This window comes from Falco cherrug, chromosome 5, assembly GCF_023634085.1.
Source record: "Falco cherrug isolate bFalChe1 chromosome 5, bFalChe1.pri, whole genome shotgun sequence".
Taxonomy (NCBI): Eukaryota; Metazoa; Chordata; class Aves; order Falconiformes; family Falconidae; genus Falco; species Falco cherrug.
In genome coordinates this window covers 68,538,990-68,788,990 of record NC_073701.1, presented here as the reverse complement: position 1 = coordinate 68,788,990, position 250,001 = coordinate 68,538,990, and the positions used below count along the sequence as shown (strand labels likewise).

General features: G+C 44.5%; 1 protein-coding gene across 3 annotated transcripts; it reads right to left on the bottom strand.

Annotated features, from left to right (window-relative positions):
- Positions 1 to 6,993: 6,993 nt before the first annotated feature.
- Positions 6,994 to 237,311, bottom strand: CAMK1D (calcium/calmodulin dependent protein kinase ID). 3 transcript variants are annotated; one of them, XM_055710898.1, is made up of 11 exons: positions 236,943 to 237,311; positions 138,056 to 138,187; positions 99,337 to 99,411; positions 54,910 to 55,048; positions 50,493 to 50,619; positions 41,875 to 41,950; positions 31,878 to 31,990; positions 30,032 to 30,110; positions 19,477 to 19,564; positions 18,748 to 18,886; positions 6,994 to 11,062 (listed from the first exon to the last, which is right to left on the bottom strand). In XM_055710898.1, exons 1-11 carry the CDS (start codon positions 237,032 to 237,034, stop codon positions 11,016 to 11,018), a joined length of 1,107 nt encoding a protein of 368 aa, XP_055566873.1. In that variant the 5' UTR covers positions 237,035 to 237,311; the 3' UTR covers positions 6,994 to 11,015. The 3 variants fall into 3 exon arrangements, with proteins under 3 accessions (XP_055566873.1, XP_055566874.1, XP_055566872.1); XM_055710899.1 differs by having other exon boundaries at positions 6,994 to 11,036; XM_055710897.1 differs by having other exon boundaries at positions 6,994 to 14,881; positions 236,943 to 237,310.
- Between the last annotated feature and the right edge of the window lie 12,690 nt (positions 237,312 to 250,001).

Genomic DNA, 250,001 nt, shown 5'->3' with positions numbered 1-250,001 from the left:
ATGGGCTGCAGAAAGGAGCATGGGATCACACCAGTTTAATTAAAGACAATGGAAGGTTTCCAGCCACATTGTTACAGCCCACATGGAGACAAAAATCCCTGTTCTGCTAAACGATAAATTAAAATGAATTGTCATGCTGGGGATCAAGCTGATCTGAACTTTGTATTCCTCATCTGCTGTATGCTTAATTTTTGTCGTTTTTAATTGACTGCAGATTTTCTTTGGTTTTGCAACTTTATCTTCGAAGCAGGTTCTCTGTATTCTTTATAGAAATAGGCTTCAGGGTGTATGAGCAGGGCTGGTGAGGGGCTTTATGCTGCTGATAAGTATTTTCTCTACAGCAAGAGCCAGGGTCAAGTGAGATGTGATGTATGGTCTTCACTGATGAGCAAAGAGTGGGAGGAAGCAGCATATTTCCAGCCATAAAACAGGGGGACATTAAGAGGTTACAGGCAGCTTTGGAGACACAGAGCTTATTAGCCCAGTGGGTAGAAAATGCATTGCAGATGCAGCAGCCTTGCTGGAAAACCAGCAGGGAAGAGATGGTGAGGACCCGTGTAGGCAACAGACGGTACCCAGTGGTGACAGAGGGCAGCTGTGACAGCCAAGGCTGCTTCTCATGGATGTCACAACAGACAGCAGGGAGAAAATGGTCCTACTGCTGAGTCCTCTGCCTGAAATGTTCACCTGAGCGGCAAGCTGCCAGGAAAGAGAAGGGGGACAAACTTCTCTGGCATGATAAAAGACCTCAGAAAGCACAGAGATCTGGGTGCCAGAACAGGAGGGGGTTCTCAAGCTGTGCTCTGGCCACTGGGCTGAAGGTCACTTTTGGGATCCAAGTAGGTTTTTAGGTCTTCTCCTAACTGGCTTGCACACAAAGTCAAAGGAAGCCTGAGAAGTGGGAACTGGAACCCAGGTTCTAGTATCACATTTTACGGTTTTCTTCCATCCATTCCTCTTCTGTGTGGATGCTTCCTGATGCCCTAAGTTTCCTCTTTCTGAGGACATATATTTGGAGGAAGGGCCAAGGGCATTGCAGATTGATTTTCTGTTTCACTCAGGCTCCGTGATACAAGTGGCAATTTAGTAGGATAAGCCCATTCCTTTTTTCACTTTTTATGTATTTTGTTAAGAAGCATGAACAGGCAAAATTCCCTCTAAGCAATCATATTACCAGCCTAATTTGCTAGACTTTCATTAAAGCAATTAAAGATAGAATGATGCAATGACCCAATTCAGGACCCAATTAAGACTGAAGCAATAAATCAGTAGGTTTAAATCACCATAAGGCCATAGATAATCAAAACAAGTTATGAGGCTGATGCTAAACAGAATTACTGTATCAACATTGCCACAGGATGATTTGATGATTTAAAGAATGAAATATTTTCCAGTTGAAATTCCCAGCTCATCTTAGTACAACCAACTTAACGGTGATGGTCACAGCCTGGTACAGGTCTGTCAGCCTGCTGGGGAGCATTGCCTCGGTGCGCAGCAAACCAACCCTCCCGGGCCATGCAGTAGCCATATGTAGCCCTGGAAATGGTGGCTTCCAGAAACAGGTGCAGGACTCTGTCCATCTGTTCAGACATGTTTGGAGCTAAATCATCTCCTAAGTCTGTCACTACCTCCTTTGCCCCCAGGTCTCCTGCTAAAAAATTTTTCTTAACCACAGCTGTGGGCTTTTTCTTGAAGGTCTTTGTCTTTCTGCCAGTGGAATTGCCGAATAGTTGGTTCTGTCGGTAGATTTAATGTGAACCATTGGTAAACTCAAGCACATGGCACTTGCTGCGTAATGTGGCTTTTCTACCCCAAATGATTCCCTAGCCAGCATTGTGGCAAGGTATCCTTCAAGCAAGTATTTAGACTACCAACACATATTTGCATATATGCTCATCTTCTACATGGGAAAAAAGCAGCAAAATAGAGGGTGAAGGTTGAAAGCAAAACCTGAATTTGTATTTTGCTCCTTGGGATGTTTAACTAACTTGTACATTATCTGGACTTGTTTGCGAAGGTCAGTCAATGCTGCAGTCTGTTGCCCTGGACTGGTGAAGCCCATGACTAGAGAGGTTGTAGCATCTCCATCCTTGGAAATATTCAAAAGCTGTCTGGACATGGTCCTGGGAGACCTGGTGATCCTGCTTGTTGATCAGGGGAGTTGGACCAGATGACCTCCAGCAGGTCCCTACCATCCTCAGCTACTCTGTGGTTCTGTCTTCAAATTCCTGCAAAGCACATCTGAGACGAGCATATAAATACTACAAGTACTTAGGGAGGGAAGAGGAGCTGGACATCCCTCAACACAAGCCTTCAAGGCAATTGTCAGTTGACTCAGCAGTGGCCTCTGATGCTGACATGTTTGGTGGCAGTGAAGTTAAACATTGTCTTAAGAATTCAGCCCTAGCCTCATCAAAGCTGAATTCCCTCTCTAGATGTTGTGACCAAAAAGTACCCGAAAGCTTGCCCTTTCTTCTTCCTGCACAAGGAGTGTATGATAAAATGCTATCATTTCAATACTGAAAAGGCATTGTAGCCAAGTCCCAAGCCTTCAGTTTACGCCATTTTGTCCCTCTGCTTTGGTCTGACAGAGACATAATAATACAATATAGTATAGTAAACTATAATATACTATACTAAAATGTAATATAAAAATAAATTGTATTGTATGTAATAGAACTCCAATGTGTGTCGATCATGTACCCGTGTTCTGTTTGTTGAGAACAGGAGTTTATCCATTGGCTCCCATTGAAGGTCAGTGTGGGTTCACCGTGATTAAAACTTTGGTGGCACAGTTTTTCCCCCGCAGTAGATCAGGGATCCAATCCACTTGGGTGCTAAACTGAGCTGCCATGGATCAGAGACCGGGATGGAAAGTTACCTTTCAGATGCTACTTTAAGCAAATGCAAACTTAAAGTAGCTCTGCTATAAAGGTGATAGGTGACTCCAGCATGGATGGTGCCTGCCCAGCTGGCCTCAAACAAAAAGAAGTATTCGTTTGAGACTTACGCATTTCTGGTCACTACTGGGCTGCAAGCTGAGGCACTGCTCTTTCTTCTGCCCTGAAGAAAGAAAATGAAAAGCATACAAGTGCCTGTATGGCACCAAAGAAAGCACAAAGCTCACTAGTTCAATGGGAGCAACAAATTGCCTCTCAGCTCTATTATTATTATTATTCATGTCCCTAAACAAAACACTTTTATGAAGAAGGTAAACAAATCATTAATAGACCATAACTTTATCAGAATATTGCAATTATAAAAAGAACCCAAAATGAAAAAAGGAAACTTTTGAGTTCAGGATAAGTAAACTGTCTGGATGTCAGGAATTTATCCCAGAGTAATCCAGAAATCCCAAATTCCAAACAATCTGGAAATACTCAACTGAATACTTGCAGTACTGATCCAGATGGTCCTTCTTCCCCACCTCCACATCTATAAAAATGGTTATTACAGTAATCCAGCATCATCAAGAGGCCCCACAAAAATAGGGGCTCAGATGTGCTGGGCAGGGCACATACCCACCGCGATGAAGGTGGACCTTCTCCCTGAGGGATGTTCAGAGCTGGGAGGAGGTGTAATGTGATGGGAACAGCATGTGCCCTTCTCCCTGTGGCAGCTTATGGCATCCTGGGATTGCTCTGGGGCAGTGGCAAGCCCATATTCTCTCCTCATGGAGTCCCCAAAGGGATCCTTACAAGCCCATACATGAAAATATGTTTTTGTGGATGTATGGACAAGATGGGAGGTAGGCTTGGCCTCAAGGACAAAATTCAGTGAAGGCATAACCAGAGGAAGGGTAGGACTGTTTACTTTGCAAGGAAAATAGCGCTGTGCCTGATAGCCCTGTGCAGAATGTGTCCTCTTCAGCATCACCTGGCCATGGGGCCCTGAACCACAGGGGGTCTATCCCTGCTCAGACTGGAAGGTCTTTGAAGTTGGCACCTGCACATGCCCTGCTTCAACAGGTACCACTCATGCAAAACTCCTCTTGACTGCATAAAAAGAGCTGCCCATAGCCTAGTGATGCCCGCTGGAGCCCTGGTTCTGCTAAGGGGCAGTGCTGAGGAGCAAAGGAGCTGGGAAATTGGCTCGGTATAGCATGAAGAAAGGCTGATGCATGGCATAAACCAGACTCTCAGTGCATATTAACACTCAGAAAGCCTTCAAAATAAGGATGGTCCCCTTGCCTCCAGTGCAAACATGGCTGTGGATCTTGGCGAGGTTGCAAGCATAATATTTTCTATAGCTGCATCTTGGTCTTGTCCCCTTGGCTTCTCTGTACTGACATTTTATCTTATTTGTTTCAAACAGCCAAGAATTTGTTGTTGAACCAGTAACAGTGAAGAGAACCAAAAAAAAAATATCAAGTAAATACTGACATGACATCAAGAGCCCATCTCATAGTATCAGGATTTCAATGGTCCTTTGCTGTTCTGTAGGTCAAAGCAGTAAGTCAGTGGGTTGATGGACACTGATAATAGGCAGCTGTGGCCTTGCCTCAAAAAGTAACATTCCAGCATTTTGCCATGTTTGAACACTGGAGACATTCTTTGGTGTAACTAACAAATCATTCTTTTTACATCACATCAACAGAATTCTCATTGTCATCTTATCATACTTCACACCTCTTTTCAAATATATCCATAAGAATTAATAGAGAGAGGCAACTTCTATACTTTTGTTCTAGCAAATCTAAGACTAATCTCCATGTTGTTAGCAATGCTGTTGCAATTTTATCCTCCCTCAAGGCAGCCTCAAAAAGTAACTCTCCAGCATCTTGCCATGTCTGAATGCTAGAGATATTTTTCAGCCAACTGGCCCATCATTTATTTTACACCACACCAGCAAAGTTCTTATTGCCATCTTGTCATACTTTATGCCTCTTATCAAATATGCCCATAAGTATTGTTAATACAGAGTTTTCTTCTGCTGAAGTTTACACACTCCTATCAATTAGCCCCCAGCTACGCTGGGCACAAATAGTTGCCATTTCAGTTATGGTGGACAGCAAATACTGCAACACGCCCATATTGATTACTCATCAACAGCTCACCTCTATGTGATCCAGATCACAGGCTCTCCCTGCTCAGCTACACCAGGCACCGCTGTTACAGTCTTTTTTACCCATGATATCACATAGGGTTCAAATGTCCAAATCAGTTTGCCTCACATGGGGCACCAGTTGTCACAGCACAAGCAAGCTACAACAAGGCTTTTACCATGCTACTGTCCATGCTGTTTCTCCTTCCTCCAGAGACCAGACCAGACCAGACCAGACCAGACCAGACCAGACCAGACCAGACCAGACCAGACCAGACCAGACCAGACCAGACCAGACCAGACCAGACCAGACCAGACCAGACCAGACCAGACCAGACCAGACTCTTCTCTCTACTACATCTAAGTTCTCCCCTCTGCAAGCTTCTCCTCCATCCACCTCCCCTCCTACATGCCTCAGGGCTATTTAACCACTTAGTAGGAACAATCTACAGCTGCACATCATCCATGTCAATCAACCCACTGCCAAAATGTGTCTATGAGCCCACTGCTGACTGCAAAGGGACTAGTGAAAAATCACATCTCCTACCATAGAAGAGGCAAGGCCACCGCTGCATATTATCAATGCTAATCAACCCACTGCCTTCGTTCACATACAGTGATCTTCTACCCTGTCTCACTGGGAGCTAGGAGAAGCTTAGTGCACACTGGGTGACCACTGAGCCTACAGAGGAACCTGTGATTTTAAAACCAAACCATGAGAAGGTTTTCCTCATTGAGATCTTCATTTCATGATGAAATAAGGCATAGACCTTCAGCTACTCTAAGTCTACAGAATTTGAGCCAAACCAGGACAGCTAACTTACACAGTTGGGAGTGTGGCCCTGAATATGAAGGGATGGTCAGAGTTCAGGCTTGTGTCACATGGGAAGACTGCAGGGTCTTTCTACAGGATCTCCTGCTCCTCTTGGAACTGCAAATCATGCACTTGTGCCCCACTGTCACACTCTGCCTCCAACACCTCCTGCCAGCATTTTTGTACATGGTTGTACTTTTCCAAAGATGTACCTTCCCATGGATGCGCTTTTCCAGAGCACAAATAGGAGGTTGTCACATCTCTCCTGGTAGACCCCAGCATCTAATACTAGTTCTGTTGCCACAGCTGCATACCACAGCTTTGAAAGAGCAACTGGATTGGTTCTGGTCACTGTTTCTTCATTCACAATATAAAAGCTATTTCAGTAATTTGCCTTTGTTTTTATGTTGCTATGGGTTGGCCAGCTGATACTCAACCGGATGTCTAAAACAGTTTTGACCTCAAGTGTGGGCCCGCCTCCCGGCTGGGTGCCCAACAATGCTTGCCTGGGCATAGTGATTTTGCCAGCTGTTTTAAAAAGGAAAGGAATTCTTGTGTGCCAGTGAGTGGAAAGCCAGAAAAGCAGAAATAAAAGTGGGGAAATTGAGAATAAGAGGGGGAAAATAAAAAAAAACCACCCAAGTCATAACACACACCAGGAAACATGGTCTGAAGGAAAAGGAAACCAGCAATGGAGCTCACACACCAGTCTTTGGAGCCCACTGCTGACTGCAAAGGGACTAGTGAAAATCACATCTCCTTTCACAATTCCTACCATAGGCTGTGTAAGTCAGCAGGACCAGCTCAAAGGCTCTCCAACAACTACATACCCTTTCCTCAGCTCTGCAGAGATATTAGTGCCCAGGAGACAGCCATGTCTCTGTACGTTGACACTCAGCATCATTTCCAATGGCAGCTTTAGGAAGCACCTGAAGGACAAATCATGTTTTTATCCATTTCCCTGTGGAGTGAAATGGGGGAAAAAAATACAATCTCACTAGCCTCCTTTAGGACATAAAGTGACATCATTGTTCAAAATGTAACAGAGCAGTGGAGTAGCCATAAAAATTATTCACTCGCTTTCTTGCATGTGGGTGGAGACTCATGCATTCAAAAACATCAGACTTCACATCAGGGTGATTTAATTGGTTTTATTGGAGGAAAACAATTAGTCATCCCTTTAAATTGTCATTATGATAGAAATCTTGATATGTATACATGATTGTCAAGGCAGAGAACCACTTGCGACGTAGCCCCATTAACAATTTGCAGTATTGCAAACTCATTATGCAGATAAAACTTTTGCAATGCCTTAATACATGCATGGAGTAAATACACATTCTCTCTTCTTTTTGGACATGGATGCTGTTATGAACTGGTATCAATCACAAGACCTGCAATATTAGGCACACTGACATTCCTTGATTAAGATTTAAGCCTTTGTAGAAAACATGCTTGCATTTTCATTAAAAGTCAGCTGAGAGATGTTTTACAGTCAGGGATATTTGGGGAGTCACTGCTTTGGGCAGGCTAGGCTTTTTTCTCATTGTTTGCTGACCCAAATCAAGTATCTATCTAAAAAAAGGCCCAAACCGACCAAAATGCTGTTTCTCAGCTAGAGGCCCATGTGCAACAGGACGCCTATGTTGTGTTGACGTGAGTCACACTGTATCTGCCACCGAGCTACAAACTTTCACGCTTTTTATTCTGGGGCCATGCTACAGCTTGATCTAGTAAGATGGCTCATGTGATGCCATGCTGGGCTCAGGGGATGCAGATGAGAGATGGAAAAAGCTCAGAGTTGCTCTGAGCACCCCCGAAGAAGCTCCCACCCACCAGGAACCACAGCGCATGTCCACCTCCTCATGGAGCATTGCACCACACGCTGCCTCAGCAATCTGAACTCGCACTGATTCACAACCATTATAAATGATGATTTTTATGCTGCCTTGTAGTGCTTCAGCAATGGCACAGCATCCTGGCTGAGCACCAGCCTTGAAGGCAGGCTCAAGACTGCTTGGTGCTTTCAGCCACCATGGAGCAGTCACTTGCATACCTTCCAAGGACTGATACTTGCTCCCTATGCCACTGGCGTGGTACCTTCTCTCCAACCCCACTGCTTGGCATGCCATTGCCAGGAACCCAGAGCAATTTCCCAGCCCTTTCAGATGGCTCTGCTTTGAGTATTAGGAACTCAAGCATCTTCCACGCTAACACAGTAACCACCCAGGAGCTGGGACCAGTGCCCTGCTGAGGCCTGCAAGAGGATTGGGCCAGAGCTACTACAAGTCCCATGTGGCCTTAGAAAGACCTGCACAAATGAAAAAGGGCCAATGATTAAGAGAAGCGAAGGCAAGGGCATGATTTCCATGTAGAAGAAGGAAAAGTGCCACACCAAACTCTTCCATGGATGAATGGTGGTACTATGTGGGGGTTCAAGGATTAAATGCTAATATGTAGGTGGTAATGCTTTGGAAGGGATGGGATAATCAGCTCAGCTCTCTGCCCTATTTTGTGCAGGCAAAAAGAATCACAGCATCTTGGTCCCCAAAATGCAGTTCAATCTGCAACAGGTGAGAAAGAAATACCTTGTAGGAAGAGAAAAATACTAAGAACTGAGTGAACCAGTCTAAATTTTGACTAAAACAAACCAAAAGAAAAAAGAAAAAACAAAGAGACACACTGACATGCTTCTTGGCAGTCCTGAGCTTTAACAACCCAGCGAAGGAATTTTTGTTGCAGATCAAATTTTTAAGCATTGCATTCAAAAAGGGATACTCCCCTCCCCAAGTCCCTGTTTCTAGCTGTGTGTACGTGACTGCTGCATAGTTTTAAGCTGCTCTGGATGGTGACTCTTCCTGTACATGCTGCAGAGCACTCAACAGAAAGACAAAATACATTACCAGGCTTTGCAGTATCTTGTTTACAAAACATCAGCTTTTGCATTTACTTAAACTTAACAATGGATTTTGAGTTACAGATACGCTGAGTCATTTAAAAGCAAAACATAGAAGTAAATCCAACAAGGTCGGGTTGAATGTGCATAAAGAAAAGGCTTGGGAAATACAGAAACAGTGAACAGCAGTTTAATACATGCAGTGCAGTATCATGCATTTATTGGACATTTGATGTCATCATTAGTTCAGCAGTGGGGTTTTTTTGTGGGTTTTTGTTTTTTTCACAACGCTTGTGAGCGTACATGCCCTGATTCCACTCTGGAGTATGGAAAAAATGTAAGAGGTGCTTTTCTGACCTTATCGTTTATGAAGAGGTGGAAAAAAATAGCTACCTGGACAGAGCAGTGGCACGGTTCATGGTGAGGAAGGAGTCTTGAACACCAGAGTCTGGGCTAAAGAGCCTTTATCCCCCATTACAGACACTATTTACAGAGCTTTGACCCAACCATGCAAAGCTGGGCCAAAAAACCTGAACCAACGTCTGATCTCCCCCCTGTGGGATCTGTGATCCCTGGGGCCACAACACGCACACACACGCGCCAGCACACACGCGCACACAGGTGTGTCATGGGGATCAGACCACCCCAGCAGACAGGATGGAAGGCAGGACCCAGCTGCAAGGAGGCAGGAAAAAATGAAAGGGATTGTGTAAAACCTGCTGCTGGGCAAGAAATACGGAATGACAGATTTACCAGGGGAATCTCTGTTGGTGCAATGTTTGTGAGCAGGTTGCCGTTTCCTCACCCAGCCATTGCTGACATGATTTGCCAGATAATCCTCCGTGCTTGGTTTTGATGCTGTTTTCCTTGGATGCCAGAGTCTCCGTGTTTCCGCTTTTTGCTTGAATGAGCATAACTTTTAGCATCAAGTTTCTGGTGCAAACAAGCATGCTAATGAAGGCAAAACTCCCCTCCCATGAATAATTTCTGGGATGCGTTCAGGTCCCAATTCAGACAGATAAATACACATGGCAGCAAGAACACAAGCGATCCCATTAAATGAAAATTTCCATACGCTGAAAGAAAGATACTTCTGTACCTCGGGGCTCAGTCTAGAAGCTGTTATTTTGCCAGTAGATGAATCCCCTGACTATTTGGAAAGACCAAAAGCAACAGGCCACAGTCTGCGTGATCTTGCTGGCAAAGTCGGTCTGGTGTTTTTATGCAGTGTTCACCCAGCGTGGCTCAGGGCTCGAGCTGCTATCACAGGGGGCTATAACAGCACGGGTTCCCCTATACCTGATGTAGTTAACACCAAGTTCACATCAAAGGACAATATTCTCCCTGCTCGCCAAAGCTGTCTGGCTTTTCATGGGGTTTTATTTTCCTAAAAATAAGGTGACCCTTGAGGAAGAGGCAGCATTGGAGCCAGCTGCCACTGCATTTCAAGGGCACCCTTGAGGTTCGTGTTTTGGTTTGCAGAGGGTTTGGGGAGAAAAGCTAGAGATCAGGGGCTGTTTTGGCTCCCAGGGCTGGGAAATGTTTTGGACAAGCCCCAGAGTCCCTCAGGGCTATGTAGAGGCCCAAAAGGAGAACTGCTTATAGAAAAAATACTGTCAATAGCCATGGAGGTATGCAGGACACATGCACAGCAGAAACCTCTGTCTAATGCCTCCTGCAGAATTACATGCAGTTGTCTACCAGCGGGCTGACACCCCTTTTTGTGGTTTGATTCGTATCAGGAACGAACCTCTGCCATTGTTCGGTTTTATTTCATCACCACAACCATAACAGACACACAAGGCATAGGTAAAGTCCTACTTTTTTTTTACCTTTTTTTCTTTCTTTTTTTTTTTTCTTCTTTTTTTTTTTTTTTTTCTGTACCCACTACTCTAATGGCATCTGTACAATAGCAACCAGGACAGGAGAGACATCACCAGCAGAGTAACACAGTCTCAGGAAAGCATCACTGCCAGGTTTCCCCCATACTCCCACTTCCCCAATAGCCGTGCCGCAGGGCTGATATCCATCTCGTGCTGCAGAGGGGTGATCCAGCAGAAAGTTAAGATGCACTGGGAATGAAGTCACATGCAAAACCAGCAGCGGAAGCCCCTGCCACGGCAATACTGACTTTCAGCTCGCAGAGTTCACGGGCAGCCTGTCCTCACCACTTCTTCTGCAGGCTAAGGGGCCAGCTGGAGGTTTTCTGGATTTTATTGTTTTTGTTTGTTTGTTTTCCCAGCAAGAGTACTGGTGTTGGCATCAGAGATGGCCTCTGTGACTCTGGAGGTAAAAATCAACAATCAAAGCTGCAAGCAAAGAAAAAGAAGGGGAAGGAGCTGAGGAAAATGAGTTACAAAGGAAAAACACATCGGTACCAGTAAAGTAAAGCAGAAAAGGGTAACAGACACGTGAGTCCAGGCTGAAGTCCTCATGTGAGGAGCAAATCACACATTGTTTGATAGGACAGTCAATTGGGAAAGAGCCCAGAGGGATTTTTCTACCTACTCCTTCATGGCAAGGCCAGCTGGGGTTGTTTGGAATCTGCTACTTTGGGACTATTAGCCCTTTCCCCACACGCACACATTATTTACTCCTGGCTTTTTGCGTTCACATGTGAGAGTGGCTGGGCAGAAGTGGACTGGGGCAGGGGAAGGACACACAACGGCACTGGAGCGTCCCCAGCAAGCGATGCCAGAGGGTTTGTGATACCGAGCTGTGCTGTCGAGGGGCAAACGGCTCCAGCCTCCTCCATAAATCTGGTCTGGGTGCTGCTAAGTCGTCCTAGTTAACAGATTTATCCAGATTTAAACTGAGAAATTTTAACCAAGAGATACTTCAGGACTCAATCATAGGACAGATCTCTAAGTATTTGGTGAACCCCAGTCAGGTCTTCAGCTGTGTTTCACTGATACAAAAGAAGAGCTTCCCACCACCCAAAACTGTAGCAGAAAGAAGCTATTTTGCTCTTAAGTGCTCCTGTTTCTTGTCTTAAGATCCCAGCAGTTGATATCAAGCCAAAGAGAATGATAATAAATTACACATCACTTGCAGGAAGATAAAAAAAAAATCACCCTAATTCCAAGCGTGGAAGGAAAGAATACCCTCCCAACAAAAAACACAGAAAATATCCAGCAAGGAGAGGCAGGCAGTGTATTCGTCCCCCCACCCCTGTCCCAGCTGCAGGACAGCATGTCTGCCTTTGCTCCCATCACTGCTCTTTGTTCTGCAGATGGAAATCCATTTGCTTTTCTTTTTTTCTGCAAGACACATTTGGATGCTGTGTTTTGATTAGCAGCCTCAGCACCTACATCAGGTTCAAACCAGACCTCAGGTTTCAGGAGAGTATGCAGAGGTGAACGTTTGCACCCTAACCTTTGAAACCACTCTACAAAGACAAAAATATTCCCTAATCAAATCCTGCTTTTGGTTGCACATGTGTAAATGTGGGGAACTCCACTCCACTGGTGCCAAACTGGGAGACTGCCTGTTTACATCCCTGCAACTGGAGCAGAATAGGGCCAGCTGGGCTTATGAAATCATAGGGGTTCAAAATAACCCAAATTTCTTGGTATAGGAGTCTCTCCTAAACAAAAGTTTCCTTACTCAGGCTGGCAAAATAAAGTATCCTTAGAATGAGTTTGAGCTGTATGAATGACACTCATTTTCAGATACCTTTGCAGCAAGACATAAAAAGCTTTGAGACTACATGCCGATAAAGTTCTTCTGACTCTTTGTCAACGGGGCAGGAGTATATGGTGGCAATGGCCAGGGGATGGGGACAGGAGTGTGAGTGGCAGCAAGGAAATCCCCTGCCCTTTGGTCTGCCCAAATCCTGGTCAGAAGTCCTCACTAGGGAAATTATATGGAGTTCTGCTACCAACCCCCAAAAGACCTGTATCTGCCATCTTTTCTAAAATGAGGAGCTGAAGCTGAAGCCTCTCTGCATGAGCATCCCTGCCAGCTGCAACATGGTGGGGGGCACCAGGGGCTCCCAGGGGCTCACTCAGATGTGCCACATCCCTCCAAAAATGGGTAGCAGCTTAATACCAAGGAAAGTAGAGTTCTATCTGGTGTGACGGCTTTAAGTGCCACCAACAGAGCGGCTATTTCAAACAAAGTCAGCGCTCACTGTCACCTGCTTTTCCAGCTCTTAGCACTGCAAGTACAACGGATGAAATCCCGGCTCTGCTGGTTGAAGCCAACTGACTGCACATGAAGCAGGATTTTGAAGTCTCAATGAAAAATATCTATCTTGTGGCTTTTCCCAGCATAGTCACTATTGCCTGATACATTCAGCTGTGCCTGTGACTGGCTTTCACAATTTCTTGTGCAGGATAAATGAGGCAAGCATAGCAATAGAGCATGGTGCAGGGAATGGCTTGTGCCTCTGGTGGGGCATGGACCTGTCTGGGTTGTGAGAGTCTGGCAGCAGCTGGGGAAGGGTGCCTGCCTCTGCCGCCTGCCTCCCTTCTCTCCTTCTCAAAGGAAAATCACAGCTGGGAGTGGCACAGCAGTAACCTGGAGCCCTTCAGCAAATCCGGGCAGATTTGATCTCCTCTCTGTTTCAATGCGCAGCTGCACAACAGTCATGGTGGCTGTTCCTACACGATGCACCAGCACATGGAGCCTGGGAAGTGTATGTAATTAAAAAAATGGGGAAATTAAGCCTGCTTTTCTAGATGAGCTTCTGGGGGGGGAGGAGGGGAAGGCAGTGCCACCACTGCCCTTGTATATGCCTGTGCCTCCAGGCAAGGTCCTGCTTTCCCACCTCAGTGCTCCTTGCCATCCCTCAGCCAGAGCTAAGTGTGGTGGAGCAAAGCTACCTTAGGTCCTGCACTTCGCACCCATGAACCTGCGAGTTCTCCACCGAGGGGCTCAAGCATCACCCCTCTCCCTGGGGGTCAAACCGAGGCACGCAGAGGTTAAGGTTCAAAGTTTTCTATTTGGTTTTGGATACTCAGTTTTGTCTGCTCTGGGAGGTGCTGAGCATCAGCAACACCAGGCAAAGCCCCGAGGAGCTGCAGGTGCTCAGCATCTCTGGCACAAAGCCTTCAGGCTGTATGCGCCCCATGCCAGAGACCAGGCTGGGAGGTGGCCGGTGAGTTAAATGTCTTGCTCAAGGGCAGCACAGCAAGTCAGTGGCACAGGATCACTACGACTCCTGGCCCCACGTCTTCCTTTTCTTTCACTCTACTTACAACACACAGTGAGACAGGAGCTGCCGGATGGGGCCGTGCTCTGTCATTCCACTTGCTCAGCTCTGGCAAGCTCCTGACTGGCACCATGTACCTGCCTCTCCTCTGAAACAAGGGTGCTGCGGATCCCCAGCCAAGGGGAGCTGACTCCCAAGCTGGTGGCAATTTGACTCTCACCATGGCTTTCAAGGAGGAGGAGGGCAGGCAAAGCAGCGGTTTCTTAATCTGAGCTGAAACAGCTCTACTAAAGCCAGACAGACTTGCAGTCCAACTAGAGGAGTGAGAAATGGCATGCCATTGGAATCCTCCCATGTTGCAAAGTTAACATCAAATCCTACCTACAGAAATAGCCTATCCTCCAGGAAACTGGAAAGAGGGACATTACTGGAAGTACTTTTTAAATGGAAAAAAAAATGCTCAGAAAAGTATCTCTATTTAAATAATCCAGTTGAGATAGTCATAGTTAATGGAAAAAAAAATAGAACATATACTGCTACCTACACTGAGAAAAGAGTAAATCACTGGGGAAAAGAATGAGTGTTCATTAGTTAGAACATTGCTAGACTCACATATATATATATATTTATATATATGTATATATATGTACAGCACCAGAGACTGTTAGATCCGTTCCCCTTGGAGTCATTGCAGTTTGTGATAAATGAAACATTTCAGAATTGCAGTATAAAATATGGCCATAAAAAATCTTCTTTCTTCTAGTCCTTCGCTGAGCGTGCACCGCAGGGTGGGATCGTGCAGAGGCAACCTGCCAGCCCAGCCGCCTGCCCGCTCCGTGCCGCCCCGGCTCTCACTTGCTCCCTGTATGCACTGTGGTCACTGTGGTGGGTCTGGGTCTCCGGTCCCCTCCTACCGCAGAAACGCCTGAAGAAGCAGATGAAACAAAACTACAGAGAGTGGATGGAGACATACCTAAAAGGAAAGCCAGAAACACAGTTAGAAATGTTATTTTTGGAGGCAGGAACATGGGCAAAGATGAGTTTCTTTCGTAGCATGCTACAGAATGGAGGGGACCACAGCTGGAGACGGCGCTCCTGCTCTTCCCACAGCGGCGAGGTGGCTGGGTACCTCCATGGGGCATCTTCTGCCCTCCTGGCCCATGGCTGTTTGCCTACTGCCACCACCAGCAGTTGCATTGCATGTCGCAATGAATAAATGTCCAGCTTTGGTATGCGTTCAGCCAGACCGATTCCACATTTCTGAGGCTGAAGACAAAGAGTTGTGGGATTCAAAAATCCCTCCAGCATTGTACTTGCTCAGAATAATTTTCCTTGTAGGCATGTTAAAGATGATTAAACTTCTCATCATGGCCATCTAGCTAAACGAACAGACTGTGCACCTGGACTAAAAAAATTTCCTCAGGCATCCTGCAAAGCTGCTGATAAAAAAGTACAGTGGGTCAAATTCGCTGCTGAGTTCCAGTAAACCTAGAGGGAATGTAAATTTGTGTAACTTGGACAACATTCTAGTGGCAGCTTATGTTGCTCCAGGTTTTGCTGGTGTGTCTCCAGGACTTCCAGCTAAGAGATGTACGTTGATGTACGCTGAACATCTGCGAGTATCTGCACTCAAGGTTTACCCAGGCTGTTCCTTTTGAATTAATCAAGGACTTCTGACAGATACTTTTTATGAGGGAAAAAGGGGGGGGGGGGGGGTAGCTAAATTAAAATGTTTATAGAAAGTGTCCACTTCCAGTGAATCCTCCACCAGAGCTTTGAAAAACAAAACCCTCCAAAGCATAACCCCTGAAAACCCAAAGTAGTCTGGGTTTTGAATGACAGATACAGGATTTTGCTATTCCAGCACAATATCAGCAGTTTCTATGGAAAGCATAAATGAAGAGAAATAAAATAAATCCTTGCCAGAACTTTATACGGATGAACTACCCCTCTCCCAGCAACTGTTGAGACCCCACAGGGGAGATCTTTAGGCTCTGCTGGCACATGAAGCTCTCCATGCAGTGTGGCAGCCTTGTAGGCACTGGTGTGCAAAGGTGGCTCCGGTGCAAGAAAAGCTGCTGAACAGGGACCCTGCATGGTCACCTTGCTCTGACCAGATGTGATCTCAGACGATTCGAAATACAGTTCATTTTTCTAGCCTGGTGAATACAGGGTGGACAAAACCTTTATTAGTATGTTCTCTTACTGGAGTTTGACATGGCTCCTTGACTACTCAGGATTTTTTTGATGCTTGTTATGACTTTCAACTACTTTTCTGTGCTTTAGGGTGGCATTTCAACCTCAGGGATGACTGTGCTGTACCTACACTTGGCCACCTCAAGTTTCCCAGCAGTATTGACATTTGACACCTTGGCTTCATGCTGCCATTTATCAATTACCTTAAAAATACAGAGATCTAGGTCCTGTAATTAATCTAGGCAGTCCAACCATATCTAAACAGAATAAACCAGGCACAGACTGAGAATCAGGCCAACACACTTGAGAAATCCCAACTGATTCACTTCGGCTTCCCTGACAGGTTCCGTAATCCCGCCTGATGCATCACCTCTGCTCTGCCCTAATGCAGACAGCGGCATTTGGATGCGGCCTGACAACCTACTCTCAGGCAAAGGCTGTTTTTAATTGTCTTCAATGATGTGAACTTGCCACATCTGAAACTATTTGGAGAGTTCATTAAGTGCTTATTAATAGCATTAGGCAGTATTGTATTTTGTAATGGTGGCACAGCTGTTTCATGTAACTTGCTGCATGGGATCTTTCTCGTCCAAGAGATCTGTCCCCAGAGAAAACCGCGGGGAAAGAAAGAGGCAGGACAGAGACCTCAGAGGCTTCCTTTTCCCAGCAGGAGGTATTTGGTGGAGTGCATTCGATGTGTCAGCTCCCTCTTTATGGTCACTCCTTGTATTTGCTGCTGGGTCTCCTCACTGGTTCTCTGGGCTCCAGCATTGCCTAACTCCTTATTTAATTTCTTTGAGTTCTTCTGTATTGTCTGCTGAGCTGGAATTAACCTGGGATGCTTGGAAACCTTTTGATACTTTTCTGTCTCATATTTCTGATATGAAAAAACTTGACCTATCTTAATACATCTGGTTTTATCCTTTGTGTCCTGGCTGACTTCTCCACCACTGCAAAATATGGTCAGATTCTGTCCAGGGACCTGCTGGATTCTGTAGCAGTTAAACAGACTTTGTTCTCTTCCCACCATTCTTGTTCGCAGGTGTTTTTCTTTTACTATTCAGACTACTCAATCCTATTAATTAACACCATTTCATCAAACGGATGAATGGAGATTAATCACCCACCAGTTTAAACGCAAAGCATGCCATCAGATGCTCTAGACCTGACTAGGGTCCAGCTTATCCATACCACAGCGGGAGCCAAAATAAAAGCACGTTTCTCCCCTGTAAGGGGCCCTCTACATTGCTGCATTGCCAGTGCATGGTTGGAAGCCCTGTGCAGCCGCTCAGCACTGCATCGCTCCTTTGCAGTCGCCAGATGTGTGCCAGGAGCACAGTGATGCTTTTTCAGCAGCAGCTGTAGGATTTGGCGCTGGGCTTTGCAAACTGGGCACTGGGCATGGGTCCCCATCAGGCTTGGGATGCAGAGGCAAGGGGGTCTCCTCTAGCTCAGTCACAGCACAATCTGGGACAAGCATCTCACACAGTGCCCAGGAGGCAGATCCCACCCCAGCCATGGGGGAAAGCGTGGCCCTGACAGCAAGAGAAACCACAGCTTCCATAGAGAGTCGTGGAGACCGTGGCTGGTGGTGTGTCCTTGTCAAGGAGCAGAGGGTGGCAGGCAGAGGCAGCAGAGGCATATAGCAGTGACATCCAAAATCCATCCTGAATAGTAGGTGCTTCCAGTTCCAGAATAGTGTGGGGTGCAGTCTAGAAATGACCACTTTGGTCCCCAGTGAGGTAAGCATTGACTTGCAATACCATAAGCTACTAGCGCTCCTTTTTGGTGCCCCACCTTAAGATAATCTCTAATTGTAAACTCCACATCCCTCCATTTCAGGATACAAAGATCTCTGCAGATGGACAGAAGGGAACAAAAGAAATTCTCAGAAGCCAAAGACTAAATAGGCTTCATTGCAAAGGACACACTTCTGCCTTCCAAATGATCCCTTTGCTGCATGTCACCTTCCCTGGCATTCAGAAAAAATATATATCCCAAGCATCTGACTGCCTTGGGCAGCTTGCAAATCTTAATTATAGCATATAACAAACAAGGCAGGAGGCCAAGTCCCGTTGTGGTGTACAGAGTCTGAGTCCTGCTCAGACAAATAAGCCTGTTCGTACAAGGCCCAGGAATTTGGCCCGGGAAGAGGGAAGCTGGGTCAGACTGGCAGGATCAGTCTCCTCCATGGAAAATGGAAATGAAAAGTAAGCCAATTTTTACAGAGAAATGTCTTATCATAATACTGGAAGCTCAAACATAAACAGTTTGAGTAAACTTTTTTAGTTTTCAACCAAATACAAAACTTGCTTGCTGTGGGGTTCTGGGTCTTTTTCCCAAGCGAAAGCCCTTCTTCTTCACAAGAAACAGTGTTTTTCTCTTAGAAATGCACCCAGCTAAAAACTCCTTTTTTTTTTTTTTTTTAAGTGCATAAACTTTTCCAACTGATTTGTTGGGTTTTTTGCCAGCTAAAAATGAAGGCCTCGGTCCCTTTTCAGTCTTTATTTTAAACATCTGCTTGCACAAAGCCAAACCTACTGGCAGAGAGGACTGCAGCCTGGGGGTCAGGAAGAAAATGGGGATCCTGGGAATTTGCTCGGCTGCCACTGCAGGAGCATTCCCCGGATATCGGCTACTCACAATCTTTCCGTGTGGCTGCATCAGGAAGCGGCGTGGCAAGGCTGAGGGTGCTGGATACGCTGGCACTTGCACTGTCCAGGCTGCTGCCGAGGTGTAACCGTCTCATGTGCCGCACCACCGCCGTGGCATTAAATGCTTGCTGAAGCAAAAAAAAAACCAAGAAAGAAAGAATTAAAAAATGTGAGGTGGAAGGGTTACTGCCGTTCCTCTCCTGGCTGCTCGGAGTTGTCAGAAGTGAATGAGCTCATCATCATTCAAAATTTTCCCGAATTCTAGCTTCTAAGCTAGAAATGGCAATGTTCTAACTACAACAAATTCTAAAACAAATCACATGCATTACTGCCCGGGTCCTGCTCCCCATCATTCCTTCTAGCGCTCAGCTGGGATGCAGCAGCTTACAAGGAAAGTCATGTTTGACACGTCCTTCCCTGCACCAACACACAGGGTGTCTGCACTGTTTCACACCCCCCCCGCGATGCTGACCCCAACTCCATGTACAACCATGGCTGCTTTAGCTATGAGGAGCCTCAGCCCCATCTCTCGCACTTATTTATATACTTGGTTAGCAGCATCCTCTATCAAAGGCCCTGCAGGGCCATGCAACCTAAGTCTGGACAAACTATTTTGACCAAAATTTTGGGCCACAAAAGCACTTGAAAAGGTGTCCGTATGGCCACCACGTTAGCAGAGTTACGTCTTAGGTATCATCCCTGAGGACAGGTCACTTACTCTCCATTTGCTCTTTGCAAAGTTCTTCCGGATCTGAGCACTGACCGACTCGTGGATGTTTTTGTTGAGCGCTGTATCACCAGCGATCCTGAAATGGACAGACAAGACATACTTTAAGAGATCTTTTGCTCTCCTTGAATATCTTTCTTCTTCCCCTCAACAGAGAAGGCTGGTCCAAGGTGTGATTGCTCCTGCAGTGATGATTATTTCATTCACACAAGGGCTCAAACTTCCCACCGCTGTCTCTGCTGGCAGCAGTGGTGGAAAATCTGGGGCAATGAAAGCAAGCATAGATAAGGCTTGTAGGTCTGGCAGCTACAAAGAGGTACAACCTTATTTTGTTGGTGCGCTGCTGCTTTCTATCACCATTACAGTCCTAGATGAAAACATTCTACCTTTTTTTCCTTTACATCTAGAGATTTAACATCAACAGGCTGGGACTACTTTTAGCCTCAGCCATGCAGCAGCTTCCAGAGCCACTCCAACCTGTCTGCTTTCTGTTTGCACTGGAGATTTTCCTGCCACCCTGCAAAGTACATAGCCATTCATCACGATTAATGTACATTTACAGTAAAGCAGATACATGGACGGTCCCTAAAGCAGCACAAGCTGCACAAATAGCTTAAGCTGAACAACACTCAGCCTAAAAACTTGACCAACTTTGTGCAGCTTCTTTAACAGATAAAGATACATTAAAATCTCCACTAAACACAATTATTTCAAGGGAATTTTATTGATTCATTTAACTCCTCAAGGCATGAGATCTGTTGGAAGAGCAGGCACCACAGTGAACTATTGTTGGGCCATATGATGGGGTAATAAGTGCTATCTAACGTAGGCTATGCCAGGAAGCAAAGATTGCCTCCTATGCTGTATGTGATATTTTCAGAAATCAATTCTTTGGACACAGTGTAGAAAACCAATGTCCATTAGCAATAAAAAATTGTAAGAAACTGGATAATCCATCAGGCCCAGAGCCTCCCAGTCTGGGCACCTCCAATAAAATAATGAGAGGGTTTGGGGGACTCAGCAGTCATCTAGTCCTGTCCCCTACCCCAGCTCTGTCAAAATAATTTTGACATGCGTTTGGCTAACCAGTACTTAGAGATCTCCAAAAGATGGAGACTCCTCAGGCAACCTATTCCAGTGCCCCACTGTACCCCAGAAGACATGGAAAATAGTTTATTCCCTTTGTCTTTGAAGCATCCTTTCACATATTTGAAGACTGTTATCAGGTCTTCTCTCCATCTTCTCTTCTCTAGACTAAACAAACTGATTCTTTCACTGTTTCTTCATAACTCATATTTTCTAATCCTCTGATTTAGTGAGCTTCTCTGGACTTTCTCCAACCAGTCCACATCTTCCATAGACGGCGGTACCCGATGTGTTCACCCTTTTCCAACTAAAGCAGCAGAATGGCAGCATTGCTTTGTGTTTCTTAAAAGATGAAACTCTGCTTACGTATCCCAGACTGCTGTTTCCATTTATGTGTCTCATTAACTGGACACATTCCTTTCATTTTGCCCAGATCGTTCCAAACTCCAACCCTGTTCTTCAAGGACAGGCAGCTTATTCTACCTTCCATCAATGGCACATCTAAGAAGTGCTCTCTGGGACTAGTCTTCTGCAAATTCTTTCCTTCCTTCCTTCTGGCAACACTTACCCAGGATGTCAGAGAGATGAGAGGAACTGCTCACTCTTGGCAGGAAGGAGAGGGACTAAACCCCTATTTCCCAAGAGTGGAGAGCCACCAATCCCATCCTGTTGCAACTGAGCTAATCTATATTGAGTTATTCAAGAGCACAGGAGCCAGCAGGAATGTCAGCAGGAAGGAGCAGGCATCCCATTCAGGGCAGCCCACCTCCAGCTGGGAAGGACACTTGCCTGACCGCCACCGCCACATAACCTCTGTCTCAAGCAGACAGAAGAACTGGTGCCACAGGTAAAGCATGACTCCCAAATGGCACCTGACAGCCTGTCCATATGCTGTTGCTGGAGAAGGGGAGGTGTTTGAGAACTGGATGAGCTTCAGATTTCCCTCTGAAGAGGATTCCTGCTGATCACCTCTCCCACTGACAGGGAGGCATGTTGGTCTGGATTTCCCACTGGGGCCAGGCAGCTAAAAGCTCGGTGAGGCAGCACGTAGGCTAATCATCATGTTCATTGTCCCATCCCCTCTCCCTCACAGGGAATATTGCCAGGCCTAGCACTGGCCCCGATGGATCTCATGCAGTGTATACTCCCAGATGGACACGAAGCCCAGCTGGCCTTGCACCCACTGTAACAGTGCATTTCCTTTGCTTCTCTAGCACGAAATCACCACGTGAAGGAGCTCCTACAGCTTTACCACAGTCACGCCCACATGACACAGAGTGTCCCTGGCTGCCTCCAGGTCCCATCTATGAAGAGCTGACCAGAAGCCTGAAAAAGCTCCAGCTGTATTGCCTGTCCTGCTCACTAGTTTAAGCCCAAAAGCGTGCAGGTCTGCACCCACCCTCCTTGCACACCACTCAGCCTCTGGGTGCAGATGGGCCCTAGCAGAATTTCCCAGTGGGAATGCAGATTGCTAGTCAGAGTCACTCCAAAATGTCATGAGCGTTCTGCCCTGTCCAAGACTACCTCTTCTGTGAAGGCAGGTGCCCTCAACGCGTACCAGCTGGGAGCACTGACCGTCATACTACAGAACCACAAAATATGTGGACAGCTACATGCCAAAGTATCCGTTCAATAACTAATCAAAATGACCAAGCTGCAAACAGAAAATTTACTAACATTTGCGAAGAACATTTTCCCTTCAAAGCTAATGAAACATCTTACTTTATGAACAAGTTTGCTAACAAGCTGTATAAACACAGATCATGTTTCCCACTTGTCAGATTTTGTTTTGGAAACACGGACAGGACAGGTCCTTGGGGTGTGATACCCTTGCCAGCTCTTCCAGAAGATCTTTCCTGCCTGTCTCCACAAAGACTGGCAAATGCAGTTTGGCTATATGAAACTTTTCATTGGGCACGTAGCTCAAATACAGGCTGTACGGTTTTTTGAGTTTAGGAATCATTTTCTGAAATGCTGGTGGTTTCAATAAGAAGCTGCTGGTTCCAATAGTTCACAAACTGCCTCCTACCACCACTAACTCTATGTTCACTACACAATTATCGTAATTCCAGGAAAAAAGTCTTGGTATTTGGCTGTTTCCCAAATATGCAGAATAGTACTTGTTTACTTCACAAAGGGATGGACAGACACCCTGTGAAGCCCTTCAGATGCTACAGTGGTGGGGACCATCCTACATCTAGGGTCTCTTCATCAACATTAGCACCCTGCAGATGCTGGTTTTTAATCAGAGCAAAGTAACAGCAGTACTGGGCCTAATTTAGTGCAGCAGGGTCCGTTCAAACATGTGTTGGTATGCCCAACAGTGCAGCTCAAAACGCAGCCCCAGTTGCCAAAGCCAGTTGTGGGATCATTCTCTAAGCCACCTCTGAAGAACGACTGTGTTAATGTTGCAATGCTGTGACATTAGGACTGTGCTTTTATACTGCATTTTGCACTTGGAGGATCTTGAAACTTTTAGAAAATATTCACAGTGTTATAGCGTTTACAGTATAGTTTTACTTCTAGGAAAATGAGATGTTAATGTCCTTTTGCTGTTGGTGTTTGGCTGGAGATGTGGTGGTTTAAAGACACAGGCAAAAGAGGTTGGAGATGAGCAGATAAAAGTCAAATCTTTTATATGATTAGCTGTTAGAGTTTGAAAAATGAGATAAGCTTTTGGGCACACAAACCTACCCTGAGGCTGGTATCATGAGCATCATCACATTTATACTGAATGTATTTAATCACGAACTTTAGTTCCTATGCCGAGAAGATAATGCATGACATTTAATAGAGATACTGGTTTTAGAGCATGTTATAATTGCCCTTCCACCTTTCCCTAACTCTCCAAGTCCACAGGCTATAAACCACCTTTGGGACAAAAAATACCTTCACATCTTTCTTTCTTCCTCCCTCCTCTGTACAACATACCCTTCTACAGGAATTGGCTCCATTTTCCCTGAGAAACAGCCATCTTCTGTTTCAGAGATGATCAAACTGATGCATATCTAGTCAAACCCTGAGCAATAATTCTTGGCTTTGCCGTTAACTTTGAAGTTAACTGTGTCAGCACTGAAGCTTGTTTTCACCAACTACACCAGCTGGTCCAGTAAAAGATACTACTTGTACCTACCACATATGTATACAAAAATGAAATGAAACAAATCAGAACAATGCATGATCTGTAATCGTGCTAAGCATCACCCAGAACTGAGCAAGGACTGATTAGCCTAACTGGATCCTGCCTTTTCTCCTGGGGTCCCTGTTTTGCAGCACCTGAAGGCAGCTTCATCCTAACAACGGTTTGGGGAACTTTGTGTTGAGGCTGGTTTTGTGTCCAGTTGTAAATATGTAAGTGTCTCAACACACAGAATTGGACACCAAGGGCCACAGTCTAGTGACTCTCCATCACAAATGCTTCCACTGGCGCTAAGAAGGGTATTTCTCATGAATAACCATAACAAACCTAGCCCTGCACACAAGAGGGATCTAATCTAATGATCAAATATTATGTCATAGTATCTAATTTATTTTAGATTTCTGTCTGGGTTCAAAGATATCACAGCAATTTATCTGGCCATACTACTAAGTTTTGAGAAGAACCTCCAGCAAAGACAAACTCAGTAACTTTTCTTTTGTACCGTTTTTTGTCAGAATACTGCAAGCATATGTCTCTTGCATCCTCCCTGCCCACGACGGCAGGCAGAGCCTTTCATCTACCGTCATTTTCTGAACCTTCAGACTGAAGGCAGCCAACTCACATGCTGTGCTGGCCAAACAGTGCTTGGAAATACTCTTGAGTATGATGATAGGAAATATGGAGTTAGCTGTAATGGATAATGCTGAAGGATCATAACTCTTCTCTACATACACACACACACGCATACATATGCTCACACATACAGACATGCATGCGTATAAATATACACACATACATACTTTATCAGTGATGCTCCAAAATAAATAGAGTGCAGGGAAGAACTCGATAAGAGTTTGATTTAATGTTGTAAACATCAGCAGTTCCCTTCAGGAAGCCCTTTTCACACTTCAAACAACATTGTCTGAGAACCGAGCTCTTTGTAAACCATGTCCTTTCACTGGGTGGAAATTATTATCTGGCTCGTGCTCTCTGGCACATAATAGACACGCAGGGTCATGGTCACAATTTGCAGAGGCTCAAACCTTGCCAAAGCTTTGCAATTCTTCAGCGTAGGCGGGGATGGATGTCGGCATGTCCCAAGTGTCTGCTTTCCCTCTGCACAAGCAGTGGGGAAAGGCAAGGGCCATGCTCGTACCTGCCGACACAGGTGCCTAATTTAGGTGCCAAAACCTCCTTCTCCCCTATACAGTCTATACAGGTAGGTGACACATCACAATTTAGATGTCCCAAGTTGCCTTTGATGCCATAACCAGCTTCAGCACACAGCTCTAAATCCCATTTCAGATCACTTGGGTAATGCATGACAGAGCAAATAAATTCATGGCACACCTTCCAACTCCTATACTAGTTTCTGAACTGCTGGACCTTCTCCTCACCCTCTGAGGACTATTTTCTCTTCCTCTGACCCGAGCCTGCAGGCTGATTTTGGGGCTGCAGGGCCCAGCTTTACTTGACGCGGAGCGCAGTCTGGTCCCAATAGCTGGAAAAAACAGGTCCTCGGGTTTCTGCTGCTCGCCTTTAATCGCTCAGCTTGAGAGACTGCCCTAAACAGGATGTGGGTTCTGACATGGCGATATATTCAATAAACTAATTGCTGTCATTAATACGAGCTAGGGAAACATTAAAATGTATCAAGCTGCAGCAAAATTACCTCGCTCTTTTTTTACTTTCATTTTCCACATCCTTTTCGAAAAGTCACAGTGGATCAACTAAGCAGAACATTGTGCCTCTGCAACACACTGTAAACAGTGCAAACCTCAGTGAAAGGTATGCTGTAAAATAAATAATTTTTCCAATGGAAAGCATAAGTCACCTGTGTATTAAACTGGAGAAATCTGTATAAACGCACAGATTGTACAGGCTGCGATGTAATCATTATACCAACAAGTCTTACATATTGTACTGTTTCAGCTACCATACTTCACTGCAATTATTGGCCTCCTTTTCTGCCAACTCTGAGTTTAACATACCGTCCCCCTGCCAAGGCCATTTGATTATAAATAGCAAAACATCACGTAAACGCAGGCATGTGGGGAGCAGATACAGCACAGAAAAGTGGGCCATTGGGAAGAAGTATTTACTTTTTTTAGGGTCTGATCCTGTACAAACATTAGTCATGTGAACAGCTGGCTATTCTAGAGCAGTTTCCCGAAATTCAAAGAGATTATAAACCTTAAAGGCACAAATGTAATATCATGCAAGATCCAGTTCTTGCAAGCTTTGCTGGGAAGTTTTTAATAAAAACATGATAATTAAAATAAGAGGTATATTTTGGAATCAGTTTGTTCTTCACAGATGTTATATATTGAAACAACAAAATCTCATAGCCAGGTAGCCATCTCAAGCTATTTTTACCACTATCAGATTATATTGTATGTGTTAAGTACTCATGACTTGATAGATTTCTTCCTAGTCTGAGGTCAATCCAAATGATCGGCAGGGGCAGATTTCACAGGAGAAAGAAAAAAAGAAAGCTGGAAAATGTCGCTATGTGCAGCCACTGCATTGTATGTATTAATTATCTACCATTTACACAGCACCAGTCATTTGGGTAGTTGTCCCGCATTCTGCTGGTGAGACAAGGAGACAAACCCCAATTATCACTAAGGTCAGTGGCAAAACTCCCATTAGCCTCAGTGGAATCAGGATTTCACTTCATGCCAACCCTGGGGTTCACAGATGTTTCTCCAGTTACGTTGCTCTACAGAACCAGTTGTGCAGACAATAAAATACCTTTTTAGGGGATATGATTAAGGGCTGCTCGAAGTGTCAGCACTCTGCAAGAGCATATCATTTATGGGTCCGCTTGAAGTCTGCTCTGAGCATCTCCTCCCACTAAGCTTACACACCTCATTACTTTTGATCAGCCAGAGAGAAGGCAACACTACATAGGCACTGTGGAAGGAGATGTTGCTAATGGGGATGTACACTGAAAAACACACGCTCATGTGAAAAGGTGGGGTGGGATGGCCCCATTATAAAAGGTGTGGCACCCTCTCTCTGTTGGCTGAACACGTGCACCCTTATCTCCCACTGCTGAATGCAATCACGAGAAAGAGGATCTCAAGCCTGGACTTGTTGGAAACTTAACTATGCCCAGGCTGAGAGAAGGACACAGCCGACCATTGAGAGGAAGCACAGCACTCTCCACCTCCTCCGCCAAAAAGGCCTTCCCCTCCTTCAAAGGGGAGGATGCCATTGTAACAGATATAATGGCCAGAAGGAGAAAAGAAGCAGTAAAAACCTCATTATTTCCTGGCGTAAGCAATCTGGGTGGAAAATGCTTCTTGAGCAATGGCTTGGCAAAATGAGATCCTATCAGTAACTCTGAAATAACAGATAATATGCAAGTAAGTAGCCTTGATTATCCAAACAGGCATTTATCACTACAAGTGATTCAACCCCTCAAAAACCTAATCACTGTATCACTCTCTGGAAAGGGCTATAACTGCAGCATTTATGTTACAGGAAGCTTTTCAGAGCAAGAGGGAATAAGACATAGAACATTGCTCAAGAGCACGCTGGGTGGGACAGAGGCAGACCTGAAGCCTTTGGAAATCTCCATGCCTTGCTTCCACTGTACAACTGTCCCGTAATTGAGTGGCACATACTGTCCCTGTGTCAAAGGGAGGTGGGTTTGGGATGTTGGGTGGAAACTGTGAATATTTTAAGCCTCCCTACTTCAGTGCCATTTGCATGTCTGACATTTCAGATGTTGACCCTGAGCCATGCTTTCCACGGCTGGGAGTTTAACCTGCAAATGAACCACTGCCTTGCAAAGTCAGCCTGGCAGAAGAAGACTCCCTACCACAGAAATAGGGGAAAACCTTTTTCTGGGGGGGTTGCTTTTAAATGGAAGATTGGATTCTGTAGAAAATAGCAAAAATTATGGAGCAGTCTGTGAGTTTCCATTGGCCCCAGGCCATGACGTGCAAGAGAAAAAAAAAAAGGGGAAAAAAAAAAAGAGAATGAAAACACTTGATTATCATTTTGTTCCTTTTAGAGGGCCCAGAAGTTGTGTGTGTTACAAGTGCCACGTTTCTTTGTTGCACTCCAGCAACCAACACAGATGTAGTGGGGCCAAGAGCTGGATGCTTACGTATTGTGTATCTTGGATGTAAGGCTTTGGAAAATCTGCCTCTGAGTTATACAAATGGTCACCTCATTCTCTGCTGGGAGTAGCATTCCCATTGTTTATTCTATATTTCTAGTATTGACTTCTGTAACTTGTTTAATTTCCTGAGGCTCAGGTCAGTAGCATTTAGATTTTTTTTCTTTTCCATCTGACGAAAGCTGGATTTTGTTTCCCGAATATCCTTTTTGTCACACAGACAACACAGTTATTGATGGGGCATTGGAAGAAGGTCAGGCCCAGGTCCTACCTTCTCCTCGCCTATCATTTGTATTGATGCCAGCCACTGATGCAGCTAAAAACCATCTGTAAAATTCTTCTTGTTGTTGGCATGGGCGATGAAAAACAAGAATCTTGCTTTCCTCAGTGATTTACACTGTCTTCCGCATCCCAAGTGTTTACTAATTTTTTTTAATTGTAAACGCTGAGCCTCAATCTTCTCTACAGCCTGATTTGTGATCACAGTGACAACCTACAGCCAGACATTGGTACATCATACCCACTATGAAGAAATCAGTGCCATTTCAGTCTCTTTCTACCACTTGTGCAGTCATAACTTACTGAACGCCTTCATGAGTGCCAAATCATTAATTGATGATGAGGGTAATTTATTAGCAAGCCAGAATGGTAAAAACCTTTGAAAGTATTTACTTTCCATCTAGTCCCAGGACAGAACGCAGCAATGAGATGAGACAAACCAGTGAGGGTCTGAGAAAGAAATGTAAAGCCCTTGAAGCCCGACTTAAGTATTTGTTCTACAGCTGCAGCCATTAAGTTTTACTCTACTTTGAAATTTAATATGATTTTAAGCTGGGTACCAAGTTCTGTCCCCTCACGTCTGGAAAGGTTAAAGAGTGTGTCCAAAACCCACGTCTGCTGAGGAAGCAGAGATGACCAGCGCCCTACTGATAAAGCTCCCTAGCCTCAGAGGGATACAGACTCCATCCTCCAGACAAATGTCTCCAGATCCCAGCTGGAAGCAGTGCTACCTTAAAACTCACCGACAACTTCTACGCCCGTGCTTTTCTCACCATGTGTCTTGTAACTCAGCTATGCAACTCAACACTGATCCCTGGGCTCAAATGGCATCACCAGGATGGTTTTGTGGTCCATCAAGCTGTTGAACTAGTTATGACACTGGACCAGTTGCTTTTCTGAGGTGCTATGGACACGGGGAAACCTTCTGCTCCCCTGCATGTACACAGCCTAATGCTCGTATCCAGCCAGTGCTCCAGAAACTGCAAAAGGAAACAGTATTTGCAGCAACTGTGATAGCAATGCACACTTGGGGTGAAAATGTCATGCCATTGACTCCTTTCTGTTGCAGCTATTATAACTATGAAAATAATATCTCGCGTCATATGGAATGATCCCTGCCCTAAAAGCCTTACATCCAGAGCCCATTTGTGGGTGCATCTGGCAGTGTGGGGTGATGCTCAGTCATGCAGAGTTGGTCAAAAGTACGTGAGCCACTCTTGTTTCAGCTACATAAACCTTGGGTAACATTGGTGAGGTCATCCATGTGCAAAGGCATCATCTAAGTTGAAGCACTTGAGGCCTACATTACAAATACAGTCTGACCAGGGACTTTTCTGTAGTCGCTGCAGGGAGATAGCATTGCTGTAACCCATTCAGACTGTCCCTCTCTAGGGTTTTCTATCTCTTCCGTTCAACAAGGGAGGATAAACAGCACGTGAAACCAGCTCCTTACTGCAAGCAGGAGGTGAACTGTCATCTGTGAAGCACAGGTGAGAACTTCCTACTTCATGGGATGCTCTTAAGTGCTCTGATATTGCTTTGGCAAGGACCTCATGAGCAGGTTGATACCCAGCTTTTTGTACACCTGCAGAATTTGACCTTTGCCCCAAAATATGATTTCTGGGTTCAATCATTTTGGCATATCCCACTGCTACACTACAGTCAACATATATAATTCAGCATTTCACTGAATCTTTACACAGATACTCAATAGGTTGGTGCAGGAGATGAAAGACCCTCATGGTTTTCCAGGAAAATATGGAGGACAAAGGCGGGAGTTGTAAGAATAAAAGCATGGACTTATTTAGTAGAGGTTAGTACACAATGTGACTGAAAAAACACTTCCACCCATGAATGTAAAACGATGCTCTCTGTCCTGAGGGTTTCACACAGCAGTGACTGTTGCTTACCAAGGGTGTCGCGCTGCTTGCTCACAGGTGTATCTTTTATTAGGGTCCTTCTCCATCAAATTCCGAATGAAGTCTTTAGCTGTAAAAAAAGAGAGAATAATTTACAGCAATAGAGTTGATGCCCAGTTCTGTCGCCAGATGATCAGTCAACAGCACTGATCAGGCTACCAAGTGCCATCTGGCCACAGCACCAGAAAATGGCCCTGGGTCATTTCTCATTTATTGGTATAGATATAACCAAAGTGACTTAGGACCAAATCCAAGCTGTTCAGTATGGCAGATAAAAGCTGAAGGCGTCTACTCCTGAAGGTATATTTAGGAGTGGGATGGAAAAATCAGAGTCAGCAGAGTACAGTCCTGCTGGCTTCAGGCTCCCCTGGCCAGCCAAGTGCCTCTGACCATCCCAGTTGCTCGAATATGGCCACATCTGTCAGAGATGCTGGTAAACTGAGTGGGAAAGGCAAGGAGGAGGTCAGATGCCACAGTAAGAGGAGCTTCTCATTGCTTACTCCAAGCAATTACACACATGGGCAGCTGTGAGGACGTAATGCATATTTAAAAAACAAGTTACCAAGGAAAATGGACTCCCTTGAGCACGAGGTAGTGTGTTTTTAATCAAAATTATAATGGAAGGAAGGGAGATCAGAGCATGGCATGCATCCAGTAGTTTCAGGACAGAGTGGCTGAAGGAGCCACAGCAAAGCCAAATATGGCAGGAAAATCTTTGTGCTGATTTAGGTGATGGACTTTCCCCCAAAATTCAAAGGGCTCTGCCAGCAGACCTTCATATTTTCTCTGAAAACCCCTATGGACTTAAAAAACCTTCTCATCACATATATTTTTAAGCAATCCATCACAATGGTATCTGGATCGCAGATGTAAACAGCATGAAATGTTTTTCTTTGTGGAGATAGCAGGATATAAATTCATCTTTAAAATAAACCACTTATTTTTATATCTTCCCTGCCTTAATCAGTAGTACTAACGAACCAGGAAACCACATTTCTCGGGATATTTTTGTATGACAAAATATTCCTAGAATTCTTTTCTTCTCCTACATGAAATGGCAGATGTTCCCCTGGCTTGGACAGAGCAAGGACACTGAGCTTGCGTGACCTCTTGGAGACCACCCAGCATGCCAGTGACACATGCAGGGTGCAATGCTGAACATGCCCCTGCTGTCACCCACAGACACTGATGCTGGCAGACCACGAGCCGTGCTGCAGCCAGAAGCCTTTAGGTGTATTTGCCTGTAACAGGTGGTATATCTGCCTCTACCAGGCCAACTAGAGCAGGGGCAGGCAGGCACCACAGGTTAAATGCCTTCTGGACTGGGTGGGGAACTGGATGAGCATATGGGCAGCTAGCTGGATCCAACCATGCAGACAGTAGTCCCAGTTTCTGAATTTGCTCACCCACCTCATCTGGAAGCCACTAATTTCTCGGGTCCTTTGCTGTATACACTGCAGGGCAGTGTCGGTAACAGAGCCAAACTAGCTTGCCACCTTATTATTAATGACACACAAACCATCTGCTTTTTATTTGGATATGATGGAGAAATTAAACTGCTTTGTCTTCTTGGGAAAGTATTCTGCTCTCTTCTTGTGTTCCAGCTACAATTTAGTCCTTTGTGTGTGGCCGGACAAAAAGGTACTTAATTTACTCCCCTGCAGAAATAAACTCCCGTAACTATTTGAGCTGAAAGAAATGCATGTTCCCAATGGCTTTCAGTTAAAAGGAGCTTCGCACATGACGAAGGGTGCATTCTCACACACAGAGGAGGAGATCTGCAACAGGCATACATGCATGCATGGTTGTGGCAATTAAATGAGCAGTAGCTTCTTACCGGACTCAGAGATGTCGTCCCAATACGGAGAGTCAAACTCATACTCCGCCTTAAGGATCTGCTCAAAGAGTTTGGAGTCATTTTCATCATAGAAAGGGGGATACCCACAGAGCCTAATGGAGAATGAGAAAAGAGAGAGTGACCCTTGGACCCATCTCTGCCAGGAAGGTAAGAAAGAGGGAGGGGGAAGGAGAAACTTTTGCTTAAGACTTGCCTCAATAACTTTTCAAGCAGGCAAACCCTACCGTGACGGGAGTTTGTTCAGGGACATGTAAACACACTTCTGAAGATTGGCACCATCCTGGACAAAGAGGAATTCTGTGTGGAAATCTGGTGCTGTTGATCCTACACTGACTCATGTAGATAGCCTGGCCTCCCTCTGCATGGTTTTGGGTGTTTAGCCAGAGGAATAGTTTTATTACACAGCCATGAGCCCTTCCATCTTCTCCTATACATGTGGTATATTTCATGAGCCACACCCTACATCCACAGAGCACCAGACCCTCTCATCCCTCAACACAACCATTCCCCACCCAGGAGTCTTGTCCATACTGGCTTCATCGCTCTCGTCGTCCTTCTGGACTGTTCTCACCCAATGCCTTACATTAAATTACATTACAAGCCACTTACACCAGCTTTATTGTCTCCCAGATGGCAGAGAGGCAGTGCGGTGGCTGTGCAGACCATAGAGACCATATCTCTATGAGAAGGTTTGCTGTACAACTGGGGAGCCATCGGCCATCTGCAGGGACTTCTTCTCCAGCACCACAGGGCGGAAGAGCTGGTGCAAAGCAGGACAAGGAGCCTCACAGAGCTATCAGGCAGCGGGCAGCATGCATCTGCAGGTTGTGCTGGACTCTGCATCCCCCAGGCACAATGGGGAGGGTGTCTGGGAGTCACTCCACCTCTGTAGCAGAGCCTGCCCGGGCTGCACGTGGACATGCCACAGTTGCAGAGACACACGGAGAGCCTCTCTCCCTTTCTCACTTCCACAAGTGATTTTGCTGCCCACATCAAACTGCCTACCTTGCCTAAGGCTAACAACAGTCCTGCCCTGGTTTTCAGTATTTATAATCAGACTTCTCAGAAAACCTGGCCCCGGGACAGGCAGGACATTGGACGTTATTTGCCTAGTTTGAGCTAAGGCACTCAGGGTGCACCCTCCCAGTGCTGCAGACAGAAGGATGGCTACTCCGCTGAGGCAGGGCTCTTCCAGCCCTGCTGACATGGGAAAACCACATCCAGCGCTGCGTTAAGCAAATGCAGGGATAAAAACGTGTGTGTCAGAGATCCCTCGTGCCCAGCTGATGCTACACGCAGTAGTCTGTCCCTCCCTGTACAGACATGCCAGCAAAGACAGCCCTTCGTCAAGGTTTAATACCAATGTTGTAAAGTGTCAGATTTACCTCTGAGGCTGGTCCAAGATTCTTGCAAACCCATCCTGCTCACAGTGACACAGGCCTTTCTGCATCTGTTGTCTCGTGTAGAGATGACGCATTTTTTTCTCTTATCTCTAGTCTACGATGTAAATTATTCCTTCCTATACTTCGCCAATTTTGAAATGATCTTTTCCCTACAGTTTTCTTAAACCCAGAGTCAATCAGCTTCGATAAAGCATTTAATGGGAGAGGCCCAGCCATTATAAACAGACTGAAGACCTAACTGAAAAACGACACTGTACCAACAACAAAGCAAGGGCAGGAGGGAAGGACTGTAAGAAATGAAATACTCCAGTTATTTATAACCCAAAGTCAGCCAGCCGCCCTGGAGGTTATTTGAACCAACTCAACACTTGAGGGTGAATGGAGCAATGTTTTATTAGCTCTGAAGAGCCAGTGTGCTTGACAAACAATTCAAAATACTGAGTGAGATCTTGATCTGCATCAGTTCCATATTGACCTGGAAAAATTCCACTGAAATTTGCAGCATTATAATGAATCCACTATGGTTCAACTGAATCAGAAATTTCTCTTTATCTTGCAAAGCAGATGAGCCAGTCCTCATTTGTGTCTCACTGGATGACTGTCATTATCAAAAGCAAGTAAGATAACCTCATGCCAGCCCAGCATTTACGTTCAGAGCAGGACCACATACCTACTTCATGGGCATGCACCTGTGCATGGGGCTTGATGCAGCAACCTCCATGTGAAACCCAGTGGTGGAAGTGGCATGTGAAAGGGCCATTAAAAATGGTGCATTTAAACAAATGCCAAAAAGCCACTATGCACCTGGATAATGGAGGAAAAACATCTGATAACCTAATGCAGAAACTGGGTCCACAACCAGGATCCAGCTCTACAGGTATCTGTAAAGAAATTTTATATAACTTGCTTTAATACAACAAATATCAGTGCTTACTCCCCACAGTCTTGTGGGGGGGATGCACACAAACTGATTTTCACTCTCATCCTCTTTTGTCATAACCCTCAAGATTCTGGGTGCTTTACGGAGGGGTTTGGGAATGCTGGGGTTACCAGCACCAGCTCTGCAACTGTTAGGATGGCCACAGAGGTAGAGATGCCCAGACTGGAGGAAAACAGCTCCTCCAAAGGCACTCGGAGCCATCGCTCTGTCCCTTTTCCCTGGGGGACTCAGAGGCTCCATATAAGAAGCCTGACAGCCCTTCATTAATTTCTTGCCTTCCTCAGCACTTTCCTTACACAAAACCAAACTGCTCCGATAAAGCATTTTAAGGTGAGCAGAGAGCTCTGTGCATGTTGAGGCGCTGGCAGGCTGCTCCAGAGAGAGAAATAACTCCTTCAAAATGTGCACTGTACTAATTACCTTGGCAAAGGTACAAGAGCACAAGTTAGGGCTGCTGTGATTTATACACACTCGTGGCAGCAAAAACGTAGGAGCAAACCACTGAGCAGCGCAGAGCTGGAGGGCTACAACCCCACAATAGGGGGGAGAAGAGAGACGAATGCCAGCAGGAGCCCCAGCCTCTCCAGAGCCTTCCAGTCCCTTTCCTACACACATCCAGCTCTTCCCCTGCTCCTCTGCATGGCTTGAGTACCTACACGTCTGGAGTGTCTACCTTTGTGCCTGGGAGGTCATCACAGCCCATCGCAGCGGCGGCTGCCAGGAGGGCTGATGTTTGAGGACAGCTGATGTCATGCACGACGATACCAGGACTGTTGATGGCTGGGCACAGGGCAGAAAACAGCTTCTTTTGGCACAGCTTTTCCCTTGCTAGTGAGAGCTTGAGAAGCGTTAGTCACTGTTATAGGTCATGGTCAGGGATATCCCTCTAAACCAGCCCCCTGCCTGAGACCCGGGTGACTGCAGGGCAAGGGCTGGTCCTGGCTCAGCCAGGGATGGGGATGAACCTCCTGCACAGGGGGACCTAAGGATGTTCCTGCAGGAGGCAAATCATTGAGGACCTACACCAGCAAGCATGTGAGAAGGGAGCAAGCTCCTTAGTACAGAGGAGGTGGCATGTGGGAGGTGAACACCAAGGCATCTTGGCACAGGGAGGGGTTGGGAGCCAAAATGTAGGCCGTCTTGCTGTCTTTTCCCTTAAAATCAGAGTTTAGGAAGACATAAAAGTTTTAACATTACTGGCTTTGCAGTAAGGGATGGGAAAGCCCCAGTAAATTAGCCTATCATGCAATTTATGGCTGGAGGGAATTTTGCTGGACTTCAGCAACTGGGCCATCTTCCAAAGTCCATAATAAGCTTTTGTTTAATTCAGAATCAAAATCCCACCAACTTCACTCCCATCTGCTGGGACATTTCTGTGTGAAAAAAATGACCTCACTATCAGAGGTTCTGCTGCTTTTCTTTAGATATGCAGAAATACGAAAATAACCCTTCTGTCTTCAATGTGAAAAAATCCTGCATTGTCCTGGGGGAGCTTCAGGCAGCTATTATTGTCATCATTTTCTTGCAGTTTCACCAAATAACGGCTTTCCAGAATTATTTAGCAACCTTATCACATTAACAACAGATTTTCCCTTCATCTCCTGTTCCCAGTCTTGCCGTAAAAAGAATGGGATGCGGTAAGAAAAACACAGGTGGATGTACAAAAGAAAGGTGTTGCCAGAGGTCACTCCTAGAAGCCATCAGGAGAGCACAAGAGGACTGCCAGGAACATCTCCTCACCAGGCAGAGAAAGCAAACCCCTGCAAGCTCTTGTTACATATTGGGGGTGATACTGAGGGCTAAATAACCCCTTCACATGCTCAGCATATAGCCTGTAACACAAGTGGCACCGGGGTTAGTGTTACAAACAATTTTATAGTGAGATGAGAGCAAAAAATTCAGTAAGCGCTCAAAGACCTGAGATGTATGGTGTGGGAAGTCATCCAAGTGCTATTTATAGGGATAAACACGTCTGTCTTCTTGTTTTGGGAATGGACCCTCATACTGGTTGACATTGGTGCCCTCACAAAACTGTGGACAAGGACGTATTAGCATGGGGAATTAAAAATAAACTAAGAAGCAAGCAATGAGGAACAATCATTTGGGGTTGTCTTCCCAGTGTTTAACTGAGTTATCCTGATCAATCCAACCTACCCACATACATTTTGCCACCACTAATTCTTCTTCCAGTACCGAACAAGCTATTCCTCACTTTCTTGCTTCGGCTCGTGTGTGATGCTGAGCCTACGAGGTGACTGCCCAGCTTTTCCCAGCATATGACTCCAGGATAATGGTGGAAACTTCTTCTAGCATAACATACTTTGTTCTGTCCCTGGTTAATCCTTCCATACAAACATCGTTGATGATTCATGCACATCTACTTGAAAATCAAAAGCAACTCAGCAGCAAAGTGTGAAAGCATTAGACAAGATTTGTTTCCAGATACTTGTTTATAAATAATGATGACAAACCAGTAATTCTCCTGTCCTACCAGTGAACAGAATCAGAAGGAAATTCAGGGCAAAATCCGCTCAGCCTAGCGTGGAGACACAGGAGGTGTTGTATACCAATAACCAGGGGCTGAGGCATTCTGTGGCCCCAGGTTCTTTTCCAGCTTTGGAAATGGTTTTCTATTTTTTCATAAATTAACTGCATCTTCTTTTTATCAGGTATGCATGTGACCAGTAAATTAGCTCCCCAAGATTTTGTAACCCCTTATGTGACCCAGACAAGTCCAAAATCCAGCTGTGGGCAATCCAGTCAAGTCTCTTGCTCTTCTTATGCTTTATATTTTTAAGATGAATACATTATCAAAACTGCCTTGTGATAAGTAGAAAGCCGAGCTCAACAGTAAGGCTGTTTCAAACTGAGAAATATTGCAACTGGAATAACAGGAAATTTCAGGTTGCTAAAATTAGTTTGTGTGAATAATGACTTCTCATGCAAAACAGGTTTTGATAAAAACTCCGCTGGTGCAGCCTCTGCAATCTGCTTGTCATTAACGAGAAACATTAGAGACTGGCACTGAAACAAAGGTACTCTTTCCTAAGACATCCTTCACCTTGCATTATCAGAGAAACAAATATTTGTCTAGAGTGTAGGTGCCACAGAAACAGTTTGTTCTTCCACTGTCATAAACTGAAGGCTCTCATGTGAGGCTGAGCTTGTGTCTGGAGGCACTCAAACCACTTGTAGTAATAATAGCTCAAAGCATCTTTAATTTATGCCTGGCTTCTGTGTTGGATTCCCCTGAGTTTCCATCTTCTTAAATGACAACAGTCTGTTCCGAGTGGCTGCGAGGATTCGTGGGAGAGGTGGGGAGGTGATGCAGAACAATGTGCTTGGATTGCCCTGCACATAAATACGTCTCCAACTGGTTTGGACATGTGCAAGTAGCTCCAGCTATTCTGACTGTGGAGCTGGAAATAGCATATCCGGGTGGGTGTGGTGATATCTTGGAATTAATAACTCCTGCTAAGGGCCAGGGCAGGATTAACCACCAGCACTGCACCAGGGTGGCTATGTGGCTGGTGTTTGTGGCATCTCAGCACCACGCTGCACTGTGAGCATGCTGGCTCTGCTCTCTCCAGTGGTGTGGCACTGCTGAGGCAGCAAACCTAGATGTTAACCTGTGCCCATCACTGGTGGTATCAGATGTCCCAGCGAGGCTACCTCCTTCCATCTTAGGGAAGGACCCCTCTTCGTCTCTGTCCTTACTGTACCCCTGACATCCACTTTTCTTACGAGGCCACGTCTGCATTTTCTGGCTGTTCCTGTAAGCAAGGATGAGATCCCATTGAAGATTAGGACACATGAGATGTGGGCTGGGTTTCTAAGCTCCCATTGCAGTCAACAGTGATGGAGTCAAAGGATACTGGAGGGTGATGCAAAAGTACCATAAAGTGGATGAAACTGTACTGTGACAACAAGGGTCTGAGTACGGAGCAGGGTGTGATCCTGCAGCCTCAGCACGGGCACCTGGCGCTATTTGACATGATCCATGGTCTCCCGCTTGGCCTCCATCTGCCACTCCAGAAGGAAGGTCTCTGCAGTGCCTTACACTTGCCAAACCCACGTGGCTGTCACAAACACCCAGCATGGCACTAAACATGTAAGTTTAGGCAATGGAATGGTACATCCCAGTGCAACGCCTGCTTCCATCGACCCAGGCTGGGTTGAGGTGCCTGCATGTAGAACCCAGTGCCACTGGAGAAGCGGTTGAGTGCACATGACCCCTGTCCCCAGCTGGCAGGTACGCCATGGGGCTACGGGGGGCTGCACAGTCCGGCAGCCACAGCCTGAGACCAAGCGGGACACTGTACATGACTGAAAGCGCACCTCTGTTAGGGTAACTCGGGTAAGCCCTGGGGTGCCGCTGGCTGTTACGGGAGCTGAAGGGCATAGCTCACATGCAGAAATATTCAAGGAGGTGGTTTGATCTCAGACCCAATCCCACCCAAGCGGTGACCGTCTGGCAAACATATTACCACGCTCCTTTTACGGCAACGCGTTGTTGCCATTCATTTTGACTGTACCTAATACAAATCAAGTCCTTATTACATGAAGCACAGAAACCCTGAAAAGGTTTCCTTGTTCTGCAAACAGGAATTCACAGGGACTTGTTCCTATTAAACTGATTTAAGCCTTCAGGGCTGGGAATTCCCCATAGAGCAAATGGGGAATTTAGATCTGAGGAGCGTGTACGCTTTGTTTGACAAGCCCAGCACATGCCGATTTGGAAAACAGAGCAGGAAACGACTGAGCTGAGCCTTGCAGAGACAGCAGCCTTGCTTAGGAAGGGGGAAGGATTGTGGATGAGACCGAAAGTTCACCCCTATTGGAGATGTGCTCATAAATTGGGTGAGGAGGACACATTACTGAGCATCGTCTCAAGACACGTAAAAGCAACAGGTGAAATAACAGCAGGTCTGCCAGCAAAGAAGACCTTTGGTGCATGAGCCATGGTTGAATAGGACTGAAAACTTGGAGAAAAGAAGAGCCAAGATTATTGCCAGGCGATCAGGGTGCAACAGTTCACAGCCCTCCTGTGGGCTGCCAAATGGACACATATTTTCATGGTGGATATTGACAATAAACTGAACCTAGGCAGCGGTTGAGCCTGGAAGGGAGGAAGTGTACTGCTGTCTTCCGCCTGCATCCTCCTTCTTCTCACTCCCTGAAGCTGGCACTCAGCAAAGTACTACAAAAGCAACTCTGCCTGATTGTTCTGCCATGGCTGGCAGGGACTGAAAATGTCAAAAAACCCAACCCCTAGGCCTTCCATGCTCAGGTTTGCTTGTGGAAAATGGTAAGTTTGGGTCAGCACACACCATCCTCATCTAAAAGGTGTGAAGCAGCCTCCGAGGTATTTTGGCATGTCTGCTGTCTCCCTCACGGCTGCAGCGTGTCCCTCTGGGCTTTGCCACAAGGTCAGAATCAGCACTGTCGATTTTTGTTTTGCTTAGCACAACCTTTTTGCTTTCTGCTATTGATGGTTGCTCCAAGATAAATCCATCCTTCTGCAAAGTTTTGTACTCTGAAAGTTTGCAAATATTCATGTAGATTGGAAAGCTAGTCATGTTTTTTAGGCAGGATTTTGTTTTAAATACTTAAACATATATGTAAATGAATTAAGCCTTCCTATCCTATCTTAAGATAAAAAAGCTATTTTGGGTAGTATATAACTTCTGCTCAAGACTATATGAAAATGTAAAAAATGAACATTGAACAGAGTAGATAATACAGCAATGAGGTTTGTCCTGGCAAAAATCGTTCTACTACACTATCAAAACGTTATTCATGTTGACAAGCCATGAAATGTTTGTGCAAGGAGAAAAGGAACAAAGTCAGAATGCTTCTTTAATGCTGTGCCTCAGCAGAGCTGCTTTTTTCTTCAAGTCTTGTGTAACTGTGACAGTTGTGTAAAAGGGAAAAACAAAAAAAAACCCAAGAAAAAAAAAAAAACCAACAAAAGAAGGGAAAGCACTGGTAATGCTGGCATGAAAAGACATTTGTTTCTGCAGCAGTCAACAGCTACACAGCAGCTCTGTGCTCTCTTGCACAAAAGGAACAGGCTTGTTGTGCTCTGCATGACCACTCTGAGTCAGCCCATGGCAAAAGCCTGACCTCCTCTTGGAGACCCGCATGAATAGCTCCTGCTTCAAAGTCTGCTGGGCTGTGCAGGTGCAACCTACGCAAATGTTATTTGAATGACACGCATGGATGCACAGACCTGAGCCCTGAGCACAGGCCACCCCACCAAGACAGGCCCCTAAGCTAGAGAGTCTTCCTACAGGTTCACAGGCAGCAAGTTCTGCATTTCCTTCTCAATCCAAATATTAACAGTGATTTCACATACTCATGCACGCAGAGCTGAATTCAGCTGATGGTGCCCAGAAATGTTATGGATGCCCTTCTCTAGACAGCACTGATAACCCGTAACAGTACCTGGGTATCCCTGTGACCACAGTGCCCAGGACACTTCTTCAGTTCTTCCAAGTTTTGTTGCTGGTCCAGGAGGAGGCTTACCTATTTCTGTGCTCAAGCACTGAAGGTGCACCCACATCTAAAGTACCGGCTGCCCCGTTCATGGAGACAAGTCTGGGTATAAGAAAAAACTTTTCCCCCATGAGGACAATCAAGCAGTGGAACAGGTTGCCCACAGACTTTGTGCAGTCTCCGCCTTTGGAGGATTTCAAGACTCAACTGGATAAAGCCCTCTGCAACCTAGTCTGACCTCAAGGGAGGACTTCCTGAGGTTCCTGCCAATCTAAATTATCCTACTAAGCCTTTGTGAAGAAGGGTGGCAGGTACTGAATGAGGACAGGAACAAAATCTCCATAAACTTAGGAGTTCTGAGATCTATCCACCACTTTGGAGAACGCACAGAAATCTTGGTTCTGTAGCTTTCTCAAGCAACCAATCCCCACTAATTTGAGCAGCCATTAGCCTCATTAGAGAAGCAAATCTCAGCCAAGAATGTAGAAGCTTAATGGCTCGATAGAAGAGTGACAGAACTGACAGAGCACAAATCAGCTCACCCTTTCCTATGGCACCTGAGGGTTGGATGTGTTGAGGAAAAAGATACCTCATTTTCAGTAAAAATCTCAATACTTTGTATTATGTTTTCATGAGAATAATTCACTGCAGTAATTCACTGCCCTTCTCCCCCATCTCCCTCTGTGCCCTCTCCAGGGAACAAAAAGTGACACCTCGAGAGAGGTGGCCCTTCAGGATATACCTGTGGGCACAATGCTGTGCTCTGTGGACACGGTCAAATTTGTTTCATGTCAAAGCTAATCTGAGCAGGGGATGCAGTAACTTCACTAATTTCACAACCTGGACAAGTCCATACTATTGCACATGGTGTAGTTCAGGTGGGAGCAAGGATTTTGATTTCTAGTTCAGGTGGGAGCAGGGATTTTGGCTTTTGAAGGCTCCTGGTTCATTTCCTACCACTGCTGCCCGAATTTCAGTCTTTATGTAACTGGGGAGGTGTCCAGGGGTTCATGTTATCCTGGGTCACAAGTGTCACAGTTAACTTTTTTGACCCAGATGAAGTGGGTAACTGTGGTGGGAGAGAATGTTGCAGGTCCCAAAGGCGCCTGTGATTGAAAACCCGACAGATACTCACAGGATGTATGCGATGACTCCGATGGACCAGCAGTCCACGGCTTTGCTGTAGGGTTTCTGAGCCAGCACTTCAGGAGCTGCAAATAAAAAGCCAAACAAGCACAAGTTACAGGACCAAACATTTGAATGTGGTCGAGAGGTAGGACCCTGAAACCTGAAGCTGCCTGAGACCTTGTTGCTGCCCTCCACATATAGCCCTTGCATCTGCAAATATCCTGAGCTTTTGGAAGCTCATATTCTCACAAAGAGGGATGGCCCCTAAAGTGGAGCAAATTCTCCATTTTCTGACTGCAAGGACAGGAAAAGAAACCAAACAGAGAAAAATGCATGAGAGGCAGAGGGCCATCAAATCCCTGTCAGAGGAACTTTAGGAGACTTGGAGGAAAACGAGGTCGAGCTCTGCACCAGGGCTGAGATGCACGTTTGCCCCAGTAGCCCCACAGCTCCACCATGTCACACTCCCAAACCAGGGGTTTCAAGAGGCAACTCAGAAAGTGTAGCGCGTCAGGGAGGCGATATGCTGCACCTGCAGGAGGGGAAGAAGATCTGTCACCATAGCTCCCAAGAGCTGCCTTACAAAGCCTTCTGCCTCTGGGAACACAGACACCTCAGAGGGAGAAACGAGAAGTAGCAGAAACTAGACATACACACAAAGGAACTGAGCTTTCTGCCTCCATAGCCTTCTGCCACCATAGCCTGAATTTTGCTAAAAGTGAGAGCCCAGGCATTTACTGAAGCTTTGTGGGTCTGCTTTCCTACCTTACACCAGTGGGAGTGAAAAAAGTGCAGGTGATTTTTGGCAGCCTAAAGTATGTTTTATCTGTTGGGACCTTTCATTGCAAATGCCCAAACCTAAATTTTAAAACGCTGTGACTTTAATCTTTTCATGTAAAGAAGCTTTTGATTTTTTGCAAAGCAAAATGTCCACAAAAATCCAAGAAATCACTGATCGTGGCATTCCTAAAGCAGACTTGCCATGCTGGATTTTAAAAAGCACAGTATTTCCTCTGAGTACTTTGGATTTCAAATGCTGCAAAAAAAATCATGAAGAGGCAAGTCCCAGCAAAAATATTTCTTTGGAGTTACACCTTCCTCTGCTAGGAATCTTACCAACGTCAAAGCAGTTAGTTACTTGAAGAACAGTTTAAAAAAATAGTGAAGTGCATAAATGTATTAAAACTTGAGTCTCACATTTATTTGCTACATATGCTTTGGTGTACTGGTAAGCACCCTTCAAAGAGTTATCTTCTTAAGCTAGACGAGTCAACAAAACTAAGGTCAAAACTGCCAACTAGGAAGGGAACAGGAAGCAATAATGAGAAACAGAAAAGACTTGCTGGTGCTTGGGAATGAGAGTTTATAGAAGGGATTGAAGGGAAGACAGTGCACGAGGCAGGTGAGGGCATCCAGGTTGCATTTCTGCAAGCAGCAGAATGATGGAAGGGGTCAAGTCACACTGGGGACACATTGTAAAAAGGAAAAAAATCCAGGGGAGTGTGTGTAAAAATGTAGCTGGCAGCCAGATTATGAAGACTTCTGAGGACTGGGATATGTCCCAATCTGCAGCACAGGATAAATATTACCCCAATCTTCAAGACATCCAGCAAACTGGGACCACTGCATGTATAAGAAATTCAAATGATGGTTCTGTTCATATATTGTTAATCCTAACGCACTATTGCAATGTGTGAATACACCAACACCTATCTGCTACATGCCAAAGGAGGTTTCTTTCCACTGTACCTAGCATGAAGGGCTCCTAACCTGCTTGCAGGTGCTTGGCAGAACTCCTTCCAGGGTATGGGCATACTGTTGTAGTCTATTAAGATAATGGTTAAAATGTTCTTACTACAACAGGGGACAGAGCTGTGGAAATATAAAAGGCATCTACAGCTGGTGCCCAAAATGTAACTCCTTTCCCAATGGCTGAGCCAGGGTCTGTGCGCCAGCTTTGGCGCTAGTCAGTCTGGCAGGGGTGAATTTGAAGGCAAATTTGTGATAAGAGAAAAAAGCACTGGAGAGCCATCCTATTTGGCCTGCCACTGCCTCCCAGATAACCTGGCAAGCTGGGACAGTCTGGCAAATTTTCATTTCTCTTGTATAAACCAGCTGTTCTTCAAAGTTGCTCAAGACAACCTTCCCAGGCAACTCTTCTGTCCCTTAATTTGACTTTCCTTCCTGATTCATTAAAACTTGCCTCAAAGTTCTCCTGTAATAAGAGTTCTTTTTCAAGATGTGCATCAAATAGGGTTTATGAGGCTCAGTTTCCTTCTTTGTTCCATCTCTTGTAACTGAATTTTGAGGCAAAATATACGGAAGAAGGGAATTAATTTTCCCCTGTCCTGAAGTGATTAGATGTCTTCCAGATCTCCAGTCCTTCCAAATTCCCAATATTTTATTTGCATATCTCTTCTACCTTTGACTGTCTGCTCCTGTTTGCATAATTTTCAAGACTGGTAAATATTATACATCTTATATCCCCCAAAGAAAATATTATGCAAATGGCTGCTGAGCACCACGGATCCTAGTGAGCTCCTGACATTACACAGATAGGCCACATTAACATAACAGAAAACCAATCTGAGATGAGGGGACGTGAACTATTTAATGATTCTCCCTCTTAAAACATCAAACCTGAGCTGAGGCATTTCTCTCTGTTCTAGAGAAGTGAAGAACACTGATAACAGGCAGTTACTGCTGTGGATGGTGGCTGTGAAGCAGGATCAAGCCCAAAGCAAACATGAGGCTATTGCCTTCCCTTTGGTAAACTTTAATGAAGAAAGGCAGGAGGTTTAAATAACTACTTTAAGGCCAAATGGCTGCTTTTGATTTTTGTTCCAAAGAGCAGACATGCAACAGGAAGAGGAGAACATAGCTAGAGCATCATCTGTCTCTGATATATGGAAAAGATGGAAATATTCAACGAGCTGAAAAACAGGTCAGAGGAGGTCTCAGAAATGATGGTAGATCAGTGCCAAGAGGCAAAAGCAGGTGATGCGATGAAAAAATCCAAGACCTGATGGCATTAAAGGATCAACACAGACGGCTGAGGAGACAAAACAGCAGTAAGGCGAAGGGGAAAGTCAAAGTTCCCATTCCTGGCCCTGGGGTACTAGCTGATACCATCTGAGCAAAGGCTGCCAGTATAATACCTCCCACTGTGGGCTCAAATGCTACGCAATGGTCATCCAGCAACAGCGAAGTCAATGAAGCAAACCAGGACCCTTCCTCCGCATTCAGGAACTGCGTTTCAGGCCAAATCAGCATCACTACCAGCAACATGTGGCAGGTAAAATGCTGGGTAATGGTCCCAGGGCCTCATCCCACCTGCAGGTACATGAGGATGTGCTTCCCAGGCCAGATGATCTGCTGTTTTACAGCTAGGGATTTTTTTTCTCTGTTTAGTTATGTTTTGCTTTTAGAAAGAGAAAAAAATTAAAAGGCTCATTTCAAATGGAGGTTTTAAGAGAAGGTACAGAACAGGAACATTTGGAAACCTTCCAGAGCGCTATGCCATTACCCTTGGTGAGCACAGCTATGCTAATAAGCTCCCTAAAGATGCAGTTTCTGGATGCCAAAAACAGCAATCCATGTTCTTGCAAAGAGCTCAAGTGATGGGGATTGCTCTGATACTTAAAGCCTTTAAACAAACTGTACAAGTCATGAGGGTGCCTGTTCTTCATATCAGCCTCGTACTTAAAAGCGATTCTCCTTCACTCCCATGATGGTGCTATTCCCTGCAGATTTTGCTGTCTCTCAAGAACTCGGTCTAATGCTGTTTTCTGTGGTTTACATGGCTTCCCACAAGCTGCACACCAGAAGGAATGAGGCAAATGAACAAAGGGTGATGGCTTTGAAGATCCCCATAGGAGTGACAAAACAGCAGGCTGCCATAAATGTGGGAAGAATAGAAAGATTAAACAGGGTTAAAATACCCAGGGACCTGCTTTTACATTGGGCAGGAACATAGATCAGCTGGCCAAGCAAACTGGCCTGGTGCAAGCCAGCCAGCTGGTAATTACTTCAGTGCCAGTTTCCATCACGCAAGCAAAGGAGGGAAATGTGCATGGGCTGCACAGGTACAAGATAGCCACGAAATCCAAGAGGGAAGGTGGGAAACAGGCAGAGTTTGTAAGGGACACCAAAGGGAGATGGTGTTGCTTAGGGCTCTTGAAGGTACCACCTCAGGAAGATGGACAGAGAGGAATAACCCTGTCCCACTGAGAAGATGGCTGGATGCACAAAGGGCCAGCCCAAGCCCTCTCCTGAAGCCAAGATGGTGTGAGAGCAGTGTGAGCTCCTCTGCCACCATACGAAGTGTCTTCCTCACAGTGAAAGCAGGCTAAGAGGCATATGAAGCAGCTTCAACACAAGACTAGAGTCCCTCTTCTGCTGACACCTGGGATGAAAACAGTTTCTTTTCCCTCTTTCACACAGTCCTCCAGCATTCATCTTGTTCTGGTTGGCCAAGACTTTGAAGTTTGGGGCTGCTTCTGAAGGACCGTAGGGTTTCAGTGCAACATTGCTGGGTTCTTGTGCTCCTGTTGTCCCTGTTTCAGGTCGCTGAGTCAGATTTAGATAGCTAGCATGGACCAGAACACAGCTACAACCACGTGCAAGCAGACCCCATTTCAGGATACAGCAATGGAGCTCAGCAATCGCACTGTCGCAAGCTTGTGCCCGAGCAAGCCCTGGTGTGAACAGTTCCCACGCTTTATTTTTACTTTATTACTCATGTTACTGCCTAATCAACTCTTGGGGTTGCTTTTTGCTAATAAGCGTATTCCAGAGGCTTATTGAATATTTTCAAACCTTTGACTCAAAGGTTACTGAGTAAGACACAACTCAAGATAGAAATCTATTGCTTACTTAAATGCTTTGGTCTTGCACAGAGCTAAGAGAAATGCACGGCTTGGGTATGGTCTGAAATTGCTACTGGATTTCTGGCAGAGCTGGAAGTTGTGAAATGACCTTTCATAAAAGTGCCACAGAAAATAAAAATAGTGAGTGAGGTGGGGTATACAGGGACCAATGGCACAGCCAGGGTCCAGCCCAGTCCCTAGGACAGGGAAATACAAGAAAGTTTTACTTGAAGTTGGGTTGGGACTCAGAGCAAGAATTTGAAACCTCAGTAGGATTAAGATATTAGTCAGCCACAAACACAGTTCATAATTCAGCATTTCTGCAAAAGGAGATCAGATTGCCCAAGATAGGCTTTCTAACATTTTTTTCCAAACTTTTCAATGCTGCTAAGTGTCTTGCAAGTCTTAATTCCCCATCTGCAGAAGTAACCAAAGCTTTTGAGAGAGCAGCTCTCACAGAAAGCCAGTCAGTGAGACCTAATTACCTAACAGCCAAAAATCTCTGTAGAGGAATTTGCTGAGTGACTGGAGTCACCTCCTGGTGAGTGCCCAGATTGACATACCTCAAGGATGACTCATTTTTGGGCAATTTTGAACACCTCCTTCATCAAAATCAAGTTCTTATAAATGCTCTCAAGCTAAGAAGCCCAAATCTATGATGTTTAAAACAATAAACCACTAATGACTTATACAGATCTCACCCATAATCACATAAGATCTCTCAGGGTTTTGAAAACACCACTTCTCCAGTTTAGATGATGGGGTGGGATCAGTGCAAGCCAGTCCACACACCTAATTTGCAATGAAATGAGCCACACAAACAGCCTCACCTTACCCAGTTTAGATGGTATCTAAAAGTTGGACATTTAGTCCCAGCTCATCACCTAGAATCCTTCCATAAGAAATTAAGAGAGAGATAAGAATGGTAAGCAGATAAGAAAATGGAGGACTGTTTCCTTAGATGAGGTTGTATTATCATACCCCCTCTTCAGTAAGTAAACATTTAGACTGGCATCTTCACAAAAGTAGCTCAACTAACTGGGTTAAGTTGTCCTGTCATCTTGTCACCATAGGACCAACATCTCTGACAAAACTCCTGAAGGAATAAGATCTCTGAACTGTTGACAGAACTTCCAGAAAGAAATCTGATATTTATTAAGAAATTTAATTATAATTACACCCTCCCTTATTCAATGAATTTTTGAACCATGTAAACAGAAATTTAGGGTCTTGGGTACCACTGTTCTTTGCAGATGAAACTACGAAAAGTTGAGTTAAAAACTGAAACACAAAGACTTGAAAGTATATCCTAATCAGGGAAATGACAGGGGGCTTGCATTATTTGCAAATACTTGGCAGCAGCCACGAGTTAAGACCAGGTCTGCTACCAAGGCAGAAGCTTGTCCTGCACTTTGCATAGTGGGATCCGACTGGATCCATTTCTGGAGATAAAGTAGAAACAGTAGCAGATGCTAATGACTTCTTAACGAGCTCTGGGTGTCTTTGACACATGGTATGTGCCTATTTTTTTTCCAGTAATTTAGAAGCAAAGTGGTTTAACTGACAAAAATAATTAATTCCTCACAAAATCTTAGCAAATGCAGTGTTCTACATATCTTTAAAGAAAAGTAAGTGGATAAAGAAAACACATTTTAAGTGATGGATCCCTGAGCGTTACTTCAACCCTAGATAAAATGGCTGGTGAAAAAGTCCACAGAAAGAGGTGACAGACAGGACACTTCATGGGCCAGCCCTGTGGTATGTGTATGCCCCAATCCAGACGAGGACATGCATTCAATTTGTGAGTGCAGGAAGGATTCTTACATTTATTTGAGGGCATTAGGCAGGTGCTTCAGTGACGCTGGAAGGCGTGAAAGCTTTTGGATGTGGACAAATTGCAGACCACGTATGCAGAAGCCGTATCATCAGGTATAACACTGATTTGTGGGCATCACCACGGTGACTGACCACAAAAATTTTCTGTTGTCTGGGCAACCAATTATATTTTTTTAAAAAAAGCAGCGCTAAAGAGGAGCTGTCTCCTGTGCAAAAAAAGAAACAGAACAAATATTTAAAGAGGGTTTTTTTTGTGAGAGAGGGGAAAAACTCCTGTCAGCACTTCAGAAATAAGCGGCTGTGACCTCTTGAACCATGATGAGTAAATCCTGCATTCAGTAAGGTAACAATAGGCCTGGAGGTGCTTGTGTAGCTATCAGCGCCCAGACCATGAGTAATGAGAGCTCTCAAACGCCTCTCCAAGCACTACAATTCCCGTCACATGCTCTGAGAGCTTCCTCTCCAAAATAGCAAGTTTTCTTATGTAAATGGCTATGCTGAGAGGTCATGTGAGATCATTCAGTGCCCAAGCAGACTCCAAGTCCCTCATTTTCATCAGTGCTTCAGAAAAAGTCATCTGATCTTCCCCGTGTCCTGCAGAATTATCCTAGTCAGTGCCCATTTCAGAACAACCCCCCCACGTTAATTAAGGACAGGAGGGCTGACAGCAAAAATTATGGAAATTGCTGTCTCAGCTCAATTCCTGCTAGTGCTTTGGAAGAAGATTTCCCGTCTGGTGTGATTACACAAGATGGCTATTCTGCCTATATAGAGTGCATCCTGACTCATATGTCTTAAAATAAAAAATGATGGGCTGATGGCTTCACGATGGGAAACCAGAGAAATTTGTTCCTTTTCTTGATGTTATCAGGATAAAGTGTGCCTGTGCAGCATGAAGAAAATGCCTGGAAAAAAAGGTATTCCTGGGACAAATCTGGATCACCGTGTCATAACCGTGTAATCTGTTCGAGTTGTCGTACCACGGTATCATCAGAGCTATGAAAACAGGTGAGGTGGCAGCTGCAAAGCAAAAGGAGCTTCTCACTGCTGGAAAACATCACGACTTTCCTGCTGGAAAGACCCAAGACAAATCTACCCCTGGGGAAGCCACTGTCATTTTAGTTTCATGGATTTCATGGATACCCTGGAGATCTGTTTGACCATCTCAGCTGACTAGCTTGGTATTGTAGGAGGCACAGGCTTGCTGGATGTCTTGTGCATGAAGTGAGCCTTTTAAATAGTGTTTGCTCAAACAGACCCTGTCATCACCCACCATACAATTCTCACATGCAGTTACTTTTTTAAAAGCATGATGATAAACACACTGCTAATCAGTAGCCTGGCACAATCACTACCAAATGGACAGAAGAGCAAAGAATAAATTATAGGAAACAATTTGGTACCATCTACGAAGGCCCAAGCATCTAAAGAGCTTTTGCATCCTGAAATCTGGGAGTCAGTAACTTTAACATCGTTCTAACAGAGGATTACTGAATACATCCGAATAAAAGTAGCTCTTTCATGCTACTCTCAGGGGAACCCGGGAAATCCTCTTGTGATTAAAATAATAGATTACATTAGGTAGAACTTTTTGTTTTTATAGGTGTGTGCAGAATCAAGACATTCGAAGCTATTCTTCACATGCTCTTGGTTTAGCTACAGGCAGCATCTTTCAGAAGAGTCACTCTACAAAGGATTAAAGTCATGCAAGTGAATCCACAACCCCAGAGCTGGATTGCAGGATCAGGACTCAAAGGAGGAGACACAAGACAGAGGACCAGCAACTTCTGAATTCTAATGAACATCTGTAACTCTCACGTGCACTATGTAGCGCACTAGAAAACAAGTGTTATTCCCTTTGCTCTATGTGTCTGTACGGCAGCTGGGAAGAGCGGACAGAGAGCATAACCAAACCTCTTACCGACATAGCCAGGAGTCCCACAGGCTGTGGACATCACATCTCCTTTACCCTCCATCTTTGACAATCCAAAGTCACTGATCATGATTTTTGACTCTTCATCCTGGCTGTAGTAAAGCAGATTCTCGGGCTACAAAGGAGAACAAGAAAAGTGGGTTTTGAATGTGTAAGTCCAGTAAAAACATCTGTTAGCCGATGTGTTGCATTTAATGCAATCCTTAGTTATATCATGCACTAATATAATTTGGTTCTCCTAAACCATGAAGAGTTGCTCTTACAACCTGTATGGAGATCCTCACCAGACTCCTGTATGACAACTCGTGGAAGAAGCTGACTTTCCTGGGATAGCAAACTTCTCCTTTGGCACCTCAAATCAGAACTAAGGCTCATCCCTTACTTGCGAGATGTATCTGACAACCTATCACTTCATAGTGAAAAACCGAAAGGATTCATTTGAAGGCAGATAAATATGGTAAATCTGGGTAGTGGAATGAAACATTTTTATACAGCATTTAAAAAAAGATAAAGGAAGGTATAAGGGTAGGTACTAGAGAAGTATCTGCTCCACTGGAAATAAACTGTTACGAGAGAGGAAATGCCTTTATAGTTAACAGACTTGCAGCAAGGATGTTTTAGCTAGAGCCAATTAGGAAAAAATGCTACAGCACTAAGCACAGCAACTTGTTTATGCTGAGAGAAAACAAGAATCACTCCACAAGGCCCTGTGACCTTATACCAGCATCAGGCGGGTTGGAGAGCCCAATCAACCTCCATTTGCTACAGCATGGTCCTCCATCCATGTGTTTTGAATGTGCTACTGCTACACAGCAAAGCTCTTGCTAGGTGCCCTGAGAGCACACTTCTTCCCCTGCTTAATATCTGGGCTAGCAAAAAGGTCCAGCATCTGCTGGCGCTAGTGGTAACAGGGTGCCATTGTGCTACCCAGGCCTTGGGATCTTCATCTACAACAGTGAAGGATATCAAATGTTTCAGCCCACCCCGGTGTATGCTTTTGCCCAGAAGCTGGTACAAACGCCCACGCGTGTGTAATGCACTTTGTCTATCAGCCCACTGTGTGCACCAGGAAACGGCGAGAAGCATCTGTGGCCACACAGTGTCAGCAGACTCCTCAGGACATACCCAGGCTTGAGTTTGTAAGGAGGAGCAACTGCAGTGCTGGCAGCACCAGCATTTGTCTTCCCTCCTCCATCGCCTGAACCTCCTGCAGTGGGGGAAGAGGGGGACGAAGAAGTGCTGGGGGGTAACGTCACATTCCCCTACTTTGGAGATTCCTGTTCAGCTTCAAGTGCAGCTTAAAGCACTTTATGTCCCCTCAGCCCCAGCATGAAGCCACGTAGTGATGGCTTTATCCATGGGACACAACAGCCATGAGAGGATCTACAAGCTGCATTTGCTACTGTGAGCCAGCTGGGACTGAGGCAAAAAGGGAAAATGATTCTGTTCATTAAAATAATCATGAAATTGTACCATTATGTTTCTTTCTTGTGATACCCCATAAGTTCAGTCCTTTAACTGGCCATTACAACACTGATGCTGTTTCCAGGCACTGTGTGATGCATCAGTTTTATGCCATGGCCTGCGCTGGGTTGGAGTTACTCCTGGTTTTTACTCGTGCATTTCTGATCTGCTGAGGCATTAGTAGAGCTGGTATTAAGGGAAAGACAATGATTCCCTAACGATTTCTGCTAACTCACCTCAGGCTCCCACTAATATTTAGTAAAGGCCAAGAAACCCACCCGTTTAAAACTTAAACTTGCTTAAAACCCATTTGAAAGAGCTCTGGTTCTTCAAGCTGGTTAATTCAAAAAGTGTTAACGAGGTGGCTCTGTACCAAGCAGAGCTGTTTGAGCCTTTCAGTCCTTTTGTACCTCCTGGACTTCCCTGGACTTTGTCTGCTGCCATCTTTTGTTATTTGCTGCTGCATTACTTAGATTAGAGACTTGGAGCACAGATCTGCTTTTCCCAAGTACAGCAAGTACTATTTTGGTATCTGAGTAACACATAATCACCATAAATAATTGTTATAGATGTTTTATGTGCTGCATTTTTACAGAGTGGATTCTTTCCCAGAGTTTAATTTTGGGGACCACAATCTGAAACTCACACTTATCTTGATATTTTGAGATCATAAAGAGCCTTATTATATCCCTATTTTTGCCACCATGGTATGTTTGCGCTAACAAAAATTCAGAGCAGGTGTTCCTCATATACCATATTTTATGAGTCATTTTAACAACTGATATGGTACTGGCAAAGACTTGCAAACAAAAGAAAGAAAAAGAGCTAGTTTTTGCCCCAAAAATACCAGTGGGAAGGTTGGTTTGATCTAAGTTCAGCACGTCCTTACATAAACTCTGGAAGTGATCTGTAGATGAATCCACTTCCCAATAGCCATATCTTGTATTTTAATATAGGAACTTTTGCATAAGATTAATCTGCTTCAAAGTGAGAGATACAGCCTTCCTCTAAATTATAAAGGAATATTAACAGCTTGTACAGTGGAGTATCTGAATTAAGAGGACTCGGACCTCCCTCCAAAATCGCTGGTGACAGAACGAAGCCTGAAGTTATTTCCTACAAACTTATGTTTGTATGTTAGTCATGTTAAAATACTAAACAATGCTTTCATACTGAAATGCGGTGGAACTTTAGATTGGGAAATTAATGGGAACTGAGGGCAACACATGAAGACTGTAGGGGATGGAAGGCTGTGCCTCCTCCCAGAAAACCCATTGTTTGGGAGTGTTAGGACTAAACTGCATGACACTGAGGAGGAAATGTTTGCAGACATCAGTATATATTTTCCTTCAGTGGATTAAAGGTTTTGCCTTAAAAATGTATCAAACCAATACTTTGAAAAATATATTTATACTTTCTATTACTCTACTCTGTTGAAGCAAAGGTCATAGGACACTCACTTCTGGCAGAGGTGAATGGGACTGAGGTAAGTCCCTTGCAGCAGTAAAGTGTGGAAAAGCTTGCAATCCCATGGGAAGGGCCCACACATAGCTAAAAGATTCACATCTGGAGCCAAAGAGCAGCAGAAGGAAATGGCTGTGTTGAGGTTGTCATGAAATAAGGTTGTATCCGCCTGTCTTGGGCACTGCTCCACCTTGGAGAACTCTGGTGCTGGTGGTTACACCAGCTCTATTTGGCCCCGCTGCATCACACTTTGGGAACAAGCCTGTCATTTACTATTTTACACCACACAGCATTTCATACCAGCGCTAATTTTGGAGGAGATTAAAAGCAAATAATTAGTATCTTTCATAACCACAATTTTTCACCCATCTTAAGGCATAGCAGCAAGGTCACTACAACCTTCACTAAGGGGAGTTGCCAAAAATTGCAAACATGCAGTTTAATATCAGATTGTATTAAAAGTACAATTAATTTAATAATACATTTAATTAAAAATGTATTTAAGAATAAAAAAAAAAGAAAAAACCCTCTTCTTTTTGCATCTTGGCTACATTAATGTTCATTATGCCTTTACATAATATGGCCCATTTAGCCAAATTCTGGTCTCTTTATATAGGGACAATGCAAGGCCACGGCATCAACATCCAGGGAAACTCCTGTCTGGAACATCTCTCCAAAACACAACCACAGGTTTTACTTCTTTTACTTTCTTCATTTCTGGCAGTAAACTTTGGTAGAATTAACTAGCTCAGGAACTGAACCCACTGCTTTCTTTTGACATTTGTGTCTTTTTCTAATGTCTTCTGATAATTTATCATTTAAGATACTAAAGATGTGCAGGTTTAGCTGTGTGTTATGAAATCCAAGCCTTTCTACTTATCTTAATGACAGTTTATCATGGATATTGGAAGGAAACAATACAGAAATAATGTTTTGGGGTGGTTTTTTTTTTAGCAGAAAAGCTGAGGTTTGGATGTGATAACACGGTACAGCTGCAAGGAAAATTATCTAAAAATCACATTGGCACACAACGTTCCTTAAAAGAATCCTTAGTGCTAAGTGTCTCCAAAAACACTGGTCCAAATACTAGGATAGGAAATCATTCAACTTTCCCCCACCATTTACTGTTACTAATTATTATTAAGTAAAAGTAAATATAGCACAGCAAATCTTTGAGATACTTTACAGCAGTAGACACTGACATTCCAGCTGAGATGAGTTTCCTGCCTTAATGTAACATTCCAGGTCTTAATGAATGACTTTTTCCCCACATCGTAAGTGTGAAACTCCCATTGTAACAGCACGGATGCAAAGTCCTCATTAAAGCCAATTATATGGGAAGACTTCAGAGCATCCCTCTTATGGTAAAACCTTACTGAAACTGTAAGAGGGCTGGCTCCCAGGGGAGGCTGGACTCACGTAATTATGCAGCCTTCATTAACACTGCCCAGAGGACTGAGTTGGGCTGCGGTTGTACCTTGAGGTCCCTGTGTACGATGCCCATTCGGTGCAGGTAGTAGACAGCATCCAAGACCTGCCGGATCAGGGTGCTGGCATCTTTCTCAGTGTAGAACCCTTTCTCGACGATGCGATCAAAAAGCTCTCCCCCAGACACCCTGGAAAACATGACGGGATGCAGAAGTGTGAGGATATGCTTTGTAATGGGCTTTCTACCTTGCTAATGGACGGTCAAGACCATTGCATTAGCCACAGGTAGTCTGAGCACACATCTGTCTGGAGCTCTGAGGGGGTCCTCCACTGTCCTAGGAAGCATTTGGGTTTGGTTTTCTCATAGTCCAAGGACTGGTAATGATATAATGGAAAATAAAATCCATTGCGCATCAGTGTGTGGTCAAAGACTCGCTAGCACTTGCAGAGGGTAATAACAGCTCTAGCCCAGCAAGAGCCAGGGGAGCAGCTGCTGGTTTCCACCCCAGTGAACTTCATATAGGCGGATATGGTCTGCCCTTCCCGCTGGTGCTGGCCCACTGAGGCTGTAAGGACCCTACTAGTATGACCCTTTGGGGTTCCCTCTTCACTCCACTGACCAAGGCTTGGGTTTTGCCCTGGAGGAATGATCCCGTTCTATGCTAGTTGCTGCCAGTACCTATAGAGTGTTAATTTATTAAAGGACTCCGTGTCTCTGGCAAGTTTAAATGCTCTCAGAGCCCCTCCACGCCCCACCCCGCTTTATTTGTATAAGTATATTCATTTATCAGCAGCCACAAACTCTTCAGGCAGAGCACGGCCTCTGCCTGGCATTGGTACCAGACAGTTATTGATGAGGGAGTGCAGATTATCAGTGCAATTAATCACCAGATGACACAGATGGGGAAAGGATTCCACAACTCAAAGAGGAAAGATAATAAAATCTTGATATCCCACTATTTAATGTCTGTGATATTGCACTTTCATCTGCCCTGCTAGAAATAACACGTTCTGAACCCTATCTTACATAAAGAATGGACACATTAAAACTCCCTGGAGGAGTATCTGAGGAAACAAAAGAGGAATGAAATATCTGAGTAATTGAAATAATAAAACTGTCAGCAAAAAACTGCTCTACTAGGGTAAATAAAAGATTTCCATTTTAACAAGGTAAACCTATTAAAAAACAAAATGTATGTGATATGTTTTTTCAGCAAGTTGCACCACTTAGCATATCATAAATAGCACAATAAACTTTCTTTAAAAACAAACCTAATAAAGGGAAAATAATAAATTATTACAGTCATTAACTACATATGGACTGGGAGCTTGCCATTATATGAACATTAGGTAATTCAGCCACTCCAAGCAATAATCAGCTTGAATAATGCCATGAAGTCACTTCCCAGGGAAGTTCGGAGCCTGAACGGGAGAGAAGGCTATTGCTGAAAATGAACACATTCAACTTCAAAAATGAGAAGCAACCCTGGCAGAAAAAAGTACCAACCAGATAATACTCCTATCAAGTGCTAGGCAAACAAACCAAATCGCTTGCTAAAATACTGGCATTAAACTGAAACTCTGCAGTAAAGGTGAAGTTCACCCAGGGTCTGAGGTCCACCCAGGAGAGCCCTGGCCATACCAGCAGCTCCGAGGCTTGCTGCTGGCAGAGAGAGACTGGAGCAGCAGTGTTGGGCTGACAGTGGGGCAAGGGAAAGCCCCTGGTACTGTACTGAACTGGAGAGCCTGTGACTCATGGCACAGCGGAGAAGGAGGCAAGCCAGGTAGCGGGTGCACCGGCAGAACTGCCATCACACAACAACCTGTGCCGAGGTGACACCCTGAACATTGCACAGAAAAACTTGAATTAAAACCCGCTTGCAATAGGAGTTGTATTTCTCATTTACATATATATATCTATGTATATAGACACATGTATATATACACAGGGTGCTGCTCCAAGACCCTCTCGGCCCTAGACCTTGTGCCCGACCCACAGCATGCCTTGCCAAGGGACAACGGGCACATGTCTGCCTCACCATTCATTGAAGGCAGATACAGTTTTATTGAATCTGGCTCTATTAGCTGACTGTCTTTTTATATTTCCCCTGCAGGCTTTTTTTTTTTTTTTCCCCTGTGGATTGATTGCATTGAAAATTGAGCCCACGCACTAATTAATATGACTGAATACAGCACACTTCTCCATGAAAATGCAGTGTGTGCTGTTCTGCAGTTTCATACAGTTACTTTTGTTACATTCAAGAGATAGACTGCTTTAGTAGATACTGATTTACATCACATGCTTTCCTGCACAAAGACTCTCTCCTTCGATGTTTGCAGAGTATACTTCCACAAAAACATTTCATTAAAATGACAAAATTTCTCTCCATGTCAGTTCACTCCCCATCCCCTTTAAGCCTCATTCTTTAATCAAAAGCTTTTTTTAGTAAAATTTAGTCCAGTGGATCTACTGTACCCAGGCTCAATCTGTTTATAATTTTATTTCAACACACGGAAAATATTTGCAACCTCTTAAACGATGCATTGCAAACCAGAGCTTAATCCAAGGACTCGGGAGGAACAGCCGGTAAGTTTGCAGCCACTTGCTTATTCAGTGTCAACAGCAACCCAGGTATGCGTAGAGAACCGAGGGACCCGTGCTCCTATTTATTTGTGTGGTGACTCTGTGTTACGGTACATGGGATTTGCATCACATGTTTGCACGCACCTATAGAGTCTCTCTGCTGTGGGCAAGAGTCATGGCTGGGGTTCACCCCCCATGGATGCTCTGCAACTCAGCACCCAAGGCCATGGCTACTTTCCATATGGAGCTTATGTCCATATGGCTTTTATCCTCCAAAATAGGGTTAACTCAAGCGTAATGTCATTGGGAATGCTGCTCCCTGTATGGTGCCCAAGGACTGCATAAGTCAATGCTGTTCAGCAGCAAACCAGCAAACCAGCTGTGGGAGAACATTTGAGCTCAAAACCCATGGTGGAGATGTGGCCTGTTGTCTAAGGCCAGTCTGGACCCAACCCCCTCCACCCTGCTGAGACAGGGCTTGGCATCCTGCTTTGAACAGACCTGGGCACTCACACAGCGCTACTGCAATTTGTTTGTTCCAGTCTTTATTATTCTGGGATTTATTTATTTATTTATTTATTTTAATGGCAGCTTTGCACTCCCTATGGCAATTCTGAGCTGTGCACAGGAGGCAGGGTTGAAACTGCAGGCAGTAAGAACAGAATTACATCTTTGTCTTCAAGAAATTTAAGACAAAATTCTCTGAGCAGAAGGAGAGAGTAGGAGGGATTGAGGGATTTCTCATTAGTGGAAGAGGACTGCTCCTGTCTTGCAGCTGGCACTGGCTCATGGAGCTGGACACACTGTCCCAAACAACATCACAAGGAACCTTTTTTCCCCCTGCTGATTTCAATCTCAGTTCTCAGCAACAAAAAAGTCAAAAGGAGTAGCCAAGTGCAGTTACTTGGAAAGTGTTTAACCCTGGGAACAGCTCAAGTGTCATGCTGCGATCCAGAGTAGCATTAGCCCTTCCCTGGGGACTCAGAGCTGGGCAAAAACCAGCAAAACAGCTGCAGCTGCATCTTCTCCACGGATGCCTGCTGGGACCACCTGCAAGGCATGTGTGGCTCCATCCCTTGGTCCTTGCTTGGCCACTGAATAGTGGCTCTCCCCTCGTTCCCTGAGCAGCATGGGGAAAGCCCAGCACCTGGAGAAGGAGCTGAGCTGGGTGCTCACATCACACACGGACACCCCAGCACACGCCTTACCTGGCTCCAGGAATACAGGAAACAATTTCAAAACAATGTCCAGAAGATTCATTTAATTTAGAATGACAAAAACCCCAAAATCAGTCATAAATACAAATACTTTTCTACATCTTTTATCTGAGGCTATGTGCCTTTAGTACATATCACTGACTATCAACATAAGGAAGGCCAGAATAAACATTGTTTTCATTTTCTTATTGATGGAAACAGAGAAAGACAGAAACTCTGTCTTCACCAAACGAAACAGCCAGGATATGTAGCAATGTCCTCTTCCACAAGCCCTACCCTGCTAAGAATCACAGAAGCATTCAGGTTGGAAAACAACAAGACCAACCACTACCCCAGCACTAAACCATGTCCCCAAGTGCCACATCTACATGTTATTTAAACACCCCCAGGGTTGGTGATGCCACCCCCTCCCCGGGCAGCCTGTGCCAGGGCTCGGCCACCCTTTCCATGAAGGAATTTCCCCTCACACCCACCTAAACCTCCCCCGGCACAAGGTGAGGCCGGTTCCCCGTGCCCTGGCGCTTGTTCCCTGGGAGCAGAGACCGACCCCCCCTGCCTACAGCCCCTGCCAGGCAGCTGTAGGGAGCCACCAGGTGCCCCTGAGCCCCCCCTCTGCAGGCTGACCGCCCCAGCTCCCCCCGCCGCCCCCCCCCAGCCCCTGCCCCAGCCCCTGCCCCAGCCCCTGCCCGGCTCTGGACACGCTCCAGCCCCTCTGCGTCCCCCCTGCCCTGAGGGGCCCGACCCTGAGCCCAGGCCCCGAGGGGCGGCCGCACCGGTGCCCAGCACAGGGGGACGGGCACTGCCCCGGCCCTGCCGGCCACACCATTGTTGATGCAAGAAAGACGCATCGGCATCAAACCCTGGTTTGAAGAGGGGCAGTTGGACACAACTTGACCACATCAAAAAAGAGACATCATCAGCAGTTCCGATGGGGAAACACAGACTGCATTCTGGTTCCAGGGTTTCTTGACAGAAAAGCTTCTGGATCTAGTGTTTCATGAAGGAGTCTTCGGATATTGATGCAAAACTTTCAGAGGATGTAGCCTGGTGCTGGAGTTTGCAACATACCTCTACGGTTCTCTGGTCTGGGGTCAGCTATAGAAAGTTTTCCCAGCTCTACTGAAGATGAACAAGGAAACAGAGACAGATGATAAAACTAGAACTGGTGTCCTTTGTTACATTGTTAATAATTTATTTTCCTGATGGATCTAGGGATTTTGCCTCTTGCTTTTTCCCAATTCGGTGTTTAAATGTAGAGCCAAACTTCCAGCACAGGCTGCCACATGGAGTGTCTCAGTTTAGGACAGGTTTTGAAAAACTGTGAAAATGCCAGTGGTTTTGTGTACATGGATGAACCACCTTGTCATCTGGGCTCTGTGTGTGCACACTGTTGGCTGAACACCCTGCAGAGATGGTAAAAAAGGACCCTGAAAGGCCTCGCAACCCTCATTATAGACAAAGGAGAGGTCACACTAACTGTTCTAATAATTATGAAGGCTCTGTTCAAGGGTTGATGTCAGTCCTTGTCGCTACACAGTTTCTATATTTTTTCAGCATCTAATACAGACGAAACTTGGGGAAAAAATTTCAGTATTAGTATTACACCTTTACTTTGTATTAACCCATTTCACCATCAAGTTCACCAGGCAAGAACCAAACTGACAGACAAAAAGAAAACAGCCCATGCTGCAGGTAAGGAGAAATGACATGATCAACCTTTTCCTGACGCAACCAATTCCTTTGCAGTGCCATCAGGAAAGGAGAACGTACAAAGTTTCAAAGAAACACTTCAATTAAAAATGAGTACCAAACAAAAACCCCCTCATAATTTAAGGCCCCTAAACTCATAAACAAAAACCAAGAGCCAAACTCTCTCTATTTCAGGTGTTTTTGCCAGCGGTGTGAAACCTACACCCACGTGTTGCAGGTCTCTCTGCCAGGTACCTGCCAGACCACCACTGCAGCGGGGCTGCATGGTGGGGGACATCCCTACATATGTCAGCCTTCAGGTAAATAAATACATGAATAAAATAATAAATAAATGCTGGAATTTAAAAAAATGGTAGTCATATATTGATATTAATGTGTTCATGTTACCCTTTCTTTCTCTTGCTGGTACCATCTGTGTGTACAGATACATCCTCTCATTTATTCACCCTGCATCCCCCACTATTATCAAGTGTAGGAACCTTTCTGTTTGTTTTAGGAGCTTGAAAAATAACACTTTGATTTTATGATCATAATTAAAAATAACATTGCTTTGACTTTTGCTATTTGGTACAACATTGATCTTTTCCTTTTCTGTCTCTTTTGGAATACAGGCTGGAATCGCTCTGGATTGTTTACTGTTTGACGGTTTAATTGCTTTTTATCAAAAGTCTTACGATAAACTCAGCAGTGGTGGAATTACACAAAGAATCTCATCAAAGCTGTTCAGAGTTTGTAGGCTTTTCCCTCCAGAAGCCTGTGAAGTTCACCTGATGCTTCACTGCAGTTCAAGTCATGAACTGACCTCCATCGGACAAGTCATCAAAGCACCACCATGTTGGGTTAGAAGAACCAGCATGGAAAGGCAGAGATGTCCCTAGGGACTCGCTAATACTGTTTAAACCTGCAGATTAGGGATGCCTGATGAAAACGTGGCTGATTTCAGAAATTTGGAGCAGGAGGCATCCCAGGACAGTATGAAAAATAAGTTAAATGTGCACATTACCCTACAGCTGTGAATGGCGTACTGATCAGAAGTTACACACTAGCGGTTTCCTACAATATAAATCAGAAAAAGCACATCACTCAGGGCTGGAGCATGAAGCTGGAAGTGTGAGGTGAGATAAGAAAGACTGAAGGGACCATGCCCGGGAAGTTCTGGCTTTGACTATTACTTTTCTCTAACGAAAGAATTCTTATTAATACAAATATTTCCATTTTTTAAATTTATTTTGTTTTTAATGGAGGCCTTTTCTGTTTGGTTTAAAACTTCCTCTGCATTGTGAAAATGCATGAGAACCAGAAAGCAAACCTGGCCAGCCCACTGCTCAAAAGGAAAGAGAAACTGGCTGCCCTTGTCTCATTGTTCAAACAATGTAACACATAAAATAAAAAAGAACATACAGATTAATAGATTTTAGACCCAGAAAGGATCAGTATGATTATTCAGTCTAACTTATTGCAAATATAAATATGTGAATAAAATTCTTTTGTGCTAATAATCTAAGGTGTTAATCAGACAGGGACAGATACTGCTATAGATATTCTGTACGTCCTACAGAGACTTGCCTTATTCAGTATACATCTCAGAAAACTGGACCTGCTTCTCATTTGCAGCATATCATAAAATATATATCTTGCACAGGGCAAGGACTTCTGTTGTTATCGTAGCTTTAAATCACCCAGCTTAAAATCTGATGGTAGCATAAACATATGCTCCAAGGTCACCAAAGAAAGGACGTGGGATTAGTTTTGGCTTATTTTTCTAGAATACAAGTGTTGTGGACAGGGTAGAGAGGGAAGGCTGGGTGGTAGCACTCTCTCCTTTGATAGTGCTGTTCAATGCAACGTTGCTGTGGGATTTATTCTGGGGAGGTGTGATGGTTCCTCAGCCCTTCATCACCACCGTGATGGTTGTTGCACCAGAGGGCTGCCTCCCATCTTGAGGGGTTGTTTTCAAAAGGTTTGGGCAAAAATGATGTGGTCATCTCTCAGAACCAAAAGAGGCAAACTAAAACTGTTTTTCTCCCTGTAGTTAAGAGTTTCATATGACATTTGCTGAGCAGCTGCAGTGAGGTTGTGCTTTGGAGAACAGACTTCTGTTTCCATTGGGACAAGACTATTAAGTCTCTGGATAGCTCAGCTCAGGGATGTAATGTAGTTTGGCAGTTAAAATCTTTGGAGACAATACTTTTCCTTCACAGATTCCTTACCACAGAGGTCTTTTGAGGTCCATGATTTTTTGAGGTTGTTGCTGTCTTGTTTTATTCAAAATTTTATTGCATATTCAAATATCCAACATTGTATTAAAAATTTCCCCTGGTTCCATCAGCTGTAAAAAGTGTGACAGCCCTAATAGCAACGAAATGACAAAGGACATCAGGTTTTTAAGTCTCTTGTAGCTAAACCTTAGTGACTGACAGTTTATGACAGCCCTTCAAATGCCAGCAGCCCACTTGCCTCCGTCTGTGCTTGTCCCCCCAGGCAGTGGTGTGCAGAGTAGACCTAGGACCTGCCAGCTACAGCAACACTCCCCCAGTGCTGCCATCACTATTTATAAGGTGCATACCTGCAGTAAAGCAACCTGCACTAATAACCCCACCACATAAACAAATCCTAAGGAATTCTGTAGAAAAGTTTCACATCTCTAGTGCTCTGCTGAGGCCTAGAAACACCATGATGGGCAGAAGACGGGCACATCTTTTTTCTACTCGTCTGAGAATTTATAGTTTGATTGGCACCTCCACAGGAGCCAAGGAATCATCTAGTATTAGCAGCTTGATCACAGTCAAGTGTGCTCCTTGCCATTTAAAAAAGTCCTAAGGAGAGTGGTGAGGCACCAGCAGAGGTTGCCCAGAGAGGTGGTAGATGCCCCATCCCTGGAAACATTCAAGGCCAGGTTGGACGGGGCTCTGAGCAACCTGGTCTAGTTGAAGATGTCCCTGCTCAATGCAGGGGGCTTGGGCTAGATAAGCTTTAAAGGTCCCTTCCAACCCTAAGTATTCTATGGTTCTATGATTCTATGATATATACGTTGGCTATTCAGCTTGTTTTTCTTCACGGCTTTGCATTAAATGAAAAGGGAAAGCTGAAGCTCAGCAATGGTGACTTTCACCTGTGCCCGTGTCAGCCAATGGTTTGATGTCACCGTGTGTGAGTCCACAAATACAATGGATTCACCACATGTTTCACTCTGAAAAAACACCAGCATTCAAAAAAAGTCATTAAAATTAGGCACTAAATAACTTGAAAGTTTAATTCTAAAGAAGCAATTACTCCCTGATTTATTCATTTCCTCATGTGAGATGTCTGTAAATCAGCCCAATCACTCTTGCTTATTGTGTATGTGTGTGTGTATATTTATATATGTGATTTTGTTGCCTCAACCTTTCTCACTTTGCTTCTAGAAAACAGAAGAGTAGAGCTCTGTAGGAAAACCAACACACAAAACACATTTTCCAGTATCTGAGGGCTGGAACAATGTATTTCCTAACTGCTGTCTTATTCCTCCAGCTCTCCATAAAATGAGTGGATGGTTAAAATCTGGAGGAGATTCCTCACCTGACAGCAATTTAAAAGCAGATCATGTTTCAGCACTAACAGGTTGGGTTTGTTTTCCTTTTGACTTGTTTTCCAATGGAAACCAACCTCTATGTTCTGCCAGCATTAACTAGGAAGAACAGACCTAAAAATAATAAGAACCAAGGTAACTGAAAACAGATACAATAAATTATGCAATGTATAGTAAACAATTATGAAATATAAGATTAATTCAGCACTAAGAATTGTCCTAAATATCAAAAAGGACCACAGAAAAATAAAGTTATTCTCAGCTAGAGCTTAAACAGCTCAGCTTTTCTGTGAATAACACTTAATAGAAATATGCTTTTGTGTGTATATTTCTTTTCTGAGCCTGATTTCCATATGCTTTCTCACAAGTAAGTTTGAAGGCAGATGTCATCATGGAAATAGCCAATATTAAGATAATACTGAGTAATACTCACCCCAGTGAAAAAAAGAGCTCTGAAGCTCCTTGTATCACCTGTATCTCACATAAATTATATATATATTTTTTTAAAGCTTTTCTACAGAATGCACAGCTTTGAGTTATCCCTCTGCCCTGGACAAACAGAACCAAGGAAAATTTATTGTGAACCAAAAAAGAGAAATGCAGTCCACTGGTGAAGATATGCTGTTGCAAAAATCAACCTGACAAGCACTTGGTAGGAGCAACACATGGGGAACTAAATAGTGAAACGAAACAGACCAACTCAACTCTAAATTATATAGGTATCTTCTTTTATCAAACTGTTACAACAACTATATATACATTTAAGAAGACATTAATGTGCTCTTCAACTTTATAGAAAGGGAAAAAACTTGCAGAGAATTGATAAAGAAAACCACAAAATTCTTATGGCTTATAATGAAGTATTCCTTAAGAGATCTGCAAGAAACTAAAATACACACAAGTAAAGCCCCATTTTATGTGGCGTGCAGAATTTTAGGTTATACAATATCTATAAAAATCAGGAAATAAATGTTGGAGTTATCAAGGACAGTTCCCTGACATGCTCTGTGGCATAAAAAAACAAGCAGAAGGTTTAGGAGAAAACTGAGTGCAAAGGAGAAAATAATTTATCCCCCTAAACACCCATGGTACACACGCACCTTTTTGGCAAAGTTCATCTCACCCAGTCTTGCAAGTCTACAGAATAAGCACCCATATGAGAGCTGCCACCCTCACCTCCTTCAGCCAATGCAAGGAAGGAAGCAATTCTAGGGTGTGATGCTGCTAAGGGCACACTTCAGGATGTGAGGAACAGAAACGTCCATTCCTGTGTTCTTACGGACAAACCCCACCTTGACGACCTTTACAGAAAGGAGTCCTGAAGAAAGTCCTTTGGCCAAAAGTATAACCAAACTTGGGAAAGTGCAGAGAAGAAAAGCAAGCAGGACCAGAGAGCTTCTCCATGAAAAGAGAGATCACATTTACAAAGAAAAGAGATGACAGAGGAGATATGGTAGCGCTCTACAAAATCATGAGAAGGATGGAGTATGGGAATAGGAAATATGAAGAATTATTTCACAGCGCAGATGAGAAATGGGGCTCCTAATGGAATTAGCAGGTGCTGGATGTAAGACAAAAGCCTTTGTCATCGGAGGAGCAATCCTGGAACAGATGAATCTTTGGTATGTCCCAATAAAACAGTGCTCATGTTCTTATGTTTGTGCTCATCAAATAAATTATTGAATTATTCACTCAACTCTGGTCTGAATGTGCATACCTACATTAAGGGAGTCTTTTGATTCCTTCACTTAAAATCAAATATGACAGATTCATAGATTTTAAAGCCATTATGATAATCCAATCTGACTCCAGACAAAACAAAGACTGTACAATTTTTGCCTCAGATCCATAGCTCCTGGCTGGACAAAAGACTATCATTTAGCACTGTAGCCAGACTTGACTTAGAAGATACCACTAATCCCTTCTCTGCTTTGTCCAGTGGTTAATTACACACACATTACTAATTACGTTGAGTTTTTTTCCAATGATAATTTCTCATGTCCTGTCATTGGATCCCTTTCACACTGACTGCAGACTCTTTAGCTATATTTAAGCAACCTTACTATTTTTAGGTTTCAGTAACTTCATTTTTCCTGCTTCTATCTGATGTTTCTCCCCAAAACAAAAGCAACATTCAACAGCTACTTTCACAACCTCTGTGAAGAGCTAGCTAGAAGCTGAATGCATATACAGCGATGCTCATTTCCAGTTCTCCATTTCGAAACTTAAATTTGATGTTAAGCATATTCACTTATATCTGCATCCATAATGATCTGGCCATTCCTGTACAGGATATGGTCCAGTACTAAGTATCTGTATTTCAATATCAAATCAAATATAGTCTAAAGAAAATGTAGAGTCTCTAATTACTAGTCTCTTCTGAACATCATTCATTCACCCTACTACACCTCATGATGTTCTATCTCACTGCTGTTCGGTCAAGATATCCCCATTTTCCACAGCAGAGAGTGAATTTCTCCAATTCTGAGTGGTGTAGAGAGACATCAAATGGAATTCTTACAGCTCAGGTGCAGTCTCAGCTAAATAACAGTTATGTGACTGTTTGGAGCAATATTATATATTTAGCCAGTAAATTCAGTTTCAACTGGGGCTGCAAGGGCACTTAGAATGTCATCGCAAGAACCAGGAGGAACAGATATCGAATCTGGAAACCTCAGGATTGTACGCAAGTTGATTAATCTCTTGCCCAGTCACCTCTAAAGAGGGACAGGGGACACAGGCCGTGGTCAGTGAGGATGAGCAGCATGCGCAACCACATCAAAGCTGTTAAAAGTAGTTTATGGCAAACACACTGGTCTAAATCCTGCTGCTCCAATCCCACTGTAGTCCATGATACTGAGCACACCTTGCTGTGTGAAAATCCCACCTGAGATTTTCCTCTTGCCTACCCTATTAATTGCAATTTTTCACATTACCCATTCTTTTCCAGCTCTGTGCATAAAGCCTGTGAGTGGACGTGATTCATGATGCTGCTTGCACATCACTGACAGGCCAGGAACAGCACTTGCAACTACAGCTTTGTGTTTATTTGCAGATCGTCAGCTGCCTTCTCCCATTAGCAACAGCTAATTTCCAAGCTGGCCCTTTGCACAGATAAGGCACAGCAGGGACCAGGAGGACCGGCTGATTTATTGTGGCTTGGCTGGAGGATGGGCGCACGGATATTCTCTCACGGCCTCAAGGGAAGATTTATGATGTACAAAAGAGGCAGTTTCTGGAGGGAAAAAAAAAAAAAAAGAAAAGAAAGAAAGAAAAAAAAAAAGAAAAAAGCATCTGGTCCTAATTCTTGATATTCTCCAAAAAACCCAGAAGCTAGGCATGTGAAGCACCAAGGCTCACGTGATTTCTGCTCTTCAGCTACTGTGAGATGAGCTCCTCAAGGAGATGCTGTCCACAGCATCCCCATGAGAGACAGGAGGAATGAGGTGCCACCAGCAGCCAATGAAGCAACCAGGCAAAACTGGCCAACTGAAACGACAGCCTCCAAAAATGTTGGGAAACCATGAGTGAGTTGGAACTCGAGTGAGTCTCGAGCTGGGAATCGAGGGGGCAGAAAGGACGATCCTGCCAGCACCCTAGGCTTGCTCAGTCCATATTGGCTGCCTGGCACTAAACCCAGGTACCACAGCCACAGGTTTGTTGCTTTTATTCTGTGCATTAGCTGAATTTAATGTCTTTTGAAAGAAAAAAACACCCTTCCTGGAGGGAAAGTACTTGTTAAAAGATACAGTAGGAACACAGTACACAAAAGAGAAAGTTTCCAGAATGTCTTACATAAAACAAATGTGGCCTAGAGCATATTTTAATAATTCTTCAATTATTGCCTTACTGGTGGATGATTTAGTCCAGCCATTGAGATGTTTCTAATGGAAATCATCAATTCATCACAGAGACAACTTCCAAGAATCTAATCATGCAGATGAAAACAGACACGTGTTCATGCTAATAATGAGGACTCCAGCAAAAGAGGGAAGATTTTATGTATCTGTTATTTTTAAAGGCAGCCATTTGCTCCTGTGTCTTAACAAACCAGGCTGGCTGACTGCCAGGCATCCTGGTTTTTATGGGACCGTCCCATGGCCTTGGGAAAGATTTTATATATCCACTTATACAGTATTGCTCCAAGGCTGCCATCTATTCTAACACTTTAGACAGTTGCCTTGACACAGAAAATGAAAGTCTCCAGCTAATTCTTCATTAATCAACATAAGTAGCTCCATACTAATTTTATTTTCAAGACAGAGGAACAAATCCATGCCAACAAGCAAGCCCTTATAGTTCATGCTCAGTATATCAGGAGTTTATATTACCATTGCTGTGTCTATTTCCATAGTGTCTTTTAATAGGTAAATTAGTGACCAAGTGTAAAAGCTGATGTTTGAAAAAAGCAGAACCATGATTCATACAACAAATAATCAAAGTTAGCTGGAAAAATGAAGGAAATCTGAACCAGATTGTCTCAGATACAGCAATCTGTGGGAGCTACATCCAGCGCCAAAAGCCCAATACAGCATAGTTCAAAGGGTCTATCTCACAACAGACACCTGGATCATCTTCAGCTGAAAGAGGACAGATTTAGATTAGATTAGACATTAGGAAGAAATTCTTTCCTGTGAGGGTGGTGAGGTGCTGGCAGAGGCTGCCCAGAGCAGCTGTGGCTGCCCCATCCCTGGGGGTGCTCAAGGCCAGGCTGGACGGGGCTGGGAGCAAGCTGGGCTGGTGGGAGGTGTCCCTGCCCGTGGCAGGGGGATAGAACTAGGTGATCTTTAAGGTCCTTTCCAACCCAACCCATCCTATGATCCTGTGATTCTATGATCTTCTCAAAGTAAGACCATCAGTGGTGGGGGTGGCAGTGATGTTGGCGCAGGGCACAGTGTCCATCCTGCATGACAGCACCATAAAAATCCCTATTCCAGGAGTGGCACCCCAAAGGCAGCTCCTGGGAAGCACCACTCCAAATCAGAGTGGGAAGAGAGTGAGGACATGGTCCTCATTTCCCTCAAGCCCCCAGCCTCCAAAGCATCCAACAGGACTGTCCTGAAACCTCAAGTAAAACTTGCTGCCTCCTGCTATTTGCCACTCGCTGTGCACAGTTATCCCCTGAGCTCTCCACCCTGGGGACCATAAAAGCTGTAATTCCCCCATGTTTCACATTTTGTATTTAAACTGCCCTATAAAACCCCATTTGTGAGCAAGCCCCAAGCAACAGCAAAAACACAAGCTGTAAAACTGCACCCGCTTCAGATTACAGCCATCAGGCTGCTCCTCCCAGCTCAGCCTTGCTGCTCTCGGGGAGGCCCATGGCAGGAGATGAGCCCAAGAGCACAGTTTTTGCCAGGCATGCTGGCCATGGATGAGGTATAAGCCAGTACACATGGTTTGGGACCTTATCCACCGGTTTCAACTCATTGGTACATCCAACAGGGAACCCTTGGCATTACTGTTTCATTTGGTCAGTATAGGATCTGATATTCCTGATGTCAAAACAACATGACCTCATAATTTCATGGATTCAGCTGTGATTTTAAAAAATAAGTTTTTAACCTTCCTTTTATATTTTATAGGGATAGTCCTAAGAGCCAGCCCTGGCTCCTTAGCATCCGTTGCATGTGTTATAAGCACAGTTATGTGAAAATTAGAATCAAAATCTCCTCCTCCATCCCAAACAAAACCTAATGATTAGATCAAACCCAAACAATCATCTGGCAAATACAAACCTCACTGTGCTCCTGGCCTGTGTGATTTATACATGAAGAACGCTAGCGAGTTTAGAAAAGGGCTGGACATTTAGAGTTTTTAGCTAATATGGTAGTTACAGCACATTGCAAAAACTCATGGAAAAAAATGAAATACAGACTTTGGCTGCAGGTCTCACAAGCCCTGCACAGCGATCCCAAATGTCCTGCACTTGGCAATAACATCTGACAAGTGATGGGCAAATGCTGCATGGGACAGACCCAGACATGCCAGTGGTGCTGCACTAGTTATGGCAGTGGAGGATTTCACCCAAATGGGTTAATTTGGGGCTTGACAAGGAAGCAAGCCAGTGCAACCAGCAATCACCCTAAGATTATGAAGAAGTCTGTGGCAAGGTAATCATGCCATTTGTACAGCAGAGCAATTAGTTTGAAGTGACTTTTATTGTGGCACAGACCATATCTATAGGAAACTTATCTATAGCAGCTACTCCAGTCATCGTCCAGTACAGATGAGATCTGAGCCTGCCCAACGCACATAGCTGAAAAATGCCACTGTTTTAGCTTGTAAAGAGCCTATGCCTTGTATGTGTGAGTAACACAAGGGAGCTTTTGTAGGATCCCTGCTTTTGTCAGGTAGTTACCTCCCAGCACCTTGGAGCCTGCACACACATGCACAACTATTAGGGAAAAATTATCTGTGCAAATTGATTATCTGTGTGAGAGTGATTCTGAGATTGAAAATAGAAGAAATGGTATTAAAAGTCAGTGCCCTCAGTCCAGGCACTGAGACTCCCTAAGCCAATGCATTCCAGTCAGTAAACTGCTATTATGCTGGTCCAAAGGAAGACACCAGAAAAAAAGTTTTAAGAGGGTGAATATCCACAGCTAGGTGGTCTGACCTCTCTGCTGATTGGCAATCTTTGGTTGCCTCCATACTGAACAAGGTTTCAGTAAACACCAGACATGATAAAGAAATTAATATTACTGCAGTAATTACATCTGGTACAATATGAGTGCTACCACACAACCCCGTAATTCTCCCCAGGACCCTCATGCCAGCACGTGTGAGACATGCAGGATCACCACACTCCCCTGTGAAACATGAAAACATGGCCAAGGCAAGAGCTTCAACTCAGGGGAGCTGAGTTTAACCTTGGCCAACTCGCTATAAAGGGACTTAGGTTCCTCGGGGGGAATTTGGCATCTATGATGAAACACATGGTTCAGTTAACCTGGGTACTGCTGCTGCCAACAGGTCAAGACTCCTCGTGCAGCCAACTGTAAGCAGCGAAGATTCCAGGGCATGGGGCACAAACTCTGCTCCCTGCTCCAGCTGGAACAGAGGAGAAGGGGATTCAAGTCAATAGCTCCAGCTCTTGGAAAGTGCCTTAAACTACAAGGAGTCTTCCACGCTTCCTTCTGAAAATCTTCCACCTCTCAGAAAATAACTTAAGAGTCCCCCAGTGATGTAACACCTACTTAGCACTGTGACTGCCTTATGGATGCTAACGTCACGGAGCAGTGACGGGATCCATTAAAATGAATGTCAATTGTTCCCTTAACCTTTGTAGGGAGCCACATTCATCCCTTTAAGAAATACATTCATCCTGCCATGCTTTTAGTAGATGGTAATCTTAGCCCATGCCCTCCATAACTAATTGAAAAATCACCAATCCAAGTTTGGTCTTGCAGAGAGAATGTGTGTTCGCCTCTCCAGCAGGCAAACCAGGTGTATTTACACAGTGGAAGAAGCCATTCGCTTCAGCTCTTTGCTACAGACCAGTATGGAAAACAGATTTCATGCTGATGATTTATAAAGTGCTTTTAGACAGCCCTTAAATAACGAGTTATAACCAGGTACGAACATCCAAAGCCACTGCTGAAAACATTCTCCTGCTTTTGCTGTGTTATTTATGCTGCTCCGGTCGCAATAACTCAGCTCCCTGGTCCTGCTCCTCAGCCCAGCACCAGGATTGACCCGTCTCAGCAACACAGATGTCTGTTTTCTATTTGGCTGTGGTATTCCCTGCGCAATATTAAAATGTCATCAATTCAGTTTAACAGGCCAAGTAAAGGCCTTAGTCAACCATTTAACAGCTAAGTAAAACATATGGCAAATGCATATCAGTCCAGGGATTGCATTAAAAGTTTAAGGGTTCAATTAAGAGGAATCTTGGTGGTTTGTTCTCAGGAGGTTAGGAAAACAGAAATGCCAAATGTTTCCCCCGTCCCTTGTAGCTGTTAAGCACCAGGCTGGAACCCTCTTGTTAAAGTGCTTTTTGTTAAAGTGCTATTCCAGTATGTTAAGAGCACCTCTGTATAAACCTCAGGTAAAATAAACTATTTATTAGGAAAATGGAGCCAATATTTTTATGTTTTTTTTTTTTAATAATTGTTGTTGCTGTTGTGCTGCAGTGTCCTACCTTAAGTGCCTGTGTTCATTGTCACCACCTGAACGCTGAGGCTGGAAGTGCCCAAGCCTTCTGCAGGGCACTGCCTGACATCCCAGGCTGAAAGCTCAGACATAAACCAGCTGACTTGACTTTCAGAGCTTACCAAGGCTGTGTTTGAAGATACAAAACTAAACTGCATTATTACAATTTTCCCCATGGTTTAGCTTCTTTAAGGACATGGTCACCCAGCAGAAAGAACATGTTAAGTAAGTAATACATCCCACAGACAGCAGTGTCTCTAGATTCAAGCAGGTATTGACAATATAATGGACTGACAATATTGTTGTAGACTAATAAAAATATCCCAAAACACCTCAGCTTGCAAGAACAGATGTCCCAGCTTCCTAGGGACTAGTACAAGAGACTCCAGGTGTTGGGTCTCAGACAATATGATGTGTCCATTGCACAACCATGGTGTGCATGTCCCATATGGACGATGCAGACGCCACCACAAACTCAGTCCAGCAACGTGCAAGGGGCAACAACATCGCAGCTGCGACTGGGTTGTCCCTGCAGTGTAGGAGCCCCCTGGGACCCACAGCTTTCTGCAGTGTCCCTGTTGGTCACCCTGACACCAGAACGCCCCAGCAGCCCAGGCAGGATATCTGGCTGAAATGCAATATATGGAGAGCACGCAAAAAAGCTGCACTTCCTTGGTGGATCAGTTAGATCACAAGACTGAGCTTGCTCCAGAGACAGACGGCACAACAATAGTCACAATTTTTGCTGCTGTTGTTATTTATAGGCACAAAAATGTAGATGATTTAGAAACTCAGAGTGAGCTGCCAAACTAGATACGGCAGCTGAACCCACTGCCTAAGAGTCAGCTGTGGTTTTGGATATTCCCTCGTACAGCAGCAGATGCAAACCCTGCAGGGCAGCAGCTCTGGGGCAGGAGGATGCAGCTCTGCTGGCACCTGGTCCACACCGGCACACAAGCCACCAACCACGCACACAAGCCACCAACCACGGCAAGATGGCAAATTTCAATATTCACACTGAAGACAGCAGTGAGATGCTGAGATCTGAATCACTGCAGCCAGCAGGCATTTTCTCCCCTGAGTACAAACGAGCTTTGAATTTGGCCCTAAGGTCCTCAAGCAACAGATGGAACACAGGATAAAGATGTGATTCCACAGATACTCTGCAAAGGACCCCAGCTGCAGGGAAAGATGCGACCACCTAGAAAAAATACACACGACTGATTTCAGCAGGTCCCTATACAGTGAGTCAGGTGTTACAGACTTCCCTGGTCTCCTCTCTGCCATGCTGCTCTCTGCTTTCACGCTGATAAAGGTTTCCTCCTGGTCTCTCCAGGTTTAGGGTACTGATGATGCTCAGGGTTTATCTCACAACGCTGCTTCTGTACCATGCTCCACCTCTGCTTGTAGCTCACTGATTTTGGGACATCACCCTGTCACCCTGCCCTCATCACCCAACCTGGGAAATACCCATGCCACCTCCACCAGCGCTGGGGGGGTTCGGACCACAAACTGCTGCTGCTCTCATAAGGGGATACGATAGCAAAATTGAGACTAGGGCAGAATTAATTTATTTTTTGTTTATTTTCTGTAATTTGGTACAACTAAACCCAAACATTAAAAATATTTTTAAACAAAAGCCATACTGAGAACAGATCATGGGGCACAGTGCAAAAGCAACCAGTGATTCAGACATTAATGCTTTTTATTAACCAAATAAAACACGGCAATGAATGCCTCAGAGTCTACAAATTATTCTCACAACTATGCAAAACTACTTTATGCTTCAGCTTTGGGGCATTGTTTAAAATTTACTTTAGCACTGTTTTCAGGAAAAATCAATTTATTTCACCCAAGTGGAGATTTAAGACATCAGAGAGCCATCTGGTGGTTTGATTGCCTTGTGATTAAAATTTGTCTCTTGGGCTCTTGACTTCCTCCAATGCTGAGCTAAATTGGCTGGCCCAGAGCATAAGTTTGGTAAGCATTACCATAAACATGGTTAAGATGTGTGAAAGTAAAATTTCAGTATACGGAATTTCAGACAAAATTTTGCCATTGCTTTATAAATGTGAGCTGTTCACAGAGCACAAATGATGCATGTGCTCTCTGATTTCTTATATCTTGTTTACAAGTTTATAAGTGGAATAAAGTTTCAGAAAAATACCCCCGATGGAAAAAGAAAAGCAAAGTATTAACTACATTTATGTTTCATTTCTATGGAAAAGGTATTTAGTTTCTTTAAAAACTTCAGCATTTCCCCCCATGACTTCACACATTTTGAAAGAGAAATATATCTCTGGCTTTGGAAATAGAAAAAACAACAAAAGAAAAAAGTAAGAGAAAAAGCAGATACTGAAGCTAAGCAGTACTGCTGGTTCAGGCATTCCCACAGCATTTTTTCCAGGAGGGAATCAAAGCCCCATCACCAGTTTCTGGAAGGGTACCCACCCTTGAGGCCACTATGGAAAGGATTGTGGTCGCAGCCTGCCACCACCTCCTGGGGCAGAGGTCTGAAACGAGCAGAAGCTGCAGCTCCATTTGCTGTTATACCTAACCACGCTGGTGTGTGGTGTGTGCCTGAGTCTGGCTGCCAAATCAAGCTCCTCCAGGGCTCAGCAGAGGAAGGACTTGATAATTTGGCTAATTAGGTTAGTGCCGAGTTGCTCATTACTGTTCAGAGACTAGAGCAAATAACAACAGGCAACTTAGGAAGCTCTTCGCACCCTCAGGGATGGCAGCAGCTGAGTGAAAGTCTTCATTAGGACGACTTCGGATGTCAACATTTATATTCCAGCTAAGTGTAATTTTGGATGTCCACGTCCCTCTTGGTGTTTGGCCCTTATGTGTCTATTCTTGCATAGATGTGCCCTTATCTCTCCATCCCTGCATAGACGTGCAAGTCTTACTCCCCAATCTGAACCTCCTAAACAGAAGTTCAGGATGTGTAGTTCTGCTCTCATGATAAATCCCAATCTGGAACAGGGTCACCACCATCATTATTTGGTTTACCTGACAAGCAAATCCATGTGCTTGGATTTTTTGACCATACCAACAAAAGTCAATTTTGCAGAGCTTCATTGCATAGGTCTCATCGGTACCTGTGCAAACCTCCCCTTGGACTGTGGATAAGTATTAATTAAGAGCAAGGAAAGATGGTGACAAGGCAGTTGTCCTCTCCTGGAGGATGGAGTAGGAGTCATTCCCGGAAAAGGTGACAGGAGTTACACCTGAACCTCAGCAAAGCGATGCTGTGCTGCTCTCTGGAAGGCAGCGAAGCCTGAACCCTGGGATATCAGGGCTTTCCTGGAACTCAAATACCATCGTGAACTTGTCTGTGTTTCCCTGAAAAAAAAACCAAACCCGTAGGACCCTGATTTCAGCCTGAATTGGTGCCACAGCAGCCAACAGAAAGTGCAGAGGAGAAAAGTTACTCTGAAACAAACCAGCAATTGCTGAAGCTTTGTAGCAAGGGGAGGACAGATACTGTTTTTGTTTTACATCTTCGGCAGGGACTTTGCGTGATTCATTGCCAATATTTTCATCCTTCACTGGTCAGTTGGTGTTCCTCCTCCCCTCCTCAGCCACTTTTTCTACTTGCTTCCAGTATTTTCATCATTTGTATTTCCCTGTGATCCCCACAGGAGGAGCCTCAGTACCACTCTAGCAGGCAGAATTGGAGATCACCAAAGAGCTTTTGCAGTTTCAAGCTATATAGGCAGCTGTCCTTTCAGCTATTAGCCAGGAAATATTTTTTTTAAATGACTCTGAAAGAGCATATTGATCAATCTGGAAAGAGTTTCTAGGGATATTTTCCATGGACTGAAATCTCTTTAGTCAGAGGCACTTGGTGCATCGGGAGCTATAATTTAAGAATGTGATTCTCAGTTCCCTGTGTAGGGGATTATTTATGGGGGCAAAGTTACATTAGAAATCGTTTGCAGGACCGTGAGATTAAATATACCTTTAATGACAACTCTGCCAGCAAACCACGGGAGATTTCTGAAGTGCTGGAGAATAGCTGGTAAGACAGCTTCATCCCGGAATCGGGCAAAATTAGGTTTGGAAAATTGTGCACTTCTCTTTTGACACCACCACAGGGTCCTTCTTGTGCCCTAAAGCACATTTTTCCCCTCCAAATGCTTTCATGTTGCCTTCTGCTGGTTGTCTTATCTATGAGCTCTAGGGCTTGTGAGATCTCCAAGGCTAGAGCAACATAACTGTGCCATTGCTAACCTCCCAGGTCAGAACATCACAGCATCCACCACAGACAGGCTGGGAGCACAGACGGATCCTTACCCGTACCTGCTCTCAGATTTTCCAACCAGGAGAGGACAGACGCATTGCTCCACAAACCATGATCCACCTAGAGCACTTCTGTGGGCCCAGGATGCCTGGAGATGCTCCCAGGGTTCTACCTTAGAGGTGGCCCTTGTGCTATGAAAAATCTCGGTTGGCCTCTGGTCCCTGTCCTGGCACAAAAAAACCAGTTAAACTCTAATTCTGCCACTAAAATGTGCTGGTAGTAGCAACAGTTGCTGGAAGAACTGCTTCTCAGTGCTCTAAGGCTGGTTAATTTAATAATAAATCTATAGATTGACGTTACATGAGAAATAACAGATCTTTTATTTTGCAGGTGTTTAATTATTAATAAATTAATGAGATGGAAACTGAAGTGCAAGGAAAAATGGTTCTCAGTCTGAAGGAAGTTAATATAAAATCTAAAGTGCATTCTCTTCCAGCTTATTAATTTTGAGGTTGATGTAATAACCTCAAGAGGACTTTTTTTTTTAGTTTGTCTCTTCTCTTAAGTTTATATTCAGATCTGCACAAAAGTAGTTCTTATATTCAGACTAGATCTTGAAAGAATTTTCTTTTAGAGTGAATTTTCCTATTTGGAAAAAGAAAACAGAACAAAGCCATTTATAAAATGTGGTAAAACCTGAAGATAAATGTTACTCAGAAAATTCTTACTCTTCAGAGAAGAACCAACCTGAACTCAGTTTTCCATTGCTAAAATACAAAATGTACTCTGCAAAATTTTAGGAGGAAATTCGTTGTATGACTTATTACTGATCACACACGACCATACCCAATGCACCTGCAATACAGGCCACTTTCTGTTCTAATTTTCTTGGTGTTAGAGACAATTTCAAACTGCAGAATCCAGAAGTGGGGAGAAAAATTCTTGCATCATTTTGTCCATCAACCCCTCGATTGTTTCCTCTGAAGCTGCAGGACTGCTCCCCACTTCTCTGTCCCGTTCAGCTTTGAGTGACAGATCTGTTCACTCTTCATTCAGAGGGTAACTTCAATTGTTACGAAAGTGTGTCCACATACTCATCATAAAAATTTCCTTTTCTTTCATTCTTTTCTTTCCTTTCACACCATTTCTAGCCTCTCTGAGGTAGATGTCTCAAAACCAGTACCACCATGGAAACTTCAGCCTTGACATCCTTTAGGCAGGTTGGCTGTTTCCTAAGGTCTTGCACCCAGTGGGACCCTCCCCAAATTTTCCTGCTTATCCTCTGTGAGCTACGTTGGAATCACCACTGCTGCTATAACAAATCCCATTGGTATCTCCTTCTCCTCTTTCTGAGGGTGTATGAAAACACCATCACTAGCACCAAAATCCCAAACACCGCTCTTCTCCACCACTGGGAAACACTGAGCTGCTTGCGGAGCAACTTATTCTCTTTTAAAATTCAAAAGAATATGTTAAAAATACCATAACTTAATGTCACAGGGGAAACGAGCTCCAAAGTTTTCTTTGGAATTTCTTGCTGAACAGAAGTTTCTGCAGACGGTGTTTGCTTTTCCCTAAAAAAATGGATACATCCTTCTCCCCACCCTGGCAAGAGCTTGAATCACAGTTCACCGAGCATATGGAAAAACTCACGGTGACTTCAATGGTTTTGAGCAACATCCCACATGCACACATAAGCTTTTAACCTAAACGTCCTTCCAAAGCATAGTTTATCCTAGACGGCACGCTTGCTGATGTTTCTTCTCCAGAGAGAGGTTTACAGAGCTGTACTTGCTTTTGCAGGTTAACAGAGCTGCAGAAACTGATGTCCTGGCTTTTTTAACACCTGCAGTCAGAGTGAGTAATCAGAAAATGTCTGTCATAGTTTTCCAACAGCAGCCAGTTTCTCTCCCCTAGCAGTCTGCATCCACCAGATACTGTGCATAACGTATCTCATATTAATCATCACTTGGTCAAACTAACCTCTTCAGCTCTTTTAAACTCTTCCCAGGCATTTCTGCCAGACTCTTAAATCATTTCTGTACTTCTTGTCACAGATAGTCTCAATATCCTAATGCTTTTTCAAACATCATGGGTGACGCATGAAACTCTACATTCCCCTGTCAAGCCCTCAAAATAACCACTCTATACTTAGAAAAGGAAACACCTCTCTGTTTCAGCCACCGTGAAACACTGAGCTGTTTATGGCACACATGCTACCACTTTCAAAACTCAGAGGAATATGTATTTCCCTCTGTTGAAGGCACTTGTAGGCTCACTCTTTGTCAGGGAGATATCCATCAGAAAATGCACAGGGATCCACTTACAGGCAAGAACTCTACCCCTCCATCTCAAATTAACCAGTGTTTCAAAAATCATGAGGAAAGATGTGGAGAAGGAACAGAATGACCCATGTTTCTCTCTGGGAAATCAGCTTGAACGGGATGCTGTAAGTAACACATGCAAATATACTTTTGTGTGTGTGGCAATTTAGTTTAGACCTTAATGGCTTAACTGAATCCCTTTCAAACTGCATAGTAAAATAAACGGGTGCAGCAGCCCAAATGTATAAATACCTTTTGAAACATCTTGAATTTTTAGACAGTGAATCAAAGTGAAACAGAAGGATGCAGGCTTATTTTTAAACCACTTTCCTACTACTCAAATTGTAAGAAACAATAAAATACATCATAAGAGACATCTTGAGATATTTTGGCATGCCTCTAAACTGAAATTCAATGGCTCAACATGCTATCTTGGATAATTTAACTTTGAAATCTTTCCTAATTCTTCTCTGGATTATTGCCAAACATAAGCTTGATTTCAAACCTCGCCCTGTTTGGTTTTGCACATCTGAACTGAGAATGACATAAAACATTTTAAGTGGCTCTTGGAGAACTTTTAAAAAGGGTTATTGATGAGAACAGCATTTACATGTGCTGGGATGGCCATGTGAATGCTGGTGAGACCACGAAGCAAGGGCTGAAGGGCAGCAAAGAAGGGAAACTCATTGGATGCTGTGGTGGAGATTGGACCATCTTGCTCATTTGCTCTCATCAGCTTGAAGGCGGTGGCTTGGTCCATGCTGAAGGCTGAGCCTCCCAATGGCTGATGATGCTGACAAATTCATGGTTCCCAGAGGTGTGAGACAGCACACCAACACCTGCCCACCACAGCCTTCTAACATAGTCTTCCTTACCCTTGTTCACTCTGGAACACCAGGCACATCCCTTCAGGTTTTCAGCCCTTAGACAGGGGGTCCGGTTGGTTCTCTCCTCCTCATAAACCTGTTTTTGAGTGTGGACCTTTCCCAGACATTGTCTGCATGTCTCGCCTTTCCCGCCAGCTCTGACTCAGCCAGCGTAGGACTGTGAGCAGCAATGAGAGGCACATCCATGACAGCTTCCTCCCAACATACTCCCTCCTCCCCTCCCTCACCACCAAGCAGCTCTTCACACTGCCAGGGAAGCACAGGATGCTGCCTTAGCACTGACTCCTACCCACCAGCTGCTACACTTAACTTGGGATCAGCTGCGGCCTCTCCGCCTCGGTAGGGTAGCAACCAGCTCAGCCACCAGGACCAGAGATACCAAGACCGGACTTAAGACCCTCCTTCCCGATCCTGAAATTGGCTGGGAGGGGAGACATGTTGGTCATCTCAAAGAAGTGGTGACTTTGGTTGAGGATCTGACCGTGCAGATCCAATTTCAGGATTCGAAGGTTGTCTTGTCTTCTGCCAGGAGGGAGACATAGGACGCACCTACAAATGCCAACTAAATGAGGGTCAGGAAATGAGCTTAAGCACACACTTAAGCACCAAATAGCTGAGGTCCATGGATCGCCTCCTAGCTCACACCGTGGCTCTGTTTTGGATCACTACAATGAGATCTCTCTCTTAACACCTCCTAGCTTCCCACACCGGTCACTAGGTCATGCAATTCACACCCTCAGTGTCACACTGTAAAAGTGTTGTTGTGGTGGACTGCAACATGGTCCTTCACACCCTATGAGACACTCTGAACTGAAAAAAGCATGTAGCATATTGATCATATGTGAGGGCCATCATGGCACCATCTGCAGCCTCGAGGAGACCAAGGGCCAAATGCTCTGTGGCATGGATGTTCCTGAGAAGCAGAGCAGACTGGTCATAAGCAGGGTAGAAGTAACTCCTATCCTAATTAGATATTGGGAAGAAATTCCTTACCGTGAGGGTGGCGAGGCGCTGGCAGAGGCTGCCCAGAGCAGCTGTGGGTGCCCCATCCCTGGGGGTGCTCAAGGCCAGGCTGGACGGGGCTGGGAGCAGCCTGGGCTGGTGGGAGGTGTCCCTGCCCGTGGCACAGGGGTGGAACTAGGTGATCTTTAAGGTCCCTTCCAACCCAAATGACTGATTTACAATTCTATGAAGCCTGTCCTAGACACGTGGCCCAGAGGTCAAGGAAAAGCCCCTTACTCTCTTTATCTAGCAAACCAGATCTAGCCAGCACCAGGGGTTTTGCACATTCTTTGCTGCAAATATCAGGTTTGGTTCTTTCCCACCTTTTACCTGGGAATTTTGTTTGCCAAAGTATTTTTTACTTCCCTAGCTTATCACAAGCACTTTACCATCCCATGCAATGCTGATTTTTTTTCAGTTATTATTACAGCCCTATCCAGAAGCAAAAAATATTTCACCTATGGGACTGATCCTATCAAAGTTAGCAGAATAATTCTAGCTGAATTCAGCAACAGCATGTTGTGCCCCTAGATGTGAGCATGGACACATGGTCTCTGCACTCCACAGGGTTGAGAAAGCCCCAGGGAGTGTCACAGCTGATAATCACTTGGCTGGGCATGGAAAGCAGATCAGTGCTGCTCACCCCCATCCTCAGGCCACTAGTCCTGTTTGTTCTCTGTCTTGCTTCTAGTCCCTCCACACAGTCCTTGAAGATCCCTTTGAGGCATTTGGTTTATACAGTAAAAGGAGCAGGGCATTCCTTACTGAATATGGAATGAGATTATCTGCTGGTCCCAGGTGGCTTGATGGTTGTTAATTTTCATCAGTCCATTGCTTAATGCAGTTTTGACAGGAGAGGCAAGCCTTTGCTCAGCACGATTGAGCTCAGGAATCAGGGCAGAAATCTCTGGGTCAATAGGGTTTCAAGATATAACTGTAACCCCTCCTCAAAGTGGTGGTAAGCACGGGATCATCATAGCCACAGAACAGCCATGCAGAACAACCGTTCTCTAGTTTTTGAGGGCAAAATCTGCCATTTTGCAGACAGACACATGGTGCTTCCTCTGCACTGCACAATGTGTGTGGTCGCTTGTGCTGGTCATTTGAGAGGTGATCTTCCTAGATGTACTACAGCCTTTAAACCTTTAAGAGATTGGTATCAAACTAAAGTTATCTACCTAGAGCTTTCAACCAATCTATCCAACCACATATAAGTCATTCACCAACTTGGTTGTAACCCAACTGAGAAGGAGGAGATTTCAGTGGAAATAAAGCTCAAAATAGTACTCAAAATAGCCAAAGCTGGAATTCACAGTCCCCCAGATCAGTTTTGGGCGTAACTTAGGTCTGATGGGTCTGTAGTCTCTGTCCTGTATGTACCCTACGACTCCACCAATGCGCAATACCACTTCTCAATATCACCTTAGTTTATTTTTGTCCTATGAAATGACTATAAAGAACTTTCCTGCAAACAACATACCCAGGGTATTATGAAACTTGATAATCTATGATTTATGAGATTGTAGGAGTGGGTCTTTTTTTCCTGAGCAGTTATATTTTTACATGTTGCTTTGACTTAATAATGCACATAGCAGAAACCTGTCTGTTCACTGTGCCTTAGATTTGTAAAGGACTCATTGAAAAAAGTGAAATTTTTAGAAAACTGATGAAAAAAACAAAGCCATCAAGTTCTTCATTAATTAGCATTAGCTAAGTAACTGCAGGAATAACTGAACTACCCTACTTTCTTGCTGTAGGTAAAGATTAAAAATCATTCAGTTTATGGCAGCTTTCAAGTTGCTAAGGATTATGAGAACAATGCACGCTATTTTCAGCACATTAAGGAGAGTGAATCAAATGCAAGAGCCTAATCTTTCAAAAACAGTCCTTCAGATGATTCATCTGCAGAAGCCTGACTGGAACACCCTGCGTGGCCTGACACCATCACATTGCCTCTCTGTGGGAGCCAAGGCAAAGTCCCTACTATACACCCAGACAAGTAATTAAGACATTGGGCTTAGAAGGGAAATCTTGTATATGTCAAGTATACCAGAGGAACTCTAAGAACAGGTAGATCCTGTGGCCCAGCCAGGGTGCAAAGGCTTCACTCCAGTAAAGGAAATAAGTGGTGAAGAAAGCTTGGACAAGTCTTATGCTATCAAGTTTAGCTGCTGGTGCTGGTTAAACTTCGGTTCTTTGTGTCTTAAATAGTACATTTCTATCATAAATTTTATTATCCATTATTTAGATATATAGACAGGCAAGGAAGGAGAGGCAGTGGAGTTGCCCTCTATGTAAAAAAAAAGGAGTGATTGCACAGAGCTGTCTGAAAATATAATGAACAGGTCAAGCCAACAAAGGAAACCACATGGTAGGTGTTTACTACAGACTGCCTGATCACAAGGAAGATGTTGATGAGGTGTCCTTACTTCAACTACAGGATGCACCATGGTCACAGGCTCTGATTCCACTGAGGGACTTCAACCACCCTGACATCTGCTGCAAAAGCAGTCAGAAAACTGTTAGCATTCCAGAAGACATTCAGAGCAGGTTGAGGATAGGTTTTTTAATCCAGGTGATAGACAGTCCAACCAGAGGAGAAGTGTTACTGGACCTGCTGCTCACCAAACCAACACAGATGGACTTATTGGATGGGATACTGGTGGATGAAAAGCTGGGCATGAGCCAGCAGTGTGCACTTACGGCCCAGAAAACCAAACGTACCCTGGGCTGCATCACCAGCAGTGTGGGCAGCAGGGCGAGGGGGGTGATTCTCTCTCTCTGCTCCACTGTCCTGAGACCCCCCTGAAGTGCTGCGACCAGCTCTGGAGTCCCCAGTGCAAGACAGACGCGAACCTGTTGGAGTGGGTCCAGAGGAGGCCACAAAAACGGTCAGAGGGCTGGAGCCTCTTTCCTGTGAGGCCAGGCTGGGAGAGCTGGGGTGGTTCAGCCTGGAGAAGAGCCGGCTCCGGGGAGACCTTTCTGCAGCCTTTCAACATATAAAGGGGGCTTATGAAAGAAAGATGGGGACAGAGTTTTTACCTGGACCCACAGTGATAGGACAAGGGGCAACAGTTTTAAACTGAAAGATGGTTTAGACTGGACATGAGACAAAAAGATTCTTTATGATGAGGGTGGTGAGGCACTGGAACAGGTTGCCCAGAGAAGTCATGGATGCCCCACCATTGGAACTGTTCAAGGCCAGGCTGGGCTGGATGGGGGCCTTGAGCAACCTGATCTAGTGAAAATGTACCTACCCATGGCATGGGGGTGTTGGACCAGATGATCTTTAAAAGGTCCTTTCTGACCCAAACCCTTCCATGATTCTATCATTTGTCAGAAGATAAAGCTTTAGAACTTTCAAAAAAATTCTGAACATATCACCAGAAGTAAAAGCTTACAAGCAATTGTATTTACTTTCCATCTCTCTGTACCAAGGAGTTTCACAAGGCAAAGGCTTCACAGGTTAATTGTACAAGACGGAGCTGCACTAGAATCTGATGCTATCTGCTGAGTGAGAATTCAATATGAGGGAAAGTAGGATACCTTTTGGCTTAGGAATTTCTCTGAAAAACATAAATAATGCTGAATTCTCTAAAATGGGTCATTACATGAGAAGTAATGCATGGGAAAGGAAACATGTTTTCTGAAAGCAATGTTAATATTCACATTCTAAAGGGCACTTGCGTGTTCAGACTGAAAAAAAAAAGATGAATATTTATGCATTCAGAGTCCAAATAGAGTAAAAACAGTACGTATTTCTTCTGCCTTGCAAATAATTATTCAACAGGATCATGACCTGGAGGCCATGAATATAATTTACTACCAAGAGGCTACAGAATAAGTAAACAGCAAGAAAGTAAATTTCACATTAACAGCCACACCGGCATGGTGTATGCATGGCTGAAGGTACACAAGAAAGTGTCTTGAAGACCGGGTCAGTGCTCCTTCTGCTAGCTCAGGTTCCCTCTTCCATTTGTTCTTCTCCTTGTCCTGCATTTGGGAGAGACCTAATCACCGTGCAGAGCTACCTGTGGCTAAATAAGGGCTGGTATCTCCAGGTGGGAATTAGGTTGGCAGAATATAATTCTGCAAAGTACTTCTAAAACTTTTGTGTTCGTGCCAGTGGTGAGACTGTGGACAGGCTGAAGTTTGAATTGTGTCAGAAAGCTCTGAAAAATGCATGCCAGGGAGAAACTCTTGCTGCAGTGATTCATGCCACAGAGTGACGGACAACAGTACCAGTGCCAGACCAGCAATGCTTGACGGATGAACTGATATGTCTCGCTCTGAAATCTAAAAAGAAAATAAAACCAGGAGAAATCTTTTAGCTGCTTTGCTTTTCTTTTTTAACAGCTTTTTGGTGACAGTGTCCATATTCTTGCAGAGAGGGAGTAGGATTCAGATGACATGTTTTGAGAAACCCTTTGAAACTGAACTAAACCAGCCTTTAAGCAATATCACTGTGCCAGAACTTGTACTTTAAACCACTTGGTGTTTGCATAATGCATTTGTTTGACACACTTACATGCCTAAACTGATATTACCTCAAAACTCCATAGAGTTTAACATGTTTATCCTCACAGCATTCACATGTGGCAGTAAGAGCTGTTATTTCCACTTCCTGAAAGAGGGCCAGAGGCACGGAGGCTGTGCCTAGTCTGTCCCTGAATGGGAACAGGGCATGTCCCGCAACTGCCCAAGCTGTCAGGGCTGCTGGCACGCTCCCCTGGGCCAGTTCACCCTGAGGCAGCCATCCTTCTGGCCAGTGCCTGGACACAGGATAGCATTGATACAGACCTTTTTTATTTAGTGGTGTAGATGTAGTAAAAAATGTCATTCGTATCTACGCCCCAGAGTGGGAATAAGATGCCCAAGCACCCAGACAACTTTCCCAGCAGAGTCAGTGGGTTTGAAGGCTTATATGTCAAGTCAAAGGCTCTCATGCCCCCAAGAATCCTGCTCCAAAGGCACTTTCTGGTGTTTATTATTGAGGACAATAAGTATTTCAAACATAGAGCTGATTATTAGTTATCTTACTCATTATTGCAATGCATCCCAGGGCATCCATTACTTGGAGCTCACTCTTTCGCATGTGAACAAGAGAGAGATGGGGAAGAGAGCCAGCTTGCCTTTCTTTCCAACCTGGAGGGCACCTGGGCACACTGGAGATTCCAAAATCACCCACCTCACCTTGCCCCTCCAGAGATCCAGGCACAGTTCACTCCCTCTGCACAGGGAGAGCACAAATCGCAGCCCCCAAAGTCGAGGGAAGCGATGGAGCGAGACTGCTGTACCATGTGCTTTGGCACATTGCTCCTTCATCCCCATATCTGCAATAAACATTTTCACCTGCCTGCAGCATAAAGAAATGGATATTAAAACTTGGGATACTGCTGTTCAGTTTCTCTCCAGCCTGGGTTTAGGCTGCTGTTTTATAGCTCTCCCTTACCAAGTTTTAACTGATGCCTCTTTTTGTTCCCCTCCATCGCTGGTATGATGCATTTGCCTGCATCCATATCTAGGCACAGTAGGTGAAATCCTGGCTTTATCTAAGTGGATTTTTAACTTTGGATGTCATGCCTCTACTCTTTTAGACTCCCACATATCTATGCCATAAGGATAAATAAATCTATGCAATGATGATGGCCATCACCAGTCATGCTGTTACACTGAGTCACCAGGCAGCCTGGGTTATATTCTCTATAGGTTTCTGCACAGCCCTGGATGGGATGGAGGGATAAAGACACTGCACAGCTACTGTACAACATAGGCTACCTAGGGAAACACCAGAGGGAATCAAAGCATACCTGAATACGTTTTTCCAAATAGTCAATAGATGCTAACAAACAAGTCCACTCACTTTGGCTCATTCCCAGATGGACCACAGTATTCCTCAGTGGACAGTGCCAGAGGTCAGATTCCAGTACTCTTATTTCTTTTAACAACTTACTGCTTGAAGAGTAGCACTGACTTAAGAAAAAAACCACCACAAAACCAATTAATCTTACCCAGAATTAATTAGGAAAGTGTTCTTTTTCTGTGGGCAGGGAAATTACAAGACAAAATGATCTGAGACCACAATGTAAATCAATGATAGAGTAAGAAAAGATCTCAAGATTTTCAGAGTGTGCTCTAACCACAAAAAAATCCATGCAAGACTCTGGAGAGCAGCAGCCCCTTGTTCCTACTACACAGTGCTGGTAAACAGGCTAGAATATTTTTCCACAGATAAAGAGACTTGTCCCTTACCCATTCTGCTACATTTTTTAGCTTACAGAAGAACATTCCAATTCCTCTAGCAGAATGCACTCAGTCTTCCCCGCACATCAGAGACAGCCTAATGAGCACCGACCACTGAGATACTGTGTCTGCTTCTATTTTTTCTACCATATGGCTCAGCTTCTGCTTTTCCCTCCTCCACCTCCTCCTCCTCCTCCTCCTCCTCCTCCTCCTCCTTCTCCTTCAAGACATGAGCTGTCTCCTCTGCCACTGTCCCTTTGGTTGCAGCAGGAGCCCCTGCTCCAGGGGCTGCACCAGCAGCGCACACAGCAGCGTACCGAAATTTAGAGCCAACTAATCCTTCCTGACTCATTAACAGCTGATGGGTATTTGCAGTGGTCCTTCAAGACATTAGAGGCACACCATTATGTCATTCGCCTTGCCAGAGGCTGTGACACATCAGGAAAAGCAACCAAGCAATAAAAAATATACCTGTGCCTGCCTCCCACTGGAATCCAAGGGGCTATAACCTACAGACTGGCTTCAGGTGACCTACAGCACCTGAATATGCAGAATATGAGATGAGCATCAAGTGCAGTCCCCTTTGGGATGTCTCTGGCCCACTCTGCTGTTGCAGGTTTGGAGAGTGGTATGTTCACCTGTGTAACATGGGAAAATTGTAGCAAAACACCTTGTACAGAAAGAACACTTTGGATGAAGGTACATGCAAATGGAGTGGGCTGAGAGCAGGCACGTGGCCAGGAAAGCAGCTCAGCCACAGGTGATAACCTATTATATGACTATCAGCATGGTCACATTTAACAGCATGCTGCAAGGAAAAGGATACTTAGGCCAGAGAGCAGCTCTAGATCTTCAGTTAAGTGCACAAGCAGCAGCTACATCAGTTATTTTTCTTTTTTTCTTTCTTTTCCTCCCCCATTGCTGTTTGCCATTGCTGTTGTACAAACAGTTGCATTTTTGCACTACGCTATTGAACATACACAGCCATGAATGCACTGGCAAATTTCTTGAGTTAATTGAGCTCAGGTGGGGCCAGGATTAAAGGAGAGACTGACTGTTCAAAAGCACCTCTCTCCAGCTTGGTGGGAAGTGCTGTTGGCAGCAGCCCTGGCTCCTTCTGCCTGCAGGCAGCGCTCCTCACTACCACTCAATTATAAAGTAAATGTCCATACACAGCAGGAGAATGGTCTCTCCCCAAAATGTTCCTATAAGCTGTTTCCAGGAGCTTCTGTGGCTCTCCTGAGTGGCCACATCTCAATAGCAAGGAAAGGGAGTCCACCTACAGCCATGTGAAGCTCCTGGGGGAAGAAGGTGAAAGATAAAATGCTTTTCCCCAAGAAATTTGCTTTTTAAAATATATTTCATCTAAAGTATGACTGAATCTTTAGTGACAGAAGTCTAACCTACATTTCTCTCGCCACCCTTCAAACTAAGCAAGACAACAGCAACATGAAGCAAAACCTCTATAGAGCAAATCCAGCTGCAAAACTGTCTGAAAAGAGCAGATTTAAAAGCTTCTGGCAGAGAGTTTCCAGCACCAAGAAGCAAAATGTCAGAAACACTTTCTGCAGATGGTCCTGCCCCATGTTTACAGGGGCACAAGCGTTAAATGATGGAAAAGACCCTGGGGTGCAGTGACATAAATATTCCCACAGATAAAGTTGGTGAGCAATCAGAGCAAGGTAATTTCCCTCCCCTCTGCTCAATATTGCTTAATTATGTATTAATACACTTCTCCTGTCCAGTGGTACTGGGTAATGTTTTGCAACAGGGTGACCATGAAATTTAGGACTGAGTATATCTAATAACACTGTCACAACTTCATCACGATGGCAGGACGGATGCTTGGCTCTGTTTTTTCCTAAAGGAATAACCCCTTTTATGGAGCTGTAAGATGCTCATGGCAGAGTTTTAATGGCAAAAACTATTTGTTGCAATAGTTGCATGAATTTTATTTTGCTAACTGGCTTTTAATATTAAGAATGCCAACCCCAGTTTTTAGTAATGCTGCCTCCTTGTAGGCTTATAGGTCTTAAAATCTCAGCCCTCTTTCAGTGGATTTCAAATTATGTTTCTGACTTCTTTTTCATTACAGTGCATTTTGGAGAGGGCTATCGTCTTTCCGCAGGACATAGGGACATTTGAAACCTCCACTATGTCTCACCCAAGGATATCAGTGCTCCTTAGAGTATCATCAATTAGGGATGAAGAAAACAGAATTAAAAAGTGGTTAAATGCTACTAACCAACAGAATAATCAGACAGAATAAACACCAAACTCCTCCAAACCACCTTCAGTACTGAAGTAGAGAAACCCTTTTACAGCTAAGCCAGGATCCCACAGCCCCAAATTGTAATTTTGTCTTGGAGAAGAAGGGAGAAGAAGACATAAGTATTTGGATCTCTGAACACACTTTTCCTCCAACTTAGGGGAAAAAATGGCCTTTACAGGCTGAGATATAACCATGTGGCATGAATCAGAATAAAATGAGCACATGTTCTATAAACGCATCAAAGAACGGCTTCACCAGCAGCAGTATTTTCTTTTTCTATAAAATGCTTAAAAAAGTAAAAGTTTGGGTACAGCAGACCTAACCACTATTTCAGAAAACAGAAAAAAACAAAATCCTCCACATTTATTTTCCACTGAATGATTTTCCAGGGAGAAATTTAAAAGCAGAAAACTATGGCAAGAACTTCTGCAGTCCTGTGAAAATAGTTTCTGTAAGAAGAGGTAACCACAGAACTACGGAAAGAAGTCAAAACAGGATTTCAAACAGCAACCTCTATTTCCATTAAAAATTCTAGGTTTTGCACAATCTTGTTTAGGGCCCTCACCCCCAGCGCAGCCACAGAAAACTATGTGAATCTCCCTGGCTTTAAAAATATGCCCTTTGAAGAGTTCTGGGGGAAAGCACCAGACAAAATGTAAAGCAACAGATCTTTTCTTTCAGTGTGAATATGAAAGGGATGATAATGCTTCATCATCACCTTGCTTGATAGGTTCTTCTAGAAGCTGTACACAGGGCTTCTAGATAATAAAATACAAATATAACTACAAGTTATTGCAACACTGCTCTGGAAGTGCTTATAGACCCTTGACCAGAGTAACCTACCTAACTGTGCTACCTAGAGCAGAGGTTGGAGCTGAGATATGGACATGCTTGGGAAATTGAGCCTGGTTTTTTGCCAAAAAATCATTAAATGTCTTCTGGTACGCACTGATATGTAACACTCGTGAGCCTACGACTGTCCCCTTTACCACAGTCCTGTACAACTTTCCTCCAGAAGAAAACTCAGGAGGAAAACCCAACTTTTAATAATGATTTCACCATGTGAAAGAATGGACTTATGAATGCCGATGTTAATTTTGCATCTTGCTTCGATGCCGTGTTATTCCACTTCAAAGCTTTCCAGGTTGTTATGGAAGTCCTTTTTTGTTTAAGCGAGTGTAACCATTTAATCAGAATGCCTCCACGTCATGCCTGAGAAGGATCCTACCGTATCATAATGAATTCTCATACTGTGGCATAGATGGATTTAACATTTATTATCTGCCTTGCTGCAAAGCCCCTTCCTCCTGAATTAAATGCCAGCTATTTAATTGATTTCAGTGCAGCACAGTGTAAATTACCAGGTACTGAAAGATGCAGAACTAAATGTAAAAGACTCATTCAGTGACTATGTGAACATCAAGTAACCAGCAATGAAACTTCTGGGCAAAGCATGAAAGGAAGGAGATGGTTATTCAAAGCCAACTAAATGGAGAGAAAATTGCTAGGGCTCTAAATAGCCACCTGCCTGCTGTTTGGAGAGAAATGCCTCACTCCTGCTCTCAGGGAAGCACTGATACTATACAGGATTACTGACAGATATATGTATTGCTGCCCCATGAATTGCCTATACCAGACTAAGCTATACAATACAGGTACATACACACCCATGCCCAGCTGCAACAGGGAGCCCAAAGTGGGAGTTAGCAAGGGAACTGTTCGTGGGCTGAAGGAAGAAACTCACATTGATGCTGCCAAAATTCTTTGCTGTAAAAAAACTATCAAGGCACATACTCTTACCCTAAGGATTTGGTACTGGCCCTTGCTGGGGACCGGACATTACACCAAATAACTCTCAGAAAGTACTTGTTCACTGTACTCACCAGTATAGGAAAATAGTCAGATGTGCCTGTCTGATTTATGAGAACTTCAAATCTTTCTGTAACTTTATAAAGAATAATACATTAGAACAAAGTTTATTTGGAACTTTGGCCAAACTTCTTGTTTTCCATATTGACAACGGCATCTTCACAACAATAGATATATTAAAGAAAAAATCTATTTTTGTCTGAACTGTTCACATTTCTGTAAAAGCAAACAACTTTAAAATGTTGTCTATTCAATGAAAATGTGGAAACATTTCTCCATTACCTCTTTAGTCCCAAGGCTACAGGGAAAAAAATCACTCTCCATCAGATGTAGCATAATTCTTTGACTGAAAAAAACCCACCCTTGGTGTTGTGTCGCTAATGAGTCCATACTGAGACACTTCAGGCTAAGCTAACAATACTGAGTGCAAGCTTTGGAGCAGGGGTGTCGCCAGTCATCTACACTTGTTGAAGGTGACTAGCTCTAAGTGGTTTTGGAAATCATCATGAGAAAGTCTTTTATAGTCCCCAAGCTGAAGAAGATCCTCACTATTCCTGTGGTGCTGTAGGAAGGCTGGACTGATGCCCATGGACTCTAAAATGCCTGCTCCTAGCCACAGCTGAAGCCCTTGCACATCAAACAGCACAAGGAAGCAACATGGCTGCTGTTCAGCGCCATTCCCAGGAGAAGGTGCTGCGTTCAGAGGCAACACAGGGAGTAGGAGCTACCAAAACCCCTACCATAGCCAGAAAAAAAGAAGAACCAAAGTGCTAAGGGCAGCTAGGACCACCCAATGAACACATTCACACTTTCAGGATCATACAAGATCAACAAAATTACAGGTGTCTCAAAGTCATTTTGGTGATCACCCTGTAGTCTATTAATTTGTTACTGACAAATGTACGCATGCCCTGATCTCTACCCTGACATCAACCTTTCCTAGTCAGCTTACAAACTCAGCCACTGGAAAAGGTGAGATACTCCTTTGTATTGAACACTCACCAGTGTAACCCAGCTGATGTAATAATCTTTTTTCCTCAAAGAAAAAAATGTGAAATTGATGCTGGATTAATAGCTGCTACCGAGTTCCCAGGGGCACGATGCCAGGGGTCAGTTTATTATGTGGTCAGCAGCTTGCAAAGCTCCATGAGAAAGTACTGTGGTACAGTGAGATTAACTCCTTTACCCTTTTAGCAGGGTGGCCTGTGTTGTCCAGTCAATATGCCTTCGGAGATTTTGATAAGGCATGACTATTTTTTAGGATGTCTTTTTTTTTTGAGCTGTACTGATAGACCACCTCTGACTGCATTTAGCAGTAGAAACGGGTTGGAATCGAAACCTGTATTACACATGCCCAAATAATAAGGACAATTTCAAAATCTAACATCCCAGCTCTGCAGTCTGGGCCCACGTCTGCGGTATGTTCACATTGAAGGCTGTGATGGGCCCAGGATTCATTTTCCTGAGTGCTTCTCCCACAATTATGGTCTGATGCTCCCACTCGTGTCACACATGCTCAACCCTGTTGCTGCTGTCCCACTTTGCTTTCCACATTCACCAGCTGGATCCATCCCCTGGATAGCTGTGCCTTCTATAGCACCCTCCTCCCCAGTTCAAAACACTCTTACCCATAGAAGCAGCAGAAGACTTTTTTCAACGACAGGTTGTAGTTAGTGCCATTTCTTTTTCTACTGCAGACTCACAAAAGCTGTTTTGTCCAAATCACTGATGTTTCACTCCACAAGCTTGTGGGGAAGTGAAATCTTGCCTAACTAGAACCCCTAAGTCTCTGCTCAGCTGTGTCAAAGTCCAAGCAAAGCTCCCCTGGAACCTCTCAGGCTTCTTCCTGGCATGCCCAGATGTGCATCAGCCTTCCTGGTGCTGTAGTTCTGAAGTAGCATTTGCTCGAAAAATCCCCACAAGACCAAGTGAACAATTCATCCAACAACTGATAAAGAATTAATGTATATTTGCTTGAACAGGAATTGGGAAGATGTCTTTCCCTGGCCCATCCATTAAGTGTCCTAGCCAATAAACACTATGAGACCCATCTGCCGCATACATCTACCACACATCTTATCCCTGTGCAGCACAAGGAGGTGCAGGAAGCATGGGATCCAAAGCTTTTGACATAGACCCAGTGTATTTTCAGTGGGTGCCAGGCACTAGTTTCAGCTGGCTCTTTTGAGACAACTCATCCAAGACAAGAGTACTGGAAATAAAGAAGAGGAGAGTCTGTGTGTGTGCAACTGCCCATCCCGTACCATGAAACAAACTGAATCCCCTGCACTCATCAGCTCCAGTGTTCCGGTGGTTTACTGCTGATGTTGCTCCTGTTAGAATTGCTCTTATTGCTAATAATGGCAATAAGCACACCGTCTGCAGAAAAAGGTGATGCTGAGGGGCATCTCTCAGATGCTTGGACATAAATATTTTCTGCTGCTAAAGAACCCAGCTTGCTTTTATCATTTATGTAAATCCCATTGTGAATGCAGAGAGATTTCCTTCTGTCTTTTGCATAATGTTTTACAGGCACAATAAAAACCCAAGTACGAGAATAAATCTCACCTAAGGAGTGTGGTGCAGCAGATCTATGTTTTGCTTTAATTAGCATCCTGATGTGATAGTGGCTTGGCATGCATATCACTGTTTTGTAACACAGTGCGTCCTTGCTAGACTCCTTAAGGAACCTGGCAAACACGGCACTTCCCTCCATTGTCTGTTGTTTTCCTTGGAAGCTGAATATTTTCATTGAAATGTCACTTGCACACCCCCTGTCCATGCCTGGCTGCTCTCGTAGTGCACTCAGGCATTGGGCTTTCAAGAAACAAAAGGAATTCAGCACTTAAACGGCTTAGCGCTCTGCTTACTTCTTTGCAAAACATCAAGGCAAACCCACAAGCAGAGTAATTCCAGTAATAGTAAAAACTTCCGCAGATTTCACCAGAGGTAGGCACCTGCCTGTTTGAGCTGCCTCCCAGGCCGTCACAGGGTCATAAGTTGCTGGCATGTGGTGGGGGAGAGCTGATGCACAGCAGGAATGGGGGTGCTGGGACGCGGAGCCTGCAAACGCCTGGGCAGGGCTCTCCTCGGTGTGTAACTTGCACCAGGCAGGAAGGAGCCCCTGTCACCTTGGGTTTTCTCTGATGGAAATCTTCTGAATAATTCAGCAAAGTTAAGATGCCACACTGGAAAAAAACAGTTGGTTGGCTGAACTGGGCTGCTCACCCTAAAAGCTCGTTCTCAGCAGAGACGTCAAAAGACCTCATGCAGGAGGAATACCTCAGTTTCCTTGGAGAACCAGAAACACCAGCTGACAGCATCCGAGTAACCAGCCCTCCCACTGAGGGGATCAGACCTGCTCTGGGAGCACAAAGGTATACCAGACTGGCAGTAAGGGTTTCGATTTGTTTAACTAGATTCTGGTATTAATAGGAGTTCCTCTGGATTCGGTGCTATTCTTGACTGTGAAAAAAGAGTGCAGAGAAACTCAGAGGTGGGTGTTCAATCATCGCTTACCGAACTGCCTGCTTTCCAGGGCCTGCTCCTGGAACCTTTCCCCATTTGAACAGTCTTAATGTCAAAAGGAATTAGAGAAATTAAACTTCCAGCATAGCAGGTTAAAATTTCAGCCTGGAAGGCCTATTTATTGGGAAATGCTCCGGACCCGTACAGACATTACACAGCACCCAGCTGGGGGCAGCGCTGCCGTGCCGGGGGGCAGGGGGCTCTGCGGGGGCTCTGGGCAGGCGGGCCGAGGGGCCGAGGCCAGTGGTGTGAGGGGCAGCGGGGCTCAGTGCCGGGCCCTGCCCGTGGGGCACAGCAGCCCCCGGCAGCTGCGGGCTGGGGGCAGGGGGCTGGGAACTGCCCGGGGGAAAGGGCCGGGGGGGCTGGGCACAGCCGCTGGGCAGGAGCCCCCAGCGTGCCCAGGTGGCCAAGGGGGCCAGCAGCGCCCTGGCCGCTGTCAGAAGCGCTGTGGCCGGCAGGGCCGGGGCAGTGCCCGTCCCCCTGTGCTGGGCACCGGTGCGGCCGCCCCTCGGGGCCTGGGCTCAGGGTCGGGCCCCTCAGGGCAGGGGGGACGCAGAGGGGCTGGAGCGTGTCCAGAGCCGGGCAGGGGCTGGGGCAGGGGCTGGGGGGGGGGCGGCGGGGGGAGCTGGGGGGGTCAGCCTGCAGAGGGGGGGCTCAGGGGCACCTGGTGGCTCCCTACAGCTGCCTGGCAGGGGCTGTAGGCAGGGGGGGGTCGGTCTCTGCTCCCAGGGAACAAGCGCCAGGACACGGGGAACCGGCCTCACCTTGTGCCGGGGGAGGTTTAGGTGGGTGTGAGGGGAAATTCCTTCATGGAAAGGGTGGCCGAGCCCTGGCACAGGCTGCCCGGGGAGGGGGTGGCGTCACCAACCCTGGGGGTGTTTAAATAACATGTAGATGCTACACGCTGGGACGGGGTTTGACAGTGCTGGGGTAAAGGTTGGACTTGATGACCTAAAAGGTGTTTTACAACCTAAACAATTCTACAATTCTATGATTCGCTGTGTTTATGTAATCCCTTTTTATCCATGATTTTCCAGTGTGCAGAAAATTAATCATCAGTACCCAAAGAGGCTGATCATGCCAATGGAATACTAGTCTCTGACAACACTAACCACAACAGGTTATCAGGATATTTCCCTACACTGACAAGGTGAAGTGAGACAGCTTAGAAGATACTGAAGGGTAATTCTTATTAAGTGGCACCAATAGCAACCGTAAATCCGTAACTGCTCGTTAACAAAGCTTTACTATCATACCTTGGTTCTATTTCTGAAAGCACTTTATTTCCCCATCTTCTACAAAATCCTATGGGGAAATCTCACCCAGCATGCAGAAGGAATGAAACTTTCAGAGTATTTTGGTGTTTGTTTTTCTTGCCTGTGTAGGTACAGTACTATAGGAAATCCAAGCTTGGTAAGGAGCAGGTGTTTTCTTGGTTTGAAAGCACATCATCCTAATGGACATAAGACAAAATCTAAATGCTGTACAGTACTTTTCTATAGTGCCTGCAAAATTTTAGCAGAATCACCACAGGAGAGGCAGCAATTATCCTACATCTACATTCTGCTTTGCAGCTGCACTGGTAACTCCACCTCATACCAAAGCTGAGCAATACTGCTTGGCGCAAAAGATACCATGGAGTTGTCCACAACCTTGCTAAACTTAGAGCCACTAGGTGGGAATATGCTGTATTTTGGGAGAATAAATAAAGAAAAAAATGCCCCAGACATTTCTAAGGAACAGGTTAATGCTTCGAGAAAGCACATGAAATTCTGAGTTGTCAAATCTGGGGATCTCCAAGCTGGACTTCTGGCCTTGCACTAAGAGGATTGTGCGAGTTTGAACAGTTTTATCATGGTTTGTATATAACATATGTGAAAACAAGGTGATGCAACCAAACCTGTAGATCTGATTTCCCCATTAATGTGCCAGGAAACACGCAGGACAGATTCACCAACAGCTACATAACCCCGGGAAGAGCTCCCAGAGAGACTGGCAGGAATAAAGTAACTGTCAAGTAGGCATGGACAGCCTCCTCTTCACCTCCCTTCCTACCAGCTTCAGCACAGACACTGACACCTGTGCCTGCCCATATCTTTGACAGAATAAACGCGGTGTGATATTTATTCTTTAAGCTGGCCTGCTAACAAGCATGGTTTTCAAGTAAAAGTAGATGTACCAGAGGGCAAATATAAACAGGGAGACTTGGTCTACCTCCTTCTCCCACAGAGGTGCTGCGAGGTGCTCAGGGGCTGTAATGTGGATTTTTCACAACATTGCAAGGAGTGCTCTAAAGGCTGGTAATGAAAATGCCATCCAGGTAACAAAAACCCTCCCCTTGGAAACACTAGGTAGTGCCCCCTTAGCAAGCAATGAGCCAGGCAGAAGGGCATATGGATTGGAGATATGTTGTGCCCATGATACTGATCTCTGAGTGGCCCTAATTTTACTCCCCCCGCCCCCCGCCACTTTCTTTTTAATCTAAATGCTGCTTCCTGAAAACTGCTTAATCAGAACCCCTTCTACTTCATATCAAACCCCAGTTTTAAATGTAGGCAACTGATGTCTTGTTTAGGAGAAACACACACAAATGAAAAGATAATAAACCCACAAGTAATACAATAATAAATAGGACAGAGATGTAAGCAAATAGATACCTCATGCCATGCAATGGTTCACAATTGTTGTACCAACAAGTTGGTGTTACCTTGGAAACAAGAGGTTATCCGTACGTGCTTTCTCCTAGATGGAAACTGGGAAAGGAGGCATGCAGAACAGATTTTGAGTTTTCTGGATTTCGTGGAGTTGCCGCCCAACTGTTGATGCTAATCAGTCCCAATCCCAACTACTGATGAAAATTCACGGGCAGTGCAGAGGTTGCACCATCCCTAATGCAACGTCCACAGCAATGGTGGCGACTACCTGGCCATCTTGTCCTCTCCACCCAACCACTTCCCAAGAAAGTACAGAAAGGTTATTCCCTGGAAATACTCTGTGCAGAGCAGAGGACAACACAGCTTTGTCTGATTTGCAGCAGCACAGAGGGCTAACACCAACAGCTTGGCACAACATCAAATGACTTTAATAAAATAAGCTTCAGTTAACGTGTTGTAGCCCATAGCTGAGGCACATTAAGAGCAGGCGCACACACACACACAGGGTCAGGCTCTCTGTGTGAGCAGGAGTTTGTTACAATGCTGTTACTTGATTGCATTCAAGTGTGTGCCCATATTAAATAAAACGACCCTGTAGTTTTTGAAGATTTTTCCTGCTTTTTCTTAATAGGAATGATAAAATGCAATGATTCCTCTCCCTGGCAGATTCAGTTCAACGCATTTGTATGCAGGATATCTTGGTCTACCTTGCAACACAAGGGCTCATCGGGGCTGGGGAGGGCTCAAGGCTGGCACCCTGAATGCTGCAGGTGGGTTCCTGGCTGCTTACTTCAGCTGGGCATTTCAGCCCAGTGGGCATCAGTGAAGCTGTGTCCCTCTGGAATAGCTAAATGTTTGGCCCTTGAAAATTAGTTAGATGGGTTTACAAATGCAGCTGTAACAGAAAGGATAAGTCCCTAGGAAGTGTTGATTTGTGAGCAAGTAGAAGTGTATACTAACACGTATTCAGTGTCACCTACTATTACAGACCTACATTTCAGATAACCCAATGATCTGGATGTAAGAAATCTAGAAAAATGAGGGTTATACTACACTAAACGAGCTAATAATAAGTAGGAGTAAAATTGATTTCTTTTTTTATCTAAAGAAATTAAACAAAAATAAAGATTTGTAAATCAACTGATCATGAAATTGGTACTTCCCACAACCCAGCTGGTTTGTTGGAATTTGTACAGCACTGATGTTCCTGTGAAAGTCCTTTTGCAGCACTCTGGGCTGAAATGTAAGGCTACAAAAACAGATTAAAAATGTACAGGGCACTATTCTTCCCACACTGCCAGCAGAACAGCACCTAACAGCATCTCCATGCCTGGGCATTACCAACACACAAGGGACCACCATAGTCCCCAGGGACTTCCCATGGGGTATTTAAACCCAGAGCTGCCTCTAACAGATGCTCCAGGCTTCCCTATGGACATCTGGCTCTTCGCAATGGTGATTTATCCCTCTGCCCTATCTGTCTGCTTTGCTCTCATTTGAGGTGACCTCATAATGGAAAAGGAGAGAGACTAGAGCTGGCAAGAGGAAATTTCAACTTCAAATCATGTTTTTTAATTGATTTCAGAAGGGGGGGGACACGATACGATGACCAAAGCCGTATGAGCACCTGCCTGTCACTCCCCTCCTCCCTGCTGGATGGATGTGATGGAAGGACTAGGTCAGCCACAGTGTATCGTGTGCCTGATGGGATGCTAATCTTCTCAGGGAAAATGGGGAAGAAGAGAGGCTCTGGTGAGAAAGGCATGTGAAGGAACAATGGCATTAAGCGACCATTGCTGCTGAGACAATGATGACACTTTTCTTGCAACTCCAGCACCCATGTACCCATGCACATGGTAGCATGTCAGGTCACCTCTTGTTCAGTACAGAACAGGGAACAGGTATGCATTGCGTCACAGAAAACTAAATCATGGCCACTCCATACGTACGGAGCGAGTTCTGATCCCTTTAACATCCCCTCTTCACTCTGGTTTGATCTGGGTGAGACTATTCACAAAACACATCAATTCCCAATATCACAACAACCCAGCCCATCACACTTGGAGATTCATTTTTAAACACCTCCCAGGGATTCTGAAGACTGTAGCACACAAGACAAGTACCTCTCACATATCCCAGCTTCTGGGTTAAAGAACAAAACCAAAGCAAGATGAGTTGGCAGTTTTGGCACAAAAACTTCATTAGGTTCAGTACTTACAATTGCATGACCAGATATAAATGGTTTGGACTCTCATAGATGTCTTCCAGGGCAACTATATTTTCATGCTTGATCCTGAAAAACCATAAGATAAGATAAAATGAAATAGTGATTTTTAGTTTTTTAAGTAGCTGCAAAACATAAAGCTATTTTTAGTTAGACACTATACTTGTCAGCGCTTTATTCAACATCATAAAATATGATTTTGACCAAAGTAAACAGTCAGGTCTGCTTCACAGCCCAGAATACTGCCTGTTACTACTCACAGAAAATTCCTTCAATCCTCTGTGAAGCCAAAATGTTTAAGGGTTAAGTATCTGGGGCACAGAAGTTTACAGTTCCCGTGTCAGATGAATGAAGATGGTTGGCTGGAGGTTGAAGTCTCAGGACAGCAGCAAAGCAGGGTTCAAGGGAATGACAGAGGCAGGGTGCGGACTGGCAGGGAGAAGGCAGGGATTTGTCCCTGTGCAGAAGCTGGCATACGTAGGCAGCAGCTGTACAGCAGCTCCATGCTCCTTCCCACCAAATTCACCCTGCTCCTATGTCTCTCCTGGTCTGGATGTCTGAATTTCCCTCCAGCTTTATTAAGGACTGTACATTTTGTGTGCAATGGCTCCAACCATCTTCATGGGTTTTCTACACTCTCACCATTCCCACCAAGCCTCTTGTCAAAATGCTAGCTTTAAAGAGAAAAATTATCTCTACAAGTACATGTCTAATTAACTACTAGAGCAATGCCTCTCTGGGTTTGCTCCTTAAATGCTTACAAATAATTTCCGAGGGATACATTTAAGTTGTGCAAAGCCTAAAAAGAGCATCAGTACAACTCCAGGGACAGAATACTAATTACACCTATTGCAGACAATCATTTTAACAGCATGAGAAACCTGGGAAACCCTAAGCAGAGACCACTCATTAAACAACAGATGGACACATTCAGAAAGAAAGCAAAAGTGCATTGTCAGCAACTGCAAAACTCTACATGTTTCAGGGTTCAAGTAGCTTAATTAAGATGCTTAATCATGTGTCAGGACCTCATCCTCAATGGTCCCAAGTGCCCTAACATCTGCGTGGAGATGATGAGAGCAGAAGGTCCCCTGCACCCGGCAGGATCTTTCCCGTAAGAATGCAGACTAAACCCATTTCCTCTGAATTCACTGGAAAGCTCATGACTGACCTGAATTTATATTTATAATCAGTCATCAAAAGCTGCATTCACATAAGTACATTCACACACAGGAAATTTAACATCAACAATAAGTGAACTCAAACATAATGCATGACAGGATGTCAGAGCACCAAACACATGAGCAGGCTCCTCACTCTACAAAAATATCTGGAAAAAATCCCATGTTATTTTAGCAAAATTTCCAGGTAGACTGCATCACAAATTATGTTCTTAATATTGACAACAGGAAACTAATACACTGCCCACTTGGCTTTACACAGTGTGTTTGGAAACATTTATTTTGTTGTGCAGGTCTAGTGCCTGGTCCCTTAAGAGCTGCAGTTACGACAAAGGTGGGTTTGCCTTGTTTAAATTAGTTGAAGGTACGCTACAAATGGCATTTCAAGCAATTAGTCACTTTTAAAGAAAATTATATGTGTTTATCCATATTCCTTTCTGCACATGCACATTCATGTGATCACTTGTGTACCGCCTACCACCATGATCAAGGCAGTTTTAATACAAGTCATCTGGCATAGTGTTATCTGTTTAAAGCCTTCAGCTTAGTCGATGGTATGGTTTTTACCATGCACATATTAACGCTTTGCATTTCTATTTTTAAGAACCTCAGAGGTTCTCCAAACCAACCTAAACCCCTCTGAGACAGCTGCCAGCAACACCTAACCGTCACACACATGGCTAGCAGGTGGGTCACCCACCAAGACAAACAGCTGGGGAGGCAGAGGCTAGGAAAGAGCTCATCAGACACGCCAAGCTTCGTGCTGAGGGTGGCCACAAGACGCTCTCCCCTTTCTGATTTGCAAACCAAATGGGCACTGTGCTGCTGTGCTGTCTGAAGGCAGATCAACTTGCTCAGTTCTACAGTGAAGGAGGGAGAAAGGGTTTAGTCCTCCTACCACTGCGGGGGTCCTCTGTGATGAGCCAGTCTGCCCCTCTTTGAAATCAGATGCAGGGAGTGAGCGCGTGGGATTCAGGGAGACGGCAACTATAAAGTGTAGTCTGGAACAAGGCAGTAGAAGAAGCTGAATCACCCCCAAAGTACAAAGGGAGTAATCCCTCTTAGGTATGAGGGTATTTGGAAGATGTCCCTTTGGGAGGTGATGCCTATGCATGCCAGCCACTCCAGCCGCTGGTGGCTGCTGCACTCAAGGGCTCTGCTGAGATGGGAAGGATGCTTTTTTTCCCCATTTTCTCTCAGCTCCCCTAAGACCAACATGGCCTTAATCATGGAGTTACGCAGTGCTTAACACTCCTGGTAAAAGTGCTCATGGCACGCCTGCAAATGAAGCAGCTCGTCCCACACAGCATTTCTCTACTCGGATGGATTTTCAGATGACAAGATATTTAAAGGAAAATGGAACTCAACATTAAAAAAAAAAAAATTAAAAAAAATCAACGGAAATCACTTGGGGAGAAACCTACGGTTTAGATCAAGCTGTGGGTTGTGTTGCTGAAGCTGGACCCGAGCAGCCATGGGCTTCCCAGCAGAGGTCACTGCAGCCAGCAGCAGCGTCTGCTCCTCACCCTGCAGCCACCAGCAATCCCTCCCTTCTTCACTTTAAAGCAGGTGAGCCATGGCCTGTGGCCCTGATACACAGTCATTAACCCCTCAAGGCTGAATACTGTTCATCACAATAACACCCCAGGGTCTGGGAAATCGGGTGCGGTCTCGTCACAGGGTTTTATCAATACCGCAAAGGCCAGTGGGGGTGGGACAACTTTGTCCCACTCTTCTGTAAGCAGCCCGGCGGTGCCAGTAGGGTGATACCAGTCGGGGTAAGAGCCAAACAGACCTTTCTGACTTGCACGCACGGTGGGGTACATCGAAAGCCGAGGACAAGGAAAGCACTGTGCAGCGGCAGCTACTTGATGGCCACAGATCAGGAGGGATTTGGGAACGGCTTTAATTAACTCCACTTTTATCCCCCTCTAGAAGTGCTGAGTGAATCTCAAAGGTTCAGAGGATTCATTCTGTTAAGCCTCCAAATGCCTCCACGCAGCCACACTGGTGAACTCGCTTAGCAGAAATACTCAGCGGACTATCTGATCTCCTCAAGACCTGCCAGGGTTTATTTTTTTCAAAGGTGCTGTTCTCATTTTACAAAAGGGGAAGGGGCATGCAGAAAAGCTAGAAGTTTTTCTGTAATCACATGACAGGATGGAGCAGAGAGGGTCAAAAAAACAGATCCCCCAACCTCAAGAGTATAATCTTAACCAATAGGCCATATTATTCCAATCCCTTCTCCTTGCTATCTTGGTGAGAGGACCTTAACCTCACCTCTCTGCAGCTTTTTCTTTGCTCTGTCTTCCCTCCCTAGCATCCCCCCTTCCTGAGGTGTGGCTCCCACGCTGCAATAGATAAACATGCCCTGGATTAATTCTATGCAAAGCAACACATCAATGTTGTGGTACATGATGGTGCAACATTAGGGCTGTAGCAGAGGGGACATGGCCATGGACTGGGGTGACAGCAGTTCCCATTAATTGTCTCCAAAGAAAGAGAAAAGCCCCCCAAAAAAACCATCAAAACATGGGCTTGGTTAAAGCAAATTAGATTTGATTACGCAAATTGTTATGAACAAGGAAACATCCAGCTAAGGCAATCTCCCTTACCACCCTTTTAACCTCCCCTTCATCACACTTACTGTTTTCGCTGATGCTCTCCCTCCTTCCTGGCCACCCCAGGTGCTGCTCGCATCTCCCACACCCTGATAGTTTCCCCACGTATTCCCCCAGCTGTGACACGAAGGGCAGGCACCACCTCTGGCCACTGCTGTTCTTTTCATTATCAGGAATATTCTGAGGCTATTCAACAGAAAGAAGAGTCTCGAAATAAAAATACAAAAGGCTAATACTTCAGCCAAGTATTAGTATCAGCTAATACTTCACTCAGGACTCTTAACCCTGCAATGACTATGAGATATTGCAATCCAGGTGACAAAGCAGAGGAAAATAAATCTAGAAGTGAGAATCAGGGAAATTTAAGTATACAAAAACCCATGAAGAGTGATTAATCCTGGTAAGAAACTATGAAGAGGAAGGATGGATTCACCATTTTCAGAGCAACACTGGTTTGGATGCCATGCACAGGCAGACATGAGCCACAAGGCTTGATGCAGCTGTGCAAAATTATCAGGTTTTCCCCCCGGCCTTTTAGGTCTGTAATTCTGCCCATGTGCTGTTACAAAGGTGTGAACACCACATATGACTAGAGGCAGCGTTCCACCTGAGCAGTATTTTAACATATGAGCAAATTGCTAGCCAAGACTTTAAGTAGCAAACTGAACTGGGCACATAACAACTTTGGGTGACTTTTCCAAGCATGGCAGCTGTGCAAAAAAGGGCTGGTGGGAGAGGATTTGATCTGCTGCAGAGCCCCAAGCACAAACTGGTCCCTTTTGCTTGCTGTGGGGTTGTTGAAGAGCATTGCTATGGGAATTGTCATTTTTCCCTGACTGCTACAGCATTCAGTGCTGCTGAAACACAGAGAGGTCTGCCTCCGAAGGAGATGAAACCTGTCCCCAACACAAAACCCAACGTGACCAGAAGTGGCAGTTAGCCCTGCATGACAGTTTCCACCACACCAAAATGGGTGTGCTGCCAGATTTGAGTAGTGATGAGTATATGGCGTGGCACTCCAGTGATGCTGAAATCCACCCTCGCCACTGGCTGGCACAGACCCACCACATCCTACTCACTGCTCCCAGATGGGCACAAGCCCCCTAAACCCAGAACTAGCCCTAATGGGCAAAATTGACTTCAACATTCACCCCCACTCAAAAAAAAAAAAAATTCCACAGGCTTTGGCTGGGGATTGCTTTTAAGAAGCAAAGGATTAAAACATGGAAGTTGATGTACAATAAGGGAAACTAAATCCTTTAATGACTGAGCTTCCTGTACATCTCTGCTGGCTCCTGACCACCCCAGAGGCCAAAGAGCTGAAAGCAACTTTGTTGCTTGTTGCTGGGGTTCATTAATTAGAGGGGCAGCACTCTCACAGATAAAAGCACAGGACCCAGATTTTGCTGTTGCTTTGGCTCCCGAGCTGCAAAGGGAGCATGTTAAATACCCCAGCTGCAAAGGCATGCTATAAACTATGATTGAATCCCTTATATTAACATCTATAATTTTTAACACTGAAAATGAGGATCAGTTGGAAGAACACCATACAAAAACCCTGGGCAAACATGAGAGCCATTTAAGTAGGGCAAGTTCCCCCATAACAACTCTTTCCAAGTCAGAGTGTTACATTTGCAAGGCATGGCATTTAATGCTACACCTCCATGAGCAACACGTTTCATGGATAAAATGCCACAAGAAAGACAAATAATTTTGTGAAAGCAAGAACTAACAAAGCCTGAGTCTGTAAGGATTTGTGGCTTTGAGTAACCAAATGTCTTTGTGAATAAGTGTTCCATTATTTCTGCACATACCCTGCAGCGAGTTTTGCCAGCAGCACGAGGGTTACTGGGCTTGATGAATTCACCAGTACATCAAGGGAAGTACTGAAATCACAGTTCCTGCTCTGGAAGACACTAGACACCTCTGCTCAGCTGTCTCATTCAGCTGAAGTGAGTCAAAGATTTCAACAGATATTAAGATAGTCTCACACATATTCATGTGGAGTGACCATATCAGATTGCTTTCCATATGAAAGAAAACTACCAAAAAAATGCATGGCTTGTAAGGGTGTGAGAATGCATGGGAACAACACAGCCTGCTCCCAAGGGGAAAACATGACAAGTCTGCTAAGAGGGGAACAGAGTAATTGAGATGGCAAGGGTTGGTATAGGGAGTGAAACCTATGGCTGTCCTGGAGAAGGCTGGCTGACTGCAGCAGAGATCTGCCCACCACTCCTGGGCTGGAAAAACTTCAAATACCAATGCTTGTCCATGGGACTGGCAGTGCCTTACCTTAATGCAAGCCTCTTACGAGTTGGACATTTAAAAATCAACGGGGCACGTATGATGTGAGGTAACATATCTCTAACACTACTCTACACCCTCCCTTTCTTATCCTCCAGGCATCCTTCAGGACAGGTATTTTACAGATGGATATTCCCCATATAGCTTCACTGATATTTGCGCGAGCAGAGTTCAGCATGACACTTCTCCCATCGTCCAGGTTTTCCTCCCACGTGGACTTTCTGGTGTGAAAAGAAGAAATGTAAGCTCCAGTTCAAGTTTGCTGGGGTTTTTTGGTGGGGTTTTTTTGACCCAGTTGGTATATACCAGGTCTTTCTCATCCATTTGCTCTCTGCTCTCTTGTATCTGGTAAAAGGTGACTTTATAGTAGACCTTTCCCCCTCAAACAGGACACAAACTATCTTGCAGGGGTTCACATCTCAGATTGAAACCTTATGCCTCCTGAAGGGTTTCAGGCCCCTCGAGAAGAATGACTTTTATACCACCATCGCATAGCCAGCAAATAATCTACTGACAGCACTGTACGATGACTCCAAGCAGCCATAAGAAGAGGCCCCAGGCAGTTCAAGGCAAGCAAGCAGGAGCTGCATAGGTTGGGGCTGCTTGCAGTAAAGTCTGCAGAGGGGAAAAAAGGAAGTTGGTTGATTTTATTCTCTTTTGCACACAAAAGTGAAGTTCCAGGTTGGAAGATCATAAAGTTAAAAATGCTTATGACAACATGGGGACAGTATCCTTGCATTAGTATCACCTGAGGGTTCAGCAACCCATGGTAAATAAAAGGCTACCAGTTTCGTGTCGCTAAGTCAATCCCCCTCCCCTGAAATGGACCTCTTTGGAGACGGCTTTAGAAGAAAGGTGGAAGGTTTAATGGCACTGTGATTAATGTTCACTACTTCATAACCCATGCACTGTTCCTCCCCCTCGCAGCCATTAAGTACATGGTACTGCAGTGGAGACAGCTTGTGCGGCTACAGAAGGGGCTTTGGTTTCCACCATAGATCAGCCGTCTCCCTCCTCACTCTCACACACATGCAAATAATGCTAAAGTTAACTAGACATAGAGCAGAGATGTGAACAAAACCAGGCATATGTTAGTTGCTCTTAGCGAAGGTGGATCTACAGAGGTGGCAAAGCCAAAACATCTGCTTTTTCTCTCCTACTGCATTTAGATTGCTGTTTTTTTGAAGTTATATCCTTAATTTGCTTATTGCAAAGAGCTGGAGGAGATTTACTGGATTCAGTACTGAAAACTCCCTTGCATTAAAAATTAAGGAGAACTTGTATTTATGAGAAAAAAGAGGAATGGTGCTCTGTCTCCCAGCCAGATGGTGTTTTTGACCTCCTCTGATCTCCTACCACCACTATAAATTTTATTCCCACCCACATTGCCCATCTTGCCTTGCTTGGTCTAATGACTGGGGAATGGAGAGCTAATTCCAGCTCAAAGCCAGATGGTTCAGTGCCCGTGTCTTGATTGCCTGACCAGATTAGGTAAATCTTTGTGGCTGGAAGTCCAAGGAGTGATCTCTGGGGTCACGTGTGGTCTCCAAACCACAAACTACTCACAACACATAAAGGAAATTAGTGTCTTTACTAGTATCTTTGTGATCTCTACGCTTCTGTCAGGTTAATTGGAGCAGGTAGGAAACATCATCATACAGTACTGTCTGATTTGGAAAACCAGCTAGAAGGGAAAGACCCTGGATAGCCTAGAAGATGGGACACAAAGGCAAATGTGGAGGGATGAATCACTTCATACACCTTCCCTCAGCTGTGACTGAAGAGGAGAATGTGATAAAAAGCCCCAGGGCTGGCAGCAAGTGGCAAGGCGTTTGAAGGAAGCAGGGTCAGCCAAAATTCAGGACAGAGACAGATGCCCACCAAAAGACATGCTTCTATTAGCCTTAGAAGATGATGATGATTTTAAAAATAACATTTTTTTGCCAGTTTAGTTATTTCAGGATTTAACATTTCAATTTGGCATGTAACTTTCTATATGTAAAGAAATGAGCCAGGATGAGATTTGTCCTGAGCCAGTGTTCTACCAGGACGCTGAATAATTCTTCTATCAACACAGCTGCCTCCTCTGGGTCTTAATGGAGGTATGACCCAACATATGGAGAATAAAGGTTGGGAAGCTGTCAGGAGATCTTGTCTTATGGTTACACAGCGTGTCTTCCCTTCATTTAATCATTCGGATTCTACCCATCAGCTCTGTGATCTCCTGTTACTCAAGGGTGAAGACCCAGAAATTTTCCCAGCAATTTCAATGGCCTTTCTTCCCCAGCACTGCATGCTCTCTATCGCAAATGCCAGCATTACGTACCATGTTCATAAAATATTCTCATGAGATTTCACAGCGATAATGTCAAGTTGGAGGCATTTTGCAGCTGGAAACCTGAGCTGTGTAGTTAAGCAGCTGTAACACTTACTGGTTGTGACAAAACCTACTTACATATACCTTGCAGTTTCTGATCCATGCCCTACCTCATGTTATACTCCCTAGCAGTATAATCCTTCTCTTCATTTCTAATTGCTCCAGATCCTGTGAGCAGAGAATGGTCTGGCTCCTCCACTGCGAGGGGCATTTGCAGCCTGTGTGGTGGCATGCCTTCCTACACCACTCTGCACAGTAGTGCAGCTTGAAGAAGTAGGGGACTGTTTGCTCATCTTAAAAAATATCTTGGTTCCCTCCTGGGAGTTGTACGAACCTCCAGAGCATGTGTATTTTCCTCCTGGAGATACTTTCTAGCCATCAGGCACAGTGCAAAAGGGATGCTGGAGGCAGCATCCTGACTGTTTCTGAAACAACAGCTGTTGCCAGATGTTGTGCCGGGCATGCTGCTGGGTCTATTAAGCATGCAACAAGTGAGCCCATGGGCTCGTTGCTACCTTGGGACACAGGCTGAGATTATGCCCTGTTCTGTCTGGTATCCAGATCACAACAGAGCTCAGACAAAGCCTGAACATCTCCAGAACAGACGGATGGGGTTTTGCTGGGCACTTGTGGGACATTATAATCCCCCATAAACATAACAAACACATATAGGGACTTTAAGGATAAAAATAAGGAATTCCTAGACTGCACACCCGTAGTTAGGTGCTGACCTTGTGTTCACTTGTCCCAAGTGTTTTGATGTGAATGCTGCTCAGTAGCCTTTCAAGAAAAAGACATTCAAGTTCTGGGTCAGTAACTCGCAGCTGTAATGGGAAGACTAGGACCAAATAACCTTCTGAAATGCTTGGATTCCCACAGTAGGACCTGCAGCCCGTTTAAGGCAACACAAATACCCCCATGCCAGTGCCATCCCTGATTTCAGGAATCCCCAATTCCACAAGAAGCAGACCAAGCCATCAGAACAATCGTTTCCAAGCAGTGGATCCCAACTGGCAGCATTCAAAAAGCCTTGCAAAGCTTGAGCAAAAACCTCCAGACTGTTTAATTTGAAACAGGCCAAAACTAACATTAATGCTGAATTAATCATTACAGGTGAAAAAGATAAAAGTAGTGGCTGCAAGGATTTATCTCAGCCAAAACCAGTGAACCATCTTTTAGTTGTTGGCAGCAGCCCTGTTTTTCCAGTGTGGGGGAGTGTGGATTTACATGTGCAGCCAGTAATTATAGCTGATTCCCACTCCCTTGCCTGGGAAACTTGAGGAGCTACGTGCAGTTAAAGGTAGTGGACAGCTCCTGGGCTGAGGTGGGATGTTCTGAAGGGGTTTCATGCAAACACAGATGCACAGAAAAGGAGAATCTATTTGCAAAATAGACTGACACTCTTGCAAGGGTCATCTGGCTGCAGGCAGAGCAACTATCCCCATACCTGGCCTCAGAAAATCATCTGCTCTTCTTAGCTTACAGTGAATGAAGAGGTGAATAACTGGTATAATACTCTTGTTGTAGCCTCCTGGTTCTCAGATGAGTGCAGTATGTACACATACATTCAGTTATACCTGAAACCTGGCAGCAGATATTACACTTCTGAAAAGAAAGCTCTGCCATCTGTGACATACCCATTTGACACAGGCTCAGGGGTGTTGTTGTCTACTATTATCTCCTTCATTGGTTTGAATACACACTAATGAAGGGTGATTGATACAACGCCCACGCACCTGTACAGAGAAGTTACACAAAAACATGGATAACTGCCTGTTTGGATGAGCATGGGATTGGAAGATATAACAAAACTAGGTATTTCATTCCACCATGTGGGAAATAAATGTAGCTGTCACCCAGGAAATGTGACAGCGCTGGGACTCCCAGCTTGGCTTGTACAGGATCTTTAGCTATTGGGTTACCCTAGAAGCCAATGCGTACGGGTGAGGTGGGGCTATACAGCTGATGATAAGGACAAGTGAGAGTACAAAGGTTCTCTGATGTACTCAGAGAACAGTGATGGAACCAAAAGGACACTTCAGATCACAGCATGAAGCAGGACTATGCTCTACATTCATATCCAAAGATGTTTATGTCTCAAAACTGCATTTTTTTCCACAAGTGGGAAAGCAAATGGGCAACCAAGCACAGATGACATCCTGAGCCCAACTTTTTGCCCCCCCATGCTCAGCTCTGCAAATCGGGCTACCACATATTGTTGCTGGGCAACCTAGAAAATCACAAGCCTTGATGGAGTCCCATCAGCTTGAGTGTGTGTGTGATAATTAAAGCCTATTACAGTTCCTCAGTGCCATGCTAGAGGCCAAGTGTCACATTTGCCCAGTTGCAGTTGCTTCCTACAATAAGGAACAGCAAATGCTCTCCAAAAGTGGTGGGAGATCCTATGGGTGCAGAGGGTACCTCAATAATCACTTGCTTCTCCTAGCTCGTGTGGGTTTGAGTCTTAATCGATCAAGTCTCAATGTATTTGTGTTATTAGGGCCACAGTGCATCAGCTGTGCTTGCCTGCACCCTGCCTACCTGGCTGGCCCCAGGGCCATGTGCCCAGGGAACAGTGAAGCCCTGCAGACCAGGATGCTAGAGCACAGCTCTCTTAGGGCTCCTAAGCAGTCCTTAGCTGGCATCTTGGCAGCAGTCTGACTCAAACAGTCTGTAGGGATGAGCTGCATGACAAACTCATCAGCAGCAACCTGCCAGAAAACTCCCTCCTTCCCACCAAGCTACTGGGAAGCCAAGCCAATTTATTTTATTTCTTGAGAAAGACAGAAGGATAAGTAAAAGGCTAGGCAGGTTTCCACGTTTCATCATCAGTGTATTAGGACACTCCTACACAGAAGACTGCTCCCCCAGTTGCCTGTGGGAAGTGCCAATAGCCCTCATGTGAGTCATATACACCCTATACCATGAGAGAGTAAGTGGGAAAGCTCTGCACAGTGGGGGATTGATCTCGGGGGACGACCATACCGCTGTGTGTTCATTATGAGTTACTGTCCTAGTCACAGAGTGTAGAAAGCCAAACTCAAAGGCGGATTCACTTCTGACACCTGTGTGAAAGCAGTGGGACTACTTAATGTCCCAGAGCCACTTCTCTGCACAGCTGGTAATGACAGAGGAAAATGCAGCTTCACTCCTCCATAACTGAACCTGCCATTTTAAAGCTGAAGTGCAGGCTACTGACGTTCAAGCTTCTTCTATTTTCAATCGTCCCAGATACTGGAGGCAAAAATATGCCTTCTACTTCCACTGTTATTGGGCTTGCTTTGCACGTGGTCTTCAGGAAAGAAGCAGATGGATGGAAGAGAAAGAAAACTCCCAGCAATGGGCAGAATTAATCGTGGCGTATTTCAGCTGGGCCAGATCTTGAAATCTTTAAGCAGGCAAGACCATGGAGGTCTCCCTTGGCTGGATTCAAATCTTGGCAGAATTGCTATAGAGTCCAAAGTAGACCTGAACTTGACACATCAAGTGGCAGAAAAGTCACTTAACCAGGATAATATAATTAGCAGAAATTCTTGCTAATAAGGATGCATTTGACTTGTATATAAAAGCTAATTGGTTTTTAACCAGGTGAGAGTAAGTTTGAGACTCCTAATCTCCCCAGTTTTACAGAGCATATGATAAAGGCGGTCTCATTAAAAATTAAATAGTGTTGAAGTTCATTTATTCCTGCTATTTGTATTACTGTGGAGCACAGGGACCCTATGTATAGGTTTCTATTTTTAGGGAGAAACCTGGATTCACAAATGTCCCCAGTGTGCCTCTGGGGAGGTGACTGAGGAGTTTAAACGAAGCCACATCTACGTCTACACCTGTGGCCACTTGCCCAGTAAAGACTACTTTAAATTGCAGTTCCCTCTTTTCCTATGGCATGGAAGTATGATTTTTAAAAACACCCACTTAGTAATCAAGGACCAGACTTCTAAAGATTATTAGGTACCTTATAATGCAAGTAACTTCCTACAGTAGCTAAGCATCAAAGCACTTTCAAACATCCTCCCGGCTAGCTTCAACTAGCTAAATATCTTTAAAATATCTCTCTAAATGATTCCTAAAGGTGATGTAGGCACTAAAGGGCTGGAAGACTGGAATCTTGCTGTAGTTTTAAACCCCTAATAACCACTGCAGATTGAATTTATGTCTTTTAAATATGTCAGTGCGGCACTGTCCTGCTCCAGAGCATGGAGGTTAAAAATGCCAATACTTCAGACAGTAAAAAGCAGAATATTAATATCATAAGAAATAATGAATGTTGAAAGACAGAAAATCCTTCTTGTAAAATAAATGCATGTCTAACTATAAGAACAGTAGGGCTAAAGAGCAATATTGCAGTGACATGTGGGTTATTTTTCCATTATTGGAGGTTTTACCACTGCCCATTGACTTTTTGCGTGCCATGGTGAAGCAGAAACGAGAATGAAAATACTTTGAAAAAAAGAGTTTATAAATGTATTTCAGAGGACAATGATAGCAGATTTATCTTTGTCAATTCCTTGTAATTCACTCAACTAAGAAGTCAGTATGAAAAAGTGGGCTGTTTCATGGCGTTTAAGAGAACGTGTTCCAACCAACTGACTTAAAAACTGCAGTGCTATAGATTTCTAATATTTTATACAGCCAAGTCACACATACAAGTCACACACAGTGACTCATTTTTTTCCTAAGCAATACATCTAATTAATTCAAGGTATTTAGAATGAAAGGTAGCTATTAGACGAAGTCTAAAATAAATGGTACTAAATGCCGCTCGAGTGCTGATGGACACAGGGCATTCTGGTAACACCGCCCTCTCCTCTGCTGTGCTAAAAGCTGTGCTGCTCACCACAGATAGTACTGAATTAATACATTTAAACCATATCCTTTCTAAAGTGCATCTGCCAATAGTGCTTGTCAGGGTGATGCCAGAAAACCCCTAATACCACAAATCTTGCTTCACAAGGGGTGGGTCAATTTTGAGCTGGGTGGAGCATGTGTTTGGGAAGAAGGTGTTCTCCAGCTCAACCTTTGAGGCTACTCAATGCTTGGCTTCTCCCACAAGAAAAAAGGAGCTATAAAGCAAGGGGTGTGAATTTACAGCCTTCACTCCTGCCTATTGTCTGCTTAATTGGAACAATGCGTTCGTTTATGACACACCACAAAACAGTCATCAAACCTACCTCTTTTTTATCATTACCTCAGCTTTATGTGGTGTCAATAAATTCAATGTCTTGTCACAAATTCCAAGTATATTAGCACTTCATAGTTACTGAGCACAAGTAAAAACTGCTGGGAAAGCAATTGGTGGTGTGATTAGCATCACAAACTTAAGAGGTTAGAAGTTCATTTCCAGATGAATGTACACATTCCTATGGGTCTTATCATCTGCGACCTGGTGATCTCTCAAGAGCTGGATTTGGAATAAGACTTACAAAACATCTCAATTCCAAATGCAATACAAATACAGGCACAGATGTTCCTATACAATTCCTAATTTGCACCTAAGCTTAAAACCTAGAATTGCCCAGGTCCATAGCTATTATGTGTCTTCTCATGTTTCACACTCTCCTGCGTGATGCCCCTTGAAGTTTAACTCCAAACTGCATGGGAGTTGCATCCTGACAGACATCCTGTCCAAATCCTTTCCCTGTTCTATCGCTGCATCCATCAAGTTATACTTCAGCTTGTATGTTACTGCATTATCGTGTTACTCTGTGTTCTGGTGGGACTGTAAAATAACAACATATTTGATACAAATAATTATTTCCTCCAGTCAGAAGGACATTTGTGTGTTCTCAATAGGACCATAAGAGAGAGGAAGCTGCCTGCTGAGTTAATGCTTCAGCTCTGAATTTCCATTAACCTCCTAACTTCAACCATTTTTCATTATGAAATCCTGACCTTCAAACCAAGCATAGGGAAAAAAGTACATTTCTCCCCACTCACATAGCTCTGAAGTGTGACTGGAAACACTTTTCTCACACTTTTAAAAAATCCACCTTTGAGCTAGGACCAAAAATGAAAGCTTGAAAAGCCAATGGAACTTGTTTAAGAAGTTACGAGCATTTCGAAGGGAACCAGAGTTAGCAGGGAAACATGCTGAGGCTTCAGGCTGGCACAGGTTACCGGTAAATGTTATGAAAAATACTTTGGAAATATTTAGGGGGGAAAAAATCATGAATCCACATTTCCAAAATATATTTGGGCTTTGATGGGTGACTTTACGCCAACAGGCACATAGAGAGGCATGAACTTATGGTCAAGAAACCAGCCAGAAACCTCCAGAGAGCCCAGACACCGAGGAATGTATTTCTGTCACCTTCTAGATCTTTCTGAAGGATATAGCCAAGCCAGTCAGTTGGAACGGGCAGAAGAATGGCAGTTCTTACTCCAATGGTGTACACTTGTAGATATCGAAAGTTACATGATAGAATAACCAAATCTTGTGTCCTTATTCACACCTGAGCTGGTCCACACAGCGCTGGTGTGATACCTCTGAGCTGGTTCTGATGACACCACAATGCACATGGCAAGGGAGAAGCAGACTCCCCAAGGGGTAGGCAGGTTTCACCAACCTGAAACCAGGTCCATAATACTGGTGAAGTCACACAGTCATGTACGAAATCTGCTGAGCAATTAATATTGCATCAGTCATGCATGTGATTAATTCAGACACAATTCACTGTTATCATTTTGATTAATACAGACTTATTACAGAATTATGCTTTACAAACTCCGTACCAGATACAGGTGGGGAAGGTGAGGCTTTGTTTCTAACATGCCATTTTGCTTTTGACAGGCATAAATACACTTCTGAGTAGACAATCAGAGTTGTCAAATCTCACAGCACTTAATCACTCAGCATGAATGGTTAAAACACTTAAAATTAATCTGGCTTTAGCCTAATTGTTACTTAGTGCCTCCTGTTTCGTTTGTAGTTTTGGTTTTGGTTTTATGTCTTATTTTCTCCTCTGGTTTCAGCTGCCTCCTCCCCATCCTTTTACTTTTTGTCAGAAGTCCGCTCTTTTTTTTCTCCATGGCAGGCTGTCTTGCATATACCAGTAATCTCCATGGCTGCTATTTGAGCCAGCCATGCCATGTAATGACAGCAGTCACATACACTTCCCAAAGGCTTGTGCTTCCATTTGTGCTGTCTGTGAGACCCTGCTCAGGGGAGCAATCAGGAATAAGAGAAAGGGAAGAATCCCAAACACATGCATTTCAGTTATTGCAATCTCCTCCTCTCTGACATTTTTCACTCACTCGTATTGCCGCAAAGCACATTTCCTAGTTCATGTTTTCCGCTGTGCTCATCTATCCATTGGCTCTTCAGCTATCTATTCCCTGAAACATAACACCTCCATCTCCATCTTCAAGGACCTTCTAAGCCTATCGCTATTGCACTGAATACTCATTTCTCACCTCTAACAAGGTGGTGATGCTCATCAAGAAAGAAGCAGATTTTCAACCAAGTACCTTTATGCTGTCTGTTACACACACTGGATGCCCACACATTTTGGAGCTGCTCCTCATCTTCGGGGTGACCATCACTGAAGCCCTCCTCACAACTCTTCTAGGCTCCTAAAAACCTTTCCTAAAGGTGACAAGATGTATTGGCCAGTCTTGTGTGTGAGCTCCCATGGTAGGCAGGTTGGACTAGATGAACTTAAAGAGGTGCCTTCCAACCCAAACCATGCTGTGATTCTAATGAACTTCTCTTGATTCCTTGTGCTGTCTCATCTGCCCACATCTGTCTCTCATATCAGTTCCCCTGTGGCGTGAACTCTTTTTGTACTGCATTTGAACAGCTTTTAGCTATTAGGAATTTTTTTGCTGCTAATCCAATATCTGTAAGGCAGAGGACATAGCCATGGAGCAGAGCAGAAGAAAGATCTCCCTGCTCCAAGCCCCAGCTAGGTGGGACCACTTTGATGTGGTCTCCTTCTGACCCTCAAATCCTGCTCTCCTGGTGCCACTTTCATTAGGAAGGCGTGAGAACACGTAAACCCAGGAAGTTTGTTAGCCTGGTGGCAGGCAGCAAAGCCACCCAGGAGATGGGACTTGTGAGCTGTGAGGTGTCTCATCCTCTGGCCATACAACCCCACCAGCAAGGCAGCACACAACCACAAACAGTAAGCCCCTCTCAGTTGGATACCCAGCTCCAGAAAGGGCTGTAGGGTCTGGCTCCAGGATGAACAGAGGCAGCTGATGTACTGTCCAGAGGTAGGTCTCTGAGCTTCAGAGAGGGACAGCAGCCCAGGCACTGCCTTTGCCTACTTCTAGGCAAATACCCATCCAACATTTTGATTTTCAGGAGGGCTGCTCTCAGGCTCCCAGCTCTCTCTGCAGATCATTTCCGCAAGCTTGGACCACATTAGGACAATCTGCATCCTACCCTGGCTCTCAGGGTTTCCTTTTCCTTCCAAATAACAATACTACATTTTGAAGGTGGGACTTGGCCAAAGAGTTCTGCAGATAAACAGCCTCCAGCTCTTTTTTGCCAGAATAACAGTCCTCTTGAGAGGAAGAACACAGATGTCTAATGGCCCAAAGGAACTCAACTTTCAGTTGATTAAAGTAGAAATAGTCCTTGAAAGTGAAAAAATTCACCAAGGGAGGGTACTGCCGGCTTGGAAATGAACTGAGACCTCTCTCAGCACCCTTTGAATGGGATATGCCAGCTGGGAACAGGGCCTAAGCAGAGCAACCTAAGGATGTGCTGACTCAGCAGACTGTGAGCACAACTCCTTTTGAAAACTTCCTCTTCCTTGCAAGAAACCCCAAGGAAAGAGTTTGCCTTCTGAAAATAACTGTCAGCTGCCTCCCAGGATGAATCCACCCGCTGTGTAAGATTATTCCTGGTTCCAGAGTTCTCCCCTGCATGCGTCTACTGAAGACATTAGCTATGAAAAGCATGTCTAAAGTTGGTTATAAAAAGCTAGAACATGACTCTCTGGCACATGCTGCTAACCTCTTCCAAGACTAAAATGTCTCCTCGCTTTCTTGCTTACCCACATCACCCACAAAAAAAATACTAAAAAGAACTTTCAAACATAGAAATCTAAAATTAGTTACCAAACATCAAGCAGGTATGTGTATGAGCTGTATTTTATAACCTCAAAAGCAAGATGATAACACCTTCACTAAATTTGCCAGGGACCTGGCAATTCCTAATCTATCTGATGCATTAATCAGACAATGCGGTGATGGTTTTCAGCATAAAACAAGAGGACAGATGTGTGTACACCCTCTCTGCTCACTGCAGTCCCTTGACTACATTAATCCTCCATTTCAAACAGAATTTACTTTTCATAATTTTATAAACGGGCTGAGTGGTGCTGTGGATGAAGTGTCCATCCATAGCAGGGGGTGAGGCTGGCAGCTGAAATCAAGAGGCCATTTTCGTCACCGAGCTTCAAATCATTGTCCAGAACTGATGCAGGAGTGCCTACTTCCCTGTCCCTCAGCACGACCATCTGCTCCCCACTGTCTTGAGAAATCTCACTTACATCCTGATTTTTTACTCAAAGACTCATGGATTTCTACAGACACCCCCATGATTTCCAGGTGATTGCCTGTGAAATGGGGACTGTTACACATTTTACAACATCATTTTTTTAAGACTAAGACAATATTTTAAATTTAAATAACTTCTAAGGATTCGGTATGATTAAATGTGCTGTTTGATAAAGAGGATCCCTCCCATGCACAGTGCCAACAATACTGCCATCTTTTATCCAATGGAAAAACATGCAGTATTCATCTCTTCAGGGATCCATGGCTCACGTGAACCTGATAAGATGGCACATCGTCTACTTTCAGGAATTTGTAAAGAATATACGCCATTGCTTCTCACAGTTGTGAGTTTCCAGATACTCTGGCTGATCCACATAAAAAACCTTCAGCATCCCACTGGCACTGTTTGCAAGCTGCTTATGCTTATAGCTGATTACATCCAGTTAGATTTTAATTCAGAATGTTAAAGTAAAAAAAAATTAAACAAATGTAAACCAAATGTAACTAGGAAGAGATTTAAAGCCTGATTCTCCAAACAAGTTATGCTATTAGATAATCTAAAAGGAAGGTAATGCAGTATTTCTTTGTGGTAGCATTTATTATTTGTTTAACTAAAGGTCAGGCAAAATAATAAAAAATCTGTTGTCTCAGTCACTATAAAGGCAGACTTCAGGGCTGGGAATTTGCTCGGTTTTAGAAGAAATAAATTTCTGTCAACAGCAGTGCATTTCACCAAGCGCTTCTTTCACTTTTTCCACTTCTCTTTAGTTTGAAGGCTGTTGGCTAAACCCTCTTTGCCCTACGACTCTAACGTGCACCTTCACACAGGTGATCCCTCTACTACTGGCAGTAGAGAAAAGACCTCGCAGTCTTTTCTCTGTGGCCACTGATTGTAGGAAGCAAACCCAATTTCCCAAGAGGTCTGTAGCAAGCGAGAAAAGGCTGAAGTCTGTATCTAATCCACCGTGAAGCCCTTCCTCCCAGCATCTCCCTCTGAAGGAGATTCCTTGACAAGACCATTCTCCAATGAATCCGTCCCTTCTCTCCCCAAAGCCAGGGCTGTCAGATCTGTAGCAGCCCCTTTAGTTCTCATTTTAATTTTGAGAAGTCTTAGCTTTGCTAATCTGTTGTTTGCCAAGGAAACCTGTGTTTCTTCACTACGAGCTCCCTCCACTCCCTGTTTATTCAAGTGAATTTTCTCCCATAGCGCCTTATCTTTGCCATTGTTTCATGGCCTAATTACTTCCCTTCTGAAACTTAATTTCATTTATCTCCTTGGAGTCAGACAGGATCGTCTCAAGTATATAAACTCAGCTGTGCATGATATTCATACAAACAATGGCTACGTCCCTCAGCCTGCGTACAATGCTCGCCATATCACAAGCAATCCCGCTTCGAAAAGGGAATGTGCACTTGTTAAAGTCACCGTGTCTTGCCATCAAAGAGGCCACAGAGTCTCACTGTGCAAACTCAAGTTATTGCTAGCTGAAGCATGCTACGGTTCACTCTGATGAAACTAAATTATTTTTGGATGAAGAATAAATAACTATCTCGGAAGACTCTGAACAAAGAAACCTCTGACAGAATGCTAATGGAAGGAAATTGTTTAAACAGGTGTTTGTTTTCTGAAATTTAAACAGGTTTCTGGTGATGAACTGTACTGATCCACACAGTGCAGTACAGCTAAAAAAGTCTCTTTCCCCCTCTCTGTTTTTTGTATTCCTGTGGTTTTCACTGAGCATCTGTCTGGAACAGTATCTCAGGTGCTGGTATGTGTAGCCCATTCCTGGACACGTTGCCATGACATGTTGTGGCTGCAGTCAGTGGTAATATTTTACACATGTTTTGTTGAAATGTGGAACAACAATCAGATACGAGAACTATTAATGAAATCTTTATTCTCTCTCCGTTACTAATATGGACTGCAGAGATGTTGAATTTTGGGCTGTTTTCTAACAGGTTGCTTTTTCCATGTTGCTTTCCTCTTGGAGTGTGAGGAAGAGGGTTTTATAATACACAAAATGCATAACAGAAACAACAGAAAAGGTTCATACAAATAAGAGGGAAACAACCTCAACCTAGATAACTAGAAGGAAATATGATTTAAAGATATAACTGGGTTTTTTTATTAAATAATTTCAGATTTTTTTTCTAGAAGTGAAAGCATAAAGAATGTTTGGGGAGGTTTTACAGACATTTAATATGGAGTAATTATACAGCCATCACCTCCAACTTGCTGTATGGAACACATTTTAACTCTGCTAGCCAACACATGGAATAAAAGAGTAAGCTCAGACTGCAGCTGCTCATGGAGGAGAGCAGAGAATGACATCGCCCAGGGCCCGTGACTTGCCCAGCATTGCTGCCAGTGGCATGGTAAAAGTAGGGGATGGCAACTCCAGAACATATAGAAGTGTTCAATAAATGCTAACTTATCCAGTGGTCTGTGACTAAAACCAAATTGGATTGATCTCCTTTTCGCTCTGCAGAAATCAAAACAGCCTATTTGAAAACAAATGTCATCTTTGAGGCTAATTAAGTTTTGCAAGCCATGACCAGGGGGACAATAGAGGATCAAAAGTTGGGCTTCATAGTGAAAGCTGACTGCAATCTTCATTACTAAGAGATTTTGGCTTGTCTTGACTGCGCATTCCTCAAGATACAACTGTTTGATGACTGCATGTGCTGGAGCCCCCTCTGTACCCCACGTGTGGTTGCTAAGAGCCTATTGCACCCTGTCCTGCAGAGATGGGCTCTTCTAACTTAGTCTGTAGCATCTTCTGTCTATGCCACAGGAGAACCCTGTGCAGTTCCCAGCTGACATTACAAGTGCTGACCTGTTAAAATTCACACAGGAAAAAGCAAATAATAAAAGGAAAAAAACAAAACATAAAGCAGAGGCCAACTGATGAGAAAGAGGCCTTTTTGCAACTTGGACAGACACTGATCCCTATATAACAATCTTCCCTAGGAAATATGACACCCAAATTCTTACTAAGCATGGGGCAAGCGAAGCAGCATGCCAAGTAAAAGACAAGTCATTACAACTTCAAGACGATTTTTTCACTCCAGTGCCAGTTTGATGTGTGTCCCACCCTATACAATCATTTGCTATTGCTTCTTCCTATGTGATATCACCTTTAAAACAGTAATTAGAGGATGTGTTTGTTTAGAGGAATGCAAATTATTGCTTTGCTTCGGGGACTACTTAGCATGTCAAGTTAGCCTGGAACCACACCTGGCTACCAGAATAAAATCACCAGTGAAAAATAAATTGTCTGTGTGTCTGTGTACACTTTCATACAGAATGTAACACTTCCTTCCAACATCATTTAGTGCTTGACACATTCCCCAGAAGAAGGAAATACCTCGGATAAGCATCAGCGCTTAACTGTTTGAGGGCAGGTATCCTACTGTAATGATGTCTTGAGCAAGGTGGGACCGTTTCCAGTTCCCAGAACGGAAATATAAAGACTTGATCACCATCTTGACTCCTGATGAGCATATTTGCTTTGCCTGTCTCTGACCAATGAGTTCACAAAGAAACTGGGCTCGCTGCCTAGTTTCATTCTCACCATGGGTTGGTCAAACATCCATGTGCTGCATCACACCACAGTATTTCAGCCTGTGCTGGTCCCCTGCTCTGTAGGGCATACAAGAACAGGTTTGAGTACCAATCTGAAATACTCTTACACTAAGTTAAGCTTATGCTACCCCAGGGAGCATCCATCTTTCTGCCAGACTCAGTTATTTCAGCAGTGGCAGTCAGATGCAGTTGGGCTGACCCAGCACTCTGGAAGAGCTTCCTGAAGGAGAGAAGGAGGGGACACAGTACGTGCCTGGGCAAAGTAATGCTTTGTTTTTCTAAAGGAATTACTATTTGAGGCTTTTTGTCCAGGATGGGCCCTCAAGCACCACCACGATGCAAAGGATTTCTACTGATACCCATGCCACCATCAGATTGGCTGAAAAAAATGTTTCTTCACAAATGCTTTTCCCACAGACCTTAATAAAATGCTTCCACCACTTGACAGGTAGAGAAGGATATTTTTTGTTTGTACCTCATCATCTGCAGTGTTGCAAACACTGTGTCAAAATACCATGGTGAGAGTCAGCTGCTAACCATGATGGTTAAAATACTCCTTTGGGGCTAAGAGATGCACATACAGATGGGTTTATAATGTGGTCCATACCACAACACATTACATCAATGACAGCTTGCATGTGCCCTTTCTGCTCATAGCAGGCAAGTCAGTTGTGTGAGGGATCTCATTAACTCCAACCAAAGGAAACAGCAAAAATACTTAAGTTTTTTGTGGGACAATTATGCTCTACACATCATCCATCCCTACTGAAATAATTTGACTTAGAGCAGAATTACCAGCCAGAGCCTGGACAAGAGCGTGTTAAGGTATCTGGTGGGGAGTGACAGCACTGAAATGGCTTAGCCTTTCCTAAGTCAGAAATACCACACGCAAATTACAGAAATCACAGTGTTGTCTACTTGGTGGAGTATGTCTCCTCGGCGTTCTTTTCAAGCAGACTGCACCATGGTAAAGGTCAGCATTGTTTACAGACAAATCTATTTTGTAATACATGGTACACACCGTGCTCTCCATAAGTCGACTTACACACAAAACTAGCTTTCTCAGATCCACACAAGTCCTAGCGAGCATCTCGCTGGAGAACAAGGAGTAACAGGAAGCGTGGCTGCAGATTGCCATCCCCGCACCATGCACACTGAGCAAAATCGACCATGGTATGAGCACCTGAACCCCCAATTCCTCTGCAGCCCCGAGGGATTATTGATCCCCGTTCGATTTGGGTTTAACTCAGGGAATAAATACTGGGGAGGTTCGAGCCCTTGTCCACAAATTTTCAAATCTTTTCCCAGCCACAGCTGCGGCCAGCATCTGGCCTTGACTCTCAGCTGTGGGGATGCACCTCTGATGAGATTTGGAAACCACCTCCTTGAGTGCAAGAACGATCTGGCACATAATTTCACTTGGCTTTTCAAAGCTTTTAGAGCTTACCTGTAAAATTCCACTATCTATGAAATACCAAAGGTGAATTTGAACAAGTGCAAGTTCGCAAGAGGGTTCACAGCTCCCGTTCACGTTCCTAGCATTTGAGAACACTTTCAGGGTTTTTTTCTATTTTAAGTGAGGTGCATGAAAAATGCAGCAGGAATTAACTGTTTGGGAACCTCTTTCAGCATCCAAGTTGGTGAAACATTTTTCCTCAATCTTTTTGTCTTGCTCCCTTACCTCCTCCATTCCCCCTTTCTCCTGGATTACTCAATCATGAAAGCATCCATTTGGCCATGTGTCATGTTTAAATATATTTTCTATTTAGAGTAATGTGCGTGTGTTCTGTCTCCCAGGGAAGGGTGGATTACTACAAATGTAATGATCACAAGCGAGGAGCATTTTTGCTGTTACAGGACAGCTAAGTCCTAACTGGCAGAGCTATGGAAAAGCTTCTGGTCCCACCATAGCAGACTCCAGGCAGCTTCTTTGATCAGCAGTGTAATTCCTCAATGTTATCAAAAGTAAAGAAGAGAAAATGTGTGGAAAACTGTTTATGAAACAGCAAGACCAACTGCTCATGATGCTCTGCTTTATTTTTAATACAAGGAAAAACACAGCACTGCAAAGCAGTTTTTAATTAACTGCTTTCTCCCAGCAATACTTTTGGCTCTGTATAATAGTGCCAAGGACTGATATTTATATAACTCAGCAATGGCCACAATTTTGCTTCTAAAGTGTTATTTCAGTGGGACCCTGCCGCCACCCAGCAAACCCTGGGACACGTGTGGCTGTAGGAGGAGGTTTGGGGAAGAGATGTTCTTTTAGGACCCTCAAAATAAAAGTTTAGTCTGTAACAGGCTCAGAAAAATGCTATTTTCTGAGCTTGTTCCTCCGTGTTGGAGAAGGGAAACTGTGGCCGGGACCAAGAACAAAACCACAGACACCAACACTCTCAGTGACACCAACAGCCCTTAACACCTTCTCTCTTGCAGAGTGGTTACAGCACAGGATGGGCAAGGAGTGGCTGAGATTCCTGTGAGATCAATTAAAAATGCTGTGAGCTCAAGTACTTACTAGGGGAAAAAAAAGGTAATACACAGGGATTTCCTGAAAACCTTATCCAATACTAACTCCTTCTCAACTATACTGCTACTCGAGGCACCCAGCATGGCTCCTCTGTATTAATTTGAACCTGTCACAGTAAACTTCTGCTTTCTCCTGTGGGTTTTGCGGGGGGGTTTTTTTGGTGTTTTTTTTTTAAAGTTTCTTTTCATTCCTTTATGCTTCAGAGGGGTGGTTTCCACCTTGAGGAGTGCAGACCCTTGGGGATCTGTGGGCTTCACAGGGTTTGTAAAGGATAAATAAAAAAGTAAATCCATCATCTGTGAGTTTCAAAATAAATTGCTGTGCAGGAGCTGGCCCTACCACTGGAAAAAAAATTAAAAGTACCTGCCTATTCAAATGGCTGAAAACCATTATTATAAAGCCATTTACAGAATAAACTCTTGGGCTTATGCTCTTTCATTTTCCTAAAAACAAGAAACCAGTCGCACACAGCAGTCAGGGAACTGATTCCCCCACCAAACCCCCTCCTTTTGCTTGATTTCCAGATACTTCATGTCCTTGGCTATGGGTCCCTGACGTGTCTCGCCCCCACAGCATCGGTGTGCTCCTAAAATCAGCTCTTCCTACCTCTCAGTTAACCAAACCTCACAAGGGCATTTAATCAATAAATGAAGACAAAATCTGGATTATCACCAGGATTATTACAAAATCAAGCACTCTTTTCAGGATTACCCCAGTCTGAAAATGCACTTTTTTCTCCTGCCACGCTCTCCATAAATCCCTATATGCCATGGGGACATGTCTAGCTACAGAGTACATGTGAGGAATGACCAAAATATTCTCCCGGTGCCAAAGGGTGTCTATGAAGAAGAACTGTACTCAATTCTGCTTAGTAAAAACTTCATAAAAACTTATAAGATTACACAGAAGTACCTACATAGGCAGAAAATTAAACACCAGAGTTTGTAATACATCAAAAAGCACACCCACAAGTAGATAGAAGTTAAACCCAGACAAATCCCCAGACAAATGGGAATAATAGAGTATTTTGGGGGGAGGAGTATAGGGGATGTTTTCGCAGCTCCAGTGAATAAGCAGGAGACTCCCACGGAGCCTGGCTACCTTTCTAACCACTACACGTTAGTCAAATCCTGTTATCAAGATCTACATAGCATAAACAGATAAAATAGCACAGCCCATTTGATGCAGACGGTCGGACCAGGTGAGTGACATCCTCCTTCCAGAATGAAACTCAGAGTTTAGAGAGAGCTTGCATAAACCCAAAGTCTAGTTCAAAATGAGCCTGAACCTTTGGGCAGTCTGGGTCCTGCTTTTTTTTTCTTGAAAAAGGTGTTTGCTTTTTTACAAGGCAGTCTTAAAGAACGTTTCCAAAATGATGCAAGACCAGCAGCATGTTGAGTGCTCCCTCTCACACCAGGCATGTCTCTCTTGAAAGGACAGGAGAGGCATGATGGAGGGCAGGCTGGCCACCCTCACGCTGAAGATACTCTCTTCACCTTGCCCACTGGAGATAAACTGCTCCACCGGGTGAAGAAGACCCAACACGTGGAGGTTCCTGAGGTGCATATGGCCATGTGCTGACTAAAGCACCTGTGTGTGCTGTTAACTAAGCTGAACTTGCTGCCATTCTTTTTCAGTTTACACTGCCACTCTCCAAACCGTCCTGACACATAGATTGGATTAAAATGCAAGCTGTACTAAAAAGAGTGTAAATCCTGCATTTTGAAATGCCCCAGGGTATGCATTATTTCTAACCTGCTGCCTCCAGGCAAGCAGAAAACTGGGGCTGGTGCTGAGAGGGATTGGAGTGTTAACGAAGGCAGACCCAGCAAATGGGTCCCGGGAGGTAGGGCTGACATTTCTTGGTTTGTAGTCCAGGACAGTGAAGGACCGGCAGGACACTGAAGAACTGCATATGACCAACCCCAAGAGCAGAAATCAGTCATCTCCCACATGGATGCTTGTAGGAATAATCATGACATAGGAAATTATACAGCTGACTAACAAAACCCATGAGGTCTCCTAACATCCCCTAGATAGGGGACTTCAATGGGATTCAGATCATTCTGCTGTGCAGATGCTTTTAAAAACGCCACTCAAGTCTACCTAAGACATAGATACGGCAGAGCCCACACAGGATCAGGTCTCCAAAGCTTGTAAGATTTCCCTGTGTGTAAACTGATGCAAAGGCACAGCCCTCTATGCTCACTGACATACCCTTTCCATTATTTACTAAAACCTGCACAAATCATCTCGCCAGTATGTTTACCTATATCAGCTACTCTAGAAGCAAATACAGCACTGAAATAAAACAAATCAAATTATGTTAAAGTGGTGTAGGTGTTCCCAGCTTGAATAGTTATTTAATACTCGACTACAGGGAAAGAAAAATAGTGAAAAATTGCCAGAAATACTGACATCAATCTTCCATTTCAAGAGCAATTGAGAGTGATTCCAAATATAGTTTGCCCTATTAAGAAAACAGCTCTTGGGTAAGAGTGCAAACTATGTCACCATAAGAAGAAAATCAGAAACATATGCTTCTAATGAAAGAAAGAATTTTAAACAAAGTCAGCAATTCATGGCCCTAATAGTAAAGCAAAGCCAAGAGGGGAGAAAATCTCTACGTGCCAACCCCATGCTTTCGAGGTGAAGTTCGGTGGTGAGCTCTGTGCCTGATCTTTCAGTTTCTAGAATGAAAACCAGCCTCATGCCAGCAGAAAGACCCAGCAGGAGAACCCCCAGCTTTGTCAGTTGGAGATCACATTCCCCACTCTCTCACACAAGTGACTTTTTGGATTCCCTTGTTCAAGCTCATGGAGAGAGGAGAGGGGATGTGGCCAGTGCCTGGCAGATTCCCTCTCTTCAGGGTGAAGTCTGGCCTCAGCCACAGCAGCCTAAATCAGCAGTAACACCATAAACCAGCCACCACACCCTCCCACCCACCCCCAGAGGGAGACGGAACATCCAGTGGGCATCACCCAGAGGTGGCGGAGAGCTATCCCTACGGGAAAGCCAGGATCCTGTGCTGGCTTAGCTATGCCTGAGTTACGAGGGCATGAAGATGGGAGTAACTACCTCTGGAACAGTAAAGCCACACAGATGGGCTATGGCTCTTTTTTTTTTTAGAGATATTAATTCAGGGGGCACTGGAAACGAGGAAAGGAGGCTGTGCAGCGTGTCTGCTACGTACAAAGCCCTGAGTTCACACTGCATGACTGCATACAACCAAGGCCCGCCACCCTCACGGGTGAGCTCAGCTTAGGCTTTCTTTCCACTTTTGCTTTGGGTTGAGATTCTCAAGGGAGCCTCCAAGAGGCACGTAACCAAGTTCAACGACTCTGAATTTTCCTATTGACCAGAATAGCATTAGATCATATTACCCATGTCTATTTGTTAATGACGAGCGCTCGTTTACCCATGCTGAATGCCCCATGGCTTGGGCGCGTGTTTTGCACACCATAAATGGCCAGGATGATGCCTCCAAGACATAAACACTGCGGGACATCAGCAGCTACACTCAACAGCAATTTTCTCACGCACCCAAAAAACACAGAAGGAAAAGTTTCAAACTTCAAAGTTTCAACTTCCCTCCCAACAATCCACTTGTAGTAAATAAAAAAGCAGACAGCCGTCGCTGTTACAGTAACACAGAAGGGAAGGGCTGGTGTTTCTATATAAATGCCAATAAAAGCTGCATTTTTGTGTGTCGGGCCATGTCCACGCATTTGTTGTGATTCACATATGAGAGCATTTTAAAAATAACGAAAAAGCCCTTTCCTCTTTGTTTTCAGTTCAAAATCCCCTATCATCCCTTCCAAGAGAAAAGTTGTGAACAGCCACCGTTTTCTGTTCTATTTACCAGGTTTACAGCAGACATGGGAATGACCAGATTGCTTTGCTCCAGGGAGATGCTTCTTTACAAAGTGTGTTACGCCAAACACTGCTGCTGCATGTGGACTCTTCTGCTTTTGGTGGAGAGAAAAAAAAGTCTTAAAAAGTTGAAAAACAACTCCACGCTGATACGTATTTTTCAAACAAGTATTTTGGCATGAGTTAACTACTGCACTCAATGCCCGGTCTACCAAGATCTGAATCTGTTCCAGTTGCCTGCAGGGAACGGCTGCTTAGCTGAGACTGTAAAGATATATATGTGTAAGTCCAAAATGGTCCCAGTTTAATCCCTGGGGCGTCAGTCAAGACAGGAGATATCACAAAGGTATGAAGATATTTGAAGCAGCCTGTTATGCTATTTGGTGTGAACCAAACAGATTATATATAGAAATTTTGGACTAATCTCAGAAGGAGTCAGTGCTGGTGGGCAAAAACATATCTGGTACACTTCACTGCTGTGGACTTGTCAGTCTTTTTTGATTCAATATAGAGCTGTAATATATATTACATTATTTGTTAAAGCTTCCTACACATATATTTTCTTAAAGTTACTGAACAAACTTGCAAGAAAAAGAAATAAATTCTGCTATTTTTATTTTTAAATGCCTTCAAAAAAGGACCTGTTGTCTCTAAGAAAGCTTGAATTCACCTATGTCTACCCTCCTGGAAAAAAAAAAGAAGAAAAAAAAAAAAGAAGGGCAAGTAAAGGAGGTAATAGCATCCCTGTTTAATGTAATGCTCCATAATTTTAATTTGATAAAGTAGCTGGCAAAGTAAAAGCTAGCTGTCACATATCCTTTGGGAAATTATTTCATAGACCGCTTACTAATACAAATTGCTGATATTAAAACTAACTCACAGGCTTCTGCACTTACAGAGATTTAAGAACTGGGCAGTGTAGCTGGATGTCTCTGATAGCCAGAAACACAGAAACATGGATGCAGTCAAGGAAAACGTTAGGCTTTACTCTGAAAATTGATTTGATTAACAGGTTTAAAGTCCTATAGTTGCAGAAGCAAAACCCCCTAGTTTGGCCAATCTTAATTCAGAATAAAAATTATCTATTCTGATTAAGCCAATGCTTTATGAATATATGGCACAATTAAGAAAAATAGAATTTCTGATTTTTAAAAAAAATCTGTGTTTAATTTGGAAAAATATTGACATCACCATTTCCTTGGTCAAACTGAGCGCTCGGGCAGCCCACAGACTAAGTGAGTGCCTTGTGTGTCTGTCTTTGTCAAAAGACAAAGTCGGTATGTACAGAATTTTAATTTTTTTTAACACTGTTTTTCTTCACAACTCCTACTGAACACAAACAATGTATTGTATGAGTAAGCATTATAAGAGTGAATCAATATATATTACAGATGACAACTGCAGACTTAGTTGGCCAAATACCAGTTAATTTATGCAGCTGTCAGTTCAGGATATACTTTTATTAATATATATATATAAAAAGGATATATTTTTTATATATATATATATATATATAAACACAGAGGTTACTGGTAGGTTTAACCTGGTGAGTTGGAAGTGGGATAGAACGCAAAAATTTCCCCATTTTATTATGGTCAGAGCCAACCCCCCTCTGTGAAACTCTGGTTGAGGATACCTGGAATCACGACCTTAATGAGACACAAAATACAATTGTGATTCAGCTTCTATAAATGAAAACAGGAGGCAGAAGCTGCCAACAGAGTTGTTTTAAATTCACACATCACAAAAACTTGCCCACTGATAGCCTTACTCGTCTAATTTCACAAAATAGAGGCCAAAAATAAAGCAACTTGTATTCAGAAAGCATTTTAGCATGCAACTAAAAGCAAACAACTGGTTTGGACAAGGAGTGCTCACAAAAACTGTCATTTCTGATAAGATTTCTGTTTCTACTTTCTTGAACTGACATTTTTTGAATACTTGTTTTTCCTCCTTGTACATTCTGTTCCACTTAGAAATGCATATTTGATGATTTCCACAACAAGTGAGATTTGAGCTCAGATGCAGCTGCATACCTTGAGGATGCTCCCAGCTGGCCAGATGAATCCTACCTTGCATTTACTTCTTTCCTTCATGCAGTGCTTCACAAATTATAGTGCTAATTGACCACTCAGATACTCCAGTGCTTTATGAGTTAATGCCATGGTTTTTAATAGCATGAAGGTAAGATAAAGGAATACCCGCTGAGGTGCTTGGACTGCGCAGGTAAATAACTTAGCCATCATCATAATAGGGTCATTTTGTGGTTAGAAACTGTCTCCCAACATTACATCACAGCAGCTTAATACAAAACACTGAATTCCTCCAGTTAATATCTCAAGATTAAGTTAGAGAAGACAAGCAAAATGCAGTATGTCGATAATATTTTGACAAAGACATCTTCACTTGCTAATGCCATGAGACCTTTACACAGCCTTTTATACTTTTTTCCAAATTAAGAAATTACATTCATGGGAAAAAACCCTTAGTTTTAGACAAAATATTCCAGATTACCAATGAAGAATCTTGTGAGAAAAAATAGAAGAGGAAGTATTTTGCCTAACGAAGCCACCTAGGACGATGGATTCAGCAACTTTTGGGCACCAACACATCCTTGAAGATCTGGGCTGCGAGCACTTGTGAAAATGCTTTCCCAACTACCAAAGGCATGTGCTTGCAGATTAGGTAACTCTCAGCCTTAAACGTGTGGGTGTAACAAAGGCAGACCTTAGGCATGCCAATATAAAGCTGAGTCATTTATCAGACTGTTGGATCTTATTAGAGTCTTTATGCATCTTAACAATTCTTTCCTTTTATGTAACCGACAATGGTGTGTATAATCAGATACATGTACCACTGAAACACAATTGTAGCCATCTTCCCGAGTAATAAATAGTGGAAAGTAGGGTATAGACTCATTCTTCAGCTAGGAGCTCTGAAAGGACACCAGTTTTGTTATTCCAGCTATGCACAGGATGGGGTCCACATAAAACACATGAGGCAGGGAAGCAGGCTTCAGCTGAGGCTGAATACCCCATTCCATTAACTTGAAAGAATCTTAGAGCAACTATTTCGGAAAACAGCTGTTTCTTCCATAACACATTGAATTATCTTCCAAGTCGGAGCTCTGAGCGATGATGTACATTCAACCCCTCTGACCTGCAACCTCCTCCCCACATGGATATGCCATTTTTCGAGCTGAGTCAGGGTATGGGTTGACCTTAAAGGACAACAGTTATGCAAGGGAGGTTTAGTAAAGCATCACACTCCCCAGAAGAGAGGACAGCTGCATTGTCACCCAGCAATTACAGTGAAATGACTTGCACTGTCACCTACTTGAAGGAGCACCACCGTCTGCGTCCGCACGGCACAAAATCAGGCTGCAACGCAGAAATGACGCGCGCCATCACTAAAGCTGTTATGGAGCACACTGCATGTAAATGAAACTGTGTAAGACCAGAGAAGATATAAGGGATTTGTTTGTGTTTACTATTTCAGAGGGGATTTTTCTCTCTCATTTAATGTATTTTAGGATTTTTAAGATGCCTTGATCTGCTTCTCTACATCTGCTTACATCTAATCTAGCATGAAATACAATCTAGACAGTCCTGGCTGCAAAGTCTTCCCCTGCAAAGTTTCCAGCACCTCAGTGATCAAAAACGGCGTCATCTTTGTTTCAGGTTTCACATTTTTTTTCACTCACATGAATTCTTTGCAGCAAAATGATTTGCTTAACAAGAAGTCGAGGGCTAGTGCCAAGGCAGAGCTGTCCTGTGCCATACCCACATATATAGGGTCAGATTCACTTTTGCCTGAAACCCGAGAAGGGCAATTCATCCAGTCTGCATCTCTTTGATTCAGGAGATGATCTCATGGTCTAAAGCTGATGTCAGCCTCCAGGCATGCCCAACTGTCCCCCTACCCTGAAGCCTTTTGCAGCTTCTGGCTCCTCTCCATGCCTAGCCTGCCTCCCTAGCAGGGACACCCACAGCAGTGCCCTCCACTGAGGGCAGGCACTGAGGTCCCACCAGGCATCTGGGTCAGCCCAGCAGATACATGGGGGCAATGGTGAAGCATATCCATGTGGGATGACAACAAATATATCCTTGGAAGGGCCCTGCTCTACCACCACTGACATCAACATCATTAACGGTACCACTGGGTATCACCCCCTTACTGGTGGCTGCATGCCTGGGCACCCTCAGGGGTGCAGGACCCCACTGGGTAGCCAGCTTTTGGGATGCCCTGGATTTGCAGTTGGCAGGGCTTGGAGCGCGGCCACGTGGGGAGGGCAGCATCAGCCTTCTGTCACCCCAGCGCAACCGCAATGGCATGAGCAAGCCAGGTTTTAACAAGTAAATCTACATAAAAGCTTTCTCTGAAAGTGATTACTTAATATAACAACCAGCTGTCTCTTCAATTCTTGCTGAGGCAGCCTATCTTCTCACCATTATTCACAGAGGGGAAAAAAAAAAGGAAATAAAAAAACAGCAAGCCTGTTTTGTCTATAGGGTAAGTAAAGCTTCAGAGAAATAACGTTACCTGACAGACACCAAATGCTTTTTTCATTTTTTCCTTTCCTAACCATCCCATTCATTTCTTTACTGGGAAAAAGAGTTCTTACTGCTGGGGTGTAAAGAGGTAATTAGTCATTTAACACCTTAAACCCCAGTCCCACAGCTTTTTGTACACCAGCTACACAATCTAATTACCATCACTTTTATGTTGGCACTTACCAACACAAGATCTGAGCGTCTCCAGTTCAGCTGGCCCTGTGCTCCAGCTGCATGGCCTCGCACAGAAAACAGTTACCATAGGAGAGCATGAGTGGGCACCAGCAGAGACTCCAGACTGGGAAACTGGAGTATGGGACCATTGGAGTCTGCAAGGGCTGTATTTTTTTGACCCAGAGACAGCCATGGCTTGAATAGATGGGTCTGTCCCACAGAGTCATTCACGAACGTTCATCTGAATTAATTAAATGCCTGAATTTATGTTAGGGCACATTAAATGTCTGCATGGCCGATTTTATTCAGAATTAATGTAGCCTTTGATTCCAAGTTAAATTGCACAGAAGAGTTTAATAAGAAGGAACTAATGGGTTTCAAAACTAAATTTGGATTCATCTTCCTAGAGGCTATCGAGTTAGCCCCGGAGGGATGAGGTCTTACAGAGGCAAGAATATGGGACAGAGCAGGGTTACGGGAAGTTTGGCAATGGGCTACTGAAAAGGAGCAAAAAGGTAGAAAATTTTAAACTACTTTTTTAGTCTCCATGTAAATCTTGAGAAAGGGTGATTTTTCCACATTTGTTATGGAGGGTGTCCTCTTCAGTGTCAGGAATGGCACTACCTTGGGGGATGGAGCAAGAGGCCCCTTTGGCCATTGTCTCATTTATGGGAGAGCAGGAACGCCCACACTTCCACCCACGTCAGGAAAATTTTTCATTGCTGTTTTCTGTTTACTTTTGAAATGGGTCCAGCCCTGACTCCCCAGACTTTGCAGGAGGATGCTTCCCTGACTCCCTCTCTGCTCGTTATTATAGCAGGAGCTCCTGGCTTTAGGTACAGGCACACAAGGGGTGAGGCAGCCGCCTGGGCATGAATCACTGCTCAAACACCCAGTCCCCCTCACCTTCCGAGGAAACGGGAATGGAAACCACCAGCAGAATTTTAGCTGACCTGCTAGGAACAGTTCAATCGTGCTGTTTAACCGCAAAAAAGACTTCAGTCCGCAATTAGGCATGGCTCTGATTTCTAATAAGGAATTTAATGGTGCCTTTCCCAGAGGATCTCGGAGAGTAAAGAGGAGGGGGTGAGCGTTGGGGATACGTAAATAATTTAGAAATAATTTTTTAAATCCCTGTTCAGCAGGAACTAGGTAAAGGAGAGTATGATTTGCTATCTAGACAGTATTTGCTTAACAGAAGACTTATTCGTGCACATTACTGCTATGAAGTCATCAATACACCTGAGTGCAGGGCTGCACACAGCTTATTGTCCCTCCCCTTGCTTTGCTCCACTCACCACTGGATCTGTATGATTGTTCAGGTATTGCCCAGGCAGCTAGAAAGTTTCTTGTGATAAACAGTGGTGAAGAAAGGGAAAGGGAAAGGGAAAGGGAAAGGGAAAGGGAAAGGGAAAGGGAAAGGGAAAGGGAAAGGGAAGGGAAGGGAAGGGAAGGGAAGGGAAGGGAAGGGAAGGGAAGAGAAGAGAAGAGAAGAGAAGAGAAGAGAAGAGAAGAGAAGAGAAGAGAAGAGAAGAGAAGAGAAGAGAAGAGAAGAGAAGAGAAGAGAAGAGAAGAGAAGAGAAGAGAAGAGAGAAAAGAAAAGAAAAGAAAAGAAAAGAAAAGAAAAGAAAAGAAAAGAAAAGAAAAGAAAAGAAAAGAAAAGAAAAGAAAAAAGAAAAGAAAAGAAAAAAGAAAAGAAAAAAGAAAAGAAAAAAGAAAAGAAAAGAAAAGAGATCAGGCATATTTTTCTCTTTCTGACTCTTACAAGGTTGTGGGTTTTTTTCTATTTAACTAGACCCTCAGCCGGGTGCTTCTCTGCAGTCCAACTCTTCACACCACCTACTGCCTTCAGGAACCCGTCTAACAGATGATTCATCTTTCAGCGTGTTCACACCTGCACAATTACCATAAGCAGAAGAAATTTCCTCTATTCTGCTGCAAACAATGGAAAGGATTGCATTTACCTTTCTGCTCAAAACAAAAAACCGGTTCCTTTCAGAACAGGTTATGAAACTGCCCACAACTCAGGTGGGCAGAAGTTTGTGTCACACGAAGGTGACCATGTGCTGTCATTCCCCACAGCCAGTTAGTTAACAGAGCTGCAACAGTTTGGTTCTAGAGATCCCATTTTCTTCCTCAGATTCTAAACAATAGCATGTTTTCCAATGCAAAAGAAATAACTTTAAAAAACTAAAAATGATGCCGTTCATCTTGTCACCTGCTTTTGTGATCAGACGTAATACTTTGCCCCACGTCCAGCTACAGGCAGCCAGCACACAATTAGACAAAACAGCAACCCTGTGCACCAGTGCATCATCTGGGCACCAAGCGAAGACATTAAGGAAACCCCCCTCCTGATGCAGTGCCAAACACAGGCGCCTAGTGGGACCTTCACCCTGCTCTGAAGCATCCCTTTAAGCATGAGCTCAGCAAGGTGAGCTCAACCTACTCACCAATTTCACTGGAACAAATAACCATCTAAAATTAGCCACATACTTAAAACACTTTGTCAGGCTCAGGCTCCTGGATTAACTGCAAACTTAGTCTCTCCCAGCACTGCAGTCGACAACGAGCTCCTTCTCACTCCATCCCCACCCATCCGAGTCTTTGGGGAATGTTGCCATGGATTTCCACGGGACACAAAAGAGTCCATATTGGAAGAACCCTGTTAAGGTTGCTGGTGTAAATATTGACTTAACGGCTCTTCCGCCTTTTTTCTTTTTTAAGAACAGATTTGTTGGCCATGGCTGGAAAAATAAAATGATGGAGTATGCATGATTCACTCTGGCACTCACACAAACATGCAGATCAGTTGGCTGGCAGCTCGCTCCTCTGTTAGCAGAACATCGCTTCTAAAACGTGTCATTTTGTTTTGGCAGCAAGAGTGTCCAAGCCCACAGACAGAGAGAGAAAATCTCCCACCTTCCATGTACTTCACATGGGGACCACTGACCTTTCCCAACACGGAACATTGGAATAACACTTCCAACATGCAGAAGGACTGGCAGGATGCTGCAATTGTTTCACGCTAAAAGCCCAGCCCAGACACCTCCCTTCTTGCACCCGCTCCCTGGGTCTGCTGGCAGGAGAAGGGACTGCAAGACAAACTGCAGGTAAAACTTTTTATCCGAAGGTCTTTTGACTAAAGGCTGCTTCACAGACAATAAATATTGAGACAGACGACAAATACTGTGACAGAAGGTCACACGGGAAGTCCGCAGCAGAAGTGAGAGGGCACCCAAAGGTCACTGGATTCAAGCTTTCAGCACCAGGTTCTACATCCTATAGTGCTCCATGCACAGGCTTTTAATCTTGAATTTAAAAAACATTATCTAAAATATGACTTCAACACACGACATCATTCAAACCCTTTTCCATATTGATTCTGCCAGATCTGGATGATTTGGCAGGACTGGCAAGGGGACAAACCTCCACCAGGGCAGCCTGAGGGTACAAAGTATATGTGGTGCTTGTGTGTACCAGTCTTGGACACAGCCAGCACAATCTCTGACTGTCCCTAAAAACCCACTGACCACACAGAGGGGCACGAGCAGCTCACCTGAGAGCTGGCAGAGGCTCCATGGAGTAGATTCAGGATTGCCCCCTAGACCCCTGTTTGACACATAACTGGAGAACTCAGGAAGAGTCGCATTTCCCAGCGCTCGGCAGATGTCTGCCAGAAAGCAAGCACCTCATCTGGAGGAGGACAAAAATATAATGATCAAATATAGGAGGAGAAAGCCCAGTGTCAGACAGGAGAACCTTCTCCAAAGGATCACAAGGAGTGTGCCTGCATTTCAGCTAGGCATGGTGTCCTCTGGGGCTGTTATCCTGTCAGAGTTTAAGCACCACCCGAAGGCATAATGCAAAACCAGACGGGCAGACCAGGATCAACACACATGCATGTTTATATTTGCTTTGGATCCATCCTCTGTGACTCTGCACCTTCCTTTCAGTGAACAGGGACCAATTCCTCCTGCCAGGCAGCCTCTGCACACATCCCCTTCAGAAGTGGCAGTTCAGTGCACAGCCTGTCAAGGCTGTGGCACCTCAGCCATGTAGGGCAGCCCAGGGCTCTGGCAGCCTACCCACTAATTAGACAACACGCAAACTAGCCAGCCCCACTCATATTAAGCTACCAGGAACAGAAGCAAGGACACTTAAATACCTTTTGAGCTTAGCAACAGCTGTTCAGGATCCACCCTGCCTCCCTTAAATCTATTTTTACTGACAGATTTTGAAGCACAGAATTCACTGAACAGAGAAACGGGCTGATACCCCCTCTCCTCAATTGTAGGCACACCCACTTTGTTGTTTTCTAAGTGTTTCTGTGGTGGCACATACAAATTCGATACTGTGTCCACTAGTAAGGATGTTTATTTTCAAAATAAATACAATTACATGCAAAGTCTGTATTAGCAACAGCCAAGTAGAAGACATCAGGAGATAAAAAAAGGAAAAATTCCTCTTAAGGTCCTAACGTGCATACGACAAGAGACCAAGCAGATCGAATTGTATGAAATTAAGGAATTTTCTACCCACTCACTCTCCTGCCCTTGCAGCTGGAATAGCACAGCCCGGGTGCTGCCTCCGGGATTCTCAGGAAATTTTTTGCAGGGAACAGAAACATTTCACAACACAGAAGCATAAAAATAACCTGAATGATTTCTCTGCTCTACTAGCTTAGGGTCAAGGCTGATGCAAGGCAATCCTTAGTGCATGCCGATATTGCTGCTCTTCTACCCAATAGATGAGTATCAGGGGCCAAACCCCTGCAGACAAAGACTGTTTCAAGTTGCCAGGTACATTATTATCCGATGAAGGAGATGGCAACTGTTGAGCCTTATGACAGGTTCTCAGTATCACTGCACAGCAAGCCAACGTGCGGTATTTGTCACTGGGCTTACATTGTGCCGGCCTGACACGGGTCTGGCAATGGGAAGGCACCTGCAACAAATGCTTGTAGCTGTTTGGAGTCCCACTTTTGTTCCTTCACTGAAAAGGATCCCCTCTGTCTACTGAGATGGACGAGTTTGCCCTTGAACCTGCTATTTTGGCTTGGTTGTGTGAGCATTTAGTTCAGAAGTACCTAGTTTTAAAGATTTAGGATCACTTTTGTCATATGGTGCCCAGATAATCTGCCATCAGCTTCTACATGACCAGGAGCTGAGTCAAGGAGTCCCACAAGCAACAGCAGTGCAGCAGGAATCAAAGTGCCCCAGTCCAACATACGCTTCTACATAATTGTACTGCCTTCAAATCAATGAGAAGAGAAGGTACTTTTAAAAGTTGAAAAAAAGTTACATGGACCAATCATAAAGTGATCAATCTCTTTCCATTTCCTAGGAAGAAAGTTGAGGGTGATGAGTTCAGATCCAAGAGTCTCAAGTCAGGTGAGATGAATCCCACCTTCAGGGCATAAGACAAGGAAGAGGTAAGCATCAAGCCTTTAATGACTACACTGAATTCATAGCAGTTGTGAGCTGACTTTCTTATCCAGCTGTGGTCAGGAAAAGATACACATTGCGGACAACTCTGATAAAATAAAAGTTGCCTTGGAAAATCACTTCCAGAAGTGGCAGAGGTGCCTCTCCGTAGTACAGGTACTACCGTCTCCTAAAACAATACACAGTATGCCATAGAGCAATTAGTATTAGACTGTTCTAAGCATGTGGGAATGACAACCCTGCTGTTGCTCTCCTCAAAGCCAGCAACCCGGCCACTGACATCATTAGTGGATAAGGTCTTTTTATGGCACCACAAGCTTTACTCCAGCCCAATTCCTCTTCTTTCCCACTTTGCAGTCATCTAGCTGCGTTAATACAAAAGAAAACCAGAGCATTTCTCAAAACATTTTCATCATCATTTAAACTTGAGTCATCTTGTCTGCCTGTGATGGGCTGAACAACCTGTCAGTCACACTTGTCAATCACTGTTCCTGCTCCTTAAATGGAAGCATCTACTTGAAGCAAAGAAGCAGAAATGAAGGTCTGATACTTACTTTCTCAGGACTGCAATTTCATTCTCTATGCTGCTTTCCTTTCCCTTCAGTGCCTTCTTGGGAATGCACTTGACTGCAAAGAGTTTCCCACTCGCTCTCTCTTCAGCCAAAACAACCTCAGAGAATGCACCCCTGCAAGAAGAAAAGAAAAACCGTGGTTTTAAGTGGTGCCTTTTCTTTGGAAGCTGTTAACTGAAACACAGCCATTGAATATAGCTCTTCTGGTGTCTTTTGAAAGCTGCTCTTCCTAACTGCAGCAATGGCATTACAAGCACCTTTCTCCACCATTACAAACACATGCAGACTGCCACATTCACTCAAAACATTAAAGGCTTGCCAAATACAACAATTTTACTAAAGAACCATAGTCCAGCAGAAAGATAAGTAAAGCCTGAAAATCAGAAAGTACCATTTCTGCCCAGAGAAGCATGGACCATAGTCCGGCTGCCGATTTGATGGATGATGTACTTTCTCCCTTCCTGAGGTTTTTGGAGGTTTAATTCACATAGCAGCATGAATTAGTCCCTAGGACTTAAGTGACACACCAGCGCCATGAGTGCTCCCTGTTCCTCGGTGACCACAAGAGGTCAGGACCTCTGCTTCAGTCCTCCCCTGCAGCCCAGAGCATCTCCTCACCCTTGGGTCAACCCTGACTCAGACGGGGAAGCAGCGTCAGAATTTCTCTATGTACACAGACTTATTCCACAACACAAACTGCTGTGTGTAATCGTTAAAGGCAAAGAATCAGATTAAATCACAAGTCTAAACATCGGCCTTAATAGCAGCCTCCCTACAGTTACCCCAGAGAGGATTACACAAATGAAGAAACTTTATCACAGCAGCCAGTCACTAATTGCCAAGAGTGGGCAGTGCCTCTCCTTCATTAGGTTATTCCGTAACAGTGTGTTAGTTCTTGCACTCTCATGGCTTCCTCCAAAGCATCTGGACCCGACTGAGAAGAAGCCAGGAAAGCATTACACTCAGTACTATATACACTGCTTTTCTGTTCTCACACTTTTTTTCTGAGCACTTGCACATCATTCAGACAGTTGGTCTGGACTGACCTTTACTGCGTCACAGTAGGACCATTCTTGTGTTCTGGTGCTCACTATTGTTTAGCAGCGAGGTACTGGGCAAGGCAGGGCATCGGCCTGATGAGGAACAGCAAATCTTTGCTCCTATTCACCAAAACTCCTGCTGAAGCACCTGCTTCATCCAAGAGCCATCAGAGCCAAGGACTTGTCTAACCAGATTACGACTGAAGGATCCACCAGCCAAAGTTTCATATTTTATTTTTACAAAACAAGAAGAGGCAGGAAGCTTTCCTTTAGTGGTTCCCCCCCGTCAGTAGATTATTCTGCTTTTCTACATAGCTCTCCATGCAAAATGCTCAGGAGCTTACTGAGCAAAGCCAACCACACTCCAGCCTGCTCTTAAAATGTTAATGTTTGACCACAGCCACATTTGGCTACCACCAACTTTCTCTGACTTTCATCCCCCACAACTGCTGCTTATCTAGATGTTTGCAGATAAACAGAAGTGTTTCCTTCCCTGGCCAGGCTCTTCCTTTTTAAGTCATGCACTTTGACAACGCAATCGAGCAGCTGTGACCTCACCAACAGTTCCTGAGTTGCAAAATGACTGAATGAATCATTAAGCCTAGGGATAAATGGATAAGCAAAAAGAATAGGCTGCTGCTTTGGAAAGAAAGCACCTGTTTACCCAGAAATGCTTTTGTAACCAACAGCAACAGGGAAATGGTGACAGGAAATTTAGGAAAAGAGACTTTTGCAAACTGTTACGGTGGATGTTTGATCCTTTTTTTACATGTGGCAGCGACACTCTGAATGTTTTGCCTCATTTTTGCCAAAAAGGACAGGCTCTGACCACATTTACGCCACTCTAAGTACAGGAACAACTCACTGTTTTCTGCTTTGTGTATAATCTACTGTGTCATGTCAAAGCATCACAGGCCCAAGCCCACACAACTGATCCTAATGGCTTGCGCAATCAAGCCACCCAAATTGTTTTAAAAATTGCTTTAAAAGACCTGTTCTTTGCTTTCCTATTAGCAGCAATCAGAACCATTCAAGTCACCAAATGGGGGTTTCGTCCCAACTCTCATGCTTGGGACAGCCAGACCAGAAATGCAATAAAACCCTTTTACTAGAAGGGTCTAAGACCTCTCAGGGCTCATCAGCTTCAGCTGCAGACCAGGGTGCTCAGAAACTCACAGGACCACTCCCAGCTAGATTTCAGGACCCCCCGAAGGCCCATCTGCTTAAGCTTTCAACATCGCACCCCTCTCCAGCTGTGTCTTGAAGAAGCCTTTTGCCTTCAGTTAAATGCTGTTAAAAGCAGTGTATTCATAGCAGTCAGTCGCTGATCACACAGCTCTCCCAGTGTTTATGATGTTATAAAAACACAGACAGCTCCCATCCCAGTCTGGATTTCCTTGCTGTTCTCAGACAACAAAATAAAGGAAACCCCTTTATATCCCTCTGCTCAGCAAAGCCAGCTTTGGGAAACTCCTCTATTTCAGCTGGCCTCACCATTTTGTTGGATTTCTTTCTCCACTTACCAGGAGAGCCAAGGGGTTCAATGGTTGGAACCAGCCGCTGTGAATTTGAATGATTTTTTCTCGGGAGCTCCAAGATACTCATAGAAACCAACTCCATATCTCCTTAACAACCTTCCTCATTACAGCACGAAATAAGCTGAACCTCAGATAAAGCATCTGCTCACATGTCACCCTGGACACTGACAGGGTGCTTTTTTACATCGAGTTTTATATGAGGCCATGGCATGAAATTGCTGGTGCTGGGAAAAGCTCCCAGGCAACAGTGGGGGGAGTGCTGGGTGGATCTGCGGGGAAGGCAGGAGGGAGATGCGAGGTGGTCTGCACGATCCTGCACACTATATATGCTCCTGTGCTCACAGAGCAAGGGAGGTGGGGAAAAGCAACAAGTCAATGGGCAAAAGAAAGATAAGTGCTGGAAGGAAACAGAAGGGAGGGGGCAGATGCAGACAGGGATAAAAGAGTTAGACACAGACTGAGAGGGACAAACAGTATAGGGCAAGGAGAAAGAAATGGTAGCAAGGAGCATCAGCAAGGAAAAAGCAGCAAACACACTCCTGGAGCCAGGGGACAGTCAGAAATAATAGTGAATAGATGGGCAAGCAATTATCAGAATTTCAAACACACAGCTGAGTTCACCTACCCTTAACGATCCAGTCCAGCCCAGCCCCCACTAAAACCCTCTTGACTCACACATGAATAGATAAATACCAGAGAGAAAGTCAGAAAGACAAGGCTGCTCATTTTCTTGCTAACAGCAATATATCCTACAGCAAATTCTCTGCCTCCTCAAAAAAGTTCCCCAGAACCGCCAACTTGGCAGGCTTGCTAAAGAAGATTTTGTTTTCCCAAAGAATTAATGCAGCCTTTAAAATCAAGACATTAATGAAGGAAGCAATTTGCCTCTGTGAATTTATTACAATTATTTATTGAGGGTTAAAAATCAATTGTGTACAAAGTTCTATAAAGATGTTTGGTTTTGGAAAATGTTGCGTTTTACTCCATCAAAGAGACAGGACTTTTTGTGAAAAGGACGTGGCTTCCATTAAGCATCACCAAGCGGTGTTTTGTGATAAAAAGGAAAAAAAATTATACAGGAGATGTTGGACAACCAGAATGCTACATGTATGCAGCTCAGACAGGGTTCTGGATTAAAACCCCACCTCTCCTGGGAGGTACCGCATGGTCTCTGTAATGGCATGATGTTCCCAAGACCTGCCATTTGCAACCTATATGCCAGGATCTCTATGGTCACCGCACTGAGCCCGAAAAAGATTCAGAAACACCTTGGTCAATCTTGTATTTTTAATCATGAGGTTTTATCTGAAATTTTGTGCATGGAAAACCACAATTTCTGTGAAGGGGATGAGTAAACAGGGATATTTTTTATTCTGTGAAATACTGAGGAAGGTGTTTACTCTGGGAAAATAATTGTGGCAGTTTTATTCTCCCACCCTCCTAGAAAATATAGTCCAAAAAGTATTTTTCACCCTCTGATACAGACTTAAAAAAAATAAAATCGGGAGAAGGGGTTAGTTGACTAAAAGTTATGATTATAGAGGTGTCTGCAACAGTTGGGATGTCCCATTCCCTTCAGCTGGAAAAGAGATAATTGCAACCTTTCCAGGGCATTTGGGGACCCAGCCTTCCCCTGCCTGAAGAGGGGCTTCAAAACACTTCAGGAGCTTTCCTTGTCCCACCTGGAGATTATAGCAAACAAATAAAAGAAGCATCATGGCTTTGAGGAAGTAGGACAGCAGTGGAAATGGGTAAATGAGAAACTTCTGCAAAACTAAACCACCTTTAGCTGCTGAAATACGTGTGTGGCAACAACCTATTTTTGAAAGTTTTGACCATGTTATCATTTACCCTAGAGGATCGACTCTTTTCAGACTTCTAATTAAGGCGTGGAATAATTTTATGATCTAGATCATTTTTATATGCATTAGGAATGACGTGAGAGTGAAAAAGAGGGGATAAATGACAAGTGACACTGAAATAATGGCAAATTCTAGAGCGTGGTTGAGATGTTCTGACTCCTCACCGCTTTGCACGCTTCTGGAACATGCAGTGTCCTATGAGATGCCAATCTTTTATAGTTTTAATTAGTTTAACTTACTTCTCATCCAGTTATTTTCTTTAATGTAGATTTAAATATTAGAATTTCAAGACTGACAATGGAATACGAACAGCATTCATACCCAAACAGACTGGATTTCCTATTGGAAAACAAGGGCTGCAAGGCTGGGCTGTCAGGCAGATTAAAGTGCAATAAAGGACAAATAACTTTTTCCTTCATCTGTTTGAACTATAATTTAATATGAAAACTTAATTCTGAAATGCAGTGGACAACATATACTGTGACAGCAAATCTGTTCTCATTCATCAAAAAATTGCTGTCACAAAAATACTGATGAAACGAAGGCAAAGAGTTCATGGAGGGGTAAAACTTAATTTTTCCATTTGCAGAGACCTCCACTTTAAGCAGTTTTCCACTGCATTAGCAGGTGCTCTGTCATACTAAATCAACAGACATAGGCAGGAAACATTTCACATCTTTGGGCTATGTATAGCTAATGATCTTAATTACGATACAGTTGGCTTTCTGTGTGTACTTTGACCCAGCCAAACCATGGGGGGTGGGGGCGTGGGGTGGGGGAATAGTGAAAACTCATTGTTTGAAAAATATACCATGTCCACAGTGAGGAACACTCTGAGATGGGGGACCAACTGAGTCAGAGGAAGACTGACCAAATCAAAGAAGGTCATTTCTGTAGCGTGGCTTCAGCAACCACACACAAATTCTGCTCCTTGACTCCCCAAACAAAAGTGACTTTGAACCACACCACAAACAGAGGCAGGTATGTAAGAAAAAAAATTATCTTGTCTGGTATTTTCACAGCTTTTCCCATGGGTCTCAAGGAGTTAACTGTGGCATGAGCTCAGGCTCTGTGTAACCAGCACATACCAGCAAGATTCTGGTACTGCAGACCATTTTTCTACTAAACCATTTTCCTGCACAAGTCATGTTCTATTTACTTTTTTCATTAAATATTCTACCTAGTCATTTCTGTACACACATCCTCACTCTCCCAAATTCCAGGCACATCCCAACATCAACCCAAACTAAGGCTGGAAATAAAGTTTTTCCCTTTATTTGTAACAAAGTCATGTCCATGGATGTCTTGACCGCTGTGTGAAAATGAATTTACAATGAAATTTTCAACAGCTCAGTGATGCCTGAATGCAAAGTTAACAAAACCAAAGCATTTTACTCAGTCAGGAGCAAAGGAGAAGGATTTCAGGACTGTGTTACATGTGGTACAGAAGTCAACTACCCCTACCCATTCCCAAGAACTGAATATAAATTTATGGGAAAAGAAACACACTGCCTAATCTGTTTGTAGCCATCTATTCTTTAGAGGAAAAAAGGTTTTTCTAGCTATTTTCATTCATCAAACACAGAGCCCCAACCCTGCAGTCCCTTCTATGGCAATGCTTCCTCTGCCTGGGCAAGAGCAGAGCAACCAGGACCGCTGCATTAACACCGGTATTTTTAGACTCACTGCTCATTTAACTTGCTCTAAGCCACCCAGCCACAACTGAAAATGCTGTTTTCTACCTTGGGGCCTGTAACCAGGCATGGCCCTGCCTCAGGGCGTGTCTGACCCTGGTCCCCCTCCCCAGGCCTGATCCTGATCCCCACCCACAGTGATGTGCCCCATCCCCACCGAGATGCCTGATGCCTGGGTCTAGGGCTGATATTGCACATTTCAGATGAGGAACCGCACTTCCAGCTGTGCCCAAATGCTACTGCTATAGCCCGACGGACACTCAAACAACAACAGCAAGGGGCAAAAATACTCTTTGCTGGGTGTTCCTGTAGCAAGAAGCTCCTTTCTGGACCACTGGCATGTTTCTCTGTGCCCTGAGCCACTGCCCCATGCCCATATCCTCAGCATTTTGTCCAGACTAGAAGGTACATTAAAATCATTGGGATCTTCCAATATGCAGCTGCTTCCCCACAGTGTGAGAGGAGCTGGGAATCACCATGCCCAGGGATGGGCAGCACATCCCCAACTCCAGAATTCATCTTTCCAGACACTTTGCTGCTCCCCCTCTAACACAATTTTTTGGAGAGAATAACCATAGGAATACACAGATCTCTGCTGGGATTTATGGCCACGACCGTAACAGGGACACCCAGTGATATGCTGCAGGTAGCACTTCTTCTTTCCTCTCCTTGTAAACCAGTTCAGTTTTCTCCCACCATTACAGGGCGACTGGCTGGGATAGAATGAGCAGCACCAAGCTTTCATCTTGTATAGTCACCAAAAGTGTTTGGATTTGTGTCCCATTTTGGGGGGATAGTATTATCTACAATTACAACAGCAGTTTAGCGTTTTGACAGTTTTTGTCACCAGAGTCAGCTACAAGAATTTAAATGCCAATTTGAGGTTAATAGTTTCCTCTGTTTTAGCTACTCAATATTTTATACTCTCGGGGGGGGGGGGGGGGCGGGGCGGGGGGGCGGGGCGGGGGGGGCGGGGGGGGGGGGAACCACCAAACCAAAACCCCCTGGAATTAAGATTGAAAATCCATGTCAACTACTTAAAGGAAAGCTATTTAGAGGAGAGAGACTTCTATAAAGCCAGAAAACTCCAACTTAAAGTTGCACGCTGTAAAGCATGCATTTATGACAATACTACCTTCACACCCCTGCCTCTTCTCCTGGACCACCTTCACCAGGACACAACCATCTCCTTCATGAGTGACAATCATTTTCACCCAAGGAAACATCGTTGTTGGAAACCATTTAATCGTTCTGTAGTTGAAATCAGTTTACTCCAGGATGAATTTCAAGCTCACAGCAGGGCATGGCACACAGCACCGGCACCGCTTGTCGCTGAGAAACTCCCTTCCCTTCCTTCAAACATGATGTGGTGAAGCATCAGCGAAGGTGCTGCACTGCTCCCTTGCACCCTGAGCACTTGTCCCTGCATACCACCACCACCACCGAGCTGGCTCAGCTCCTGCTCTGACAACCAGCAGGGAAATGCCAATTTGAGACAGACCTGCGTTTCAATGCAGGCGAGAGCACAGAGCACTGCTGGGATGGCTTCCAGCCATGCAGATGGGCAATCCCACGGTGCTTGGGGCACTCCAGCTCATACATCAGCAGGGTGAAAGCACCAGAGCACATGGCCAAGGAGACTCCCAGGCAAGAAAAGCCATTACATGCAGAGCAGAGTGAGGCATGCAGGCTTCAGTGCCATAAAACTTAAGAGTCAAAGAGGAATAAACCACATAAAACACAGAAATTGAACCAAAAAGAAAAGTTGCTGCAGAATCTCCTCCCTTTCTGAGTTGAACTAATTTGTTTTAGTTGCCTGGTGTATGCTAATTTAATAGGATGCTATGCAGTCTGTTCTGAGACAGTGATGCATGGATACTAAAAAGGGAAAGCAGCGCGGCGCAGATCCCCAGTCATGTTTGTTATTACAGCCCTCTTCTTTCCTGAACTGTTTGCTCCCTTCTGATTAGTCCTGACCCCTGTTAGAAAGGGACGTATTGTCTTTAAAGGCCTATTACATTTACATTACATCCTCTGTGGCAATCACAGTAAAGCTATCCAGCAGCAAAAGCAGAATGTACAGCCCTGTATTGAGCTCTTCCTTCCATTGTACACTACACAAATGAGCTGTTAAGCAGTTTATTTTCTCCACTGATGATGACTTTCTTTCCAAAGTGAATATTTAAGTACCTTTTTTCTACTTTCATCTTATAAGACAAAGGAGCTCATTGTCTCCTCAGGGTTTATCTGATGGCAGCATTCTCACAAAGAAATAACCCTTCTTCTAATAATGACCTCAAACCTTTCTTGAGGCATAAGTGATTTCCATAATTTTTTTCAAACCAGTTGCCTGTTCTGACACTGATATATGCAGAGTCTATTACAACACATCTGATTTCTGGAGATATTATCTGGCCATATAAAGCAGATTACACCAATTTGAAAAGGCATATTTCTTCTTCTTTCACACGGAAACTTAAGAAAAGGCCTGGCACACCATGGCACTCTCCAAGAGGCTGGATCAATTAAGGAACAATTAGATGACATCGGATCTTTTAAAGCAAAGCAAAGATAATGCAGACACAATAGTTTTGTTTGCAACAATTCCTATATTCCTTCTAAAGAGAAGGTCCTTACTGAGATGAAACTAGCAATCACCTGAAGATCAAATAACACTGCAGTTGTGTCTTAACCATGGGAAACTCCTGTTTAGCCAGGAGTTTTGCCAAAAGGCATCTGAACCTTCACAAATCCAAGTTGCAAAAGTCTGCACAGCACCTCATTCCTTCAGTTGGCACCTGTCTCTACAATGCAAAGCCAAAGTATCAGTTCTGGTGGTCTTCCTCGGTGACCATAACTGCACGGTTGTGCTACTTGACTTGTGATTTTCAAACACTAACCCTGTCTTTCACGAACTGTATGGCCCATTCTTCAGATGAGGCCCCTGAGGAACAGGAGCCACATGGACTGATTCTTGTTACTTAACTTTAATAAAAGCTGGGAACTTTGCATAATCTAAAAGTGCACACTGCTTTTGTACACACAGAAGCATCTCCAACAGATGATTACATCAGAAAATATATTGAGGGTAGCACACTGTAACTCTGTAGGAATTCTTAAACCCTGTCAACCAGAAATCCCCTGCTCCATTTGCTGCCTGACTTTGGTCAAACAGATCATCTGAGACACCCAGACGTTAGTGCCAAGATGTCCATCAGGCAGCTGCAATTAAGTTATATGACTTTCAGCCTTAGGAATTAGTCTTGCTTCAAGAGAAAACAGAGTGAGACCACCCAGAATCGAAGTTCTCTGACCACATCTCAGTGGGTGTCGACATCTGAGCTATTCCCCCATGACTCCTGTGAGAGCCATGAGATGGCCAATACAGCAGCACTGTGGTAACTATCTAAGACTGGTCAGACAAATTACACCCCAAACACATCTTTCGATCTTCATGGAGAGCAAAGGGAGCCTCGGGACAGAGAGGAAGGTGTTCCCAGTGTGGACACTTTGAAGGCTAAGGCAGACAAATCTCCTCCCTAGCTCACAGGACCTGAGTATGCAGAATAATGACATATTCAAAACAAAAGCAGGATTAGGACTTGTGGGGCTTCTACACCCATGGTCACAGTACAGTTCCTGCCTGTTCTAAGGACAAATTTAGATTAGTTAATCACACTGTGAAACCAAGGCACATCTCCTAGGATTTGCCTTCTCCAGTTTATTCCTTTAGACCCAACCTACAGCCCACATTCAGGAAGCTCTTCCCGTGAATGCGATGAGCAGCCACCAAAAAGGAGGCCACAGGGTTCAGAGCACAAGCACAGTCACAAACACAGCTGAATAATTCCCATTGTGGAAGAGCCGTTCTGTGTCACTATGAAACTCTAATTGGCTTGTTCCTATCCTGTTGTTACCCATCCAGCCAGTCCTGTATATCTGTTCTAAATATTTGGACTAAAAATGGTGTGTATTTTGTATCCTCGCCCACTTCAAGCTGTAGTTTAGAATTAAAAAAAAAACCAAAAAAAAAACCACCAACAAAAAAGAAAGAGAGAGAGAGACAGTTCAGTACAATGGAATACAAATTGTTTTGTAGCTCAGAACTGGGCTCTGTTAGGGAAAGCCACTGCAGGGTATCCAGAGCCCCATCTGCAGTCTTACTTCCAATGGCCACCTCTTAAGACACTAGAAGTGTGTTTGATTTCCTACTCACCAGCTTTTTCACTCATGTATCTACATGCGGTTTCATGTCTGAGCTGAGGTACATTAAGAAACGTTAGCAAAATGGTTTTCCTAGTAACTAAGCAAGCTTGAAAATAAACATTTTGGCAAAGATTATTTCAGTGTAACTGTATACAGAAGTTACTTCTGAAACTCACTTCTTCAAAAAGAATTGCCACACACTTTCCGCATATGAAGCCTTAGTCATTCTCACACAATGCAAAAAGGGTTTTCCTTTCGGCTTCTGTTGATGAGTAATTTTTCCACGGCTCCTGTTTAAGGTGCTGTGTTGAGACTACTGAGGCTACTCACAAAATACATGCAGCACCAGCACAACGTTCCTTCCATAAATTTACTGTCATGAGCCTCCACACTGCTCTGAAGGAACATTTTTTGATGTCACAGGGTTATACTGGGACTGGCTAAAAGGAAATTCCCCAGGAGATGTAAGGAACTAGAAGCTGCACCGGCTTCCATCCAAAAACCATGTCCAGCTCAGGCATCGGTCCAGATGAAGCAGGGAGCATACAAGGCCTGGCAACAGAGGTCCTCTGGTTTATCCCATGCTTTTAACAGCAGAGGAGGCCAGTGAGATGTGCAGCAGTCCTGAGGATGGAAGACATCCCTGCCTTCCGCTGCCTTGCCCATACGATGACAGAAGACAGCATCATGAGGGGAGGACTCCCTCCAGCATAGCAGACCTGTATCAAAGCAGCTGAGATCATTAGAGAATTACAGCAGAGATGCTGGTGTTGCCTGCATTTCATCTGAAAGGAGGACAGACCTCCCCACCCAAAGAGTTGAATCTGGTCCCAGTCACTGAGATGGTCCATAGAAGCCATCAGCAGTGAAGCAGACATTGGTATCTCTGTCATATTGTCCATAAAAAGGCTTTAAATTCCTGGTTTAGTAGCAACTGGTTTAGTCTTCATAGAAACCAATCACTACTCTATTTATCAACCTTGCTGGTAAGGAGGTGAAGACTGAAGACCTCCAGACCTGCCTAGACAAGCTGCTGCTACTGAGCTTCACCTGACTCACCAGAACTATGACAGCCTGACTGCCTAAGGCTTCAGCACACAGTACAGACCAGTACAAACAGTACAAGCCCAGTGCTGGGCTACTCATGCCTCAGTCTTTACCTCCCCTTCCCCAGTAAGCAACAGGGAGGAATCATCTCAGTATCTCAACCAGCTCACAAACACCAACCAAAGTCAACTGCTGCATAGAGATGACCTTCTGTGTTGGAAAACTTCAGCAGAAACAATCTGACAGCAACGCTGATTCCCTTTATCTGAAATGTAATCATAGCACATTATAGTCTCATAATACAATGACAAGTTTCCTAGGAGATGACTGCCACGCGCCCTACCTATTTTTAAAAATGAAATTTCTCGGAACTCATTTCCATCTCGGGTTGACATGCTACATGCACGTTGACAATCGCCACCACCGTGCTTCTCCACCTCTACATGGGTCCAGATAACCCAGCCCAGACCCTGGACAACAGGTCTGAGCAGCACAGTAACGTGCCCGATGAGCTGGATGAGGGTGGGGAGAGGGGAACACAGCTCTTCAAACCTGACAGCAATAATTTCTGTGCTTCTTTGGAAGCTGCTGCATGATTTCAAACATGAACAAAAAGGAAGCAGCATATTCTCCTCCCAGGTGACATGCACCCCGAGAGGATGAAAGTCCTCCAGAAGGATTGCACAAGAACACTGGCAGAGTGATAAGGAACAGGCAGGATTGCAGGAATCTCTCTCCCAATGCACTGTAAAGGTTATCTGAGAGCCAATTCCCCCAAAAACCTGCAAGCAGCAAGTCCCTGGGAGTGAGCTGAGGAGCTAAGCTGAGCCTGGGCCAGCCGGTAAAAGCTGCCACAAGTTGCACGTGGTAGATGTGCTGTGGCTGGTACACCAGCCCACAGAAGAGATGAGCTGCAGAGTATTCAAAACGGGTTAAAAGTTAGTTAAAGAGAAAAAGCTAGAAAGATGCCAGAAATCTGGCCTCCCAGGGAGCTTCTGTTTATTGTCATTGAAAAAGCTCAGAAGGGAGGAAGTGTTGGACACTTAATCCTGACAGCAAACGCACAACTCGATCCCTGGGGTCATTTTAGGAACAGATCAAAATGAGAGTGTGTCTCCTCACCATGATCAGACAGAGATGTTCACTGTGAAAAAATCAGCTTTGAGTCCTTTCAAACATGACAGGTCAAAAGGATGTATGTGAAACTGTTGGAATAGCAGAAAAAGCATGATACTTCCTTGGGGAAAACAGCCTTGCTTTCTGCTGTGAATAAAAGCCTAATTTGATTAGAAACTTTATGCTCTCTTTGAAACAAAGCCTTTTCCCTATTAAAATATTTCCATTTCTAAGTGAACGAAAACTCATTCCAAGCAAATGGAGACTTGAGGATCTTGAAATGTAAACTCAGGTGGCTTTCTCATGAGTTGTATCCTGGTTAAAGGCAGGCATGAAGAAGGGAAAAAATGCTCAAGAGGGTTAAGAAACAGGGTGTCCCCAGTCCAGGGTCCTTCCCTTAGTAACAGCCATTAACAGTTATTTAAAGAAGGAGTGTAAGAAATGGAGCTCATGAGGCATAAGACCCCCCATCTGCCCCCAGTTTATGTCCCTAGCCCCCAGCAGTCAGTGATCCAGAAAAGGGATCTCTATTCAAGTGACAGATGTACTGACCCACCATTCTTATGTACTTATCCTCTACTAACCTGTAGAACTCATTTTCTTCAACCCACTTACACTTTAAATTTCAGTCTCCCGTAGAAATGCATTCCACTGAGTACAAATTACATGAGAAAGCAGTCCTTCTTGTCTGTCCATTTCACATTTGCTGCTCAGTAATTTCTTTCCATAACTCTCCAGCAAAACACATTTTAAATATGTTAAGTAACCAACTACTTTCCTTTGTCATGTAATGGGTTTTAATCACAAATATACCAAATGTTTTTTAAACCGGGACTAGAGAGTGGTGCTAGAAATGACTGGCAAAAGAAGTCTGCAAGAACTGGATTCTCCTTCATTCTCCATGGCAAGAAACTCTCAACTTACAGTAGGACATACATGAGACAAAAGCAAAATTCTTAGAAAAGGAGATAGAACTTGTTACATCCTGCTAAATCTTCAGTGTCACATTTAGTTTTGAAAGAAGAACTATCTTTGAAAGAAGAACTATCAAAATGAGGAAACTGCTTAAACAAGAAGTGAGAAGGCCCTGGGAGACCCAACCAGGAGAGTTAAAACTTGCAGGAGGCATAAGGACTGTTTAAAAACATCAGCGCTTGAAATTCAGAACAAATATATAGCCCAGGTAAACAAAATCTAGAAAGAGAGAGGTCTGGCAGGCCAAGCAGCTGGGAAAGAGAAACCATGACAAGTTGAGACAGCATCCTCAAAATCAGAATCTGTGTATCCAAATGAGGAAAAAAAAATGGATTTGAAGTTCTAGTGGGTAAAATATCCAAACTTCAAAAGGCAAGAAAAAGCATCTGAAGAACAAGTTGCACCAGGCAGGAAATTTGATAAAAACTGTTTTGCACATTTCAGAAGCCAGAAGTGCGCCAGGTCGCTGATGGGCCGGGAAGCAATCAAGTATAGAAGCAGCATGAACAAACCCACATGGCTATAGCAAAACAATTACTTTTTTGACATTTGTGCTCACTGCAGAGAGGTTCAGGGAAGTTCTCACGCTGGAAACCTTCTTCACAAGGTTGGTAGAATGGGTTATAGAGCTGGCTGACCCAGCCAGGCTGGGGGAACTTAGGTGTGAAACTACTGGAGCTTTAAACAAGGGCTTAAGGTCTCTCCCTTAAAGCTTTAAGGGTATGCAAAAATTAGAGGGCAGCTTACATGACACAGTTTTTAGAAAGTGATTCAGAGGACTTCAGGAATTACAGAGAACGCCAGAGGAGTAAATCCTATAGTGAAGAATATCCCTCTGGCAAAAGACAGAATTATTGAACACCTGGAAGAATCTGACTGATTGAGGAGAAGCCAATACGGCTTTTGAGAAGGGAAGCCAGGACTCATAAACGTACTGGAGTACTCTGGAGGGGTGAGCAAGAGCAAGATCCTGTTGATGTAGTTTACTTAGATTTCAGCGGGGTGCCTCAGTGCAGGATCTCTGAGCAGATGAGCCATCAGGGGATAGGACAGGCTTCTTGCCTGGATAAAGAACTACTTAAAAGGCAGAAAAAAGCAAGGAAAGGCATAAATGTAAATCCATTTAATATCCAGCATTAGAGATTACTAAGAAAGCAATTTTCCACACCCTGAATGCTTCGTGCTGTTGAGATCCTTCTCCTTGCCTGCAGGACATGACAGAACCAGGGAGGGTGACAGGGATGATCAAAACTATGAAACAGCCTTGTTACAAGGAATTACTGGATCAGCTAGGACTTTTCAGCCTGGAAGGGACAACTAAGGAGAACACAATAAAGGTCCAGGTGGAGTGGGGAAAGTGATCGTTGTCCCTTCCAATGCAAGGATGAGGTGACAGCACAGGAGAGTAGTGAGGACCTACTTCAAAACAGTTCATGCAGCTTCTTTCCATAGGACATACTGGATACTAAACACTGGAAAAATACTGGTGATAAAACTAATCCCAGATCACTAAAGACACCATTTGCATCTCAGAAAATGCCTGCACGCATCTCACTGAATACTAGGGGGGGACTCACAGTATGGGAATGATTACATTATTGTTAAACACTGACCTATACTTTCTCCCCAGACGTCTGGCATCAGCTGCAGGGCTGAGGCACTGGGTGAGCTGTGTTTCTGGTCTGACCCAGTACAGCTGTTCTTATGGTCAGTTAGCGCGGTGGAGCCAGCAGCAGCTGACAGGAGCTCATGGGGGGAAATGGGCATGCAAAATGCGTGGAGAGTCAGCCCCTCACTGAGACAAACGGGAACTTTTTCAGGGTTAACACACGGCAAAAAGCAAGGAAAACTGCACATAAAATACTGTCTAATTCCAACAAGAGCGTTTTCGCCTAAGTAACCCAGTCAGAACACTTAGTAGTAAAGAGAACCTCTGCCTTCAGAGGAATTAAACCAGCAGAGAATCATCACAAGATGTCCTGGGAAAACAGCTTTGAAAGGGGCATCACATGCCCATGGAGGAAACAGCCTTTGTGATCTTCTCATACTGAGCTCTCTGGAATAAACATAAGCCCTGACTTCCTTTATTCTTGCTTTACGTGAATCATATGATGGGCCTTTTATTGCCACTGCAGGTAACAGTCATCTCTTCCTTGTGGGATTAGAAGGTAGCTACTGCTAATTAAACTAAAGCGCACATCCCAAGACTTAGTTACAACATTTTAAATGGCATGCAACCATTTTCCTTTGCATCCCTTCAGAACAGCCCAAACTCTCCAAATTTCTCATGCATTTATCCTTGCAAAATCCTTACAGGATTAGACAGTGCCATCACATGTATGAAATAATGCAGGAACTAGGGCAGGGAGGGCATAAAGCAGACAAACCCCAGGTCCCCCCCAGGCCAGCACCCATTACTGAACTGGAAGACCATCCTGACATGCTGCCAGATCATGCTGCAGGCACAAGCCTGTTTTCACCCTAGACCTTCTGCTTTAGCCCTCCCTTCCTCGTGTATCAGACTGCTGTCCCCGCACACGTAACATCCACAATAGGGGCTAAAGCTTAGTTCTTTCCTGGAAAAGAGCTGGCATCATTCCCTCCCATCTTGCCACAAAAATTTAAAATTTCAGAAGGGTTTCTTGCTTTCTCTATCACACACTACTAAATCTGCAGGAAAGCAGCAGCAGCATCAAGCCAGCAAGTCCAACAGTGAAGTGAACTTGTTTATTGGAGCCCCATCTTTGACAGCAAACCTATTTTCCTAACTAGCAGTGTAAATATACTTTGGTTGAGCTGCCATCAGAGTCTTTATAAGGAAGCAAATCTTTCCTCTTTGCTGACAAAAGCCTAGGAGTAGCATTAACCATACACAAATGTTAGCAGGTGTTCATATTTAACTTGTTTTTGTGGATTTTTTGAGCCTGAGATGCACACAGTGATTGAGAATTACTGTTTATTCATTTCTGTGTAATAGGAGAAGCAGCATTTCATCTGTCTCATCCATATTTAATAGCTCCAGGCACAACAGCTATGAAAGGTCTATTTTTTCTCCCACTAGGAAAAATATTATTATTATTACTACTACCATGACTACATCTATATTCTGAAAGTATTCATCCCCAGCTTTCTATACTATTTCTATGCTATCTGTGGGCCAGGTCCTTCCCTGGTACTTACCTGAGTTACTGCACTGATGGAGCTATACTGACGGTGCAATGCTGAGTCACACCAGCTAAGGCCAGAGTCAACTCAAAGCTTCTTGGCAATATAAGCGAGGCTGAAGCTTGCTGCCCTGAGGAGGGAGAGGAACCCTTACAAAGCTACCCATTTGCTGTTCCTGCTGTTATGGGGAAGGTGGTTTAGGGAGGTATCTGCTGCCTTTTGGAGGTCCACTCCTGTCCCCCAGGATGAGCTCCACCATGTTCAGTTTCATGCTTCTCAGTCTTGGCACACACAAATGGTGTAAATGGTGGGGCCAGGGATGGTCTCTGGCTGCTGCTCTGTACACCACCTATGCCTAGAGCACAGCCTTCCTCCCAAGGTGGCAAGTAAATAGGAAGGATGGCACCCAATTTCCCCCAGCATAGCAGGGCAGCTCAGGGTCTGTTCTGGCAGCTCAGGCAAAGCCCAGGCTGTGCACTGCCCTGTCAGTCCCAGCACCAAAATGGGATGCAACCCCGATAAACTAGAGGCATCCCCCTACGCATCGTCTAGTAAACCACAACAGCCTGAACTAATACATGGTCCAGAGTGTCATCTAACTAGTCAGACAGAAAACAGAGGAGGTATAATCATGCAAGCAGTTTTTTCCCTTTCCACTAAAAAGGAGGACCTCGGGGAACTTCAAGGAAACCTCGTCTCCCTCACTGGAGCCTGGACAGCCCCCAGCACAACTAACAAAGGTGCAGTGACAACTCCAACCAGAGAAGCAGTTAAGACGCAGGTTTTTCTGAGTATTTGTTGCTGGGAAAAAGGTTCCCTGATAGTATGCCATTAAAACGTTAATCATAAAACTGCTGAGGACCTCTTCCCCCAGGAGGTCACTTGTTCAAAAGCAGCCAGTGTCAGCAGTCCCTGGCATGTTACCATGAGGTAGTATTTACCCAGCAAGAAACAAATTTGATAGATTCGACCCAGTCATGCGCTGCAAAACCAAGGAGCACGGAGCAAGACCCATCCCTTGCCACAGCGGTGCTGCCAGGGAGCTGCGAACACCCAGCAGTTTCACACGGCAGGTTTGCCTTTCCCGAGGCAAGGCTGGTGAGCGCTGGTGGCACAGGGAGGGACCTGGAGCAGTCACCAGCAGGAAGCTTTATGCCTCCCAAGTTGCCTGTTTAGTCTTAACTCCAATCCAAGAAGGAAAAAATAACCACCAATATTCCCTATATTATTTTTTCAGCCTCATATGCTTGAAGAAGCTACAAAATACCACGTTAAACACATTCAGGGGCTGAAGGTCATGATGAAAACAACAGCGATGCAGAGGATATATATAGATAGACACACATCTTTTTTTCTTATTACTTGTAATTTGGAGCTAGAACAAGATTGAGGGCAGGAACACGCGTTATCCCCTTTCCTTTGCATGTGTCGTTCTCATTAGGGCCAATTATGACGGTGGCACATCTGAAAGGAGGCTACAAGCCAAGCTGTGTGATAAAAGCAGAAGTAAACACAGCTCCGGTAAGCTTAGGGTTTCCCCTGCCAAGTTCTCCAAGCTTGGAACTGACTTGACTCAACCCGGAAAGCTCAGCCCTTGGCGATGTTATCTGGGAGCGTGTCCCACCTGGGAAGGGACAAGATGCTAGCGCAGGTAAGGACACACAAACCTGTCCCCTCCAAGGACTTGCCCAAGTAATGGGTCTCAGCATGCAGGACAGAAATTAATTGCTTTTCTTCAGTTTTCTCCGTACCTAGCATAAGGCATCTAAGATTTCTACATTAAGAATCGATATGTTGCTCAGGGTGAAGTCAAAGAGAAAATCTCAGATGAGTTCAACGAAAACAGGCTCTGCACTCAGCTCTCTAATGCCTTTTCCACCCTCCCTCCCCAGAGCAAACTGGCGAGTGCAATCCTAACGGGATTGCCTGGGTGCCTGTGTCAGCCCTGTCTCTAATATCTGCAATGCCTTCCCCATCTCAGCTGCCTCCCAGGTGACTCCATGCAATTACATTTCTAATTGTACCACAATGGTGCTCTCTCTGGGATGGTACACCACTGTTTAATTTATAAATGTCAATTTGGAAGCACAGTACAATGAAAAATTACCCACATAGACACAGAGCTGTTGCCACTTATGAATAGGTAAGAAGGCAACAAAAATAATTAAGTACATAAAAAGAGAGAAGATGAGGGAGCGCAGGCAACCCTTTAGTGCAACCCTTCCAAATTTTACACGTGCTTGATTTTGAGCTGTTTAAATGGAAGCGAACAGGTAGCTGAGTGGCAGGTTTAGTATCAGACATGACATTGCACAGTCTGTGCCTGTTTGGGAACCTATTTAGTTTTTAAATCTCAATTAACCAGTAGGACTGACTTGACATTTAAAAATCTAAACAAAACACTTCAAGTGTAGCTCTTTAAAAAGCATCTGTAAAAGCACCTTCTTATTCCATGGACCTGCTCATCCTTTGCATCCTGAATAACATCTCAGGGTGGGGGAAAAAAACAACCAACCAACCAAACAAAAAAGTTGGGATTTGTTGATTTCTCCCCCCATTCTCTTTGCATAGTCAGTCCAACTAAGCAAGAGTGGGCTGAATTCCCTCCCTCTTGCATATCATCAGCAGAACAACTGCAGAGGTATCTAAACTAGTTCTGAACTAGAAAAAAAATTGTTTTGCAGGAGGGAAAATCAGCTCATACCAAGCTCTGAATCAACAACGCTGCTGCTTTCAGATTATTTAGTTCCTTTACACTGATCCCAACTGACATAAAACATGAGAAGAGGGCAGATGCCTGAAGCACGGGTTGGGGAAATAGGAAAGGAGGAGCTGCATGGAGCACCCTTGGTTCAGGCAATAGACACAAACCAACAAGACTTGCCCATCAGCCATCCCAATCTGCTGCAGGCAAGGTCAGAGAGCACCAGCTGCAGCTGGAGCTGGATCAGGGAGTTGCCTTTTCCTGGGATGACAATGTTCTTCCCATATCAACCCTGCAGGCAACATGGGGAAGAATGTGAAGAGCATCAAGGAAAAGCACCAGGCACAAAGCAGATTGCTTTAGGTACCAACATTTTCTCTGTGGTTCCAACATTACAAACATGACTGCACCATGGACATCCCTTTGTTTCCGCCCGGCTGGGCTGGCATACCCCACACTGCCTGCACAGACCCACCGGGGCTGCAAATCAGGGTTGAGCACAGAACCTTTGCTCCTGGTGGGCATCAGGAATCACCCCCACTTTTAAACTTTCCTACTGTCTAATTCTCAATAGCACCACATCAAACATGCTGGCGGCTTCCCTCCCATCTGCATGCCCAGCGCAGGTCTCCTGACACCGCACCACAGGCCAGGCGGCCATGGCCAGGCTTGGAACCAGTCCCAGGAGATGTCACTGCTTGTCAGCCACTAAAATCTCAGCCAGCATTTCTAATCATTGAACTGCACAAACGCAATAATCAAGCAACTAATACTCTGCAGATTTCAAGCCTTTCTTTTTTTCAAGTTTATCTCTAAATGCTACACACAATGAGTAGCTCTGCAAAGGGTTTGCCTTCTTGCCCATACACGGAAAAGCGCTCATGGAGTCCACCTCGATGCGCGTCTGCCTCACAAGGGGAGCACTGTGCTGCGTACACACACTCAGCCAGAGAAGTTAAATGAAGCAGAGCAAGAGAGACAAAGCTGGTTCAGTGTTTTCTCTTTTGTCCATCTACCATGGTAATTACAGACCCATGCAACAACCTGCCTGGGTGGAAGAAGATAAGACCTGCCACACCTGGTCAGACCAAAGGGCAGTCTAGCAAAATGCCCCTGCGCTCGTAACAAACATTTCCCTAAAAAGCATAAAAAAAGAGAAAATATGGAGAGGTTCTTCACTTGATTCACTCTCCTGACCTCCCAGGATCAGCTATTCAGGGGCTTGCTGGGTGCAAGGGTGCAGTGGGACTACTGTGTGCCCACCCATGCAGTGACCCATTGCACAGAGGAAAGACCCTGTCTCGTACACACAATGCCATGGCTATTTCCAAACTCCTTCCAGCTCTCAGCCAAGCAACCCACTGCAGCGCTGCAGAGAAAAGCCATACGAGCAAGTGCCGCAGCTGGGGCCAGCTGCACGCCATTGATGTTAATGGATTTGTTCTGCTTTATACCAGCTGATGATCTCCCTCTTCTGCCTCTCTGCCCTCTCAACAGATTTTTTGAGGCCCAACATACAAGATATCCACTGAGAAGGTGGATCTAGTCCAGCAAGTGCTGTGTGATGCCTGTGACACGGCTTTGTGTCCAGTGTCTTGGAGGAAGGTGTAAGAGCATGGCCATAGTGCTGTAACAGAATACCCCAGCCCTGGGAAAGCTTCACGCTAACCCACCTTACTTAAATACTGGTTTATTCCTTCAGGATGGGTCTTTCTATCTTTTGAAATCCCTTGGGTTGTTCTAATCCCTGCTACTGTAATGCTTTACATACACCATGGGAAACAGAGTGGGACATGCTATAGCATTTCCTCCTCATGAGCACACTGCCAGCACCGCTCTTGACTCTGTGCTTTGCCATCCTGTTTTAAAGGAAGCACCTGAGATTATTCCCAGGAAAAGCCAAGTTCATTTTACACTTCTGATACTGTCAGTCTGCTTTATTCCAGCCACTCTTTCTCACTGATTATCAGTGGGAAGTGAAAATCTGAGCTCACTTGGAGACATTACTCCAAATTTCTCCTTCCATCGCTTCATTGCTCTAGATGACTTGAGCCCCCGTGTGCTTCCTGCCCATGTTGCCGTGTCCCGGAGCTAGCACTGGGTGTAAAGCATGTGAGGGTCTTCCTCAAACCAAAGATGCTGGTGGCATCCCGAACCATCAGGCTGGCGTCAGCAGCGCCATCACCTGCACCACAAACCATTGCCTTGGCTGAGTCTGTCGTTTCAAGCCCTTCTAGGTTCTGTTTGTGTGCAAGCAATGCTGATGTGCTCGCTGGGGAGCGTGTCCTCCACCGCAGGGTAAGCCAGAGAAACACACCCTATCGCATAAAAGCAGTTTTGTCATTTATGTCACCTTATGATGAGGGAAGCCAGCTGCAGGCCCCAACTCTGATGTGTAACGTCAGCGGGAGAGCTGTTAAATATATAGAATGGGAAGCTCCAACATTAAGCAAAAAGAATTCCACATCGGCAGAACTTATGGGATCAGCCAATACCTGATGGCCCCATCAACCTGCCCTGGAGCAGGACGTGACAGCAAACCAAAGGGTTTTCCCCAAATCAAAGATTCAGGGCAAAGGTCCTGCTTTTGTCAGCTTATGGGGAGCCAAGTTCAAGTTCCCACACCGATCCATGCTGGGCAAGAGAAGAGAAGCATGAACATACAGTTCAATCAAGAAGTTCTTATTTTTCCCACCCTCTTTCTGCGTGTGATTAGAGATGGGCCCAGGAGACACGGATTTGCTGGTGAAAACCTCTCCTTTGATCATTTCAGTGGACTGTAAAAGTCTGTGGGTAACACCTTACAGTCCAGCACATCCCAGTTAAGAGATAATCCTAAAATATACAATGTGCATGAAGATGTAAGCTTTTTCTGGTGCCTGGAAGGAGAAAAAGAGTTGTTTCTTGTTTTAGTACTGTTGCTTGCCCTGCCATATTTCATACCAACAACTGAGGCCATGTGCTGCTTTCCCTTTCCATCTTTTCTGAAGAAGAAAGCAGAAAGGACACTTTTAGAACAGAAAAAAACCCAAGTAGAACATGGGTCAAATGGAGTTTGGTGCCTATTTTTCCCACAGGAAAATTTGCCAAAGAAAAATTAAAGTGAATCCAAGAGGCAAATATAGCACTTTACATGATGAATTTTTTTCTGCCTACTTTCAAGGCATAATTTCCTCATGCAAAATGAGAAAGAAAGATAATATGTCTCTCTCTGCTCCGTAGGTCTGTCACTAAGGAATGTTTCAGCACGTTTATTCATTTTCAGGCTCCCTTGCCTGCTCTTTTTTTTCTCCCTTTTATTATCTGTGTTGAGGCTGCAGTGCCACTCGCTCATCACAGAGCTGCAAAGTTGAGTCACTACAGCTCCTTTCTTCTGCTCACCGATCTCATTGAATTATTGAAAAGGGCACTGTCAAGTTAGAAAGAATTTATCTTCAAAAATCAAACAAATTTTCTTTCCTAAGTGCCAATTGGCACCTTAAACTATATATTTAAGGAAAAAAAAAGAAAGAATTTGTAAAAGAGACTCATTTTCTTATCATTTATAATACCCCTGGTTTTCTTTTTGCACATTTCAGTACCAGACAACCCAAGTTCACCGTCAGTTTCTAGACAACTTCACTCTCTGCTTTTCCTGTACTGGCAGTAATGATATTGCCAAGTCTTTTAAGTTTGTCCTCAGTCTTTGGGTATTTGTGGGCTTCTTTGGTAAAGTCTGAGTTTGTAAAGATGTGAGAAATGCTGTGGCTCAGCTTTCAGTTTTATTTTGTTTTATTTGGGTGTCTGTTAGCCTTCAGGGTTACACGGAACAGTCTGACTGCATGTCAAGTACACCTTAAAGGCTCAAAACCAAGAACCCAACTGAAATTTTTACGTAATCTTGCTATTTTTAGTGAGATTTTTGTGATTCCAGGAAGGCTGGACAACGGGGTTTTTTAACTCTGGGACTTGACTTGTCTACAGTGTTAGATTTAGCATCTGAATTTCTTGTATGCTGCAGCTCCTTATAATCAACGTGTATGAACAAAATGTCCACAGCTCAAGATCTGTTTCCTTTTCCTCTCCTTTTCACATGACGGGGCCCAGCATCTCCCTGGTTCAGGGGATACCATCTGCCAGAGCAGTGCAGGTGATACTGATGAGATCCCTCTACTCTTCTATCCCTGCTGACCACAGCCTCCATTCCAGTGTGGCCATTACCACAGCATCTAGGCAAATGAGAAGAGGAAAAAAAAAAAAAAGCAAAATCTAATATTGCATGTACAGCCATAATTTCTCAGCAATTATACTGGTATAAAATGAGCAAAACTGCAGTGCTGGTATCCAATCCATAACCCAGTATCTGAAGAGCGTGCTGAAATCCAGGGTCTATGGAAGAAGGTGAGAGTTTGCCACCAACAGTTAACCCACTGGTGACAACAGTAAGAAAGACGCTGGGCATTAGCAAAGAGAGATTCCTAAAAGCTAACACGAATTGGTCAGGAATCTTTATATAAAACTCTTGTAAGAAGGAGTGTAGTTAAAAGACAGAACCTGAGCTGAACTGAAACAAACAAAAAAATGAATGCACCCCAGTCTGCACTTACTTCTGAGTTAGAATTTCCGTTGGAACCTTGTTATAAAATCCAGCCGTGTATCACCTCTCCAGCAAAGCCTTTTCTCATAAGACACCAGGAATAAAAAATAAAAAAAAAAAATACAGTTCAATCAACCTACCTCCAGGGCATATTTACACAAAGGTTTTTATTTGCCTTTCAACTTGACATATTGTTTTCAATACCTAACTGAAAGGTAAAGGTATTAAATATACATTGCAGTGCAGTTTATTCCAGGAGAGCTCCACAGTGCATCTTCGACAGCGCCCCTGAAGACATCCAATTACTGCTGGTGCCAAACCTGACCCTGGCTGTGCAAGCAGTGCTGAAATTTCAAACACGCAGGTCAGGAATTAATTTCTGTCATTTCTACTGCAAAATTGATGCAGGAGAGAACATTCAAAGCAAACAAAAAAAATCCTTCATCCAGGCTTAGTTTACCCTGATTTGAGAAACTTTGGGCCAGACTGTTTCTTTAAGTCTCTTATGTGAATTGGGAGTAGGTGGCATATATGAAGGTGATTGCAGACAGAAAAGAAATGAAAACTCCACTGTTTTCCAGCAGATGTGGGCTGAGGGCTGTGCTTCCCTGGGCAGTGGCACACACCACATGTTTGGGGCAGTATTCAGAAATGGAAAAAAAACTTTCAAGGTCTTGTTTTACCTATGAATAGTAGAGGCTTCAGAGAAAAAAAATAAATTATTTTCTTAAAAATTTGCATTTCCGATTCTGACAAAATTTAATTGAAAACTCACTGAAAACCTGACGCTGGCTTTACCATGTTCACCCCAGCAAGCAGCACACACAGCTCTGCCAAGGCTCCCCAGCAAAGCTCAGTGCAGGTTATGGCATGACAAGGCACCTTCAGTGGGGATTAATCACCATAAGATCATACTCGGCGTGCTCAACCAAAACCAAAGCTCAAGCTGGCCTCACACAAATGCACAGTGCCTCCGTGAGATGTTTAAAATCTCAACAGTATGGCAAAAAGGGTGAAGATACACAGCGAGGTTATTTCTCCCAAGCAGACTCCAGATGTGGTTGTTACTGAATTAAGGCAACTAATCCCTGGAATAAATACAATGCAATCAATGGGCTTGGGAGATGCATACATCTCTACATCAGGAGATAGCAGCCTTACAGAAGAGCCCCAGAATGCACACCTATCCTCCTGGCTGCACAGACGAGCCTGGCACGGACAAAATCATCTTCTCCTTTGAAGTGGTAGAGTAAATAAAGACTGCACTGAAGTCAGGGACAAAATATCTATTGAATTTGAAGGATGAAGATTTTCACCCAGTTTGTATGTCTTGTTAATATACATGTGAATATACACTTGTCCCACTTGATCCCATCACTGGTTGCAATTAGATGCTCCTAATGTGCACTTCGGCATAACACAAATTGTACCATTTGTAAACAAATGCCCTCTGAAGAATGAATATCTGTCTCTTCTTGCGCTGTCTCTCCGCATAGCCCTTCACCGTCTGTTGCCAGCTTTCATTACGTCTGGTCCTTTCATTTTAATGGCAAGCACTGCACGGTAAAGACCTTAAGTTTGATTTTTCCGTAGTGCAGAACATGCAGTAAAGTTGCTCACAAACAACAGAGAAAAACATGCAAACACCAAGCGTTTAGAAAATGGGTAGGCGTTCAAAACCAAATGATTCCTCAGAGAATGACTGGCTACTGATTGGATAAATCCTGTCACTGTTCAAGTTAATAAAACAAATCTCTTGACAGGTGTTAGGTAATTTTTAGTAAAGTTACAAGGGCGTCACTATAGCTAATGTTATTAAAAGCTTTGATTAGTTATGAGAACAGGCTCGTAGGTCTAAATCAAAGCTGCTGACTGAAGCTGGTGGGATAATTGCTGTGCACAATTAGAAAAAAAGCCTTTAATTCCAAGAAAACTCTGTAAAACGAAGAGGGCACAGATGCTAGAAGCTCAGATAACTGACTTTCCAGTCCATCTTAAAGTGCAACCCCATCCGTGTAGAGAGCACCCCTGGCTGTATGCTCAGGCTGCAAAGTGATGGCAGGAGCGCTGCTGGTCCAGGTGACAGCAGCTGGTGTGAGCGCTGTCCTGCCTCACCTCACTTGGGGCAGAAATCCCCTCTGCTTTAATGCGCTTACTCTGGAGGAGAAAGAGCCATGTTTTCTGGGTGTTAACGGCAGCAAAAATAATGAAGCACATCACAACAGAAACCAATAGCAATAAAAAAATACATATGAAATAGGGACCACCTGAACCACTGGCAGCACAGAGGACTTCATGGAGCATTTAGATGAGGCTGATTCTCTTCACTGGACTGACAAGTGAACGTTATTTCCTCCTTTTCAGGTAATTACATTTCTCCCCTTGGGGAGCCTCCTTCAAATGCAGAAGCAAAGCCTCACTGCCCACCGTTCCGAGGAACAGCCGCTGTGGGAACACGGGCACCCAGACCACAGGGGCTGCAGACCCAAACCACGTCACGGGCCAAGGCTGGCACTAAAGAGGATTATCCTTGTTCAGCTGCTGAGCCATCCTTCCTCGCCACAGAGCTTGCACCTTGGGAGCCAAGAAAGCAAGTCCATGTGGAAGAGGATGTAAACACTGGCTTGTGTTCTCAAATATGTGGGTCCTCCTGCGGAGCTGGCAATTGCTTACAGACCCACAGCTGAACGCAGAGCCGCTGTGATACCCCCCACCCCCACTCCAAAGACCCCTGCCTGCACTGCCCCGGGATGCCAAGTCAGACTTCGCACAGCATCATCCAGCAACATTTCTGCATACCCTAACTAGGCTACAGTCATTTGCAACTGCAGACACATGAACTTTTCCCATAGCGATGCATACCTGAAAGAGGAACACATCACCGAGAGACAGAGGAAAACCTGATTCTGGGAATCATTCGTTCAGTGAGCACAGTCAGTTCTCAGCCAAATCATCTGACAGCCCCCACTTTCTGTTCTTCTGAAGGGGCTGTGATCGAGCTGGAGCATCAGCATTTAGGTCTCTTTGCCCCACTCTGGATGGATGGAGAGAGCTGCAGTATTTGTGTCAGAAAAAAATATTGTAAACTGATGATTTCAGAGGTGTCTTTTACTCTACAGGACTCCATCTGCAGCTCACTGGCAGGTCCAAGCCCACGTGCTAGCAGCCATGCACTTAAGGCTAACCTGCTGGATCAATTAGCCATACAGCCACACAGCTGAGGGACACATTTGGTCCCGGTTACTTTTATAAGCCATATTTAGACTAAACAAGTTTCATTAAACCTCAAGCAAGGAACATTCAACCAAAGGCAAATTCACATCAGTGTACTTGCTTTTCCTTAATTACATTATTCCCTTCTTTCTGTAAAGAGACATCACTCTCCAATACAGATGGATAAACATGATGATGTAATATTAATTTGTACCGAGTGATATAATTAGTTGCTTCTCAGTAAATGTGAAAAGAGTAGGAGAATCACATTGGTTTGTTCTGTTGGCAGATGGAAACTACTGCTTCCTCTTAAATCTGAAAAATTACAGCAGCTAGCACAGCTTCCTAAACCCATGTGCCTTGATTCAAACAGACAGATTAAATAATTAACCAGTATTAGAAATAACATCAAATATGAGCAGAATAAGGAACTACAGGTGTTCTCTGCAGGCCATGTCTGCTCTGATTTTAGGATGCCCATGACATCCAAAAGCAAAAGCCGTATGGGAGAATGTGCATGGTGTATCTTGAGATACTTTCTCATACATGGGAACAAAACTGATGAGAAAGAAAGTGCGTAACTGTGAGTGACAGGCTGAAGAAGACAGACTGGCAAACACTCCATGTTTGCAAGGCTTCCACAACATCATGATGCACACATGCTATAGGAACAGGATTTCAAAAATTAAATTGCCATACCAGGCTGACTGGACCAACTATAGGAAGCAGCCACTAAATAAGCAATATGTATGCAAAGCCCAAAACGAACAGACAGGGAATTGAAATTATCAACCCTGCTGTTTCATGTGCATCCCATTTCATAGTTATTTAAAGAAGAGACAACTGTATTTGAGTTTTTCCATCCTAGTGAAAAATCACATGGATGCTTTCTCAAAAATAACCGAAGCCCATCCTTCATATGAACAACACCGTAAGGTCCAGAGTTCACCTGTACAGAGGTGATTACGAAGGAAGAAACACGAGCATGAGTGCATTTGCAAGGGGCATAATGAAGGATGAAGAAAGGAGCTGCAGGTGAGGAACCCCAGGTGGGGGAAACACCCTCAGAAAGAGGGACTTGGGAACACCTTCTAGGTGAATGAACAGACTACAAACTGGAAAAGCCAGAAAGAAAAATCACAAAATGCTTCATCTTTCAAAATGCAGGGTCATCTCAGCAAGGCTAAACAGAAAGCATTCATTAATGAGTATAGATACAAAGACCATGAAGATGGTCTATACAGCTGGACATCAGATCTCCTCGTTGAATTAATCCCACACTGAGGGTACGTATGTCTCTCAGGGCATGTCTGATCCAACACATTATTTTTTTATTTTGTGTCCAGTGATGAATGACCATATCAAAATCTATATTTTGCTTCTGGATATGGCTAGCTTCGGCATCACAAGAAATTGCCTGGGAGACATATCTGATAGACCAAAGGATCCTCTATTATTTCTGGCACACCTCTGAAAAACTCTCAGCAAGCCCTCCAGCTCGAGTCTGGTTAGACGAACAAAGAGCTCAATTAACTTTTAAAGCACTCTCTTTAATTCTTTATTGGAATAATTTTCAGTCTGCCCACATAGGTCTTGTATGCCAGATCCCTCAAACAGGGCACAAAGGAGGTAGCAAAGGTAACATCTTCCTCCCATCTCTACTCTTACTTCTTCCTGCCTTAAGGCTGACAAGGTCTCAGGACCAGACCAAACACTCAGACAAGGTCTACAAGCCCACCACAGTACTGGTGAGAGGCAGCAACAGTTTCCTGCTGCCCCTGCAGCGAGTCTCAGACTTCTTTTGGCAGCTGTAAAAATCAGTTTTTCCTGCCTGCTTAATCTATAGTCCCTTTGCAGAGACCTCCTACAGAGATGGTAACTTGCCCTCCTGGAGATGGTAGCTTTGCTCTGTGGACCTTCCCATCCTGAAACAAATTCAATTAACAGCTGTGACACGGTGAGGACTTCTCTAGTCACACATACTAAATGTAAGTTGACGTCCTACAAGACAGCCAAGGAGATCAGTTATTCAGATTTCAAAGACATATATTGAAGGCAAAAGGAAAACAAAGTATCTAAGTACTTGGCTGAGCTTATTGGTCTCATAAAGACCAATTTATGCACTCTACCTTTACCTCCAGTATTACACAATCTTAAAATTGAAAAAGCAGCAGCCAGGTTTAGAATAAAATTGATTCTGTTGTCCTTCTGTCCTGCACACAGAATCACTGCAATCAAACTATTAACTGAAAGACCAGAAAATCCCTATAGCTACCACTATAATAAGATTATTTCACTTTACTCAAATAATGGATCATCAAATCAGCAGAATAGGGAAATATTTGCACAGGACATTCACTTTCAAAAAAACCCATTTTTTTTTTAAAGGACAGTGAGAGCAATAGTCCTAGCAATTTGACACAAGATTGCTTGTGTCAAAAGCCATGGAAGTCTAATTGCAGAAGCCAGTCTTCTGTTAATGTAACTTGAAATGTCAGAAATTGAGGCGGCTGCTTGGCCACAAGAGCAAAAATGCATTTTGCAAGTTCATTATTGTTTTGCAAATGCATGTGTATACATCTATATTGACATATTCATATATAACGGCGGGGCTAGTATTTGCAAAATTCAGTCATATTCACATCTCCTTCATTTGGTTACAATGAAAAATTCGATGCATCCTATTTCACAGAGGAGTTCTGACTGCCTGGATTTGTCAAAATTATGTTTACTTTAGTAAGTGAAACTCAATCACACCTGAATCACAAAAGGGTAAACCTAAAGGCTGCCATCAAACAGAATCACTCCACCCATTTGGCAATATATTTGATGCCGACAATTGGCGAGGGATGGTAGCATTACTCATCTCTTCCGCATCCTAGAAAAGCACCCAAGCCATGTTCATGCAGACACCAGCACGGATATAGATGAAAAGCACAATCTCCCCCCTTGCCTCACTTCTTCCATCTGTAAAATGGGACACCCAATGAAGACTGTCACATCTGTAGTCAAGCAGAAATGGAGACTATTATTACTCTTCACTTACTTCAAGCACTTTCTCCTTCTCAGTGCTCATCCCTCTCACTTATCTGGTTTTGGACTGAGTGCTTTTGTTAAGGGGTTGATTATAGGATAATTTGAAACAAGTGTATTAATCTCACATTATGCCTAATTGCATTAGCTTCAGATGTGTCCCCTAAGTGTGATTTACATTTTGAAAGATGTTTAAGACTCTTTTCTATCATCTCCTTTAATAAGATCCAGTCTTAGTGACCTTTTTCTTTTTCTTAGTCCTCTGCAAATTTTCTTCCTCTTGGAGATACTGAATTTCTAGGAACTCACCCTGGGAATCTTTGAAGCTAACAGTAAGACGGCATTAAATCAACAAAACACTAAATAAAACAACCATAACTGACAGGATTTCAATTTTCTCTCATGTTTTTTTCTCCTTATATCCCAATGCACTTTGCAGAAGGCGGCAAATATGATTCTGTTCAACTGGTGGAAAAACAGAGGCACAGACAGACCAGATACTGCATATTGGAACCAGAGCCTACACTAAATCCCAAACACTGCAGGGACAGTGAGCCCAGTGAGGAGGGAAGGTAGGTTCCTGACTGAGGTGATGGGGCTGCACAATAAAAATTATAACAGACACCGATTTCACCTTTTTAGCTTCTAGCTTTCTCAGCATATTATTTCTTTAAGGTATTCAGTAACTGTTAACAGGTGACAGACTCTTCAAACCATTAAAATTACGTAACTTCCAAATCATCCCAGTCGAAGCATTGTTCTTCCCACTACTCCGTTACTTTTAGTAACTACATCCAAACCAGCTGCCTATGTGGGAGCAACTGAAGTGTCACACAAACAACTCTTCCAACACGCTGCTTCAGAAAGATTAAGTCAGCAAGACCTACTGGGTGGCTGCTTTTTGGTGATTTGTGAGATCCCGGCTGGATTTATCCCATAGAAGCCGCAAACCTGTGAGGTCTTCTCAGTCTTTCTTCAGAGAAATTCACAGATAATAATCAGAACATATCAGACCTCAACCGTTTCCAACAAAAGGGCAAATGGAGAAAATATTCACAGTACAGCACAGAAATACCAGATCTCAATGTTGTCAAGTAGACCAAGATTTCTCTACACGCTGTGTAGACAGTACGAATCACAAAGTGGTTTTAATAACTGGGGATGCCGCCAGCATCCACAAAAAGCAACACGACTGTCGAGCAAGCATGAGGGTGACGCTGACAGCTCCAAAAGGAACAGCTCTATTTCACAACCCTTATCTCACCATAATTAATTTTGAAGCAAGCTATCATTCCCTGTCACACTTCCATACAACTCCCAGCTCAGAGAATGCAACCTCAGATGCCTATCAAAGAAAGGTGTAAAATAAGCTCTCCCAGGTCAAATTCCTCATAACACATGGTTTGATTACATAGGAAAGATGCCCTGGTCTGTCTTTCTCAAGCCGTTTCAGCTGTTCAACCAGTTTTCATTGCTGGGTGGACGCTGCCACCTGAACATAAACCCAAATTTGATCGTTTTACTCAGTGAGTAAATGGACTAACAGCAAAGGAAACCGTACTCACAGAGCTCCCTCCAACCATGCCCTAACACTAATCTCCACATAGGATTCTGCATCAGTCTGCTTTCAAAATTAATTAGAGTTAGCTTGTATAATGCCATGTGTTGAAAACTTTACTTCCAAAGTTTAAAGTCGCACTGCAAGCCTTAGCCCATGTTCACCAGGTCACTATGTGCTGGGTTGGGCTGGGGTAGAGTTAATTTTCTACATAGTAGCTGGTTGGGGGCTGTGTTTCAGATTCGTGCTGGGAACAGTGTTGATAACACAGGGATGTTTTGGTTATTGCTGGGCAGTGCTTAAGCAGCGTCAAGGCTTTTTCTGCCCCTCACCCCACAGCCAGAAGGCTGGGGGGGGCACAAGTTTCTGGGAGGGGACACAACTGGGACAGCTGACCCCAACTGATCCAAGGGATATCCCGTACCCTATGGCGAAATGCTCAGCATGTAAAGATGGGGGAAGAAGGAGGAAGGGGGGGACATTCGGAGTGATGGCGTTTGCCTTCCCAAGTCACCACCACAGGTGCTGGAGCCCCTGTCTGCCCATGGGAAGAAGGGGATGAATTCCTTGCTTTGCTTTGCTTGCACACACGGCTTTTGCTTTACCTATTAAACTGCCTTTATGTCAACCCACTTTTCTCACTTTTACTCTTCCAGTCCTCTCCCCCATCCCACCGGGGAGCAGTGATCAAGTGGCTGTGTGAGGCTGTGTGGGGCTGAGCTGCCAGCCAGCGGTAAACCACAACATACTAACACTATTTTTTGCAATTTACCGTAACTTTCTGATAAGCTGAGTGGGTATGTCAGACTCTCCAGGGCTGTGACTCCTGTGAATCATCTGTTGAGCATGAAAATGAGCTTTTACCTATTATTAATTTCACTTCCTTCTTCCCTTCTTCAGGCGTGCTGTGACCCTTGGCAGCTATCAGCCTGTTTCAAGAGCTCTAACACGTCTTAAGGATAGCAAAGGTCAGGGTTTACTTTTTTCCCCCCCCTCTTTCTTTGGATGCTGTGAGAACAAATATTTCAAAGCATGCAATACTGAAAGTGGGTGGAGGGAAGATAAAAACAGGAAGAAAGATAACAGCGCAACTCTGAGCGCTCACATGCTACATGAGATACACACAGAGCCCTGTGCCACCACAGCCCCAACCATCCCTCCCCCCACGTAAGGCCACATTAAAGACCTGCATGCCCAAAACTGGAATCACCCAACGCTACCAATTTCCTCAGAAAATTCAGGTGGTCAGTTTAATCTTGGTCTTCCATTCACATACACGGAAAAACAGAAGCACAAATCAGGAGAAACCCCCTCAATCAACGAATATTCATGGCTGAACAAGACACCAGTGTCTATTACCGATGATACAGACATGATGAAACCATGAAGAATGGCTGCAGAAGCTGAGGCAAAGGTGTCTCCTCTTCCTTTCTTTCCTACCAAGCAGTAGCTTTTGTGGGACTGAACAGGGTTTACAAAGGAATAAGCAATGATCTAGAGCCTGAAAAAGAGTTAAGACCTGTTTTAAAAGCAGCATCTGCAGGTACAGGGCCTGTGTATCAGTAAGTGTGTCTTGGCCATAGAGAAGTATGAGAAACCCATGTTAAGCTGGCAGCTGATGACCCTTTTCATCTTCTACAATCCTACACAGCAACCAAGTGCAAGAATGAACATCCAGCTTCTTAACTCATTATCTTAAACAGATTGTGCTCTGTCAGAATTAGCAAAGCTCTCAGGGCCGCATGCAGCCAAGGCCCCAGAAATACCAAGCAAACCAGATACGAAGGACATATGGGGCAATGCCTTCTCTTTTGCAGATAAATGAGTATGGGAGGGGGCGGGGGTGGTGGTGCAGGGGGGTAGGATGCTTTACACCCTGTTTCTCCTATCTCCCTTAAACAACCATGGACCAGAGAACAGAATTCAGATTGTATATACATCCTCCTGTAAATAAATGAGAAGCCAATGTGTTCTTATGCAATATCTGTAGAACAAAATAGCTTTCCTGGCCAACTTCCAGGCTTTATCAGTTTGGCAGAACCATTTGATATACTTGGGACGTGTTCTGGCTTAAGTATGCTGCGGGATGTTGATACTTCACTTTGTCCCAATGTGTAAAATATTCTCCCTACCTCTAACACTCCCCAAGTGACATCCTCTCAATGACAGGTATTTGTCCAGTTGCCCTGGTTAAAAAAAGTCCCATCTTCCAACTCATCTCATTGGTAAACTCACTGGGAAAATTAAATGATCAAAACCTATAGTGTTCACTCAGGAAAAGAAAATCCCACCAAAAATAACCATGTAAACTTCTATTAGATAATAGTTTGGGAAAATGGCATAGTAAGAGACAGGCCAGGAGATTTTAGTCCCACAACCTAGTTCTGATTCACTCTTGTTTTGCTGAGTGATTCTGGCCCTTCTGGGTGTTTCCCCATCTGCAGAATATGCAGAAATGAACAGTTTCCTTCAGAAATCCCTGGGAGATCAGGGAATGAAAGGAATCGGGTAAGAGCTGTGCTATTATTTTTTTGCACTGAACTTTCCTGTTTTCCTTGATCTGAAATATGTTTCGTTCACAAGTCATTATGTGGTATGACTCGAAGGGAGCGCTGCCTGAGCCTGTCTGTAGGATATAGCCCAAAGGCACAATATCAGAGATCAGCTTCTAAAAGACAAAGCAGCTTCTAAGGGGGCAGACATACAACAGAGAGATGTACTTCATTAACAAAACCTGACTGGCTTGTAGCTGAGAAAGCCTGCTGGAAATGATCACAGCATCACCAGGAAGGTTATATCCAGTGTGGACCGCTTCCTTCCACCTTTTCAAAAATGAATGACTGTGTAGTGCCTCTTCTTACTGGGAACTTGCGGATGCTCGGAACTTAGGAAAAAGTGGCCTAAAGTTTCCAATCACTACATTGGGAAGTGAAAGATGGTCTTGTGCTTGAAAGACTGAACTCAAAGAGACCTGGCTCCAAATCTGGTTGGGTTACAGGTTGTCAGCAGGAGCCCTGCAGTTTACCCTTGGTCTGGTACTGAAAGCTTCTTGGGGCACAGATTCTCCTTTTGCAGGTATTTACAGCAACGGGCTTTCATTTCACATGGCTCTCCACGTGCTGCTTTAATCAGAGTTAAATTCACAAGCAATACACACTGACCTATGTGGGCACTAATATTCTTGAAGAAAAATCTCTGTCTACTGTGTTTCCACCATGTACCTCAAAATGCCCAGCACAAATTTCTCTATTTCCGTCGTCCCTGGAAAGATGAAGACTAACGGTAAGATATTGAATACTATGATTCATATTCCTGTTATTAAAAATAATTAAATATAGGGCTAGCCAAGAAGGGAAATGAGTGTAACTATGAAATTAATCAGTGAAGCTTCTGAAGTAAATGGATAGGTTATTGCAGAACAGCACTGAAGCAGGTCTAAGAGTACCTTCTACAAACCTTTATATGAAAAAATGGAAACTTCTTGATAACATTTTATTTTCTGAACATTTTGACTATATATAGAGAAGAAAAACACAATAGACTTTTAACAAGCTTTTCTGAGAAAAATCTACGTCAGTTTTCATTTCCAACAAAAAACCACCTAAAACCTGAGGTTTAGAAAGCATTCACTGTTCTTATTACCAAGCAGTTAAAAGTTTTCCATCCTAAGGGGCTGGTGCCACAAGGACAAAATTATCCTTCATATAACCCCCAAAAAATCACTAAATTCACAGTAAATTTTTCTTCACCTCCCAACAATGCTTCTGCTGGCCAAATAAGTCTGGTTTCCCTAAAGGTCGCTAAACAGCTTCTCCCCTGGGATTGTGCTATTTTTACTCAACGCAGTCACAAACGCCCATTTCTCCCTCTCTGCACAACACTTCTTCCCTTCGCATGGCCCGACACGCTGGCTGCCATTGCTTATCCCCAGTGGCCTCCCCACATCATTTTCCACCCGGAATGCTATACGGAGGCCGATGAGGAATCAAACTCATCAGAGTGCTAAATTCTTCCCCCTGCACAAGCCCAAGTAAGTAGATTTCCCATCAGGAACCATGCTTGGACACAGGCATGGGCTCCTCTCCTTGACCCCAAAGTGGTGGCTGCTATGAGAGCAGTGCACGCAAGCCCCATCAGCACGGCGCGGCACGCAGAACAAGTGCCTGGTTTATTGTGCATGGCCGTGCAGGTTTGATACGGCTGTGGTTCTGAGACGCCAGCTTGCAGCCTCCTGCTCTTTACAGAAAATGCCACTTTGGTGACACCCACCTCTGCAGAAGTGTCAGTTCAAGGGGGACCAAAAGCTCAAAGCAGAGAAATGCCAGAGCACAAGGCTCCCGGGCACAGCGCTGCTCCTTATTATCACACAGCCATGCTGCAGCCATTCCTGACGCAAAGCAGATGAGATTTGCTATTAAAAACACTGTATCTGAGACCACTGGCAGCCATTTATCACAAAATCTTGTGGCTAGGGCAGACCGGGGCGCTGCTACCTCCTTGAAAGCTGCATCTCAGGGCTGATGATCCCTGCAGCCAGGGCTCTCGCATCTGTCTGCTGTGGCAAAGCACTTGCTGTGGTTTTAGCGGCTTTTTCAGCTCCTGTCAGTGCTCCCCTTTTAAAGGCATCATTTCCCATCACTGCAATATCTGAATCCTGAAACAAAATTACAATGACCCTCATATAAAGGCCAGTGCGTGGGCTGGTTTCTTCAATCCTCCTCCTGAGGAAGGAAGTTCAGCTGGAGCCAAAAGCACGATTGCAAGCAAAACGCTCACACGCCACTAAGCCACACAGTGGAAACACACAAGCTGACTTTCAGAGCTGCATCCAGCAAAGGACATGACAGTCAAAAGGGAAGCTTTTCCATGGGCTGCACAGGAGACAGCTATCCAGACCCAACACACACATTCAGGAAAGCCAAAGGGGAACTGAGTCTTGCTTTGAGGCTATTACTGCAAAAAGAGGCACGTCTGCAGCACTGCAGCTGGGTAGATACAGGCTGTGCAGGGAGTAAGGTTACAGGTGGGCTTGCAAACCCGGTGACCAGACCTGGTCTGCCTCAACAACAGCACAAGTGGGACCAAGCTAGTTGCTATGAAGGCAGCTCAGGAGCATCCAAACCAGCCCTCATCCCACCACTGTGACCAAAGGATGGCCTGCAAGGAGAGCTTGCAATGGCTCTGGTGATGAGTGTCTGGTAGTTGGGTACTGCAGAACCACTCCCGCTCCTGACGGCTCCTTCCAGAAAGCACAAGCCTGTCCGGAAAGACATTGGAAACAGTCAGGCTCAAAATGTGTCGGCAGCTGAACCAAAGGGCACTCCACCAACCTCCGTTAGCCAAATGCAGGTTTAATAGGCACAACTGGAGACATGGAAAGTTTAGGTCTGAAGCCAAATATTTTTCCCAGTCCCAGCTCCCGGGGTGTGATCTCACACATCCAAATGCACCTGGAAATATGGGACTTTCAAAGAACAGCCCAAACTGGGAGGCAGAGCACAGGGTACCCCTAGGTCCTGGTCAGGTCTCAGCTGTCTCAGCCAGGAACAGCCCTGCTCCCAGAGCCCAGGCACTCCCCATTGCAAAGCCAGGGAAATAAAACATACAGGGCAAGAAAGGGAAGACAATCTGGTGTGACAGTATATACCAACAGCTAACATTGTCTTATGTTTTCCAATATCAGATTATATCTATACAGATACATATATACATGGACTTACAGACTTGTATAACAACACGCTGTATTTCAAACTCCTCATTATCAGCAAAGCAATGATATAAAATGTATATATGGAAGATAATTCAAGTAATTTCAAAAGAATACAAAGCTGCCATAGATACATTTAGCTCATGACCACTTCAGCCCTTGTGGATGGCCCCGTCTGCAGCCTAATGCACAGGCAGATGGCAAGAGATCTTCATCAGAGATGAACTTGGTCCTCTGCGTAGCACCGAAACCTCTAGCAATTGCTCCACTCTCTGTCCTGATACCTGCACTGCTTCGTGGCATGGGGCTCTCTGGCTACGCCAGACTCATCTCCTACCCAGTCAACTCTAAAGCTCATTCTCAAAGATTTTCAGGTTGGAAGTGGTTCCTTGAACAATCCCAGCCAAGCAGCATCTCTCCTTTGCTCACGCGCTCCCTGGAGAAGGTAAAGATGGGACTGCTGCCTATTACTCTACATCCAGCTAAGATCTGGCACAGCAATAAATCTGCACAGCCATGGAGCTTTCTCTGGGCAACAAGATCAAAATGTCACCATGGGAGAGAGTCAATCTCAATAATAACACCCATAGGCTCCCACATCATTCCTAAATTATATCTTGCCAGGAGACACAGAAGGAACAGAGAGATGCAAGTGGACAGTTTAAAACTGCTAATACTGAGGGGTAGGTTTTGCCCTCTGTAGCAGCTGCAAATGAGACTATGAGGGATGCCTCATCATATGAGATAGCAGGACTGGGGCTTAGGTTAAGGCTCAAGAGAGACAGATTTTTCTCCACTCCATCCTGCTGCTCTGTTGCCTCAGGAAGGAAGGAAAGCAAGCAGAAATTCTCAGTCACTCAACTGAATGGGGAAGAGTCTTTGAAATCCTTTAAAAGGATTTCTTTAAAAGCTCAGAAGTCAAGCACTGAACAGAAAGAATCCAAACAATATTTATTTGCCCAAGCCCTTGATTTTAAGTTTATTGATGAGTTCTCTGTGAACTAAAATTCATTATTTCTTTCCTATTTTCCTCCTGTACAGAGAATCCCTAAAGGAGGAAGGGAGAGTTCCAAAGCTTGCGCTCATTGACACTTCACAGTGAAGCTGCACACACAGAATATGCATGAGAAGAGACATTTAGAGGTGATTCATACCAAGCATTGAAATTCCTTTTAAAAAGAACCCAAAACCACTCTTTTCTGGAACAATTTCCCTGGACAAGACCCAATTCTTCTGGCATCAGCATGAAAAAAATGCAAACTGCAGCCCATGCTGCAAGGCATTGTAGGGCTGGCACGTACAAATCCACTCTGAAGCTGTGCACTTAAAAATCACCATTCACCCCAAAACACTTCCTGACATTAGTGCTTAAAGTGCGACACAAACAGAACAGCAATGACTAAGTAGCAGAGTAGCAGAGATCCAAGAAACACGGTTTGACCTCTTCCATCACCTGAAATGCCATCTGAATCTACATTTCTTGGCAAAAACTTTGTCACCTTGGTTCTGCCACTGGGCATGCCTAAAGGAGCCATCCCACAAACCAAGTGTCCTGACCTGTGCCTATAAACCAGGGGGATTCATGTAAGAGGTGACCTTGAGATAAGTCTTACGAGGATCTGCAGATCATTGGAAATATTTAGATGAAGTACAGGTTCAGATGGAGCAGGCTGCACAGAGAGGTTAGTCAGTCTCCAACCATTAAGACCCAACTGGATAGAGCCCTGAGCAACCTTGTCTGATCTCAGAATTGACCCTCATGTAAGCAGGAGGTTGGATGAGAGACCTCCTAAGGTCCTTTCCCAACTGTTTTCCCCATTAAACTAATATGGAGGTTGGGATTTGGTTCTCAAGTGCAGATGTCTAATGTTGGGCACCTAGTCTATGCCATGGAAGAAGAGATACTCCACTCTATTCTAAGGAAGAATAGAGGGATTAACCATGGGGGGTAGCTCTCTCTCCCCATTGACCACATAAACACAACTTGCTTGGACTCGGGCAACTGAGATGTCTACAGGAAAGGAGTGAATGCTACCAGACCACTCACACCACCAGTGGAAGACCAATATCCAGTGTCCCCAGGCTGAGGGATTCACAGCCAAACCTCTCCCAGGAGCTCCCTAACGAAGGCAGTGCTGCGACAGTGGAACTCTTCATCCCTCTTCCCAAAACTCAGATGCTGAGCATCGGAGGCAGAGCACACCTGGCAGCTTGCGAGGAATCAATGCTGATCCCCATCCCTGATCCACAGATATATTTTTTTGTTCAGTTTGACTTGAACCCAGTGACTTATCTCATGCAAAATACATGAGCAGATTTGCTCTTCCTGCATTATAGTTGGCTTATTATTTATGGGTGGACTTTGCCTTTCCTCACGTCAATAACGGCCTTTTACATGAGCAGCTCCTTTGAAGGAAGTATTTACATGAGAATCAGCCTAGTAGGGCTGGAGGCCCAGGGGCAATCTCTGCTCAGGTGCTTCATGAAGCACCACAAGTGCTACAGAAAGAAATGGATAATTACAATACATGGCAGCTCCTGGGACACAGGGTGGTGGAGAGAAGGCTGGGACACCTGGCTTCTCCATTTGTTTTTGCTATTACATTACTTTGCAACTTCACATTTGTTTATCCATCTTCTGTCTATTTAGACCACAAAGTCTCTGGGGTAGGGACCAACTCTTACTATGAAGATGAAAAAAGAAATAAAGATCAATAAAGTAGGATTCAATGATGAAAAATAAAACCAAAGCAAACAATATCCTTGGCAAGGCTCTGCTCGGCTGCTGATCACTGACAGCATCACAAGATGAGCTGGCAAGATAAGAACCTGAGTTTTACTCTAAACGTCCCACATTTCTGTGTCAACATTATTTTCTAAACAACTGACATTACCCATTCCCCACGGAATCGTAAGAACTGCAAGCCAAGAATCATGTGCCCATACAAACGCTATGGATCTTTTCTTCTCCTATCCCTCCTCCTTCTCTGTTCAAATATTTGTTCATCAGACTTCAGCACTGAAAGCTGGAAGCATGCCATACTGCCCTTCTAATATTTTATAGAGTACTGCATTTATTTGCAATTATATTATCCCAGTGAAAAAACATGCTGGTTCAGTAAATCTTCCTCCAGTGAAAGTTTATGTATTCTGGCTAGTTGTTTACTGCAGAATTTTTATAATAAATTATTCTCACTTAAAGTCTGACCTTTGAAATTTTCGTAACACCAAAAAAAAAAAAAGTATACTCCTGCTGCAGAAGTAGCTTCACAATCTGCTCACCTGTCCTTTCCTCTGTACTTTGCAGCAAACAGATGTCAGCGAGGACAGCTGCCATACAAACATCCCAATACACTGACCTAGCATCTTCAATGATGACACCTGAGCCTCGAGTCCGAGGGCAACCTTTTGTACTTCTTTAAAGAAAACACCTTTCTTTTGGACACCAACAAGATATCGACACTGCAAGCCCCTGTCCAAAGATGCCTTCTGATCCAGATCCACCATTAGGTCCATCTTAAAGCTTCAGGCTCACTAAAAGGTGTAACTCACAGGATGTTTGAGATGCTTTTTGTAGCCTACCAGTCACTGAGGCTCCATGTACCACCCCATGTACCACCCAGGCTGGGAGACACAAAGCAACCCATTTCCCATCATTTCCAGATAGAAATGGGCAGAGGAGAAGGGGAGAGGAGGGAAGGATCAAAGGCTGAGGGCTCTAGCAGTAAAGATATTTGCATTTTGGAGTCTGAAGATCAAATATACTGACAGCATGTGCACATGCCCCTAGATTTGCGCTGAGTCCATTTTTAAAAGCATTCATCCAGGCATCAGGAAATACTGCACCTGCACCACCAAAAAGCTCTAGGTGGGCAAACGGAGGGTAACCATGAGGGCTTGTTTGCCTCAAACTCAGTAATTCAGCTGGGTCTTTTGGCAAACTGGAGGACATGATTTTAAAACTGTCCTGTGGAGCTAAGTTTTCAAAACTGTAATAATTTATCTAACTGTATAACTAATATTTGCTCTAATGGTGTAATAGTTTATTTGCACATCCCCCAGAAAAAGCATTTTCCTTTAGCCAGCTGCTTGGAGTTGGGGAACGAAACGTGTTTGCTGACCACTCGGCTTTCAGTCAAAGCCACTGAAACTACAGAGCAGATCAAAACACTTTTGCTGTCTGGGTGCCCCCACAAAAAGTGCATTTTCTTCATTGCAAAGTTAAAGAAAATTAGAAGTTTGTGTTAAAACCATGCAAAGTGGTGACTGCAACATATTCATATCCTCTTTCTAATTTTCTTCCTTCCAAGTTTCCCTCATTTCTGTCTCAAATTTAAATAACAGCTACCTTTAAAAAACCAACCAAATAAACAAACAAAAACCCACAAGCCTTTCTAGTACTAATTTTCTCCACTTTCAGCGTGCAATTCTTCTTCTTGGACCTTCCTACATGGGAGCAGTCTCTGCCTCTAAAGCAATGCATTGTTAATTGACTCTCTGTGTCCCTAAAATCTTTCCTTGGCAGCAAGAAAAGCCAGACCCTTGTATGCTATGACAACCAAGCAGGATAAAATGTACTGCTTAGCTATATGGACTGTATAGGGAATGTGCTCCCTGGCCAAGAAGAGAGGATGCTGAAGCATGGCTCAAATCATGCTACCAACACAAATGTTCTCATTTTGGCTCTTCTAGAGCACTTTCCTATAGGTCTTAAAGCATTTTATAACAAAAAGAAAAAAAAAAAAGTAATATTTAGATGTAATAGATGGTAGCCAGAGGCTTAGAAAATTGAAATCACTTAATAGAGCACATTTAAGATCAATTCTGGGAACAGCATTCAGGGTTTACTAATGCTGCCTTAGATCATACTGCCTCCCAAAAAGCACAGTGACCCCCACAAAACCAAAATAATAATTTAATCTTAGGTTGTTCCATGTTTGTTATTTCTGATAAAACAGAGGGCATTTCTCAGGGAAATCTTGGGGTTAATTTGCTACATGGATCTTCCATGTCATGTTTTCTTTGGCAAATGATCAGTGAGCTCATTAATTTCTATATCTAACTTAGTTTCCGTCTCTAAGTACCGTAAAACAGAAACAACCAGATGCTCATGCCAAAAAGTAAACATTAAAGAGAATGATAATACAAATGGTCTCTTTTAAAATTGATTCAAATACAACAGATCACAAAAGGCCATCTCGAAACCAAATGCTCTTAAAATAAAAGATGAAGACCTACCTCCTTACCCTCTGCTTCAAGCAAGTATTTAAGCTAATGAGAGCTAGGAAATCAATAAGTGGACATTGAATTGCTATCTAGACTTCAGACAGATTCTGGTAAACAAACACAAGCCTAAAAATAAGTGTGTAGGGGAAACTTTTTCAGGAAATTACACATTTATATGTAGGGGTGGGGGGTGTGGTGGAAGGGTGGAAAGAGATACTGTAAAGGTAACTCACATGGAAGAGATTGCACTTAAGATTTTTTTCGTCTATCAGAAAATTATGATCTAAGCATAGAAAGCTACACTTAGATCAGTATCCAGTTTAATAACTGAGACACATAACTGTCCTTGCTGAATCTAGGGGCTACATGCCCACCCTTTGGCTCACATCTGCACACTCATCTACAGATGTTATTTAGGACACTAGAGAGGGGAACTCAATTCTCAAGAAAAGCCAATGTGGATGCAACTTACTGCAAGAGAAAAGTTCTAATTATCACTAATGATTCTTGCTCCAGGACCTGCTTGAAGTTTCCTTTTGCTATATTTTACATAACCGGTGGCTCCACCGAGGGGCTTTGGTGTTTTAGAGAGGAACCTGCATATATGCAATGACAGGAGAAAAATCTAGATTTTGTAACAACACCTACAAACACTACTTTTGGTTTTGCAAAATTTTTCACTAAGCTGAGAGTTCAGACACCCCAAAACTGTGCCACACATTCATGTTCATGCTGTTCTCCTAGGTTTGTGGCCGTGTATCTCCAACAGAGCAAAACCATTACTGTTGGTTCCCAGATACTATATGATGCTCATCCACACACTTTTGCTACATACAGAGATGCAGAACAGAATTTATCTCATGATCCCTCTAACAAACACCAGTCACCTTCCTCCTCTCCAGACTGCAGGGTATGTAGGAGGTTTACTGCTCCCAGCCCTGCATACATCTCAGTGGCAGCATGATGACACTGCCGAAAAAAAGTCAAGCCAAAGCATGATTTTTTTCATTTAATTTGGAAAGAGATGAGAAGAGATGTGCAGCAATGAATTCCATCCTTGTAATTCACATTCTGGGAAAATCCTATATGTCATGACTCTAGAAAAGATTTTCTGCAGCAGAGACAGGGCATGAACAGTGCATCCGATGGGGAGCCGGTGCAAGGGGCAGAAGCAGAGGCAAAGCATTCACAGGCTCGCATTGCTAAGTAGGAAACCTGCTAATCGGTACTGCTAGTGTGCACAAAATTAGGCCCTTTTCCAGTGAAAATCATGCAAAGAAGTGCCCTAAAGCTGCTAAGTGACTTTTCATTGTGAATTTTGACAGAAGCTCCTGAACTGCAGCCACAGTTTACAGCAGAGAGTACCGAGTTTCCCACCTCTGACACTACCGAGTGCACGTGCCTCTCAGTTCACCATATGCACAACCACATACACAACCATGAGGTACACACATCCAACCTGGCACTGCTGCCAGGGAACAGGGAAGAACCATCCCACCATTTTTTTTCAGCAACTAAAGGGGAGCTGCACTAAGAGTGGTCCCAATTTCCACACCAGCACTTTCAGAGGGCACAAGCTGGGGTAGCACAGCCTCTTCTCTGCCCTTCACCTTCTCCTCCAAACAGAAGAAACCTCTTGCCTGTGCTTTATGAGATGGCAGAGATCAGCTTCTGTCTCTGAACTCCTCGACTGCTGCCAGACTTCCAGCTCCGGTTTCTGATAAAGTACTATTCTGCAGGCAATTTTGGAGAATGACATAGAAAACAAAGAGGCTACCAAACCAACAATAAAAATGCAGATGGAGAAAACGTTGTAATGAATAATATTAGATTGGCCCTAAATTCAGAATTGGTGTCTCCTCAGCCTATAAAAAGTCCATTACCATGTCCTTCTTTCTGAGATGTGAGGCATGCACTGTAACTCTTTCCATGACAAGATAAACAAAGCAATAGGTTTCATAAAACAACTTCTTTAAATGCAAGCATTCCTACAAAGTATATTTTCTTGGAAGTTAAAAGAGTCTTCTTATGCTTTTAAGACATCTATATCTTGTTACATAGGCCTTTAAATAGTAGCACTGAATAAAGTTTTCTTTCAAATAAAAAGGGTGATCCTCTGTAAGCAGACATATATTTTGCTCATGTGTGAGAAGGGCAGATGATGCCTAAATGCAGAGTGATGTAACTTAGAAAGGGGAATCACGTGGTTTTAAAAGGAGATGGAGGCAACTAATTCAGAAGTTCCTCAGCTGTCTTTCTAGTAACCAGATCTAGTGCAGACAGATACTGGAAATGCAATAAGCTGATGCTAGCATTGCAAAGTTTCACTTCCAGCTTTGCTTTTTCACAGAACTATATGCAATTTAATCATACAAGTCCAAGTACACCCTTAATTGCACCATTTCCCAAAAAGGGATCAGAGAAATTGCGAGAGAGAACCAGGATAAGCCACCAACAAACACAAACCTAACTTACAGCTTGGCTGACAGCCCTGTGGAGGTCCAGCCTCCCAGCCAACCTTACAGCTGGAGCATTTACCCAGGACAGGGCATGGGGCAGCTCACACAGGTGCTGCCAGAAGCCCTGATTTGGTACAGAAATGGCTGCAGTCTCCCAAAGAGTGAGTACAAAACACTGGCCAGGCACAGTATTGCTTAAAAAAAGTGTCAAGAAACCTAAATGGAAGGGATTAAAGAGAAAGAAAAAAGATAACAGAATAAATTGTTTGCAGGACATGAGCCCGGTTTTGTTGCTTGATTTTTGGTTTGGCAGGTGCATGTCCCAGGGGTGCCTATTTAGGGACAGATTTTACTTAAAGCTTCCGCAATGTTGTGTATAGAAGAAACAGAAAAAAAAACCCCACGTCTCATGGACACATACTTATTTAGAAACCCAGAGGAAATGAGCCACTTGTGCAGCTCCCAAGCTCATGTTGTTTGGTTTTGATTTCTTTTAAAGGTTGGACTCATTATTTGGTTCTGTTAACTAAAGAAACACAATAAACACAATTTCACTTTTTTCTTTTTTTTCTCCAAACAAGCAGTAAAAACAAATTGCAAAACTATAAAACATTGAAAATATAAGCAAAGAGATTTTAGCCTGGGAGAGAGCTACGAGTGAAAGCCACACCAAACAGGCTGTATTCCAGCCTCATCCCTCCACGTCCCCCTGGCCAGCAGTGCTGGGGAAGCACTCTTCATTGGGTGTGCAGCAGCCACTGCTATTTACTGGTGGCACCCACCTCTTGTTGTTGTGGGGACATCACCCCCCTCCATCCTCAGCTTCCTCGCTGGGACCACCACGTGCTCTCTGTGGGAGGGTGACACTGTCCAATGAGAAGGGCACTGAGACCATGCAGGAAACTTTTAGATATGCTCTGAAGATGCCATCCCTTCTAACTTGACGTGCCACCCACTTCAAGACTGGTAGTTGCTGCAGTCAACGACAGCCAAGGACAGGCACACTTCTCTCCAGCCAGTCCAGTCCCCATGAAAAGGTTCACCAATTTCCCAAGGGCATGCTATCACATCGCAGTTATACTCCCAGTCTTCTCCTCCACACTGTCTATTCACATTTCTGGTCCCTCAGCAGGCTGACCCTAAAGTCCTCCCTTCTCTGGAGACACCAACCCCAACAGCTACCAGGCTATGAGGAGTCACCAAACTACTAATAAGCTCCACAAACTGGAAAACATCATAGCCAGTCACTTAAGCCCAGATCCTTCAATTAGTTGTGAACATGAGTGGCCTTATTGCACTTGGTGGAAGTGGTTCTGGCACAAAATGGCTTCTCCAAGCTCGACTCACCCCAACACAGGATACGGAGTTTTCATTCCCAGCAACCGTTTTGAAGATCAAAGCAGCAGTGAGTCAGAGGGAGGCTGAGCCATACATCGTTTGCTTCATATATGCTTATGCAGAATTATGTAATGTCATTAAGTGGTATGTTTAGGGAGCCCAACTATGCATTTTTGCAGTTGAAATGAAAGTATGCTTAGTGGTGTAATTACACCTAAAGAAAAGACCCCATGACTAATTACATCAACAGGGCGACAAACAGCAAAAAGCTTCATAGCACGGTATGACAGGACGAGACCAAACAGCCCCAAGTTGCAGCAGGGGAGGTTTAGGTGGGGTATGAGGAAAAATTTCTTCACTAAAAGGGTTGTCAAGCGTTGGAACAGGCTGCCCAAGTTGGTGGTTGAGTCACCATCCCTGGAGGTTTTTAAAAGACGTGTGGACACTTAGGGAAATGCTTTAGCAGTGGGCTTGGCAGTCTTAGGTTAATGTTGGACTTGATGATCTTAAAAGTCTTTTCCAACCTAAATGATTCTATGATTAGGAATGAATTACCCGTCTGGTAGCTTTCCTCCTTATTCCAAACACAGCAGTGTAAAACACTGCTGACACACCCCACATCTCCCTGTGCCTTGGACAGTGCCAGGATTATCACCAACAACAAGCCTGCAAACAGCAAAATCTTCTGAATAACAGTCGAGGCCAACTGACCTTCATGCTGCCCAGGAATGATACCATTTCACCCCAGATGAGTAGGGATACAGCACTGTTGGGCATGAAGACTGTGATCAACCATCATGGTGCAACATAAGCATGTTTACGGGTGACTGATGGGGTATTGAACCATGTTCCATGCGTCTCCAACCTGTTCCACTTCCCTATTTGCCATGTACCATCCGTCTGAGGTGACTGAAGCCATAGGACGAATCCAAGGTGAAGACCTTGGCAAATAATTGCCCAGGGCCAAGCACAACCTTGACTAGCCAGGGTTATATCAGCTACCAGTCCCTCCAGATAACAGTCGTAGGAGGATGATCTTGGCTCATCAACTAGAGTCACATCACAGACCATGTTACCCAAACCCAACTTCTGCCAAGCGCCCACACTACCTTCCCATCACTTCTAAAACAACAACAGGAGAAATTGGCTCCAATCCACCTCTCTCTGCCAACCTTGCCCATCCCACATCACTCATTAACTCAGGGCAGACAGGGATTTGGCCTTAGCCTACACAGAATTCATCTCCTCCAACCCCATTAGTGAAACACTGGGAAATACAGAACTATCCAAAACATTGGTCTGAAGCCAAGGAAATGTTAAAGCATTCCTAAAATCCATTTGTCTTACTGCCTGAGATAGAGTTTATTACTAGAGTGCTGTGGCACCCTGAGATTTATGGGCAATGGGCTCACTCCATCCCAGACAGAGGGAGAACAATTAACACCACCCTATTCCCTGATCCCACTCGCCTCTGCTTTTGGCTCATTCTCCTCCACTTTCCTTCTTACCCTCCTATTACAGCAATAGTGAAGTACAACCAGCATTTGTCTTTTTTTTCCAGACACCCTTTAAGAGAGCAGAAAGCCTCACTAAGACGGACGCTTGCTGTCCCCAGCTCAAGCCCCAGGCTCTGACGTTCACCTCTGCAGGCAGAGATCTGCTGCAGCTGTTAAACTGAAATCTGCTGGGTTATACCGGGAAATATTGCACTTTGCTAGCATGACTCCAGCAAAAGTTCATAAAATTGGGGATCTTTAATGTCTAGCAGAAAGCCTGAGCAGTTTTCTACCAGACCCTGTCTAGCCAGCCCCACCTTCCACCCAAACTGCTTTTACAAGCTCCACTCAACACCCACAGCCTCGATGCTACGCAGCTCAGATAACCCCCCCCTGCCCTCTCGTGCTGGGAGGGATACTGAGCTGCCCACAGTCAGGATCAGAGTAGGCTCCTGCATTTTGGGGAGACCCAGCACGTGTTCAGCGTCTGCAGTCTCAAGAACAAGTGGGTTTGGGAAGTTGAGGAAAGTTGGAGAAATGAGGGTTAGGTGAAAACCAAGAGCTTCTCAGCTAATGACTTCAGATCAGGGCTGTTTTGCTGCATAGCATTTTTACTGTATAATAGTAAGTAAGCTGAATACTTTTTTTTTTCTCTCTCTCAATGGGTGCTTCTCTTCAGGGCTCCTGAGAATTAGTTGGGAAATGCAAAAAAACTTCCCCCGGGGATAGGAAGACCTCTGTCCAAAGTCAGGACACTGCTCCTCACTGTGCTAGAGCTTTGTTAGGCAGCTGTCACAAGCACAGGACAGCCCAGGTGGGAGGACAGAACATGTGCGCTTTGGGGGAGCAAAGCAAGACTGGGTTTGGGATTCGAAAGGGAGAGGGGAAAAAACGCAGGTGCAGTGGAAAGGGAGGAAAATTTTTTTTCTCACCATTTTCCCTGCTGATCTTGATCGTAAGTAAATACACAACCTCGATCTAAAGGTACATCTCTTTCTGATGCCAAATAATTTTTTTGAGGTTTAACTGTTTGGTGCCCACACTATGTTTTCAGGTTTTTAAATAAAGCAAGTTTCAAAACTCCAGAAAAAAACCAGCATGGTAAATACTTCTGCTTTTTGGAAACACAAGCTACATATCTCTTCACACCAGCTATGAAGCACCAAGAGGAGATAATAGAAGTAGACATAAAGCAGTTAGACAAGAATATAATGTTGAATATTTTGGAGCACTCAGCTGAGGATAAGTGGATGGTTAAGCACCCACATGAACTGATTGCATTTCCAAAATGTGAAAATTCAGTTTGTGTATATTGATTTCCAGGCAAGCCTGGTTCACTTCATTCCCTAGTGCTTAGCTGTCTTTGAAGGTCATTAAGAGCCTGTCCAGAAAACGTCTGCTTTCTTCAGTACCATTTTAACCACAGGTCTTTAGTCTGAGAACAAACTAGCACACACTGACTCCAGAGAGATGCTCCAAGCTTCACTGAGAGCCTCACCCGTTTTGCCTCCAATATCGCTTTCCTGGGCACATGTTAACAGGCACATAGCAGGACGTAGAAGGTGGCATATCCAACAAGGAGGAAAATGCCACCTTTGGTATAGGAAGCTCTGAACTTATTAAAAGAATTCGGGTAAATTTAGCTCACATCTCTCCTCCACGCCAAGCTCTGAGGTGTCTGTTTGCACTGAGCTACAACCATAAGAGGCAGGAGCTTGGGAGCAGCTGAAACGGGCAGGAGTGCTGGGGAAGCAGCTGACAGGTCCTGGCAGGCTTGGCAGTGGGGCTGGAAAGCTCACGTGGCTCCACTGATGGGGTGTCAATAAAACACTGTGACATTAAGCAGCATGCTGGTGCGCAGGATGGCAGTTGGAGGCCAGCTCAAGGGATAGGGCTTGAAGAGTGGCCATCAAGCCAGAAAACACAGCATCCCTCGACTACATGACATTTCCAAGGAAGCAAGAAACGCCAGGTCTAGGCTTGTTGAATAACCAGTAAAAACCCATCAGGTGTTGCCTCAGTGGAGTCAGTGCCCCCCTCAGCTCACAGAAGGGCTCCTGTACCTCCTCTCAGTCCATCCAGGCCCCAGCCTGAAGGTCCTGCCCTATAGCAGGTATGGTGCCATGTTGGGAGTCGTTCATTCCTCATCCCACCCACGGCTCCCATCTGCCTCTGAGACACCCACATCTACCCTAACCTAGACAGCACTGTCCACGTCATGAGCCCAGCCCCACAACACAAAGTGGGGGAACAAACAAGAGATGAAAGTTTATTCACCTCCTGGGTTTTGAGTCTTCAGTGGGATTTGTTACTAATCATGGAGTAATTTTGGTTGGGACAAACCCCCAGAGGTCTCTAGTCTACTCCACCATGCAAAGCACATCCAACTAGATCACACAGCTCAGGGCCATGTCCAGCCAAATTTTAGACATTGCCAAGGTGGCGATCTCTCAGATGCTCTGGGCAACCTCCACCAGCATTTGATCACAGTCACGGTAAAAAAGTTTTTCCTACATCTAACTGGAATTTCCCATGTTGCAACTTGTTCCTGTTGCTTCTAGTTCTGTCACCACATACCTCTGAGGACAGTCAAGCCCCATCTTCTTTACACCCTCCCATTATGTGCTTATAGACAGCAAAAAGGTTTTTATTGAGTCATCTCTTCTCTAGGCTGAACAAAACCAGTCTTCTCAACTTCTCCTCGTGCACCATGTGCTCCAGCCCCACACCACCTTGGTTGTCTCCGAGTTACTCAATGTTTTATGGAAACATAGACATCTGAGGAGCCCCAAACTGACATCTGGGGAGCCCAAAACTGGGTTTCCCTAGGGCACAGATGTACACCCAGAAGCGAGGGACTTACTGCCCAGGGAGCTGAGCTGCAGTAACCAGCTGTGTGTGCTCACTTCTCCCCCCACGATGGGAAGTGAAACCAGCCAGATAAATCCTAAAGACACCATACAGCCAACAACAGCAAGTCACTAAACTGCGGTAACTCAGCCACTTCTGGTCACAAGCCAGAAGCTGCACAATTTTTTTTTTGTCCTAAACCAAACACAGTACTAGACCTCTTAAACAAGAATCAATCTGGACAAATCTTCCCCCAAAAGCCTTTTTTCTTTCCTGCAACCTTCAACCCATCAGCTATTGAAGTGAATTATTTTTCTGCCCCTTCTCCAGGGTCTATGGTTAGGTGGTGAATATTAAAAACTAACACCTAGAAACAGGCAACTGTAAAAATACAATGAAATAAAAGATGTCCTCTGTTCAGAAAGGATGGCTTTGGAGACAGCAACCTGCGGCTACGTGGCTACGGAGCCTTCTTCACCCACTGAAATCCGGAACAGCTGTAGCATCTCTTTAAAGCCTGTTTAGGCTTTCAGTGAAAGTTCACGCAGCACATTAGGGATGTCTGGACTCACTATGTCAGGAGGACATGATGAAAGTTGATGGCACTGCTCTCCAGAAGCTAATGCATCTTCATTTGCAGTACAAATGATAAAGGGATGCCATTATTTGGAATGAATATTTTTTAAGAGCATGATTAGCACCAAGTAATTATTTGGAGATATCAGTTAATATGATGAGCGTTGCTGAGTGGGTGCTGTTTGTATAAGGAGACAGAAGGGTGACACAACTGCACTATGCATCATGTAATTACAGCAGAAGGGCTGGGTTTTTTCTGCTGATGAAAACTCCACAGTAACTTCAAAATGTGCTCAGTTAGTTTTTATTTATTACTGGCATTAGTGCCATCTTTCTTAATGATTAGAAGAAAAAAAAAAAAGTGAGAATAAGCCACAACATTCACTTACTCTTTTATGTGTGACCATAATGTGTTTGAACACTGATTTCTTTTTTTCTTCATTGTTTTTATATATAAGCATATCTGAAATGCTGGATGAAGGCACTGAGAACGCTAGGGGAGTACCTGCCTCGGAAGAGCAACAGAAGTCCTTTTCTTAGTCTTGGAGATGTTTAGAAAACAAAAAAAGAATATTCATTTCAAGAATAAATTCCACTTGATCTTGTCATGCTCGGACACGTGACTCAGGTCCTTGACTCTGAGACCATATATAAGGCTTGATGCAGGGCTGAACCTAGGACTTCTTGCATATGCAAAGGCAGGAGGAATAGGTGCTTTATTTTTCATTTTGCTGCTATTTTCTTTGGCTAACTGTTAGCACAGGCTTTGCTGGGCTGGTTATTAACATTCACTTTCCTTGCTAAAGGCATTCCAATCAGCCCAGATCTCCTCCAAAGCTACTATAAATGGATTTAATTCAGACCATAATATTGAGCTCTGTGTAATGAGCCAAAGGTTTTAGTGGGCAGAAGTTTTACAAAGCTTAGAGGGTTTAGTTTAACGGCACATTGGCCCCAAAGACAGGCTGGCTTAAAAATATGTCCTATTCTCAGGCAGTTGTTTGCTCTCTCTTCCACACTGGTCCAGCCATGGTGTGAACTGCTGTTGCTCTCTGTTGCAAAGATTTGGCTCTTTATCAGCATTTACAGTGTTAGTTCTGCCTTGTGTCAACCAGGGAAGTGGTCATCAAAGGCACATTTGCTGATTTCTCTGTGCATCCTGTGTAACCTACATAGCCGACCTTTTTTCTTTGCCTAGGATTCCTTCTGTCCATTTCTTGTTTTGGTTTTGCATCGTTTCCTAAGAAAGAACAACTGGAAGCTGTTTATTTCCCTCCTGTAATTTTCAGTCTGTTGGAAATGACTGACAGGCCTGACCCATTGCTAAATTCCCATTTAAAAACCTAGGGATGCTCCGAGCTTGTGTAACCCTCTGACCAGGAGTAAATTTTCCTTTTCTAAACACATGCTGGGTTATAAAAGCCCTGTCTCCATTTTGCCTAACACAAAGCTACTGAGTTTCACTATATGCTTCTTTCTTATACAAGATATGTCATCATCAAGTCCTGTATAATTAACGAACCCTGATCCTCAGTTAATAAAGAATAAGAATACACAGACTTATCGGTGCCTGGGTGTGTGCTCCACTAGTTCTGGCTTCAGCAATCGGTTTCCTTCTGCAAAGTGCAATCCCTGCAATACTGTCACACTCCATAAATACAAGAGGCAAGACTCCTTGTTGACCCACGCATTGTGACATGCCGCCAGCGCTCCGTGCCACTGCTTTTCCCCATTACTTTGATGTATATTTCTCATTATTTCATAAGTAACACAAAAATTAAACTGAATCTGAGGCAGCAGGGAAATCAATCTTCTCCAGAGAATCATCCCAGTTAAAAAATTCAATAAATCTTTAATCCATTCAGACACTGTATTAAAAAAAAAAAAAAAAAGTAGCAAGAATGCACTTAAAGAGGAGGCAGAAAAAATATATTCCAAATGGCCAACATTATGCTGCAATAACATTCTTCTTAATACATTCAGACAAGTGTTTTTAGGAAGACAGATGATGTCTAAATGTTCTTTCTTGATAATTTCTTGTGTGCTTTCAATTTTCTGGAGATAATTAGTCATTGTAACAGGAGCATTTAGACTTTTAAACACACATTTTTTCACTAAAAAATAATTCAGTCAGGCTGGTAATGTGATAACCCTTCTCTGATTAATTAAATTTTCAGCGTGAGGTATTCTATGAAAGCACACCCAGAGACAGTGTAACACCAAGCAGTCTTGTAGCTAATGCTGGGTCTTTGCAGATTTAAATACTAGTCCTGAGGCTGTCACACTTGGTCCGTGATTCTTGAGCTAAAATTTTCAACTTTGTATAATGAGAAACTGACATTCGGTCCTACATACCCACACCAACGCTGGTTACCGATGTGCCTTGCTCCAGGAACACAAGTTTGACAATCCCAATCCATTTTAAAGAGCCAAGAGTGAAACAAAGACGGTGTCTAACCCAATCAATGATAGGCATGATATCAGACCCTATTCCTCTGCTCAATTCAAAAGATAATTCAGGAATGCCTGAGGATTCAGCTGGAGTGAGGGTTTTCAGCAACTCACTGGCTGCCAGTAGAATTTGGGGTAATTAATTTCTATCCACTAAGAGAAGCTTGAGTATCCATCGGATTAAGTGGCAGTTGAGCAGTGGTTTTAAAGACAACTACTATACCCTCAAGGTGGTAGTTGAGCAGTGGTTTTAAGGACAACTACTATGCCCTCAAGATTATGAACCCTGAAAGTGTTGACCCAATGGCAACTGCAAGAAACATCTACTGTTTCAGAGCTATGTCCTACCTCCCACCCTGAGCTCACGTTGCACCCAACAGAGGAAAAAGCGCCTGTCTGACCCATCCTAGCTACCTCTGTTGAGGTGGAGAATGCCACCCGTGAGGGACCTGCTGCCTCTGACCTTCCCCAAAGGGAACCCCAGATGACCAGTTCTCACGTAGGTATCTACCCACGCTTGTGCAGATGAATCTCATCCTACATCTCTGCAGCTTCCCAGGCCAGCACAGCAGGGCCACAGCTAACATGAAACTCTGATTAGGGAGCTACAACATCCCCTTTCACTGCTTCACACCCCTCAGAGTGGGAATTAGAGTTAATTGTACAAGTAGCTTGCATTTACACTGTGGTTCCCAACTCTTTCCAAGTGGGACGCAGTAGGTTTAGGGGAAGAGAACAATGTCCAGAAGTACACTCATTGCCTTAGATCCCTGAGTACCCATGGTCATATAACCTCAGCATTGCTTCATAACCACCACCAGCCCAGCACCAAAGTATCCCAAAGGATATATATATACTTTATATAAATATATATGGATGCGCTTTTATTGCTGTTTTTCAGAGGGAATTGAGGCTGGAGGCTACGTCTGTGTCACTAAGACTGAGTAGTACCAGTGACATGAACCAGCAGTGGCACAGGCTGGGGACCATTCCCCAGACGCAGTCTGTATGACCATTTTTCCAACTTTTGCAGCATTTGCAGCATCTCTCATGGAAACTTTGCAGCTACAGAGAGACCCATATCTTTCCTGGCAAAGCCAGCACATTTTTGAAGAGCCCGCCTAGTGCAATATGTGGGTATTTTCTCCTTTTTCACCTTGACAGCGGCAAACTATCGCCCTCATTCCTGTTCCATTATCCCACTGGGAACTCTTAGATTAACTAACTCTTGGGTAAGAGGGGGAAATTAGTCATCATAAACAGATGGGCCCAGTGAAAAACTCCAACTTTCAAACAGCAAAATAGCTTTTGCTGCAGTGCTGACACTGTGACGAACTCCACAACTCCTGACAAGATTGCTGTTTTTTGTAGGGTAAAAAGCTTCCAATCAGCAAATAAGAGGTTCTCCCAGGAAAAGCATTCATAAAGCCTGAAGAATTATTTTTGCATTTCAAGATGACTAGGAGGTGCATAAAAAATCATTCACAGAACCTGTCTACCACGATTTTTGAACAGCGCTGTATTATCATGTGCATAGTCCTATTGGTTTCAGCAACCATGTGGCAGAGTCTGATTCTGATTAACCGCTCATCATCAAGGCCCTGAATTCACAGATTGTCTGATGCTGCATCAAGGCCCACAGCATTTGGAAGCTACATTTGCTTCACATCTTCCTAACCTCAGCATTCACCACACAAAATTCTTTTCTACTGGAATCACAAGCACCTACCACCAGAGTGCTTCAGAGATGTTAATTCATTCAAACTTTAATGCTGCTGTGAGATGAGTGATATTGTGATCCCCATTTTATCAGCATGGAAATAGAGGCAATGAACAGTCACACTTTTTGAACCCATGGATGTGAGGAATCCCTGAGAGAAACAGCAATAAATGCCTTCAGCCTTCATGAAGTCTATCCCCTTTAAACAATGCAGCCAAAAGAAAGAAAATGGGTTTCATTCTGATCACCCTCCCACCCCTTTCAGACACTGGAGCCACAGAACCACATCTTGATTTTGTACACACACAACATGCAAAGCTCCTGATTGCTCAGCTCTCGGCACTTACGTGCCAGCGCTGAAGAGCATCTCCTGCCAACTGGAATTGGCGTGTTATTGTTATTAATCATCTATATATGCCACTGCTTCACAGGAACTATCTGGAGTATTTTATTTATATAAAGCATCATATTGCAAATGCCCCCTTTTCTCTGTGGCTGACCATCTCCTCTGTCTATAGTCTACATATTAAACAGCCAGATTATACCTCTCAATCCCCTACTTATTAAAAGTATGAGGCAGAGAGACAGCAGTTTCTTGCTTCTGCAAACAAATGCTTCTATTAGATAATCTGTCCAAAAAAGACCAGGTTGTGAAATGGCAAGGAGGGATCACACCATGAAGTGATACACTGCTGAGATCGTCTCTTACGGCCCTTGTCTGGGCTTAGACAACTGGATATGGGAACACTCTTGGGAGATGTTGGCTGTTTAGCTCAGATGGTAAGGAGCCACACAGGTTTATCTTTGAATTGCTACTACAGATCTCTGGGGTCAACCAGTCCTTACCCCAACACCTCAGCCACATCACTGCTGTGAAAAAAACACCCACCTGCTTTGAGGCTAAAGGCCAGATTTTTACTACTTTTTCTCAAGTGAGCTACTGGATACAACCTGTCCTGCAGGACACCCGAGGGAGGTCTGAGCCAGGGCTAGTGTGGGATCCAGCCATGAAGGACACAAAGGTACCCCAAATTAGATTGCTCCAGATGCACTTTAGCTACATCACCTTGGATGGTGCCCAACCTTGAAAACCCTTCTGGAGGCTGTAAGCCAACCAGTCTGGGGTGCTGGTGAGACTGGTGGCCCTGCAACGCTTGGCTCTGTTGGGCACAGACAAGGCCTTAAAGCATATGAACTATCAGAGCTCAAAGCCATGGCTTTATCATCAAGACCCAGCTCCCTTTGTGTCCCCACACATGTTGGCATTGTCTCTACACCACCAGAGCCCCTGGGGGTATCAGCATTCCTGAAAGTGTGAAAACCTCAATAAGGGGAATTTCTCTGTGCAGACAGGGAACGGTCCAGGTCAGCCTCCAAAGCAAACCCTGCATTTGCAGCACAGACTTACAGCGTGAGGATTTGGTTCTCTTTCAGTATGGCTATGTTATGCCAAAAGGGACTTTTGCTGACATGGAAATTCAGAGAGAGAATAGAAGTAGGAATTCTGGTGCGTGTGCCCCAGTGAAGAGACATGCATTGCAAACCGCTTCTTGTCCTCAGGCTTTGTATGTGGTAGACTCCTTCCTCCATCATACCAAATGGATGTAACCAACAGCCTTGGGAGACCATGGAGGTCTTCCCCAGGCACTCAGTGGACCTTTTCAAGCCATAAGCAGTCTAGTTTGCAGTGTGGTAGAGCATCTCCAACAACAGAGCAAAATATTAGCCGAGTCTACAGTACTGCCAACAATTAACAGCAATGTATCTGTGAGTCCATTTTATCATATTCTCTTATTTACTGTAAATGGATAATTACAAAAGTGAAGAGCTGAGGCTGCACTGAGGCTTGCACTTAAAGCAAGGGTTCAGCCTCTGGGTTGTTTAGTAATTTTATAATAAAACTCAAGAGATTTCGTGGTTCCACTGTCAGCTGGAAATGAATGCAAGGCAGGAAACAAGGAAGGGCTTTGCTCTGACTGTCGATTTCTCTGAATTTTGCACAGATGAAGCAAAAATAACTGGTCCAGTTTTTATAATGCCATCGTAAGAGACTGTCTGCACTGTGCTACAGGCAGTGAGCCTGTCTGCAGGGCACAGGGGGGAGAACCAGCATTATTTTTCCCACAGACCCATGGTGCTGCTAGCCTGGAAAGCAAGGTCCCATGCTGACCTGCCGTGCAGTTGACAGCAGTAAAGCATCTTCCATATGGCCTTCTGCTAACAGCTCCGGTGGTGAGTTTTTTGCAGCACAGACATCCGACTGCTATGAGCGCAATCATGACCTCCAAATCGTTGCAAAAAGGCCATCGGCTTGGGATGGCTGCTGTCCCCTGCCAGCCCAGGGCACGCTGCAATGATTCGAGAGACAAAAGGTTCAATACCCCAACCCCAGGCTGCCTTCGACTCAGTCCTTTGTCCCATGGATGTATTGATAAAACAAATGATCCACGCTTCAGTGAGTCGGCACAAATGCGCTACGCAAAGCAGCTTGAAGATCAAAGAGCAAAATTTGCAGCTAAGGACACTAATGACTCAGCCTGGTTACTTTGAAAGCAGCTTTTGTGGGTGGTAAGAAATGGATGCAGGCACCGTGGAGCCTGGCAATGATGAAAAATAACCCAATACGCTCCAAGTGTTTGTGCTTGATATGGAGAAGAACAGATTTTTTTGCATATTTTTCCCATATTTTTCAGTTATTATGCAGCCACACTCAGACGAGAACTGAGGTTTATATTCTTTTGCTACAGGAATTAATTTTATTTTTAAAAGTTGGGTCAAGTCAAATGGGAAGCAACTTGTAAAAGCAGCGTATAGGGTAGGAGTTGCCATTTTTTGCAGACTCTGAAAAAAACCTGCACACTGAAATTCCACTGGACATTCACTATATGCTTTATAGAGACAGCCCCTGGCCTGAAGGAATTTGCAGAGCAAATAAATGCAAACAGACAAAATAAACGAGACAAGAGAAGGTCAGATGAATATAAGAGTAATGCGAGTGAGATGGGGGAATATTGCTAGTTGGAGGCAGCTGTATGGGACAAAAGTAGAGCTACATCCTGGGGATCGGAGGCAGGACAAGCAGATTTCAGTAGAAGTACAGAAACCACAGGAGGAGCAAGAGGTGGTTTTATGAAATGCACTTTTCACTCTGCACCTGTTCCTCCCAGTGCATGCCCAAAATTAACCATACTTGCCCACGGACAGGAGGACCTTCTCCTTCCTCTTAGCTTTTGTGCATCAGCATCCTGTAATGATGAGAGGGGCTGCATCAGCCCTGCACAAAACTCCAGGATTTCAGTTTACCTAGGATCTGCTATCAAGGAACAGATCCCCTCAGTCTGCGCACAGGCTACAGCACTGGACAACCTGTCACATCCTTTGTGTGCAGCCTGGAGCCGTCCCAGGGAATCTTGGATGGGTCCCGCAGAACATCCCTTTAGCCACTGTAGTGCCTCAGAGGCAGTAACTGGGGCCTCTATATAAAGCTTGCCCCAAAATAATCACAGAGCAAGGCCTCATTTTGTGACCCTTGGCTGTAAATTTACACTTTCCAAAGATGTTCAAATCTCACTAAAACACAATGGAAAGACAGCTGAAAATTGCTGGCTGCCGAGTGATTGCTGTCTGAAGACTCCTCCATTTATAAAGGAGGGAAAATATTGTTCACTGCAAGCTTATGGATCTCACCAACCCAAGGATGGGCTTTGGGGTCTGGCAGTTTCGCATTTCACAGATGCGTTCTCAGAAGCCCAGGAAGAAAATTACCTCTGTGCCAAAAAAACCCCAAAAAAAACCCCAATCCAACCCACGCATACCTATTCGGTCAGTGCCAGGAGGGCTCTATGGGCTCGGTGCACAGATGTGTTTAACTGCTGCAGTGAAGCAAGAGCTGGCTCCTGCTAAATACTGGCAAAAAACTTTCCCTGGTATCCACTTGTACTGCCAGAGCTCAGCGCAGAGGTTTCCATTTCCACTCCCAAGGGACACGAGGGCGAGCTGGGGCATCCAGCCGGGCTGAAGCGGGGAGCTTGCACACAAAGTCCCCGCCCTGCAGACAGATTATTTTCTTTTCCAACATATCTCTAAAATCTGTTACGTGGAGACAATTTTTTTTCCTTTTTTTGCAACTGCATTTTATATTAAAAATGGACCTCTCAGTGATGTTACAGTACTCGTTAGCAGAGGTTGTAAATAGCTTGCAGCATCTCAGACATGAGGTTTGATGGAAAGGTTGGTGTCCCCAACATGTGGACACATTAAAATGGTCTAATCCAGCTTTTGTCCATCAGGTAGCTACCACTGCTGCCTGCCCCCATTCAGTGGGAATTTTGCCTTTTTCTTCAATAGGAAACACAACTGGGCTATCAGTCTTGGTCTGTACATCCCATAAAGCAGCAAGTGAGATATTTCAATGAAATAAAACATGCCCTGTGGGAGGTTTCTGCCTCAGAGGGAAGGGGGAGATGCAGCCCTGGGGCACGAGGCTTGCTATCCTTCACCACCCTTGTGACAGCGTTAAGGCCCGGGGGAGCCCCTGGGCAATTATTTGAGGGCTGATTGCAAACTCATCTCATTACAGGTGGCTGAGCAGCCTGTGCTCAACTAGGGGTGTCATCTCATTCTTGTGCTGGATATGAAGGGCAGGAAAAGCTGTAACAGTCTTTGGGATTTGAACTTGGACAGGCAGGTTGAAAATGAGTGAAATTAACTTTGGACTGTAGATTGGGGATGAATGAGTCCTCCCTGGCATGCTGGAAGACGTAAGATTCACTCTGGGAAGCACTAGGATCCCCCCACTTGAGCAAATTTTGACTGCTTTGGACAAAACAATGGAGAATATTTTGCAGGGAACAGTCGTGTGGGTGGAAGGGATGATCTCATAGGTCTTTTCCATCAGTGATTTCCAGGACTTTTGTGCCTCTGACATAAAACCCCAAAATAGCAACATTAGTCTAGGTCAAGATAACACTAAAAGCGTGTGTTTAATTTTACATCTGGCCAGGAGTAGATGTGCTATGCAGCAGCTGTGAGTCATTTCCAGATGCTATATACCACCCTCAGAGTAAGCTCCGGGACGAGGGCTTTACATCGAGCTGATGGGAACTGGGGCCATGCAACACAATCACCACAGGTACAAATACCAGCACAGACACTGCACAACAAGCAGGAAAACTCCTTGACAAAATGAGGGGCCTAGGGAAAGCCTTCATGCTGCCGTGCTCTCCCTTAATAACCGCTCCTACCATTTGTGACAGTTTCGGGAAAGCATGGGCATACGCATGGGCTTGAGCCCCAACCTCATGGACCTGAGCGTGCCACCAGCCCAGCTCCTGCATCAGACACTGGAGGCTTAGGAACGCTCCTGTTACAAATAACCCCACAGCACAGTCATGGGAAATGTGGCGCACATAATCTCACCTATGTCAGTTTAATCACCTCTTGAGCTAAGCTCATTTCCCAGCAATTGCCCCCAGTTAGGAGAGCACCCGCGGCCCCTACAAGAGCATAGCTGAGGAAAGGTGACTTGCTGGACCACAGCACCCTGATCATACATACAATAAATCACTTCGCTTTGCAGCCCCTCACGTTCTTTACCCACCAAACAGGAAACAATTCCGTTTTCTCCATCTTGAAAGGCGAGCAATGGCACTTGTTTTTACCACGCACTGCAGCTCAATGAAGGCACGTCTCCAAAGCGCTCCAGAAATCACCACGGCACATCACGTAAGGGCAGGCACCAGAGAGCCATGCCCCAGCCGACTGTGAGTTGCAGGTCATGAACTAATCCCCTCCGCGTGTACAAATAACTTACTATTGCGAAAGGAGTTGCAGACACATCAGGGGAAAGCCAGACCCCTCAGGGATCAGCAACTGCTGTCTCACTGCAGTCTGGTGGCTAATACAACTGACAAATATTAGAGGGGATTGAGGCAGATCAAAGAAACTTAACCTTCCAGTGCAGCCACCGAGAAAGCCAGAGAAAGCTCAGCGAGTTTTCTTAGATGTCATGGAAATGCTACCATGGACATATACAAATGAGAAAAATGTTTATTGGAATCAAAAATCCATATAAAACATTATAAAAAATGAACTTCTACCGTCTGACTTCAGTCGGTATGTTTATTACTGGGGGATCTGAGGCAGCGCCAGCACTGTTCACTCCTGTGATTCCTGGTCTTTTTCCGAATGCCCTGGCTCCCGGAGCCAGCCATCCAGCATGACTTTCCAAATGGGGTGGGGGAAAGGGGGATGGGGTGCTGCTTCAAATAAGCTTCTGACTTCCACAGAAAAAAAATTAAAGCATGGAAATCTAAGTTCCACGACCTAGAAAGTTAATTAGCATATTAAAAATTTAGATTTGTTTGTTTGTTTACAGCTTGCAATTTTGAAGGCATGAGTTGGAATATTGAGGATTGCCATAAAGAATGCACTGAATCCCAGATAAAACATTCTCTTTTTTCTGGTTTTTTTTTTCTTTTTTTGACAAAGAAGTCTTACCAGCAAAATCTTTCTCAGTGGTCCGAAGTGTTTTGCTCTGGGTTTTTGGGCTGGATCCTGAGCTCAACAGGGCTCGCAGCTGAGTTCTGCTTATAGTCCATCCTCTGTCATTACATCTAAACATGATCTCACCTCCTAGGAGCAGTGGCGGACTCACCACCGGTAAAAATACAGGGCTCATTTTCCTATCAGCTGGTTTGCGTTTCAACAGCCCACATATACAATATTGGATTTCCACCTAACACTGACTCACTGGTTGACTTGTTTGCAGCCCCAGAGACTCAGTACTAAACCCTCCCTACTCCCTAATGCCTCGATGCAGGGGAAGCCAGCCCCAGCAGCACCCAGGGCAGGCGAGGGGGACCCCCAACGAGACCCAGCAGGGATCTGGCAGCTTTGCCCCAGGCAGTCCATCACCCACAGCCGGCAGACTTTACGTGCCACTGCAGCTCCTGCTTTTGAGTCATCCCTCCGCTTTACATACAACGTATAGGCTGATGCAGATTTATGTAACTGCACACCCATCGGGTTTAGCCGCTCTCGTCATGGCACACCCCCCGCAACACAAACCTTTCGACGCACTCCAGAAAATCAACACAGCCTGCAGAGTCAGGGCTGGGGTCCAGCTCGCCCCATCCCAGGCATGAGGGCAGCGCACGGACTATTTTTGCTGGGGATGAGAGGGTTAAGTTCAGAAACAGGCGGGCTGACTCCAAACACATTCCCCAGATTGTTTTGAGGATTGAGAGGAAAACAAGTATTCCTTAGAGGAGGGCCGACAATTCTTCTCACTGTTTGCTAAATGATCTCTTCCAGAGATCTTAATCTGGCTTTTAATAGGTTCAGTGAAGAAATCTCATCTGTGGGGGCCAAAGCCAAGCTGGAGAGGGAATCAAAACCCACCTCAACAAACAGGGTCCCTGGAGGTCCTCCCACCTTTGGAGATACTTCAGTCTTTTCATTTATGAAGTATACCCATCCTCAGGGACCTAAGCTTATAAACCATTGTTCAGGTGAAGGTCTACCAGACCTGTGGTTGCAATTCAGCAAGGGAAACAGCAAAGCCAAATACTGAATGACTGAGCCTCCAGGACTTTTCTGTGTGCCCATCTCCCACCACAGACTCCAGGCTGGGGAGGCACCAGCCCCAGCTCTGCTGAGCAAAGCTTAGGCTTGGTACAGCACAACCTGGATTGCACAGAACAGCACGGTTGAGTTTCTTTTTCTAAAAAGGGCAGAAAATAATTTGCTTCCAAGATCCTGTGTAACACTTTCTCTACTGAACACAGATTTCAAGCTTCTGGCCTGGTGTAAATCTGCTCAGCTCCACAGGGGATGGGAGCGCTACGTTGGCTGGCCCCAGCCTCTTGTCTTGGGGAAATCAAGTTTGAGTCTTTATAATTTGGCTAATTAAACTCTCCTTGTTCTTCCATTGGAAGATGAAGTTCCCACAACCTAGCAATAAGCAGGGCAGTGTTAAACATCTGCCTCCAGTGCCCTGGGCTGAATTCCTGTGCTGGCCAAAGCAAGTCTTATACATAGTCTAGGACAAGCGTAGCCATCAGATTAAATTCTAGATCCTATGATTGCATTTCCAATTCTGTGTGGCTACATGTGGTTCCTCTGTAGTCTTAAGAGACTTATCAATTAATTAAACAGTCCTCCCACCCTGTCCACTCCACCTGGGTCAGAGGTACCATTTTCTTTTACAGTCTGTGTACCAAAGGTGTAAAGAAACTGAGATTTGCTGTATCCCCTACAGAATTTCAGAGTGTAAGTCCTATGGACTCACATTGGTGCTTCCAGCTCAGGTGAAATCTTCAGTCCCATGAGACTTTTCCTCAGTGTGTCCAAATGAATTGATAGTGGAGCCATTACCAGCTTCCAAGTCAGCCAAAACCTGGGCCTGAAATGTAACGACAGAACCGCCTCCACAAGTGAAGTTAGATGAATAAGAAGCATCCACAAATGGAAGACTTTATATAAGTAGATAGCGTGACACACTGCTTTCTGCCAGGTGACAATCCTTCTCCATGGTTAAGACATGGTTAGCAGATGAGGGGTTACACTGTTTGCAGCATCCCCTGCTTCTGAGGCAGAGCCTGCAGCTCTCCACACAGCTGCGATGGGGTGGCCTCTGCAGACGTGGGGGGGTTGCATGGGAACAGCTTCTGGGATGAGCAGAGGACCCCAACCCCATGGTGAAAAGCAAACCAGCCTCCACCTCCCTACCGGAGCCAAACGTATGTCCTAGATTTGATGCACGCTGCACTCTTCAAACTTTCATTTGTACAGCTGTTTCCCAAAATAGAGACACCATGACGCATTCTTGAGAGTGGGGCCCTAGTGTAATTCCATCACAGGATGAGAGGCACTCACTCAGAGGGTTCAGCCACACGAGACATACAGATTGACTCACAGAGACTACATGGGGCAAGCCACAACGGAGCATCACTGCTCTGCAGTGCATGGAAAGGACGGATCCATGCAGGAGCCACCAGCAGCAGACAGGGAATCCCCTCTGCCCCCATGGGAGCTGTATTTTTGTGTGCATTTCTCAGGGCAGCTCAGAAATGTACACAAAAACGAAGGTCCCCAAGGAGAAGAACAGATGCCAGAATGAACCAGAGCCTCATCAGGTCAAAGCTGTGCAGTCTACGTATGCAACAACCCAATCCTAAGGTAAAGCAGAAACAAATCCCACTCTTGCATGACTCATTAGTTTATTATAAGCTCGCAGACTCTTACAGGAGGGCTTCCACCAAAAAACCAGACATCCAACAAAGGTCTACAGACAGCCAGATACCACAGACCTGGAGCTCAAGATCAGCCATACCATGCAGGTTACAGGGAGTCAGAAGGCCTCCCACCCCTTCAATGGAGATGGGAGCATCAAACTGGGATTCCTACGAGCCCTAAGGATATCACCAACGCCATCACCTCTGCCCTCGCAGGGAGTGAGGGTTGCCAATACAAATGGCTGCAAACTGAGAGAAGGAAAGTAAAAACAACAGAGAGAGCCAAGGGAAAATGCTGAGTTCCCCGGAGGCTTTCCATTCCCAGCTGCTTGGCCTGGCGGACACCAAGTCCTCTGATCAAACCCAGGGACAGACAGGTGGGAAATAAGATGCCTCTTGCCTGCAAAGGCATTTCAGAACATTGTAACACGGATAAAAATGCACCCATACCCACACCTACACTTTCTCCCTTGCACTGGTTGGCCAAAGACCTCTAAAAGCCTACCCTAGCATCACGTCAGCAATGGCCAGGAGTGCTGCTATTCTCCTGCTCTACGTGACCAGCAACACTGAGGCCATCCAACATCTCCACAGCCACACAGCAAAGGGGTCTCTTCTACAGTTTGGTCTTGGTCATCCTGAAATGCTGTCCCTGCACTAGCCATGGTGGACAACCCTTCATGATACTGGTCTCCTTTTGCTTCCCAGCATCATTGCTATGCTGCACCAGAGCCCATGATCCTCTCCTTGCTGTTCGCTATTAGCACACTCTATTAAGAGCTTTCTCATCAGGAAATTACTTTTCTATCAGTGTTAAAATTAGTTTTGGGGTGGGTGGATTTCTAATGGCTTCAGCATTAGGCAGGATTCATATGTTTGCTCTTCAAATTTGACTGAGCATCAAAATAGTTTGGTTTAGTAGCCTCTAGAGCACCCAGTCAGTATGGTACCAAAATCCTGATTTATTAAGGAAGCTAATGCCCCTTTACTACATAACCACATATACAGTATGTATGCACTATAGTCTAGTGTGGGAGTGCATGGCCCTAAATGCACATCATACTGGCTTCTACTAACGTAGTAGAATTACCCCTCTAATACATACCTCTTGCTTTCCCCTGGGCAGGCCCACACCAGGGCTCTGCGACTCCTTCCCCATGAACTTCTTTCTCACTCTACCCTTTCCACACACAGTATCTCCACTGTACCTGGGGTGCTGCATTTACCTCCACACTATCCTAGATGTTCTGTCCTTTTCATATAGATAAATAATTTTCACAGCCTTTCTCCAGCAGCTCCATCGTCACTTACTTTCTGTCCTTTAGGGAAACAAGAGCAGCAATATTTTAATTTGGATGCAATCATTGTGTAAACTAAGGCTGATGAGAAGGCAAATTGTGCTGCAAGGCACCAACAGCTGCCATCACCTAGCAGTTGGATTTTTTGATAAAGACTGGCTGCTGGCCAGTCACAGATTACAGAAGCTCCACGCACCTCCCCGTTTACCCCTTTTGATTGTTTTCCTTTACAAACAGTAAAGTTTGTAAAAACAAGTAGATTTCTGCATACTTAAAAGATGTCCTTGGCTTGGAACAATACAACGTCAGAAGTTATCAGGGTAGAAGATAGCACACAAACCCAGAAATGCCATCAAAGTGAGGGTTTTGCATTAGGAAAATAAAAAATGTTGTATTGGGTGAGCTCAGTGGTTCATCCAGCCCAGGACTGTCCCCTGCAGAGGGGCTCTTCAAGGAGAGCTGCTGAGCCTGGTCTCTGCCTTCAGTCTCTTCCACTCTTACTCTTCCAGTGCCCACATTTTTTGGCTATGGGATGTTGCTGGGCGTATCCCTGTGCTCCTGGTATCATAGACCTGTTGTCAACAAATTGTTCTAACTCCCTTTTAACCTGCTGGTATCAGCAGGTTCACTGCCTCCTGGGCAGCATACTCCAGAAGCTCACTACCTGCCAAGTAAAAAAAAAATACTTCCTTTCAGCTGGATACTTTCTTTTCAGATGGATTAAAATCGCTCAGTATTAATCCAACCATCTGCTAGTTTCAACATACCCCGACCTGCCCTCTCCCTTTGCTTTATGGATGAAGACCCAGCCCATGCAGTCTCTCCTCATAAGGAGCAGCTCCATCCTTTCAGATATTTTAGCTGCTCTTCTCTGGACCTTCTCTACCTCCACCCTGAACTGCACACAGCAATCCCCTGGCATGGGTACACCAAGCTTTCCTGCAGTGGCAACACAACAATGCTCACCTTGTTCCCAGCACCCTCTTCGACCACATCCAGGGGTTTGTTTGCTTCTTCGGATGTCCCTGCACATGGAGCGGGCAATTCCAACTGACTGCCAACCCTGACTCCAAGATTTCTCCCCCAAGCCATAACTCCCAGCTCTCGAGTTCAGCATCATGAAGGCATCGTTTAATTTCCCCTTGATGGATTACCTTATGTTTATCTACACTGAAGCTCATGTGCCCCCTTTATGACACTCAAGTCATTTTTATGAGGTCTTTCTGGAGTTCCTCACCATCTGTGTGGCATCTGACTACCCAAAGGAGCTTGGCTTCCTCTGCAAACCCCACTTTCTGTTTACATTCGACCTAACATATTTTAAAGCTTTTCCCATTCTCTTCACTTGAACAAGCTTTCCATTTCTCAGATGCCAACCATCTCCTGTGATAGGCTGTTTAACTTTCCTACCAATTCTGCAGGGGATTTGGAGGACAACTTCCCCTCCCCCCCCCCCCCCCCCCCCCCCAAATTGCAGAGCACATTTTATCTTAGTTTCTAACACATTATTATTAACACCCTCCAGGCTGCATGCAGGTTTCTTGTTTTTTTGAAGTGCTCCTTTTAAAGTCTCCCTCACATTTACCTGTCCCTCTCTTGAAACCAATTATCCTCATATGGGATTTATGTGCCCTATTTTTTCCTGCTGTGATGCTAAATCTAATTGTATTGTACTCGTTACCAGTGAGCTCTCCTGCTAATGCCTCTTGGACCAGGTCCTTCGCGCCACTCCAGGCCGAATCCAGAATAAAATTTCTTACAGGATCTGAGATTAACAGTTCTAGGAAGCAACTACTTACTGCATCCAAAATTTCTTGCTACATTGGATAGCCAAAATCTGCTATTAATACCTGTTGTAAATTTGCAGTTTCTTTAATCTCACTTAATTTCTGGGGTGGGGGAGTGGGGTGTGTGTGTCAGTAGTACAATGCTAGTACTACACTCATAATTAGAGCTGGGATTTCCACCCACGAGGATACTACAGCGCTTCCCTTCTCCTGTAACACTTCTACACTGCGGCACTTTGTACTATCCTTCACTTGCACTGTCGCTCCTCTGCCTATACATCCTACTCCAGCACTCCTATAAAGCTGGTAGCTTGGCAACACTGCATCCCCGTATCTCCCTTCCACCAGGTCCCTGGGGTACCTGCTATACCATGGTTGTCACTTGACACGAAGCCCCCTGTTTTCCCTTACTTATTCTTCAGGCTTCCAGCACTGGGGTACAAGCGCTTGTATGTTTTGTCTTCACTGCAGCACCCAGTACTGTGCACACCACTCAGCTGCTTTTGCAGGCAGTCAGGTTTGCCTTTCCCATTTACTCTAGTTTTGCTCTGTGCAGGCCTCCTGGACTTCCCAAATGCACACTGAGCACCAACCACATCCACCTTACAGGTTGCACCAGTCCAAGCCAGGCGCTTCTCTGCACCTTCTTCCAGCTCTCGGTTTGAACGCTGCTCCATGGCCCTTTTATTTCTCAGCGTCAGCAGCCTTGCTCTGAATCTTAATCTGTTTTGACAAAGCCGTGGGCCATCTATGGGTTCTTCCTGTCCCCCGAAGTTCTTCAGCTCCTGAAGACCCAAAGAGTACCCTGACTCTCTGCACCTTCTCCTCCAAGTACTGAGTCTGCAGATCTTTGCCCCCCTCTCCAGACTCACCTGTGGCATTGGCAGTATCTGAGAGGGTGCTACCATGGAGATCCTGGACTTCAGCTTCCCACATAGAAACCTGAATGTATCCTGCAGAACATCCCACCCATGCTCTCCTATGTCCCCAGGACCAGCACAGACTATCTGCTCCCCTCCATGCACCCAGCAGGAACTCACCTAGACACCCCTGATATCTGCCCTTGTGCCCCACCAGGCATGTCCCCAGTGGCAGCCCTCTCAGGTGTGTCAAATCCAGCTCCCCCTACATCTGATAGCTCCACATGCCACTGCCACCACTTGCTGCTTCCAACCCCAGGCAACCCCCTCTGCTGACAAAGCATTGTTGGTACAACGAGACATTCACATGGAGGGGAGATGACACCTACGAGGTGAGGTCCCTCCACAGCAGCAGATCATCCTGCTCTCCCGAAGGCTCCTGCAACAAGGCAAAATGCCATAACAACATCCCCTTTTCACCTCTCTGGCCCTGTAACTACAATACTCTGGCTTTTCTCACGTGGTTCTGTTACTGCATTCTTTCACCTGCTTAGCAACCATTATGGTTAGATACTGGACTGAAGTCCCAAGGCTTAGATCTGGATTCACATTTAGAAACAACAGAAGAGCCATACTGTCTTATCCAAGCCAGTTCTGGATTCATATTCAAATTTCCCTAAAGGTCAGATGACAGAAATTAGCTACATGAAATGTGCCACTAGGATACATCCAGCTACCACTTGAACAGACTACACAGAATACACAGAATAGCTGAACCATAAGTGTAGCTGCTTAATCTGATATCAGAGCCAGAGGGCAGAGACCTGGCTTTGCTATATGTTTATAAAGTTGTAAAATACAGCACAATTATAGACCACAGGCTTGAGTATCTGCTCACTGGGTCAGATGGTAGGTGAAGCTCTCATCAACAGTGTCCCAATTTCGATAAGCACAAGTGAAAGTCTTTTCCTGAAAGCCTTGTCTTTGCGATCAAATGAAGCAGGGTTAAGCAGGCAGCAGGGCTGGAAGCCACTGTGGCCACAGAGACCAAAAACAGAGACTCAAGGCAGTAGTCTGCTCACCCGTGACAGTTTTGTGCAGCAGCTGCCAGATGCCTGAGTTCCTCCTAACGTGAAGGAAACCTCTCTGACCGGCACCTGTGACTACTTCATTTAAGAAAAAGAAACAACAAAAAACCCCAACAAAACCACTAAAAAATATCAGTGTTATCCATTCAGAAAATCCAGCACGTTTAAGGGTGAGCAAGTTACAGTGCCCCCAGCTCTTCCCAAGATGCTCTCTCAGATGGCGCATTGTGATGGTTAATGTAAAAGGAAAACCTGACTGAAGGGAAATCATCCAAAAGCCTGGGCATTGCTGACAGACCCTTTAAGAGAAATGCAGTAACACAGGAGCTACAAGACTTAGATCATCCAGTCTGTCAGCACCTCTCCCCTTCACAATATTTTTGTCACCCATCGCATAATCCATACCAAATCAAACCCTCACAATACAAAACATGCTTGGTTCTCTCCTAACAGATTGCGTGGATATCAGAGGAGTCAGTTGTTCTAATTCCGCTCCACAAGTGGCTCTACAAAGCATGTATGAGGAGGTAAAGCAACACACTATCAAACTATGCAGAACACATGTTTCATGAAGTGCACCTGCAACTAAAATCTTTATAGCAATCCCAATGAGACAAGAGAGAAGGACTCAGATAAAGGATCTTGAAGCACTCTGGAGAGAAAAACAACCACCTGACTACATAAGTTGCCAGCAAGTGACAGACCTTGACAGACAAGTCATTAACGTCCCCAGTGACTGTCTCTGCCTATTAGTATAAGCTGCATTAGGGGCAAGAGAGCTGTAGGGAAGTCACAGAGATTAACTAAAAATAGTCAAAGAGCCACAGAGGAACAGTCTTGTTCTAAACTCTTTATGCAACTTGAGATAAAACCGACCCAGATGACTAGGCGACCCATGTGTGAAGTAATTCGGCAGCTCCCCATCACTAGGGAGGATGAACTTTGCTGCTGGTAAAAACACAACTTTCACATGCCACCGGGGTCCAGCCTAGAGGGGGCTGGCTGGGGCCCTCTTCTGACTCTTGTCTCGTTCCAGCCCAACGTATACAAGAGAAAATCTGTTTATTCAGAGAATCATTCATTGGTTTCAGCGGGAAGGGAGGTTAAAGCATTATTTGCCATTCCTTAAAAACCACTTGCTTTTAATTCACTGCCTAATCCTCAGGAGGCATGTAAACCAGGCATTTTTTTAGATAGAAGTAAAAGAGGCCGTTCAGGCTGTGTTGAAAACAAATTGGAACAGTATGGAAGAGCAGAGACTGCCAAATAAAGGGAATCTTTTCCAAGTGCAAGGCTACCAGTTAAACACAGCCCAGAGAGCAGCCAAGGCCCGCTCTTACAGGTGCCTCCCCTTGTTCTCCATATGCCATGCACCCAAAAAGCCTATCCATGTCGTACACGTATGTGTGCATCACCGTATGGTCAATGAGTAAAAACACATTGTATTTGCTGTAAGAGGGTGAGATCACGTCCAAGTCAAAAACACTGATCAGCTAACAGCATCTGCTGGATTAACACCCATCATATCAAGTATAAAGCATGAGCTAATTAAATATATGTCCACATGGATAGTACTGTATGATACTACTGGGCAGTTATACAGATAACAAGACTAAGCAGCGTTATGGCTAATTATTAAATATCTTCTGAATGCATATTAGAGGTCATATTCGGGGCTTAAGCCAGTCTCTGAAGCATAAGAAATCAAAAAGGACCTGCAGTACAGTACGGCCAGGAGGGATCACACCCTGCACATCTGCTTTCTGTGCCTCCCTCCACAGCATTTGGCAGAGGCCATTGCCAGGAACAAGGAAAGGCGAGACACAATGCTACTGAGACTGCAGTAGCAATGGAATTAATACAGAAATAGCAACAGAAATAATTAGGAAATTATGTGCACGGTCAAGTCCTCACCTTCCCCTCCTCTTGCTCATGCATATATACACAACTATATCCTACTACAGCTACAAGCACAGCTTCGTACTTCATCACATCTTTCAACCTCTTCGATCTGTGTTAAAAAGGGGAAATTTAGGAGGATAGCACCTGGGAGAAAATCTTTTTGTGCCAAAGAACACAGCTACCACTCCTCCAAAAGCCTACGCTGCTGCCTCTGCCGCCGGAGTCAGAAGGTGTCACCATGGGCCAGCGGTCACATGCTGGCTCTCTGCGCAGGAACAACAGCTTCGCCCGCTCCTTCTCACTTGGTCTTTATCATCCTGGACAGGACAAGCATGTCTCTCATCAAGAAGCGCTTGACAACGCAGCATATCTTATCAACACAACATGCACAGTTCAGGATGGAGAAACGGTCGGTATGAAAGTAAGGATGAGAATCGGGAATAAGGCCCCAGACTCTTTAATTTCTACACATGGCCCTGCAGGCTGAGTGAGAAGTGGGGAGGGATGGCTCCCCTCTAGCGATCCTGGAAATGAGAAACCTGGACCTGTAACCATGGGTTTGGGTATCGCAAAACTTGAAACTGCCCTGCAATGGGTTTGCTTCTGCACGTTTCTCTCATTTGTGTTTGCCAGTGGAGTACTATCGTGGCTTGTGGCCAAATTCTGTACTCACGCCATTGTAAAAATTAAAAGCATAAACTCCATTAAAGTCAGTAAGCCACAGTGAGATTAGCTGCTCATGTTTCGGAAACCAGCCAAAGTTATGCCCATGCAATCCAGACCAGCATTTGCCCCTCGTGCAGAGGCAAGCCTGACGGTGCACAGCTAGCCGCACTCCTCAGGAGTGATTCCCAGCCAGCTCTAACCTCAACACCCCGTCATCATCTCCTTGCTCATTCCTACCCAATCTGAAAGGCAGCCATGCTCCGGCACAGGGAGCAGCTGAGAACCCAACCTGCACCCCGAATAGCAAGCACAGGCTGTTAGGCTCACAAAATCCCTTCCAACTCAAACGGAAGACTAAAATTCCTTGGGATCCATGCAGGTCTGGAACTTAAAAAGTGCCAGGGTGAACCCTCTTAGCTGGTATTTTTGCATTGCTGACAAAAGGCACTTTCCACCAAAACTGACAGGTAGTCATATTAATTTGAATTATTCCCTCAACATAAAGCTCCCGTGCCAACATTTTTGTCTGCATCCCACAAAAATAGGAAAACATTACATGGATAAATTGTATTCTTGATATTGGCTTCCAAAACATGCCAAATCCCTAAAACTGGGCTCAAATTACATAGGCTATGATGAGGTTTACAGATAAACATAGCCACCTGCTCTAAGCAACACAAGGAAAGAAAATACAATGATGTCATGGTCCCGGCTCCTGCTCCTACGTTCCCCTTCCTCTCCTCCTCTATCTCTACCCCATATCAGCCCACCCTCCACTCATCCTGGTAGGAAGCTATGGGCAGCAGACAGCCCTCAGTCATGCAAGAAGTACTTTTTCCTCTGTGAATTTTCCTGCTTTTATCTCCCGCCCTCACAAGCCTCAGGCTGACTCTGCGGCATATTTTCTTCCCTGGGGGGCGTTGCATGGGGTTACCCCCAGGAGGTCCCAAGCACTGTCAGTGGTGCTGCTGGCCTAGTGAGGAAGGATTAACCCTCACATCAGGGGTCTTTGTGCTCCGGGGAAGAGTCAGGTGCTAGGCTGGGGGATGCTTGTGCAAAAGCCTGGGTGTGCTTGGTGAAGGAAACATCACCAAACGGGGAATAAAAGCTCTCTGCAGCACCCCAAGGTTCTTCGCACCTCTTTGCTTCATCTCCCACCAAAATGCCAGCCTGGCTGAGCCTTCAAAAGAGAACACTGAAGGCAGCCCTGTCCAACAGCTCCCTAATGCCTCCTGAAGCTGTGAAGGAGGAGTCACACGGAGAGAGACGTGGCTCGATGGGTGCTCAACAGGGACACGGGGCACCAGCACTGCCTCAAAGGGAGACAGTCAGCCATCAGCTGAGTCTGGATTTCAAACTTACCTGTGTGAAGCACGAGTGTAGACCCTCTAGGTATAGACAAGAAAATAAATGCATCCCTTTATGCCTGGCCACATCCACCCTTGCCAATATGGAAACACCTAGTAATGCCCTGGGCCATTTATGTTAGCTGAGCGTGGCATGAACCCCAGAGGACAGAGACCCGCTCCATTACGCTCACGCAGGCTACAAGACACCAAGTGGCCATGTGGGGAAAACTGGGGGTTGCCAACTTCTCGGGATGGGAGATCACCCCCATAGCACATCAGTATCCCCAGTGCTGCTGGTAACTTCTGCAGCCTACCCACGGCACGAGAGGAGGGTGGTGGGGGACACCCGCATCCAGCACTGGGATGAACACATCTTTCAGGCTCAAATTCCACATAAAAAGTTTAAGGGGAAGAGTACAGCACGAAAAAGCAGATCTCTGAACACCGGGGCTGAGAGACTGGGGCAGCAGATTAGCTGAAGACATGGGTGAAGGACAAACTGATTCCCACAGTTAAATGGCTGAGAGGAACTGGGAGAGTTGGCCAGTATGTCTGGGCAGTACGTATTATTAATGGCAATGCATACGTCCATGGGAGGCACTACAGGTGGCTATAGTCAGTTGCTACCTGCACAATGTTGACATAAATTCTGCCTGGCTATTTTATTTATTATTCAAAAGATTTGCTAATCTTCTCTCAACCCTTTGCAAGTTACCTGGAAATGGAAACACAAATTGCAAAGAATTTTTCCTAGCAAGCAGCTCTCCTGCAGAATCCCTCCACACAGTGAACAACAGCAGACAGCATGTACCCAGGATTTTTTAAAGTGGATTTCAAAGTAGTATTGAAAAGAGGAATATTCTCTTCTTTATCCTTGGTTATCAGATGGAAAAAATGAAAATCAAAACAGTTGTAGGGGGAAAAAGAATAATGACTGTTACATTCATTAGACCATACAGTTCGGAGGCCATCAGAACTAGTTTCAGTTCGGGAAAAAAGATCACTTTTTATAAAAAAATAAAATTCCTCCTTATCAGAACAACATTCTCATTTGGAATTACTCAAAAAGGTTTTTAAAAAAATTTAGCAAACCAGGTGAAATATTTCACTTCAAAAATAATTTTTACCCAGACCAAAAACTTAGAAGAAAATCCACCCTGCCCAAATTCATTGATCACTGCTCCAGTTTTAGAGTATTTGCCCCCTGAGTTCCCCACAGGGATCCTCTTTTACATCTGGAAATTTTGTCTAAGTGCAAGAAGAGAGAGCTGGCAATTTGTACAAGACTTCTAGGACATCCAAAATCTTGGAAGTCCTGGTCAGTATGAACTCCACACATGCAGCTTACATGCATCCAGAAAAAAAAAAAAAAAAAAAAAAAAAGTAACAATTTCATCCAGCACATGAAACCCCAGCTCCAGACAAGTGTAGTAATCCATCACATCCCAGGTGCAGAGGATATTCTTGGCACAGCAGACAGAGCGCATGCACACACATCCCAAATGGAAATAGCAGAGCTTTAACTCGTTATATTTGGTCAGTTTAGGGCCTTCCAGGGAGAGGATGGAGTGGCTCTGAGCTGTAGTCATCTCTTTTTATTTACTGGCTTGTAAAGCAAATTTTTATTTCCATTATTGTTTTTCTTTTTGCAGGACGCGTCATGTTAGGATCATAAAAATGAGGGGACAGTCTATACTACAGCCTCTTGATTCATACCCAATAGACCAGAGTCATCAATAAAGGTCTAAGAGTGAAAACCATCTGAATCCACCTAATTTCTCTTTTTTTCTAGCTGGCTACCGAAAAGAAAAATGCAAAGAAGAATTTAATTATTTTATTTTTTTTTTGGCAAAGCAATCAATGTAATCTGTTTTGAAGAAAAGATTAATTAAACTAAGCCTACAACCAGATCCAGATGAACCAGCTCTGACTTCTGAGCACAAGCACCCGAGCTGAGTTGTCCTGGGGTCAGGCAGCCACAGCTGCTCCCAGCGCCGCAGTCAGTGCACGCCGCCGTCTTCTCCCCAAGAAGATAATTCAATCCCCACTGTTGCCAGTCAGCTTAAAAATCAAAACCTCAGAAAACCAACATGTTCTGGCCCTCGTGCAGCCGAGCGAGGTGATCGCTCTCCTGAGGCTGTCTCGCAGGCGAGGGCTGATGCCCAGCAAACCACCGCAGCCGCAGTGGCCCCCAGCCCACGACAGCTCAGTGTGCCTGTGCAAGAAAAGAAATACAAAATATGGCAAGAGGCAAGCACTGATGGGACAGTGAAAATTCCTCCATGTTTTTTTAAAGACTTCCATGCTGGAGGCATCCATAGATCCAATCCCCTTCCCATGTCATGCACTAACTTCTGGAGACTCAGGAGCAGGCTGGATTTTGCAGCCACAAATGCTATCATGCCTGCAAAACCATTTTGTCTCTTCACATCCGCCTAGTTCAATGGTACAGAAGCCTTCAGCAGCTTCACTTCACCAACAGCCTCTGTTTTCAACTTCATCACTGCAAATTCCCCAGGGTATGCAGTCTGACACTTGCGCTATGCAAGTTTCCCAGACTTAGAGGAAATTTTCCTACTCAGATGGGAGCAGAAGGTACGGAAAGTGCTCAGCGGTTACTGCTGAATCTGGAAATAACTTCATTCCTTTGTTTCAGCTGCTACTGCTTAAAAGACACATGTGTCTGAGCCATGCCCACCCCCAAGCCCCACATTATGGGAATTTAACCTAAAAAAAAAAAAAAAGCCTCGGGGGGGCCAAGCCTGAGCTATGGAGAGAAGGACCCATGGATCCACGACGACAACCTCTGCTGCAGGGCTCAAACACTGTGTTTTAGCAGAGCTTTACATCTAGTCTTTCAGAATTGGGGTTTTCTTTTTTCTTTAAAGAGCGGGCTGTACTGTAAAGTGGGGAGCTTGTGCTCCCGTGTGTGGTGCATCTACCCGGTGTTTTGCAGACAGACGGGAGACCTTCGGCCATACGCCCTGACAGCTGGACATCAGCCATCCCTGAACTGGAAACCATCTAACAATGCAGTCAGAGCTCACACAGTCCTGGAAATAAGGATGCTGATCAGTGCTTCAGACTTTTCTGTAATCCAAAAATGACCAAACTTCCTTTTTTCCATTTTTTTTTCTTTTTTTCTTTTACTTTTCTCTTTTTTCCCATTTTTTCCTCTTTTTTCTTCTTCCTTTTTTTATCTTTTTTCCTTTTTTTTTTTTTTCTTTTTTTCCTTCTTTTGGTTTTGGTTTGGTTTTGGTTTTTTTTGTCTTCCAGGCCACAAAACCATTTTGTGCAGTGATTTTCCTTTAAAGCCACCTAAGGAGCAACTTAAACACATCACATCCAACTCTGATTCATATTTCCCCACTCACCTACCCCCCTCTGGTTTTATTTGGCTAGAGTTGGGACTTTTGGGGTTTGTTTTTCCAATTCTTGTGTGTTCTCACCCTCCGGCCCCCAACCCTCTGCAAACCCCAGGCAGCACAATACCGGTGCAGCAAGGTTTCATGCAAGAGAGGGACCACACTAACACAACTTCAAAGCCAAGAGGGCACCAGGTACCAAAGCCAGCCATTGCTCCTGCACTTGACCATCCCCTCACCACAGAGGGAGGGAGATTTTGCCAGCTGGAGGATGGTTCAGAGAAAACGGAGCTGAAGAAAGCCCCACTACGGAGCTGGAGTTTCCATTTCCCACCCGCCTGCGCCTCCACTAACAGCCCACATTTCCCTAAAGAAACAGCAGAAGCCATGCTCAGCCAGCCACGTCTCCACTCTTGGTAATTTTACCATGTGAAGGCAGAAAACAGGCTCTTCCATCACCCACTAAACCAGGAGCAAAAAAATCCTGGTTTTCTGCATAATGACCCAGAAGTAATTTCAAGCAGATTGGCCACATTGATGTGACACTGCAGGATCCCAGTCACCTTTCAGTGTAAATACCAACTGAGATAAAGGGTAGGCATGTGCTCTAAAAGCTTATAATCGGTACATGCACAAAAAAAAATATCTCACAAAGAGTAATGATGACAGCTGTTTTCAAGCAAAGGTAGAGTTAATGTTTAATTACTGTGGATTCTGCTTTGCTTAGCAGAAGCGGTGGATCACACAGGTTCCCCACTGGGTTACAAACCCAATATGAAATTCTCACAATGGAGGTTTTCCAGGAAAACAGCCCAAGTGGGGATGTGTGTGGTTTTACTTTTTCTTTGGAAGATGTTATTTATACATGACCAACTTTAAAGGAATGTCTTATTTGTGCCAAATCCAGGGAGAGAGAACAGTGCTACCACCGCCCTCAGATGACTGGAAAAGGTCATCTGAAGTTTCCAGAGGTAACTGGAAATCTGGAAAGTGAAGCAAAAAAAAGGGAAGAGAATAAAATTAGAGCCAACCGAAATAATTTTTACTTTTGCCAACATAATTTAATGGAAGATTTTACATGCAGTAAAAAGGACTGGACCCAACTGAGAAAGAAGCAGCTGCTGTACCCATCCCTTCCTTGGGATCCAGTTCTGCACAGGCTATATTGCCATGAATTTAATAGCCTACCAATAGTTCCAGCAACATGCTGCAAGATCAGAAACATGAAACACAACCAGTTTTCTCAAGGGTGAATACAGACAAATCATACATGTACGTTTTCAAGCTGGTTTTTGATCAAGGTGGCCCAATTTGAGGTACCTTTGGCCTAATTTCAGATGAATTAACTGCAACTGAGCCCACAGCTAATAGATGTTTATTCTCACCTGTAAGACCATGAACCAGCAGGAAAAAAAACCTTATGGCAGTGTTTACATTGCAAACAGCATTCGCCCTGCTCAGTCCTTCTCAAACCAGTAGATCAGCTCCCCCAGCCTGATGCAAGAGCTCTTGGGCTATGTCAGTCCTGGACTTGTTTTCACCAGCCCACTCAGTCATGAAGGATTCTGCTCTTCCATTCACCTGAGGACCCAAACGTCAGTGTCCATGGATGCTACTGAGCTGCCTACAGGTATACCATGCCTATATGCCATTTAATGCCACCTAAGACCCTTGCTGCTATTCCACCCAGCTGCCAGCTCCCACAGGGTGCCCATCTCCAGCACATCCAGTGTCATCCCTGCCAGCTTCACGTGGCTGTTTCAGATACCCTGGGACACCCCAAATCACACCGAATGCCTAAATTTAGGCAAATGCACCCAACTCTTGCAGGTGCAGTGAATCCCACCCTGATCTTTACTGCCTTAAAAAAACCAGTAACTTCTGGAAAACAGCAGATCTGTCTGAAAAAGCAGTACTTTTCACAACCTCTGCAGATCTTGCAGTATACAAGGTGAAGAGATAATGTGTCCTTTCTAGTATTTCCTCAAAATTTTGAAAGACCACAAAGTTTTATTTATTAGAAATTTATATATTATAAACCCAAATTACATGCAAGAAATTGTTTTTGGTCAAGGTCCAGTTTATTGCCTTGGGTTATTCTTTCTGCTACAGTCCTCTTCCCAGAAAAGCTAAAGCTATCCAAAAATAAAACCCAACACGTTTCCTTTGCCTGTGGTGGAGGAAAGCTATTTTTCTGAGCACTCAGAGTTTATTTTATTTTTCAAGGATTGCTTGATTAAATAGGAATCTATTAATATATTGAGTTTTCTTACTGTATTTTAAAGGGCATTTCATGAAGGTTGGAGCTCCCTTATTGCAGTTTTTATGGAATCGAGAAAAATATTTATGGTGCATCAACAGCGTGCTAAGCTAAATAGTTTTTTTCCCTCTCACCCTGCCAAGATACTTCTGTGGTGATGTTTTACAAAATGGCTCAACAAGACTCTGATTCATGCTCATTGTGGCTCAGTGCTGGGTAAGCACAGGACACCGAGGGCCAGGCACCTCCACCAGAGGCAGCTGCTGCTGCAACACCATCCCCAGGGCTCGAGCTGCCCCATTCCACCAAACTGTTGGTGAGTGCTGTTGGCACCGGTGTTCCCACAGGGCTGAGGTCTGATCCACAGCTCCTATCCCACTCAGCTGCAGTGGCTAGAGAGGTGTCCCACCCAAACCCATGGGCTTTTACAGCTGCTGCGATGGACTCTGGGTGGAATTGCGAATGTGGTCAGTGCAACCTTTGCAACAGTGGAGCAGCGGAAGCATCTTGTAAGAAGTGTAAAGCTGTGCTAATAACATCTGAATGGAAAGATCCAAACATTGGGACCCTAATTCATGAAGATGCCAATGGTTTGCTAACTTTCACTTTGTGCAATCTGTTATTTGAGAATTATTTGAGAAAACTCAAGAAACCATGTGGTTTCTTGAGCACAGCTGCCCTTCTACCCACAGCCCAGCTAAGCATCCTTTTCCCCCGGGGCTCTTTGCTTATAGCAGCCACAGGTTGTAGAGTAAGGCTTACAGCTATTCACCTTCCCTGCAAGCTTATGAGAAATTTGACAGGACATCCATCAGCTGGCACTGTTCTTCAAAGTGGAAAAAGACAGAGTGTTTTACCTTCCAACTATATAACTTTGAATAATAAAACTGTTTAGACTTGGAGATTTTTCTGATGAATGCCAAATGCTCTACAGCAGCAACCCTCACCAGCAGATCTAAATCATGCAGCTTAAATTAAAGCCTGCTTTCCAATTTATGCACTAACTTTACTTTTTTCCCAGAATCAGAGAAAAAACCTGAATGCACTCTGCCTACAAAAAGTTTTTTTTTGAAACGGTAATGCTGTAGTGACTGCAAACACTCTATTCTTGTTGCATCTCACAGGTATCAGTTTTTTCCCCATGAAGACATGGAAATGAAGACATTCCTCCAATTGCTTTAATTGTTTTTTGAAGGTGTTTCAACAAGCTTATCACTTTAGGGTCACCATAGCTACTCACCATGCTGACTTCAGTTATTGAACTGATTTTCAAGAGGCATGAACATTGTTAGACATTAAAAAAATATAATTAGCAGATAACTAATACACCACTAATGCTGCAGGTATATTTTTGAGGCAAGACCACATCGTCTTATCACTGAAAGGCTCTTCAGGGCAGTACACATCCTTATCAACTGCTCTGCAAATCCCACTCCACTGGCAGCAGGATGCTAAAACCACTGTTATTTTCTGACTCTTACAACTTGCATTTCGCAGGAGCAGAATACTACTCACATCTTTACAGTTCCTTCCAGTTCTCTCCCTAATGTCTGTCCACTGGCAAGACAATATTAGAGAACCCATCAGCCAGCTGGAGTTGAGAGCTCAGAGACATTTCTGGAAGGTCTTTCTGCCCTGCTAGGATTCCCAGCACACTCAAAGATAACAGTTTCAGAAAACAAAATGCATTTCGTTGGGTTTACTCTCTTGCCCCATTTCTACTGTTTCTGAGGTGGGCTGTCCATCTCTTTTTGGAGTCAGTGGTATTTTTAGGAAAGGGAGCAGGTTCTTGCAGAAGTGCGTCCCACACAAAGCATCATCTGCAAAACATGAGCCTTGCAGCCAAGTTCCCAACATACTTAGATACAACAGGAGAGATTCTTACCATATTACCATGACAAAAACAACACCTTACACAGTACATCTTGAACATCTCACATAGCAAGCTTTAATTAGCTAGATCTCAAAGTGAGTTACAAAGTAGGTCGGTGACTGTTTGACAGATGGGGAAACCAGGCCAGCAAGGTGCTGCAACTTTTACGAAGTTATAAAAAAGGCCAGTTGCACAATCAGAAATGAAACCCACGTCTCCCAAAGGGTTATCTAGTGCTCTTCCACCCAACAAAAGCCTCTACCACTAGTCCACATCACCTCCAAAGCTCATGACTATAAAAAGTCTGACTCCTGAGAGGGTACCAGCATGGAAGTACCAATACTGGGGATCCCATCAACAGCAGGAGAACAGCAATAGCAAGGCCACTAGGCCAAAGAAACTGGTTGGCAAAGCAAAAGGAGAACCTGTGCTTTTCCAGTTACCTCCATGTGAGCTCTCACACACACGCACAGCCAGGAAGGCTCTCCATATTTCAGTTTTCTACTGAATCCCGCCCATATAAAGTACCACAAAGACAACTCCAACTCAAGGACGATCCAGCCCTAGCTGGGACACCAAGTATTTCAGACGAGTGACCTACTTTTATTAAAACACTTAGCACACCCACCTCCCTGTCTCCAATGGTATTTGGAGGACTCTCACTTCCCTGCATGACCCCACTTCTCCTCCCTGTTGCCATCACATGTAGGCAGTGCAGAGGTAAAGGCTTCATAAACATCTCAAAATTGCTTTAACGCTGCCTCATTGAAATCAAAGGCCAACTGTCACTATTTTTATTGGGAACAGAGTTAGGCTGCTACAGATAAATCCCAACCTAGATACTTTTTGACACTTGCCTGTCATGACCAGAGACAGAGAGTGCCGGGAAATGGAATTTCTATTGTGTTTCACAGTTCGAACATAGACATGGCAACGGCAGTAAAATCTACCATAAATGCTCATGCCATCTAATAAAAAGGACTGAGCTGAGGATGGAGAGCTAAACCCAACATGACAGTAGGCCACATAAAAAGGAGGATTTTGTTCCAGACTTTCAAGAGACAGCACATATTTCCCTAGTTGCATCCCCAGCAGACATTTCATCCAATGTCTGTCCAGTACTGCTTTTGCCACCAAAAGCTTCACATCACAACACACCTGGCTATGTTGAAAACTGACAAGAAGCCCATCAACTTTACAGATACAGTAAGTGATGTTTAAAGATGACTTATCTTGACTGTTTGTTAGACAGTTTCATGTCAAAGCTTCAGGGATATCTAAAAGTTTATTCCACATCCCTCTGTGATCAAGGACAGCCAAATACAAATGCAAAGGCTGCTTTTCTCCCAGTCTGGGAGCTCTGATACGCTTGCATTCATGCCAACAATAAATTAAGAGAGACCAACACAGACACAGGGCCTGATTCTTGCATGAAACATGGCTTTTGGAATAAACTGTATTAATCTAGATATTAAATTCTCTAGATATACGGTCATCCAATGTTCAAACTCTGCTCTTATTTATTCCAGAAAAAAATATTTGACATTATACCTTGCTGAAACTCTGTGATCTGTCCTTATAGACCATGATAGACGCAAGTATTCAGCACAGCAGAAACAGATGCCAGCAGATGGTATTATCCTGAACAAAATCAATTAAGGACATTTACAATATGTCAAAAGTGCAACTACAAAAACAAAGTGCAGAGCTGTACATCTGTTTCTTAATGAAGCCATGAGTATTTGACAGTTAGCCAACAAACCACAAGATAAAGGCTGCAGCAACACCAATAACAGATAAAGGAAACACTGTACGTATTCAGATTCTTCAACAGTCACCAGAAAATACAAGATGTTGAGCAGAAACTGAGTAACCAGATACCGGAAGTCCATATGTCATGCATAAATGTAGCAAAAATATAACCATATGAGTTTTCAGTATCACAGATTTTGTAAGGACTGTGATTTGCTCAGAAATTATAGTAATGGGAGTCATATGGCAATGGTAAGTTAAGAAATACTATTCTCTTCCATGACACAGTGTTCTGATATATTTAAAAGGCTGCTGAGAACCCTGTTGCCTTGTCTGAAATAAAAAGTGCTTACAATTCCCTAAAAACTGTTCACAACATCTCTGTTGAGAACCCAGTGACATACAACATTAGAGGCATAAAGAGATACACAACCAGGTATGTCGATGGCATGTTGTAGACTATATAAAACACAAAGGGACTGAGGGAATCACATAATTATTTGTACAAGGAACAAAGATCTTACATCCTTGAGTTCTCCATGGAGAAGATGAGAGGTACAAACGTTCCCGGAGGGTGTGGGGGTGTGTGGAAATAACCTCTTCTGTGACACAGCTTCATTACACCATGCTATTCAAGCACATTTGAAGTATGGGGAATCATTTACAGAAGAAAAAAGTAAGACCAGTGAACATACGCTGCTAAAGATAGCATTTAGTGTCCACTGCAATGGCCCCTGTAACTTGTTACGGGTGGTTTGCTGCATATACCGGTTGCTACAAACAGGGCTGGGACCATCCCAGTCACAGTCTGCTGCAACATGATGAAAGGTCTGGTATGAAAATAGATGATTGTATCACCTCCGTGTACAAGGCTTGTTATTTAGCTCCTAGGGAACTCATACCAAGTTTCTCCTACATTTGCTGCCAAATGAATAAAATATTCAGAAAGATTTACATTAAGTGTTACTAAGGGCTGAGGGCCAGGCTTCCTTAAGGACCCTGGAAAAATACAGCCTTAGCACCAAGTGAAAGCCATACTTACACTGTGTATCAGAGTAACGCATCATTCATTTTTACCAAGGCCCAGATGACAGTCTCATTAGACCAGAGATGGATAAATGACAAATGACCTGGTGAATAATGTCACTGTGGGCCATGTAGGACTTCATCCAAGCAGTACCATTGAAAACAGATGACTGGCTAAGAATTGTAAGGATTAAAAAATAAGGCTTTAACATTCCGGGGCGGGGGGGGGGGGGGGGGGGGGGGCGGGGGAAGCACTACATATTTATATTTAATTTGCTTTGTAAATTGATTTTGTCATGTTACCTTGTCAAACCATTGAACAAACAGAATAATTGCTTAAGTAGCATTGATAGAGATGTGACAGATTATTCAAGCATTGTGATTCTTTGTTCTCATATACCTCATTAAGAAATGATGACTGGTTCCATTTACAGCTCTTAAGTTGAATTCAGTAACCACTGACACACAAATTCAACCTGGCATCTACCAATTTTTTATTGTTCTCGGTCAGAAATTGCTCCTGGCGAAGTGGCTCTTGCAACCATTTCAGTGTAGTGGCTGATGATTTTTTAACGACACAAGACAGAAGGAAAAAAACCCAACAAAAACCCGCAGCTGACTTCCCTGCTGATTTATAGTGTCTACGGAATGAAAAGAAATAAAATTTCTTGTACTTCGTATTTCTCCCCTTCCCCCACCACCTTTTTGGAGAACTATTTTTAACCTTTATCGTTTCATTAAATAAGTCCACAGCACATCCCTGCAAACAAGTGGGCTGACAGAAGATGTGAACCACCAGTGGGACATGCTCAGACCCTTCCTCTTCTGTCCTGGAATTGCAACCTGTTCCTCCACAGCCTTGTAACTTTATATTGATGTTTGAAACCTGAGCGTAAGGAGCATAAAATGCTGCTATTCCAGTATGCTGCTGAGTATTATAGGCTTTTCTTGACTCCCAAAGGAAAACCTTCAAGCTGTGCACATCAAAGACAAAATTTTAGAGTCACTTGGCACTGCTACAAATGATTTAAGATAAAATCAGATGAGAAACAGGTCTGGCGTGCTTTTGTGTGCTACCCTCTGACTTCAGGAAGATCTATTCATAGTGTGAAGCCAATGCATGAGGAGACCTCTAGGAAGACATTTACAGGCACCTTCCGAAGCCAAAACTGGTTTTAGAACTATTTTTACTATCAGTCTGCCTACCTCCCATATTTTGCCTTAGTGTTAAAGTACGAGAATAGCTAAGCCACTGTTACACCCCTAGGGGTGTTATTAAATAACAGCAGAAAAGGAAATTGATTACAGAAACTAATGTACCTACCACCGCAGTGACATTACAGGGTGGGGTTTTAAAGGACACGACTTTGCAAGCCATAACCATACAGCAGCAGAGGGCAACAAGCAGTTGCCACCACCCTGCAGGCAGTCATGCAGACCACAGTTAGATGTGGTCAGTGAAGATACTTCAACCTCCCCATCTGCGGAGGGCAATCCCTCACAAGCTCTCCAAAACAGGCCTCCTAACATCAAGCATAAGGTTGGTTAATTCACCCCCCACTTGCTGCAGTCAAGTTTGCACCCAAAAAGCTCTAACAGATTCCAGGTGCTCCGCACCGCCTTCATTTCCCCATGTGAAGGGTGCTTTATCTAAACAAATAAAGCCCTTAACTGACTCAAAGGAAGACAGTTTGCTGTCTTCCAGCTGTGCTTCCCAGCTGTGCACACCTGGGGGATGTGACTACAGTAACCAACTAAGGGGCTTGTGCAGGATTTAGGCAGGAGATGGAAAGCGGCGATTCAGTGAATCAATGTGGTGATGGAGGAGAAGAGGAGACGGAAGGACCATCATGCTCTTACTTGTTTTACTGGGTTCACTCCCATTAGCTAATTGAACAAGAGGGCACCACACAGTTCGTGTTTGAACCTTAGGCAAAGCGAGCGTTTTCCTTCTGATATTTAAGAGGATCTACCAGAAATGCCTCAGAAATGGAGTTAGAGGGCTGGGGGGGGGTGGGGGGGGTGGGTGGGGGGTGCGACATGACACACAGACGGACACCTGGGGCATCACAGAGCCAAGACTGCTTCTGAGAGCTTTCCATGGTCTCGGGTCACAAACTGAGCAAGGTCAAACACCACACATTTCAGCAGCTGTGGAGCACTACCCTGTTAAAGATGACAGGCTGGGAGCACTATCCCTGTGAAAGAGGACAGCCTCTTTGGGAAAAAGCCACAATCCCCTTCCATCGCTGAAAGTAACTGACCGGTGAACATGAGTAAAAACACAGAGCCATTGGTTGGACCCAAGTCTTATCTCAGTAGATGGAAGAACACAAGGCATCAGAAAAACGACTGTCAAGAAGTCACTGCATAGACAAAGGCATTTAGGAACCAGCTAAAGCCAGTTTGCATCTGATGATGAGATTATGAGATGACAACACCTCATCGCTGGGAATACCTTCATACCGAATTTTGGATTAGACCCCGTATTAGGGGTAATGAAGCTTAGATGATGTAAGCAGGCACAACGCTCCTGCCTTCGCCTAAATGTAACCCAAATATGAAAAGAATTCAAACTACAGAATAAATTAACAATGTTCACAATGCTCTTAAATGGTTTTTGCTAAATGGCACAAGTCATTCTCTATGCATTTATTAATGAAGCCAAACAACATGTTGTGAGACAAGAAACTAGCACTCTGTATCACTACGTATCAATATATCACTATATAAATAGTATTTCAGTGTGTGTTTATATATATACAAACACACATAGACACTATATCTTATATGTACATAAAGAGTTCCTACACCTTCCACGTAACCACATGGCAATGCAAGATGTCACAGCACCACACCATCTCCAGAGCAAACACCAGCACCGAAGCTGCCAGTCATTTTAGTGGCCCTTGATTGAAAATGACTGAGTGTTGCCTGCTACCATGTACAAGCTATACTGTCCAAAGAATCCATGTCTATGAATTTTTGCAGCTGTATACCTCATGAACAAGCAGAGGACCTAGCTGTGTCTAGAGCCAGTCAAGCTAAAAGCACCCCATTTAGACAAGTCTTTTCAGGCATTTCCCTGTAGCTGAATCCCATGGGTCTGCTTTGCCCCAGCTTTCTCCCTTTCGGCTTTCCCCAGTGCAACTCCACTCACCTGCAGAACGAGCATGCTCTCAACTTTAGTACTCATCATGTTCTCCTTCAGCAGTGCCAGAAAGTCACACATTTGCTTTCTGGACACAAATCATCTCAGCTGTCACTGAGGAATCTTAGAATCACTTGATCTTCTTTCCTTTAAAAATACAGGATTCATCAGAGAACTCAACAGACTTGCCTACAAAGCTCTGTGAGACTTTTTTTTCAGGGTCTCCCTCTTAAGAGCATAGGATATACGACCATGGCATGAATTATATGGCTATGGCCAGGAAAATTAGTCACTAAAATTACTCCAGATACACCTTAACATACCCAAGAGCAGAAACCTCCCTACAGCCTGCAGTACCTGTATATCCTGTGTCTACGTGCTTTAGAGAATCCTGGGTTTTTCAGCTCATTTCTTGGTACATTCTCCCCCAACGTCTAAATATATAGCCTCCCGTTTCCTAAAAAGTGTAAGCTGCAAGTCAAATCTGTGACATGAGACATTTTCCTTCTAAGTTATTCCTCTTGTGCCACAGTGCCCGGGTCACTCAGCTGACAGGAGTCACACCATTATTCTGCTGCATAAATGTTTTTATCTAAGCATCTTCCCATGGTTTATCAAAACAACTTGGCTAACAAGCCACACGTTTGCCTCCATCTTCTCTCCCTAAAGAAGGGTGCACAGGTGCAGCAGTCTTCTAGGAGGGGGGGTGCATGTTGTTTTGTGTGGGTTTTTTTATGTTTGGGAGTATTTTATGTTGGGAAGGAGACTTATTTGCTTTGCAATATTCAGGTTGCTATGTAATTATGCTAGAGAAGGTGTTTCAAAACACTGTGGCTTGGACTCAGAGAAGGAGGTGGTGTTTTTATGATGATGATCAGCAGTCCATGGAGAAGCTCAGTGTCAGATTTTTTCCCTCAAAAAATATTGTCTCTCTTGAACAGATTAATTACACCCCTACAGCAAGAAATCCCATTAATGCAGAGGTGTAAGGCTGATGCTGATGCCAGAGCTTTAGATAGTGTTTAAGATAACTCAGGCCCCAGCTACAAAATGTCCCAAAGTAAAAGACAAAGTCTTTGAACTTGTTCAAGTACTCCACAAGAAAACACGGTAGGGAGCACAAAAAAAGTTTAATACGTTCACAGTATCTTCTGCTGTTGGCAGCACACACCAGGCACTCTGCAGTGCCTGAAATCCCCAAAACACTGCAGGCTTCATGGCTGGGCATATTGTACTGAGTTACTTACACTGAGAGGCAGGAGAAGACAAGAGCGAGCAGTGGGAGGAAATAGTGTAACAGTGAAGGATTACTCAGGGATGCTCCAACAGTCTCTCTTGTCTACAGCTGAATTTGATTAGCAACCTGTGCCTTCCCCAGAGGAGTTTTCCACATTGCTGCAAATCCTCTAAGCGCTCTTCTCCCTGCTACCCCACTCCCTTCTATGTTGTTTGGGGGTTTCTATGTTGTTTTGGTTTTCCCACAGTTCTTCATTCAATAGTTTCCCTCATTTCAGCCCTTGTCCATCACAGGGGGGATGGCAGGGTCACAGCTAATGAGTTTGGTTGCGAAGTTGAAGCTTAGTTGAAGCCTGGTCCCTTGAATTATTTAAGCCGGAATGGGAGGATGGGATCCTGCTGCGAGCGATCCCACATTATCCCAAGAACTGCCTGGTCTGCTTCAGCTCTTTGTAGCTCTGGGAAGACCTCAGTTCCTCTGAGCATCTGTGAAACAACACAGCAATAAAGCACCCGCGCTGTTACCAACAGCACACAGACAGCACTTTGCATCTTCAAACTTGAGCTAGTAAAAGCTATTTATATATGTGATGACCCTGGGTGAATCACATATAAATAAATACATTTTGAAGACATTGGTGCTGACACAGTGCCTGCTATTATAAGAAGCAGGATGGTCCACTGCATAAGGCTGGAGTTAGGATTCAGGCTCAGATCTGGGTTTACAAGTGACACATTTTCTCATCTTTAACAAAACACTGTTAGCATTTTTGTCTTATTTATTTAGATTGTAAGTTCCTCTGGGTACAAACAGTGTTTTACTCTGCTGTTTGTAATATCCCTAGTTCAACAGTGCTTCATTTGAGACCAAGAAAAAACATAGGAATACAACTCCCAAATATTTTAGACCCATCATATTTCATTTACTAGTGTCCAGCCCTCAAATACACACCAGATTTTCAGCCTTTGCAAATCCTTACCTTTAAGCATTAGTGGCTATGCTGTTTTATTTTCTACCACCCTCCAAAGCCCATTCATTTCTGTGACCAGTAATGAATGTGACCAGACATAGCAGGTAGGAGAAGGGTGGCCACAGTTCTCAAGTGCACGTGCCATCAGGTCAGCAGGCAGGTTTTAAACATGCTGCTCAGCCAAAACATGCCAGCGTCACAGAATGACTCTGCAGCATAGCGTGGTACTGTCTTAAGGGAGACTGTCTTAACCTGCGATGCCTGAGGAACCCTTCCTTTGGAGCTCCTAGGAAGACCTGCAAACCTTCGCACCCCACTGCTGATGAACAAGGATGGTATTACTCTCCTTACTCTCCAAACTGCGGCACCAACCCTCACCAAAACAAACACAGAGTTTAAAGGCTCCCAGACCTCAGACCTTCCATGGCTCCCAATCTCACTCCACTCCTGTCAGCGACAGAGAAAAAGTCTAGGTCCTCTGTACTCTGACAACTGAGCATTGGATGCAATTCCCACATTTTGGGTGTTCAGGCTTGAAAGAACATACCTTCAAATACTCAACCTAATTTAGGGAGACTGTTAAGAGCAAGGTGATGAGAAGAATCCATGGCAAGCAGAAAGACTGCAAAGGCAAAAGGTCTAGGGGAGAGATGCCACGGTGCTGCAACCCATTGCTGCTGATGGTAAATGCTCATGTTCATTTGCATCATTAAAAGCAGCTCCCTTTTGTTCCTCTGGGAAACTGCAAGTAGACTGAAACCTCTCAGTTTTATCTCCAACTGGGAATATAAGAAAATCAAAAGAAAAATCAAAATAAATCCTTGATACATCTAAGCCTGCTTGTTTTCTCTCACATGCTTCTTCCCCTTTTGACTCTTGAAAAAAGGTATTTTAAGAACTATCTTTGTAGTTATGTAGTCCACTTGTCCAAAACTGTTGATGTTTTAAATGTGACATAGGATATTGCTCAGGAAAAGAGCAAGCAAAATCAGTGATCTATTGTTACAGAGGATCTCCAGCCCCATGCTCAGCTGTTCTACACACAGATCAGATCCAAACAGAGCTTCCCAGTAGCTTTTTCTTAGCCCATCCAGTGTTAAAAAAAAAAAAAAAGCTTTTTAACTCAGCCAAAAAATTCTGCTAAAGAGTATTATTTTAATTTAACCTCATACAATCTGTTTGGTGAGTAATTCTGGCATAAAACTCAATACACAGCTTTCAACATGAAAACATCAGTGAGGGGCCTTGCAAAGTTTATTAACAAACTGTTATTTATAGTTTTCTTTTTAAAAAATGATTGACACAACATTCAGAGGAAAATTATAGGAATCGCTAAGTCAGATAACAAACATCAGTGTTAAGATTTGATAGAAAGGTTTTAAGCAACAGTATGATTTCTAGAAAGGATAAATATTCTGATTGCTAAGCTATTTGTCATTCAAGAACAGCCCAATCACACACGTATGTTTGCAAATTATTGTTATTGTTGTTAATCATTATTTACAGAAAAGTGCTGAAATGCAAGGTGGTTTGAATTCCAATGAAAATGTCAGAACACTGCCCCGAGGAACTTTTTGTCAAGGGATTTCACCCATTACCTGTTTACTAACAGTACCCATTTAGTTCTAACTTGTTTTCATGATATCTAAAATACTAGAAAATTAGGTCCTATTAAGTAATCATGAATATAAACTGTGAGTCACCGGTTAAGTGAATACCATCACTGGCAGTAAATTCAGAATCCTATTATAAATGCTTGTTATTGTCAAGGAAACCAAAACAATACAACTTTACTCAATATTAATTGTATCATTGGATGTTTGGAAGGATTAAATAACTGAAACTAATATTCTGCACATAGTCAGGAGAATTGTGTGTGAAGGGTCACAAAAATAATTAAAGTCAGTCACCAAGGTAGAGAGAAAAAAAGAGACAAAAAGGAAGAAAAAACTACATAAAGAGCTATTTCAGCTCCTACGTGAAAGCAGATGGAGGGTGAAGGAAGCAGACAGGCTGCTCCAGATGGCAGGAGTGGCGGCGAGGAAGGCTCTCACACCCACTGTGTTGTGGCTGTGATGTAAAGAATAGATTTTTAGTTAAAAGATTACTATAGGACTCCAAAGAGTTGGGTTCAGCTCCATCCATTACCTCTCCACCAGGTCTTTGGAGACTCTGCATTCTGCTTGTGGCAGACTTTAGGGTGTCACCTCCATCTCTGGCCAACAAAAAATACCAGCATTTTTATGTGTGCTTTACCCTCAGCTCACATCTACACAAAGAGCAGTTGTGGACTCAGTATTGGTTATATCAAGGTCCTAAATACAATATTGAGTTTTGGCCTAGGCAAGGATCACATTTTCCTAAGGCCTGTGCAAACAATCAGGAGGGGAAAGCCCAAATACCCTATTCCAACCCTACCCAAACATCTCACTGCCTTATTTGCCAGTCAAGCACACTTCTTGGTTGCACAGGCACTCAGGTGAGCAGGTATCCTCCGGCAGCTGGGAGCTCAGGCTGTACAAAGATGTACTTGAAAGAAAACAGCCATGGGAAAAGAAGAAAGGCATCACAGCTAGCAGAAAATTAGGCTCATGAAGGAAGCATGAGCACACAGATGAGCTGACAGTACAGCAAACTGGGTACTTGAGTATTTTGAAATTTTATTTTCAGGCCATGAAAGAAATTTGACCATTATGTTACACTGTTGTCCCAAATGAACATTGTTCAAAACACACCCATAGAACCATGCTTAGAGAGCTTTCAAAAATCCCTCCTCAGCAGCGGCTGCAGATTTTTTTCCCTGATCTTCTCCATCAGCCTTTAAATCCACTGGCCATCTTGCTTTTCTCTCTTTCCTATTTAAATTCCAGCTGAATGCTCAAACCTGTTATTTTCTGTAACTGTTCAAGGAAGACTAACAATCTACATTACAAGATACTACAATTCACGTTGCAAGTAGTAGGGACTCATTATTTCCAAACCTCTAGGAATACACTGGATACTAAACTAAGCCATTGCAATAGCAAACAGGATTACTTGGTATAACACGAAAGGGAAACATTAAAGGAGTCCTAACTATTTTTTGCTTGCCCTGTATAATGTACGCAAACTATAACACCTGACTTGTTTTGAGTGTTAAGTTAAACATTAATACCTGGACCACAGCTTTCACTCCTCTTCCCACAGATGCTAGAGAGGTGCTGTGGGTACCTCTTAGAATCACAGAATCATTTAGGTTGGAAAAGATATTTAAGATTAGCTCGCTCCAACCATTACCCCAGCACTGCCTAGCCCACCACTAACCCATGTCCCCAAGCACCGCATCTGCACATTTTTTTTAAATACCCGACGCCACCCCCTCCCCGGGCAGCCTGTGCCAGGGCTCGGCCACCCTTTCCATGAAGGAATTTCCCCTCACACCCACCTAAACCTCCCCCGGCACAAGGTGAGGCCGGTTCCCCGTGCCCTGGCGCTTGTTCCCTGGGAGCAGAGACCGACCCCCCCTGCCTACAGCCCCTGCCAGGCAGCTGTAGGGAGCCACCAGGTGCCCCTGAGCCCCCCCTCTGCAGGCTGACCCCCCCAGCTCCCCCCGCCGCCCCCCCCCAGCCCCTGCCCCAGCCCCTGCCCCAGCCCGGCTCTGGACATGCTCCAGCCCCTCTGCGTCCCCCCTGCCCTGAGGGGCCCGACCCTGAGCCCAGGCCCCGAGGGGCGGCCGCACCGGTGCCCAGCACAGGGGGACGGGCACTGCCCCGGCCCTGCCGGCCACAGCGCTTCTGACAGCGGCCAGGGCGCTGCTGGCCCCCTTGGCCACCTGGGCACGCTGGGGGCTCCTGCCCAGCGGCTGTGCCCAGCGCAGAGCCCCCCCGGCCCGGCCGGGAGCAGCCGGGTTCGTGATGGAGAGCAGCCTGGAGAGCTCCTCCACCAGCTCCCTCAGTGCGCTCGGGTGTACCCATCCCGCCCCAGAGGCTTGTGTGTCTCTTAAGTGGGGCAGCAAGTCACCGACCACTTCATCCTGGACTATGGATGGTGTCTTCATTCTGTATCTCATCCCTGCCTTCCAGCTCAGGGGGCTGAGTACCCTGGGGATAACTGCTTTAGCTATTAAAGACTGAGGCAAAGAAGGCATTAAGTATCAGTGGACATCTGCCAAGTTTAAGTCCCCCACGAGAACAAGGGCTAGCAATTGTGACAATCCTCCCAGCTGCTTGTAGAATGTTTCAGCTGCCTCTTAGCACAAGTTACCCCTAACGCCACATGGGTTTGATGGTAAGATCCCCAGAGTTACAGATCTTAAGGTCAGAAATGACCATGAAACATCTTCCTCTGTAAACATGGACAAGAGGCTCTTTCCTAGTGACTCCTGCACGAAGCCTGAGAGCTTTCAGATGGCAAAAGGATTTCCCCCAGCAAGTCATCCCAGGAGACATGGGAACAACTTGCCTTCATAGTTTGCCCCAGTGGTTCATCAACCTTCCCCTTGAGAACATGTGCCTTAACTTAACCTTTGGGACACTGTATTTTCTCCCTGAAGATTATTTTTTAATGTGAAATGTTTCTTTCATGTAACTTCTTAAAAAGGAAAATACTGAACTGACACAAAGATGAAACAGTCTAACAAGAGCCACTGTTGTGGTCTCACTGAAGTGTCATAAAAGAGAGGCAGAAATTGCTAGTAATGTCAGCAGAAACAAAAAAATCATACAAACTCGTCAATCTTCACAGCAGGTATGGAGCCAGAGGAAGCACAAATATCAACATGTTTCCTTACATCCCAAGAATTTCCAGTATCAGAAGGGAAAAACAATTAACTTGCATGATGCCTCAAGTTAAATGCCTAAACAGTGATGATTTGTTGTGTTGAATCCAACACAAGTGCTTCTGGAACCCAGCTGATGAGAAGGGAAGATCTTTGACCAGAAACAAAGAGATCTTGAGTCTGCTGGTACCTCGCAGCACCTCCTCTCTACATGGCAACTCAAATGCATGGGGCTCCTCCATCAGGACCTGTCCTTACCACCAGCATCTTCTCACCAGTGGAAGTCAAGGCTGACTGCCTAGCCTGAGACATGTCACCTCCATTAGCCTTGTCCTCCATGAAGGTCTGAGCAACCAGATGAACAAATGAAACATGAGGTAGACCGGCTCATGAAAAACATGAGTGTCACTGTAAGACTGAATGCAACGGAAGACAGCATGAAGGACATGAGAGGACAAAAATACAAGAGGCAGCATGTAAGGGTTTGTGACTCCACAGTGTGTGCGTGTGCAAGAAAACAGATGTGAGAGCAGGACGTGGAGTGACTTCATTTCATAGCATGAATGAGCACACATGGGTAGACAGCACAGAAGAGTCATGAGAAGTGCCAGGAGCCCATCAAATGATGTGGGAGTATGGAAGAGATGCAAGACACAGATGAACCAAAAACTACAGTACAGCCCCTGAGAAAAACAGGACCTCTATAAGTTTTCTCTATACTCTACTTTAGGAAAATACTAGACACACCATTGAAGCATATTTGTCTTCCCACCCAGCTCTTACTGTGTTGTGGCTAATCCATGCAACTCCCTGTGTTACCATTACTAAGCTTTAAGGAATCTACTGCATTTAAGGACAGTACCAATATTTCCATAGTTACTAAGCTTGAGGCTTTCTAAATATTGTAACTTCATCATAAGTCTGATGTCAATAAGGCCTAATGACAGATACCTTAGAAATGCAGGGCTGATCCAATTAGGCAGACCAAATGCTTGAAGACTTTCCTCTTTGGCTGGTGGATCACATGGTGTATGTTATTACTTCTGGGAATGTCAAAATTCGAGTTGTAAAACGCCTTAGACACAATATCATTTAAATATGAAGAAAAAAATGATATTTCAGTGATCACCCATCTTATCAGATTCCTGGTATTGTGAAACTCCACATCTCTCAAGGGCTGGGGCAGAAATCCCCTTCTCCGGTCAGGCCTACAAACTGAGTAGAGCTACAATAGGTGAATTTCTAGAAATTTAAAAAGATAAGCAGCTAGTCAGATCCTATTCTTCCCTCAAGCCTACCTGCCTTGACTTGGAAGGGACTCTAAACTGCATCAGCTGAGGATCTGGCCCACTGCTATGATTGTATTTTATCCTTGATTTACTTTGTGTAATTCTTCCTAGCTGTTCTTTCAGGAACTGTAATTTCACTTTCCGTGGCTCAGCAGTGAATAGGTCCAGTTTCAAGAAGAGGCGGCCACTAAACCTGTGCACAGAGTGTACTTCATCGCCATGTTATTGCAGTCCTACACGGACCAGCACTGCCAAACCAAAGCAGCCCAAGAATGGATCAGGACCATCATATATATTTTTCTATATAATATATATATATTATAGATTTTATATTTGTGTTTTATTTATAATGTATTATATTTTCTTGAATAATATTACCAAAATATTTTGCTGCCACTCTAGTACCCAAGAGGTTGCAGCCACAAACTAAGATTGCAGGTGCTTAGGGACTGCGTAAACACAGAACAGGGTAAATACAGGTTTGGGCACCATATGAGCCAGCCACTGCATTGCTGTTAACTTCTTTAGGAAAACACTGTTGCGCAACAGCAACTGAGTAGAGCAAACAACACAGGCCTCAGCCACCAAAGAGAACAATTCTTTAGGTGGAAAAGGCTACTTTCTAAAATCTGGAAGTGATGTTGAATTTAGGATGACTTTCAGTATCAGTGTGGCTGGACATGATTTACAGGGACATGTAAATAATTAATTCCAGCTCTGGAAAAGATATCTGGGTACTCATTAGAGGTTCCTTGAAGCCCAAATGATATAATGATTAACTGAGTTAGGACCTCTTTAATAGTTCCAGCAGTTTCAACTCTTCCATGTTAAAGATCTGCTAAAAAGCTTTTGTTCAGATGAAAGACTCTTCTCAGAGAAGAAATCATTAATAAAGTATACACACAAATTTAACATTCACAAATCAATGCACTTGAAATAAAATATGTTTTTAAAGTTTCTCTTTCACTTTCTTCCCTGATTTGGGGGTTGAGTGCTTTTCTTTCTCTAACCCATTTTACCATAGGCAGTTAAGACGGCTGCATGAAAAAAGACTGCTTTCCTGTTAAAAAGTGCTTTTAGCACTTCGGCATCCTGAAATGGAAGGTGGCAGAGAAATGCAAAATACAGCTACTACAATAATCCAGTGCATCTCACCTGACGCACCAAGTTTTTTGCTCCAAGACCATCAATGCCAGAGAAAAATCTATTAGATGGTGAGATCAACTGATGGCTGTCAAACATGGTTCAGCATTACACTGCAGGAGGGATCAAAGCGGATTTTATCTCTACTCTTAAATAATGCCACAGGAAAGCAGTTTGGTCCTGACGCTTTAAAGGTATTTAGACTTCTGCTTAATTCCTGCTTAACTACTTTCCTATGAATAACTAGGAATGCGTCCCATCAATTGGACTTCTGCATCCTGTGTATCTGCTGCTCGAGTCAGTGAGCAGACCTTCATCACCTTCAGCGGGAATGGAACAAGTACTTCAATGATTTGCACAGTGATGGCCTAAATTTTTTAGAAGTTTCGCACCCTGGTAAGTCACACCAGCCGGGCGGGAATTGCAGGTGCTGCACGGTGGGCAGCAAGGACAGAACCAAAACTCAGATTCAAATCTAATTATCAGCCTGCTCTCTGAAAATAGGGAATACAAAACCAGAAGGCAACTGTAAGCTGTTAAATGCACATACATTCATAATTAATACAGTTGTTCTGCAAAAGAAAACAGCTCTGTTTTCTTTATACAGGCCCAGGTTTATAATCCAGCTATTTTCATTTTCTAAAACTTTCTAGATGACTGTTAAGTTTAAAAACTTCACAGCTTCCACTGTCATCAGAAAGGACTTACTAACCAAATTGTGAGGCTAAGACAGTGGTTAATAGTTTGAGCCATATAATTGGCCATATTTAATGCATTTAATTTGCAACAGCCATGCTAATAAGTGTAACTATTAACTCTGACCAGCTCTACCCTCCATGGGACCTACACCTGCTCCCATTAACTTCAGCAGGGTACGGATCAAGGCCACAACATCAATTATTTCTGGACCTCTTCAGCGGCATAAATTAACCCTTGCAGATGGCTTCATACAGAACAGCAGGGAAGATGACAGAGAGTTGTACAATGGAAACCACAGCAAACTGTCCTGCTGTTCTAACAAATCTCGTCACATTAGGACTTTCCTCCCCAATACCTCTTCACTCAGGAAAGGAATGGCACGTCTAAGGTGACAAGTAGGGACACGTCCCTCACAGCATTAAATTCTGACAGCAAAAACTTGATGAAGGTGATGATAATATGCAATAACACTTAACTCTTGCACTGCACTTTGCTTCTTCAGAGACCCGGAAGACATTAATTTGATTTGCTAAGTTGGTGTTTTTCTGAGGGCTACGCTGTCTGCTATCACAACGGAGTTGCGTGACCCACCTCCATATTAAATGACCAGCCTGATTCTTACTCGCAGTCTGTTTGTAGGAAATCAGTGAGGCGGTGGACCAGAAATACTCTGTTTATAGAGAGCCCTCCCTTGGAAGCAGAAAGAAACTGAAATATTACAGTCAAAACTCGTTCAACTGTATTTTGGAAGCGGCACGCAGAGTATGAAGAGCACTACTTGGGATTAGCAATGCTCCCTTTTGAGACACACTTAAAGTTGCAATTAAAGCTGGGGGGACACAGCAATAAAGAGCACCCTTGAGCACCCCCAATACTACTGAACTTTAATTACAACGTATATACATAGAGCAGCCCATATGCTGACTTCCTTCAGCACTCCTGGCTCTCTACCTCTACAATATCCTATCAGCGAAAATTTGTTTTAACAAAAATAAAACTCTCTGCTCAGCCAAAAAAGCATCAGCCTGCACCCCGCTCCCTTGCACCATCTGTGCATGTTTATTCTCAGCCTTCTGAAAAAAAAAAAACAACCTCTAACGTTTTACTAATCTTTATGCTCCGCCACTATAAATAACAGAAATAAACCCCAACAACAGTTCAGCATCGTAGCTAAAACACATCCAATCCACATGATTTCTGCTTGTCTGTCCACGAATAGATGCAGCCATCGGCTTTAGGGAAAAGCATGCAAGTCAGACCGCATTTATTTACAGTTGCATTATCAAGAAAAAGCCTTTTCCCATCTCCTCATTCTATGAACATTTTAAAACACTTCTTTTTCCCCTTTTGTTCTTTTTTTCGGGGGCGAGACGGGGGGTGTTAGCCCAGCTCCTGCCACACAGTCGTATTTTTCTCCACGTTTCCAGATCGCCCCGACTTCTTGCTCGGCTGCATGAGCGGGGCGCGAAGCAGCACCGATGGGTGCACCGCGAAAATACACCCACCCCCCGCCCACGCACCCACCCGCGGGGCGACCCGCGCAGCCCCGCGGGGAAAGGACGGCGACGCCCGCCCCGCTCCGCGCCCCCCGCAGCCGCTCCCCGCCACCTACGTCCCCAGCGTCTCCTTGAACTCGAAGATCTTCTTGATGTCCTCCGCCTGCTTCTTCCAGGAGCCACCACCGTCCCCGTTCTCCCGGGCCATGGCCGCGGCGAGCAGCCCCGCGGACGCCGGGCCGGGCGGCACCGAGCCCCGGGCGGCTTTTGCTTTCTCTTCTGCCGCGGCGGCGGCAGCAGCGGCTGCTGCTGCTGCTGCTGCTGCTGCTGCTGCTGCTGTTTCTTCTTCTTCCTCGTCCTCCTCCTCCTTCTTCTCCCCTTCCTCCTCCTCCTCACACTTCCTGCCCGCCGCCGCTTTTATTTCCTCCGCGCTCCGCCGGGCTCCGCGAGTGTCACTTCTCCCGGGCTATTTCCTCCCAACTTTCTCTAACCCCCCCCTCCCCTCCCCTCCCCTCCCCTCTCCTCTCCTCCTCCGTGCCCCCCCCCCCCCCCCCGGAGTCACTCGCGGGGCTGCCCCGTTCCTCCCTCCTTCCGCGCTCCTCGCAGCAGCTGCGCGCACCCCCGTCTGGGGGTCACTTTGGTCCCCGATAGACACCCCCCTGCGAAAAAGTCCCTTTTTTTTTTCTTTTCTTTTTTTTTTTTTTTTTGGCGGGGGGGGGAGGGAGGTCACTGTTTCTCTTCTCCCCCTCCGCGCGGGGCGTGCGGGGCCCCGTGGGATGCTTAGCCTCCCGGGCGCGGCGCGGTGCGAAGCGGTGCGGTGCGGCCCCGCCGGCACGGCGGGCGCAGCGGCTGTGCGCGGTTGTTATGGCAATGGGAGGAGGAAGAGGAGGAGGAGGAAGAGGGAGAAGGAGGAGGCAGCCCTGCCGCTGCTCTGCTGCCTGGCGCTGCCCCTGCTGACTGAATGACTGAAGATAATTCGCATTGCACCAAAACCGCGCACGTCAAACGGGAGGGGAGGAAAAGCAAAGGGCGGGGGACGGGGACGGGGACGGGGGGGGGGCGGCGGAAAGCAGAAAAAGAAAATTAAAAAGCCACACCACAAGCGGCCGTGCTGCCTGGCCGGGCGCTGCGCGGCGCTGCGCCGGGATGCGCAGTGATGGAGGTGCCCACCTGCCTTCCGCGCGCACACACACACACTCCCGGGACGAGAAAACTCAGCCCTTGGCAAGGACCACCTTTACCCAGCCCAGCCCTCGGTGCACCCAACGAAGCAAGGGGGTCACCCCCTGGAGCAGCACCAGGCCCAGAGGCAGGTGGATGGGCACTGCGCAGCCTTGGCCAGAGGCCCCAGCCCCGGCACCGTGCCCATCCTGCCGGCACAGCAGCGAGCCGGGCACGGCACTGGCCTGGCACACACACGCGTGGCCCTGCTGAGATTATTGCTAAAAACAGCTTTTTCTCAGTGACACTGAGACCTCTAGCGTCGTCGCATCGGGCATCGGCCACGCTCTGATGTGGGGCGACAGGCGGGATTTGTCAGAGGCATCAGAGAAAATTATAGTCTAGACCAAATGAGATCCGGTTATAGTTAGTGTTTCTGGTCTTCAGTTTCAGAATATGTAAGACACTACAAAAGCGCAGTTTTTCCAGCATACCCAAGTTAGGTGACTAAAACAGGGGCCTTGCTGCCGGCAGGTACAGGCACTCCTGTGCCTCGGGGGCAGCTCCAAACCTGATCATCAAATTAGGTACCTGGAAAGAAATCCTAATACAAGCAGCTAAATAACATTTACTTAAGAACAGATGTGACTGCATGCACATCACTGTTGAACATGCGTTGTGTCCTTTAACAGATTCCTTACAATTCTACTTGCGAAGCTGATTTTCTAGATTTCTCATAATTTATGAGCGGAATTTACAAGGTATCAGCCTGTGATGCTTTCCATGGGTTGGGGCTGAGCTATGCCTCCTAGCTCAAAGGGGATGTGGTGGATGTGTGAGTTCAGAGGTGCATGATGGTGTAAGCTGGGAAAACAGGCTGGGGTGTCTGGGCAATGCTCCCCTCTGCTGGGCAGAGCCTCTCGACATTGCACGTGTCAGCTCTTGCAATTTATTACTGCACCCCTCTGATACGATGTTTGGGCGTGGTTGTCCAGCCACATGGGCAGCCCAAATAGCTTGGGATTTCCTACAATGGGTGCTTATATGCTGACACAGAATGCACTTTGAACAATTTTCCTTCTGCTCCTGACTTCTTCCCATCCTCTCGCTACCTTCAGGATTTCCTTCCCTGCACAATCCTTATGATCTGCTCCACGGTAGTGCCACCAGGAGTCCCCAGGCAGGCTCTCCATGCCACTGCATACCTGGGAAATGAAAGATGTGACTGACCTAAAAAGATGCAGCTGACTACCACAGCCAACCCTCCCTTCAACCCGCAGCACCGTGATATTTTCTCTCTTTATCACAGGTAAATCACTTGGTATCAGAAATGCCGTACTGTAATTTGGGTTTAACAAATGGGGCTACCGAACATGACCTCCTGTCTTCGGGAGAAGACTGAGAGATTTTGAGGCCAGAAAGGGCACATATGATCATCTGCCCTGACCTCCAACATGATGGAGGCCAAAGAGCTTCATCCATCCAGAAGATGACTGCCATAACTTATCACGGAGCTAGGCATACCAAAACCATCCACCACTATTATTTATGAAGTCGCATTGGTCCCTACAGCAACATGTTAAAATCTCACTGCACAGAGAGCATCACTCACTTTCCCATTCCCAGTTTCACCAGACAAAAATTTTACTTAAAATTGCTCATAACCTTGCCGATGCTGCAATTTCTCAGCCTCAAAATTGCATAAGGTAAAGGTACATGTCATCCTGTAAATCTAAGTTCTCTTTACCTTATTTAATGTGCACATTTAGCATCATATGAATGTGCTTTTTTTTGGGGGGGGGTGTGTGTGATAAAATTACTTGTATTTGAAGCAACTGGTAATATAGAAATCTTTGGAGCCATTACAGTTTTAGTGAGTGCATGAGATGCTCTTATTAGGCAGGGACCACTGGCACAATAGACCATAACAGCCCCTTCAGAGTCATTACAGTCTGTCATGTCAGGCTGAATTTAGGGAGTCTGTAATCCCACTTGATTGACAAGCTCCTGCAAAGCTCTTGTAGTTATTTGAAGAACAGGTATTTTTAAAAAATGAAAATCTTACATGAAAAGTTCTCTCTGGAGTGGCTGTGTGTAGCAGGGCATCCTGCAGCCATGAGGCTTTGTACGGCTACATTCCATGTTTAATTACATACAACTAGATTACAAGAACATTAACAGAGCAGTAAAACGAAGCACACAGAAATGCCAGAAATTAGGCTGCCGACAAAACATCAATTCTGGCCCTTTTTGTGGCTGCACGGTGGCAATCTCCCATTACCTGAACATGTTCTGCAGCTCTGCCAAGGGGTATATCAGAAAATAGCTAATGAGCTGCCGTGGCTGATGTGCATTTGATATGGCTACACATGCTGCACGTGCACCCAACCACTCTGTGCAACAAAACCCCAAACCTTTATATTGGGGATGTACAAGTTCCAATTTTTTTATAAAGCCACTTCCTCTGGAAATATTGGAAATTTAGAGGAGAAATTAAAAATCAACTTTTCTATGAGACATTTTATTTCAGAATAAAGTGATCGGATTTTGGGAGTAATATTTACTGTATAATGTAAAAGAAAATAAAGTAAAACAAAACAAAACAAAAAACCAGACCAAAACAAACAAACAAACAAACAAAAAAACCCACCCAAAACCTGTATTTTTCCCACTTCAGTCCTTCCAACTGATGTTGGGATTGCTTACCTATGGTATGGCTGTGCTTGGCCACACTCACTGCTGGTCCTTAATATGGGCACTGTGCTTACTACATTATAATGAGCATAAATGAAGGAGTCCTACCTGCTTTCCAAGCTCTTGCACTTGCAGCCTGGTTTTCTTCTGCTTAAATATTATAATGTTGGATCTCTTTCACAACATTGTTTCTGAGTCATACAATATAATCTTCCTTTGCAATTGCAGATCAGCACTGTTTATGCTTTCTGCAAGAATGTCAGAAACGTGCCCGTTGCTCAGCTGCCTAGGTCTGAGCCCCACAGACAAGCACACGCATGTCCATGCCTGTGCTTAGGGTTAGAACCTCACATGCAAGCTGTAGTTTGCAAGGCAGCAACGTCCAGCATCCAAGCCAGACAGCTTCAATGTAAAGCAAGCGACACTCAAGCACACAGCTGTTCTTTGCTGCCTTTACTACCACGTACCAACCTCAGATAGTGGCTTTTCCACTTGCGACAGATAAAACTTAGACTAGTCCCAGTGAGAAGGTGCATTATTGGTTTCACACACCAAGGCACATACACATGCAAACTACACTACAGCAGGAGCAAGGTTATTTGGTGCTGGTCTGTTCCTGTGGACACTGATAGCAATGCTGTCATGGCACGATTGTAGATCTTGGCAAGCAACTCAAAACAAAATGATACCTCAGGTGCTCCATAGCTTCTAGGACAAACCTAAGATGAAACAAAATCCTGGGGCAAGGCATCTTCAAATTTTCCAGCATGAATAACTGTCTTAATTTTTTTTAGATGCCAGGTTTGACTACCATGATAAACATTTCCTCCAAACTCACTTTCATTTTTCATGCATTCACAGTATTTCTTGGCATTTTCAAGGGTGGGGACGCTGTAGCTCCAGCCTTTGTCCCAAGGTGACCTGTTTGGAAATTTGGAGGAAATCCTCTTGGGTATTGTGCTGAGTCATGAGAAAATTAACTTATGACAAGAACTGTTTACTTTTAAAACTGTCTTTTTATAGCATAAAGTATATATACTTTTTATAGTATAGTTTTTACAGATAAAACTGACAGATAAAAATGAAGAAGGCAAATGCTTATTTAAATGAGAAAACAGCTTATTTTTAAAAAAACTATTAACTGCTACTTCTTTCATTGGATAGTAATTAAAAATAACCGCAGTTTGAAAGATGCATTTTGATAGGGGACCACAGGTTTTGGGTTTTCACCACAGGTGAAACTAGTGCTTATGGTTGAGTTTTAACGTTTTCCAGGTTAGTTTTGACACCAGAAGTCCAGTACAGACAATTATAAACTTGCCTCTAAGGATATCCACAAGAGCAGGCTGAACTTGCTGCAGCTGGCGCCAACAGCAATGCTCCTTTGAGCTAACCGAAGACTTTTCAGTGACTTTAGGGGACTTGGACTTGATCTGCGCATCAAAAAGACGCACATGAAGAAAAAAAAAGAAAAAAAAAATCCATGCCAAGCAAGAGACTTTTGCAGGTCTTAGATATAGGGTGGTTTGTGTTCTTTTTAAGGTTAAATATAACCACTGTCCTCACACCACCCTTAAGCATGTTAAAGCCTTAGATGAGTTGATGAGTTTAAGCTCTTTAAGATGACTGAAGGCCCTTGTTCATCTTAGATAGCTAAAACACTGGTCAAAAAACATACAAAAGCAAGGGAGATGATAGACAGTTGCTGCCTGTCTTGCTTTTCTCATGAGAAGGACTTTAAATTTCTGTAGGACTTTTAACAATGTCTGTAAAGTGGAATACGCGAGCAGTGACATAGACGTAAATCCTCAGCCTGCAATTAGCTGCCTGAAGACCATCTGGTGCTTGGTTAAGCTCCCAGGTGCTTATATTACTCATGAGGTTCATAGAAGCCAGCCAGCCTCTTTAAGTTGTGACTCTTCTTCCCTGATTTTATTCTCAGGTGAATAAACCTAGGAAGTTAGAGGATGAAAGTCTTGACAACATGATGCAGAGTATGCTTGTTTCACTATGGAAAAACTGGGATTTAAGAGAATAATAACCAGGTTGAACACATCACTTAGAACCTGCCATGCCACGTGTGTATTGCAATAAATCTTTAAACGCAGGGTCGTAAATCATGGTCATATAAAAGTGTAGTGGGAGGAGAAAACCTACCACTGCCAAAGCAAAAGAAAGAGGAGTAATGTGGTGGTAAAGATGGATGTGAGCAATCGGAGAGCTGACAGGACCCCAACAGGACAGCAGGGAATAGATGAGAGATGGGCAGGACAGCAGGATGAGGGGCAGGAGATGCTCCCAATGGCAGAAGTTACAGAAAGCAAAACCCCACACCTCACTCAGGTCCTGGTGTTGAGCTCTGGAGTCCCAAATCAGCGTTTCCCTGCTGCCAAGCACCTGGAGTGAAACCACTGGCCAAATGTGTCTCATAACATTAAAAAGCTACATGGCTAATGCAACCCCTGCTCCTGTGTCTCCTCACTTAGTCCCTGAGCTACAGAGGTGGAGGTCTGGGCTCAGGATCCAACAGGCTGAGCCTCGCCAATGAGCCAAGTTATGCACAAAAGGAGAACTGGATCTTTCTCCAGTTGGTTTAGCTGATTTGGATTTACACGCTTGGTTTTGGGGGGAAGTACTGAGTTGGGACATTATACCTCTGCAGTTTACATTGAAAGAACATTAGGTGATGAGGTAAGGACTCAAAAAGCTGCAAAAATATCAAAAAAAGAAGTTGCCCAAAAGCTTTAAATTCAACACCACAGAAGCATATAGAATCATTTATGTTGGAAAAGACCTTTAAGATCAACAAGTCCACCCATTACCCCAGCACTGCCAAGCCCACCACTAAACCATGTCCCCAAGCACCGCATCTGCACATCTTTTAAACACCCCCAGGGTTGGTGACGCCACCCCCTCCCCGGGCAGCCTGTGCCAGGGCTCGGCCACCCTTTCCATGAAGGAATTTCCCCTCACACCCACCTAAACCTCCCCCGGCACAAGGTGAGGCCGGTTCCCCGTGTCCTGGCGCTTGTTCCCTGGGAGCAGAGACCGACCCCCCTGCCTACAGCCCCTGCCAGGCAGCTGTAGGGAGCCACCAGGTGCCCCTGAGCCCCCCCTCTGCAGGCTGACCCCCCCAGCTCCCCCCGCCGCCCCCCCCCAGCCCCTGCCCCAGCCCCTGCCCGGCTCTGGACACGCTCCAGCCCCTCTGCGTCCCCCCTGCCCTGAGGGGCCCGACCCTGAGCCCAGGCCCCGAGGGGCGGCCGCACCGGTGCCCAGCACAGGGGGACGGGCACTGCCCCGGCCCTGCCGGCCACAGCGCTTCTGACAGCGGCCAGGGCGCTGCTGGCCCCCTTGGCCATGCTGGGGACTCATGTCCAGCCAATACAGGTTTACTTGGGTTTTGTCTGGGTGTTTTTTCCCCCCAGGATTTCTCCCTTGCTATGAACAACTCAGCATATGGAATTCAGCTGTGCAGTGAAGGGGCTGCCCATGAGGGTGTTCACCTAATCCCGCTGCCCCACGCAGGACACTCAAACTGGATTTGCACTGGGAGACAGGAACAAGTCAACGGGAGTTGTGCTTCAGGCACACAAAGCGTGGTGAAATGCCAAGTTCTTTGGTACATCAGATCCCCAGTGTTGCAAATTGAGCACCCAAAATTAGCAAGCGCATTTGATCATTTTGGCCTTAATCTCTCTGTGACTTGGTTCACCAGCTGGTGATATCGCAGGAGCGCTGTGAAGATAAATGCATTAATATTGATCAGATGCTGAAGCATTACAGAGGCGCTCACAAGGAAATTAATGTTGAATTCAGTGTGTGGTTTGAACAGCGTGTGTTAATGTGGCCTACAGCAATTCGCTGGATTAAAATAACCCCAAATGATAGGTGATCAGATAATTAAAGGATGCCTCACATTCACTGTGCACAAAGGCCCAAATTGTGGCTCTGCAGGCTGTTTAATTCTGACAAGTTTTAGCTTCTGAGAATTTGACTTTACAACCTTGGTGTCTTCTCCCTACGGGATTTAGAGCCCACACCCTCCAAAGGGAGCTGTACCTGATCACACCCCCATTCTGTGCCATGTCCATGCATGTGTCAGTTGGTCTTCTCCCCCCACAGTAACTTTTGACTCTCAGCCAACTTCAACCAGACGTAATGGCTCCATAGGGAAGCCCCAACAGAGAAGTTTTCTACAATAAGGAGGCAGAGCAGAGAGAAAAGATACAGTTATTCCTCCCTGGAAAGACAGGTTGCTTTGCTCGGACATCAGGGAGCCTGCAGAGGATACAAGTACAGCTGGAGACACAAGTCTGTAGGACATGGGGCTCCAACGACTTAGCTGCCCACCACACTGCTTTTTCATCCAATGGATATACCCATCAGGAAACAGGGCTTCTGAACCTGAAAAAAGCATGTAGAAGCCAGATCCTACCAGCTGTGAAGCAGTCAGTGGTCACAGCTATGCTGATGTGCACCATGGAAGAGCCTCTCTTCCCTCTCCAGCCTGGCCCACGCTTGCATTTGGTCCATGTTCACCCTGGTGATGGACCACAACTCCTCAGCTTCATGCAATTTCACTGTTAAGGCTGGACACCTGCTATGAGTTTTCATCTTCCTGAGCTTGATGGGTTCATCCGAACCAGGTGAATGTTGCATCAACACAACTGACTTCCAGGGGCAACAGGTCCAGGTTGTCCCCTCCGAAGGAGGTGACTTATTCTGGATGCCTCCTCTGCTTGTACAGAGGAGAACTGCCAATAGCCTCCAGCACCAATGGAGTCAAATAATAAGTGAAGAGTGGAGGAAAAAAAAAAGTTCAATGACACAAGCAGGGCAAGAAGATATGGAAAACCATTCACTTGCATGTGAAGTAATAACTTTTTTTTTTCATTTAAGCAGAACACTCAGTTATCTTTTATATTGTTATTGGTAAAGTCCTCTTAGAAGCTGGAAATTGGTGGTTGGTTTTTTTTTCCTCTATCTCCTCGTTTTCTCTTTCTCACGTGGCAAACATTGCTGGTTTCCCATGTTTCTAACATGAAACGAACTTGGCTCATTTTGTTCTTTCCTTCCACAAACATTAAAGTTGCCGAGTAATGAAGAGAGGAGCTTTGCTAATTAACCACAGGCATCATATTAAGTCTGGGCTGACATTACACTCACATGCAAGAAGCAGCACAGTGCCACCAGCCAGCGACAGGCACCTGAGACAACAGCCAGAGCTGAGTCTTGTTGCCCAAACAGACCAAGACAAGAGATGAGGTGGTTTAGTCTTTTGAATGGGCAGACTCCCTATCCCAATGTTACTTAGTCCTGCTTTCAGTGGTTCCCCACTACTTACTTTTGAGCATCACAGGATTACAGGTTAAACTGATTATACCTATTTTCAATCATGATATGACACAAACACACATGTGGAGCAGTCTCTCCATTCTGGTCTTCTACACAAACCTGTTGCCCTTATGAAACAAAGGCTGAGCTTGTCCCCTTGGCCTTTTGCTCTGGATGTTGGCTACCAGAAAAAAGTGAATGCCTTTGAGCAGGCAATGAAAAAAAAAAAAATCAAGTCGGCAACACTTTTACCTCCCACAAAGAGATCTCCACATATAGAGGAAAGTCTGACTGACAACAAGGAGACGTGCTGGGGAATACATTCCTCCCCTTCCCACTGCGAGAGTACCAGGTGAGGACCAGAATCCCTGGCTAACTGGACAGCAAGCTGGGAATCAGCTGATACAGCCTGATCTCACATTTATTCACCCCATTTCCCTCTCCGTCACATTATTCATATCCTGAGGGCCTGCATGACGCGATCTTGGGCCATTCAGACCAGGTTCTTGGCAGCAGGGTTGTGTTGCAGGCACAGCAGCAAAAAGGAGAAACAGATGTTGCTGGGTGTATCCTGGCCTCTTCCAGCCCTGCAATTGCTAAGTGGACCTTAGCAGCCCATGGGAAGCTGGAGACCCCCAAATGAAGGGTAGACCCATCAAAAGCTCATGCATGGGTTGGGAAAAAAACAATGGGTGAAGAGAACCTATCGGAGAATTGGGTCCCACTAGCCTGGAAGGGAAATTTAGACTTTCACACAAGCATGAGCTTGCTCAAATCTAGATTTTTGTTTTTTACATAAAACATGATTCTGCAATGGGTTTAGGCCATGCCCTAGTGCTCCCTGGCATGAGGGGTTTAAAAAAAGCACAAGAGCTTCATTCCTCCACAACAGGGACATCAGGACTGCTCTGGGCCATGTACATAGCAATTCCTGCATGGAGTGTAAATATCTGAACTCAAGCTAACAGTTGTGTTGATAGAGGCGAACTAATGCAGGTGATAAGCCTGTTCACAGGACCAGGCATTATTAATGGAGTAGCCATAAACTCTGCGTGGAGCATTGGAATCTCTTTTGGCTCTAGGTTTAAACACCATCTCACCCTGCACAGTCTCCACCAGCAAACAAGTGATGGAGTTGAGCTGCAGTTGCCCAAGGGCTAAATCAGTGCCCTCCACTCTTTGCAAGCTATACTCCAATTACACAACATAATTACCAGGTGAGCTGCCAAGCAAGGGAAGGGCCCAATCTTGCAGTTGTAGCCAAAAGCATCATTCAACACTAGATCTGAAAACAGAAGCTGCCAGTGTTTGGCAAAAGCAGACGTTTTTTGGAAAGTTTTACCAGAATTTCTGACTTTCAGGATGCCAGAGTCAGTGTTAGCCGGTGTAATTCTTCCAGCTGTCCATATTTGTGTCTGCTGGGATAGGAACAGACTGTGAAAAAGACCTCCACAAGGCAAGTTATGCAGAGTTTGGAGTTGAGGGAAAGGATTGTATTAGAAGGTTGAATCTCATTTTTCAGAGCTTTATAACTCAGCTGGAAAAACGTGCTTTCATCTAAGTGATATGAAAGCTACAGCCCCACAAAGGTTGTTACCTGATGTGATACAAGGCTTAGAGACACCCTTTTGATTAAACAATGCATGTGGCTTTCTTTGACGAACTGAAGTTCACTTTGTACTCTTTGAAAACTCATTTAATTGAATGACTTATTTTAGACACTCTCCCTTAATTAAATTTGCATAGGTATAAAAACTGAGGAAAGCCAAGGTGCTTTATTGAACTCTGCTCCTTTCATTTAGCAGTACCCATTTTTCCCTCCACCATCAAGCTGCCAAACCCTTTCTCAGGCCAACTGTGGGCTGAATCATGCCTTCACAGGCTCTTGTCAGTTTGCCTTCCCTCACCTCCCACACATGCACAGGGCTCTGAACAGAGACCGCTGTGGACAGTCTGCTCTATAGTCACATCAGACTCCAGCAGCTGTCAAAGAGACATCCTTACCTTGACTTCACAGTCATTTCTTCTGGAATGGGATTATCTGTATCCTATTTGCCATCAAGGCTCTTGTCTTGATTTTTCCTCACTGCATGCTGTTTGATAAGCATCATCATCATCATCATTATAGAGGGGGAAACTGAGGTGAAGAGAAGCCAATTGGCCTGATCATCCAGGTCACTGGCATGTTTTAATCAGGCTGAGTCTCATTGAAACTCCTGCACCTTAACAGACACCTGAACTTCAGCCCCCAAATGTAGATCCATGGCTCCAACAAAAAAAAAAAAAAAGATAAATAAAAAAGCTTGGTGTGAGAAACCGCTCAGGATGTACACTTCTCACCAGCTGCTCCTCCAGTCTCACTCAATTTTCATAATAGCTTGGGCCAAAGAGACTATTTAGCAGTGCCCCATGTGTTGTGTCCCCCATCCTGTCCCATCCCCCCCCCCCCCCCCCCAGTTTGTGTGTGATGCCTGTGAGGCTCCATGTCTGGGCTGGGACCTGGCTCTGCGCAGCAGAGGCAAGGCAGAGCTCATGGAAATGAGCACAAAGGCAACTATTTGGAAAGAGCCAGGTATGATGGGGAAGGAGTGACCTGCCAGCTCCCCACAACGCCCAGGCTGCCACACAAGTGTCTACCAGCCAAAGCATCCAGCCTGTCTTCCCACCACCTCACTATGCCCATGGGTGACGCAGTCTAGCTGCGCCTTCATACCTTCCTCTCCCAAACCAAGCTGCAGCTTTTGGCTTTTCTCCGCGCACTGCATCTCCCAGCACAGCTGCTGATCACCCTCCCACCACAGAGAAATCCAGTCACTCTTTGTTCCCATGGTGTTGAAACACTCTCAAAACTAGCCAGCTGCAACAAGGCCTTTTACCATCACATACCAAGTTAACGTCAACAAGTAGTTAGCACACCTTGCCCCAGCACAGCCACTAATCCCCCATAAGGTCTCAAAGGTCCATCTACTGTTCGTGCTGTTTCTTCATACTCTTCAGGCCAGTCCATCCGCTTTTTGCCTCTGCTGCCTGCTCCTTGTCACTCTTCCTCTAGGGCACCCTCTCTCTACCAGACCTGTCTTCATTAGCTGCTCCCCTTCTATACCCCTTAGAGCTATTTAACTACTTAGCAGGAACCAGCCACAGCTGCACCTTATCCACATCAGCCAACCCACCGCCCCTGAAGCCAGCCCCCAGCTGTATATTATCAATGTTAGTTAACCTGCCTTCATTGCTGTACACCATAGGTCACTTTTTCACTAGGACTGCACTGTGTTTTGCCATGTCCGTGTGTTTCCAGTGCCCAGTATCTCTGCTGGCTGTGGTCAGATAAGATCAAATCAGGGCTTTGCAGGCAGGAAACCACCAGCTAGTGCAAGGTTTTACATTGTGCACCACAGTCTTCCTCACTGAGCATTTTCATGTATATTCAGTCCCCTTAAGGAAAACATTTTCCATCCTGCATGGCGTTTGCTTTATCCCTGTTTAACCACACTTTAGAGCTTGGCTGCTACAGAGCATTCTGTCCTGGTCCCATCTCCATGGCAAGACTTCAAGTACCTGAGCAATAGTGTCCCTTCTGAAACAGACCTTGGTGGATATTCGCTAGGGAAACTGCAGCATGAACCTCATGTGTCCAACTTCCTAAATTATCAGAGCCCTTAACCTTTGGTCTCATTTGCAATGATGGTTTGACTGGATTCATTCCCATGCTCGGAGTCAATGAGCAGGTTGAGTCTTGAATGTTAACAACCCATTTGTCAGCTATAAGGGCAAACCTGCCAGGGCTACCTGTGCAAACCCAGTGACATTGCAATGATTTGCATGTTCTAAAAAAACTTAAGAGAAAGGTGATGGTGTCCACCAGTGTAACTCCCGTGTTCCCATAAGCTGCCATGTTCAAATCCTTTTAATTTCAATATTAATGATGCACTGGACTGCACTGTGCAGATGCTTGGAAACCTTATAGCTCCTTATCCAGCTGGATT

Excerpts from the sequence above, each read along its gene's own strand:
- CAMK1D (XM_055710897.1), bottom strand. The coding sequence starts at position 237,034 with ATGGCCCGGGAGAACGGGGACGGTGGTGGCTCCTGGAAGAAGCAGGCG. Across the intron at positions 18,887-19,476 it reads TTGCAAAGAGCAAATGGAGA|CAAGCATTTAATGCCACGGC; the intron begins GTAAGTGACCTG and ends TTTTTGCTTCAG. Across the intron at positions 14,882-18,747 it reads TGCAGCCACACGGAAAGATT|GTATGTCTCCATCCACTCTC; the intron begins GTGAGTAGCCGA and ends CTTTCCTTTTAG.